This window comes from Ornithorhynchus anatinus, chromosome 17 (genome assembly GCF_004115215.2).
Source record: "Ornithorhynchus anatinus isolate Pmale09 chromosome 17, mOrnAna1.pri.v4, whole genome shotgun sequence".
In the NCBI taxonomy this organism is placed as follows: domain Eukaryota; kingdom Metazoa; phylum Chordata; class Mammalia; order Monotremata; family Ornithorhynchidae; genus Ornithorhynchus; species Ornithorhynchus anatinus.
The window spans coordinates 6,585,351-6,872,725 of NC_041744.1; the positions used below are offsets into that span (position 1 = coordinate 6,585,351).

At 45.1% G+C, this 287,375-nt stretch overlaps 7 protein-coding genes, 1 long non-coding RNA gene and 1 other non-coding gene across 15 annotated transcripts in view; 4 read left to right on the forward strand and 5 right to left on the reverse strand.

Annotated features, from left to right (window-relative positions):
- Positions 1-3,982: 3,982 nt before the first annotated feature.
- LOC100077088 (aldehyde dehydrogenase, dimeric NADP-preferring) lies at positions 3,983-27,102 on the reverse strand. Of its 3 annotated transcripts, XM_029082219.2 has the most exons (13): positions 26,231-27,102; positions 20,472-20,647; positions 19,408-19,455; positions 15,696-15,862; positions 13,953-14,184; positions 12,888-12,973; positions 12,525-12,733; positions 10,498-10,615; positions 9,405-9,546; positions 8,111-8,277; positions 7,371-7,470; positions 5,866-5,996; positions 3,983-5,129 (listed from the first exon to the last, which is right to left on the reverse strand). In XM_029082219.2, exons 4-13 carry the CDS (start codon positions 15,855-15,857, stop codon positions 5,115-5,117), a joined length of 1,362 nt encoding a protein of 453 aa, XP_028938052.1. In that variant the 5' UTR covers positions 15,858-15,862; positions 19,408-19,455; positions 20,472-20,647; positions 26,231-27,102; the 3' UTR covers positions 3,983-5,114. The 3 variants fall into 3 exon arrangements, 2 of the variants coding, with proteins under 2 accessions (XP_028938052.1, XP_001508369.2); XR_005660964.1 differs by lacking the exon at positions 7,371-7,470; XM_001508319.6 differs by lacking the exons at positions 19,408-19,455; positions 20,472-20,647; positions 26,231-27,102 and adding an exon at positions 16,519-16,802.
- LOC114817843 lies at positions 14,180-16,546 on the forward strand. Its single transcript, XR_003765709.1, has 3 exons — positions 14,180-14,261; positions 15,762-15,888; positions 16,403-16,546. It is a non-coding gene; the product is annotated as an uncharacterized LOC114817843 (long non-coding RNA).
- Positions 27,103-27,189: 87 nt separating the features above from the next.
- Positions 27,190-84,510, reverse strand: ULK2 (unc-51 like autophagy activating kinase 2). Its single transcript, XM_029082218.2, has 27 exons — positions 84,333-84,510; positions 81,842-81,934; positions 80,763-80,804; positions 64,243-64,275; positions 63,867-63,903; positions 62,694-62,867; positions 61,475-61,548; positions 60,891-60,992; positions 60,338-60,396; positions 59,906-59,988; positions 54,461-54,508; positions 53,993-54,078; positions 52,781-52,952; positions 49,039-49,099; positions 45,178-45,315; positions 44,097-44,242; positions 43,379-43,459; positions 40,139-40,410; positions 39,847-40,040; positions 39,237-39,346; positions 37,763-37,912; positions 36,635-36,843; positions 35,012-35,190; positions 32,740-32,858; positions 32,239-32,396; positions 30,258-30,393; positions 27,190-29,047 (listed from the first exon to the last, which is right to left on the reverse strand). The coding sequence occupies exons 1-27, from the start codon at positions 84,420-84,422 to the stop codon at positions 28,980-28,982; spliced, it is 3,114 nt and encodes a 1,037-aa protein (XP_028938051.1). The 5' UTR covers positions 84,423-84,510; the 3' UTR covers positions 27,190-28,979.
- Positions 78,517-78,654, forward strand: LOC114818074. Its single transcript, XR_003765895.1, has one exon. It is a non-coding gene; the product is annotated as a small nucleolar RNA SNORA7 (small nucleolar RNA).
- A 27,444-nt stretch (positions 84,511-111,954) lies between the features above and the next one.
- AKAP10 (A-kinase anchoring protein 10) lies at positions 111,955-150,780 on the reverse strand. 2 transcript variants are annotated; one of them, XM_029082230.2, is made up of 16 exons: positions 150,490-150,780; positions 150,282-150,408; positions 135,224-135,271; positions 132,177-132,359; positions 130,541-131,098; positions 125,885-125,983; positions 124,966-125,050; positions 123,727-123,850; positions 122,321-122,457; positions 120,444-120,588; positions 120,174-120,350; positions 118,146-118,255; positions 117,007-117,089; positions 116,548-116,600; positions 115,441-115,536; positions 111,955-113,573 (listed from the first exon to the last, which is right to left on the reverse strand). In XM_029082230.2, the coding sequence occupies exons 2-16, from the start codon at positions 150,295-150,297 to the stop codon at positions 113,568-113,570; spliced, it is 1,920 nt and encodes a 639-aa protein (XP_028938063.1). In that variant the 5' UTR covers positions 150,298-150,408; positions 150,490-150,780; the 3' UTR covers positions 111,955-113,567. The 2 variants fall into 2 exon arrangements, with proteins under 2 accessions (XP_028938063.1, XP_007670707.1); XM_007672517.3 differs by lacking the exons at positions 150,282-150,408; positions 150,490-150,780 and adding an exon at positions 144,394-144,581.
- A 15,425-nt stretch (positions 150,781-166,205) lies between these two features.
- Positions 166,206-256,114, forward strand: TMEM211 (transmembrane protein 211). Of its 2 annotated transcripts, none has more exons than XM_029082684.2 (3): positions 166,206-166,504; positions 194,920-195,058; positions 253,396-256,114. In XM_029082684.2, the coding sequence occupies exons 1-3, from the start codon at positions 166,256-166,258 to the stop codon at positions 253,620-253,622; spliced, it is 615 nt and encodes a 204-aa protein (XP_028938517.1). In that variant the 5' UTR covers positions 166,206-166,255; the 3' UTR covers positions 253,623-256,114. The 2 variants fall into 2 exon arrangements, with proteins under 2 accessions (XP_028938517.1, XP_028938519.1); XM_029082686.2 differs by lacking the exon at positions 253,396-256,114 and adding an exon at positions 214,704-214,741.
- A 639-nt stretch (positions 256,115-256,753) lies between these two features.
- On the reverse strand, positions 256,754-270,732 carry SPATA22 (spermatogenesis associated 22). Of its 3 annotated transcripts, XM_007672520.2 has the most exons (9): positions 270,638-270,732; positions 269,375-269,399; positions 268,014-268,059; positions 265,500-265,628; positions 264,155-264,215; positions 261,654-262,005; positions 260,961-261,090; positions 257,800-257,897; positions 256,754-257,170 (listed from the first exon to the last, which is right to left on the reverse strand). In XM_007672520.2, the coding sequence occupies exons 3-9, from the start codon at positions 268,054-268,056 to the stop codon at positions 256,979-256,981; spliced, it is 1,005 nt and encodes a 334-aa protein (XP_007670710.1). In that variant the 5' UTR covers positions 268,057-268,059; positions 269,375-269,399; positions 270,638-270,732; the 3' UTR covers positions 256,754-256,978. The 3 variants fall into 3 exon arrangements, with proteins under 3 accessions (XP_007670710.1, XP_007670711.1, XP_016083944.1); XM_007672521.2 differs by lacking the exon at positions 265,500-265,628; XM_016228458.3 differs by lacking the exons at positions 269,375-269,399; positions 270,638-270,732 and adding an exon at positions 269,299-269,331.
- A 1,808-nt stretch (positions 270,733-272,540) lies between these two features.
- On the forward strand, positions 272,541-284,919 carry ASPA (aspartoacylase). The gene is made up of 7 exons (XM_016228459.3): positions 272,541-272,592; positions 274,088-274,351; positions 277,669-277,864; positions 280,596-280,689; positions 281,414-281,521; positions 283,186-283,295; positions 284,255-284,919. Exons 2-7 carry the CDS (start codon positions 274,113-274,115, stop codon positions 284,453-284,455), a joined length of 948 nt encoding a protein of 315 aa, XP_016083945.2. The 5' UTR covers positions 272,541-272,592; positions 274,088-274,112; the 3' UTR covers positions 284,456-284,919.
- Positions 284,920-285,286: 367 nt separating this feature from the next.
- TRPV3 (transient receptor potential cation channel subfamily V member 3) overlaps positions 285,287-287,375 on the reverse strand; it is a 29,932-nt gene continuing 27,843 nt past the window's right edge. The window contains exon 17 of the mRNA XM_007672526.3: positions 285,287-287,375. This exon is cut by the window's right edge and continues 596 nt beyond it. The gene's annotated coding sequence lies outside the window, so the exon portion shown is untranslated.

Here is a 287,375-nt window from a genome sequence, read left to right on the forward strand (position 1 = left end):
ACTGTCACTGGGGAAACATCTCTTGGGTGCCAGGAAGGCCTGGGCTCATGTCCGCACCAAAGGAGGGGCAGACCTCCACCCCTCTCCCCCCGCCAATCCCTGGGCAGCCCTGTCCCCCCTGGTCGGAAGCAGGGAGAGTGGGTCAGTCTAGGGCTGGGCACCCCTAGAGAGGGGGCGTATGCGGGGTGGGGATGGGGGCAGGACCCAGTTTTCTAGAACGAGGAAACGCTTGGACCAGCTCAGTTGAGAATTGGGAAGTCACACCTGTAGGCTCAGGTTGGGGGACTGTGATGGAAATCTTGCCCAGGTACTCTCTGGGCTCACTCCAGACCCAAAAGGCCTCAGAGACTTTGGACAAGAGGAGACGTGCGACGAGAACGAAGCCTCGGGTCTGCAGCCTCGGGTCTGAACTGAAGATCTGACTCTGGTGCCAGCAGCCCCCCTCGAGCACCCTGGGCCCTGCCAGGCTTTATCCCGTGGGGATACGAGTGTGCAATGAGCTGGGGGGCAGGGGTACATCGCCAGGTCAGAGACCCACCTCTGGCACGCTGAATGACGACGACTGGGGTGGCAGGTCTGTACAGTCCAGACGACAAAGTAACTACTCATTTTGACCGGAAAATGCTGCTAAACGAGAGCACGGGGGCCAGCTCGGCTTCTTCAGAATAACACGGGACCCAAGAGAAAGTCCCGGGCTCAGGAGTTATTTGGTAGTGTCCAGGGAAACCCGGCCAAGCCGTCCAACCTTTATCTCCAGCGAGGAGGGTCTTGTGGGTAAATCCTGGAGATGGAATGACCTCGAGAGATCATCTGGTCCAGGCCTCTGCCTCTAAGCAGGTAAACCCTAAATCATCTGGAGGCAAGACAGTGAGAGTTTAAACACGTAAGTTGAGGAGGAAGTACTAGGCAAAAGGAGGCTTCAGGATAAATGACCAATCAATCAATGATTGAGCTCTTTGTGTGGGCAGATCTTGGGAGAGAACAAAGTTGGTAGGCACGATCCCCACCCTCAAGGAGCTTACGGTCTAATCTGGACAGCAGGTAGCAAAACACAGGGACAAATGGTCTGCCCAAATAGAGAAGGTGGAGACCCTTTCCCCGTTTATAAGATAAGAATCTTCTATGGGAATGCCTGAAGCCCAAGGTGCCAACCATTCCCCACATCTTCCCTGACATCAAACCTGGACAGTACCAAAGATGAGGATCTGCTAGATGGGTATATGTGATGCAACCAAATCATTAAGCTAATAAGGAAGTTGGACCTGGCTATGTTAACTGGGAAGTTGGAGATGAGTTAGCCAATAGGATGAGCCCATTTAGCCCAGAGCCCAACAGATTAGAACGCTCTGGATAGCTGAGGCCTAAGGGGGCTCTAGGATTTAATCCTCTTGGATGTTGTGGCAGTGAGGCCCCCAGCAGAGGACATGCAACCAAGTCTGCCTCGGGGGGCTTTCTTGGCTCTCAGAGCCACTGCTACTGGTATCCAAAAGTAAGGAAAGGGTCCGGGCCCCCTGGTCACCCTTCCTGCCTGTCGGTCCGGTTTTCCGGGAGAGGTCCGGGCCCCACGTCCAATCCTGCAAGTTCAGAGCCACCCTCAGCACACACACACACACATCCACACAGCCTTACACACACAGGCCCGTGCGTACAAAGGGGAGAGGAGAAATCACAGAAGAACAAAGTGCGTATCCCGGCTCTACAAAGCCATTGCGATTTCTGGCGCAGTCAAGACCTGGCTTTCGATCAGCCCAAGCTAATCTTTAAGCTTCTCAAACTCCACCGGTAAACACACAGTCAGAAGTCATCACGGCACAGCTGAGCCAGCAACTCCAAACAATCGACTAACAGGACCGGTTTCTGACCACGCTACCGCGCCTGTCAGACACCCCCACTGCCCCTGCCCACTGTGAAGAACCAGCCTTTAACCTGGGGGCTGAGGCTGGACCTTGACTTCTTTCTTCCTTTCCAATAACAACAACAAAAACAACAATGATAAAGATAATAATAATAATAGTGGCGTTGGTTAAGCACTCACTATGTTATATTATGTTATAGTTTACATTATATTAAACACTATACTAAGCACTGGATTGGATTCAAGCAAATCGGTTGGTACAATCCCAGTGTTACCTGGGGCTCACAGACTTAATCCCCCTTTTACAGGTGAAGTGTCTTGCCCATGATCACAGAGCAGACAAACGGCGGAGCCGGCATTTGGGTCCTTTTGACCCCCAGACCTGTGCTCTATCCACTAGGCCATGATGCTTCTCATGTTCTCTCTCCATGTTCTCCTGCCCACCTCGTTCTCTGACCCACTCCTTTCCCTTTCATGTAACAACAATCATATAGGTTTTTGTTTTTTTATGGTATTCTTAAGCACTTACTATGTGCCAAGCACTGTACTGAGTGACAGATGAAGGCACTGAGGCCCAGAGAAATGAAGTGACTTGCCCCAAGACCACACAGCACATTCGTGGCAGGGGCCGAATTAGCACCCAGGTCCTTCTGACTCCCAGGCCCACGCTCTATACTAAGGCATGCTGCTTCTTTATGTTCTGAAGGTATTAAGTATAATGTGTTAAACAATGTGGTAAGCACTGGGGTAGATACAGAATAAACTGGACACAGTCTGTGCCTCACATGACTCATGATCAAATAGGGAAGGAGAACAAGCATTTACCCCCGTTTTACATATGGGGAAACTGAGGCCCAGAGATTTTTTTTTTAAGTGACTTCCCCAAGGTCACACAGCAAGTGTGTGAGATGGGACTAGAACCCGGGTCTTCTGCTTCCCAGCCCTGTGCCCTTTCCACCAAACCAAGCTGCTCCCACTGTTAGAGTGGGCGCCTGATCCCCCCTTTTTTCCCTCCCTGCCAGCCACATGTCCAGCCCCAGCAGCCCCTCTGCCAGGCCCAGCATCCCCTCTGCCAGCCCAAGTGGGCCCAGCAATCTCTCCACCAGCCCCAGTGGCCCCTCCGCCCAGTCCAGCTGGTCCAGCAGCCCACCCACCAGCCCCAAAAGCCACTCCACCTACCTCACCAGCCCCTTCGCTCACCCCGGCAGCTCATCTGCCGGCCTCAGCGGCCCCTCCGTTGGCCTCAGAACTGACCAACTGGACTTGGTGTTGAGGCCTCACCTCTGCCTCTCTTCTCCTGCTGGATCCCAGGCCAGCAGTGATTCCTGGCTTGGGCAGGGCCTGTCCATTCTATGGACAGGATAAACAATTTCTGTTGGGACTCGCACCCTTTTCTGATTGAGTGCTTTAAAGCTGATGGAAAGGAATTTCTGTTTGATGCAGAGGTGGAAGAGCAGCCACTGGAGGTTCTTTAGGAGTGGGAAGACATGGCCTGAATGTTTTTGTTGAAAAGTGATCCATGCAACAGAGTGAAGTATGGCCTGGAATGGGGAGAACATTCCAAGCGCTTAGTACAGTGCTCTGCACATAGTAAGCGCTCAATAAATACTATTAAATGAGAAAGAGGAGGTCAGGAGGTCAAAGAAGAGGCAATGCGGTTGTCAAGGTGGGATAGGATAAGTACTTGGATCAGAGTGGTAGCAGTTTGGACAGAGAGGAGAGGGCAGATTTTAGCAATGTTGTGAAGGTAGAACTGACAGAAGAAGTTAGATGTTAAACGGTCCATAAATAGCCATGAAGTTGGATGCCAAGAGGGGCAACCATCACCATCCTCCAAGCCACTGGCAGAGATGGCACATTGGACCCGATAGATCAGTGTTCTGACCCTGAACATTCCTTATGGTTTCAATCAATCAAGGGGGATTCTCTGGAGAAGGAGGAATCTCCACTTTTTAACAGTGCAATTCCCCCAGGTCCACAAAGGAACAGCATCCCACACTTTGAGTGCTTATCTTCTGTCCCCCTGCTCCTCCTGCAGTCCTTCAAGGAGATCCAGAAAGACAGATGGAGATAGAAAAGAATTGTGAGGGGAAAGAGTTGATGAAAGGCAAAGAGAGACTACTAATATGACCATTTTAAACTATGAACTTTAATAAAATTTGCTTAGCACATTTCAAAACAGAGCACTTATTCACCAGGCTCTACCTAAGGTAGTAAGCACATTAAAAATAGATGCTAGTAAGAAAATAGAATTACCATGTTGCCAAAAGCTTCACTATTCTCTAGGATCAAAGAGCACATTCCAACTTTAACTCTGATAACCTTGTTTCCATGTCAACCTATTGGAATGGCTTGTTCATACATAAAGTTGTATCAATTTTAATGGCCGAAAAAACAGGCTTCTTGTTTTATTCCTCGGGCTGCCAGCTAGAGATACTAAACTATTGGCTACATCTCTCTTAAGCCAATTCATTTCTCTTTTTTCCCTACTTATTTATGGGGTGAAAGGTGGAAACAATTCACATCTTAGACACTTGAAACAGCTCAGAATGGAGAATCATTTCATATCACTCCCTAGATGGGAAATTTAGGGGAGAATAAAATCCTAACTCTTACCCCCAAACACTTCAAAAACCTAGGAACTACTCAGCTTCCGTGGGTTACGGTAACCTGCAATGAGATAGCTCCACAGCAGGAAGACCTGCTAGTAGCTATGCCTTCAACAAGCATTCCTTAAATAAAAATCTAGCAGGTGCTAGACAGCTCCAACAGCCCTTAAGACTGGACCTTAAAAAGTTGGCAGCTAGCAAAATGGAGACGGGTAGGACACGGGGAGGTTCTGAAAGGGATTTCCTAGATCAGGTGAGCTGGGGCCTCTCCTGAAAGGAATCTGAGGATCCTGCTTTGTGAATGTTTAGACTGTGAGCCAGTCATTGGGCAGGGATTGTCTCTATCTGTTGCCATATTGTGCATTCCAAGAGCTTAGTACAGTGCTCTGCACATAATAAGCGCTCGATAAATACTATTGAATGAATAGTGAATGAATACCCATTAATGCCCACAAAGGCATCTGCCACTCTTGGGGCCATTAAGCCTGAAAAGTTAGGGGAAGGCTGCTCTTCTGCTGGTGAGACAAGGATTTCTGCTCTCATGGAAAGGGGTCAACCGGACTGGGTGGTGAGTTTCATATTTTCATGAAAAGGAAGAACTTTCCTCAAAGACAGTTGACTAGGCAGATATAGTGGGGGAGGCCTGGTCTTCATTTGTGAGCCACCTGAGGAGAGAGAGGGAGGGAGAGGGATTAGATTCTAAAGCCAAGAAGGGCAAAAGCAATCTGACAGTCATTCCCAGCTCATTACCGTTATCAGTCGGGCAAGGTCGATGCCCTTGTGAGTCAACAGCTTCATCAGGCAGGCCCCGGGGTGGCACAGCATAGAGCTGCCATAAATTAGTTGGTAGTTGGAGTTTGTGTGTGTGCTTCCAACACCTCTGTTCCAGGCTGCCCCATGAAGCTGGACCAACCCCCTTCTCAGAACAAGGAGAACTGGTTATTAGATTGCCATGTGGTACATTCGCCAGAGGACTTGAGGGTATTGGACAAGCAGGCCTCTGAGAGGAGCACAGCTTAGTGGAAAGAACACGGGTCTGGAGTCAGAAGACCTGGGTTCTAAATTCGGCTCTGCCAATTGCTTGCTTGGGACCTAGGGCAAATCACTTAGCTTCTCTGTGTCTCAGTTACCTCATCTGTAAAATGGGGATGTTGCCCAAGCTGTAGGTTTTTGTGGCAGAAGCCACGATGGAGGGAGGATGGAGACGGAAAATAAAAAAAAATTGCAGACATAAAGGACCCTCGTGACAAATCCATTCCAAACAGGAGTTGGTCAGTGGAAAACTAGACCATCGTCCTGCCCGCCCGAGCTGTGGAGGTCTCCCCACCCACCCTGCCCCGGGCCTCCCACAGTGCTTGTCATCTGGCCTGTGCTCAGGCATGGAAAGCGTTGTGGGGTTACCTTGAGGGGGCTCGGTGGGTATCTGACTCTCAACTCATCGTCGCTCTTTAGGGACCTGATCAGGCAGGAGCGGCGGTGAGAAAAGGTCTCAAAACTCTTCTTGCCGTGGTAGGAGCCCATGCCGCTGTGCCCTGAAAGGGAATAAAAGCAAGAAATACAAGCTCAGTGTCAGCCTGTTGGCTTCCCTAGCCAGGGGAGGAGAGGAAACCGGCTGGCTAGCCATGTCAGGGGTGGAACACGCCCACCTGCTGGAGGCAGGTGACTGGACAAAATGATCTTGAGTGGAAATGTGAATGTGAGAATTGTAGGTAAAAGTCTCTGAAGTATCATAGGACTTACAGTCCCTATTTCACATGGAGCCTAAGATAATAATATTAATAATAACTGTCACATTTGTTAGGCGCTTACTATGTTCCAGGCACTGTTCTAAGTGCTGGGGTAGATACAAGACAATTGGGTCGGACACAGTCCCTGTCCCACATAGGGCTCACAGTCCTAAGCCCCATTTTACAGATGAGGGAACTGAGGCACAGAAAAGTGAAGTGACGTGTCCAAGGTCACACAGCAGACAAGTGGCAGAGCCGAGATTAAAACCCATGACCTTCTGACTCCCAGGCCCGTGCTCTATCCACGGGGTCATTATTGGGTCAGACCAACTGTCCATCCGGCCCAGCGCCATGATTCGGACAATAGCAATGGGACGCTTGGAAACAGTGCGACTCAGCGGGAGGCTCCCAGAAGACCCCAGTGTGACAGTGGCCTCCTGGACATCCATTGCCATAGTTTGGATGTTAATAATGCTTACAATAACTGTGGTGTTTGTTAAGCACTTACTATGTGTCACACACTGCTAAACACTAGGGTAGATACAAAATGATCAGGTAGGACAGAGTCCCTGTTCTGTAAGGGGCTCACTGTTAGAGGGAGAGAGAGATGGAGAGTGGGTTTCCTAAGACATCCCTAGCCTTTGACTCTAAATCCTTAATTTTCCCTCTAGCACCACAGTACAGACTACTTGTCCGGGAATGGCTCCACACCTGTCCTGAGGCTGCCAAAATCGTCAATTTACACAACAGTCCGTGGGAGTGAATTCCCTGTGCTGAACCGACACTTGAGGGGGTTACCTAGCGAGTATGCGCCAACAGGGTCTGCTGTCCAAATGGCCTTCAACCCACTCTCTGGACACCGTCTGTGCTGAGCCCAGGGAGCAGGATTCCAAGGAGGTTCCTTCACAGTGGGGAGCCCCCAAATCACTACTCCCGAGGTCTCCTGCAGCAGGGCAGGTGTGTGATGGATATCCGGGCACCGTGGGAGTAAGGGTGAAACTCCACAACTTGGTACTATCTTTACAAAGAGCAAATGACTTTGCAGAAAGGAATTAGACAGTAAGCTTGAGGGCAGGGACAGGGCCTTATCTACTGTATCTTCCCAAGTGCTCGTCACAGTGCTCTGCCCACATTTGGCACTCAATAAATGCCACTGGTTGCTGGATTGATCGTACTCACCAACTCCACCAAAGGGCAGAGAGTGGACCGTGAGGTGTACAATTACATCATTTCCAGCCACTCCTCCACTGGAGGTCTCTGCAATCATCTTCTTAATCACCTGAAAGACAGTCCCCTCAGAGTAAGTTTCCCGGAAGACCTCAGAGTGCTCTCTTCCCCCATTGCCCAGGTAGGAAGCAGCTCAGGGAGGCTCTTTTCTGAACTAATAATGATACTGCTAATAGTAATAATAACTAGGATAATAACTGTGACCACAGGTAGCAGTGTGGACTACTGGAAAGGGCAGAGGCCTGGGAGTCAGAGGACATAGCTGTTGTGTGACCTTGGGCAAATCACTTCACTTCTCCATACCTCAGTTCTCTCAGCTGCACAGTGGGGATTCAATACCTATTCTCTGGGGATTCAATACCTATTCTCCCTCCAATTTAGACTGTGAGCCTCATGTGGGATCTGATTATCTTGTGTCTATCCCAGTGCTTAGAAGAGTGCTTGGCACATATTAGGTGCTCAACAAACACTACAATGATCATTGCGCTAAGTGCTCACTACGTGCTTAACACTGCACTAACTGTACAAGGCAACCAGGGCAGATACAGTCCCTGTCCTACATGGATTCACAGTCCAAGGAGGAGGGAGAACAGGTATTTCAGCCCCCTTTGCAAAGGAAGCATCGGTGTGGAGACAGAAAGAAGGGAGTGGGGCTGAAAAATAGATAATGTTCCCGGAGTTCTCAGAGGTACCTTATCGTTGCGGGAGAACACATAGAGGGCCAGAGGCTTCTCCCGCTGGTTGACAAACTCGATCGCCTCTTCCAAGCTTTTCACACAAACGATGGGAAGGGCGGGTCCGAAGATCTCTTCCTGCATCACCTTGGACTCGGGGTCAACATCCGTGAGGATGGTTGGGGCTAAAATGTCAAGGGAAACAAGAAAATGGTTAGAATGGGGGTAAGCTGCCAGCTTGGCAGAACTGAGTAAATGAAGCAGCCTTGCAGAGTGTCACCTGCCCACTTGCCCAATAGCAGAACTCAACCTGATTCCCTTTACTCTCTGTTAACCCATTGAAAGCAAATGCAGAGAAGCATCATGACCTAGTGGATAGAGCATAGGACTGGGAATCAATGAGACCTGGGTTCTAATCCTGGTTCTGCCTCTTGTCTACTCTGTGACCTTGGACAAATCACTTAACTTCTCTGTGCCTCAGTTCCCTTCATCTGTAAAATTGGGATTAGGACTGTGAACCCCATGTGAAACAGGGGCTGTGTCCAACTTGATTAGCTTATATCTACTCCAGTACTTAGTACAGTGCCTGGCACAGAGTAAGCACTTAACAAATACCAATAAAAAAAAAAGGCCCAGTCCTCGGGGTAATAGGAAATATGGTTCTTAAATTCCCCAAGACAGCTGTCAGGGGATTAGGGAAGCCCTTGCTGTCCCTGGACTGTTCTGTGTTACATAGAAAGGATGAGGTTATTGAATTTGGACAGGTGGTGGACAAGAGCTGAAGGACTCTGGGAGCATGATCCTTTGGGAGCCACTATAAGGAACTCAGAACTAGCCTCAGATCCCTCTGGCTTCAGGGACCCGATAATGTTGACCTCGGGACCACACAATGACATCACCTACGCAGTCCCCGGAGCCACAGAGCTGAGGTCCCCAAAGCAGTTGTGTGGTCTGGGGGGCCCCTCGCTAGAGTTGCTATGTGACTCCAGGGGAGTGAGCAGGCAGGCTACTCAATGACCCTGGAGACTAAACACCTCTACTCAGAGCTGAAAACCGTCATGGTAAAATGCAGAGCGATGCGATGCAAGGCTTCCCTGGACAATCTCGGGAGTTATGGACAAAATACCTGCTTCTATGGGGGCTATCCAGGGATCGGGGGCAAATCTAAGGTGCAGGCAGCTACGTGATCCTGGGCCAATTTGTCGGCCATGAAAACACTCTAGGATTGAGAGGGGCTGAGGGACCACTCTGCCTGGGGTGCTCAACCCCAACTCCAAGCCCTCCCACCTGGCTGGGGCCCTGGGGGCCGCACCTATGTAGCGAGCCGCCTGGTCGCCGGTCCCGCCCACTGCGACCTTCTGCTCCTCGATCAGCCCCATGACCCTCTGGAAATGGTGTGCGTTGATGATTCTTCCGTAGTCACGCGATTTCTTGGCATCGTCGCCGTAGAATTCCTGAAGGGAGGGCGGCTTGGCTCAGGGGCCTGAATGGGCTCCGTTCCAATAGGAAACCGCGTCCTCTGTCCCACCCGCGCAGCCCTTGAACCACAGTGTTCACCCCCCCCGCGACAAGCTCATGTTGTAATGTACTCTGTTGTATTGTGCTCTCCCAAGTGTTCATTACAGTGCTCTGCACACCGTAAGCACTCAGTAAATATGAGTGATTGATGTGCTCCTCACAAGGACTGGGTCCGCATACAGGAACGATACGGGCTCCATATTATTAATCTCAGTGATCTGCTATTGTTATCATAATTATACTTACAAAATACCACAATTACTAAATCTGCTGCTTACTTATGCATTGGGCACTGTGCTAAACATTCGGGCTGAATCAAATAAGCAGATTGGACATGGTTCTCTTACAATCTAAGAGGGAGGGAGATTAAGTATCTTATCTCCATTATATAGGTGGGAAAACTGAGGCTTAGAAGGTTTCTTGACTTACCCAAGGTCACAGAGCAGGCCAGTGGTAGATCTGGGATAAGAACCTGGCTCTCCTGACTCCCAGCCCTATGTATGATCTTTCCCCTAGGCCACACTATCTCCAAAAAGAACCCACAGATACTAAACATTAACCTGAATCTCACATAGGTTGGGTCTACGCATCTATGTGACCCTACACACTTACACATTAGCCAGATAACTTGGGCTCCGAAGATACATTTTAGTCAATCAATGGTATGGATTGAGTGCTTATTGAATACAGAGCACTATACTGAGTCCTCAACCAGGTAGCTCTTTATGAGAGAAGCATGGAGAAGTAGCGGTGTAGCTGAGGCCAACGTGCATTCTGTGTGGCCTGAATTCTGGGACTACTTGTTCAGGAGGTCCTGCCCTGCCCTGCCTCCCTGCCGCTTTGGGGAGACGGCGCTGATGGGAGGGTTTCTCAGATCCCATGCTCACCTTGAGGGTTTTTTTGATCTTCTCCACTATTTGGTCCTGGAGGGACGGTTCACAGAGGATGTAGTCTGGTGCCACACACGTCTGTCCGCTGTTAAGGAACTTTCCCCATGTTATGCGCCTGAAGAGAAGGCGGGGATTAAGTCAGTTGGGAAAGTTAGGGGGGGGGGGGAGGGTGATGTGGGGGGAAGGGAAAAGGTGGAGGCAATATGTGTGTGTGTGTGTGTGTGCCTCGTGTCTCTCCAACTTAGTTACTCTTGGAGCTGCCTAATGGTTTCTCCTCCCCAGGAGTCCCACCCAACTCCACCGGTACCGGCCCTGACGGTTCCACTGGAAAGCTGCGGAGAGGAATCACAACGAGCTCACGCCACCTAAAGCTGGGCCTGGAAGTGAGGCCCAGGGACCGGTCAGAGTTTGAAAATTCCACTTTCCTGCCACAGGGTCTCCTCTCCAACTCAGCGCAAAGCCTCCTTTGGAGGGAGGGGACAGATGAGGGAGGAGATGGTTTCCGTACTGAAAGGCAGGGTGGCCTCGTGGGGTGAGCACAGTACTTGGAATTAAGAGATCTGGGTTCGGTTCTAATACTAGTTCTGCCACTAGCCTGTTTGTTGGGTGACCTTTGATAAATCGCTTAATCTCCCTGGGATTCTGTTTCCTCAACTGTAAAATAGGGTTAAGATAGATTGTGAGCCCGACGTGGGACATGGACTGTATCCAAACTGATATTATATCTACCCCATCATTTACCAAATACAAGTCCATAATAAATGACACAATTACTACTAAAGAGCAGATTTGGGGAAAAAGCTTAGTCAGGAGTCTCTCAGGGTGAAAAAGGGTTGGTTTTGCCTTCTAAAACTACAGATTTTCCTGGCCCAAGGTGCACTGGGGCAGTTAGAGGGGAGGAGGCACCCAGTAGGAAATGATGGACTTAGGGGCTGTTAAGTTTGCTGTTTCCCCCTCCCTCTCTCTATCCCAGCCCCTCATCACAGTCCCCAGGGCAACAAGGTTTGGTCACTTGGGGATCCCGGGGAGAAGAGAGAAGCAGCATGGCCTAGTGAAAAGAGCACGGTCCTTGGAATCAGAGGATCTTTGTTCTAATCAGCTCTGTAACTTGTCTGCTGGGTGAACTTGGCAAGTCACTTAACTTCTCTGTGCTTCTCTGTACCTCATCGGTAAAATGGGGATTAAGACTGTGAGCCCATGTGGGGCGGAGACTGTGTCCAACCTGATTAGCTTATATCTACCCAGTGCTCAGTACAATGCCTGGCACATAGTAAGTACTTAACAAATACAACAAAAAAAGGGTAAGGGTGGGTTTCAGTCCTCTCAGGGTTGGGGGTTCCTCTTTTGGGAGGGGTGGCAGCATTGCCTAGTGGAAACTGAACAGGACTGGGAGTCAGGAGACCTGGGTTCTAATCCTGGCTCTGCCCCTTACTTGCTGTATAACCTTGGGCAAGTCACTTCTTTGTGCATCAGTTTCCTCATCTGTAAAATAGGGATTTAATACCCTTTCTCCTTCCCCATGTGGGACAGGGACTGCGTGTGATCTAATTATCCTATATCTAGCCCAGCGCTTAGCACACAGTAAATGCTTCACAAATATCACAGCTATTATTATTATTAACCTGGTTGGACCTGAGCCCCTTGGAGTGCCCCGGGACTCACAGATCAGCTGCCAAGTCCCAGATGAAGTTGAGGGGATCAGGTGTCTGCCCCATCTCCCTGGGGTCCTCAGGTCTTGCTGACCCAGCCCCGGTCAAAATCCCTGACCAGGGGAGCCCTAAGAGAGAACTCTGGGCCAGATCCTGGCCAGAGTAGACCCTACTGGGTCTTCATGAGGGGAGCTGCGGCCAGCAGCCTTCGGCTGTTTTCAGCTCTTCGCCAGGTCAGTTCCTCAGATACAGTGATAAGGCACTGGGGGGGTGGTCACTTCCCACCTCACCACCCCCTCCCCAGACCTCTGAGCTTCATCCAAGTCACCTCTACACCCCCGCCCCCCAACCACCATCCCAGTGTGAGAAACTCACCTGCAAGCAATGTCCAGGTCGCAGTCCTTATCAACATAGCAAGGGTTTTTCCCCCCTAGCTCCAGCGTGACGGGGGTCAGGTGCTTGGCCGCGGCCGCCATGACAATCTTCCCAACTGCGGTGTTCCCCGTGTAGAAGATGTAGTCAAACCGCTCCTTCAGCAGTTCCGTGGTCTCCGGGACCCCACCGTTGATGACGTGGTATAGATCCTATGGGAGTCAGAGGACAGAGAGAATCATACCACTCCAATAAGCCCCCCAGGCCCATCCCGGACTCCAGGGTCCCTCTAATCCTTCCCGACATCACCTACAGGACCTGGAAAAACAAGAGACTTGCCCCAGTAAAACTGGGCATTTGACCTACCTGATCCAGGTACTGGGGAAGGAGCTCCGCCAATAAGATGGCCGTGTGTTCGCTCAGCTCCGATGGCTTGATGATCACAGCATTTCCTGAAAGACCACAGGGGTTGGTCACCTAACCTTGGAAGTTGGAAACCCCAGGCCCAGTGAGGGACTCTCTATATCAGACCCCCTTCAGCTGCCATTGATCTCAGCAGCAATGTCTTTGAACTGAGGTTATGGTTCTTCTTCAACTGACTTTGTTGGTGCTAATAATAATAATAGTAATAATAATTGGGATATTTGTTAAGCACTATGTGCCAAGCACTGTATTAAACGCTGGGGGCAAACACAACATTATCAGGTCTTGCATGGAGCTCACAGTTTAAGTAGGAGGGAGAACTGGTATTGAATCCCCATTTTGCAGCTGGGGGAACTGAGGCGCAGAGAAGTGAAGTAACTTGCCCAGGGTCACCCAGTACATACATGGCAGAGCTGAGATTAGAACCCAGGTCTTCTGACTGCCAGGTCCACGCTCTTTCCAGTAGGCCATGCTACTTCCCGATAAAAATCTATAAAATTGGTTAGACCCTGCACCTATCCCACTGGACATGGCATGTGTTGCCATGACATGGTAGCACTTAACCCTCCAAAGGCCCTCTGGGATGGTGGGATGATGAAGAGGCTGAGAGGAGTGGCAATGAGAGGCCGGGCCAAAGGGCTCCCCACCCCATTTGTGGGAGGCTGGTGGGAACGAGGTGGGAGGACGGGGAGGACCACAGCGCCCTAGTGTCAGCGGGGAGTTGGGCGGGTGAGAGATGTGGCTGAAAGGGAGACAGACTGGTTTAGCTACAACGTTTTCAGCCTGACACAGCTCGGCCGTCTTCACAAGGCTTATTCATCAAGTAATCATTTCCCTTCAGAACGCATGGACACGATCCAAAGTGCAGGAGGGGTGAGAGATTAACTGGAGATGAAAGGGGCACCATCTCGACTTTCAGAAGGAGTCTGACCAGTGAGTGGTGGTGGTTTAGGGGGGATAACGCTGGAGAGGGGAGTGGAGCTGAAAGCAGCCAGGGTGACACTGTACCTGCGGCGATGGCTCCGACCATCGGCTGGATGGTCAGGTTGAAGGGGTAGTTCCAAGCGCCGATGATCAAGACCACGCCCAGTGGCTCGGAGTGGATGTAGGTCTCGTCGTCCGCAGACAGGGGGGTCTTCTCCACCGGCTCATCAGCCATCCACTCGGGAAGCTTCTGGAGTGCGTAGTCAATCTCCTCCAGGGAGTAGATCACCTCTCCGTAGTACCCGTTCCATTCATTCTGTAAGGACAGGCAGCCAGTCCGATCACAGAGAAATGGGAATTTAACTCTTTCAGCGAGAAGACACCCAACTGTCGGTGAGTGCCTTCTTGGTTTTTTTTTGGCACTGCCAGCTGATCTCCTCTCAGCCACGGCCTGACTCTCTCCTTCTGGGAAACCTAATTTACCTTCATGAGCAGTCTCTGTTTCCTCCTTTGGCACAGGGGATGGAGGCTGAGTGAGTAGCAACTTGACTAAGAGATCATCTAAGAGGCCCACATGAAATAGTAGAAGTAGCGCTTAGAACAGTGCCTGGCACATAGTAAGCACTTAACTTCCATTATTATCATTAATAACAACACCCACTAGGTGCTTGGAAAGTTCAGAATAACAAAGCAACACATTCCCGGCCCACGTGGAGCTTACCCTCTAACAGGGTAAATTTTGAACTTATGTGTATACCTGCTGTCAGGTCTGGCAGTTTCTAGTGGAGCTGTAAAGAGCACAAGGACCTGGGTTCAAATATTGGCCCTCCACTTGCCTGCTGTGTGACCTTGGGTAAGTCACTTAACTTCTCTGTCCCTCATTTTCCTCATCTATAAAATGGGGATGAAATACCAGTTCTCCCTCTCCCGTGAATACTGTGTAGAACAGGAATTGGGTCCAATGGGATGATCTTGTATCTACCCCAGTGCTTAGTACAGTGCTTCACACATAATAAGCGCTTAAATACCATTTTAGAAAATAAGAGTAATGGTAGGTTATTGAGAGCCTACTGGGGATAATACACTGTACTAAATGCTTGGTGCAAGTCCCTCCTTCCTCATTCCAGTTGTCTTGGTGATGGTCTAGGGGGTTAAAGACACAAAGCCCTGCAGGATTTAGAGCAAAGCAACCTCTTCTAGGAGAGGCCTCTTTTCAGAGTCTGAATGACCAGGATAATCCTATTCAGTATTTATTGAGTGCCTCCTGTGTGCAGAGCACCGTACTAAACACTTAGAGGAGAGTAAAATGGAAACAGAAGACATGCTCTTGCCTTCAAGGAGCTTACAATCTAATGGGGAGACCGGCAGACAAATTATTTACTAACAGTGGGCACAGGAGGAAGAACGAGGATATTAATGGGAGTAGTAGGAATATATAAGGATGAAATAGACGAATGAGTAGTTGAATACACCCAGATACTTAAGTGCTGAGGATAAATACATGCGCTAAAGATGGCAGTTGGCTTGATGTGTCTTTGGGTGCTGGGAATTTGTCAGAACTGTCTGCTAGCATGGAAGAATACTGGGAACTCCATGTGGGACAGGGTCTGTGTCCAAACTGATTATCTTGTATCTATTCCAGTGCATAGTACAGTGCCTGGCACAGAGTAAGTGCTTAACAAGTACCATTAGGAAGAAAAAGAAAAAAAGTAGAGTGTGAGAAGAAGCCCGGTGGGCCCAGGCAGGGCTCCCAGTCCTTGATTTAGGAGGTCCCTCAGGGACCCAATGACAGAAAACGGTTTGGCGGGGAAACCCAGGAATGAGTACCTTGTTGAGATCTCCCATGAGGGCCGCGAAGATCTCCTTTTCTCTCTCTTTGATCATCTTCTTCAGGTTTTCGAGCTGCCGGAGTCGGAATTTCAGAGGGCGGCTCTTCCCGGATTTGAAAGCCGCACGGGCGTGCTGCACGATTTCGCTGATTTTACTCATGGCGCCTGGGGAATCATGGGGAGAGCCACAGGTGGGTATGAGAGACCACAGTCACTTCCCCTAGGAACCTGGGGGTCCAGTCCAGGAAAGAAATAACAGCCCCATGCAGCTGAGGGTCTGCCACGCATCAGTGCTGTGTCCCTGGGAGAGGGGCGCATATTCTGGAGAGGAGCGGGACTTGCTCTCTGGATTGCTGGAGACAAAATCCTTTCTAAACTCTTTGCAAAAGCCTTGGGGTGCCAGCTATCCGTTGGCTTTTCTTGGTGCCATTCACCCACCTCCCACATCGACGGGTTTGAAGGGGTGGGGGGGAATAGCTGCTCCGCACCTCAGTTTCCCCTCTGTAAAATGGGGATTTAATCCCTGTTGTCCCTCCTAGACTGTAAGCCCCAGGTGGGATAGGGACCGTGTCCAACCCGATTTACCCTTATCTTTGGGAGTCCTTAGGAAGAGTGGTAAGAAAGGGGCCAAGAGAGAAGGGGGCCGAAGGCAGAAAAAGCAGTACTTTCCCCAGAGAGAAGTAACCCCACTCTTCTTCTCCTCAGCCCCTGTGAACATCATGGCAAGGACCACAGGAGGACCTGAGTCTGCCTCGGCTCAATTTACGAGTGCTAATCTAAAACTCCATTTCGGAAAATTAACCTGACGGAAAATGAATTACCTTCAATACAGCTTCTCCCTGGCTCTGCCTCTTGCAAGGATCAGTGATCAATTGCAACCCAGGTTCCCAGCCCCACTCTATTTAAACCTCAGGCCTCTGCCCCAGGGTTGGGGAGGCCCCAGCCTGACTCCAGCCCAGGAAGTTTGCGTGACAGAAGATAGTGGTGTAATCCCCAGGCCTCCGTTCGCCATAAAGTCACAGCTCCAGGATTAATCTGGGCCTGCCTGGCTTGTTTTCCTCTCCAGCTGCAGTCTCTTGAAAGGAAGACAGGTTCCAGGGGGGCAGGGCTGACCCACCCCAGCCCCGGAGGAATCTGGGTTGGCCTGTGGGCAAGGGGGCCGCTGATTGACTCGGGCTGCTGGGGTGGGGGGGGGGGGGGCGCTTTTTCCACTTTTCCAATATTTGCCTGCCAGAGGAAAGCCTGGGTTCATGGCGCTCCTATTACATAACAGGGAGGGAAGCCGAAGTGCACAGTCATGGTGAGGTGTTCCTTGGCCAGGCTGTTGCCTGGACCAGTGATGTTTGCCCTGCTCTTGAATTTTACAAAACTTCTCTCAGGGGCTGGGGAAACACAGGGCCTCTGAGCGCACCGTTTGGCTGCTTCCCGAGTCTGCTTCCCATCAACTTCATATATTCATTAGGTAAAATTTACTGTCTACTATGAACAGGGCACTGTACTGGGCACCTACTGGGAGCAGAGCAATGCACTGGATATCCACTGTGTGTAGAGAACACTCCTGGGATCTATTGGGTGCAGAGCACTGTTCTGAGTGCCTATTGTGCTCTACACTAGGCATTAGGGAACATACAGTAAAAGAGATATGGTGTCTGTCCTCTAGAAGCTGATCATCTAATGGGAGAGAAAAGAAGAAACAGTTGACAGAGTGAGAAGGGGAAAACTATAGATATAACTAGTACTGTCATGTGAATGTAAAAACAAATAGATGACTAGAGTTCACGGATCAATGTACAGGTAAGTGCTAAGGGTGACTGGGTGGCATAAATGAGTGTGAAGAACGGTGGGTTTTCATGAGGGCTTGGAAGATAGGTGGAATCAATCAGTTGTATTTATTGAGTGCTTACTCTGTGCACAGTCCTGTACTAAGAGCTTGGGAGAGTACAATATAACAGAGGCATCCCCTGCCCCCAGTGAGCTTACAGTCTAGAGGGGGAGATAAGCAGGCTGCCTTCCTAAGTGCTCTCGGTTCGACAGTGGCGTTATATGTCTGGGTGCAGGGCACTCAGCTATTGGGAGAGTACAACAGAATTAGTAGGCATCATCCCTGCCTTCAAGGGGTTTATGGGAACAATGGGATCCGGTGGGATGATGGGGACAAACACTGGCACCTCATAAAGGTGATTCTGTGAAACTCCCTCTTGGTAAGGTGCTCTGCAAACTGGGAGGTTTAATGCTGAAGTGGTGGGGTGAGGGTTAGGAGTTGACTGCCTGACCGATTGGCCCTTGCCCTCTTCAACAGTAAGTAGCATAGGAAGCAGCGGGCCGTGGAAAGAGCTTTATTTTTTTTAAGGGTATTTGTTAAGTGCTGATTATGTGCCAGGCACTGTACTAAGCACTGGAGTAGATTAAAAATGAATTAGGTTGGACACAGTCCATGCTCCATAGATGAGGTAACTGAGGCACAGAAGAGTTGAGTGACTTGCCCAAGGTCACCCAGCAAAGTGGAGGAGCTGGAATTAGAACCCAGGTCCTTCTGATTTTCTGGCCTGTGCTCTATCCATTAGACCATGCTGCTTCTCACATAACAAATACCATAAAAAGTAGTAGGAATGATATTAAGCACTCACTGTGTGCAAAACACTGTAATAAGTGCTGGGAGAAAATACACAGGTAGACTTGGACCCAACCCCTGTCGCTCAGGAGGCTTGCACAGTCTCTGTGATCCTTTGAAATTGGTCAGGGGTGAGGGAGGAGGGGCCCGAAGATACTACTGATTAGCGGTTGGGACTTCACAGTACTGAGCAAAGACAGTCAGTGCTCCCTTTAGCTGCTTCGAGGGAGCACCCAAAATCCACACTGGATTCTCCTGTCCACCACCCCTCTTCCATCTCCAACCCGGGCAGCCTAGGGTGATTCAGAGAGGGTTTTTACTGAAGCAGGAATCAATCAATGAGTGCCTTCTCGCTGACCTCCCTGCCTCTAGCCCCTCCCCTCTCCAATTCAGACTTCACTCTGCTGTCTGGATCGTTTTTCTCAAATGGCATTTATACGTCTCACCTCTCCTCAGAAGCCTCCAATGGATGCCCATTCTCCTTTGCGCCAAGCAGAAACTCCTGACCATCACCCTTAAGAAACGCCATCTGGTCTTTCCCGCCTACTTAGCCACTCTCTTCTCCCTCTACCTCCCAGCTCTCTTTCTTTGGTCCTCTCAAGCCAACCCATTCACTGTGCCTCATTCTCATTCCCTCCCTCTACCAACTTCTTACTTCCTCACCCTTCACATCCAGAAGGTCACTGCTCTCCTCATTTTCAAAACCCTCCTGAAATTACATCTACTCCAGAAGACCTTTCACAATTAATTTCTCATCTCCCCACCCTATATCCCCATACCACCTAAGCACTTGGGTGCTCACTCCTTATCCATATCTCTATATCCACATCTTTATCCTCTTCTACTTCCTCTAATCCTGTTTGGAGACTCCTAGGAGAAGTCAAAAGGATCCTGGGCAGAAGAGGGCTTGGGAATCCCTGCCCTGGATGTAAAAGACCAAAAGGTCAAAGGAATTGACTACTCAAGAAAGGTTTTTGTGAATTTTTAATCACCCCTCTAATTTTGGAAAACTGAGATGCCTCAAAATCACCCTTGCAGAAACAGGAAGCAAGAACTCTGCCATACCCTTGTTCATGCTTGAGCCTCCAGGTTGCCTCACCTGTCGGGTCAAGTTGCTTGTACCAGGGGAGTGCCGCTTCCTGCACACCTGGGGGAGGAAGAGAAAGGAGTTATAGCCAAGCTAATCTTCTCAACAGAGGTGAGCATCCTCATGGGGAATTTGACACTTAGGGGACACAGCCCTCGATGTAAAATACCAAAATTGGTCTAGCAAAAAACAAGCTACACTGTGCAGATGTGTCTTGGGAAGGCAGGAGAGACTTCCTAGAATTTTCGAAATCCACTCTGTGTTAGAGGAAATGAGCCCCTGAGCGGCCCTGGTCCTCCCATGTCCATCAGCTCCCTCTGTGGGTGGTGTGGGAACCAGAGTAGAGGGGGCAGGATGCAGCCCGAGTTGAGACTTCTGAAGATGATAGGAGTTAGAGCCAGTGGCAAGCCTCTACACTGTCCCTTGAATGACTTAAACATCCATCCATTATTGGGCACCTATTTTATCCAGGACATTGTACTAAGCATTTGGGAGAGTACCATAGAGGTAAAAGATACAAAGACATCCAGATGCTTCCCCCCACCTGGGATTTATTTTACTATTTCTCCTGCTAGACAGCAAGCTCCTTGAGGGTAGGGATCATGTCAACTAACTTTATTGTAGACAAGTGTTTAGTACGGTGCTCTGCCTAGGGTAAGCGCTTCATAAATACGACTGATTAGGAGAAAATGAGAATGTTTAATGTTTGGTCCCCTCGTCCAGAACGCCCTCCATCTCCTCCTGCTCATCTCGAACCTCTTGAAAACCCACCCCTTCCATGAAGGCTTCCCTGATTGCTCCCTTCTGTCTGCAGACATTTCATCAATTGTTTCTTTTCTTTCCCACCATTCTAGTAGTGCAGGGGACCATCCCTGCCCATGAAGTTTATATGTTTTTCCTCTTTCTTATGTTCTCTGGATCTTTTATGCTTCTGCTAATTGGGTTCCCTGTTTCTCTGGTGTTCCTCCTTAGCTCCTTGAGGCAGGAACCATATTTCCCCTTCCCCCATCCCTCTCCCCACAGGATCCAGCATATTGGGCCCTCAAGCTAGGCCAGGGTGGGCACTAGCAACTCACCAGTGCTGTGGATCACTTGCCGGTCTGTCTGCTGGTCGGCCCCCACACCACTCCCGAGTGTAGTCAGATGGGAGTACTGACACTGCAGATGGCCACCTCTTCAATCTGGCCCATAGCCAGTCATGGGCCCAGAGGATTTGAGCAGCATTGGACCACTTCTCATCCTGCTGCCGGACCTATGGAACAAAAGCCGGATGAACGTACGTGGCCAAAGGGATGCGAGGGGGTTGGCGGAGCTGGTAGCTGGGCTCTTAAACCCCAGGGATCACTGGGACTGCAGTAGCACAAGTCAGGCCGGGCGAGGAGCCCCTGTGCCTTCAGAGCCCTAAGGGCTTGAGCCAGGGGTTGACCTTGACCAGAGGAGAATTGTCTCAACGACCCAAATAAAGCCCTGACACTTGGCATCCAACAAAAAACACTACTTTATTCTCATGCCAGTAGTAGTAGAATTTCCTGAGCACCTCCTTTATGTGGTGCGCTGTACTAGACTTTCGGGAAGTACAGAATACTGATGTGACACGTTTCTTGCCCACAAGGAGCTTACACTCTGTGGGAGACAAACACAAATATTTTCAAGGGATGCTCACAGTTCACAGCCTCCTTGAGGGTGGCGGGACTCTCATTTATTTATTTATTTGCTGGACAAAATTAGGTTTATATTAGCTGAGTGCATGTCAAACACACACACACACACCTATGCAAGACGCCACTGCTGGCTCCACCACTTGCTTACTATGTGACTATTTTTTAAATGGTACTGTTAAGCACCTACTTTGTCCCAAGCACTGTATGAAGTGTTGGAGTAGCTACGAGCTAAACAGGTGGGGCATTGTCCCTTTCCCACTTGGGGGCTCAAAGTCTATGAAAGAGGGAGTAGAAGTTAATCCCCATTTTACAGATGAGGAAACTGAGGCTTGGAGAAATTACCAACTTGCTCAAGGTCATACCGCAGACAAGCGGCAGAACCAGGATGAGAACCCAAGTCCTCTGACTTCCAGGCCCGTGCCCTTTCCACTTTCTGTTGCTTGCAGCGTGGCTCGGTGGAAAGAGCCCGGGCTTTGGAGTCAGAGGTCATGGGTTCGAATCCCCACTCTACCACTTGTCAGCTGTGTGACTGGGGGCAAGTCACTTAACTTCTCTGTGCCTCAGTTACCTCATCTGTAAAATGGGGATTAAGCCTGTGAGCCCCACGTGGGACAACTTGATTCCCCTGTGTCTACCCCAGCGCTTAAAACAGTGCTCTGCACATAGTAAGGGCTTAACAAATACCAACATTATTATTATTATTACGGTATTTGTTAAGCGCTTACTATGTCCAGAGCACTGTTCTAAGCGCTGGGGGGCATACAAGGTGATCAGGTTGTCCCACGTGGGGTTCCCAGTCTTCCTCCCCATTTGACAGAGGAGGCCCAGAGAAGTCAAGTGACTCGTCCACAGTCATACAGCTGACAAGCGGCAGAGTGGGGATTCGAACCCATATCCTCAGCCTCCCAAGCCCGGGCTCGGCCGGCCGCCCCCAAGCCTGCCCTGCCGCCCCCAGGCCCGCCCTCTCCTCAGGCCGCCCCTCCCGGCAGCCTCCGCGGGGCCCCATTGGCTCCAAAATGGCTGCTCCGGCCTGCCCTCGGGCCGCCGCCGCCCTGCGTCCCCGCCCTCCCTCGCGCCCAGCCGGGCGAGGCTGCCACGCGAGGCCCGGGGCTCGGGGCCTTCCAGCGGCCTAAAGCGGAGGACAAAACCCCCAACAAGCTACGGGAGAGGGCGCCCTCTGCTGCCTGCAGCCTTCTACTGCGCCTACAGGGACGCCCGGGCCCTGAAGGAAAGTAGGAATAATCATCGTTTATTCATTAATAATAATAATGTTGGTATTTGTTAAGCCCTTACTATGTGCCAAACAATGTTCTAAGTGCCGGGGTAGACACAGGGGAATCAGGTTGTCCCCCGTGGGGCTCAATCTTAACCCCCATTTTACAGATGAGGGAACTGAGGCACCGAGCAGTTAAGTGACTGTCTTAATCCCCATTTTACAGATGAGGGAACTGAGGCACCGACAAGTTAAGTGACTTGCCCAAAGTCACACTGCTGACAAGGGGCCGAGCCGGTATTCGAACCCATGACCTCTGACTCCAAAGCCCGGGCTCTTTCCACTGAGCCACGCTCCTTCACTCAATAGTATTTATTGAGTGCTTACTTTGGGGAGAGCACTGTACTAAGCGTTTGGAATATACAATTCGGCAACAGAGAGAGACCATCCCTGCCCAATGACGGGCTTACAGTTTAATCGGGGGAGACTGATGGACAAACAACATAATCACGATAAATAGAATCAAGGGGATGTCCACCTCATTAACAAAATAAGTAGGGTTATAAAAATATATACAAATAAGCACAGTGCAGAGGGGAGGGGAAGGGAGAGAGGGGAGCAGAGGGAAAGGGGGAAGGGGGAGGGAGCAGAGGGCGGAGGGGGAGCAGAGAGGGAGCAGAGGGAAAAGGGAAAGCTCAGTCTGGGAAGGCCTCTTGGAGGAGGTGAGCTCATCTCACAGTCCCGCTACCCTCCACTTTGGCCTGTTAATAATAATGGCATTTGTTAAGCGCTTACTATGTGCCAAGCACTGTTCTAAGCGCTGAAGGGATACAGGGTAATCAGTTTGTCCCACGTGGGGCTCACAGTCTTCATCCCCATTTAAATAATAATGATGGCATTTGTTAAACGCTTACTATGTGCAAGCACTGCTGTAAGCGCTGGTGGGGGGGGGTGGTTTACAAGGTGATCAGGTTGTCCCACGTGGGGCTCACAGTCTCAATCCCCATTTTACAGATGAGGTCACCATGGCTCAAGTAACTGGCCCAAAGTCACACAGCTGACAAGTAGCCGTGCGAGGATTAGAACCCACAACCTCTGACTCCCAAGTCCGGGCTTTTTCCACTGAGCCATGCTGCCTTGCTAGTTCAGAGGTGGAAGGATCTCGGCCTAGGAGAGAGGATGCGAGGAGACAGCTTGACTCACGGCTGCCAGGGTCCACCACCTTGGCCTGGGAAGCATGTAAAAAGCTGGAAGACCGGAAGGCAGGGAAAGAGGATGGGATGTCAGACTTTCTAAGCTGCGAGCCTGTTGTTGGGTAGGGATTGTCTCTATTTGTTGCCGAATTGTACTCTCCAAGTGCTTAGTACAGTGCTCTGCACACAGTAAGTGCTCAACAAATACGATTGATTGAATGATGGACAACGCAGGCCAGAGCGAGGAGGGAAGGACAGACATGGCCAAAGACATTTTTCTGGGAGAACCCTCTGCTCTCCAAGACTCCAGTGAAGTATAAATAGAAAACAGATATCTAAAGAGGAAGGGAAGATTTTCCATCTCAGAAGAACTCTACTTCTGAACATTGGGAGTGTGTGTAGGGGGAGGTGGTTGGGACTGGCCAAGTTTATCTTTTCTGATGCAATTACTCCTGGAGTACAGCTATAAATCCACCCTCTACAGTACCTAACTGAAAGGGTTTTAGGCAATCAGTAAGTACTGACTCCTTATTGTATGCAGAGCACTGTACTTTCTACTGGTTAAAGTACAAAAGATTTAGAAGATTCTTGTACTCAAGTTTACAGGCAAGGAAGACCTGACCCTATGAACACAGCACCTGCCTTTCCCTCCTGAGATTATGTGGGAGTGGGTAATAATGTTCAGTTTGAGTACTTACTCTTGACTCCCAGAAAGTTAATCCTCTCTTGCCATTTAGAGTCATCTTCACATTGAGATTTGCAAGATCAAAATGCCACACTGCGGGTACTCAAGTACCGCTGATGATGTGAATGCCTAGCTGGGTGGCAGGGACCGGACTGCGTATAGAAGATGCCAGGAAGATGAACACATAAAGGCTCAAAGGGGGTGATGCTACGGGAACTGGAAAGTCTGTGTCACACCAGGTGACCGAACAGGTCTTGCACACTGCGGTGGTGCAGATTTGTTTTCAGGTCATTTGGGAGAACACCCTGTTGCAATAGTGAGCAAGGAACTGTGAGGGGCAACATAAGCTTGGCTAAGAGGGGAGAAGCCTGGAAGTCTGTAAAATTAACACACTAAACTGTCTAGCTGATACAAAGGGATGAACAGGAAGTAACAGAGCAAAGCATTGGCACTAAATTCAGTTTCAGAACAGTCTCAGGGGGGAGGTTGAATCATCTACTTCCAACAAGGGACTGTTTAAAAGGGGGTGACGAATTCAAACAAGATTATCCACCAGAAGCGGGAATCTCTGCTTATAAGGTGCCCAGTGAGCTAGGGAGAGGGTGGCATGTAGCCATGGGCTAGGAGCAGAGTAAGGGGCACAATCCAAGCTGGAGTGGCTACAGAGAAACAGGCCAGGGTCAATGCCTTGGGTAATGTTGGCGCCGAATAAAAGATTAAAGGGGCAGCGCAAAGGTTGGCATAATGGGAGGACTCTGGACAGAAAAAACCAGCCTGGGCAAAGGGAAATTTGGTCTGGACAAAAACAGGAGCAAGAGCTAAAGTTGGAATTTCTGGCCACGGCTCCAAGCAACCTCAGCAAATTGGGCAGAGAACAGGAAGGGCGAGGCTGCCAACTCCCGATACTGCAGCTCCCTGCAAAGATCTACATCTGATCCCACGCCAAGCCTGAGGGTCTTCCCACCCTCAAGATGATGGGGTGGGACGTAATCGGGGAAATGTCTATGAGACAGACTCTTAGAAGAGCAGGAGAAGGGAGAAGAGGAAATAAGAGAGGGGAGAATATACTCACCTACCTTCCTACTCTTGTCCAAAATTTCTGGCCCCTGAAGAAATGAAAAGGCTCTCAATGCAAAAATCAGTTGTTGAACATCAAACCAGGAGAAAAGTCTGCTGTATTTTTATAGTCTGTACATAGGCCATGGAATATCGCCATAAGTAGAAATAGTATTTGTTTACTATGTGCGTATCACTGTATTAAGCACTATACTAATGCACAGGTGGGAATTAGACATGGCCCTGTCCCTTGGTGGGCTCACCATCTCAAACTCAGTACTAGATTTCTACCTTAGCCTGCAGCAGGATAGAGGAAAGAGCATGGGCCCAGGAACCAGATTCTACTTCCAACTCTGCCCTAGGCATATCGTGAGTCCTTGGGCAAGCCACTTAGCTTCTCTGGATTTCTTTCATCTGGAAATAAGATACCTACTTTCCCTACCACCTTGTGAGCCCCAGGTGGAAAAGGGATTGTATCTGATCTGATTATCCTGCATCAACTCAGGACTTAATACATAGTAAGTGCTCAATAAATACTGTCATCACCATCATCACTATTACCCAAAGAGCAACAGAAGTTGCGTGGCACAGTAGAAAGAGCATGGGTCTTGGAGTCAGAGGACATGGGTTCTAATCCCAGCTATGCCACTTGCCTGCTGTGTGACCTTAGACAAGTCTCTTAACATCTCTGTTCCCTCATCTATAAAATGGAGAGTAAGACTATAAATCCTATGTAGACAGGGACTGTGTCCAACCTGACCACCTTGTATCTACTCCAGTGCTTAGCACAGTGCCTAGCACATAGTGAGTGCTTAACAAATGCCATTTAAAAAAAAAAGACATAGGAAAGAGCATTGCAAATGTCCAAAGAGGGGAAAAATACTTTTTATAGGTACTGGAATCTCTGAAGTCACTGACTGGCTTAAATGATTTTAGAGGCAGAGAAAGCATCCACTCTCCACAGTTCTGAAAAGTTGGAGTAAAACAGTAGCACCTGTCAGTAAAGAGATAGAAGAAGCTTGCCTACCTGGCTCAGCCCTTTGGTCTCTTCTGAAAGTAACCCAGTGGAAAGGCCTCTTTCCAGGACTGTGTGCGCAGCTGTGGATATTCTGGCAAGATGACAAGAAAGTCTGCCTCGTTCTGAAAAACAACACAATTTTTGGGAAGCGCTGCCTGTGCAGTCTACAATGGGACTCCCTGCCCTTTGTGCAGACTCCTTTTGTTCTCTGGGACTGCAGAGATTTAAAAAGCAGCTTCCTGCCAGTTTCATCATTTCTGCTACTTTATCCTTTGCCAATTAAGATTTGCTTTTGCCTTTTTCCAGCTACTGCTCAACAGTAAAGCATCAGCAAAGAAGTAGAGGGTAACTGGAAAACATCCAGCAGGTCTATAGGAATTTTTTTTTCCACTTCCCAAACTATTGGATATACACCACGCTTAGAAGTGTCTATTTCACTACTTTGAGGGTTCTGGGCAAAGAATGTCCCCACCCCCCGGGGCTTCTTTCCCCTCTCTGTTCCAGGGTTACATTGCCAAGTCTGCAGGCCAGATGAGTTGAAGTGAGAATAACATCATTCACAATCCAGTAGTTGGGGCCCAGTCAGATACGCAGCCCCAGGTAAATAAGTAATTGAAAAAACCTCCCTGGTACTTCCATTAATCTTCCCCAAACCCGAACCTGCTTCTACCCCATAAATGTTGGGCACGCATTTGGATACTGTCTGAGCTCATGTTGATGAATTGGTATTTGCATGTTCTTTCTCCATTACACCAAAGCTCTTTGAAGGGGGAAGGGAGGTGGGGGAAGGAAATGGAGAAACCAGATTTCATTCTTGTCCTGAAATTCCCCTCTTCGCCTGATCATCTTGGCTTTGGGGAGAAACCAAATAAAAGTCACTGTCCGGGACACCCTAGACCCTTGGCTTTTCTGGGCTGCTGCCCCATGTCCACATGCTTAAAATACACGGCAGTACCCTACCCTAGAAGCACTTTCTTGTCAGTTTTATTTTACCGTCCTATACATTTATACAGGCCATAATAAAAAGGCAATGACGCGACAGTTCAGTGAGTTATTACCTAGTTTCAAGAATAATGCATGCAGTTACAAATGAGAGGTAGAAACACTGTATTAAAGACCTAGAAATACAAACATTATATAAATAAACTTTCAAATTAACTGTTGGAATCTCATACAGATAAATAAGGTAAAAATTACATTACTTTGTCAAAATAAAGGAAAACCCATGGTTTTATCAGTACGCTTAAACGATATCAAGGCCAGAGGACTGCTGTACAACTTTGTCAAATAGTTCAGACCACGTTATCTAAAAGGATTAAAATGATTTTGCTCCGGAGAATGGTTTATTCAAGTATTCAAGCAGTTAAGAAAAACAAAATTAAATATTGGAACCATTTCCAGAGGAGTTGTATGATGTCAGTCTATCCTCTCCACGACTTGCTATTTGGTGAACCGAAGGGACTTTGCTTGAAATGACAGGTGCCCGTCTAGTTGTGGGAAAACGTCCCACTTCAACACCAACAAACCTGATTTTTTTTTTAAACTAACCTTAGACACTCCACATCACTAAACAAGCATCTAGATTCCCAACCGTTGCTTTGCCCTCAGAGGTTTTGAGAGATCCTTCCAGACTACAGTATTTATTCTAATACTGCTCAAGGAGCTGTATTCAGAGAGCTTTAAAGAATACCACAGAGAGATCACAGGCATTAAAGCATATCCTGCATGCACAACAAGAGTTGCAACCAAACCTGAAAGGAAAAGCAAACAACCGGCCACTGAAAATACTTTCAGTATAGGGAAGATCTGTAGCGGTAGTTACTCAAGTACGTGTTAGACAAATAAGTTTTAAAATAAAAGGTCAGGGTAGGAGAGGGGAAGGATCACATGAATACAGGTTTTTACATTTGGTTTAAAAGTCTTCTAGAAGCTACATTTGAAATTTTGAAAAGGATTTATATACAATGAAATGAAACCTTTTATAGAAGTCTGTTGTGCCTTATCTGGTTTGAAACAAAGAGTTCTGTAAAATCCAATATACAGTTGCTTTTAGCAAATTAGTGCAATACGAAACGTTTCGGAAGAAGATCGAATTGTATCCACATCCTCTCAAACTGGGGATTTCAAACACGTGGAGCCCAATTTCTTCCAAGAGCTGCCTCTCCTCCTCCTCTTTAATAGTCGTCTTTTCCCCTTTCTTCCCCGACAGGTCGCTAAGCTGCCTTTGGCGAGATGCATGTTCAGATCCAGACAGCTTTCGGTCCAAACAATGAACAGGAAGAGCCTGGAGTTTTTCCACTTCTATCCGTCAGGGATTTTCAGGTAATTTGATCCTGGCAACGCTGGAAGCATCTCTGCTCTCCTCCAGTTGGGACTGCATACCCCACCGGGGAACCTCGGGAACCAGGACCCAAGTCCCAGTCTTAATTTCCCTCTAGAAGAAGAATTTTACGATTGTTCTAGTCAACGGGAAGCACATTAATGAAGTTCAAACAGAAACAAAGGTGGATTCCTTTCAATTCTGTTCCTGTGTGGAAAGGGGAGGAGTGGCTTCTCAATAAGGCAGATTTCCTACATGTGTTGTTGGGGGATTTGGAATTTTTCCTCTTTGACTTCACTGCTTGCTTCTTTGGTAGTCACCCACTTGAAAACCGTTGCTCATGGGGAGAAGCCAACAACATCTGAGCTATAGCCCAAAAGTGCCATATCACTGAACAGTGGTCCCTGTACAATGTCACCACCTGGTCCATTAATATGGTTATTGTTCATAAACGGTCACTGTGCTATAGCAGAGTGCAGACAATCGCCTTTCAATACTAGATTTATCTGCAAACAAAAGAAGCTATAGTTAATGATCAAATGACATAAAAATGTTGAACACTGAAACGCGATATTGACTCATTCAAAGAAGAAAAGCCAGCCCCCCAAATCTCTGCCCCCTCACTGACAGGTGGCCAGAATGGAGTCACATCTTCACTCCCTCTTGAAACCTGCAGGTTGCAGCAGGACCGGGGAGAAATTTGCTACATTTAAAGCTCTCTGCCTAAATGCTGCACCCACAAGAAATCAAGACATGCAGTGTAGCCTACTGGATAAAGCAGATGGGCCTGGGAGTCAGAAGGACCTGGGTTCTCATCCCGCCTCCATCGCTTCTCTGTTTGTCCTTGAGCAAATTACTTAACTTCTCTGTGCCTCAGTTCCCTCATCCGTAAAATGGGGATTGAGGTTGTGAGCTCCATGTGGGACTGGGATTGTGCCAACCCGATTTGCTTGAATCCATCCCAGTGCTTAGAACAGTGGTTGATACAAAGTAAGAGCTTAACCACCACCACCATCACGAGCAGTTTCCATTTTCTTTACTAATGGTCTCAAAGCAGTTAAGGGCCGCCCACCACCACACAACCACCACGAGTAACTCAGGACATCCAATGCACCACAGACGAACAGATGACCTGGTTTCCGCTATTTAATAATTTCTAATTAAAATTTAATAAAGAAGCAACAAGGTGTAGTGAATAGAGCACAGGCCTGGGAGTCAGAAGGTCATGGGTTCTAATCCTGGCTTCGCCACTTGTTTATGTGACCTTGGGCAGCTCACTTAGCTTCTCTGTGCCTCAGTTACCTCACATGTAATATGGGGAACGAGACTGTGAGCCCCATGTGGCACAGGGACTATGTCCATCCCAATTTACTGGTATCCACCCAGTGCTTAGTACAGTGCTTGGAACATAGTAAATGCTTAACAAATACCATGAATATCATTAATAGCTCCAAGAACAAGAGCAAGTTTGTTTGAATAGTTCCTGTCTCCAAACACCCACACAATCAGGAACCCAAGCTCTTCCATCATTCCTGGAACTGAACGAATTAAATGCCAAGCAGGGTACCTGCTGCTTTGGGTAATAAGCTCTAAGGGTCCAGAGGTTTGAAAGGACTCCAATTAAACGATTTGGTTCCCCTGGTGTTACAATCTCAGTACCAGAGAACCGAAAGAGGATCAGCCCTCATTGGAGTGCTCGCGTTAAGGGGAACTTACATTTGTGTACATTTTCAATATCCCCAGGGTCTTGGAGGATCTTAGCCAGGCCTTCCAAAAGGAGGGCTGCCTTGTGGTATCGGTACACGATGTCTTCTGTCTGCTGAAACATCTCATCCAGGGCTGCTGACTGAACCTAGAGTTGGAACAAAATCCCAAGTGTCTGCAATTTTCCAAGCCGACAGAAAGCGACTGAATACTGTGGCTTTAAAAGACTCGCCAAATGGGTCACCCTCTAGCTGCGAGATAATCATTCTGGGGAAACGGTACTTGAAAATACAGTAGAGAGCTGAATACCCACGCTCAGACAGACCAAGGGGGTTCAGAGAGGTGGAAGCTTGGAAGAGCTAATAAAAATGGGTTTGGCTAGTCCCAAAGGCAGCTGCCCGAATTTAGCTTGGTGGTCCGACTTTTCCCTCCCTGATTCAATTACCTCTTCTGTTCAGTAAACAGATACTGGAGAATTGGCATGTTCTGGTTCAGTTTGAAAACACACTCCTGACTTGAGATTAGTGAAAACCAGACTCCGGATTGAAATTTCTTATTGAAAAGTCAGTTGGTGGCTAAATTGAGGTAGCTTGCTCATCTTCCCAAACCTACAGTTGCATGGTTTGATTTGTACATTCAATTACTTATTTTATTTCATCTAATAATATATTTATACTACATCCTGTTGTGCTCCTGTATGACTTCTTGTCACTATTGGTAAATCATTTCTGTCAGACTCTAAGCTCTGAGAACTGGCTTTAAGACATTCACCAACTCTCTCTCTCATCCACTCTTTTCCCATTACACCTCAATTTGCACACTTAGTTTCCCCCGAGATAAGCTCACGGTGCCTTGATCTCCTCTCCCACCTCAGACTTCAAACCCTTATGAAAACTCACTTCCTCCAAGAGGCCTTCCCTGATTCATTTTCTCTTCTAACTGCCACCTAAGCACTCTGACTACCCACTTGGCATTTTTTGGCAGCCTTAATTCAGTCTCCTGCCAATTTGGATAAAAGATAAAGTCACAGGAAAGCAAAATTATGTGGCAAAAATCCTCAAGAGGCCCTTCTCTCTCCTGCCTCCAATGTGGGTGATAAATACAGGCACACAGGGGTCTAAACAGAGGTCAGTGTAGGAATAGAATTATTTTAATCCCGATGCAACTGACTTTATAGAAATTGTCTTTTCTTTACACTGGGAGTTGTCTTGGCCTGGGGGCAAAGTGACATTATGAAATACAGAAGAAATCTGTCTGGTACCTGATCCATGTAACTAGCTGAACATGGAACAATTCGTCGATAACCTGCCTAGGGATTGTGTTCAAGGGGTATTCGTCACTGCTCCCAACAGGGAGATCAGGATTGACTGGCCAATTGCTTGCAGTCAGTGTTTCAATTTGAAATCATCTGGAAATGGGACTGTCTGGAAGGAGAATATCTGCCAGAAAATGGCCAAGGAAATTCCTCAGAACTGGATCTTTTGGGGGAACAAACCAACACCCCAAAACAAAATATTTTTCAAAATGAAACCAGTACTAAGGGAAGTGGTTGTTTTGTTTGTATGCTCCAGTGAACTAACAAGTGAGCCTCGAGGACACAAAGTTCAGGCTACCTCAGCAGTGCATTTCTTAATGTTCTTTTCACCCTCAAACTAGTGAAAGGGAAGAAAATACCAAGAACAACTCAGTCAATCTCAGACCCCAGCGTCAGCCAAGGGGGAACCTAGAGCAAGAGCAGCACAAATCAGGTTACAGAAAAATAATCCGGTCTTGACTACAATCTGCTCTGCAGATGAATCCCTTTCAAATTAGCGATGCTAAATTTGGAAATTTTTTTTTTTTCATCAGAACAGGGAAGAGTCCTCTAATTCCTTAGCAAAAAGGAAAATTTAGATGATTCTACACAGGAGACCTAAACTGAGAGGCCTAGAAACTGATCACCCTTGGCCCCGGAGCCCAATCTTGAACTTTCTAAAAATGGAATTGGGATTACCATCTCCACAGCACAGTTGTAGATGAGCTTCTCTGCCGTCACACTGTTAATCTCATCGATGAATCTTTGTTTGTCGGAGAAGAAATGATTCAGCTTTTCCGTCAGCTTCTTGCACATGGCGATGCAGAATTTATATCGCTCGTTCAAGTTTTTGACAACTGGGGGCAAAATTCAAGATGGAGGGGTTTCAATTTCCCAATTCAAGAAATTGCTATGGCCCAGGTAACTTTCTGCTCAGGTGGAAGAGGCACCCTCGACTGATTTGGGTGCCTAACAGGCAGCATCTCTGCTCCCCCTTACCGGCCAGGATTGAGGACTTCCAAAGAACTTCTCTAATCCTGTGTGTCAGACTCAAATCCCTAGAGCAAACCCCTTGCCTCAAATACCACTGAGATTAAGACACTGAGAATCTGTCCTGGTATCTTTACAAACAGCTGGGGTTTGTCTCGGAGTAAGAGAATGTACGACTGGAAGGGGTCTGGTACCGGGGAGCCACCTTACCTTGTTTCACAGCAGTGGATGGGTTTAATTTCCCTGACTTGATCTGGGCTTTAGCAAGATGTAGAGATGAAGCCAGCAGCTGGGCCGCTTTCATGTACAGCACCAGCTGCTCTACTTGCCTGGAGGGAGAAAAAAGACACCCCCAAAATCAGACGAACTTGTGCCAGACGACGTCAACTCAGACCATTATTCAGAGAACGTAGCAACCAACTCTGTACTCTCTCAAGTACTCAGTACAGTGCTCTACACACAGAAAGTGCTGGATAAACAGCACTGATTACCAAAACTGCAATAGACTTGTCACTAAACCAGACCCTCCATAGGAATGGTAATGAAAAGCAGGCCTGACTCCTGAGGGGGACGGGCACTATGACTGGTCAGACTCCTCAGCACGCCCCTGCCCTGGTAAAATTGGTTCATACTGTCTGAGGGGAAGAAGAATAAGGAATCTCTCTCTTCAGCGACCAGTTGGGTACAGTGTGCACCCTGAGCCCCAGAATCAACTGTGAACAATCCATCAATAATATTATTTGAGTGCTTACTCTGGGCTAAGCTCTGTACTGAGCGCTTAGGAAAGTAAACCCCACTTCATGTGGCTGCACTGAGGGGAGAGGGAGAGGCAGCTAGGGTGGCCATCTTTTGGCCAAGTGCTGAGCAAAGCAAGGCTGAATTTACCTGGGTGAATTAGCTGCCCTGTTGGGAAGAAGGGTGTACTAAAAGGCCAGTGGCAACACTTGCTGGACTTACTCTGGTTAACTGACCTGCGATGAGGTCCACTTTGCCTCAGAATGGTGGTCCAGGCACCACCATCATAATCCATCAAGCCTCTGTTCGACTGACCTTGGCTTAGAAAATGCTGCCAAAAGCATATTCTACAATAAGGGACAAAACTAGATAACTTCCACTGGCTAAATGGTCACTCTATTGCCAAACGAATTCCATACCATTGTGTGTCAAATGAATAATGGGAAAGGGATGGGCAGCTCAAAGGCAGGGTTGACATTTGCAGAAGGAAAAACAAAATCAGCAAGGCCAACAATCAGGAATGCTGAAGCTATAAAGAAAATGTTTTGCTTTAGTGAGTGAGAAGATATTTTCGGAGGCAGGAAGAGGAGGGAAACAACTAAAAGGCGGGGGCGAACACTCACAACCCTCCCCAAAGGTGGGTTTCTATCCCTGCTGCTCTGGGTCAGTTTTGTAAGGCTGGCTTTTGTGGGGTGCTGGGAACTGCCCTAAGTATTAAGTTAGAATCTCCATTCCACCCTCTCCATGCATTTTGGAGCCCCTGGTGGAGATGGGACATTGGGCTGGATGGTCTGTTGACCAGGGCTGACCTTTCTGACACCACTTCTACTCTTCCTACACTAGCATTTCCTGCAGCATGACTTAGTGGAAAGAACATGGGTTTGGGAGTCGGAGGTCGTGGGTTCTAATCCTGACTCTGCCATTTGTCAGCTGTGTGACTTAGGGCAAGTCACTTAACTTCTCTGTGCCTAGTTACCTCATCTGGAAAATTGGGATTAAGACAGTGAGCCCCATTTGGGACAACCTGATAAACTTGTATCTACTCCAGTGATTAGAACAGTGCTTGGCAGACAGTAAGCGCTTAACAAATACCATCATCATTATTATTACTATTCAAATTGCTTTGGGTAAGTCACTTAACCCCTCTGTGCCTCAGTTACCTCATCTGTAAAACTGGGATTAAGGCTGTGAGCTCCACTTGGGACAACATGATAACCGTGTATCTACCCCTATGCTTAGAACAGCGCTTGGCACATAATAAGGACTTAAATGCCATCATTATTATTATTGTTTGGACTGCTTTTTTCTATGCTGCAAAAATTCTGCCTTTATTTACTGCCAGGTCCTAGACTTTGAAAGCAACCAGCTGTCACTCCCATAGCAATCCAGGAAAAGGAAAATGGCTCCTCATCCCCCTTTTAACTGGTCTGCCCAGAACAAAAAGTGGGGTTCCGAGGGCACGGGAAAGGGCAACGGGGCAGAGGAGACCAGCAGCAGGAAGTCAGTCAGTAGCTGCTTCTTCCCGCCTTGGGAGTCAGGAGTAATTCCGGAGGGACTGGACTGGCTTAAAGGAGATCCAACCCCCTTGCTCCAGGGGTCTCGCACCACCCCTCTGTGCTCAATCTGCTAATTTGAACTTGTAAGGATGGCTGAAAGTGGCTGCTTCCTGAGTCAAAGATCACGAGCAGGTCCTGGGTACTTATTTGGAAGAAATGCTTTCCTGGAAAAATCCATGCAGAAAACCTACCCCCAGTCTTTGCTGAGCTGGCTTATCTGATCCACAACTACACTCTCCTGAATCTGGTAGAGAGACACCGCGGAAGTGCACAGCTCTGGATTTCCTCCCCGGATCGCTGTCAGGTCCAATACGCACTCGGTGAATGTCAGCATCATATTGAGGTGTCGCAGCGTGTCAGTGTGTTCTCTCTGTGGGGATGAGAATTTTGTTCATCATGGGGAAGGAAGGGGAGCAAAGCATTCTAGCAGATCTAAATGGCACCTTATTAGCCAGTGTGACCTTAGGTTTATGACCAAAAAAAAAAGCTGCCTTTGAGAGTAGGATTATGGATCCTGTTTAAGATTAAACATGAGTTTAAACAGACCTCAGCATCTATTATACAAAGGATTGAAGGAACTGAGTTGCTGTGTTTCTCATCAGTTAATAAAATCCTTAAATGAATCCGAATGAGTAATGGCAGACCAAGCTTGGAGTAATGGCAGACCAGGCACATTTCAGCTTGGAAAGGGTTCATTTTAGTTCTATCAAGATTCAAACTTTTCGTACTTTCCATTTCAGCAACATTGTTCACAGAGGGTCTTAAGAACAGATCTCAAGAACAGCAAACCGATCAGATACCACTGCTTATGTTCCAGTCATCAATTTCTTGGCAGCCCAAAATACCATGATAAAACCTCTAAAGGTTCATATCATGTGGCTGGGTCCTGATCAAAACTCATTTGGGCAAAGAATCAGCAAGGCGATGCAGATGAAAGTGTGAACAAATGTTGATCTGTATAAGCAAGAACTGACAACACTGCAGACACAGACACGTGGCCTGTCCCTTACAGAGATCAGAGTCCAAGAAGGATGGATAATACATATTTTAATTTCCATTTTACAGATTAGGTAACAGGCACAGAGAAGTTACAAGATTTGCCAAGGGTCCCCCAGCAGATAGGTGGCAGGGCCAGGATTGGAACCCAGGTTCCCAGACCCGTGCACTTTCCCCTAGACTAGACTACTTCTCTTATGGCCCCTTGTCTTATGAAGTAGAAAGAAAGAGTTTTAACGTTTTCTTCCAGCACTTTCGGTTTCCTGCCAATAATCTGAGTTCCTTTACAAAGTTATCATCTGGTGAGAAAGTTATGCAAATGGTATGCATATATTTGTACTTGACAATCACCCTTCAGTCAAGTAACCCAAAATGGTTTGGCAGACCTACATAGTGATTACTTCTATTCTTTAGTGTTTCTGACAACTAAAAAGATTGCAACTGGTCCTGAGTGTAATAGTTATACTGTTATTCTCCATGTCCAAGGAAAGCAAGTGATCAAAATCTAAGTATATCTTCAGGGACCATGCAGCAAATAATCTTAATTATCCACCTCCCAAAAACCAAAAAAAGGCACCCAAGGACATATGGCATTTGCCATTAACTAGTCTTTGTTAAGGGAAACAGCCAGAGAAGGATTAGAGAAAAGAAAGAAATGCCACATTTTCCAAATGAGAAAGACAGAGATTAAACAGATTCATCATTGAGTACCTACCTGGAAACATTAGAAAGCAAAGATGAAACAACCCCCAAATATTAAACCAAGGTACAACATCTCACGTTATACACCTAATATATGTAAATTGAAATGTCTCTACCTCCATTAAGGTTTCTTCGGGCAGCTCAGGAGCTTCAAAAGTGATGAACCCCTCTAGGCTGGGAGGTGAATTACCATAAGGTGTGTATTTCAAGCTTGGAGCAGCTTCTGCCCCAGGTGGAGACGATCCCATGTAAAGACCAGGAGGGGACCCCATAAACACCCGGCCACTAGTTGAGCACAGAGACCCTCCAGAACTGTTGGATCCAACTAGACAAAGACAAAGGGTATGTTTCAGTCTTCTGGGCCAGCCTCTATAAGTCGACTTATTTAGCATTATGGCAGAGAATATCCTAACAAAGACATACGCGGAGAAGAGCAAATGACAAAGGAGAAATTTAAAATGCAACGGAGGTCTCATTGGCTTCAGGAAGGAGAGTGAAAAAGCAACATTATTTGGGAAATCAGATTGTCTTTAAAAGACTACCAGAAATAATGGGCAGGGGGTGCCAGCCTTTCGTTGCAGGCTGTCAAATTGCGGCCTGTCTTAAAAATGAGCTGTATCCCTACAGCCTGTAGCAATATTCTGATGTTTGCACACCCAGGTGGCTGCCACTCCGAGGTAGCTGCCAGAAGAATCCTGGGGGTGAAAGCTCCATGCTGGCTGGTGCCTTTAAGGTCCCTAGGCATGGAGTTGGTCTCAAGTCTGACCAGGGACTCCCATGTGAAGAGCCGCCATACCTCTAACCCCCTGGAGAATGTGTGCTCCCTGCCCCTTTTGAGCTGTCAGGATGTCTGAAAGTCAGTTCTCCAAAAAAAAACAAAAACAAACCCAAAAAACCCACTCAGTATTGATCACCCTCATCAGTGGCATCCAAGGGGGAAAGAACACCATTTGGAGCAGTCTCAAATGGAGGAAAGTATCCAAGAGGTGTAGGTACAAACCTCAGCATGAGGAAAAATGCCACCGTAAAAAATTCCTTACAGGGTTTATTCTTTACCAAAGGCCTTCAACAAAGAACAGATCTAATTGTTTTTTAAATATTAAGATTTGCATAAACATCTACTTTTGCCAGAGTCCAGATTATATTCACCCTATCGTACACCAATAAGATGGAAAGGCAGTTCTAGGTAGCAGACGCCAGTTGCTCTTTGAACTGAAGAGTCTTGCAAAATCAATATCCCTCACCTGAAGTTGTTCTGGTTCGAAGGACCATATGAGTACAGGTGGGAGGTGTAGCGCTACTTGGAGGGGATCCTACAGTAAACATTACAGCCCTAGAACTCGCTCCTGTTGCAGCAGGTTGGGCTAAAATTACTCCACAGGGTCCTGCAGGCGCTGAAAGAAAAAGAGGTTCACAGGTTTTTGAGTGTCCTTAAGGCATACAGCACTGGACAAGCACATGAGACATGTTTGAGAAGAGATGCAATCACTGCCCTCAAGGCACTTAAAATTTTATAGGAAAGACAAGATAGAGGGTCAGACATTACTAACATGAAAATTTACATGGGTTCAATAATTCAAGAATGAGTTGGAGGAATAGGGAGAAAATAGGTCAGGTTAACCATGGAAAGCTTTCTGGAGGAGGTGGACCTTAGTTGCAATTTAAAAAAGGCACAGAGGGGGTACAGGTGAATGGCTCTGCCAATCGCTTCCTTGGCCAAGTCACTTAACTTCTCTGTGTCTCAGTCCTCCCTCCTACTTAGACTGTGAGCCCCATATAGGACAGGGACTGCATCCACCCTAATTCTGGGATTTAGGTGGGAATTCTGAGGTGGCAAGAGTAGATGGAACACAGGGTGGATCCTGGGGTACAGCAGGAGATGGAGGGCACATTAGCAGTGAGATCAACAGTCCCCAGTTCTGAATGGAACAAATTCAGTGCAGGCCCACAAAGGATAGAGATCCTAAAACCCACAGAAATGACCTCTAAGGTTTAGTTGTTGTTTTGTTCAGGTTTGTTCCACGTAACCCCCATGCACCTGAATGTCTTTCAAATTGGGGGAGTATCAAGATTAGTATTCATTTTTAAAGAGGACAGAAACCACCCACTCTTTGAATATGGAAATGCTACAGATGAAGGATCTCTTTTTGATATACTGGCCTGATGTGTCCCAGGCACTAAACAGCATCCTGAAATGGAGCTAATCTGTAGAAGGCCAGTGCAATGCGCATAATTCAGATAATGACAAAGCATTTGACTTTCACTGAGCAGTAACCCTAGGGATACTTAAGTAGAGTATGCTGCAGCCATGTGAAAATGACACTGTCCAAAGGAGACCAAGAGGTGGGGAGAGCTGGAAATTTTGTCATTGAGCTTTAAAAAAAAAAAGGGAGAGTCACATAGGAAGAACATTTTTGTTTTGATGAAGTATGAGAGATAGAAAGAAAGCAATTACTAATTACTTTTGGCAGTCTAGTGAGCACACGATTCTGAAGTGCCAGCCTCTTAAATCGCTTAACATTTACATCTTTTCTTTTCCTCATATAAATGGCTGAAGAGGATTCCCTATGAGAGGATGGCCATTCAGGCTGCTTCCAAATGCTTACTTGCCTCTCAGAGGTCTTTCCGCTCCACCTGAGGTACTGGGGACAGGCACTAGACAAGTCACTATTCTACATCACGGTTTCGCTGATCAGGCAGGTCTCAGCCACATCTTACCTATATCCATTGGCCGTTCGGCATTCAGACTCTCTGTGCTGCCTTGGTACAACTGTCCACCCAGGGGTGTTTTCATTTGTTGATCTGACAGCCTTCCAGTACTTACAGATCTATAAAGGACAATATATGTTAATACTGGAAAAAAAAGAGCAGATTTTACTTTCTAAAGAAAGTTAAGCACCGCAGGGATACTCTGAAAAATATCAACAGGCTATTTCAAGTTGTCATAAAATGATTATCAATTTTATGTAGAGTAAGGACTTTAAAAAAAAACACCTAGAAAACTAGGGTGGAGGCTAAAATTTCCTGCCATGAAAGTCAAAACAAAAAAGTGAACAGAAATAGGATGTTCGAGAAGTTCAGGAAGTTAGCTCAGTATTTACACTCTACAGGATGCACCTGTGGTTGACAGAAATGGCTGTCTCCATAGCAGAAGGTGTTCCACAGCTGCTTGCCGTACAATATTTCACTCATTTAATTTTACCTGGGGGAGCCCCCCCCTCAAAAAGCAAACAAAAAACCACCCAAAAAACATACCACTTTACGGCTATCACAAGGTTTTTTATACTTTAAGGGGAAAAGGAAAAACTATTCAGGTGATATATTTTACCTGCCAAAGGTGGTCTTACTCTGTTGCTCTGCTGCAGGTCTTTCGCTTCCTTGGACTGTGAGAAAATTCGAGAACTCCCTTGGGTCGGCCCCACCTTTGGAGGGCAAGGGCGCGTCTGTGGGTCCCTGCCGAGTGACCAAGGCCAGCAAGTTGGAGGTTCCTTGGGTTTTAGGGATTTTGAAAGGTGCTGTAGCCTGGAGGAATACATTCAAGATGGTTGAGGCAGTTCTCCCTTCCCGGGAAAGAGTGCCGCCCTGATTCCCGGGCCCAGAGTAGCGTTTAAAAGACGAACCTTAGTGGGAGAGCCAATGATTGTGGGTAACGGGGTTTTAAAGAGCCAGTCTGAGCTTCTAGGGGATGAGCCCGTGTGCTTGGTGGGGGAGGTGCCGAGGCTGACCGGCCGGCTGGGCTGTGGCGTGTGGCTGTATCCATACCCTGCGTAGGATGGGCACACAGGGTCGGAATGCTGTTTTCGGAGCTTCTGCTTGTTCTGGTAGATGTCTGTGAGCAGCCTGGCACCTAGCAAGAGCGACTGTGGTGACTGAGATGGTGGCACTGGTGATCCTAAGAAGAAAAATGGCAGGGAGAAAGAGGAAAGCTATTAGTGCACCTTGAGAAATGAAGAAATTTATCCAAACTCCTGCCCCTCAACTCTAAGAATAATGACCACAATACAGTGAGCACATTGAGCTTCCCCGTAGATTGCAAGCCCCTTTAAACAAGGCTTGAGTCTTCCAACTCTGTTGGGTTTTCCCCAACTGCTTAGTCATTATATCCCATTTAGCCTCCATACCCAAACTTACCTCCTTTGATGACCAAATTGACGCTCTCAACACCACCCTCCCTACTGAACTCAACTCACTTGCTCCTCCTAGTCAATCTCATACCACTAACCCTCAGCCCTGGATCAACTCCACAGTCCACTTCAGTTGCTCTTGTAACAGACTACAGAGCTCTGCTGGTGGAAATCCAGATACCAGGCCAAATTCATTCGCTTCGTTTATCCAGAGGAGATGCCTTTTCTCAAAATCAATGTCCTCTACCTGTGCATCCGACTCCATCCCTTTGCACCTTATTGAAGCACTTGGCCCCTTTCTTCTTCCCTCCGACTCCCATCTTCACTGTTTGAAATCAGCAGGGAAGAAACCTTTGGAGAGCAAACATGCTTTTATCTCCTCTATCCTAAAAAAAAAATCCTCCCTTGACCCCACGGCTCCCTCCAGTTATTACCTTATCTCCCTCCTATCATTCCTCTCCAGACTTCTTGAGTAAGTTATCTAGATCCACTGTCTCAAATCCCTCTTTTCCAATTCTCTCCCAGACCCCCTCCAAGCTGTCTTCCATCTCCTTCACTCCACAAAAGCCACCGTGTCAAAGGTCACAAATCCAGTGGATTCTACTTCATCTTAATTCTCCTTGACCTCTCAATTGCCTTTGACACTACAGACCACCCCCATCTCCTGGAAACATTATCCAACCTCGACTTCACTGACACTGTCCTCTCCTGGTTCTCCTCCTATCTCTGTCACCACTCATTTTCGGTCTCCTTTGCGGGCTCTTCCTCTGTCTCCCATCCTCTGTGGGAGTCCCTCAGGGCTCAGTTCTGGGACTCTTTCTATTCTCCATCTACACCCACTCCCTTGGAGAACTCACTCCCATGGCTTCAAATAACACTTCTATGAAGATGATTCCCAAATCTACGTCTCCCAATCTGATCTCTCTCCCTATAGGCTGTCTTGCATTTCCTCCTGCCTTCAAGAGATCTCTCCTTGGATGTCCCGCCATCACCTCAAACTTAACATGTCCAAAACAGAACTCCTTATTTTCCCACCCAAATCCTGTGCTCCCCATGATTTTCCCATCACCGTAGACAGCACCACCATCCTTCCTGTCTGGCAAACACATAACCCTGGCGTTATCCATGACTCATCTCTCTCACAACCCACATATTTAATCACTAAATCCTGTTGGTTCAACCTTCACAACACTGCTAAAATTCACCCTTTCCTCTCCAAACTGCTGCCATATTATTCCAAGAACTTAACCTATCCTGCTGTTATTACTATGTCAGTCTCCTTGCTGACCTCCCTGCCTCTCCCCATTCCAGTCCATACTTCATTCTGTTGCCTGGATCATTTTTCTATAAAAACATTCGGTCCATTTTTCCCCACTCCTTAATCTCTAGCGGTTGCCCATCCACCCTCACATTAAACAGAACCTCCTTACCAACGGCTTTAAATTACTCAATCACCTTGGGCCCTCCTACCTCTCCTCACTGTTCTCCTATCACAATCTAGCCCACATACTTTGCTCCTCTAATGCCAACTTACTACTGTTCCTCGATCTCATCTATCTCACCACCGACCCCTTTCCCATGTCTTGGGTCTGGCCTGGAGCGCCCTGCCTCCTCATATCCAACAAACAATTGTTCTCCTCACCTTCAAAACCTTATTGAAGGCACATTTCCTCCAAGAGGCTTTCCTTGACTAAGCACTAATATCCTCTTTTCCCACTCCCTTCTGTGTCACCCTGATTAGCTCCCTTTATTCACCCCTCCCTCAGCTCCACAGAAGGTATGCACATATCCATCATCTATTTATATTAATATCCATCATCTATTTATATTAATATCCATCTCCCTCTCTAGACTGTGAGCTCACTGGGGGGGTGGAGGGGTAATGTGTCTACCAATTGTTCTGCATGACACTCTCCCAAGTGCTTGATACAGTGTTCTGCACATAGTAAGCGCTCAATAAATACCACTGACTGATCTTTTCCTGAAAAGAGGATGTTCAATAAGGTAACTGCTGGGTAAGAGGGGTGGACTTGAAGTCTAGCAATGAAGATCAAGCATATTCTGTTTATCTTCTCAGGGAGTAGAGGTTTAAGGTGATGGCCATATCAACTGCCTCAGGAACACTAGCTACTTGATCCTGAGGGAACAGAAAGGCCAGTGAACAGCGTCTACTATACAGCAATCGAGAATGGCGATTGAAAACACCACACAAGTTATCTCCTTTGACATTTAAAGAAAATATTTTGGAAACCTATCACACCTCAGTTTTTCTAACCTTCAAATTTATAATAGAAGGTTCGAATGTACAGGGAAAAGCAAAACCAAATTGATGTCATATTCCTTTTCCTAAATCTGATAAGTGTTATCCTAAGATTTCCTTTCTAGTCTTAAGCTTGTGGTAACGCTTCTACTGAGAGGCAGGATCTTGCACAGGAATTCACAAAATCACAAAGGGTTTAAGATTCCTTGCTTCGTTCCATCTCGACTTCAGTGTCAAAAGTCTAGGCTTGGCTAAGTTCACCGAATACCCCACTTACATCCTAGAGGCAATACAGACATTCACAATGACATACTTAAATAACCACATGACTTACTATTTGTGAAAAAATATTCTGAAAAGGAAGACAGAGATGCAATGCTTTAGACCCAGTCAGCATTTTGGCAGATCTAAAAAGTTTAAAACCAGCACTTTCTCTCTGTTATGAAATCAGTTTAATTCCCTGGCCAGTCTCCTACCTGAAGAGTTTCTACTCCTGGACTCGTGGCCCTGGGGCTGCCCGCAGCAACAATGGCCAAGTTGCTCAGGAATGGTGCCAACTAAGAGGGAGTAGGGGGAAAAAAAAAGAAAAGAAAAATTTAAATCTTTATTTTCCATCAGTGGTATATATTAAGCTCTTACCATGTGCACAGCACTATACTAAATGCTTGAGAGAATACAAAAGAATTAGCATACTCATTCGCTGCCCATAACGAGCTCACAGTTTAAAGGGGGAGGTGTGTTTTCACTCTGAGAAAAAGTTCAAGGAGTCCCAGTCCCACAGCACTTATATAAATATTGTTATTCTCTATTTCCCCTATCTGTAATTTATTTAAATGTCTGCCTGGCCCTTTAGGCGGTAAAACTCATTATGGGAAGCGGTCCGATCTACCAACTAGTATATTGTACATTCCCAAGCACTTAGTACAGTAAATACACTTAATACACAGTAAGTACTCGATAAATCCTACTGATTGACGTAGAAAAATGCAAGTACAAAAATGGAACCACAGGGCAAACTGCACGTTTTTACTAAACTTAACTTCTTCGAAAAGCTTCTTCATAATGGGCAACATACACAAACTCAGAAACCATGGCTCGGGAGATGCTGCACCCTTAGATTTTTATCCAGTGCTTTGATTTCTTCACAACTCCTCCATCTCGCTCAGCCAGATGAGTACATTTATTCCTTCTTACCTAAGGGGGAAGGGGAGTATGGCCTGGAGGATCCAGTGGACAGTCGGCGACCGATGGTCTGTACAGTGTCTGCGGGCACTGGAGAACAGGAGCCCATCTTGAGAAAACCCATAGGGCTGGTGTTAGATCTCCGCACCACAGCAGACCTGAAGAGATGCAATAGAAACACCTCAACATCGGCCACACTCACGATGGCTCAAGTTGGAAAATGACCATTTTCACCACTCCACCCATCACATGTACCAAGCACAATAAAGTCTGGAGATCAGCCTTTTTTCATAAAAGGTCTGATGGTGTCAATAGAGCCCACAGACATGGTACTTCTGGCAATATCAAGATGAGAAACCTAGCTGAGTAAAACTCTTCCAAATGACGACTCCACAAATAATTATGTGTGGTATTCGTTAAGTGCTTATTGAGTGCATACAAACAAATCAGGTTGAACACATTTCCGGATCCACCTGGGGGCTCAGTCTCAATATCCGTTTTACAGATGAGGTAACTGAGGCACAGAAAAGTGAAGTGACTTGTTCAAGGTCATACAGCAGACAAGTGGTAGTGCCAGGAATAGAACACAAAACTTTGACTCCCAGGGTCATGCTCTCTCCACTATGCCATCTGGTGTTACTGCCCGATTAGACAATAAGCTTGAGGGCATGAATCACAGCTCATCAGACTTTCTCTGCCTATCCAAGAGCCTAGTTTAGTGTTCTGACACAGAAGGGTCTCAATCAATTCTCCTAGTGATGCTGTTTGACCCAAATTTATGAGGGTTCAGGGGTATACTCACTGCTCCTTCATACATCTTCAAGGATGAGAAAAGAAACATTCAGGACTTAGGGAATCCTGCCCAGTTAAATTGGATCTGATGGAGTCACGTCAACTCCAGAAACTGTTTTAACCTACATAGGGCAGACCTATCCATTTTCTCCCTTCAAGAGTATTCACTCTCCCAAGTGCTTAGTATAGTGCTATGCACAGAGTAAGCACTCAAATACTACTGATGGACTGATTCATTAAGGTGAATCTACTGCCCTTCACACCCCCTAGCCCACGGCCGGAATGAGGAGGAAAAACTCACCTTGGAGAGCCATGTGGGTTGGATCCGGGGCTACCGGTGGAGGTGAGGTTTTGCTCTATGCGTTGGTAATTCCGTAACTGAGTGGGAACTGGAATGGGTGCCGTTTCACTGCGGGGTGAAAGGGACGGCTGGCACTGCCTGAGAGCAAAGTTCATTGAGAGAGGAGAGAGATGCTGGTAAGAAAGCTTTTCTCTCATTTGAACCATCGTCAGATTAGAGCTAACCCTGGAAGAACTGTAAACCTGCTCTTATTTTCAGCCCTATGTGGCAGGAACTGCAGTTTGCCCAAGCTCAGGTTGAAGAATAAAACAGCCAGCTCAAAAGATGTTTGCTACTTAAAGAAGCTTTTCTGACAACCACATGCTAGCTGAAAGCGGAGAACTGTAACATGACCTGGGGGGAAAAAAATCAATCATGTATAGTAATGGGAAAAGACTCAGGTCAGCAGAACTCCAGTTCTTCCAATCACATTTCTCTGTTTACTACATTACAAAACAAAATAGTTCTAGGAAAAACCGACTGCGTAAGGAACAGGAAGTCCAAGAGGAGAGATGATTGGAATGTTTACTGAAGCTATTAAAGCACTAAGATTTCCCAAGGAACTCTGTGAATTTTTAAAGAGTGAAAACATGTTTTGCAACATCTCTTCCTCCTACTTAAAAACAGCTGCAACACAATGCACACGCACACAGAAACACTAGCTACATCATCTAGTTGTTTCTGGATGCACTGGGTAGGATCATGTATTTATTTCCCAAGTTCACTCCTTTGTTTATAATCCATTTTTCAAATTTAGAACTAGGGCATCAAATTGATCACAATCAGAAAAAAACCCTCAAGATGAAGGAATGAATGAACTATTTTTAGATTTTTAATTCAAGTTGTTTTGATTACAAAGGATGTCCTGAAAGGCCAGATGATTAAGACAGTCACAACTGCAGAACAATTTTAGGATGAGTCCCTTGACAAAAGCACTACAAATGAAACAACTGACCTCATGCTAAGCAACCCCAAAATGGCAATGATCGCTTCCCAACTAAAAATCATCTTTAACCCATTATATGCTACCAAGGCTAAATGAAAAGAAAATTATTCAGAAGACCACTCAGTGTTCCTCTATATTCTCAGATTACAGAAGAACTTCCATCATTTGTGTGCTATTTTACAGGGGCTTTCTCTATCATGGAAAAAGCTGAGGCACTGGTGCTCCTACAGTATCACTCACCACCAAGTCATGCTGAAACTGTGGTGGGCAAATTACGACCCACGGAATGAATCCCACCCTCCTCCAAGCAACTTGATGAGGTTCATGGGCTTCTAGAGAGCCAAACACTTCCACCCACAGTGGCTCCTGACTCGCCTTCCTTTCAACTACAGGTTCTGGTCGAAACCCTTTGGCATACTCCGACCCCTGTCATCCCAGAATGGGGGAAGAGTCTCCAGACGGGGGCTTGCCTTTCTGGAATGTTAAATGCCTTGGCCACCCCAGCCTCCGCCCTCCACCCAAACCGTTCTTCACTGTCTGAAACACAGACAAGCAGCCCCCAGGCTCTACGTGGTCACCAGGGGGCTGTCCAAACTTGCCTTCCCAACAATGGGAAAGAGTGAGTGCGCCTTTCACATGACAGAAAACCACGGATGGACTGATTCAAAACCACGGATGGGCTGATTCAATACTAACAAAAGCAGTCTTTAAAAGAACTACTCAACAAAGTTTCCAAAGCATGCTACTGCTGGTAAGAGTACAATGCTGGGAACTTGTTTCTCTCTCCTTCCCAGCATTTGATGATAAAATAATAGAACAGTGGAAAAATGATCTGTCTTAAGGGGGTTAAAATTTTGGCCTTTTACTACTAATGATTAGTCAAGTGTATTAAATAAACACGGCAGTATCTGGGTGCCTCTCCATCGTGACACAGCAACCGAGTCAATGTTTTATGACTCACTGCTCCTTCCCTTCACTGTTTTAACGCTACAACCTACTGATTTGGCAATCTGGCAGATAAATACAAAGAAAGCGCCAACTTGTAAAAATGCACTCATCCCCCACCAACTCTACACACCAGCAGAGATTGTGGAACAAAGATGCTCAATGTTCTTTGCGACCTTTGCTATACAAATTTTTTAATAGAACCAGCTTACAGAAAGCCCATTTACAACCTGATCTGGGGCCTACTACAAGGGCATATGAAGTATCTAAACAAATAGGCAATTTTAGCATGAAAGCATTCAAAAAAGGATGAAAAATATCCTCTCGCTTTAAACTTTGGTTTCCTCTGTAGTCTGGCTTGTGGTGACCATTCTCAACACCTACAGCAGATAATCATTTTATTTAAACTGCATTCTTTTGCTATACATCCATCTTGCCAGCTTAGAACTTAAGTTTCTTGAGGTCAGGAGCCGTGGCTTCCGCTGACTTTGTAGAGGTTTGAAGTAAGTTTCTGGAGTTGAACATTCAGCAGTAAACTTTTAACTTTTTTTTTTTTTAAACTTCCATTCCAATGAAAAAGTTACGAAAGGCAGAATATGGGTGGCACGGGTACAGGGAAAGAGGGCTCAATTAAACACATATATGGCATCATTCTGGGTCAACCCTATCTCAACCTATCTCAACCCTGTTGGACCTAGACATCTACCATAGAATGCCAAAACTGAGACTGCCCTGGGGGTAGAAAAACTGCCAACTGGCAGTTGAGCTCTTAGGCTATAAGAGGAATCCCAGAGCCCTTCTTGACAACATGGGAGATGGGGACATGGAAGCGATACAGGACCTCCAAGAAATATTCATGACATTATTTAGCTCATCCCCCTCCCGACAACACCCCCCACCCACGCACAAACAACGTGGCCTAGTAGAAACAGCACGGGGCCTGGGAGTCAGAAGGACCAGGGTTCTAATCCCAGCACCACCACTTGTCTGCTGTGTGACCTTGGGTGAATCACTTAACTTGTGTCTATTACCTTATCTATAAAATGGGGATTAAGTCTGTGAGCCCCATGTGGGACATGGACTGCGTCTAATCTGATTAGCTTCTATTTTCCCCAGCACTTGGAACAGGGCCCTGCACGTAGAAAGCACTTAAATACCATAAAAAAGTTCAGGTTCATAAGCCCCTACATCACATCTCCAACATTTCACTGTGGTTTTCCTTATTCCTTCACTCGGCCTACAAATGCACCACCCAAAAAGGCCCATGGCCATGAACGTGCCCTTCGGGAATCTCGACATGATGCTCATTGTGGTGCTCCTCTCCTCATTGTGGTGCTCCTCTCTGGGTTTAGAGGATGTGTAGATTATCGTGGTTTGGTCCCTAAAGCAGTTGCTAGTGAAAACTGGAATCAAACAAAAATAAACCACAGCAACAAAAATTTTCCATGAAGAGTTTTACTCAGTCATCACCAGCAGTTTTACCGACACTACTAAATTAAGGTTAGAGTAGCAAACGATGGAAAAATAGGACAGCTGGTAACTTTCCCTAGTCAGTGGCACACAACACTCAGCATCAGTTGGAACACAGAACCAAGCCCTAGCTATTTCAAAAAGATTTGCGTGTTAGGTGACAGTACTGAGAGGAGTTTGAAGAAGTTTTTGTAAAGTTTCTTTTCCAGATATAGTTAAAAGACTTTTTAAAATTCAGGCAAAGGACCACATAAAAGTGAAAGAAAAATAACCCTAATGGGGGGGGGAAGACAATTCCTTTAAAGTTTTAATTTACTGAAATATTTACCTGGTATTCCAACTTGATATCATTTTGACATAAAAAGGCTGCCCTGGAAGTTTGAATGTCGCCCAAATCCACAATTCTCAGCCTGTCCTATGTTTCAAATATGAATATCTTGGTAAAATCAAAGCAAACATACCCTCCACACACCAAGAACTCGCTTGAAGCCCGTCTCCCAGCAGTTCCCATTGGCATATCATCTAAAGCAAGAGAGAAAATAATTTTAAGTCTCATTTTGCCTATTCTTGAAAAGAATTATAATATAAATTGTAGACTGTAAACTCCTTGCAGGCAGGGGTCACATTTACCAACTCTGTTGTATTGTACTTTACCCCAAGGACTTAGTATAGTGATCTCACACAGTTAGCGCTCAATAAATAGCACCGATCCATAAATCACAACAATCCACTGCTCTGAGGTAGACACTCCCAAGGCTCTGAAATGGGCAAGGTGCCTTTCTGGAATCTTCCCTACTCTTTCTAGCCTCCAAGATCTACTCTTGCTGTCTCCCACTATGGTGGAGGAAAGGAGAGCAGAAGATGGTACTTCAATATGCAAATAGCCAGAAGTGAAGAATATCCTGATTTTCACTATGGGGCGGGAGGAGGAATCAGTCCCAGTATGGTTTCAGATTAGATGGATGCAATCTATTTTAGGACATCCATCCTGGATTTAGACCATCTCTGCAATGGGGGATCCAGATGAGGTCAGCTCAGTTCTGAGACCCCCCTCTAGGGTCAAGGGCAGATGTGGAGGGAGTTCTCTGGGCTGGGCAGAGTCACTGGCCTGGTCAAGAACTGACCTCCAGGATCCAATCCCCTGAAATCAGCTTAAAGGAGCCCAGTAATTAGAGAGGTTTCCATGTCCCACACTTTCCCAGTTCTGCATTTCGGCAAAGTTCCTTGAGACCACATCCCCAAGGGACTTAACCGTAGATCAAGGGGAAGAAAAAACAAGGACAGATATTTTTAAACCAACTGACCATTCAATAGTAAGAAGCAGCCCTTATGTTAATTACCAGCATGTCTAAACCACACCATTAAAATTTAGCCAATGCTTATCTTGGTAATAGAAGAGAAACTAAGCAGACATTACCCTCTTAATTTTCCAAACAATTCCAAACAACACTAAGAAAAAAAATCTCAAAAGGCTGAAAATTACAGAGGAATTTAGAGGAGTCTTGAAAAGTCTAGTGATGGTCACGGCAGATTGTCAATAAATATTAGCATAAACTGTTCACAATTTTTTTTAAGCCAGTCTGCCCTGCTTTCCTTAAGTCAGAAAGGAGAAAATTTATAAATTGAGGCCTAGAATACCTCAGATCTTTTGTTTTGCTATTTACCCCTCTCCTTTATATTTGCCTTTAGTTTTTCTTAAGAGGGGAGGGGAGCCTGGAGGAAAAGGAAAGGAAAACATCGAGAGAGATCTGAGAGGAGAAGATACCTTGTATTTGATGCTTTTATTATTTCAAAGCATATGAGTTATGACATTCTGGCCTCACCAACATCCTGGGGAGGTACAGAGGGCAGAGAGAAATTAAGTGACTTGCACAAGGTCACCCAGCAGTCCAATGCCAGAGCTAGGACTAGAATCCTGCTCTCCTGATGCCCAAGCCATGATCTCAGAGAAGAGGTTTAGGGTGGAGTGAGGAAGAACAGAGATTCCACTGGCAGCTGATGGTGGCTCATACGGAAAGACAGCAAAAAGTCAGATATTTTGTTCCATCTCCCTCCTGTTGCACTTTTCTCCTCCCAGAATCCATTAATTCTATTGATGGTGATGATGATGATGATGATTCAGGAGTCCTGCTCCTTGTCAGCACCAGTGACCTCCATCCTACTGACCACACCCCTTTCCATCTCTCCACAATCTACGTGACAACTCCTTCTTTCCCACAACTCCCTCCAGGCACTTGCTCTGCACACAGTGAAGACTCAAATACTACTGATCGATTGACCTCCAAATGTCTTCTGCACTGAAAGCTATTATTATTTCAATGCCGATATCTGAGCCCCAAATCCTATTCACCCCTGCATGAAACACTGATACCATCCCGGAATGTAAATCAGAGGCTGAGGTAGCCACATGACAGGTAGTTAATGGCCACCAAAATGCCTGGGGCAGGGTTGTTTCCCAAGCCTGTAGGCCAGGGCCAGAGCCAGGCCCATGTAAATCTCTTCCCTACTGGTAGGAATTAATTTGTGTGGGGGCTCAACCCCAGCACCTGTAGGCCTGAGACCAGGAAAATACAGCTCCCAACATCTCCCCAGTCCCTCACCAGTCCAGCCAGCAAAGGCAGGGGTGCCAGCAATTGGAGCCTTGGCACCTATTCCAGGACAAATTAAGCCCATGAAGGTACACTTAAACCAGGTTCCCTACAGGTTTTTCGGCAAGAATGTCTCATACCCTGGGTCAAATCACACTGAGATGGAATTTCCATCTTGATCAATAATAGCACTGAAATATCTCAAGGTTTTTAAAAACCGATTAACTAGATGCAACAGCAACTCCAAAAAAACTTCAGACACAGGAGCTGTGAGGTGGCACACATCAGTCTTGCCTGCAGTGGAGGGAAGGAGGCCAGGATCGAAGAAATGAAAGGAAACAATGTGTGTGTCTTGGAACACTTCTGTCATAAGGAAACTAAGTATCTTTTGGCAAAAACAAGAACATAGTTTATACCACCTAATAATAGATTCCAAATTTTACTATGTGAGCGGCAGCCACTACATTTCTCTAATACATAATAAGGAGACACATTAAATGAGATCTAACTAGCGAAGAATACGCAAAGGTGGTCCACTCCAACCTTTCAATCCACAATATTTCAGCTTAGTGTTTTTCATAAGAACACTATGACATCTGTGAATCTACACCCCATTTCACTATTTTAAAGAGGTAATCTCAGCTTTATTACAATTGATCGACCTCATTTGACAATGACCATAAACCTCAAGGCTCTCCAAGTGGGCCCACATAAAAGTGAGATGACTCCTGAAATACAGGATCCATGTTATTGTTAAATTAATAATCTTTTGAGACTGCACCATTTTCTGAATGAATGTACATTTCTTTCAGAATATAATCCCCAAATGGATTCTACTAAGCACCTCCTTTTCCCAACAAATGAGATAACACACCAAGCATCCCAGATTCACAGCTCTTCAATTGGTATTAATAAGAGGAACCACTTAGATACTATGAATACCAAGGGAATTAAAATTCAAATTGCATTAACAGTGTAGAGACACCAAAACTTCACAAACATACTTGCCTGCCGCTTCTAGGGCACAGAGTGACAGTCATGCCTAATAGTGCAGAAGTCGGTTTAGCAAGAGCATTCTCGCAGTCACTTAAAATGTCAATCATTAATGTTACTGAAGAGGGTAAAATGATACAGAGTTTTAAGTCAGTATTCAAAACACCAAATTCAGTAAAAATCAGTGAAATTGGTCTGCTCCACTAATTGATCGCTTAAATACCAGCAACTTTGTACATCAAAATCCTAATATGGAAATTTATAAAGCTGATCACTTTTGTATGTTGAACCAAAGGTTTCCCTATTAATGAAGTAGAATTCACTGTGTTTTCCTCATACAGCTAAAAGGTTAAGACTGAATTAATCCTCCTGAAGCCTGAACCTGATTCTCCCAGGCCCCTCCATGCTTTAGATGTGAGATTTAGACTAGCAAATTCTCAGAAGCTGACAGAGAATATACAGTAGCCATCTAAGCAAATAAAAAAATTCTGGGGAATAAAAAAAGTACTCAAAGAAATACAAAACGAGATCATGAAACCCTGTCCCTTTGCAGGGCACTCCGGCAACAAAATTACCCTCTCTACAAAATCTTCGCAAACATACAAGTCAGAAGTATTCTCACATGAATGATCTGATGAGATGTTATGTGGGACCAAGACAAAGTCATCTGTGTCACAAGAAGAGTTCTTGCTACTTGTGCTGGCAGAATCTTTGGACACTTGAAGAAAATTTGGAGGTCCCAATGGCGGGGAAGATAAGTTGTCTTCCTGAATATGCTGCATATCTGGTAGGGACTGAAGGAGGCAACATAAAAATAACTTAAAACTGACCCAATAATCAAATGCAAACAAGACCTGAGGTATATCGCCAAATAAAAGATGAAACCATGGGCAAACCTGTGGGACCTTGAGCAAGTCACTTGACTTCTCTGTGCCTCAGTTACCTCATCTATAAAAGGGGGATTAAGACTGTGAGCCTCTTGTGGGACATGTGTCCAACCTGCTTAGCTTTTACCAACCCCAGCGCTCATAACAGTGACTGGCATACAGTAAGAGCTTAACAAATACCATAAAAAAAGCATCAAAATCCTAAATACTCAACATCCTTTCAGAGTGTAGGTCCAAACAAAAGTTTGGTCACATGTAAACGGACTTGAAAGTTCTTTACTTTAATTCCTCCACCTGGATGGGAAAATGAAAGGATGGGACCCAGAGAAAGTTTGCTTAAGTAATTTCATGGTGAATTAAAAACAAAAACACAACAAAAAAAAACCAGCACCCATCTCCACTTATACCATGTGCGCTCTCTAGAATTCATAAAACTTGCAAATGAAGGGAATAATAATAATAATGTTGGTAATTTGTTAAGCACTTACTATGTGCCAAGCACTGTTCCAGGCAGTGAAGTATCAACTTTCTCTATATAAAAGAAGTAAAAATGATGGGAAATTTTTAAGCCTTTAGTTTGCTTTAGCACTAGACCACTTCAGACTCTGACACTAGCCAGACATGGTATTAGGGACATGAAGTCCATCCAAGAATTCAGGTCCCCTAACTTTCTGTTACAACTATACGATCGGTGTTTGTGAGACGGGAGGGGTGAAAGGAGTACAGGGGAAAATCCCAATGGGTAGCAATGAAGGACTTGTTCCATTTTCTCCAAAGACCATTTTAGACTTCTCGCAACCACAAATGGGAAGACTTTTAAAAAAAAAAAAAAAAAAGGAAAACACCACCACCATGACTGTCTGCTAATATTCACTGGCTCCAGTTAAATGCACAAATAGAAGAACTGAATTATTTTGCAGGGAAAAACAGCTGAACATAAAACTCACTGGTGGAGAGGCAAAGCGACAAGATGGAGAGCCACAAGAGCTTCCAGAAACTGAACCAGCATAAATAGGGACTGGAACTGGGCAGGCTGGAAGGAAAAAACAAAGACATAATATCAGTTGAAGATTATGGAATTCTCCTAAAGAACGTAAACATGCAAACACACTTTATTTAAATATTAGAGTTGAAAAGCTCTTAGAAAATGACACCCTCTTGTCCGCTTATGAGAGCTCACATGAAATGCCTTGTGAATGGGGGAAATATTTCCATTGGGCGAGACAAAAGGAATTTAGATTTAGTCAAGAAACAAAGCAGGCACAGCTATGAGAGGGCCACAGTCATTAGTGGTATTTGGAAAAAATCTGGAAGAGCTTTTGAGCAGAACATTTGAAAACCCCATTTGTCTACAACCTTTACTGAACGATTTCTCATTTATATTAAAGAGGCCACAAGAATGACTAGCTACTTACATTTTTTGACGGGAACTTGTTCAAAAAAAGGGTGACAGAAAAATGCTTCTGTAAGACAAATGATCAAAAGGTTTTAAATTGGCTACATTAAAATATCTGTACAGCCTAATTATCTTTTATTCAGAGGATTTTACTTCACAAATCCATGAACTGTACAAATCATAAATGACTACAGACTTTACACATATATTTCCTTTCCAAATGCAAGCTTTTTGTTTTTTTTAAAAAAAGTACCTATGCAAGCCTTTTTGGTTAAAAAAAAATTGCTTATCAGAGAATGAGGCGCTGATATTCAAAAGAAATTCTTACCTGGTACAGATTTTTAGAGTTTCTATCAATCGTATTTATTGAGCACTTACCAGGGGCAGACCCCTGTACTAATTGCTTGGTAGAGTACAGCACAACAGACACATGCCCTGTCCACAATGGGCTTATAGTCTAAAGGGGGAGACAGACAATATAAATTATGGGGCTGGGGTGGTGAAATAAGTCAGGGAGATGCAGATGGGAGTGAAAAAAGAGGAAATTAGGGCTTAGTCAAGGAAGGCCTCTTGGAGATGCACCTTCAGTAAGGGTTTGAAGGTGGGAAGAGTGTCTGTCAGATTTGAGGAAGGAAGGTGTTCCAGGCCAGAGGCAGGATGTGGGCGAGAGGCTGGGGGCAAGAGGGATGAGATCAAAATTCTCTTGTCACCAGGAATGCTATATTGAGTTTTGTAAATGACCCCTTAGACTGGTGTTTTAATTCCTCTTGCTCTCCAGATCTTGGAAGTCTTGCTGAATGTCTGCTCCAGATGTATGATGTCCCAAGGGCTCTTGCCAAGGATTGGATCAAACTATCATTGATCTTAATATGGAGGAAATCTAGCAGATAAGTCCTTAAAACATTCTTTCCTCTTTCCCCAGTTGAGCAAACTTTAGATGCAGCTGGTTTCAGAAAGCAGTTCTAATTTTCTCTAACAATTAGTTCTGAATATTGAAGAAATTCTTTGGCTGTCACTTCAACAATTGGAGCACTTGCGTTTATTATGTGTAACAGGCTGCGTGAATTACTAGTGTCTGGGTTTGCATCCAAAGGACAAAAACCTGCTAATTAAACTGGGATAATCAGCAACTAGGCAATACTGCTTTACATCTTTGTGACCTTAGGATGTTATCGGAATAGCTGAGAGTGAGAACTAGAAGGAGAGAGAGGGAGAGACAGTATGTGTGTGTGTGTGTTTTGGTGGGGGATAAAGGAGAGAATGGGATTACTCACTGGATCTACGCAAAGGATAAAATTAGGCAAGTTTTGGGGTTTTTTTTAATGGTATTTGATAAGCACTTACTATGTGTCAAGGACTGTTCTAAGCACTGGGGTAGATAAAAGTTAATCACGTTCGACTTGGTCCCTGTCCCACATAGGGCTCAGAATCTTAATCCCCACTTAAAAGATGAGGGAACTGAGGCACAGAGAAGCTAAGTGACTTGCCCAAGGTCACAGAGCAGACCAGTGGCAGAGCAGGGAACAGAACCCAGATCCTTCTGACTCCCAGACCCATGTTCTATCCACTAGGCCAGGCTGCTTCTCACCTATTCAGTGTCCAACAAAGGGATAAATGCCCCAGTGGGTGGTGACTTGCCCCCCATTTCCCAACCCTAGACAGACTGGTTCAGCTATGGAGGAGGGTGAGAGGCCAAAAATGGGCTTTCACTGAACCCCCAAACTCATCCATGAATCTGAGCCCCAAGAACTGTCTGGGAACCAACCTTCACCTCCAGCAAGTTACCCAGGCCACGACAATCAATCAATAGTATATTTTGAGTACTTACTGTGTGCAGAAAACACTGTACTAAGTGCTAGGGAGAATACGATATTCAGCAGTTGGTAGTGGATGATTATCAGGGTCAAGGTGGATCCTCATTTCCTCATACCCCTCCCTGCCTGCCCAGCTGTCCAGGATATGAAGCTAAACTCTACTCCAGGAGTGGGAGGGTGAAGAAAGCTAACCAAGGCATCACCCGTCAAGTGATTGCCTCAACATCTAAACATACCTACAGGACTGCAGGGCAGAAAGTTAACTTGAGGAAGAGGACGGATCCAACCTGGTTAGTTTCTACCCCACCACTTGGTACAGTGCCTGGCACATAGTAAGTAGTTAAATACCTTGCAAAAAAAAAATAGAGTACCTTGGATGACATCTGGAAAGGGATATGAACAGGCACAGGGCCCCACCCCTTCAACCCTTTATTTTTAAGCTAATAAACCAGCACCAGACGCTAAGTTATCTAGTGTGCCACACACAGGATCTTGCTGGAACTCTTTCAGAAGAACAGAAGAAAGTACTTCATGTATTAATCTGGTTGCAAACAAGGAATAATGATTAACTACCTAAAGATACCCCCCTCAGGGTCACACCTGGAGAGTTCCCAGTACTCTACCAGTCTCGACTACAGGACGGAGAGTCGGGCAGAGGCATATCCATTCCATCCCTAGCTTGAGCAATGGCTAGAGAGTGGAAGGCAATCTACACCAAGTCAAAACTCATCTGTACAGCGGCATGGGAGAGAATCAAGAGCGAAGGCTCAACTTTACTGCGCGGAAGGAGGCAATGGTAAAACCCTTCTGTATTTTTACCAAGTAAACAACTGTGCATGGAGGCGGGGCATTCTGGGACAGATGTGTCCAGGGCGTCACTCTGGGTCGAAGACGACTTGACGGCACAGGACAATCTAAAGACAAGATGTGCTTCTCCTTGGTCCATACCTCTTGCATGTCAAATTATTACAATCAGATAAATATTAGAAAAAACAATCAAAAGATTCCTCTCACCAGATGAGACTAGAAATCTGGAGTCAGTATGACCCAAACTCACTGTCGAGAAACAGCATGGCCTAGTGGATAGTGCACGGATCTGGGTCTAATCCTGGCTCCCCCACTTGTCTGCTGTGTGACCTTGTGCAAGTCTTTTAATTTCTTTGTGCCTCAATTAATACTGTGAGCCTCACGCTGCGCAAGGATTGTGTCCAACCTGGTTAGCTTCTATCGCACCACTTGGTAGAGTGCCTGGCACGAGTAAGTAGATAAATACCATTAAAAAAAAAAGTGGGGAAAAAACAAAGTACAGCTCTATGGCTACCCACACAGTGGTTCAGGTGACATTTATCCCCATTATCACAGATTTATAGCACTAACAAAGGGCTGTGGAGCACTTGCATATACATAACTCATCATGAATGAAAGCTAGTACCACAAGTCATTGTAGACTGTAAGCACCTTGTGAGCACATCTAACAACTCTATTATATTGTACTTTTCCAAGTGCAGTGCTCTGCACAGAGTATTCATTCATTCAATTGTATTTATTGAGCACTTTGTGCAAAGCACTTTACTAAGCGCTAGAGAGAGTACAATATAACACATTCCTGCTCTCAATGCGCTCACAGTCTAAAGGGGGAGACAGACAGCAATATAAATAAATGACAAATATATATAGATCTACACATATGTGCTGTGGGGATGGGAGGGAGGATGAATGAAGGAGCAAGTAAGAGCGGCACAGAAGGGAGTGGGAGGAGAGGAGGGCTTAGTCAAAACCTTCACTAAGGTTTTAAAGTGGGGGAGAGCAATTATGTCTGATATGAGGAGGGAGGGCATTCCAGGCCAGAGGTAGGATGTGAGTGAGAAGTCAGCGGCGAGACAGATGACATCAAGGTACAGTGAGAAGTTAAGCATTAGAAGAACGAAGTGCAAATTCTGCAGACTGATGAAAATTTGGACAGGTAAGATTTGCTTTTACCTAGCTGCAAGCTGGTAAAAACACAGCCTATACATTTCTACTTCATGAAATTAAAAATGCTTCTTATATGTACCCAAAGCAAAGGACAAATTTGAAACCCGCTGTGCCAGAGCCCCGAGTAAAATTCCCATTTGTGTATAGCTCAATATTTCAGTGCAATAAGTATTTACAACTCGTAGGTTGGAGCTACAAACCATATTTTTTTTTAACATCGCAAGATAACATAGGTAAAGCAGGGAAACTTCTCTATTAAATTCCCCATTAAATTGTATGGGAAAACAGCACTGACAGTTACATCAGAAGGGGTCTGTACTGGACTTTATGATTAACTTCAGGATGTCCAACAAAAACGACAGTGGAGGAAAAAAATTTATGCACCAAAATGGTGATTACCATAACAGAAAAGCTCTACAAAAATTTGCTGTGGAAAAGTAAGTTAACTAAGCTACTGTTTTTCCCAAGATCTCCCATACAAAAGGGATTTCCTATTGGAAAACTAAGTCAGAAATCAAAGGAAGAATACATCTCTTCCTTAACTTCTTGGTTCAGTCCAAATGTGTACTTTTATCCAATCTGGAAAACTGGCTACATAAGGCATTCATCAGAGTATCATTCTTAGTCATAATTATAAATGTAAAAGGCAGTGTGATTTTGTAGAAAAAACAAGCCTGGGAGTCAAGAAGATCTGGATCCCAGCTCTGCCACTTGTCTGCTTATGTCACCTTGGGCAAATTATTCAACTTCTCAGTGCCTCAGCTTCCTCATCTGAAAAAGGGGAATCTGTCCCTCTCCAAGTCCCATATGGGTCAGGAAGTCTGTCCCATCTGACTTTCTAGTATATCCCAGCATTAAGCAGAGTGGTTAGCTTACTTTGTGCTATTATTATTAGTACTTTAATATTATTATGATGTGAACTAGAGAGAAAAATCAGTATGCAAAGTCTACGTTTTTCCATTGGTCATTTTAGCTAACTAAAATGGATGTCACCAAATTCCTTACTAGGCATATTCAAGAAAAACCTATACGACCTGTCTGTTATTGAGTCCAATGCAGAAAATAGTTTGGCCTCCTGATTAGCACAGTGAGGCAGAGGACAAAAGTCCTAATGAAGATAAATTAGTGGAATAAACTTGAACCAATAGGTACATCAACAAATGCAGAGGTAGAAGAAATATTCCTCCGAGTGAAACTGGTCTCTCTGAACCAGTCATACCCCTCAAATTCTATGGGAGCAAGGGAGTTTTACAAAGAGGGTCTGAGGAACAACTAAATTCTCTGGAGAGATGTTGAATCCTACAGGGTATTTCTGTAGTGTAGACCTAACCTAAATCTGAAATTCTGAAGTTTAATCCTAGCTCCACTGTACACTGGTTGTGCTATCTGACACAAATCAAAAGCTTCAGCATCCATTTTGCGGGAAAAAGGGAAAAATATTCTGCTCTGATAAATGCCTCCAAAATTAAAATTCTGTAAGTATAAATCCTTAAGTGAAATACATTTTCACACTAAAAATCAGTAAATATGCATCTGACAAGCAGCCCTGAAGTAACTAAGCATCACCTCTCCAATGAATTCTGATTTCTGGCCTTAGATCTAAAATTGACTAATTTTCTGAGCCATGCAGCAATAACCTCAGGTAGAAATCTGACAAGACTTTCCACATTACATACCAAAGTCCATTCTATCTTTTTGGTTTCGCTGAAGCAAATTCAACAGAAGGTCAGTCAGATAAGGTGATGTTTCTCTGGGGATACTGTTCACATAAAGCAGAAAAAAATATTTTAAAATGTGTTTATAAATATATATGTATGTATGTAAATAAAGAGACAGAGAGGGAACAAGCAAGCACTTTCTTTCTAGTACAATTCTGTACCTCTGCTGCCTAGGCAACAGAAGCTGTGAAATTCAGTATCAAAAAGAGGACTAGTAGAAAAAGTAGGAGAAAGGGCAGGCGGGCAAGTGAGATCAAGACCTCTCAGGTTCCTTTGTAGTCACTCTTAGGGTCAATTTACTACCGTTCAAATAAGAGATGTTATAGTTGAATAAAAATTTCAAACGTCTAGGGAGTTGGTTTCTGCCAAGTGAAAGAGCCGCATACATACCTAGGAATCAAACTCCTGTTCTTTTCATAGAACATTCTTAAATCTTGTGGACTATTGGCCTGTAACAAAATAAGCAGGAGTTTACTATTAAAATTGAGAGGAACAAATCCTTTAAGTGCCATGCTCCCCACCAAAGTCACTTTTGCTAGAGAAGACATTTAGCCCCAACATCAGCCCTGATAACTTGGGATTTGCCTGATACCAAGAAATTGTACTTGGGCTCAGGTTTTCCATCCAAGAAATACGTTCCAGTATATAACAAGCATCAGCACTATTAAAGAGAGTTTGAGAGAGACAGATTGCTAAGGGCATAGTCAATAAGGGATAATGGAATATCTAAATAGCTTCTGAATCTCTCATTTCATACTTGCTGAGGCAGGATTATACATAAGAGATTAAAAAAAAACACTTTGCAAACCTCCCACTTTCTTCCCCTACCACCTCCCCTCAACTTTTTGGAAGAAAGAAAAATATCATGGAAACTCAAATTTGATGGAATCTGATTAAAGAATCAACTAGGGGAAAAGGGCAATTCCAGAAGAAAATGTGCTACCTGAAAAGGTGGTTTTCCAACCAGGCACTGGTATATCACAGTCCCTATGCTCCATAGATCTGCCTTAGCATCATAATGTTGAGACATAATAACTTCAGGAGCCTGGAAGCAAAGGCACGGAAAGAAGGCATTTATTACAAATGTCCATCCCCACATACAACTAAGGATAAACAAATTTTGTCAATTTCTGTGTGTTGAAGATCAATTAAGAGTTACGACTTGTCGAAAATAGCAGAATTGTTATTCAGAATGCCCATAATGAAATATTAATTTCTGAACCGGCAAGATCATCCTCTATATTTCTGCAAAAGCATTTTTCTCCTCCTCTGGATATTTTTGGCCTATGCCATCATGCCTTTTAGCCTTAAGCGAACATGATGAGCATCAGCACTTTGAAGAAGAGCATTTGACAAACACTGACCATATTACTAATACGAGGATGGATGCACATTAGAAAACCTATGAAGAGAAATGTCATGTTCTCGGCATTCGGCAAACCACAAGTGCGGATTGCCTCCAGAATCTGAATCTTATTGCTTCCCCACCCGGTGGTACTTTCAATATACAAAGGCACATTCACTCACCATATACATAGGTGATCCACAGAGGGTGGCTGCCATCATGTTACTATGAAGGTAACGGGCAAAACCAAAGTCCGCTATTTAAAGAAAAATGTTGGGATTGTTAATAAACAAAACACTTTACATATTTAGAAGAGAATAAGTGTGACATGATGACCCCAAGCATTTTACTGGACAAGCTGGCTGTTTTGTAGAGGAGAACTGCTGAGAGAAAAAGATACAATGCAGCTGCCTCCTTGCAACAAGCCAAAAAACCTCACAGGCGTCCATTGTACAAACTGCTGCTTGGCCAACTTTTCAGCTGAAGAACACAATGCTGGGTGCCAGGAGAGAGGGGTTCGAGTCAGTAATTAACTATAAACTGTTCATTTAAATGATGAATACCAAATCTCCTCCATTAAAATGCTTGCCACAGTTTTTTTTTTTCTTTTTCCAGATAGTGTCATTTCCTGTGCTATGTCAAAGATTTTCTAGGATGCCGATAAAAATATCCCAAAAACAAACAAAAAAAATACCTTTCTCCACTGCCCATTCTAAAGCATAAAAATAAGTCCCCACATTTTAGGACAAATTATAGGTCCCTGTCCTCACAGCTCCCCCTAAAAAAATCCTGACAGACAATACATTTATTGAGTTTCTATGGAATACTGGCAGGATTTTCCATGTCATGGGTTGAGCTTCTTGCTGGCAGCCAGAAATTTCAATCTGCCCCTCAAGAAGTGATCCAAGACAAGGATGGGCATGACCACGCTCCTGGCTACCATCTCCCAAGCAGTGGCCAAGACTTGCTGCAAGAAGAGCCAAGGGAGCGTAAACCAAAGCCACAATGCTTTACTGATTTTTAATAAAGGTGTCAAAAACAAAATCTTGTGAGAAGCAGCGTGGTCTAGTGGATAGATCCCGGGTCTGGGAGTCGGAAGGAATTACATTCCAATCCCAGCTCTGCCACCTGATTGCTATATAACCTTGGGTTAGTCGCTTCACTTCTCTGTGCCTCAGTTACCTCATCTGTAAAACAGGGATGAAGACTGTGAGCCCTGTTTGGGACACAGATTGGGTTCAACCTGATTAGCTTGTACCTATGCTAGCGCTTAGTACATTAAAGCTACGTGCCAGCCAAACATCACAAAAAACAAACATCGGCCTGATTCTGACTTTAAAAACTAGGTCCAAATCTTAAAATTGGCCTTCTCATTTCAGGAGGAAAATCATTTCTACTCACCTATTTTTACACGAATGCCACTGATGGTCGACTTCCTACGACTTGCATAAGACAACAAGATGTTCTGTGGTTTAAGATCTCTATGGATTATTCCTTTGCCGTGCAGAATTCGCATGGCAGCTGCAATCTGCTGCAGGAACACTCGAATGGTGTCTTCACTAAGAGTCCCTTTAGCTGTCAGAGAAAGTGTCATGTAACTATTCATACTTACATTTCAAGTCTCACATATCTACACTGATCGTCAATTCTACAGCCCCGGGAGGGACAGAGAATGGATGACAAATTCATATTTTACCCCCAGATCTCCTTGTCTGTCTACATCTTTTTACAAGGTACAAAGTTGCTGCGTTTCATTTCCCCTTTCCACTCCCTGGTGGAGGTGTTGCTCAGCTATGAAACTAATACATAGATGATAAAAAGGCAGAGAAGCAGAAAACCTAGATCAAGGTTACTCAGACCACCACCTAGTTCATTTGGAGCCCGTCGAGCCTGAAAGGCCAGGGACTTCCCTTCCCATGGAGGAAGGGCCAGGTGCAATTTAGGGGGTAATTTATGGCATCACCAGAGAGCTCCGCTCAGCTTGGCCTGGTGGGGAGAGAGCATGGGACTGGGAGTCAGAAGATCCCAGTGTGAATGAAGCCCAGCTTTGCTACTGGCCTATTATGTGACCTTGGGTAAGTCAATAATCCTCTCTGGACTCAGTTTCCTCATCTGCTAAATGGAGATAATATCAACTGTGAGCCCTGTGTGGGACAGACTGAGTCTGAGCTCATAATCCTGTTTCTGCTCCATTACCTACAATGTAGTAAGTGCTTAATAAATGCCATAATTATTAATCATACCCTAAAGTATTAGAGCACACAAGAGAAATAAATGTTCATCATTAACTAATTCCTTTTGGCAATCACGACACTGGTAAAAATGACTTTATACATCAACTTTCAGTAGGACTGTGTCAAGGCTTTGGCCACTGTGAACACTCCACAAAGGGGGTGAAAATACACTTCCACCTCACCCCAACCCTGACAACATGGAGAGGGGTAATTCTGCCCCTATTTCTCCTGTCATTAATAATGAAATAATGACGGAAAGAAGAAAAGACAGTAATCCTTCAATGGCTCTTTAACAGGGTTAAAATGTTAACGTGCTCCTTACTGAACAGACAAAATGTACCTTGTAAGTAATCTGCCAAATCTCCTCCATTGCAATACTAATGATAAAGAAAAGAGAAAACTAGTAAAAATGAGGATAATACTTCAATATTCACTGCATCCATTACCAGGTACTCTTTCTTATAAGATTATTATTTTGTCAAATTTTTTGCATCCAAACAATCTAGAACAGAAACATTCTACTGAGGTAGGGTACCTAGAAATGAAACAATACACGACCCTTAGGATACGATATATTGGTCTGAATTCCATTTTATTCATCACACACAAGATTATCAATTGTAATGTGTTTTTTTTAGCTGGCCAGTATACCTTCAAAACACTCAAGATACTGAAAACATATTCAATTAATTAGAAACTTTCCCACCACTACCCACCTCCATCACCAAGAAGACAGAGTTGGGCAATTCCTAAAATAAGAACAAAAAACAAAACAAAAATCAGTAAATCTTGTTTTAAGGAAAACAAGTTCACCATCAAATTAAATCTTTCATGATTTTACAAGCAGTATTACTGTTCTTAATAAAAGTTCTAAGTTTCAAAAAAGCAATTAAGTAAACATTTTCAGAATAAATGTATTTATTAAAATGCCAGACTGGCCAGATTATATTTCACTCAAGGGAAAGCAGCCTGACCAACTCCCCAACGCAACCAAGTGGGAAATAATCCTGTAGAGGGGATTAAACAGCTCAACCTTCAGAGCTCGGTCTAATTAATCTGAACTTCCCTCGGGCATAGGGCTCTGAATGAGGTGGTAGAGATGCATTTTAAAGACATTTCCAGGCTCCGGTGGACCCAGAAAAAGGAAAGCCCAGTGGGACCCCTCCAACCCTTCATGGGGAGTGCCTGACATGGGAAGAGTGTAAAATTGGGAGGAGGAGGAGAGACAGGAAGATTCCTGGTAAGGATGGGTGGAGTGGACTTCTCCAAGCACTACTGTGCCTCTTCTCTGAGGAGAAGGGAAGTGTCTACCAGCTATATTGCACTCTTTCAAGGGCTTAGTTCAGTGCTCTGCAAAAAGAATCAATATCACTGATTGACTGACCAGCACTTTCAGCAACTCTCACTGCCCTCAAAGAACTGATAATTTATATTAAAGCCCAATTCTCTATTAAAGATCTAAGAGCAAGTAAAGATTAATCTTTGACACTGACCTGGGTAGAATTCCAACAATGACATCAAGAACAAAATGCAGACTGTTACGCCTCTACTGAACAGATTAGCCCTAAAGGACAAGTTTCTGAGGGAGGAGCCTAGGGTGGAATTTCTATTTTCAGGCAGATGTAGAAGGTTAAACATCAGACTGTAAATTGCCTAGAACAATCCTAAAATTACTAAAGGCAATGCTAAGACTTCCAGTACACTTAATCCAAGATGTCTGGCATATTTCTGGAGATCATCTATCTACTAAACTGTTGCCATGGGTAGGGTGCTGACATACTTCTTAAATATCTCACAGTAAATCCTAGGGATTGACTAGAGGACTGTGGTCTGAGAAAGCAGCTGAAATGAATTTTTGGTGGGTTTTTTTTTTTAACCAAACTCTTCCTACTTAGTGAGCTCCATGTAGGAATCTGATTATCTTGTATCTACCCCAATGTTTAGTACAATGCTTGACACCTAGTAAGTGCTTAACAATTACCATAACTATTAGACTGTGAGCCCATCACTGAGTAGGGATTGGCTCTATTTGTTGCCGAATCGTACATTCCAAGCGCTTAGTACAGTGCTCTAACACATAGTAAGCGCTCAATAAATACTACTGAATTATTATTATTGTTGTTGGGCTCCAGGCCTACTAACTAGGTAACTCAGAGCAGGACAAGTCATTTTCTGACATGGTGACTTTTATCATAATAAATAATAATGGCATTTGTTAAGCACTATGTGCCAGGCATCTTTCACAATGTTTGCAAATTTTTTGCTTTGCCCAAGTACAAACTTCTCTCTCCTAGTGCATTTTAAGACATTCTGACTTACTTCAATTTTTCATATAATGGCCTCAAACTTGGGGATAGCATTATCAAAAGCACTTTTTGAGCATAAAACCCTGCTTAAAAAGCTTTAGACTGTAAGCTCATTATGAGCGTGGGGAGGGGGGTGCCAACCAACCTTATTGTACTGTACCCTCCCAAGCACTTAGTACAGTGCTCTGCACACAGTAAGCACTCAATAAACGCTACTGAAAGTACAACAGAAACAAGACACAAAAACCACTGTCTACAGCCTTCCCTTCTGAGAAGCTTCAGGAAACTGCGGGGGTGGAGTTGCTTGGACAGTTTGTTGTCCCTTTGGACCTAGATGATTTCAGGAAATTGCAGGAAAATTTAGACTTGCCTTGCTGGAAATGAGGTTGGCCCCAAGTAAGGGGTTTGGTCTATTTCTGATCATATTCCTGGGGTTTAGATGGACCCCAGTTTGCGGCATAAATCTTTTTAAATTTCCTCTGGAATTGATGCATCTTGGAACCCTCAAAAGCCAGAGCCATTCTAAGCACGTGCAAACAGCTCCAGGCTGCCCCTCTTGTGGAGTCTCACTTTACTGAACTCTCCCAGGACGGTTGGACCGAGTACACGTCTTGATTGGAGACCAACTTCATTCTGGCAGGGCGGAGCCACGCACATGTAAATTGTCCTGCACACTGCTGAATCTCTCCAGGGCCATAGGGACAACTGGCCCTGCGACTCCATTACCCCTGCAAGGTAGGGCCCCATAACCACTGAGGTCCAAAACAGAGTGGACTACCCAGCACTTACGTACATATCTATAAATTATATATTAGAAATTATTTACTTATATTAACATCTGTCTTCCCCTTTAGACAGAAAGCTCATTGTGGGCAGGGAATGTGTTTACCAATTCTGTTGCAGCTAGTCTCCCAAGTGCTTAGTACAATGATCTGCATGCAGTAAATACTAAGTACCATTAATTGATTAACTGACTGGCGAGGAAAGCCAGACAGGGGTCAAAGAGTGCAAAAACCTGTCCCAGCGGCTAGGCCAGCCCAGACGATTCCATCCTACTGTCTCTAAAAAGGGAGCACTTTCTGCACAGGCCCAGAATTGTGATGAATCCCAAACCAGCTCAGAGCACAGTTTAGAAGAGCACTGACTTGAAAAAAATCTAAACATGAATCTTTATCCATTTCTAGGCCCAGCCACCCCCGTTTTAGTTCACTTTCATCACATTCTTATTCCCATTTTTTAACAAAGAGAAAATTGAAACCCAGAGAAATTAAATGACTATTCTAAGGTCACACAGTAGCTCAGTAGTAGGGCTGGAATTAGAACCTAGGTCTCCTGATTCCCTGCCCCAAGTTTTTTCCAATGGGTTTCGCTGCTTCTCGGCATGAATTCACATCTCTCCTCTTAGGAGCCTCCAGTGGCTGCCCATCTGCCTCCACATCACACAGAAATTCCTTGCTATCAGTATTAAAGCATTTAATCAGGACTTCCCATCCTACCTTAGCTCACTCGTCTCCTATTACAACCCAGGCTGCACACTTCACTCCTCTACCACTAACCTCTTCGTGGTACCTCAATCTGATCTATCTTGCCGCCAAGTCCTGCCTCTGGTTTGGAACTCCCTTCCCATTCATACCCCAACAGAATGCCACTCTTTCCTTCTTCAAAAGCCTTTCTAAAATCAACTCCTCCAAAAGGCTTTCCCTCATTTCCCCTATTTAATCTCCCTTGTGCGTCACCACACACTTGTGTCTGTACCCTTTGAGCAATTTGATATTCAGCTTTGTCCCAGGAAACAGCAAACATTTCCAGCTGTAATTTAATGTTTGCCTCTCCCTCTAGTCTGTAGGCTCCTTATGTGCAAGGATCATGTCTACCTATTCTACTTACCCTCCCAAGAGCTTAGTACAGTCCTTTACATTCAGTTAGTGCCCAGTAAATACCACTGACTGACTGACTGGTACTCAAAGAATCAAAATATCTTCTCAAGAACACTCTAGCTATTAGGTAATAAGGTATAAGGCATCGTATACTTCTCCAGAAACCCAGTTTTAGAGACTTTTATCATGGGAAGCAGCATGGGCCGGCAGAAAGAACACAGGACACCAGCAGGACAGTCAGAGGGCCCATATTCTTGTCCTAGATCTGAAACCTCAGGAACTCACTTAATATTCCACTATTTGTCTATCTGAAAAATGGGAATAATAATGCTTGCCTCTCCCTACCTCCCAGAGATCTATGAGTTTACAATGAAAAACCAAAGTGAAAATGGGTTTTTTTTTTGTTTTGGGGGGGGGTCACACAATACAAATTCAAAGGGTATTGTGAAATAGGGATGAACAATAAAAAAAAGTTTCAGGGAAATATAAATTGATATTTTAGATCTCAATAGTGCCTCCTTATGAGGCAGCTATAAATCTTCCTTCTATAGCATGTGGGTGTTTTCAATATTAAGGTTATTGTAAAAATCCCCATTTATTGACTGTATTACACATTAATTCCAACTACTCCTACCGGTTTCCTCCCTTCTCAAAAATCAGCTCTGGAGTAACTGACGAAAATTATTCAGACCACAAGAAGAGGACTCTTGGCTACTGAAATACAGCAGCTACTAAAGTGAGACGTTAGTTCCCAGAGTGTTTTTCTTTGAATACACTTTAGGGCAAGAAAAAACAAAAACAAGTTAGGCCAAAGGTAATATACAATATACCAGCTATTATCTTAGTAAAACAATTTCTATTTTGACTTGTCATCCAGGAGATGCTTATATTTTGCCTCTTTTGTATAACCAGGATAGTGCCAGACTTTATATAAAATATCTGCCATACATTATTTATATTTGAACGACTTGACTTTAAATTGTGTCCTTAAGAGTTCAAACCATCTACCGAGCCTAGAGCACTTAATAGATGGCAATTTAATTCTTCGATCTTTTGATAAATGAGTATTACCCTCTGCTCACATTATGCTTCTCACTGGATTCCAATTTCCACTCTAAAGTTCAGCATTAGAATTAAGCAACTGCATTCTGACATTGCACAGTCCATTAGGATACCAGGGGAATTCCACAGAACAAAAAGCTCAAAACTGGGGCAGTTTACCTTCTCAGATCTAGTTACAACAATCCTTAGCAAGTTTGGGGGATAGGGGTCCCTTTATCTACAAGAAGATCAAGAGTTAAATGTACCAGGAAACATAATATACTTTAATACTGTCCCTTTAAGAGATAGTAAAACCCTTTACTGGTCTTGTGGCCGTCACCAGGCTTCATTCTTTAACAGCAACAGCAGTCTGTGCAGGGAACGTAATTCCCCAATCATTACAACATACCAAAAACTTGAATTCTATAATCCTCCAATTGTAGTTTGAACAGTCTCTTCAGAATATTAATGCTCAGATGGAAGCAACGAGGTTGTGACCACAAATTTACCTATGTTAGAACCTTAAATAGTACTATACTTAGGTTCTGTTTTCCAGTGCTATTTTTTTTTATATCTCTGTACCTTAAATCACATGCCGCTTTCTACTTATGGATTCTGAAGGGAGCTCATCACCGGTGCTGCTTAAGAAATAATTTGGGAGGCAGACGCACCAAAAGACAAAGCTAAGGGAAGTCATAAATAGAAACGGAAAGAGGTGGAACCCAAAACAGAATCAAGAACAAAGGACTTGCTCATAACAGTGGGTCACTAAGGAAAAACAGAAACTTTTAAGGGGGCGGTAGAACAGCCCAAGAGTGGCATCCAGAATTGGAAGAGAGGTTGGATCTTGCCACTGGTTCCAAACTCTGAAGACCAGTACTGCTCTATTGTACCTTTTGGGATACAACTGTGAATAGTGGTTGAACAACTGAAACTGGAATGATAGAGACCAGATGGCTGTGGAATAGCAGAGAGCGGTGAGAAACTTGTGCCCCAAACTTCCATTCTAAACAGTCCCCAAAACCAGATTCAAATTTCCACTTTTATAGTCAAAACAGGGATACGTTATCTGTGTTAATAATCCCTATAAAAACTACAGGCTAGCATTCTAATATTAATGTCTAGGTTTTTGGGACAGGTTCAAAGCACTTAGCTCAAGATGAGAGCATTACTGATCTCTCATGCAAAGCTTATTGGGAGTCTTTTAAGCCCTCTTTAAAAGAGTGAAGCTATCTCCACAAGGTCAATTTCCTATACCACACCCTAATAAGCAATATAAACTTTTGGCTGTAACAATTCGGAAAGTCCATAGCAGAAGAAGCAGTCACAGTACAAGCCAAGAAAGGATTTCCAAATGCACAGCAAAGAGTTTCAATAAATACAAATAACCCACAGATAGAAAAAAAAAAAAGAAAGCAGCATGGCCTAGGGGATAGAGCACGGACCTGGGAGTCTAAAGGACTTGGGTTTTAATTCTGAGTCCACCACTTGTCCGCGGCCTGACCTTGGGTGAATCACTTAATTTCTCTGTGCCTCAGTTACCAGATCTGCAAAATGGGGATTAAGACTGTGAGCCCCAATTGGGACATGAACTGTGTTCAACCTGATTATCTTTTATCATAGGAAGCACTTAAATACCATAAAATACATGTATATTTATATATATACATATATATATATGTCATGGAACTGGAATCTCAATGTGGTTGGAGAAGAGGATGGGATAGCTTTGTTCTTACAAAGAAGTAGAACACAAAAGCAGGTAGTCAGCTCAACCAATTGTAAACCATGTCAAAGCCACTGATTTCATTTTGAACAGGTTCATTCAATGAGAGTTAACTTCATATTATTGAATATCCACTGTGTTCCGGATTTAGTAATGGGCTCTGTGGGGCATTACAAAGATTTGAGCTCATTCCCTCCTTCTCCCTGGCCGTCCCTCAAGAGGAGGTCAGCCTGTACCTCTGTCTCCACCTCTTCTCATCTTCCCTCCATGAACACCATCTTCAACCACTCACTCCCCCCCACCCCAAAGTTATTTGTTAAGCACTGTACCCAACACTGTACTAAGAACAGGAGTAAATACAAAATAATCAGATTGGACTCAGTTCCTGTCCCACATGGGGCTCACAATCTAAAAAGGCGGGATTAGAATTTAATCCCCATTTTAAAGTTGAGGAAATAGGCACAGATAAAATAAGTAACTTGCCCAACGTCACACAGCAGACAAGAGGCCGAGTCAGGACTAGAACCCAGGTCCTCTGATTCCCAGGCCTGTGCTCTTTCCATCAGGCTATGCTTCTTCCCTTGGCTTACAGTGGGCCAAGCACTGTGCAGTGCACTGGGGAAGAGATAAGCTAGTCACTTTTCAAAGGCTCCTTCCCTCGAGGCCAATGATTAGGTTCAAGTCTCCCCAGTTTTAAAAAACGAAACAAAAAATACTTCTCTGGATCTCCACACCCTCTAGCTATTTCCCATCTCTTTGCTCCTATAATAATAATAGTGGAATTTAAGGGCTTGTGTCAAGTACTGTACTTAACATTGAGCTACAATATAATCAGATCCCACATGGGGCTCACAATTTTAGTCAGAGGGACAGCATGTTTTGAATCCCCATTTAGCAAATGAGGGAACTGAGGTCCAGAGAAGTTGACCTGCCCAAGGTGTCACAGCAGACAAGTGGCGGAGATGGGATTAGAACCCAGGTCCTCTGACTCCCAGGCCCGTGCTCTTTCCACTAGGCCATGCTACTTCTCCTATGCCTGTCCAAATTCCTCAAGAGGGTTGTATACACCCAAGGACCTCACTTTCTTCTTGACTTACACCCATTTGGCTTCTGCCCTCTTTGCTCCACTGAAGTCACATTCTCCAATGTCACCAGTAACCTTCTCCACACCAACTCTAATGGGCTCTATGCTATTCTAATTCTCCTTTTCCCCTCATTTACCTTCAATACTGCTGACCACTCCCTTCTCCTGAAAACATTATTCAATCTCGGTTTTACTAGCACAATTCTCTCCCAGTTCTCCTCCTACCTCTCTATCCACACCTTCTAAATCTCTTTCACTGTTTTTTTTCCTGCCTCTCAGGCCTTAAAATAGGGTGCCCTTCAAGGCTCAGAGTTCCCTACTTTTCTCACTTGATGGTCACTTGTTTGAGAAGTTTATCCCCTCTGATAGCTTTTGGTACCACTTCTATGCAGGGGACCCCAAAATTTACATCCCTAGCCCCAACTCTGACCTCTTTTGGAATCTCCCATTTTCTCTTGCTTCCAAAACATCTCCACATATGGATATCTACCCGGTACCTCAAGCTCTCTATCTGAAATACTCATCTTCCCTTCCAAACCCATCCCTCCAGATAGTTTTTCTGGCCCAGTTTTGGGTTTGCCACAAAACCCATCCAGACTTTTTTCTACAACATATCCCAGATCTGCCCTTTCCTTCCCATTCAAATGACCACTCATCCAGGAACTCATCTGGCCCAGACTATTCTATCAGCCTTCACACTTTGCTCTCCTACCTGGATCATTTGTTTACAACATTCTGCACAAGTCTCTCCGCTCCTCAAAATTTCCAGTGGACGCAAACATTCTTTTCTACATCACGTGCACACTCCTAAACCTTGGATTAAGGCTCTTTCTTACTCAACAGTTCTCCTTTCCCACTTCACCCCTAATCGCACTCTTCATTCCTCTCAAGCCAATGTGCTCACTGTATCTCATTTTGAACTCTTCCCTCTCCAATCCCTGGCTCACACCTTACCTCTTGCCTGGAACTCTCTCTCCCTTCAAATCCACCAAATCACAGGTCTCCCCATCCTCAAAACCTTCTTGAAAACCCACCTCTTTTAGGGGCATTCCTCGACTGTGCTCATCTTCCCAGGTCACATCAAACAACAACTGCTTTTAGCCCATGTTTATTCACCTACCCTTAGAATTTTCGCAGGAATGTAACTAAGCTGAATTTACTCATCATCATCAATGGTATTTACTGAGCGCTTACTGTGTGCAGAGTACTCTTCTAAGCACTTGGAAGAGTACAATGCAATAGAGTTGGCAAATACACTCCTTGTCCATAACGAGTTTAGAGTCTAGAGGGGAAGAGAGACACTAATATCAATAATTTCTATTATGCCATTGATAGATATGTACATAAGTGCTGTAGTGCATACTCTTATTCATCTATTTCCATACTTCTATTATTAACGGCCATGGTATCTGATAATGGCTTACGTCTGTCAGGCCCTTCCATTATGCTATAAGCTTCATGTTGGTGAAGAAAATTCCTCAATTGGATTCTCCAAGGGCTTAGTATAGTGCTCTTCAAATAGTAGGTATTCAATAAATATTAACTGATTGAAGTGGGAAAGACACAAATGGTCATCACACAAAATGGACAATTTTCAAAAGAGACAGAGGTAAAGATAGCAAAGCCTGGTGCAGGCAATAGAACAATTTATCCCATTTATCTACAGATGAAAAGTCAGTGTGGGTTAGCCATTTTCTGAACCCTAAGAACTGACTATATTTTTAGCTGCTTAGCTCTTCAAAATTTTGTTTAAACAAAATTGCATGCTTTACCCCACTCCAGGGACCCTAGTTCAACATACTCTATAAATTCATATGAGCTATTTCTCACGACCTAGACAACGTTCAGGAGCCCAAGTAAATCTGAGCTCTAATAAGAGGCTAAGTGAAAAGCACACTTGAATCTTGTCATTTACAGATGGATTATTTTATGCTACATTTCAAAGAAAAGTTTTAGACACACTTAAATCTCTTGGTCATTATTTTAAAAAAAGAGAATAGGTACTTGAAATAGTAATAAAACCTGCATCCCAAACTACTATTTAGCAAGCCTATTGTCTTTGCTATTTCTTAAAAAAAAAGCTAATAGAAAACTCCACTCTATGTTAATCTTTTCTTTATCAATCAGTGATATTTACTGAGTGCTTACTTTGGGCAGAGCACTGTTCCTAGTGCTTGGGAGCATACAAGAGAATTAGCAGTCACGTTCCCTAAGGGAATAAATAACTTTTCAAGGATTAAGAGCCTGCTGAAATTTTTCTTGTTCGAATTTGCTCGGGCATGTCACACTTAATCTGGTGGATGGGCTGCATTCTCACATTTTCAGAGCTGGAAAATTACAAAGTTGCAAAAGTTTTTTTTACTAACGATACACTATTAAATATAACACAAGGGAATGAAGTTTGGGAATGAGCCATGTTATGTTCTTGCAAGTATACTACGTGGGGAATTTCAGGGCAGTGGTCCAAGGTAAGGGGGGAAAAGGTCAGGAGAGGACCAGACACACACCAGGGTGAGCCATCAGCTCGATGGACAGCAGCAGGAGATGTGAGAGAAACTGCTACTCCTCCCCAAACCCTGCCAAACAGCCCAACTCCCTGCCCTGAGCTAAAGAGCTGGCTAGAGGCTGTTCCTCCCTAGGGATGGGGGAATCCCTGGCAGGGTGCTCCCCAGGACCCAGAAAACCTGCAGCAATGAGCCCTCCTCAAGCTGGAGATGTCAGAGGTGAGGGGCTGGTGTTCCACCTGGTCTTCCCCCTTGCATTTCTCTGCTGAAGCTGAGGGTGGATGCAGACCCTCTCGCCACAGGCTGTGGGTAGCCTGTGGGGCCATGAGCTTGACTTGCCTGACCTACACAATTTGCCCAGACGAAAGGAAAGTGGGCCATATTCCCTCCCTCTCCCTCCCCTTATCTATCTCTCTGGACCAATGAAACACTAAGTAAAGTGCCACATCAATTACAAACTGTCAGCTCCTTGTGGGCAGGGAGTGGGTCTATTTGATTATACTGCACTTTCCTAAGTGCTTAGTACAGTGCTTTGCAAACAGTAGGCACTCAAAAAATACGATTGATTAGGCTCTTCCAGACAGGTCTTCCCCTATGTAGAACTCCATCCCTCACACATCCAACTGCCCTCGCATCTGGAGACACCACTGCCCTTTCAGTTCCTCTCTTACATTCTTCCTTTATCAGAAAAATGTACAGCACACTAAACTAACAATTATTTGCACCAGGAGGGGCATTCACACTGATCATGAGGAATAGATAAAACACAGATACACACACACCCTTTAAGGGAGGTTCCTGAATCAGCTGTGGCTCCACTAACACTAGCTTAGTTTGGCTCTGCCACTATCAGAACCACAGTGGACATGCAGAGGCACAGACGGCTTGGGTGGCCCAGCAACTAGGCTAGTTGCCGAGAACACAAGGAAGGAGAGCAGATCCTGAACAGTGGGACCGCCGTCTGGATTTGGGGTTCGGAGAAAGAGTCAGAAGGAAGGGAAAAAAAGGTTAGATGGGAAAGGAAGAGGAGAGGTCGAGGGTCACAATGGAGTTGCCTGCAGAATGAGGGATGTGGTGGGGGAATTGTAGGATCAGAACAGAAAAGAAGCCTAGTGGAAGGAGCCCTGGCCTTAATTGGGATCCTGGCTCTGCCAATTGCCTGCTGGGTGACCTTGGGCCTCAGTTTCCTTACCTGTAAAATGGAGATTAAATAACTGATCTCCCTCCTACTTAGACTGTGATCCCCACATGGGACAAGGACTGTGTTTGATCTGTTATCTTACATCTACCCCGGTGCCTTGTACAATATACACAGTAAGCACTTAGCAAATATTTCAACTTTTAACAAAATGTCACTTTTATTATTATTATTAATGGCCACCTGGGGTAAAAAAAAAAACCCAACAAAAAACCTTGCAGGAATGGGGGTGGGACCGCTGCTGTAGCGCTTTTAAATGCCTGGCCATTCTGCTGAGACCAGATGGTGTAGATTTAGGGGTGGGGGAGGAGGGGAGGGTAATGCAGAAGGCCGGTGACAGGACAAACCATTTCAAACTAAAGTGGCAGGAGGCAGGCTGGCTCGCTCTGCAGCCCGAGAAGGGTGAAGGCAAGCCCACAGGGCTTGGGGCCTGGCGGGCGGCCGCATCCTGGAAGAGCCCGAGCAGCAGGAGCTGCCGGTGCCCTGCTGGTGCGCCGTTCCCGATGGGTCGGTTTCCTTCCACCCTGGGATCCTGGTGGGTGGCAAGGGAAGTCAATCGAGTTGGCCAGAGGCAGTGAATGGGGTAAGGAGGGAGTAGTTTCAAACCCGCTTGGATTATACCCATAATTTATTTTAATGTCTTGGAGGGGAGGGAACGGGTCAACCAACGTTGTACTGTACTCTCCTAAGCAATTAGTTCAGTGCTCTGCACATAGTAAGGGCACTGACTGAACATCTGAAATGTAGAGAATCAGAAATAAATTTTAACTTCAAGTTCCTGCTTAAAATAATTCCACCTCGAACCCATGGTGACGTGTGTAGCTTTAAGGTCCTGTCTAACTGATTAATCAGTGTGAAGGCAGGTTTTTCTTTTTTTTTAACATAATTTGTTTGTTATGATCCTCTCAGAACAGAAAAGAACATGATGAGATTACAGCTCCTTTTGATTTATGCTGCTCAGTACTGTCCATTTTAGAGCCAGCCTCCCTGTTTAGTTTTCTCCTATGTGAACACTACAGCAGCTGACATCCACCTAAAGAAGATTAAACATTTGCTACCAAGCTCAGGCTAAATGTCAGCTGACATCTGACTACAAGATCAGATAGCATGCACACTGCCAATTATTCATACAAAAGAAGAATCAACACTGGCAATCTACTATAAAAGCATGGAGAGCCACTTTCTGCTAGTTAAATGAGGTACTTAATATAATAAGGAATTACAACTCTGAAAAGGATATTAAGTGATGCTTGATTGCTTTTTAAATAATTGCTACCATACAATAGGCTTGCCTTGAACACATATAGATGATTCCCCCATCACACAAGCTATCAGTTGATCCCAAAACAAAATGACATTTTCTTGGGGGTGGGGGCCCAAAAGCCATTCCTAACAATTCCACTCTATTGGGCCAAAGTAGCCTTAATTTTGAATCCCCTTCTGGGACTACCATATTAAGGTTTAAAGGGCCTTTAATCAAAGGGTCCCTTGAAGTCCTTTACAAAAGCCCAAAAAGCCTCTCAAATCAATTTGCATCCAATTTACTCCCCATCTAAGAGGTCAGCTGTATAGTGACTAAGAATACTTCAAATAACTGATATTAAAAATTCAGCTTTCTGAGCATGCTTTTTATTCAGGCTTTGCCCTGTGGTTCATTTTTAGACCATGACTCTTTCAATACATGTTTCAAAAATGTCTGATATTCTTATTTTAGAGGCTGATCTTTTTCACAATAAAGTCACATCCTAAAGGTAAAAGTTAGGAGATTTTCTTTTGTTAGAAGGAAAAGTATTTCCAGGTGAAAAAACATATTTATCACCTATCTATGGTAAAAGATCACCTGTGACTCTGTAGAGAAGTGATAAATTTTTAAAATTAAAAAGTTAAAAATCACATTCCTTTTTGTGGTAAAAGAGAGATGAAGGGCTTGAGAGGGTTCCAAGAAGAACCACTGAGGATGAACAAGATCGGATTTCTAACAAAGGGCTAAGGGAGCTGAGATTTGGATTTAAGATGAAATCATTGAGGAAACAAATGCCTTCAGGAACACAAAGGACTAGTCTCTGTGACTGGTGAGACTACTTGAACAGGCAAGGAAGATATTTAAACTACAATATGAGGAATTTAAGTTACCTCTGGAAGCAAAATTCTGTGACACAGGGATGCTGGATATTAGAATGGGTTTCTGAAGGAGGTAATGATGATGATGATGATAATGATAACAGTATTTGCCAGACACTATATGCCAAACACTGAGGTAGATACAAAATAATTAGGTCAGATGCAGTCCCTGCTCCATATGGGGACTCACAGTCTAAGTAGGACAGACAGTATGTCTTGAATTCCCATTTTACAGATGAGGAAACAGAGCCAGAGACAAGAAGTGACTTGACCAAGGTCACAGAGCTGGCAAGTGGCAGGGCCAGGATTAGAATTCAGGTCCTCTGATTCTAGACCTATACTCTAGGTCACTCTGCTTCTCTACCCAAACTCAATCAATCCCTAATATTTTAATGAGTCCCCACTCTCAAAAAGTTTACAATCTCGTGGAGGAGTTGGGGGTCACAAAATGATTTTCAAATAGTGGGAGCAGGAAGGCAGGAAGAAGGGCAAGGACATAAGAGTCAGCAGTAAGAATATGGTAGGAAGAAAGATTTGAATAAATAATTGCGAGTGGTAGGGGTGGCTGCTGGCTTGACTTCGGGTGTAGGGAATTAATCGGGAGAAGCTTGCTGGAGAAGGTGGCATTTTAAGAAGGCTTTGAAGCAGGGGGGAGCTGAGCTCTGGTGGATTTGGAGGGGCTCAGTGTGTGTGTAGGGGGCAAGGGGAGGAAGAAGCTTTAAGTCGCAGAAACCCTTAAAAGTCAAACATACGCTACTGAGAGATGGGTTTCGGTTGCACTGCCGAGAAGGGAGAAGACATACCAGAATGTGAACTGACAGTGCTTTACACTTTTGTGCCCATCTGCAAGGAGAGGATTACAGGAATACAGCAAACAAAGGATCAGCCCAGCACACTGACAACTCCCATTATAAGGAAGATTCTTTAGGTTCTTTAACCCAAGCCCAGTTTTGAATCAATCAAAGGTATTTATTGAGCGCTTACTAGACTAAGTGCTTGGCAAAGTACAAAACAAGAGAGTAATCCCTGCCACAAGGAGTTTACAGTCTACATTATAACAAGGTAATATGAGAGCAATACTGTAATAGAGAAAGAGCCCATTCAAAGCATTTCATAAGCCCATAAATCTTGAATTCCTCTCAGGGTCGCACCTGGAGAGTTCCCTGTACTCTACCAGTCTCGACTACAGGAGGAAGAGTCAAGTAGAGGCAGACCCATTCCATTTCTAGCTTGGGCAGTGGCTAGCGGGTGGAAGGCAATCTGCTACAAGTCAAAACTCACCCTTGCTGGGCAACAGTGGCATGGGAGAGAGTTGAGGGTGGAGACTCAAGTTTGCTGCACAGAAGGCAGCAAAGGTAAACCACTTCCGGATTTTTACCAAGAAAACTCTATGGATACACTACCAGAGTGACTGCAGATGGACCACGGGGCGTTCTTGGAAGGATGTGTCCGTGGTATCGCTATGGGTCGGAAACGACTCGACAGCATAAGACAAATAAATCTTGAAATATCACAGGTTCCCATATCCTTGAGAGACCAGGGGCTTAGCCAATGGGATCTATGATACTGCCATAACGCTGTCGGCCAGGGCCACCGTTAGATGATCATTTCAGAATCAACATGCACCCGCAGTGGTGCCTGGAGAACTGTTACAGGAGAGCACTGGAATTACGGATACTCTTTGGCTCCTAGTCACCTTTGGTATCACCTATTTAATGTATCTTAACAGGGTTTCCCTATACTGTCATCCCTTGCTAGGATACGACATCACCAAGAGATATGTCATATTAAACAAGCAGAAGATCACCAAATTGTATATTCCATTTGTAGGCCAACCCACTTTTCAGCAGGTTTCCCAAAGATCAGGACTTCACTTCCAGTAATGTTCACGTGTTACATCACGTCAAGGATGTTCTCATCCCCGCCCCCCACCCCCACCACTTGCTCAGGAATATACAGTGGCACTTTCTCCCTCTCCAAGCACAGCTGTTCCTTTTTAATTAAAGGTACAGCTTAGTGACGAGGCGAAATATCTTCTCAAACTGTAAATGATGCTCTGATCATACCATCTCATGACTAACATTTACTACACTGACGTCTTTCCCGGCTGTCTAGAAAAGCATGGAATCAAGTTTCTAGCTAACCTTTATGTTAGGGAAAGCTTGACTGATCTTGTCTATTAGGATTTAGAGACGCCTAATGGGAGGCTGGTCCAAGTAATGGAGAGAAATGTCACTGGATAATTGACATCTTCAAATATCTCTCGATCAAATTTCCTTAAGCTATAACATCATCCTTTCAAAAAAAACTGGATACTTCAAAAATATGGAGTAACACCAAACTGTCTGCAGAACTGATAAATTGATAAAGGAGAAGCAACATAGTCTAGTAGGTAGAGCACAGGCCTGGGAGTCAGAAGGACTTAAATTCTAATCCCAGCTCTACCACATGTCAGCTGAGTGACCTTGGGCAAGTCACTTCACTTCTCTGTGCCTATTTCATCATCTGTAAAATGGGGATTAAGACTGTGAGCCCCATGTGGGACACAGACTGTGGCCAACCTAATTAGCCTGTACCCCAGCATAAGCGCTTAAATACAAAAAAAACCAACAAAAAAAAGTGATCGATGCAAAATAATAGTTTAAAGTTGCTTCTGCCACCATTTCCTAAATTGTTAGGAAACTCAGGAAAGCTTCCTCATTGTGCTTTCTAAATGCAGGCTCTGGAAGTCATACTTACCAAATGATACACTCTCCACCTCACATGCAATTATCACCACTTCCTAGAATCCCATCAAACTGGGAAATTAGGAGTTAATGTTCCTCCCCCAGCCACCGCCATGTGCCATCTGATGCTCTGTCCTCAGAGACTAGGTCAGACTACACAAAACAGTCTCTGGCGAGAAATGAATCCTTTATATTTCAACTTGGAACCGCACAGATTAGGCTAGATTTTTTGCAGGATTCTTCTTTCCTTTCTACGGTTCTTAATTTTTTCAAATGCTTGGAATGGTCTTTTAAAGTACCTTATATATAGGTTTTTAAATCTTGGTTTTCACTACCCCTTCCTCACTTTTCATTTAATATGGAATAATAGATGGGGAGTAGTCATACACTAAGGTAGAGTATTAATGCTTTGGGACATATTTTCCATTTGTTTTAAAAAAATTATAATTTAGCTGTTTATTTCTTCCAGGTCCTGTGTACCCATGTTACTTGTGTGTCTCTCTCCAATTCCCAAACAAGAATTTCATGAAATCTAATTACCCTCTGGAAGGAAGATCTACTGTAATATTCTATTTAAAAACTGAAAATTTCCCTATAAATTGGAATACCTTAAAGAGCCATTAACATTTAAAGGACAACTAATGATAACTTACCTGGACGTCATAAAGGGCCACAATGTTTTCATGCTGAAGTTCCTTTAAAAATAAAATCAGTGTCATAAGTATATTTCAAAATCAGGCACAGCAGAAGTTAACTCACTGCCAAAGGAAGTTAAATGGTATCATTTTCATAAAAATAATTTTATACAATTTAGTTCTAAAAGGATGTTGGGACTATAAGGCTGAAATGCCTTAACTGATGCTTATTGATCATTACTTCATAAAATCCTGTCTGGCATATATAAAACTTTGACTGGACAGAATAAGTGGAGTAAAGTCTTTTCACCACTTATGTTTGAGATTTTATTAGAAAATAAAAATCCTCACAAAGGGAAAACTCCCAAATGTATCAATCATCTAAGTGAAAGCAAACATTAAAAATGCACTGTAGACTGTCTAAAGAGATATAGTCATGGGCTACTTGGACAAGACAGGGTGCCAAAACTTAAAATAAGTGCTTTGAAGATGACATTAGCAATTAGTATGAGTGAAGACAGCTGAGAAAATGGTTGTCAAAGAGCACATTCATTTCTCAAGAATGAAAACCAAAAGCACCTCCAAAGTCTTATCCATTTCTTTTTAGAGTTCCTTCATTTTAGCCCTCAAATTACTGGCTTCATCTTCCTGCGCATGACCAACTGAAGATGCAAACACTGCACAAGAAAAATGGAACAGGCATCCTCTAAAATTGAATATTCTTTCTATTAGCCAGTGTGTTTGCCTTGTCAACAAGAGAGCTGGGAAAAATCGGGGACGACTAAGGAAAAGATGTTTCAATGGGTGCTATTCTCATTATTTAATTGACAAAAATTTAACAAAGCACAATCTCAGTCCCCACTGTAAATTAATCTATACCTTAAAAAAAAATAATCTTTAAATCTGGAATTCACTTATAAGGTAGCAGCAACAGCAAAATTTCCTACATAGCCCTATCAAAAGTAAACAAGCCTTAGCATGCTGCCCAAATTGAAAAGCCACATTCCCAGTGAAGTTTCTCATAGAAAACTGCTCGATTGTATATTTGTCAATTTTATGCATTTTTTAAATTAAAACAAAAAACCAACAGGACATACCTTTAAGATCTTAATTTCCTTTCCAAGCAGTATTTGTGATTTTGATAGGTTTTTCTTATTAATGCTTTTTATAGCAACTTCCCAATCCGTTTTCTGGGGGAGAAGTGAAGGGGGAAAAATATTTTCTTGATTAGATTCATACTGAAACAATTTGCAATTTTCACTAGCAATTTGTCTTGGCAAATCCAATCTCTCTGCTGTGACTTTCACTCAGTAGCACAACCTGACATCTTTACACTGAACAGTTCATAAGGCCCAATTTTTGAGCTTATTTTGAAAAGCTTAAAACTTCAGCATTTTGGGCCTGCTCCAGAGCCAAAACATTTTTCATGCTCCTTCTCAGTCAGAATTTTGGAATCATTCTTCCCTCCCCACCATGCCTGGGAAGGGCGGGGGGGAAACAAAAGTTGTGAGTTGTGGTGTCAATATCTGGGTTATGAGGGAGGCAATGCTGGGAAATGAGACACCTTGCCCTTTTAGAAATCGTTAGCCAGAGGAGTCATGCCAATTTTCCACTGGGTCTGCAATTATCAACATTAAGTGAGATAAACATTGATGCTTAATAAAGGGGTAAAAGCCCAGAGTTCTTAATACTCATTAGCTTCTAAGTGTCTGGAGAGCAACTAGATTCTGAAGAAAGAAATTGTTATCCTATTTATTTTGTATTACCCTCTTTATTTTGTTAATAAGGTGTATATCTCCTTGATTCTATTTATTCTTTGCTGTCTCCCCCGTTTAGACTGTGAGCCCGTAATTGGGCAGGGATTGTCTCTGTTGCTGAACTGTACATTCCAAGCGCTTAGTACAGTGCTCTGCACATAGTAAGCGCTCAATAAATACTACTGAATGAATGAAAGAAAAAAAGATATGCCTTTCCTGTGTGGCACAGATTGAAATCTTGATTAAGAACACTTGGGGAGATTAAAAAGGGAAGGGTGGTTTCCCTCTAGACTGTAAACTCGTTGTGGGCCGGTACCGTGTCTACCAGCTCTGCTGTACTGTACTCTCCCAAGCACTTAGTAAAGTGCCCTGCGTCCGGTAAGTACTCGATAAATATTGATGTGAGGCACACGAGGAACTCACCCTCGAGTTGTTTGTCAGTAGATGGAGCTCTGCCTTTCTCTGACCTGAGCTCTAAATCTCCAGCGAGCCACAAAAAAGCTGACCTACGCACCAGCCATCAGCAATTCCCCCAACCAAATGAGGGGAAGGGTCTTTTCTTAAAGGGACGAATTCAGAGCTTCGGCTGAAGAATTTCAAAATAACACCGGAGGGCGGTGTCTGGCCCGACAGAACAACAGGCCACTGCTTCCAAACTGGGCTATGATACCTACATAATCTGAAAAAAAATCAAAATCAAAACCCAGGGAGGCGTCCAGAGACATCCCACTGGGTGCAAAACTAGGGGCTCTGATATGTCCCGCTTCCTCAACAGTCAGGGCCCAAAGAGGGTTGTCGGGCCACCGGTTCTGCCAACCTTGCATCTCCCCCAGCGCTTAGTACAGTGCCTGGCCCATAGTAAGCGCTTAACAGAAGCATTTCTTAAAAAGAGTCAGATCGGATGTGGGGGGGGGGGGGGAGGGGGAGAAAGAGGACCGAAATACGATTGCACGAAATGTACAGACATCTTGAAAGTTATCACGTCTCGCTCGCTTGGGTCTGGGAGAACCGCAGAAGCCGAGTCTCAGTGGATGTGTTGGGGAAGGGACTGTAAGCCTGTCAAACGGCAGGGACTGTCTCTATCTAATGATAATAATGTCGATATTTGTTAAGCGCTTTCTATGTGCAGAGCACTGTTCTAAGCGCTGGGGGAGATACAGGGTCATCAGGTTGTCCCATGTGAGGCTCACAGTTTTCATCCCCATTTTACAGAAGAGGTCATTGAGGCCCAGAGAAGTGACTCGCCCACAGTCACCCAGCTGACAAGTGGCAGAGCCGGGATTCGAACCCGTGATCTCTGACTCCCAAGCCCGGGCTCTTCCCACTGAGCCACCCTGCTGTTACCGACTTGTTCATTCCAAGCGCTTAGTCCAGCGCTCCGCACATAGCAAGCGCTCAATAAATACTCCTGAATGAATGGGACGTGTGTGAATCTGTGTGCATGTATGTGTGTATGTATGTTTGCCTATGTGTACCTGTGTTTACCTACGTGGGCCTGTGTTTACCTGTGTGTGCGTCGTGTCTGTGTACCTGTCGTGTCTGTGTCCACCTGTGTATGTTTGTGTGGGGTCAGAATCCCTGGACTCTGTGGGCTAGCACTGCCCACCTCCCCCCCCCCACGTCAAAATGTGTTTGTGTTGGGGGGGGTGACACCTTGGGCAGACCCCGGCCTCCTTCCCTCCCTGGCCCAGGGCCGCTGGGGGCAGGGGGGAAGGGGGCGGCCAGCGGGGGTGGTTGCCAACGGCGAGAGCTGCGGGGAAGGGGTGTGTGTGTGTCTGTGTGTCGTGTCGAAGCGCTCAGTACAGCGCCCGCCCCGCCGGCCCCCTTTTACCTTGCGATGCCGGCCTTTGAAGACCACGGCGAAGGCTCCGTGTCCTATGAGGTCCTTCTTGCTGTACTCGAAGTCTCCCACCACCTCCATCCTCTCCCTCCAAGCCCCGGATGGAGGAGAGGGGGCGGCCCCGGGGGGCGCCGTCGGGTTTGTGTTTTTTAAAAGAAGAAAGGAACGGCCGCCACCCGGCCGGGGGGGGGAGGGGGGGAAGGAGAGGAGGGTCTCCGGTTCCCCTCAGCCCAGGGCGCCTCCCGGGGCGGCCGCTCCTCTGCCGCTGCCCCCGGCGGGGGAGGGGCCGGCGGCGGCGGTGGCGGCTCCCATGCTGCGGGGCCTCGCCGGGCACTTGCGGAGCCTTGCTCCCGCTCGGGGAGAAGGACGGGGGGCCGGAGGGAGGGAAGTGGGGACCGGCTGGGGGGGGGAGGAGGGGTCAGCAAGGCCTTCTTCTGCAGCGGCTGCTCCTCATGGTCAGCCTCCCCCCCCCCCGAGGGGGAGGGGGGCTCCTCCGGGGAAGGGCCCTCGAGGACCAGCCGAACCCCGGGGGCGTCACACACGAGCCTCGGGGGCAGCGCGCCGGGCTCCTTCGGGCCAGGGCCCTGCGCCGGCCGCCGTCACTGGGCGCCCCCAGGGCGCCTGCGGGGGCCGCCGCTGCTGCTGCTGCTGCTCCTCCACAGAGGGGTCGGGGGCCTCCTCCTCTCCATGGCCTCTTTCCCCGCCCTCATGGGGGTCTCACTCCCCCGCCCCGCCTCCGGCGTCCACCCTCAGGCGGACGAAAAAAGCCCTGCCCCCGCCTCAGCCGGCGGCTGCGCCGACTGCTGACTCCTCCGCGCCCTGCCGCCCCTTTTTATAAGGCGAATCCCCTCCCTCGAAGCCCCACTCCTTCCGCCCAGGAAAAGAGTCCCCCCTCCTTTCCCGTCTCCGCGTCCGCCGCTGAGGGACGGGCCGAGAGGAGGAGGGCGAAACCACCGGCGGGGGAGGGGGGAAGCCCGGACGGCCGGGACGGTCGCGGGAGGTGAGAGGAACGATCCTCGGGGGCCGGAGGCCGCGTCCCCGCTTCTGAAGGAGACGGCTTCGTCTCCGAGAGGAGGCAAACCGGGACGGCGGGGCCGAGCCGCCGCCATTGGGCGCTTCCCTCTCCCCGCCTCCCCCCGCCGCCGCTCCGGGGTGGAATCTCCCCGGCTCGCGCCGCCCTCCCTCAGTTCGGCCAGCGGGAGGGGGGCGCGCGCCAGGCCTTTCCCTCAGAGCGCTGGGCGGCGAGGTGGTCCTGAGTCCACCTGCAGAGAAGCGCTGTGATTTAATGGAAAGATCCCCGAGCTTGGGAGTCAGAGGTCGTGGGTTCTAATCCTCCCCCCTCCATGTAACAGCTGTGTGACTTTGTGCAATTCACTTCACTAAACCTCAGTTCATTCATTCAACAGTATTTATTGAGCGCTTCCTCTGTGCAGAGCACTGTTCTAAGCGCTGGGGTAGACACAGGGGTAGCAGGTTGTCCCACCTGAGGCTCACAGTCTTCATCCCCATTTTACAGATGAGGGAACTGAGGCACAGAGAAGTGAAGTGACTTGCCCACAGTCACCCAGCTGACAAGTGGCAGGGCCGGGATTCGAACCCATGACCTCTGACTCCAAAGCCCGGGCTCTTTCCACTGAACCACGCTGCTTCTCCATAGTATTTATTGAGCGCTTACTACGTGCAGAGCACTGGACTAGGCGCTTGGAATGGACAAATCGGCAACAGATAGAGACAGTCCCTGCCCATTGACGGCTTACAGTCTAATCGGGGGAGACAGACAAAAATAATAGCAATAAAAGACGGACAGACAAAAACAATAGCAATAAACATTCAGTAGTATTTATTGAGCCCTTACTATGTGCAGAGCACTGTACTAAGCGCTTGGGATGTACAATCCTGGCTCTGCCACTTGTCAGCTGTGTGACTGTGAGCAAGTCACTTAACTTCTCTGTGCCTCAGTTACCTCATCTGTAAAATGGGGATTAACTGTGAGCCTCATGAGGGACAACCTGATTACCCTGTATCTCTCCCAGCGCTTAGAACAGTGCTCTGCACATAGTAAGTGCTTAACAAATACCAACATTATTATTATTACAATTTGGCAACAGAGACAATCCCTGCCCATTGATGGGCTTACAGTCTAAGCGGGGGAGACAGACAAAAACAATAGCAATAAATAGAATCAAGGGGATGTACATCTCATTAACAAAATAAATAGGGTAATAAAAATATATACAAATGAGCAGATGAGCACAGTGCTGAGGGGAGGGGAAGGGAGAGGGGGAGGAGCAGAAGGAAAGGAGGGAAAGGGAGTTTAGCTGAGGGGAGGTGAAGGGGGGGCAGAGAGGCAGCAGAGGGAAAAGGGGAAGCTAAGTCTGGGAAGGCCTCTTGGAGGAGGTGAGCTCTCAGTTACCTTATCTGTAAAGTGGGAATGAAAACTGTATTGAAAACCTTGTATCCCCCCAGCGCTTAGAACAGTGTTTTGCACATAGTAAGTGCTTAACAAATGCCATTATTATTATTATTATTCCCTGGGCCTCAGTTAATAATAATAATGGTGATCAGGTTGTCCCATGTGGGGCTCACAGTTTTTAATCCCCATTTGACAGATGAGTTAACTGAGGCATAGAGAAGTTAAGTAATAATAATAATGTTGGTATTTTTTAATAATGTTGGTATTTGTTAAGCTCTTACTATGTGCCAAGCACTGTTCTAAGCACTGGGGTAGATACAGGGCAATCAGGTTGTCCCAGGTGAGGCTCACGGTTAATCCCCATTTTACAGATGAGGTAACTGAGGCACAGAGAACTTAAGTGACTTGCCCACAGTCAGCTGACAAGTGGCAGAGCCGGGATTCAAACCCATGACCTCTGACTCCCAAGCCCATGCTCCTTCAATTGAGCCACGCTGTTTGCCCAAAGTCACACAGCTGGCAAGCAGCGGAGCAGGGATTCGAACCCATGACCTCTGACTCCCAAACCCGGGCTCTTTCCACTGCACCACACTGCTTCTTAGTTACCTCATGGAGACTGGGAGCCTCAGATGGGACAACCTGATCACCTTGTATCTACCCCAGCGCTTAGAATAGTGCTTAGCCCAAAGTCAGAGCTTAACAAATACCATCGATAGTATTATCAAGAGCCCGGGGTCTGGTAATCCCCACTCAGCACTGAAGAAACAAGGTTCATCACGTTAACTCCTGGAGCAACTTTCCGGCCTAGTGGGAATCAGGAGGCCTGGGTTCAAATCCCACTTGCCTATGATGTGACCTTTAACAAGTTGCTTAATTTCTCTGGCCCTCAGTGTCTTCATCTTTAAAGTGGGGATTAAACACCTGCTGTTCTGCCCCATTAGCCTGTAGGAAGGGGGCTAATGGTATTATCCTCCCCAGTAATTGGCACATAGCAAGATTTTAACAAATATCACACTTAGTATTATTATTATTAGGGGTGAAGGAAGCTTCTCACAAGAGAGAGTGATCCCACCTGTGCTGCTTCCCCAGTAGCTGGGGATGAAGGGAGTAGAATTGGTGTCCCTGGCCCTGAGAGACCCTTGGCGGACATAGACATAGGCATGTCACACACATAGACGTGCCCTTGGGTAGGAGTTTTGCATCTCCTCTTTCCCGAGTCCCAGGCCTCAGAGGGATGATCACGGCCTAGCCAGGGCAAAAGGCCCAGCCTTGCAAGTTAGCAGAGCCTCCCTGCGTCCTGGCTTTAGGGAAAAACAAAAAGGGGCACATCCTGACATGCCAGGGGAACTTTTCAAACTAGGTGTGCCTTTTTGCGACTCTCTTGGGCTTATTCCGAGGACCAGCTAAGATATCAGAATGGCCCCCGGCTGGCAGGTTCTTCCCTGTCTCCCCCGAAGGCTGATGAGAACTGAAAGAGGCCAAGCAAAACTAACAATTTATGCTAATCCTTGCTACATGTGGGAACTTGGGTAGGTTTCCAGTTTTTACCAAAAGGAAACATGGTGATCCCAAGCCCCCTGATTTTCAAGCCCACTAAAGTCCCATTCTCCCTTCTACTGAAACTATGAACCTTGTGTGGGCCAGGGACTGTGTCTGACCTGATAAACATGCATCTGCACCAAGGCTTAGTACAGTGATTGGCAGGCAGTAAGTGTTTAACAAATATAATATAATAATTTTCAAAATGTCAACTTCATACTTGCCTAAGTTAGTAAATAAGTCTATCCCAAGAGGAATCATTATACAACTGCATTTCTAATACAAAGACCAATCAATCATTGGTATTTATTGAGCATTTACTGTGCGCAGAGCGCTGTACTAAGCACTTGGGAGAATACAATAAAACAAAGTTGGTAAACAGATTCTCTGCCCACAAGGAGCAAATGCGGTAAAATTTCACTTCTACAAAACATCATTTGTATTGTCATCCAACTCTTGGCCAGGTAGGTGAAATAATTCAATAGGACTTAATGAGTGTGTGCTGTAGGCAGAGCAGTAAACCAGACACCTGGGAGAGTACAATAAAAGTCAAAGTCACTGCCCCTGTCCTCTAAGATTTTACAATCTCATGAAAATATATGTAGTGGGCCTCCTGTTGACTAGTGTGAAACAGGGACAGATGCCACCAACAGTTTGGAGGGTGAGTTTATGTATTAGGTTATGTTTTCTAAGCTCTCGCTCTCCTAATATATGAATCTGCATCTATTCCCTAATCATGCCTTTAAGTCAACCTTTCCTTTGAAGAAAAAATGGGTTTTGAGACAATCCTAGGGGTAAAGTGACCATCAGTGGTACTGGCAAAATTCTGATCACATCTATGCCTAAGTAGCAAAAGTAGTTTATGTTATTTGAGTTATGCAATGTAACATATCGATGCTGTCAACTGGAACCTTTTTTACAGAAATGTGCAGAATCTAGGACGTGCCCCTTGGTGACCTTCCCCTTTGGCTCCAGAGTCTTTGTTTTTCCCTCACAGGCTCATCTTCTGAACCTCGGGACTTGGTGGAAGATAATCAGGATAGGCCCAATCCTTGTTCCTCAAAGAGCTCACAATTCTAAGTGAGAACGAAATCGGGTATTAAACCCCCATTTTACAGATGAGGAAACTGAGGCACAGAGAAACTAAATGACTTGCCCGAGGTCACACAGCAGGCAAGTAGCGGAACATGTAGCTCATGTCTCTGCTCACTCTAAGTGCTTAGTAAAATCTGATGATGATATTTATAATGAAGAACAGTAGGAAGGAACAGTAAGTACCTTTTAATTCAATTCCCTGAGTATTGAACTTGTACAAGGATACTAAACATACTGAAGTAAGGATAGTTAGTATAGAGGTGAGTAATACCGCCCTCAGAAGGTTTGCATTCTAGACTAGAGAAGCCAAACAATAATTACAAAAAGGAAAGTAGCATAAAGAGGCTTAGTTATTTGCCCTTGATAAAATGAAGTAGTGGCTGAGTTTGGGCATAGATTGATGCCCAAAGGTTTTTTTCCATTGCTCATGGCATAGAAGTGTAATCTGCTCAGAGGCCCAAGGCTGCGGTAGAAACAGAAATAATTTACCCTAATAACTTTGCTGTTAAATAATTTCTTAGATGAATGGTGTAAAATATGTGCTCATTCATTCAGACTTCATAAAATCACTTGGCAATTTTTAAAGTTATTTTAAAATTATTTTCCTCTTATAGTCCTTTTCTTCATCCTACTCTTATTACATTGGAACTCAACTTAGAGACTAGCACCTCGATTCTGGGGCAGCTTGGAAGATGCAGGTTCTGGGGGGAAGAGAATTGATCCTGTCATAGTTCACTGGCACAGCGATGAAATCGGGACTTCCCTGACTGAATTCCAGAGTTTTCCAGCCTGTTTCTAAAATTGGTCAAGGGTAGGAAAGGTCAAAGTTGTCCCAACTCCTTTCTCTTCCACAGGGCACAAGTGAGGTGTAGCTGTAAAGTATGGTAAGCACTCTCCTACCTGCAAATGCTAAGCTGAAGTTCTCATCAGGATGACAGAAACCAATAAATGAAAGGGAAACAGCCAGGTTCCTTCTGTGATACTTCATCCTGGAAACTGAAGGTCTCAAACTCTCTGCCAAATCAAGCTGCATATTATTGTTCCTTTCATTGGATTGCTGTGGTTGCTGTGATTTTATTTAATATATTGACTTGGTTTTATGGTTTGGGCTTTTATTGGCTGTTTCTTTCATTTTATGCCCCACTTCTTCCTTTTCCTCCTTCTTTCCTCTGCTTTTTAAACTGTGAGCCCTCTTGTGAGCTAAGGATCAGATCTAAATTATCATTCTGTGCCTTTCCCTCAACACTTATTACAGAGCTGGAGCAAAGAATCAATCAGTGGTATTTATTGAGCACTTACTTTGGGTAGAACACAATACTTGGGACTTGAGGGAGTTCAATTCGGTAGGTAGACACAATCCCTGTCTTCAAGGAACTTTCAGTCTAGCAGAGAGCAAACATTCAACAAAGAACAATAATTATTATCCTCCCTGCTCAGACACTGATCTCTTCCCCACTGCTTCACCTAACTCTGCCCTTTCTTTACCTCAGGGGCTCACCTACTTCACAAATCCTTCCTAGATTAACCCTCTGTGTTCTAATCATCCCATTAAACCATTAAAACACCCAAAGGCTTGTAAACCCAAATAGTAATGGGAAAATCCAGAACAGAGGCAGCCCATGAGGGTCAGGGACTTTGACTTGAGTAGCTTGTATCCACCAGCTGCTTAGTACAGAACCTGACATGTAGTAATCACTTAGGGAATACCATTAAAAAAAATGAGGTGGTGTTCTGGTTATTGTTAGTCCAGATCGTCTAGCAAAAGGTATTATCATCATTGTCCTCACCAATGGTATTTATTGAGCACTTACTATGTACAAAACAGTGACTAAGTCCTTGGAAGAGTACATGACAACTGAGGTGATGGACACGTTCTCTGCCCACAGTGAGCTTACACAGGAACAAAATCAATTATACCCTGGACTTTATTCTCTTTAGTTGACTCCTCTGGACCAAGGGCAAGTCACCCTTCTCCTTTTTTGCCTCAGTTTCTCCCCCCATGAAATGGGCCAAGTAATACCTCATTATTTGGTTGTTAACTAATAAAACCTTTTGAGTATTAACACTCCGTCGATCCTTTCTGCATGTCATTCCAGTCCGTGTGAAAAACTTCTTCTGAAACACTGCTGTTGGCAGCAATCGTTGCAGACAGGTGTGGTCCTTGGAAGGCCATCCCGGTTAGGTAAGACCTGAGCCGGCAGAGTGACAAAATTCTTACAGGTCGGATGGCAAGTGATTGCCTCCTGTGTGTTTCTGTTTGCTGTACACTCTAGGTCACCTAACAACACAGTTAATCTCTTCTGGGCCTGGGCTTGTATATAGCCAAAGATCACAATGCGTGCTAGCAATAGTGGGGAGTGAAGACTGGGCTGGGTTCATCCCTAACTGTACCCATGGTGCAAAACTCATATCTCGGTCCCTTCCCGACAGCTCTCCAACTTTGAGGAGCCTGTTGACGAGAGTGGGGTCTGATGCCTCTCTTGCTCCATGTGTGCCCCCAGTTACCTAGGCACTCCAGCCAATATCATGCCCAGACCCCTCCCCACAGTGGGGAGTACCACAGTGCCAAAACACCACCCTCAGCCTAGCCATTGTTAAGATGCAGTAGTTTTGAAAGCAATCGGGGCCCCCAGATGTGTAGCTTTTTTAAAATGGCATTTTTTGAGTGCTTGCTCTATGGAAACACTGTACTAGCACTGGAGTAGATACAAGATAATCGTGTTGAACACAGTCCCCTTCCCACATAGGCTTCATAGCCTTAATCTCCATTTTACAGATGAGGTCACTGAGGCACAGAAGAGTTAAATGATCTGCCCAAGGTCACACAGCAGACAAGTGGCGGCACCAGGATTAGAAGCCAGGTTCTCTGATTCCCAGGCCCATGTTCTTTCCACTAGGCCACCCTACTTCTCAAACACTCATCTAGACTATCACCACTCCTTTGTGCGTTGGTCCCATTACCCAGCAATATTCGGAATTGCTATGGGGATGAGCGGGCAAAGCTGGCATGCTCTCACCCCTACCCCACCTAATTACACCTGCTCTTTTATTCATTAGACCGGGGCTCTCTCTGGAGAAGTTAAAACACTTCCCTCATCTTTATTATCACACCATCCCCTTTCTATGCGTTATTAAGGCGCGTTAACCTAATGAGGGCAATTACAAGGACCTTAATGGGGGCCGGCACTAAGGTACCATATCATTACATCTTGGGAAGAGTTACATGAGAACCTGGTAATTGGAGCCCCGTGTTAACTAGATCCACTTGGTGGCCTCACTCTTTTGCCGTATCAGTGGATGCCGTATCAGTGTGTTGTTCACCCATTGCCGCAGAAGGGAAATTCTTTTGAGAGCAATACAGGTGTTACTGTATGTACTGCAGCGGCCACTGAAAACCTGGATCTGACTACCTGGCTTTGTTTTACTAAAGCTTTGCCAGTGGTTGGATTGGTATTTGGCATACAAGAGTGTTTCCAAAACTCAGCATTTTTCCTCCAGAGGAGACTTGAATGCTGAACTAAGGTCAGAACTTTAATTAGTAAGACTAATACATGACTGGATCTGAGGTTAAAACCCTGGGATTAGAGGCCCAGCTGACTGCCCTGGACCACCTTATAACTCCTTATAGCTTCCTGGGAACAACTCCACTCTTTGGAGTCCTTATGACTCCAACTGCAGTGCCCCTGACGACCCAGACATTTAGTCATGGAGGAAAAAAACAAATGGTAATTAAGGGAAATCAGGCCCTAAATCGGGTGAAATCCAGCCCCATTTGTAGCCCTTACTCCTGGTGAAACATTAGGTCAATGACAAGGATGAATGAATATGTTTGCTTGATCAAGTGTGGGGTTCAGAAGGTATCTAGAGACATAATTCTGCTTTTCATCTACCTAATTTCTCTAAACTGAAATTGCAATGCTTTCAAACAGGGTTGTAATAATAATGATGATGATAATGATGATGATGATAATTGTGGTATTTGTTAAGCGCTTACTATGTGCCAAGCACTGTATAAGTGCTGGGGTAGATACAAGATAATCAGAGTCCACATGGGGCTCACAGGTTAAGTAGGAGGAGGTATTGAATCCCCATTTGGCAGATGGGGTAACTGAAGCTAAGAGAAGTTAAGTGACTTGCCCAAGACCCCCTAGCAGGTAGGTCATGGAACCAGAATTAGAACCCAGGTACTCTGACTCCCAAGCCCGTGCTCTTTCCACTAGGCTATGCTGATTGTTATAATCCCAGACCTGGAAATGGAAGCCCCTAAGAGGTCGGTGACTTTCCCATGGAACGGCTTGACTGTCAATACAGGATTCAGCTCCTCACCTTCTCACCTCACCTAACTCTAAGGTAACTGTGTTAAGGATCCAGAAGTGAAGTTCCAAAATAATCTATTTTCATTCAAAGCAAACAGCACATGTGACCACCAAACTGAACTAGAGCCAGCCAGGATGGAAAGAAAAAAGAGAAAACTAAAAACATCAATTGAGGTAGATCACAATCCTAGAGGAATACTAGCCTCTGATGTTCTAAATAAGATCATGAATCAATTGTTTAATATTTATTAAGTACCTATAGTGTGCTGTATGCAGGGCAGAACATATAACTAAGACCCGTCCCCTACCCCCTAGGAACTTGTGTTGGGGTTAGGTGACATTAGGAGATTTTCTTTGATGTCTGTGCAGTTCCTCAGTGAAATCATTTCACTTTTGTTCCACTGCCCCAGCCTGGGTTTGGAGGCAAAACAACGAACAGCTTCTCCAGCCAGTCTCCTAAAAGGATGTTGCTGCCTCTGTGAGGTTTTAGTTAGAGTTCCTTATACAGTCCCATTGCTGGATCTGGCAGCGTGGCCTACTGGATAGAGAATAGGTCTGGGAGTCAGAAGGACCTGGATCCTAATCCTGGCTCTGCCACATGTTTTCTGCATGACCTTGGGCAAGTCACTTCACTTCTCTGTGCCTCAATTCTCTCATCTGTAAAATGAGATTAAGAGTGTGAGCTCCATGTAGGAAAGGGAACTGTCCAACTTGATTTGTTTGTATCCACCCCAGTGCTTAGTACAGAGCCTGGCATGTAGTAAGCACTTAATAAATACCACAGTTCTTCTGATTATGATTGAGTCTAGATGAGAAAATGGTGTACCTCAAATGTGGAGCCTGGGGGGACTCCCAATCCCAAAGCAGAAGAGGCACATTAGGTAACCAAGGAGTTGGGCCTCAAGAACAAGCACAGCCTAGTGGACTATAAACTCCTTGTGGGCAGGGAATGTGTTGACCAACTCTCAATACACGATATTGCCCGGTAAGCGCTCAACATATATGATTGAATGGAAAGAGCACAGGCCTGGGAGTCAGAGGACCTGGCTTCTTAACTTGCTTCTGCCCCTGGCCTGCTGTGTGACCTTAGGTAAATCACATCACTTTTCTGTGCCTCAGTTTCCTCACCTTTAAAATGGGGATTCAATTCCTTTCTCCCTCCTACTTAGACTGTGCGTTCCATGAGGGCCAGGTTTATGTCTGTATTGATTATGTTAAATCTACCCCTGTGCTTGGGACACAGTAAGTACTTAAAAAATACCATTATTCTTTTTATTACTGGCATCCTCTTATCTTCACACCTGACTTAAGCCAACCCTGCAAGTGCAGCATTTTTTATGAAGTTTGTTAAATACTTACTATGTGACAAGCATTGTCATAAGCTGTGGTGTAGATATGTTTTATCAGGTTGGACACAGTCCCTGTCCCACATGAGACTCAAAGTCTAAGTAGAAGGGAATAGAATTTAATAATTTTACAGTTGAGGAAACTGAAGAACAGAGAAGTGAAATGACTTCCCCAAGATCACACGGAAAGGAAGTAGCAGAGGCAGGATTAGAACCCAGGTCCTTTGACTCCTAGGCCCGTGCTCTTTCCACTAAGCAACACTACAGTGTGGGTACAACTCTTGCTGGGCCTGCTCTGTGTGAAGAATTAACCTTTCCTTGAAACTGTCACACAGCCAGATGTGCAATTTTAATAAGCATTGTTGATGGCTAGGAGGACAGAGAGGTCAAAAGAAGGAGACTGGAATCTAACACTGTTAATGTGAGAGCTCCAAATTATACATGCTCAGTTGGTTTCTGTAGTTCTTTTCTCTCTGGGAATGGATTTTCAGCTGCTTGTCTGATCGCTGAATGAGAAAGAAAAAAGGACAAATCAATCAGCCTATCAGGATTTGGATTTGTTTTTCCCTCGACACAGCCAGAAGCGGGAGTGAAGCAGAGAGGGCTGTGATCCACTGAGATTTGGTAATCCCAACAAAGCGGGGGGCATCTTTCTGAGCTCCATCCTTTGGTTCGAGGATTTGCCATTTTCCCTTCATTACTAAAGCCTCTCCACCAGAGGATCGGAGAACGTTTTTCAGCAGGTACCAAAATCCAGGCAAGGATGAACAGAGTGGGTGAAAGAGATGAGTGGAAGGTGGCAAGTGGGGTTATCAGGACTGCAAGGACAGCCTGTTCAGAGCCCCAGTAACTCTTCTGCAATTGTCCGAGCCTAAAAGAGGAAATTCAGTCCAGCGTTTAGAGCACATACACATGATCCGCACCGAGGCCAACTGAGCAAACATTGCAACACGTCGGGAGGAGCGCATTGCAGGCATATTTGTGGATGTTGTTTCCAATGCAAGGCAAAACTTGCCCTCCTGCCGGCATCAGGCCCTTGCTGAAATACTCATGTTCTCGTGGCCGGCTTTTGCCTGGGCGCTTTGGGGAGAGAGGCTAGGCCTTCTGGGCTGGCCATGCATTCCTGGTCTCATAATGGAAAATTAGACCCCGCTCCAGAGTCTGTTGGAATTCAAGTCGCAAGGTTTCAGGTGCTGCCTTACAGGGGGCTATTCCATCCCAGGCTGGAGATTCAGAAGACTGCAGAGTGGCCTAATGGATAAAGCTTGGGCCTGGAAGTGGGTTCTAATCCTGCTCGCCCCTTGGGGTTTTTATTATGGTACTTGGTAAGCGCTTATCATGTGCCAAACATTGTTCTATGCAGTGGGGTAGATACAAGTCAATCGAGTCGGACACGTTCCCTGTGCCACATGGGGCTCGCAGTCTTTGGTGGAGGGAATAGGATTTAATCCTCATTTTACAGATAAGGCAACTGAGGCACAGAGAAGTGAAGTGACTTGCCCATAGTCACATAGCAGAAATGTGGTGGAATTGGGTTTAGAACCCAAGTTCTTCTCACTCCCAGGCCTGTGCATTATCCACTAAGCCACTTGCTTGCTGAGAGACCTTGGGCAAATCACTTCACTTCTCTGTGCCTCAGTTGCCTTATCTGTAAAATGAGGATTCAATACCTGATCTCCCTTCTATTTAGAATGGGAGCTCCATGTGAAACAGGGACTGTGTCTAACCTAATTGACTTGTATCTACCTCAGCGCTTAGAACAGTGCTGGACACATAGTAAGTGCTTAACAAATACCATAAAAAGTTCATCTACCTGCACCTTAGCTGTTTGGCACATATAGATTAATTCTCTAATCACTGAAACGCAGCTGCTGACATGTCTATTCAATTGCAAATCACAGACTAGGGCAGGGAGGGAGAAAAAAATGCCTCAGTTAATCAGGATTTCACCTTATAGAATAGAGTCTGTTGTAAATAATAATAATGGCATTTATTAAGCATTTACTGAGTGCTAAATTCTGGAGTCTATGAAAGGTTATCAGATTGGGTACAGTCCCTGTTCAATCAATCAGTCATATTTATTGAGTGCTTACTGTGTGCAGAGCACATACTAAGTGCTTGGGTGAGTACAATAGAATAATATAACAGACACATTCCTTGTTCACAGTGAGCTTCCATATGGGACTCACAGTCTAAGAAACTGGGAAAACAGGAATCTTAGCTCTACTTTACAGATGAGTAAACTGAGGCCCAGAAAGGTTAACTGACTTGCCCAAGGTCACACCACTAGCCAGGGACAAAGCTGGAATTAGAACTCTGTTCTCCGGACTACCCAGGTTCTCTCCTTTAAGCCTCCAAATCAGAGTAATTAATTGTTCTCTGGAATCAGAGGTGACAGTGTTGGATATGAGTGCATTTAAGCCTCCCCTTTGTGCCCAGGAAGAGGAGAACTACACTCAGGGGAAGGAGAGAATTTCCCCACAGCCCCCAACAGCCTATGGGGCAGATGAGATATTTGCAGGGAAGGAGGTGGACCCAGACCCACTTGGAAGAGAGAGTTGGTATCTACACCTCTCTCTCTCTCCCCACCCTCCACACACCATCCTCTCTCCTCTCCTCCAGACTGCTGAAGAGTAGGCGGTGTGTGCACATGGTCACCCAGCAGTCAAGGGCTGCCTCCCCTCTGCTCTGTCCCAAGCGATACCCTCTCCCTAGGCCAAGACACTTTTGCCCCCTTCCACTTTGTGAGGACAAAGGATTCCTGGCCTGGTGGCAAGAGATTGACAGTATTGGCCTTCCCCTAGATGCACCCTTATCAGCCCCACCCTCTCCACCCTCATGGAATTTCATAAGCCCCTCCACCTGTATCACGGCCCCCTGGATATTCATTTATTCATCAGTGTCTTTGGATCTCCCTCTCCACAGTCCTGGGGAGAGTCAAGCTTAGCCGTGCTTTAAATTGGAGGAGAGCGGCAATCGAAGCGTGGACTGAATTGGCCTGGAAGTGGCCTGGCTGGGATCTCTAGGCTAAGGCCCAAGTGGAAACAGGACTCTCCTTTTTCATCCTCATGATCTACAGGGTTGGATGAGGTCGGGACAGAGAGGAACCCAGGCCCCGCCCTCCGGCCCTGGCATGCGGAAGGAGACAGGTCTCAGAGCCCAGTTTTTCTCTTTTTTAGCATATGTGGTTTAGAGTGGGAGAGTGTGTGTCTGTGTCTGTGTGTGCATATGTATGTGTGTGTTTGTGTGTGTGTGTGAGAAAGTGAGGGGAGAGAGAGGGGGAGGAGAGGAACGGACAGTGAGGTTTGCTGGTGATATCCGGGTAGGAGGCAATCTTTGGAAGTGATCCAGTGAGTTGAAAGCTGGCAGAGGCAATTTGTGCAGAGTGCAGCACCACGTCTGAGAAGAGCTGAGCGACCCCAAACCAGAAAAGGACTAGAAAGGAAATGAAGTAATCTCCAAAAACAGGCAGACAAAGGCCAGGCCTGGGCATTTTGGCACAGTTCTGATTGCGTGGTACTCCATTCCTCTACTTTCTTTTAAAATGTTGTACTGGTTGGCTGGGAGTTGGTGAAGAGAGGGCCAAAGGACACCTGCAACCTAAGCTCCCCCTCCCCCCCCACCTGCCCCTCCTTCTTCAAATAGCCCTCTGGGAGGGACACTGTGAGTATGGCAGATGCCACACTTTCCACATGCCCACTATGATCCAGGCACTGTCACACTCCATGGGAAGAGAAGACTAATGCGGTGGAGGTAGACATTTCCCCTTCGTTGATTTTTCCTGACCCCTGGTCATCAGCAGTGGTTTCTGTTGCTTTCTGGTGTTTTTTTGGCTCTGAGGCTCACTGGCCAGGGGATCACCCCAAGAGTGACAGATGCAGGCCACTGAGGGTCACCCTGGGAAGCTTACAGAGCTCCTGTTGGGGGATATTTCCCAAACAACAGCTCAAAATAAGTGACCCCTAATTACTAGAGGTTCCACAACAACTCTGCAGTAACAGGAGAAGCTGTTACTAATCAATCAATCATATTTATTGAGTGCTAACTGTATGCGGAGCACCGTACTAAGCACTTGAGAGAGTTCAATATAACAGAGTTGGTAGAAAGGGCCCCTGCTCACAATCAGCTTACAGTCTAGAGGGGGACCTGGAGCCTGCCCCAAAGACAAACCAATAGAGTCATGTGGGCTCGGGCAGACCTGGCTTTCCTGGATCCTCATTCTTGCTCATCTCTTTCCCTACACCCCTCCTTCATGGGTTGTAGGCCAAAGACAATTCAACTGAAATATTTTCTTTGCAACCTTTCCTCCAGTCGCAATCAATCCACTCTCAGCCTGGATGCCATTTGTGTTCTGGCTTCCAGGAGAAGTTTTCCAGCCCCCTACTTTCAGGGTCTTTCTCACCTCTTGATTGAAGAAGAGAGGTACCATCTTAAAGATTCATTCATTCATTCAATCAATCAATCGCATTCATTGAGCACTGTGTGCAGAGCAATGTACTAAACGCTTGAGCTGAGACCCAGCTCATGCCCCACCTCCTCCATGAAGTCCTGCCTGATTAACCTCACCCATTCTCTACACCACTGGCACAATCCAGTTCCCTCTCTTCCCTCTCAGTTCATTGACTGCATCTTTATGTTCATATTCAGGCAACTTCATGTTCGATGATATGGTCTCTCGTATCAGATGGTAAATTTTAGGCTTTAATTGGCACCTTGTGAATTAATTACATGAGCATTCTGAAGGAGAGCTCAATAAAAACTTGTGGCAGTAGGGTAGAGAAATGTGAAGAGCTGAGGAGCTTCTTGTCATTCAAATTCTTTGCCCTCTTATTTGGAGAAGTCAACATCTATGCATTGTTAGCAGGGAGCTTCCTGCCTGGGCCTTCGAGGTGATCCTGGCTCCCTCCTCTTTAAAATTGCTTAAACAACTATTTAAAATGTAAAGTTTAAAATTGTTTAAAATTTAAAATTGCTGCTCATTTGTTCGGAGACACAGAGCTCCAGTGCCCTGCAGTCTAGTTAGACCCAGAAGGGCAGGGGAAACGAATCCTAGGCAAGATAGGACATTAAGTTCCTCCTGGGAGGTTTTGTGAAGATGTCAGCTGAGTTCCAGCCACAGAGGGAGAGCCGAAAAAAGCGGAACCACATTTGGAAGCTGTTCCCAGTGGTCTCGATTTAGGCTACATAACTCTTCCGTGGTTGCAGGGGTGGGGTGGTGGGGAGTCTTTTCAGGCTCCACATGTTTGAGACAGACAAACTTGTGGTCCCCTACAGTGGCCATAAAGTTTTCTCCTCCCCTCACCCATCTGGAGGAGGGAGAGGGAAAAGACATGGTCTTCAGCCTGTAAACACTTTTTGCTGATGAGCCCATCCTTGACTTTGGAGCTGACACTAGCCGAATAGCAGGGCAAGGCCGTGCCTCGGTAAAATCCCAGCTTTGGCAGGCCAGTGCTTAATCATGCCCTTTAATTCCGGTCACCAGAGGAGGGGCACTGGAGGGAGGCCAGAACAGCCTACACCTGGCCCCGATGGCCCTGGCTTGGGTCAAAGGGCTGGGGAGTTTATCAATATCCACAAACCCTGGTAAAGCCAGCTACCCAGGAGCTGCTTTCCTGTCTGTGCTGGCAGTAGCTTGAGAAGAAGCAGAGGGCACATCTCACGCATCCCATGAGACCGGAAGAAGGGAGAGCAAGGTGGGGATGAGCGGGGGTACCTGTTCCAAGCCTAGGCTGAGAGACAGGATGGAGGAGGGCTGGGAACCGAAGCAGGCTTCTCAATCAGTGTTTATTGAACGCCTACCATGTGCAGAGAGCTGTGTGAACGCTTCAGAGTCTACAGTACAATAAAGTTGGTAGTCATGTTCCCTGCCCTTAAAGAGAAGCAGCGAGGCCTAATGGAAAGCGCCCAAATTTGGGAGTCAGAGGACCTGAGTTCTAATCCTCGATCTGCCAATTGCTTGCTGTGTGACCTTGGGCAGCTCACTTAACCTCTACGCTTCAATTTCCTGAGCTGTAAAATGGGGATTCCTAATCTCCCTCCTACTTAAAACTGTGAGAGCCCCATGCGGGACAGGGACTGTGTCTGACCTAACTAGGTTGTTCCTTCTCCAGTGCTTAGAACAGTGTTTGACATAGAGTAAGAGCTTAACAAATACCATAAAAAAAATGAGCTTACAGTCTAGAGGGGGAGACAGACATTAATATAAATAAATAAATCATTCTCCCTGAGTCTTGGCCTGGCTGCGCTCCCCATAAACAATGAGATCTCTGCTGGGCCCAAGAACGTCAGAGAAGGAGAAGTCAAAGAATGCAAAGAGCCTTGTGATGAACAAAACTGGCTGGGTGAAAAATTGAAGCAATCTTGTTGCTGCCCAGATCATTCCAAGGAAGAGGTCCAATTAAGAGAAGTTGTTTGTTTCAAAAGGATGAATTGAAATATGAATTATCCTGACTGCCCAGACAAAAGGGCTGTGGGCGGCAGGACTCTCCGGAGAGGCTAATGCCCAGGGTACTGAAGGGAAGACCAGGGCTGATGAAGGTTGAAGTGGCCACCCCTCCGGTAACAAGGAACCAATCACAGGAGGGAATTTCCCTCCATCCCCATCCCTGTGCAAGTTCAGCTTTCCCTGTCAGAGGTGCAGATCTCTGGCACCGAAAAGCAGGGACAGATAGGAAACGTAGGTTCTGGCCGACAGGCAGGCTGGGGCTGAAAGTTCAGAAGGTCAGCAGTGGGGCAGATTTAGCAGATTCCAATCCGGCCGTCCCCAGGAGCGTTGACCTGAAACTGCTGAGAGCAGTCGGGACATTCAACCGTGGGACGTGCCAGGCGTCATGGGTCAATGCCAGGATGAGGAAAGCATCCGGAGCCACGTGGGTGGCAGCCAATTCTCTATCCTTAAAAGCACCCAGCCCTGCTGACCAACATTCTCCCGAGCAGAACAGGAGTCTGCCCCAAACAAGCAACTGGGGCTGACTGGCTTTAGTTATGGAAACATCCCCTTGGAGACCGAGCGTTATTCCCACTTCATTCAGCAAAAGAGCAGGAAATGGACAGGAGATGTGCGGTGCTGCTGGTCGGGGCCAAGGGGGACTGGGATTGCCATGCACACCTCCATGTTCCTGAAGAGGCTGCATGGTGTGGTTGGAAACTCTGAGGTTGAACACCGTAAGCATCAATCATTAGCACTGATTGATTCAGTTTTTCCAAAAAGCAAAGAGATGGACGTGGGGTTAGTCCTTTCCAGGTGTTGGGAATGGCAGATGAGGTGACACCAAGATGGGGGTTGCGGGTGTGTGACTGAGTACAGGCTCGGGCAGGTCTTGAGGGCTGCAGAGGGAGGTGAGGGCAGTGAGCGAGAACCCAGAGCCCATATGCCCTCTAACCCCACTTGGACTTTACCAAGGACACAGCATGGTTACTATTTGTCACAGTTAGCGTGTGCAGAGTTTGACTGACCCTGGTGTTATGAGAAGGCCCCAGTCATAAATTGCAACCAAGCATTAGGCAAGCAGGCAGGAGAGAAGTCGCAGGAAATCCCTAGCATTCTGGGGATGCAAGGGTTGGGGGGTGAAGGGGCAAGGTGGCAGTTTCAGGCAGAAATTCATCATCGGCTTCCAAAACTCAGATCTCCCCCTCCTACCTATTCTCTCCCATCTCCCACTACTATAGAGAAGCAGCGTGGCGCAGTGGAAAGAGCACGGGCTTTGGAGTCAGGGCTCATGAGTTCGAATCCCAGCTCTGCCACTTGTCAGCTGTGTGACTGTGGGCAAGTCACTAAACTTCTCTGTGCCTCAGTTCCCTCATCTGTAAAATGGAGATTAAGATTGTGAGCCCCACGTGGGACAACCTGATTCCCCTCTGTTTACCCCAGCGCTTAGAACAGTGCTCTGCACATAGTAAGTGCTTAACAAATACCAACAACCCAATCCGCAAACTTGGCTCCTCTATTGCCACCCTACTCACTGTGCCTCATTCTTGTCTCTCTAACTGTCGACACCTTGCTCATATCCTCCCTCCTTCTTGGAATTCCCTCCTCGTTTATACTGGAGAGACTAGCACTCTCCCCATCATTAAAGCCCTACTAAAATCACATCTCCTCCAAGAACCATCCCTGACTAACCTCCCATCTCCCCATCCTATTCTCCTTTCCTTCTGTGTTGCCTATGCACTGTTCATAGCCCTTAGCACTTGGATATTCATCCTACCCCCGAGAACACTTAAGTACATCTCCTTATAATCTCTTGTGTCCCCTTCCTGTAATTTATTTTATTGCTACCTCCCCGACTAGACCGTAAGATCCTCACGTTCAGGGATGTTATCTACAAACGCTACTGTCAGCAGTCAGTCGTACTTATTGAGCACTTATTTTGTACAGAGCACTGTACTAAGCGCTTGGGAGAGTACAACGGTAAACAGATGTATTTTTGCCCGCAATGGGCATTGTACTCTCCCAAGTTTTTAGTACAATGATCTGAACACAGGAACTGCTCAATAGATACCACTGATTAACTGGTTTCTCTATGATCCTCCTCTCTTCTCTATGTCTCCCACTCCCAGCTCCCTCTCTACCCTGCCCAAATCCCAAAATACGAAGGCTCCTGCCCCAGCTTCTGCTTCTGCCCCATAAGGAATTGGGAATCTTCCTTTACTGTTGGTCTTCCCTGCTAGATTCAAATCTCCTTGAGGTCAAGGATAATGTCCATTTACTGTATTGTGCTTTCTCACGTGGTTAATACAGTGCTCTGCACACATTAGATGCTTAGTAAGTATTATTAATTGACTGATTGATCTGCTCCTCCTCCTCTCCAGTTTGCTGGTTGCCACACACAGAACCTGTGAGAAAGTGTGGAACATTTTCCCACTTTTACAAATATTCACCTGGCCGGCCTGCATTTTGTAAGGGAAATCTAGGCTCCTGCTGGAATCAGAATGCCCCAGGGAGACAGAAGTCTGCAACTGCTAATTTTTTTTAAATCACCATCATCATCATCACCAGTGGTATTTGCTGGGGGTCCACTGTGTTGTCTGGTTGTGTACTTGGTGCCCCAGAGACTAGCTGAGGCTTGAGTCCTCACCACCTCAGGTCTTTTCTGTCCAGTTGCTTATTGCATCTTGGTCCCACCCAGTGAATATGATTGACTAATTCTCTGGGACCTCCCAGATTGCTCCCCAGGCAGACAGGCCGGCAATCTGGGAGGTCCCAGCAAATCAGTCAATCATATTTATGGAGCGCTTACTGTGTGCAGTACTAAGCACTTGGGAGCATACAATACAACAACAAACAGACAAATTCCCTAACCACAACGACCTTACAGTCTTGAAGGGGGGAGACAGACATTAATATAAATAAATAAATTACAGCCAGATATACCAGGTGGTTCCAACTCAAAGGAGGTGGCTCGCACCCTGAGCTGGTTTTAATGCCAGAGAGACTTGCCCTACCTGACCTATCCTTGCCTTCCTCCTCTCTCCCTGTCCCATGTTGAAATAAACACCCTCCCCCGCCCCCCCTGCCCAGCCCCCACCAGCCCGGGCACTGGAACACTGCTAGCAGAGCCAAGAGATTGGAAGCTGAGCTCTCAGAGAAAAAGTTCCTTCCCCTTTTCTCCCTAAATGGCCTTTGCAGATGCCCTTTTGGAACAGGGCCTTGAAGTGCTTTTCTCACAAGGATCATTTGCTCAAAGCTCCAGCTGTCGTCCCTCCCCGGACTGGGGTGGGGTGCTGGTGGACGGGCGGGGGGAGGGAGGGTCTCCTGAGAGACTCCTAGGGCAAGCAGGCCAGTGGAGGTGGATGGGAGGGGTCCCTGCTAGCCCTCCTGTGTCGGACTCCGAGGCTGAGGACTCTGGAGCCCAAGAAAGAGGGGGTGGAATCGTATGTGAAAAATAGGGACTGTTCTCCCTCCCACTTAAACCGTGAGTCCACTTGAGACAGGGACTATGTCTGACCTCGATTATCTTGTATCTGCCCCAGCGCTTAGTATGCTTACTGTTGCATTGTACATTTCAAGCGCTTAGTACAGTGGTCTGCACACAGTAAGCACTCAATAAATACGATTGAATGAATGGTACATAATCAGTGCTTATCAAATGCCACAGAAATTCTAATGGTTTTTGTTAAATGCTAACTCTGTGCCAGACACTGAACTAAACGCGGAGGTTGCTACAAGATAATCTGACTGGACACAAATAAGGCTCATGGTTTTAGTCCCCGTTATTCTTTTCTACTGATTTGGAGGGTGAGGAGGAGGGAAGGGGACTGAGGAGTCCTGTCCCGACTCAGGCTTCTGGCTCTGCCTGTCCAGAAGCCACCGAGGGAGCAGAGCTGTTCCCTGGTGGGGAGCTGGTTTCAGTGGTCAAGCCAGGGCAGGCTCGGTGTGACCCCAGTTTGTCTCCCGTTTCCGTTAGTAAGTGACGGGAACATGCTTTCCCAGAATGGCTAGGGTGTTTCCCCCGGGAAGCTAAAGGCAGCGGGCGGCTTTCTCATTCCCTCTCTGGTCCCGGTGGGCCCGGTGGCCCAGAAAAGTGGCCAGCAGGAACTCAAAAGTTCCCCAAAACACGGGAAGCGCGGGGCTCAGCTCAGGCCAAGGCGACCCCTGCTGGAGAGTGTTTGTTCTAGCAACAATAATAATGATGGTATTTAAGCGCTTACTATGTAATAATAATAATAATAATAATGTTGGTATTTGTTAAGCGCTTACTATGTGCAGAGCACTGTTCTAAGCGCTGGGGTAGACACAGGGGAATCAGGTTGTCCCACGTGGGGATCACGGTCTTAATCCCCATTTTAAGGATGAGGTAACTGCGGCACAGAGAAGTGAAGTGACTTGCCCACAGTCACACAGCTGACAAGTGGCAGAGCCGGGATTCGAACCCATGACCTCTGACTCCAAAGCCCGTGCTCTTTCCACTGAGCCACGCTGCTTCTCTATGTGCAGAGCACTGTTCTAAGCGTGGGGGTAGATAGGGGGTAATCAGGTTGTCTCACCTGAGGCTCACAGTCTTCATCCCCATTTTACAGATGAGGTAACTGAGGCCCAGACAAGTGAAGTGACTTGCCCACAGTCACGCAGCTGACAAGCGGCAGAGCCGCAACTCGAACCCATGACCTGCACCTCCCAAACCCGGGCTCTTGCCACTGAGCCACGCTGCTTCTCAACAGGGGCAAGACTAAGCGTTCTGGTCCTCTAATAATACTTGTTTTGGAAGAGCATTCTGAGCATAGCAGCTCTCGATCTAAATGACTGTTTTTTCTCTCTGGAAGTCCCCCATTTCAGGTGGGATGTATACCACATCCACAAATTCTGGGGTCGGAGATTGGCCTGCCTGAAGAGTCTTCTTTATCACTGAAGAAAACACACTTGTAAGAGTTATTTTGTGATTGGCTAGTTCTCCTATATGTTGTAAATAAAGGCACAGCCAAACTGGAGAGCCGGGCTGTTGTATCACTTGAACCTCTCTGGAGGAGAATGGACACTCGGTCATATTCCTCCCTTTTCTGATCTATCCAGCACTGTCTCTGAGTGTTACTTTCCCTTGCTTGCATCACCACCTTGGGTTCGAGTCCTCACTGCTTTTTCAGTTCCATTCTCTTTTCAAGTACAATAATAGTAATAATAATAATGATGGCATTTGTTAAGTGCCAAGCACTGTTCTAAGTGCTGAGGGGAATAGAAGGTGATCAGGTTGTCCCACATGGGGCTCACAGTCTTAATCCCCATTTTACAGATGAGGTAACTGAGGCCCAGAGAAGTGAAGCAATTTGCCCCAAGTCACACAGCTGACAAGTGGCAGAGCTGGGATTAGAAACCATGACCTCTTACTCCCAAGCTCCTGCTCTTTCCATTGAGCCACACGCAATACTAATAATAATAATAGTAATCGTGGTATCTGTTAAGCGCTTACTATGTGCCAGCCACTGTTCTAAGGCTGGGGTGGATACAGGCAAATTGGGTTGGACGCAGTTCCTGTCCCACATGGAAAGAGCTGGGCTTGGGAGTCAGGGGTCGTGGGTTCTAATCCTGGCTCTGCCACTTGTCTGCTGTTGACCTTGGGCAAATTGCTTCACTTCTCTGTGCCTCAGTTACCTCGTCTGTAAAATGGGGATTGAGACTGTGAGCCCCACGTAGGACAACTTGATTAGTTTGTATCTACTTTGGTGTTTAGAACAGTGCTTGGCACAGAGTAAGCGCTTAACAAATACCACAATTATTACCTTAATTTAAATGCCCATTTTACATATGAGGTAGCTGAGGCCCAGAGAAGTGAAGTGATTTGCCCAAGGTCACACAACAGACACATTTAGAACAGTGCTTTGCACATAGTAAGCACTTAACAAATACCAGCATTAAAGACACATGGCAGAGCAGGGATTGGAACCCAGATCCTTCTGACTCCCAGGATTAAAGTTGGAGAATCAGTCAAGACTGGGCTGGGCGGATATTGTGGTCATCCTTCCGCCCACCCGCCTCCCGCCATCACTGCCCAGGATTCCCCACTCTGTCACCTTTGCTTCTAGCCACTGTCCAGCTGCCAGGGGTCATGCTGGGGGTGGGACCTTCCCCCTGCCATGCCCCTTGCACGTTACTGCCTCATAAAAGGGAGGACTTGGGGCAGGAGCTTCACCCTGACTCAGCCCAGCCAGGCTCCTGTATGATAGCCAGGCTCTTGAGGTTCTCATCGTCTGCCCAGTCCCCTGGAGCTCCCAGTGCTCCTCTGTTGCAGGGCAGTAGAATCTGCCAGGCCGCAGTCCATCAACGACTCGAAAATCCCTCCTCACCATTTTTGCTTGCAGTGCCTTTCCTGGGCAAAGAGGCCCCAGGCCACAGGAAGAGGGATTGCTGTGACTTCGGGCAGTAGCGGATGAGCTGGACAGGGGGTTCTCCCCAGGGGGATTCCGACCCTCTCCAGGGGGGCTGCTACCTGAGTGGAATCGCTCCCCACCCATCCCCTCTCAGATCTGTCCTGCCCATTTCAGTTCTGCCCAGTTCTACTTGGCCCTGCCCTGCTCAGCTGTGCCCGTCCCTGCCCTGCCCAACTTTTCCCAGCTCTTCCCGGGAAGCTTTTCCCGGCCCTGCAGTTAGCCACGGAAATTGGACATCACGCACAGTATCGCAATAATGATAGCTTGGAGCCGTGCCCTTTTATCCGCTTCCCACGCCCAGCGCTGCCAGGGAACTGAGCGGCTGGGTACGCTTTGAACAGGATTCTGTGGTCCTCAGGTTTGCCTGGCTCTGCTCCCCTGAAAATCCCTGAAGCTATATTCTGCCACCTCCCCTAATTGTAACTGATTTGAATGTCTGTCTCTCCCACTAGACTGTAAGCTCCTTGAAGTCAGGGAACCCAGGATATCGACCAACTGTATTATATTGTACTCTCCCAAACGCTTATTACAGTGCTCGGCACACAGCAAGTACTCAGTAAGTACCATTGATTGATTGGGGGTTATTCTCCCTGACCCCAAGGCTCTGCCTGAGGCAGGTCAGCATTTATCACCTGCAGAGGCTGCATTCAACTCTCCATCCAGATGTTTATGGGGCAGCACTTTTTAAAACACCTGCATTCCAATGCCCACATATCACCTCTTCAAAACCTTCATTATGGGAACTCTGCATATGGCAACAAATATATAAATTATGGTACCTGTTAAACACTTACTGTGTGTCAAGTACTGGGACAATCTGAATACCTTGTATTTCCTCCCCCCCCACCCCCAATGCTTAGGACAGTGCTTGGCACATAGTAAGCGCTTAACAAATGTCATTATTATTATTACAAGTTAACCAACTTTTTAAAAATGGTATTTGTTAAGTATTTACTTTGTGCCAGGCACTGTACTAAGCGCTGGGGTAAAGGATCATGGCTCAGTGGAAAGAGCACGGGCTCTGGAGTCAGAGGTCATGGGTTCAAATCCCAGCTCTGCCACTTGCCAGCTGTGTGACTGTGGGCAAGTCACTTAACTTCTCGGTGCCTCAGTTACCTCATCTGTAAAATGGGGATGAAGACTGTGAGCCCCACGTGGGACAACCTGATTCCCTTGTGTCTACCCCAGCGCTTAGAACAGTGCTCGGCACATAGTAAGCGCTTAACAAATACCAACATTATTATTATTATTATTAAAGGATAATCAGGTTGGACACAGTCCCTGTCCCCCATAAGGCTCACAGTCTTAATCTCCACTTTACAGATGAGGTAACTTTTCTTCTTCGAGGTTGGACACAGCCCCAGTGCCTCCCTCATGAGGCCCACGGTTAAAGTGGGAGAGGGAACTTACCTCCCATTTTACAGTTGAGGAAACTGAGGTACAGAGAAGTTAAAGTGACTTGCCCAAGACCACATAGCAAGCAATTAGCAGAGCTGGTATGAGAACCCAGGCCTAATCATGATTTTATCATGATTATGTTATCTTGTTTTTGTCTTTCTGTCTCCCCCAATTAGACTGTAAGCCTGTCATTGGGCAAGGATTGTCTCTATCTGTTGCCAAATTGTATATTCCAAGCGCTTAGTACAGTGCTCTGCACATAGTTAGCACTCAATAAATACTATTGAATGAATGAAAGACCCTCTCTCAGGCCTATGCTCTTTCCACTAGGCTATGCTCCTTCTTCCTTCCCCTCCCCACTTATTCCATACTCTCCCTGAGCAACTTTGCCTTCAGGGAGAGAGAAGGGCATTAACAACAGACAAGGAGATTTTAAAAACACGGGCTGGGGTTTATGCCATTGCTCATCTAAAATCATTTTAAAATGCCTCTGTCCTGGGAGGGCTCAGCAAGCAGGGGAATGGTACAGGAGAGGACTGAGCCCAGGAGAAGCCTGAGAGATTATTATTAACAGTAATATTAATAATTGATAATATTGGTATTTGTTAAGTCTTTTTTATGTGCCAGACACTTGGGTAGATTCAAGATCACCAGATTGGACACAGTCCCTGTGCCTCATGGGTCTTAAGTGTAAGGGGAAAGGAGACTGATATTTAATTTCCATTTTACAGATGAAGAAACAGAGACATAGAGAAGTTACACAACTTACGGTCACACAGCAGGAGTGGCCGAGATGGGATTAGAACTCAGATCACCTGACTCCCACAGCCTTCCGGTAGACTACACTGATTGTTACCAAGATTAGGAACCCGATTCAGAACAAAGCATGAAGTTGGATTGGCTGGCACATGCCCACTGGCATCAACTCTGAGACCCAGGCATTTGTTTTCCCCTGGAAAAGACTGGCACCAGGGGTTTTGTTGAAAGCCTGGGGTTTGACCAGACATGTCAGCCCTTGGCATCCATTGCCAGGGTGCTTAGTGCCTCTGAGGGGTTGGTCCTCTGCTAAGGAATCTCACATGTGGCACTGAGCATCGGAGCAGGGAGGAGCCCTGGCCCTGTGGACCCCCTGGCTTCATCAAAGGCAATTCCCCCAAGACTGTGCGTCAGGGCCAAGGAATCAAAGAACGTTGCTCAACCCCAGGCACCCTACTCAATCACAGGCTTGAGCAGCCCCAGAGCAGGCAGGGTGCGGTCTGGGTGGGGCAGTTCCTCCCTGGTACAGCCCTGGCAAGCCAAGACCAGGGAGGGGAGACCCAGGGCCCCAACAAGCCAGGCTTTTTTGATGCTGCCACACAACCACATCAGCGTCATTAGCGTAACTTGGCATTCTGGTTTCCCATTTGGCCGGGGAGGGAGTGGATGAGATGTGCCACTAGAGGGGAAGCAAAGAGAGCCAGCTGGCCTACCAAAGGTGTGATGAACAACAGCTTGCTCATGCCATTTTCCAAGAGCACCTGCTTCTGCTTCCTTAAAGCCACACTGCCGGATCCTGCAGCTAGTGACTGCTCAGGCCCCAAGTGGCATCTGGGTCACTTTGGTCGTGAATGCAGAACCACTGGATTGCATCGATGGTTTGGGAGCTCTGGGCCTTCTGACCCCCAAACTTGCAGGGACACTTGCAAATCTGGGAGAAAAATCGAACTGGAAAGTGGTTTAGCTACCACTACAATGGTACTGAGCCTTGCAGAAATCACACCACCATTTGTGTCTATTGAGATGACATTAAAGTTCTGGTGGGACTGTGTTCTGCAAAATTATCAACAGACTGTATTAAACTGATCAATATTTTTACAGTCAATCACCTGGACAGGGGAGAGAGATGGTGATTCTATATTAAACAGAAATGTTTTCATTTTATTTCAAAGGATTTAAGAAAAAGTTTGAGAAGTCAATTTCCTCCAGGGCTGGTGCAGTTCTCCTCCTCTAGATTTATTTATATGCTCATTGTGGGCAGGGAACATGTCTACCAACTCCATTATATTGTATTCTTCCAAGTGCTTAGTAAAGTGCTCTGCACACAATAAGTGCTCAATAAATATGATGACTGATTCAAAGATGGGGTGTAATATAGGCCCTAGGTCTTGGAAACATGCCAGTATGATCTTCGAGGGGGGCCAAATCCTCCTCACCTCTGAGATTTGCTCTAGAGTAAAAATGATAGGCAGAGAAAGTGAAAGCATGTACTCAATGCGTTTTTAAAAAATCCCAAACTATCTTAGAGGCTTTAAAAGTTGTTACTCCAATATATGCAGCGCCACCAAATAGTATCTCCAAGAACACATTTTATTCCTGTAGTTTGTATTGCTTTTCTATTATGAATAGTGAAATGAACTATTTTGTAAAAAACAAAAACTCAAAAGACTCCCAGCAAGATTGGTTAAACACTGAGTTTTCATCTGGCAAGAGTGGCCATGACTTCAACTCCTGACATCCGGAGGCTTCTAGTCGATATGGACTTACCTACACTAGAATGGATAGAATCACACACACTACATTCTAAATTTCTTTTTTATAAAGCAAATTAAAAAAACACTTGTTTTTAGTTAACAGATACAAGGGAAAAGACACAGAAGCCCCTCAAAACAGAAAATTGACACAACTTTTAATATTTTTTATATATATAGATATATTTTAAATCAAACACAATTAAATAGAATATGGTTTAAGTACATGAATACTTGGGCATAAGAGGAATAAAGAGGTGGTACATAGTACCAAAAACCAATACACAGCCTTTTTGCTTCTTCTGGTTGATGACAAAACAGTGTGCCGCTAAACAATCAAATATTGCAACAGAATAAACATTCTCTATCCAGTCAAGATTTCTGAACGTAGGAGGATTGGTAATTTTTTATAAAGTGATTTTTTTTTCAGTCTTTTTTCGATAAAAAGCCATTACAGGAAAAGGGCACCCTCTTTGCCCCTCCCGCCTCCCCAAACAACAGTATGCCATGACAAGATGTTTGCCAAAATAAAATGGAGTGTAACCCTGGTTGGGTTTCTTGCAGAATTTCTTCATGGTTTTAGGCCTTGAAAGACTAGAAGTATGGTGAGTGGTGAGGTGAGTCTGCTTACTGTTTGGGTTATGGATTTGGTGTGGGGTCAAGACTGGAGGTGGGGAAGGGGTGGGAGATAGAAGTTCCAAACTTCAAAATGAAAAGGAGAGGAGTGGTTAGTCTTAATTAAAAAAAAAAATTAAAAAAAAGCCCCAAACCAGTCCTATCTGAGAAAAGACAGCTTGAGTTGAGAACAGCCCCTAGGTAAAAATTGGGAGTGAGTTGTGGTGGTGGGGTTTTTTCCCCATCTTTTCTATGTGTATTTTTGAAGAATTACATTAGAGAGCAGCGTCCAGGGAGCACAGTTCTGAACTTGATGCTCACATGGCACAGTGGATTTGACTCTGAGACTCTCTTAGTACCAGAGGGCTTATGCAGATGAGAGGCCAGTTTGTAAATAATCTGCATCTCAGAAGCAAGTCAGACAAGATGGAAAGTGTACAGTGCTGCCATAGGCAAGGACAGTAACACTGTCAAGTCTTCACTCCTAACCTAACAACTTCCTTCAAAATGAATGCCTTGGTGAAGGAAGGAAAAATACAACTTATTTTACAATTAATACTCACCTAGTTCAAGTACAGAAATTAAACGGATATCACTTCATACCTCTCCCTAATCGGCATGTCTGACCAAGTGACGGATTCCACTTTTCCATTTAGTGAGGACAAGGGGTTCCACTATCTTTCATGCCCCCCGCCTGTTGCCCATGGGGTGTGTGTTTATTACCTGTGGTGTTGGCATTAGAAACTAGAACAAAATCTTTCCCACCCCCTAGGGTGTGGCCCAACTCTGCTCCAGAAGTTTGGATCAACAACGGTCTCTTAGAAATGGCTTTGGGTTTTGCAAAGGCCAGGATACTTTTCCAACAGTGTCTAAGAATGGTCTCTTCGCCTCTTCTAGTCCCACATTGTAGGAGCTCCACGTGCAACAATATATATATGTGTGTGTATATATTATCTGCACTTTGCAGTGGAGGCCCCAGACTGCTCCGCTCCCCATTTTCCCCGCTGAAACGATGGCGATCGGTCGGCTAGCAAGGCGTACAGTACTTCGTTTTCATTGGCTGTGTTAAAGAGGATCCACCAAAAGGAAAGACTTTACATAGCTTCAAAAACAGATTTCCTTATTCTGATGTCTAAAAATCACAGCTGAAAAACAGGAAAGAAAAAATACAAAATAAGATTCCTTCTACAGTTATTAGTGGGGAAGTAGACCTCTCTACAGGGAAACAGCGTGGCTCAGTGGAAAGAGCACGGGTTTACGAGTCAGAGGTCATGGGTTCTAATCCCGGCTCCGCCACCCGTCAGCTGTGTGACTTTGGGCAAGTCACTTCACTTCTCTGTGCCTCAGTGACCTCATCTGTAAAATGGGGATTAAGACTGTAAGCCTCACATGGGACAACCTGATTACCCTGTATCTACCCCAGCGCTTAGAACAGTGCACGGCACATAGTAAGCACTTATATACCAACATTATTATTATTACTGGTATTATGCAGATGTGGTAAGACACGGCAGCACAACCTTGGCTTCCAAGAGTAATATATGCACGTAAAGACAGTTGAAAATGACAATAGTTTCATTTCCTTATTTAGGTTCAGCTCCTCTGAAAATATCCACTGGCTTTAAGGGTTCCATTTTCCAAACAAGTCTTCTCTGCCTATCCTAATCATTAGCTAAATGGCTGCAGATATTTTAGTTCTGAACTATCAGATAAAGAATTACCTATTTAGACAAATAATCAGGTCTATGGAGTATAGAAAATAGGAACAAATTTGGAACTAGGGACTTTGTTCCAATTTGGGATTCATTCAGCAATATCTTCTAAATCTAGATGGAAGCTGAATTTCACAACCTGCTTAGCACTGACACTTTAACCACAAAACATTAGAGGGGAACAAAGAAAATGTCTCAAGTGTCTTTTGGTGCATTACAAGCCAAAACTAAAGGTTTATCCAGAAAACACAATTTCTTGAAGACCAAAACTCTATAAATGTATGAATATTGAAAACTTCTTAAATAGTATGAGGGTGCTTCAGACTTCCCCCAAATCCATACCAAGACAATACTATGGTGAGTGATAGAGGTGCTCTGTAACCTGAAGGGGAAGCTGTAGGCTGCCCAATGATAGACTTGATGACTACAACATCAAACTGCTCTTAAATGAGTTGTTTCGTCAAATAAAACATTCCCACATACATCTGGGCCCCTTCAGTAAGGAAAGGGACACAAATTCCCTTTAATAAACATAAACGTAGGTAGAGGCAAACAACAGAATCAAGGAACAGCATAACTAAGGGCCCTCTAGCTAGCTGGTCCTCTCACCTGAAGTTCTGGGACCACACAGTCAAAATATCCCCTAGCTGGGAATGAAGATACTGGCACTTTCAGTTTTTTAAACATTTTATATTTAAAAGGGAGAGAGAGTGGCCTAAAGGAAAGAACCTGAGCCTGGGAGTCAAAGGACCTGGGTTCTAGTCCAGGCCCCGCCACTTGCCGCTTTGTGATATTGAGCAAGTCAATTCACTTCTGTGTCTCAGTTTCTTCACCTGTAAAACAGGGATTTAATACCTGTTCTGGCTCCCACTTAACTTTGAGAGTCCCATGTGGAGCAGGCACTCTGTCCAATCTGATTATCTTATACCTATCCAGCACTTAGTTCAGTGCTTGGCAACAAAGTAAGCACTTAAATATGGTCACTGTCCTTATTAAAAGGATACTTTTTATACGAAGAAAGAAATCAAAACATTTAATCAGTGGTACTAATACAGTGTTGCACCTCCTCCTCCTCCTATTTTTTTTAAATGGTATTTAAGTGTTTACTATGTGCCAGACACTCTATTAAGCATGGGAGTGGATACAAGCTAATTAGGTTGGATACAGCCCCTCTCCGATATGGGGCTCAAGGTCTTAATCCCCATTACTATTACTACAACTCCTCCACCTCCTCCACTTCCCCATCCTCATAAAAGCCCACAGTTTCCCCACAGATCAGGCTAGATTGTGACTGACTTACCTTGGTAGATTTCTCTAATGGCTGATCATATTGTGCCTGCTGCATTACATCATTGACTATCATTTTAGCTATCTTCCAGGCCATCTCTTCTTGGGCCTAAAAGAAATCACGCCTGAAGGTTATTCCAGATTATTTTCAGCAGTTAACATTGCCCAAAGCTTCACACCCCATTTTGATGTTAGGAATGGTTTCATAGAAACTTTCCTGCCTTAGTAAGTCTAATCATTTTCATTAGTTTTAATTGAAGGAAGGTTCATGTGCACTGTGGGAGGGAGCTTAGTTTATGAATCTGTCCTCAGTAGATTAAAATGGAATTAAGTTTCGTTTAAATGTAGGTGGCCCTGCTTTACTGTGAGGATGTGGGGCTGAGGGTAAAAGACGGCTGGGTTCCTAATGCGGCAGGGAAAAAGCAGGATACCAAGACTTGGCCAGGAAAATCTGGTAGAAGTCCTGGGACCAAGAATGGAGATTTAAGGCCCTGAAAGCCCCTCTCCTCCTCCTCATCTTGAGGAGGAATTGTGAAAAGAATGTTGGCAAAGACTAAAGATAAGGGCCTGCCCTTGCTTTACACTGATACCTCACCAAGACTCAAACCTATTGGGGAGAAAAGGGCAAGAGGTCTGTCTCCAGTGGCCCAAATCCCTGGGGTCATTCTGGGCTTTCCCCCAAGACTAGTGAATGAGGGTTCTAGTCCCAACACCACCTCGCCATGAATCGTTGTGTACAAAAAGAATCAGGGAAAAGGGAGGGTAGAAACCTAACCACGCTACCTGCCACCACTGAATGGTGTATGGGAATGAGAAGCATATGACTGTCACACAATTCCCAGCCCTCCTCAGTACTCTCCAGAATTTACTTAAAGAGCCACAAAAAACTCATAGCACCCAAGGAAAATGTTAAGTTTCTTCATGTACTCTCAAAGGGGAGTCCCAAAGACTCTCAGTAAGCCAATCCAAATGAACAAAATTCAATCGCATTTATTGAGCACTTACTGTGTGCAGAGCACTGTTCTAAGCGCTTGGGAGAATACAATACGACAATAAATGACATATTCCCTACCCACAGCAGTTGACAAGACCCCTACTAGTACAGTGAAACTGAAGTTACCTCATCAGTGTTTCCTTGTACCCATTTCTTCATAGCTTGGGAGAACATGGATCCTAATACGAAAAAATATTCATTACAATTTAGCAGCAAAAGGTGTAGAATTCAATAGTCATCAACGACTGACTCTATACAAAGAATACAGTTGGTTCATGGCTTCTAATGATCACCTCCAGGAAACCAATGTGGTTTTCAAAACCTCCTTTTCTAATTGAAAACAATCACTGAGAGGCTGGGATGCATTACCAAGGAGCACATGATGCAAAGTGCATTTAGTTAAATTCTTTACAAGAATATTTGCACTTCCAAGCTTTTCTTTTCAGTGCGAACACTCTCCAGGGAGGTTTGGCGAATTGAAAAAAGGACGTGTAATTTGTCTCACAGAACTTCTAAGTCCCAAGTACCTGCAACTGAATCAACATGAATGAAGACTTAATGGAATTTGTGAAGAGGCACACAAACCTTTGGATTTCTTTACATCGGGCTCAGGTTCAGATTCTCGGATGAACTGCCCCAAGTCACTGACTCTCCCGAATGTCATCTTCCTAAAGGAAGAGAAAAACCAAGGAAAGAAACTCAGTCATAGTTACCATTGAGAGGAAGTGTTGAAATGCTACAGGCTGGAGCAAGGCCCAACTCAAGCTATCTGAATGAAAGCAGGTTGGGGAATTATCTTATTGACGGCCACCCTGAAGACATAAGAACTATCATTTTAGCCACCTAGGCAACTCCATCTCTCAGCTGACAATTCACAAAAATCCTGTTGGCAAAGGAAAACTCTCTGAAGAAAACTCCATCTACATACTTTATTTCTGAACCTTTTTGCAAAACTCCAAGATTAATTTTACACCGTGAAACTTTTCCTTCACTTGTGGGCAAAGCAGTTACTACATAAGATGGGAGCTGTGTCATTATTTTTAGCTCCTTGTCACATCACTGAGTTAAGGTCCTACATTACTCTGAAAAATGATATGGTATCTCATTGGTCTATGACTGTGTAACCAAATAGTCCGATTCCTTCTCAAGGGATGAGCCCTGTCCCCTGCAGAATCTGGCCTAATCTGGAATTCACTCTTTCTGTCAAATGTGGCCGAATAAACTCTAAAAAGGGAACATAGCTTAGAGTTTAGTGGGCCACATTTGCTCATCGCATGCACCAGAAACAAAATACTTATGGGGAGAAAAGCCAGAGGGGAATAAGCAAATCCTCCTTTCAGTGCCAGATCCAGTTACAGAATAAACATCCAAGGTGTTAAGAGATGACCACCTTTGCAAGTTTTCATTAACCAACTCTTTTTATGTTGCTAATTTTTTCATTAACCATCCTTCAAAGGAAGATTTGTGTCTTGTTTCCCCACTGGATTATAAAACCCCTAAGGACAGGAATTATATCTTTTGTTTCTCTTGTACTCTCCCAGGTGGTCTGCACTCAGGAAAGATCAGAAATAGCAGTGATAGAGATTTTTTGACTGCAATTGTTAATACCTAGTTCTTCTAATACATGTATTGCTAAAATATGTAACGGAAATAGCCTACAGCTGAGGAGCTTGGAAACAATATATAGGAGTCAGGATAATGGAAAAGAGTACAGCCAATCTTACCCTGCATATGTTCGTTGATATAAAGATTCTGGATCCAGGCTTGCAGCATCTACAATTATTGCTTCATCAAAATTTTTCAGGATTTTAACATTAGCCTTTTTCACACTTGACTACAACAGAAATTCTAAATATTAGTGCCTCATGCAGAAAACAGATCAATCTTTGATTTTTTTTTGTGTGACACACCTAGGAAATGTTTGCTTCAGGGCCTAAGAAAGATCTGCCCTGACCCTCAAACAATCCTTAATAAAAAGAACAATATGTTGAAGCCAAATGAAAGTTTCACTGCCAAAGGAATGTATAAAACTTCAATGCCTGCTATGGACACATTCTTCCCTGCTCATTCTGACTCCCAGGCCTGTGCTTTATCCACTAGGCCACACTGCTTCTATTATTTATTTATTCATAAATTTAGGAGAGCAACATGCCTTAACTTCCTAGATATCGGCTTGAGATTTTTCTGAACTAAAGAGTCAATGATAAGGGGCGGACGAGACTATTTCCCCTCCCCTCCTGCCCTACTCACAGTGCTTTGTCCCAGCTCGGGCACCAGAGAGAAAACGGCCCAGATTAAAAGATTTGTGAGTCAGCAGTTGACTGACCTCACTGTCTTAAATCTAACCCCAGCTCAAAGCATGGTGCTTGGTCCATAAGCAAGTGCCATCTGAGTCCCATAATAAAAATAAAAATGTCCAGCCCCTCAAATCTGGTCCCCACCAGGGGCATTCTCTCTCGGTTTATATCCCCTATTACCAATTGCCGAAGACCAAGATTCTGAATGATCTGAACAGCATTTAACCAACCACTCCTTATCTCAGTGGGAAACACCTCCAGTAACCACAGCCTGAACTTTAACATGCGTCTGTCCTTAAGAGGAGCCATTTGCTGAATACCATCGGCCCTTCATTGCTCTCCACCCCTAGAACTGCCTCCTGCCTGCCTGGCTCTCAACTCAAGCTGCATCAGTGGACCTGAGGCCAACTAAGTTCTGGAAAAAGATGTATGTCACTGCTCAGCCCTGATGTGGGGGGTATTTGAAGAGGTGCCATTGATGAAAACAGGAAACCGATCCTAGGATCAGAACAGCAAAAGGACTCAGCTTTGCTTTCCCTGAAGGGAAATGTTGCCTTCAGATATCTGATTTAGACGAGTCAAGGATCAGAACTCCTCCTATCCCTGACATTCTTTCAAAATGAGACCGGAAGAGCTTTCCAATTCATTTAAATTACATTTTTATTTGTGTAGTTCCAAATTAAAGAAAAAAAACTCTGTTTTACTAAGCGCTGGGGTATATGGTTATCATCAATATGTGACCTATTAAGGAACATCATTAATGCAAGTGGTAAACTTGCTCATCCAGCGGCCAATTAGCCCACTCCAAGGGGGTGAGCTTAGGCTGTGAATGATCCCGTCATAAATGTTTGGGATGAGAGTACCTAACCTCATCTGAGGGGAGAATCTTCTTGGGTATTTCTCCCCCAAAATGCTGAAGACCTGAATTGTAAGATAAAAGGTTGTAAAACTGGTCTTTCTACTCCATTGATCGTCTTTATGGGAAAATGCAAAAAGCAGTGCTTTGGGTTATAAATCCATATTTCGGATTTACATCTGACAAAGCTTAAGTCAAAATTAAATGGGGAGAAAAGCCACTCTTCTCATGGCAAAAAGCAAAATGGGGGGAAAAAGTATTTTTATATTTTGTGCCCTAAAATAATGTACCAACCCATTCTAGTTAGAAGATGGCTTTTATACAGACCCTCTAGGCTTCTTCACTTTCTTGCTAATATGCTGGGTCAGGCTCTGGAATAAAATTCCTTCAGGGAATGTAGCATTCTGTGGATTGCCTTGTGTGCCTTGCTTAGTCAACCACATCCAGCCTGAACTACAAACATATAATTTCTCACTTAATTTCCAAATTAAAGGTAGAATTTGGGGGCCTAAACAACTTTCCTATCAATAATTTTTCATCAAAGGATTCTTGCTCTGGGGCACCTCATCAGGGGAGCCAGGAAGAGAGCGATTCTTTACCTGAGAAGCTGAGCTCTCCGAACCACTTGAATGAGACTCACTGTCAGGAGGGCTACCGGGGCCGTGAACGATCAGTGCAATATTCCCTCCTGCAAACTCATCTCCCCGAACTGAATGGATGAGATCATTCAAGTACTTGTAATAAAGGTTGCTGGACAAGAAGCCAGGTAAAAACACCTATGAGAGAGAACAAGCACTGGCTTTAATGAATGAGTGGAGAAAGGGCACTCCTGAAAGCAAAGGGGACTGGGGAGAAGCCCAATCTGTCACCTTCTCCATGGTGGTCCAAGCCTGACGTAGTGGAGTTGTGAAACAGTTCGGGAGGGGCCCTCCTTCCCTGCAGATATTGGATTCGATCTCTAATCGTACAAAGTCATCAAATCCAAGCGGGTGCGTGGCTTGAAGGGAGAAGTACCTAAGACAAAACAATAATGATGGCATTTGTTAAGCGCTTAATACGTGTCAGGCACTGTTCTAAGTGTTGCTAATCGAGTTGGACACATATTACAGATGAGGTAACTAAGGCACAGAGAAGTTAAGTGACTTGTCCAAGGTCACACGGCAGACAAGTGGCAGAGCCGGGATTAGAAGCCAAGTCCTACTGACTCCCAGGCTCATGCTCTATCCACTGGGCCACAGTGTGACCTATGAGCAAACAAAGACCACTGGCAAACCATTTCAACCCCACCGCATGGCCTACAAAAAGCCACAAAAAGTTCACGGTCTGGGAAGTCAAGCCTGAAACCGCAGCCTTCCAGGTTCTGGGTCGGGAGCCGAACCGGCCTCAGTCACCGTGGCCCCAAGGGCTCGTCTTTCCCCAAGTCGTGTTCCGCCGGCTGGGGCTTGTCGGTAGGACCCGGGTGAAAAGATCTGGGAGGGGATAGGTGGTGGCCCAGCGTGTGTTGTGCTGGGGCTCCAGTGCCCCTGGATGCTCCCTTTATTTAGAAAAATCCTTTCCCTCAGAAAAGGGCTTGGTCTGGACCCATTCCAGAGTCCAGGACTGTAATGGCATTTTCTTCTAATTGTTACCTTTCCCTAGCATCGCTAGGTGGCACTACAAACCGAGCAAGAAGCTGATGATGATTAAAGACTGAAGAAAATCCCTGAATCAAGGACAAAAATAACCCCTCTGAGCTCATCCTTGGAAGAAAGACTCATGAGGAAATGGAAAAACAGCATCTGGGCCACTCTGCTGATTAATTACACAGACATTGCTGACATAGCAGAAGAGCTAGGTGCCAAGAACCCTGCCTTCACCCCTTCTCTCCAAGCCAGGATAAAGTCCCACCCTTTTTGTAAGACTCCAAGGTGACATAGAGGTTAGAAATGTGGCTCTTCCTAACAGCTCAGGAATTTTCAATACAATCCCGAGCCGTGTAGAGCAGCTTCAATTTGGCACTGTGTTAACCCCTTCTAAGTAGGTACTTACAGAAAACCTATTTTTAATCAGGAAGTAGCTAGGCATGAAATTATTTCCCGTTGTGTAAGTTTAAGGCAGCTTCTTTACTTAACTGCATTATGGCTTCATGTAAGGAACCAACCCTACACCATTGTATTATTGAGCTGAGAGGGAACTAATCCTACAGCACTTAGGTACATAGCTATAAATTATATATTATGTATTTATAGTCATGTCTCTTTTTTTTCCAGTGTTATTTGTTAAGTGCTTACTATGTGCCAGGCTCTTTACTAAGGGTTGGGGAAGATACAAGGTAAGTGCGTGGGTAGAGTCCTGATCCCGCATAGGCTTCACAGTCTTAATTCCCACTTTACAGATGAGGTAACTGAGGCGCAGAAAATCAAGGTCACACAGCAGACAAGTGGTGGAGTCGGGATTAAAATCCAGGTCCCCTGGCTCTAGGCCATGCTGCTTCTCCACACCGTCCACTCTAGACCATAAGCTGGTTGTGGGCAGGGAACATGTCTACCATTCTGTGGTACTGTACCTTCCCAAGCACTTAGGACAGTGCTCTGCACATAAGTGCTCTATAGATACCTTTGATGATAATGAAGTGGCATCGCTTTGTAAAAGGAATGCTATTAAAAAAAACAAACACTGAAGCACAACACCTCCAAGTGAATTTAAGACGCATCTACTAAACAGTTTTATATTCACCAACATAAAATTGGGTAAAGGACCGACTCACTTGTCATATAAGATCATAGCATCATTCTGTGCCTCCTGCCCGTCGTATTGGCCTTCTTTGGCAGCAAGTTGAGATTGGAAGTTATCTGCTGCCAACCAGAACTGCAAAATATTCACAGCATCCTCCTTCTCCATGTACTGGAAAGGATAAATAAGATAAAGAAAAATATGCAAGAGAGAAGCACTCCCTTTCTCCCATTGCCCCTGCCCCAAATAATGGAGTATGGTATGACAGTCGACATGAAGATAAAGCTAACACAATTTGTTAATTTCTATATCAATTGGCCTTCTCTTCCCCAAAAATACTCACCTCCTGTTAATGGACAAAGAGTCATATAGTCTGTTAGAACACTAGCTATACTAATTGGAGTTACCCCATAGCCCATGCCCCTCAACTAAAAAACCAAAAAGAAAGGCAAGTGCTTTATTTCACCATTTTTGGGCAAAAACAGTGCTCCCTGTAGTCCTCAGCAAATGTGGGGAAGAACTCATCCTAACTGAGAGATGCTTATCTCACCACCACAAAAGGTACAGCAGGAGGCTGTGGGGCTTGTTTGTACCACTGATGTTTTAAAAAGACTGTGGGTCACTGTAGTTAGCAACACTGGTTATGCCATTAGTCTTGCACCACTAAGACAACTGCCAAAACCAGGTAAGCACTGTTGCAGTAAATGTGCCCCAGGCATAACCACTTACTCTAGTGAATGCTTTCTTGAGCAACACTATTGGCCAGCCAAGGAGTGACAGCATAAGAGGATACTTACTAACTAGACAATTCTTTCCCTCTGCAAGCCTTCTTACAACTCACCCAACCTGAAAAATACTTCATGTTTCCATAGTTCGCACTATCAAAAAACCTCATGAATATATTAGTTCAACTACGCCTCACACAATTCATTCTTGCAAGGGTATTATATCATCATAAGAAATGTTCATTGTCCTATGAAACCCCAGACACAACAAACTGGTAACTGATAAACTGATTCTTCCATGTCATGTGTTTTCACTACAGGGCTTCGAGCGAACACTGATGGAAAATTAGAAAGTGTTTTTCCGACAGCACTCGTCTGCTGGAATAGAACGTGAAGGGATACTGGAAGGAAAGCCTGTGCACATGTACATGGCATCAGCCAAACAAGTTGACTGAAGTGTGAGTTTTCCTTAACTTGGAGTTCAAAAAGGATCTAGCACCCCTCCTGCCACCATAATAGAACAACTGAGTGTATGTTAATGGAATTACTTTCCTCTGAACTGTATTTTCCCTTTCACCTGCCTAACTCATCAGCCCAAAGAAAAAAATTGATTCTACTTTCGGGAATACTATGGCATTCTTCTTCTATGTTTTCCCCTTAAACTATTTTAGGACACAAATGATCTGCAGTCTAGAGTGAAAGGAAATGACATTACCTCAGAGAAATAAAACAGGGCCGATTCACAGAAGAGAATATCAGCCAGGTAAACAGTCCCACTGGTCAGCACTTCAATTTGGTATTTACAGAAATGGTGACTTCGCAAAAACTCACTAAAGTGCCTGTATGTGGAAGAAATGGCAAAATCTGAGGATTTTACGATCAAATAAATTTTCATTATGAAAACCACAATTTCCCCAATTCTTGAGTGTTTATTGGTACAGAGGCTCCAAACTGGAATCCAGATTAGCATCATCCCATGGGTTTAACAATGTAGAACTTCATACCATCTGTCACAATTAAGCAAGGTGGTTGTAATAAGGCAGAAGGCAGAAAGTGCGAGGGAAGCTTCTTGTAGGCAGGGAACATATCTTCCAACCCTATAGTGGCTCATACAGCGCTTAGCACACAGTAAGGACTCAATAAATACCACTGATTCATTTACTGATTGAATTAAGCCCTTTTTTGGGCTTGCACTCATTAATGAGGAAGCCAGAAAAAAAACCTAGAGTGCCACAGTGTCACAGCTACATAATGCAGAGATGCTAAAGAGCTGTGTCCAAACATACAAAATCCTGATAAAAATTTACATCAGAGATAGACAATACTCTTAATGTCTTATTTGCCCTACATAGCATGAAATTATTTTATATACCAACAAGAGCAGTACACATAGATTTGTTTTACAGTACATAAGTTTAAAAAATAATGAAAATTTTAAAATAGCAACCGAGTATTCTATAATGCAGGTCTTCAATACTAAGAAAATAGTAGACTCAATAACCATTTTCTTAAATAAAAAGCCTTTCGAATTGCTAGTTATTTTAACTAATTGAAGAGCACCCAGAAATATAAATGCACGATCATATTCACAAACATTAAGGACACCCTTAAATATACTTTCTTCTCACTGTTTAAGGTATAGTGGATAAAGCATAGGCCTGGGAGCCAAAAGTCATGGGTTCTAATCCTGAATCTGCCATTTGTCTGCAGTGTGACCCTGCAAAGTCATTATACTTCTCTGTGCCTGTTACCTCATCTGTAAAATGGGGATTGAGATTGTGAGCCCCACATGGGACAGGGACTGTGTCCAACTTGATTTGCTTATATCCACCCCAGTGCTTAGTACAGTGCCTGGCACACAGTACGTGCTTAAATACCACCATTATTATTATTACTACTGTCAAATAGAAAAGGCTTCAAGTAGTTCAATGAAAAATTCATTAAGTCAACTTACTCTTGTTCCATGGCGCTAAACACTATTGACTGTGCCATAATAAAACAATTAGGATCCACATGTCCATCTTCCCCACAAATCTTTGCTGTAAAGGAATTTACAGGTCACTTACTTGAAAGGAAAACAGGTCACACACTGCATTACATGTTCAAAGCCCTAGCTTTATTCATCTGACATTAATACATGAAAAAGTGGAATGTGGAATATAGGGGAAAAAAGGAAATAGTTTTCTTCTGAATTACTCTTGCATTAATTGCATGAAATGACATTACTCTAATAGGCAAGGACCTGTTTGTACATTTTTAGTAAAAAATGTGTAAGCGCTATTTTCCTCTGCAATACATTGAGGGAATATAGGATGAGCGGGAGGAGAGTAACCTGCCCACCCAAACATACAGTGTGTTCCCCACACCTACCTGGGCTGCACAAAGCAGACAGAGGGCTGGCCCCAGGGTTGGAGGGAAAGGCCACTCCTTGAATAGCTACAACTAGATTCTTAAATTCATCAGCAGTACACTACTGGGTGAAAGCTTGGGTATGTGTACCATTAACCCACGGAGATGTGTGCGCACATTCACAGCTGTTCTTCTGACAGTGCGCCTTTACCTCATAGAATATGAGCTGCTGTTGCTGCTTGTCACAGATCATATGCCTTCAATACTCATGTAACATTTCTGTACATTTGTTTTTCTTTGGTTACTGTGCTTCAGCTCCTGGAGCTTTGTATTTCCTTTTACACTGATATATCTACCCTGCTTCCCCATTAGACTTTTAAGGGAGGAACTGAACTTTGTTTTTCCCCTGAAACTTCCTACAAAACCTGCTAAAGTGCGTGTGTGTATGCACACAATCACATGATCAATACCATGCTTCCATTCTTCCCTCCAGAGGGCATGCCGGTGGTCCACTTGCTTCTTACCTACTATATCGTTTCTCATTGCCTCTGTAATAGGGATTGGTTTAGCAGCATCTGGAGATATATATTTGGTAAAAGTATTCACTGCATCCCGTTCTATACCTGGAGGGGAAAAATACAACCACAACTTCAATGAGAAGACCAGACTGCACTTGTAAGCACTTGGGAGAAAAGATTAGATCCTCTTCTCCCCAGAATCTACACGGGAATCCAACCCAGAAACCAATAAGCAGACGGATGGTGAGTCCATAAATTCAAGCTCTCTGTATTTTCACCTAGTCACTAATTCATACAAAGCTACTTCTCCTTCTTCTTCCTTTCTGTAAATTACTTTAGTATCTCAAGCCCTCTGTGTTTTTTCCTAGACACTAACTCAAGTACATAGCTACTTTTCCTTCTTCCTCCTATCTGTTATTATTTTAGGATCTGCCTCCATCCTGGAATCTAAGCTCCTTGAAGGCAGGGATCATGTCTATTAACTCTGATGCATTCTCCCAAGTGTTAAGTACAGTTCTCTGCTCTCAGCAGGAGCACAATAAATACAATTGATTGATCAGATAGTTCTTCTGAGGACAGAAAAGTGTAGACTGGTGATTGGTTTTTATGCTCACAAAATCGCCCCCATCCAAACCTCAGGGAAGACTATTGATATTTAATTTTTAAAGTATCTGTATTAGAGGCAGGATTCAGAGGATCCTCCAGAATGATTGGCATAGCCAAGAGCTGCAAACACCTAAGAGGCCTTAGCAAATAAACAATGTTTAACTCTAGGACAACACCAAAATCCTACACAGTATCTGATAATCACCTTTCATGGGGAAAAAAAAGACTCTCCAGTGGAGTAGTGCTCTCTGAAAATTACTACAAAAAGGCAGGCTTCTTTACCCACAAAAATCAAATAAAGCATTACCTTTCAGAAACATAACATTTAGGTTGAACACTCAGGAGCTGCCAAGGGGTCAGGTTTCCATTTATGACACTTTAACTGTTATTACCACTCTAAAATCACAGAGTCAGGCTGACCCTTGAGAGACTTCTGCCTTTAGGCACGTGAGCAGTTAAACCAGCAGGAGGTCTGGTTGTCAATTCTCTCCCTAAGGAACTACAGGGATACAAGCTGCCCAACTCCTGGAGGCCCCATTCCAATCTTTAATCACCCAGATGGTCATGTGGCCTGGGAGTCAGAATAAACTGGGTTCTAACTCCCCGGTCCCACCCCCCTCCTCCCCAAACCATGTATCTGCTGTATGACCTCGGGGCAAGTCAGTTAATGTCTCTGGGGCTCACTTACCTCAAATGTAAAATGGGGATTAAGACCGTGAGTTCCATGTGGGACAAGGACTGAGTCCAGCCTGCTTACCTTATAACTACCCCAGTGCTTAGTACAATGCCTGGCACATTCTAAGTGTTTAACAAATACCATGTCAAAAAAAAGTCTTCCTTGGATCTGATCAAAGTTTCTGTTACTTTAAATTTAAACCCATTTCCTCTTGTAAGCTGGTTATGAACAGGGAACGTATCTGCTAATTCTTTTTCATTCATACTCTCCCAAGCTCTTAGAACAGTGGTCTGCATATAATAAGTGCTCAAAAAATATGACTGACTGACTGACATTGTTTTCCTTGTCTCATGAGAACCAATCGGGGTCTGGATCCTTGCTCCCCTCTGCCCCCCAAAACCCCCACCCCAAACAAACCCTTCAGTTCCTTAAGGGTTTTTGTAAAAGGGCACAGCTTGAACCCTCAATTTATTACACTTCAGGGATAAGAAATTCAACAAAAGATTATATTTCACCAATTTCTGGAGATAACCTCCCCTGTTTACAAAACAGTTTACCAAAGGACCTTCCATAAAAAGAAGAGGCCTTGCAAAATTGCTTACAATTTCCTTTTTCACTTTAAATAAACCTGCCTTTGGGGAACTTGTCAAGCCAGATGTGCTGGAAGGGGAAGCTCAATCTGAATGATTAGGCGATTTTGAAGACAAGTGATACAGGTCTCAGACTTCAACTTTGAACCACTCCTTCCACTTTTGGTAGGTCAAACCAAAAAAATAAGCAACTCAGAGAATACATTCCCCCTCACCAAATGCCTACAAAATTGTGCATGATCTAAGTTTCACATAAATACTACTCTAATAAATACTATAAGTTCCACATGGGTGTTTAGCCTATAGACATTAATGCAGTTATCCTAGATTTATGTTGGAAGGACTGCAGCGCAGGCATTGGGATTTCTGGTCAACCAATACCTTCTGACAGGTTGGGAAGACAGCTGTCATTTGGAAGATCTGCAGGGGGCAAGGAGGGGGGTAGGAGGGAGAGGCCTCACCTATTCTACCTTTCCGGTCATTAGAACATTCCAGCTACTGCCACAGCCTTATCCACATTTCCTTGCCATTATCACCGGAAAGCATCCTGGTCTAGCTTTCACTACTCCCTCCCCTGACAAATATTACTCTAATCAAAGTCCAAATTAAGTTTATCAAAATTCATAACATTTCTCTGCACTTCCTAAACTACCCAAATTGTGGCCATGACCTCTAGGACACTAAAATAATAATAATCATGATGATGTTGGTATTTGTTAAGTGCTTACTATTTGCCCAGCACTGTTCTAAGCGCTGGGGTAGATACAAGGTAATCACGTTGTCCCACGCTGGGCTCACAGTCTTCCTCTCATTTTACAAATGAGGAAACGGAGGCACAGAGAAGTTATGTAACTTGCCCAAGGTCACAGAGCTGAAAAATGGTGGATCCGGGATTAACTGACACAACCGTATTTAATGCTAAATGGATAAATTTCTGGTGACAGCACGGATTACGTGACAAAGATTCAAGACATCATAATATGAAAGATTCCATTAGAAGCATGGAACAGATTCACTCCAACACAATTAAAATTTCAAATCGGATCATCTAAAAATGGCAAGAGCACAGAAAATCACATTCCCAATATGCTCTCATGTCGGACCTGCCACATTTTCTATTGATTCAAAGGGTGCCACCCAGGTAACACTACGGTCCCACAAGAACAAATATCTAGTGACGTTCTTCAACAACGTCAACAACCAGCCAGCAATCTTAAGGTCACTTGAGATTCTTAGACCTAAAAAGAGAACTAAATGATCTGACAAATTATTTGGAAATAATCAGCTAAAGGAAAATTATCCATCCACTCTCTATTCCACTGCCTGTGCCGGGTGGAAACTAGTCCCTTGGCATGGACTCCAGGCCCCCTAAAAATCACCAGTTTTTCCCAGGGAAGATGTCAAGAAAAAGCACACGTTTGTAACTACCGGCTCTTTAACCAACTATTTGATGTCCTTTCCAAATCCCGGTTTCCTTTATTATAAAGGCTGTTGGCAATTCCATTCCAAAGGGAGTTTTCTTTGCAATTCACTTGAGTTGATAACAGTCATTCCAAGGACATAAATGAACACCTGTCCCCTCTTGCTGTATGATGGGAATTATAAATACAGCTAGGGATGTTTGTTCAACCTATGCTCTTTGAGGACAGTTTACTTGGAAAAAGGGGAGAGGAGTAGGCAGTTTAGGTCCAGGGATTATTCTTTAATGCCACAGAAAGAATGAGGGATCCCAAAAACTAAGGAATTTTTCTCCTATTATAAGGTAATAAACAAACCCAATATAGCTTCATCAACAATAATAATGTTGGTATTTGTTAAGCGCTTACTATGTGCAGAGCACTGTTCTAAGCGCTGGGGTGGACACGGGGGAATCAGGTTGTCCCGCGTGGGGCTCACAGTCTTCATCCCCATTTTACAGATGAGGGAACTGAGGCACAGAGAAGTGAAGTGACTTGCCCACAGTCACACAGCTGACAAGTGGCAGAGCTGGGATTCGAACTCATGAGCCCTGACTCCAAAGCCCGTGCTCTTTCCACTGCGCCACGCTGCTTCCCATTCAGCTCCACTTGCATTTCTCTAGTCATAACCACTTCGAACAAGGCAACTGGTAAAAATACAAATACCAAAACCCCTAAGTGATAGTAAACTCTTCGGTCCTGAGTTTGTCAGGGGACAAAAGAATGAAAAAAGTGGGGAAAACCTGTATCCATGGGTTAAAAACCACTTCCTACAGGTCCACAGACACCATATAAGACATTTTGGGTAGGACCTGGTTACACATCACATCTCTGCCCACTTATCCAGTTATAGGGTCATATGTGGCCTGGCACCCAATAACTACCCCCAGGAGGCAAGCTGTTGCGGGGGGGGGGGAGGAGAGGCATTCTCCCTCTTTAAACACTACTCAGTTCTGAAGCCTTTAGCTTCTTAGCCCCCTGAATATAATTAGACCCAGGTTCTGCTTGTAATTGCCACAGGTATCTCTGAATCCATGAACTTGTTTGCCCACTCCCTCTGACTGCCCAGCTGGAAAGTGCGGCTACTTTTCTTGATTTAAAAATCCTTATTTTTATGGTTTGTAACTACTGAAACTCATTCAACGTGGCTGTCACCTCTCACCACTTCACCAGAAGCAAACGTGCCCTGCTTTTTTTTAAGACACTGAATCAGATTACCCAAGTGCATTAGCATCCCATAGGAAAAGAGCGTCAATTTTCAGGGTATTTTGACCTCTGTTTGGACCTCTTCAAGAAAAAATTGCTCGGACACAACGACAAAGGCCACACTTACTTCTCATTAGTTTTCCTGACAATTCCTTTAGTGCAGAAGAAGGGCTATTTCTATTTGATACTGAAAGTCTGGAAGATTCTTGATGCTCCATGGAAACTGGGTGTGGTTCGGCCTTGAGCATCCCAAGATGGAGGGCCTGGACATCGTCTCTATCCTGGAAAGGCAACGAGTGGTTCTGGGCGTTGCTAGTTCTACTATTCAAGTCTGTTCCTTTTGACGTGGTCACGAGCAGCTGCACTGTGCTGGAGTCCTCCAACCTCTTGTCAAGAAATCCAGTTGGGAAAGATGCTGTGGTTTCACGTCTTTTGGAGGAAGGAGAGACCTGCTCTACCAAGGAGCTCTGTTTAACTGTATTCAGACTGTGTGCTCTTATGCGGGACCAAGTTGTGGAGTGAAAGCTTTCAGCTTCCAACCAGAATTTGACCAAATGTTCCATCCGACGCAGTTCCATGAACTGAATAAAATAAGGGAGGGCAATGCTGTCCTGCAAGACTTGTTCCAGGGTTTTTGAAAGACTTGATTTGGTCTCTTGGGCCTGAAAGTCCAAGCATGATCTCCCTAAAGGAAAAATATGGCAGCCAAAGAATTAGCCAAATACTCTTTAGTGAATCAGGAATAATAGGTTCTTGATTTACATTTACAATAAAATCGCTTTCTGGAAAATCAAAATTAACTGCAAACTAGTTTATAATCATCTGAAATAACAAGTGATTCTACCTCCGTCAGAGAAAATAGAATGACTGTTCTCGAAACGTATTAAATACTTGTTTCCAAAGGCTTTCTTTAAACAATTAATCTTCACAATCCTTCACTAGAAGCCCAGGTCATATGATGAATGAATGATCAAAAGGAAAAAAAAAAAGTATCTTAACACACCACTCTCACACTGTCTGCCACTTTTTGGATAGCTTTCCCTCATAATTCGATTAACTAAAAACCTAGATAGTAGCTCTGATCCTACTTATCTGCCAGCCTGTTTCCAAAAGGCAGATCTCTCAAAAGGTGACAACTCTTTTCTAACAACTTGATATTCAGGCCAGATCTTGCAGGCTCAGTCCAATCTGATAGAAGAGGGGGTAGTATGAGAGTGTATGCGTGCGCTCACAGCCCCCCGCCTCCTCCACGCAACCACAGAAGAAACTTTCTGCCCCTATGGCTTTGGCCAGCTCTGGGAACAGAAATGATTAGCGAGTGGGGCTGATCAGGAGAGCAAGTCCTGCTTTATGATCTGTAGCTCTGTCCTGCTTTGGGAAAAAGGATTTTTGCCTCATCTTAGCTGATGATCTACTAATGTTCTCTGTAGAGCTGGTGGGCCCTATGCAAGTTTGCTTGGAGTTGAGGAAAGTGTTTTTTAATTTATTTATAATAATGTCTATCTCCCCCTCTAGACTGTAAGCTCATTATGGGCAAGGAACATATCTGCCAATTGTGTGGCACTGTACTCTCCCAAGTGCTTACTACAGGGCACTAAATATAATAAGTGCTCAATAAATACCATTGACCAATGCCCTGAATGGGAGAAAGATCTGGTTGGTGAGAGGTGCTGAAGTTTCCAATTCCCTTTGCAAACCTATTCGAACTTATGTGAGCTAAACTGACCCTTTGACTACAGCACAGAATAGTCGGGAACACTTACCTAGGTCCCCAAAATGAGCAGCCTCCATGTGGCTGGGCTGCTTCTTGAGGGTAGCTGTCCTACTACTTGAAAATGAATCCATGTTGGCAGAAATGGCATTGATTGCCACATGGCTTGGTCCTGCAGCCTCCAGTAAGGCATGGTTTCTAGTGCTTTTCTGCGGGGAATGTACTGGTATTGCAGCTGAAATGAGAATAGTTGAAAAGATAAACACTTTCTTTTGGATTTCATTTATTCAAAGGCCAGAGAGCATTTTGAAAGTTTTAAGCTTCCCTAGTGCATCCATTTTTCCAAGACATAAAAGCACAGGGAAGCCAACTGAATTCCATGAGCAGTGGTAGAGCTGGGAACTCAACCCAAGAATTCTGGCTGTTCCAACCACAATATCTTCCTGACTTTTAAGAAGCAGAGAAAGTACTAAAAGCTATGCGACACACAGAAATGAAATCTCGCTGCAATTTTCTAATTCTTTTTTGCCACTTAAACAGAGGCGGGAAAATGTTACCAGAAGGATTTCGAAGTCTTGGGATTCATTTTAAGGTACAGAAGAGGTATTTCATCCAGAAAAATGCCTATAGTATTATGTTCAGAATCACACCTGCTCCCTGAAAATGAACCAGAATAAACCCACAGAGGAGATTTTTCGTAGCAGCCATGGGTGACAGAACAAAGCCTTATCAGCATAAAGCAATACAGCAAACTACAGAGGAAGACATATACTAAGTTATTCATTTTGATGAGTGATATATTGGGAGAAGCAGCACAGCCTAGCAGATAGAGTACGGGCCTGGGAGTCAAGAGGTCCTACGTTCTAGTCCTGGCTCCGCCACTTGCCTGCTGGTGACCTCGGGCAAGTCACTTAACTTCTCTGAGCCTCAGTTACCTCATCTGTAAAATGGAGATTAAGACTGCGAGCCCCATGTGGGACAGGGACTGTTTCCAACTTAATTACCTTATATCTACCTCAGTGCTTACAACAGTGCCTGGCATATTGTCAGCACTTAACAAATACTAAAGTTATTACTATTATTTTCCAATCACTTTTAAATGCCAATCACAGGCAAAAAGAGTTCCGTCCTACTACTCCAAACAGGTGACAAGCAGCATGGCCTATTGAGAAGAACTCAAACCTGGGAGTCAGGCTCTGCCACTTGCCTTTGTGACCTTGGAGAATTCACTCAGCTTCTCTGTGCCTCAGTTTCCTCATCTGTAAAATGGGGATCCAGTAAATGTTCTCCCTCCTACTTAACTGTGAGCCTCCTTCGGGACAGGGACTGTGTCTGACCTGATTAACTCGTATCTACCTCAGAGCTAGAACAGTGTTTGACACATAATAAGCTCTTAAATATCATAGTCGTTATCCTGGGACCCTCCCATTATTGCTGAATAGGACCTTTAAACCTTAAATCCTTTCCAATGCATTTTTCTGTATTGACAGCAATGGATTTTATTAATCTAAAAAGACTATCAGCATTTACGCTTCACCACACCTTTAGAAAGTGAATTCTGGCAATTCTCCAGCATAACTGATAAAATACTCTGGTTCTAGCAATGAAGTACCAGGCACAGAATTTTAGCAACTCTAGGGGGTTTTCTTTGAAACAACTACTTTGTGTTAAAATGTAATCTCCTGGCCTCAGGAATATGTTTGCTGGATTTGACAGGCAGGAATGTGAAAATACATGCTTTTCAGGATAGTGGCTAAATTTATCAACCCCTTCAAATGGAGAGGGACACAGAGAAGGACAGATAGAATCAAGCATTTTTCAGTTTTTCCAAACTTTTTATTTTCGGGGGGGGCTGGTTTTTGGAGCTTTTTTTTACATGGGAGAATGTTTTTCAAAAATTAATAAGTTATAGGGCTATTTTTCAAAAGTTCCAAATAGTACTAAGCCTTGAATTATCTTATCTTAAATAACACCAAAATCCTCTTGTTAACTAATAGTGAAACTGTTTCTAATGTGAAGACTAGGAATATGCCTGGTGGGAAACAACTCCATTTTCATAAAATGTACACTAACTGAAAATTATGCTACTGTTAAAAGCCATATAGGCACTTTAGTGTAAAGATCTGGTCTTCCGCAAATGTACTGCTTATTTATTTGAACACAAGGCTACTGTTCAACTAGTCTCACTCTAATGATTCACTTTAACTAGAAGGAAGGTCAGAATCCATTAAAAAAAAAATCCAAATAAGGCCCAATTAAGCATGTGGGCTAAATTAAACTTCCAAATTATGGCTGTAACTGTAAAATGTCCCTAATCTACCCAAAGGAAAAATGCAGTTGTTATTTTTAAAAATACTATCCATTTAAAACCACCACTGTTCATTTATGGCAAAACCCTGGTGGCTATTAGAAATTAACTAAGCAGTACACACAAAAATGGTTAATAATAATCTAAACTACACACTGTTTTCTCTTCTTTAATATGGTGGACCAAACATATAAAGATGTCTGTTTAGATATTTCACTTATGTTATAGGGCATCATAGAAGATATCCTTCTAGACTGTGGGCAAGAATCATATTTACCAACTCTACTGTACTGTACTTTCCCAAGTGCTCTCTGCAAACACTAAACATTCAAATATCACTGACTGATTCCAAGCTTTTAGACGTGTCACAGGAAAACATCTATATTATTAAAGGTCTGTTTTCAGATAGATGACAAACTATATGTTCCAGTTTTAGAGGGCATGCATTTGGTATTGAAGGGACAGAGGGGGAGGTGGAAGGGTATGGGTGAGGATGGGGAAGGGCTCACCTCAGCTCCTTTGAGCTTAGGGGACACATCCACAGAGGGTAAGGGCTACTGCCAAACACTTCCAGAGTGTAAACTGAGACCCAGTTCCCAACAACCAACTGTCTGGAACTGGATGAATCAAGTGAAGCCCAATTCTGCAAGTTGTGTTTATAAACCAGATGAAAGCAAGGTGTATTGAATGATTGTTTGGAAGTTAATAAAACAATTACACAGAGGACACAGATACCTCATAGCAATGCAATTCACATCATCTCTTTGTATAGTGAAATTATATAAACTTACTTTTAATTGCCTTCACATCTGTGGTCTTCTCCTCCTCTTTGCCTTTCACTTCAAGAAAAAAAAAAACGAAACTGTAAAAAAGCAGGTAATTATAATACACCCCAAATTGCTATCAAATTGAATCCTTGAATCCCTTTCTTTTATCTTAAAAGCTGGTAAATTGAACTGAATTATGATCAGATTTAAAAGGAACAGTACACCAATTCATTCATTCAATCAATTGAGCACTTATTGTGTGCAGGGCACTGTACTGAGCACGTGGGAAAGTACATTACAGGAATTCAGCTACTACTGCGCTGGACATGATCCTAGATTCAAGTTTACATAAGTTTTTAAAAAAAATTTACGTTTTAAAAAATTACAGAACTTTCACATTATGGAGTTTTAAAATATATATATAAAGGCTTCTAATTTTTTCTTTAAAAATCAACTCAAAATGTAGGGGTTTTTTTAAAAAAAAACACAACACAACAACCCAGAAGACAAGGAGCGATAATTATAATTCTCAGTTGTTAAAGTGCGTTTCCTTATGAACTGCATATTAGTCATCTCTCAAACTTACTCAGTCCATCAGCCAATGGTATTTACTGAACCCCCAACTGCCCTAAACAAGGAGTATTTGAGTACCTCTCAAACATCACAGTTTCTGTAGGCTGAGGCCCAAGCACAGCAGAGGCAGACACAGAGAAGTGACACTGAAAGACTGGGAATGTATTTTAAAATACCATGAATGTTCCACGGGTTCCACTAGTTTTCATTAGTGGCTTAATGCTGGGCACAGGGTGACCAGGTAAGAGTGTGGATGACACACCATAAACTTTCACCACTACTGCAGAAAGAGGAGTGAGGTTCAGGATTGGAGATGAAAAGTTCAATATTAGACATGATGAGTGTGAGACACTCAAGTGGCGATGCCCTGGAAGCCAGAGGAGCCAGGGAATTCTCCCAGTCTGTGCATATTTTTAAGAGAATGCTAATCTGCACATTTGGGTGAGGCCTTGGGATTCAAAAATGCAAAGGAAACTGCAGCTCAGTGATGGAGTTATTAACACTCCTTCATCTCCTTCAGCAGCCTTCAACATTGAAAATGCCGTTCACTTGTGCCTTGAAAGTTCTAACAGTGACATCTGAGAAGACTGATCTCAGAATGGTTTAAAGTTTTCCTGAACTTCAAAATATCTGAATAATAATTAACCTTATTGAAGATATCATTATTGCACATTTCATTCTTATTGAGCTCTGGCATTTCTTGACCCCAAACTGTTTTCTTTGGCAACCCGATAATGTTCTTGAAAAGATCCAGAAGTCAATGGGGATCACATAAGAAACATTTCATGAAGCTAGCTTTAAAGTTTCCCAAATTGTAGCCAAACGGTAGCCAAATGGGCTATCAAAGTGATGGCAGAATGGAAGACACAGGTTGATCAATTCAAGGTAACTGCGATGTCAAATGCTCTGAGAGAAACCTTCATACACTTCCCTAAGTGCTTCCCTATTTTCCATGTTGCCTTTGTGGCTAAGAGTGTCCAGGTTCCCAGGACCATGCTTTTATCTCCTGCCTATCAGGGTTTAGTTAGGTGATTGCCCAGAGTAGCCTTTTGATAAATACGTAAGCTTACAAAAATGTCACGTGAACTGGTGGAATGGATAGGATTGGGTGAGAGGAAAAGCAGCATAAAGGTAACAATGATCCCACCCTGACTACTGCAACAGGCTCCTCGCTGACCTCCTTGTCTCCTGACTGTCCCCACTCCAGTCCTTACTACACCCTGCTGCCAGGATCATTTTTCTAAAACTGTGTTCAGTTCATATCTCCCCACTCCTCAAAAAACTCTACTGCTTGACCATCCACCTCGGCATCAAACAGAAACTCCTAAGCACTGGCTTTAAAGCAATCAGTTCTCCCTCCCTCTATCTTACCTTGCTGATTTTCTACTCCAACACAGAATCCATGCTTTGCCCGTCCAAAGTCAACCTACCCTTTATACCTCGATCTCATCTATCTCGTCACTGACCCCTTGCCAGTGTCTTCCCTTGGATATGGAACTCCCTCCCCTTTCATATATAAAAAAACCAATATTCTCCCCACCTTCAAAAGCTTACTAAAAAATCACACCTCCTCCAAGAGGCCTTCCCCATTTAGGCCCTTACTTCCTCTACTGCCTCTCCTTTCTGCATCCCTACACACTTGGATCTGTACCCTTTTAGCACTTGATAACCCCACCCTCAGCCCCACAGTAATTATATACAGATCCGTAATTTACCTTAACGTGTCTCCCCCTCTAGTCTGTAAACTCCTTTTGGGCAGAGAACATGTCTACCAACTCTGGTATTGTAGTTTCCCAAGCACTTAGTACACACAGTAAGTGCTCAATAAATACTTTTCATTGATTGGAGGCACTGAAGAGAAACAATTTCCACCCAGAAAAGATAAAGGGAATGTAGGAAAGACATTAAAGTCTTTCCAAGTGACAGTAGAAAGCTGAACCATTATTCACCATTCAAAAGCCAAGAGCCAATACAATTTCAGCTAGCAGTAGTGTCCAATTCCATTTTCTTTCAAAAGTCAAATACTTCTCTGTCTTGATATGACTGAAAGGATAGCTCAAATTCAGATTGGACATTTCTAGCCATTCAGGGGTTCTCTCACAATCCAGCAAATTAATTACATCTGAAGTGGGGGGTTTTTGTACAACACTCATTGAACTTCAATGTTTGATGCTAAAATGAGGACTTTCTCAGATGTGAAAATAAAATACGAAAGAATTGCATTTTTAAAGATTTTGACGAAGAAAAAAAAATTTAAAAATCAGCCAGTATAGTCAACTTTGCCTGAAACAAGATGAAAAGAACTACAAGCAGGTCATTCAGAAAACACTGTCTGGGAAACCTTCCAAGAATCATCTATAAAACCACCACTACTTTTTGGAATGAAGTCTTTACACTGCAAAGGAAGAAAGAAGATTTTAAAATTTAAACACTCCATAAAAGGCACCCTAGTCTCCCCAGCTCACCCAAGGGCCTACCACAACAGTGCCTGAAATATTACGAGTGTCAGCCATTTCAACAGGAAATGCTAATGAAGACATATAGCAACTCAGCATTTTGTATTTAGAAAGAGGCTTGCGCTTTTCCACTGGAATGGAAAAATTCAGATTTAAACCGTGTTTTGGCAGCTAAGCATTGACAATTTTGGTTCCCAAAGCCTAAGTAAACTTTTGAACTTATTGAAGAGCCTGCAGGTTATATAAATAACCTCCCACTAAATGTTTGACAAGTAAACGCTTTCCAAAGGCAATACTTGAATACTACCATCTGGAGGAAAAGTCAGAAGAGAAGCCCACACGGATACGTTCTGAGCTAAACAGAAACCTCACCCATTCCACTGTATCTGTCTTTCTCACTAGACAAGTGGGCAGAGATTGTATCTACCAATTCTACTGTAGTGTACTTTCCCAAGCAATTAAGTGCAGTGTTCTGCACACAGTTAGAGAAGCATCGTGGCCTAGTGGCTAGAGCATGGGCCAGGCTTCTAATCCTGATTCCGCCAGTTATCTGCTATGTGATCTCATGCAAGTCAATTAACTTCTCTGTGCCTCAGTTACCTCATCTGTAAAATAGCGATTAAGACTGTGAGCCCTCTGTGGGGCATGGACTGCGTCCAACCTGATGAGCTTCTATCTACCCCAGCCCTTAGTACAGTGCTTGGCAGTATACCATAAAAAAGTAAATGCTCAGTAAAGACCACTGATTGATTCTGTTCTTGCACAAGAACCTATAAGCAGAGGAATAAATTGGCTCTGCCCGGCTTATTTCTAGAGATGATGGGAACTCTTCGGTTTTGGTAGATTTCCCCATTGACTGATTTGAACCTGTCTTTTTTTCTATGAACCATGGTGCCTAAATTCTACCCTGCCTCAGAACAGGGCAACATTTCTGTCCTCTGACACGAATACTTGAAAGCTTGTTGCACTTCTTCAGAACAAGTTGTAATTTACAAAGGTAATAAGCACTCCCAGCAAACACTGCTACCTACACTTAACTAGAAGCGGTCAACCTGGCTAAAAGCTTTTCCAACTTCAATTCTCAACAATGTAACTCTGTAAGTTCTAGTACCCAAAAGAAACCTGACTGAATTGTACAATAATTCAATTTTTCCTTTCGACAAAAAATTGTCATTAGGTCTGTTTTAAAATAATGGGACTCCTAGGGATAGCCAACCACTTGAGGGTCCTATAAGGCTTTCTATTTCTCTCCCTTCTTTGGGGATGTCTGCTTCTCTTAACTCACATTTAAATACATTTGCCTTATTCTTGGAAAGAATTCTAATTCCTGTATATATTCCCCATGCCCTCCTCCAATCTACTGAATTTTAGTATGTCTCCCTCTCTAGACTGTAAACTCCTTGAGGGCAAGGATATCTACTAATTCTACTGCACTCTCCCAACCACTAGTACTGTGTTCTGCACATAATAATAATAATGTTGGCATTTGTTAAGCACTTACTATATGCAAAGCACCGTTCTAAGCACTGGGAAGGATACAAGGTGATCAGGTTGTCCCACGTGGGGCTCACAGTCTTAATCCCCATTTTACAGATGAGGTAACTGAGGCAAAGAGAAGTTTAGTGACTTACCCAAAGTCACACAGCTGACAAGCGGCGGAGCTGGGATTTGAACTCATGATCTCTGACTCCCCAGCCCATGCTCTTTCCTCTGAGCCACGCTGCTTCTCATAATATAATACTATTGATAGTGAAACTATTTTCCTTCTGTCTTTACTTTTACTATTTCTACTGCAGCTGACTAGTTTTTGTCTGTACCATTTTTACAATGTAATCATAGATTGCCCTCCCTAGATAAAAGACACAATATTGGAAATTCCTGAGAATCCCTTAACTTTTCTGTTTTCTAATTTTTTAAAAAACTCACAAAAAGATTGCTATTCCTTGGTCCGTACTCTTTAGTGGTACCAAAGCAAAGTTTCCCATAGGAAATAATGCAAAGTGTATTGGTGTACTCCCAAGACCTAAAAAATTGACTAAAGAGAATCAGATAGGACAAGTTTTTGTTCCACACTGGGCTTCTAAGTGGGAAGGAGGGCAGGTATCATCCCCATTTTAAAGATCTGGAAACCGAAACCAAGAGAGGTTAAGTGACTTGCCCGAAGTCACAAAGCAGGCCGGAGTCTGAGCCGGGCCACCTGACTTCTGAGCTCTGTGCTCTTCTCTCTAGGCCGGGCTGATTCCATCCCACAAAAAGCCTAAGTAACATTTGGAAAGCATTTGGGGAAAAGCTGGGCAGTGTTACCTTATCCTTTTTGTGTTGATATGATTATTAAAGAGCATAAGGCCACCCTGGGTTAAAAAATGATGGCCCTCCCTGCCCAGCATTCTTCCTCTGACAATGCTACTAAAGATGACCTTTCCAGTTTACTGCCCACGAAGATCGCACAACAGCATGTGGCTGGTTCAGCGGGAACCATCACCACCATTGCAAAAACAACCAAAGGCTTGTCCTGCTCATAGTAGGACATACTTTCCCCCTCTTAGCCATTGTTGTTTGAGATGCTCTACTGCATCTATCTGGGTACACTGTACAAGGGTTCCAGAAATTATCTCATGTAATCAATATCAACAGGATTTATTGAGTAGCCACTGTGGGCAGCACACCTCTCTAAGTACTGGGGAGAGTTCAACAGACATAGTGTACATTATCCCTGCCCTCAAGGAGTTTATAATTTATAGGGGGAAGTTCAATACTAGGATACTTACAAATAGGTGGATCTAACATAGTATATAAAATATGTACACAAGTGATATGAGGGTTTGTGAGTAATTGATGGGTTTAGATGGTGCTGAAGGGGGAGAACTGGAGATGAGAGAAGTAGAAGAGATATGAGCCCCCTGAGGTACAGAGACCACATCTAATTCTTACCTGTGTACTCTTTTTGAGTGCTTAGTACAGAGCTCCGCCCACAGTAAGCGCTTAATACTATCGTTATTACTACAGATGTGATTTCAGAGGACTTTGAAGATGAAGAGAGCAGTACCCTCCTGGATGTTAAGGGGAAAGGAATTTCATGCAAGAGAGAAGGTGTGTTTGCTCACTAGAGCACCGTACAGGGAGTAGGTTGGCTGAAGAGGGACGAAGAGTAAGAGCTGGGGTGTAGTTTCAAAAAGAAACTTTTCGCCTTCTCCCTCAATAAGGGAGCCAATTACCATTTTGGAGGCAAAGCTTTTCCTGAAATAGTTTAAATACAGAACACTAATATGCTGAATATGAGTGATTATTCCACTACATAAAGAATAAAATTAGTGACATTTAGAAAATTTGACTGATTTTATTCTATACCTCTGTAAGAGATGGTTGAGCGTACTTATTTTATACTGCTTTTTAATGCAGATATATGTGAAAGCTATAATGGAAATGGGGAAAAAAATGGACATAAAATGGATTACTAAACAAAGTTTCCAAGACTGATAATGGGTGAAAATAGGCTATTGCAAAGGAAAAGGTACGTATATTAGAAGGCTCAAGAAATGTTTAGGTAGACTCATTGACAGTAGGCCCATGAGAGATCACTAAAGAAGAGTGTCAAGAAGGGATATCTGACACTCTGTTACTACTAATAATCATAATAAAATTACTGTGGTGTTTGTTAAGCACTTACTATGTTCCAAGCCCCACACTAAGCCCTGGGTAGATACAAGATAATCAGGTCATACAAAGTCCTTGTCCAACAAGGGCTCACAGTCAGAGGGGGAGGGAGCCCTGGTAATAATTATAATGTTGGTATTTGTTAAGCACTTACTATGTGCAGAGCACTGTTCTAAGCACTGGGGTAGATACAGGGTAATCAGTTTGTCCCACGTGAGGCTCACAGTCTGAATCCCCATTTTACAGATGAGGTAACTGAGGCCCAGAGAAGTGAAGTGACTTGCCCACAGTCACACAACTGACAAGTGGCAGAGTTGGCATTTGAACTCATGACCTCTGACTCCCATGCCCAGGCTCTTTCCACTGAGCCACGCTGGTATTTAATTCCTGTGTACAGTAAGGGAAAAGAAAAGTTAGGTGGCTTGCTCAAGGTCACACAGCGATGGGGCGGCAGAGGTAGGAACCCCCCCCCCACGTCTATGAAGCTTCTGTGTTCCTCTAAGAATTCTCCGATATAGATAGAACACTGACCTGCCCCAGGATAGAACTGCTTATATAACCTCAAATTTAACCAAACTGGCCTCCTCTAACTCTGAGAATTGGTCTCAAGAAAGCAAACCTTTCAAAATGAGACACCCCGACTAGCCCACTGACGAAATGCTCACTGCCCCATAAGTTCGGGGAAAAGATGTGAAAAATACCCATGTCTTTCAGTGCCCCTTTGATCTTTGGGATCACAAGCAACTCGCCACTTCGTGGAAAACTCTAAACTGCTTTAAAAAAAAAAAAAGAAAAAGGGATTGTAACCCTTCAGACAATCACATGACGGGAGGAGCGATGCACAAGGGCAAGATCTAGGAGAGGGGACATCGAGGAAGGAGGTATGTGTGCATGTAGGGGTGTGAGGGCCCTTCAGACAATCCCATGGCAGGAGGATTGATGTACAAGGGCAAGATCTAGGAGAGGGGACACCAAGGGCAAGATCTAGGAGAGGGGACATCAAGGAAAAAGGGGGTATGTGTCTATGTGGGTGTGTAAGGGTCCTTCAGACAATACCATGGCAGGAGGAGCGATGCACAAGGGCAAGATCTAGGAGAGGGGACATCGAGGAAAAAGGGGGTATGTGTGTATGTAGGTGTGTAAGGGCCCTTCAGACAAATCCCATGGCAGGAGGAGCGATGCACAAGGGCAAGATCTAGGAGAGGGGACATCGAGGAAAAAGGGGGTATGTGTGTATGTAGGTGTGTAAGGGCCCTTCAGACAAATCCCATGGCAGGAGGAGCGATGCACAAGGGCAAGATCTAGGAGAGGGGACATCGAGGAAGGAAGGGGTATTTGTGCATGTAGGTGTGTAAGGGCCCTTCAGACAATCCCATGGCAGGAGGAGCGATTCACAAGGGCAAGATCTAGGAGGGGGGACATCGAGGAAAAAGGGGGTATGTGTCTATGTGTGTAAGGGCCCTTCAGACAAATCCCATGGCAGGAGGAGCGATGCACAAGGGCAAGATCTAGGAGAGGGGACATTGAGGAAGGAAGGGGTATGTGTGCATGTAAGTGTGTAAGGGCCCTTCAGACAATCCCATGGCAGGAGGAGCGATGCACAAGGGCAAGATCTAGGAGAGGGGACATCGACGAAAAAGGGGGTATGTGTGTATATAGGTGTGTAAGGACCCTTCAGACAATCCCATGGCAGGAGGAGCGATGTACAAGGGCAAGATCTAGGAGAGGGGACAACGAGGAAAAAGGGGGTATGTGTCTATGTAGGTGTATAAGGGCCCTTCAGACAAATCCCATGGCAGGAGGAGCGATGCACAAGGGCAAGATCTAGGAGAGGGGACATCGACGAAAAAGGGGGTATGTGTGTATATAGGTGTGTAAGGACCCTTCAGACAATCCCATGGCAGGAGGAGCGATGTACAAGGGCAAGATCTAGGAGAGGGGACAACGAGGAAAAAGGGGGTATGTGTCTATGTAGGTGTATAAGGGCCCTTCAGACAAATCCCATGGCAGGAGGAGCGATGCACAAGGGCAAGATCTAGGAGAGGGGACATCGACGAAAAAGGGGGTATGTGTGTATATAGGTGTGTAAGGACCCTTCAGACAATCCCATGGCAGGAGGAGCGATGTACAAGGGCAAGATCTAGGAGAGGGGACAACGAGGAAAAAGGGGGTATGTGTCTATGTAGGTGTATAAGGGCCCTTCAGACAATCCCATGGCAGGAGGAGCGATGCACAAGGGCAAGATCTAGGAGAGGGTCATCGAGGAAGGAGGGCGGATACGTGTGTGTGTGAGGGAAAGGGTCTCTCTCGCTGCAGTCTCACACTCACACACACAGAGCCATAATTGGGGACCATCCTGAGGTATCCTCTTCCCCCACAATGGTGGCACTTCCTGCTACTGCCCTGTTTCTCCCAGAACTAGTGCTCCCCCGGCCGCTCCTCCTGGGCTGGGTCCCATCCCCGTCAGACTGTCCTTCGGGTTCGGCCCGGCCCCCCGCCGCCCCCGGGTACCTTTCCGCCGGAAGAAGGACATGGCGGGGCCGGGTTAGAGAGCGCAGGGAAAGGCTCCCCCTCCTTCATCCAAGACCCTTGGAGCGCCGGGTCCCTCAGCGGCCGCCGCCGTCGGCGAGAACTAGCCCCAGAGGGGGTCTTGCCTCGCGGCGCCGGCACCCCCGCCGCCTCCCGGGCCCGGAGCAGCGCCCGCCGCCGCCATATTGTCAACAACCCGCCCCGAGGGCCGGCCCCTTCCCCGCGCGGGGGATCACGGGAGACGCGGCCAACTCCCGCCCACCACGTGACCGCCCTGATGGCGCCTTTTCCAGCGCGGCCCAAAGGACAGGGCGGCCCACCGGCTGAGGAGGCCCAGGCGGGCGGTGACGGTTGTGGCGGCGTCGAGCAAAGGCGGGGCCTCCCTGCCCATCCACCCCCACCGACGACCTCCTCTTATTTCCTCTTGCAACCCTCAGCTATGATGGATAGAACAGTGCTCGGCACATTGCAAGCAGCGTGGCTCAGTCCAAAGAGCCTGGGCTTCGGGGTCAGAGGTCATGGCTTCGACCCCCCCCCCCCCCCCCCCGCTCGGCCACTCTGCCCAAGTCACTTCACTTCTCTGTGCCTCAGTTACCTCATCTGGAAAAGGGGGGTTAACTGTGAGCCTCACGTGGGACAACCTGATTATCCTGTGTCTCCCCCAGCGCTTAGAACAGTGCCCTGCTCATAGCGCTTAACAAATAGCAACGTTATAATTATTATAGAACAGTGCTCGACACATTGTAAGCAGCGTGGCGCAGTGCAAAGAGCCTGGGCTTCGGAGTCGGAGGTCATGGGTTCGACTCCCAGCTCTGCCACTTGGCAGCTGTGTGACTGTGGGCGAGTCACTTCACTTCTCTGTGCCTCAGTTACCTCATGTGGAAAAGGGGGGTTAACTGTGAGCCTCACGTGGGACAACCTGATTATCCTGTGTCTCCCCCAGCGCTTAGAACAGTGCCCTGCACATAGTAAGCGCTTAACAAATACCAACGTTATTATTATAGAACAGTGCTTGGCGCGTCGTAAGCAGCGTGGCTCAGTGCAAAGAGCCTGGGCTTCAGAGTCAGAGGTCATGGGTTCGACTCCCAGCTCTGCCACTCGTCAGCTGTGTGACTGTGGGCGAGTCACTTCACTTCTCTGTGCCTCAGTTACTTCATCTGGAAAATGGGGATTAACTGTGAGCCTCACGTGGGACAACCTGATTATCCTGCGTCTCCCCCAGCACTTAGAACAGTGCTCTGCACATAGTAAGCGCTTAACAAATAACATTATTATTAACAAATACCAACATTATGAGTATTATTATTACGATGAGAAGCAAGCGTGGTTCAGTGGAAAGAGCCCGGGCTTGGGAGTCAGAGGTCATGGGTTCGAATGCCACCTGGCAGCTCTGTGACTGTGGGCAAGTCACTTCACTGGGCCTCAGTTACCTCATCTGTAAAATGGGGATTAAGACTGTGAGCCCCACGTGGGACAACCTGATCACCTTGTATCCTTCCCAGTGCTTAGAACAGTGCTCTGCACATAGTAAGTGCTTAACAAATACCAACATTATTATTATTCTTAAATGGGAGTATCAAGGAAAAAGGGGGACCTTCCCACACACACACTGAGACCCACAACTGTGGTTTTTGACTATTCTCAGGAGTCCCATCCCCCCCCCCCCCACCATCCTGGGATACTGGGATATCTTTGCTTAACAATAACAACAACAATCATGGTATTTAAGTGTTTATTGGGTGCCAGGTGCTGTTCTAAGAGCTGGGGTGAATACAAACAATCGGGTTGGACACAGTCCCTGATCCACATGGGGCATACAGTCTCAATCCCCATTTTACAGATGAGGTAACTGAGGCCAAGAGAAGTGAAGTGACTTCCCAAAGGTCACACAGCACATTGTGGGGGGGGGGAGGTCGAGATTAGAACTCATGACCTTCATAGCTGTGGTTGTTTCTGATCAGAATGACCCCTTGGGGTTTGTTTTGGGACTGTAGCCAAAGTGACTTTTAAGAATCCCCTGGACTGGGCTGTACCATGACAGAAGAAAGACCTGACTTTTCCTCAATCGACCTGTATGACTAATTCCAACAAACAACCTTTCATTTGAAAGGGTGTCATTTCATTCAAAATGGAAGTAGCTATCAGATACCTGGCTGGAGCAGTTTGGGCTGTGTCCAGAAGGCATATCCAGAGGGGAATTCAGAACTCAGTAGAGGGCTGAGCATAGAGTAAGCACTCAATACCATTGATTGAACTGCTCACCAGGGAGAAACTCTGTGCCCCTTGACTCCTTGGAGAATAGCCCCAGGACTGCCTTCTGGGACTATTGGGCTCATAGGACTTGGGTTCTAAGCCTGATTCTTGTTAGTGAAGCAGCATGACTTAGTGGAAAGAGCATGGGCTTGGGAATCAGAGGATGTGAGTTCTAGTCCCTGCTCTGTGACTTGTCTGCTGTGTGACCTTGGGCAAGCCACTTAACTTCTCTGTGCCTCAATTCCCTCATCTGTAAAATGAGGATTAAAGGTGTGAGCCCCACGTGGGACAACCTGATTACTTTGTATCTACCCCAGTGCTTAGAACAGAGCTTGGCACATAGTAAGTGCTTAAGCACCATCATTATTGGTATTGCTTACTGTGTGACCCTAAAGTCACTTCTTTGTCTCAGTTTCCTCAACTGTAAAATGGGAATGAAATACATTTAACAAACACCATAAAAAACAGGAAGCAAGGAGCCTCCCTTTCTCAGAATGGGGCCCATGTTGACTGCCAGGACCACTGAGAATGGGGAACCTGAAGTTAAAAAGTTCCAAATTATGCTGGGATGGGGGTGAGGGTAATCATTACCTCAGAGTTGGTTACCCGCCCCCCCCAGCTATTTTCTCAGGCATAATAAACATGGGGTAAACTTCCAGTTCAAGTGGACATTCAGGGGTAAGACATTGAGAGCTCATTGACCAAACCCTTGATTTACTGGATGACTACTGCAAGCCACTGATAGAGGCCCAGCGACCTTATGATTATGGCCAGGGGCTATCGATGTTTTTTGCAGCACCCATTGAAAGCCAATGTTAATGTAAAAATCCTATAAAAAATACTTTCCAACCATAGATCACAAAGTATAGGTAGAAATCACTTTAACTCTGTGTTTTTGTCATACATCAGCATATAGGAATGAAAGAAATGTATAAATATTATGTAGCCAAATACACTCACATTTCTTCAGTGGATTCTTGTCTTTTCCCCTTACCTGGCTTCAGTATGTCAAAAGGAATTCTCCTATAGACCAGCAGATGTAGTAAACCAATTATCTCAGAAGATTTAACAGGTTCTTCTGATGGAGTGAGTTAAAGTCAGCTTACATGGACCAGCTTTTCTGAAAAGAATACCTTTCTCTTATCTATTTTGTGTTCACTTTCACAGTAGGGTGCCGTGGAATCCCCATTTTGGGATCCCTTGACTTAGGGGACAGCCTAGTGATTTTCAAAGCTGGACTTTCTTGAAGTGAAAGTCAACCTGCCTGCCAAGGTACCCCTGGTAATCTTGCTCATTGAAAAAGCAATTTGAGATGCACAAAAGAAAAGGGTTATATATTGTAAATAGAAAAAAATATATTACTTTAACATTTTTTCCAATACATTTCTGACTCTCCCAAGATTTGCACCGATTCCAGTGATGCAGCTACTAAGCTTTCATTTTGATTACATTCCTCACAGCAAAGTTCCATCGATAGAATTTCCTTAGGAGCTGCTGTTCTTTCTTCTATTTAGTTTTTCCTCCCCTTCTTTTCACCTCCTTCAGTGTTCTCTGAACGTTCAATTGCCTCTTCTGAAAGAGAAGTCCTTGTTTGTCCTTTATTATTTAGTGATCCTACTGCCTTTTTCTTTCCTGTGAAGATTATCTTCCTGTAACAAAATAAATCAGCTAGAAAGCGCTGTAGATAGGGTTTGTCCTTTTCCAGACATTGTTCATCTCAGCTGCAAAAGGGCAGCCTGTTTTAGAATCCTTTGAAACTTTGGTTTGAAAGTTCTGTTGCAAGAAACAAATTTAGGATCAGATTGCCCACTCTCGCTCACCCACTATTTTCACAGCAGACTCCCTGGCTGTGTCTGTTCAAGACAAACAATTTTTGAAAGGGATTTTTCCAGTTTGAAAATTCCAATTTTTGCCCAAATCTGATCACGGAAAATCTAGCAGTAGGCAGTGCTACACAAAGAGGACCAGGGCTAGTAGTCGTCTCTGAGGCCAACCTCAGAACCTGGACATCAGCCTATCTGCTTCACTGAAAGATCGCATTTGGAATTTCCCACTTGCACAGACTTTCCCCCTACTCTGCTGTCACTGGGGAGATTCTCAGGGCAGTCCCAAAAATTCAAACAGGTGGACAGTTGGGAGGAAGAGGGGCAAAGAGGGAGTCAGTGTAAAGCTACCAGGAGTCCTGGACAAGAACTGTCAGATAGGTTCCCAGGCCAATCAAAAGGCATATACAAGAACATAGCATCCAGCAAAAATACCCTGTTGACACTGGCTCGGTTTAAGACTTTTGAGTCCTCTCATGATGAACTGCAACAAAAAGCACCAATTTCTGCCCTTCTGGACATGAGCTGGCTAATGTGTGAGATGTTGTGCTGAGGCTTCCGAAGAGTTTTCCCCTGGGCAGGCACTTTGCCCTAGGTTGGCCTGACAATTGCCACCTTAAACAATAGGTATACTCGGGGCCTCAGATTCCCTGCCTGTTAAGAAAAGTAACTAATCCCTTGAAGAGGGATTGAGGCTTGTCCATCACTCCTGATGGGAAGCGTCATCATCACTGTGGACAGGGACTGTGCCTACCAACTGTCTTATACTGTACTCTCCCAAGCGCTTAGCACAATGCCCTGCATATAGTAACCTCTCAAATATGACTGATTGATCATCAAAGGCATCCCAAATCACTACAACAGCTTGGGCATCCTGTGCTAACAAGGGGATGTATTTACTACTAAAGTAATTCTTCAGCTGTAATTTACAAAGTGAAAGCCTGAGTCAAAGCTTAACCCAAAGCCTTAAATTCACAACTTAAAGACTCATATTGGGAAATGACTAATGAAGAATGTTGAAAAGGACTTACGTGTCATAGTGGGCCTTAAATGGAACACCTTGAACATGAGTCATCAGGGCAGTCTGTTGTTATAAATAGGCAGGCTTCATTTCAGGATGGATTCCGAACAGAGGAACCCACCCAATTTACGCTTGTCACACTTCTGCAGAATATGGCATAGGTCCATAGCAGGATGATATCCCAGTATCCCTCTTGCCTTACTTACCCCTTCTCCCAGCTGGATCCAGGGCTGGCAGCGGGAAGGACAGAGCACAGACAAGGCGGGTGGAGGTTTAAGAAGGTGTGGACATTAGGTAGCAATATGGGTACCATATGGCATCGACCATAGTAGCGGGTTCTTTATTTTAGGCTCTACTAGATAGGAAAAATCTTGGAGTAGTTGGAGAGAGTTAGAAAACTGGACAATCGAGAGCACAGGAAGGAAAAGCATTAGGATTATTTTACATGGAGTAGAGAAGGCTCAGGAGAAACCAGATAATCTTCAGGAACATGAAAAGTTTTTTGTTATAAAAGTTGAGGAGCAGTGGTGCTCCTAGTTAGCCAAATGACACAAAAAAAGGATTCTAAGGTGGCACTCTTGGGGGTCAGATGAGAGATTCACTGACAGAGATGCCGAGAACAGAGACAGGCAGACAGGATGTGCAGAAAAACAGAAAAAGAGGTACAAATGAGGAGAGAAGAAGGGCAGGCTAGGAGGGGAGGGAACAGACACATAGACACAGATAGGTAAGGGAGGCTCTTTCCCAAAACTGAGTTAGTCCTGGGTCCTTACCTGCATCTGGTACCATCCATCTGTTCTAACTCTGACTCCAGTTACCATCACCATTATAAGGGAGGGGACTTATTTACTTTAGGACCAATGCCATGGCTTCAATCAGATTGTTTCAGGAACCTCCTCACTAAAAGTAACACAAACAGGTATTTAATCTCCATTTTACAACTGAGGAAATCGAAGCACAGAGCAGTTAAGAGATTTGCACCTGTTCACTCAGCAAACTGGTGGCTGAGTCAGGTTCAGGTCTTCTGACTCCCAGGAGTGTGGTCTTTCCACGAGGCCGTGCTACTTCAGTGTACTTTCCTTCAGTAGCTATTGAGGCAGAAAAGGAAGAGCTAAAGGAGTCACTGGTGTTTTCTGGGCACCATGTACTGCAAAATTATGTTTAAACAGCTTGAAAGAACATTGTTTCTCCCATCTGTTCTACCCATGCACCTCTCAGCCAACTTTCTGGCCTGGCTGCTCTCTACTGAGCACCTGTACTTCCTAAAGCCCTAAGGGTGGGGATGTTTCCTCCACTCTATTGGCTCAGGCCTGAGCACCTGTTCTGAGTTCCCTGATGAGAGTGAGCTCCTGCAAGGTAGGAGCTACCTCACTAAAAGTATTGTACTCCCTTCATTCATTCAATCATATTTATTGAGCACTTACTACATGCAGAGCACTATACTAAGCACTTGGAAAAATACTATAAGGAGTGACATTCCCTGCCCCCAGAGCTTTCAATCTAGAGGGGGAAGGCAGACATCAATACAAATAAATAAAATTACAGACCTGTACTTAAGTGCTAGGGGGCTGGGAGAAGGGGAGAGCAAAGGGAACAAATCAGGGTGATACAGAAGGGAGTGGGAGATGAGGAAAAGTGGGGGAGATGGGCCTTCAATAAGGCTCTTAAAGAGGGGAGAGTAATTGTCTGTCACATTTGAGGAGGGAGGACGTTTCAGGCTAGTGGCAGGATGTGGGCGAAGAGTCGGCAGCAAGACAGGTGAGATCAAGGCACAGTAAGAAGGTTAGCGCTAGAGGAATGAAGTGTGCAGGCTGGATTGTAGGAGAGAAGCGAGGTGAGGTAGGAGGGGGTCTAAGTTCAGTGCTCTGCACACAGAGGTGCTCAGAAGATACTGATGCTATTTTTAATCTTGGACTAGCATTTGGTTGAAGTGGAAAATAATTTTTCTTTGTGAAATGTAGGGTTTTTTAAAGTCTTTGGTGAGAAGGGGAGAAAGATACACATTCATTTTCATCCTCTCTCTTTCCTGAAAAGCAGTGCTGATCTTATATAATAATAATAATGTTGGTATTTGTTAAGCACTTACTACGTGCAGAGCACTGTTCTAAGCGCTGGGGTAGACACAGGGGAATCAGGTTGTCCCACGTGGGGCTCACAGTCTTAATCCCCATTTTACAGATGAGGGAACTGAGGCACAGAGAAATTAAGTGACTTGCCCACAGTCACACAGCTGACATGTGGCAGAGCTGGGATTCGAACTCATGAGCCCTGACTCCAAAGCCCGTGCTCTTTCCATTGCACCACGCTGCTTCTTATATCTACCCCAGCAGTTAATACAGGGCTTGACACATAATAAGTGCTTAACAAATATCATTATATCACTTGCTTGGGAATAGAAAATATCCCTCCATTTGCACACTGAGTCCCAGTAGTCACAGCCAGGGCTAATTTGAGGTCTGCAGAGCCTGCTTTTCCTCCCTGGCATGGCTGGGGGGATCCAGCTGCAGCTAAGAGTCATGAGCAAGTGCCCAGTTTGCCAAAGTTTAAGGGGACCCAATTTCAGCCTGAGACTGTGTGAGGGCAGGGCTTCGGCTCACCTCTCATCCTGGCCTCCTAGTTGCTTGCTCTCTTAGCAGTGATGGCTGAGCTCTTGTTGTGATAGTTGGTCCTGTTGCCATTTCTATTCTTCCTGCTGTTTGCAGTTGGGACCTGTCCCGTTCTTGATATTGCTGTGATGCTGCTTATCCTTTTCCTGGCTTCCTCTCACTCATTCAGGCTCCTGTGCCCCTGTCTCTTGCTGGCTGGTGTTTGCCCCACTGCCCTTGCTCTATACATACTAGGACACTGAGAAGCAGTGTTGCCTACTGGAAGGAGCACAGGCCTGGGAGTCTGGGATCTTATTTTGTCTCTGTCACTTATATGCTGTATGTCCTAAGGCAAGTCACTTAAACTTCTCTGGGGCTCAGTTTCCCCATCAGGAATGATTGTGAGCTTGTTGTGGGCAGGAAATGTGTCTACCAACTCTTTTATATTGTACTCTTCCAAATGTTTAGTATAGTACTCTGCACATAGTAAGCACTCAAATACAATTGATTGAAAAATGAAGATTAAATACCTGCTCTCCCTTTCTTTCAGTCAGTGAGTCCCATGTGGGACAGGGATTTTCTCAAATCTATCCCAGTGTAGATACCGGGCATTTGGCACATAGTAAGTGCTTAACAAATAACTTGGTTATTATTAAGGAGAGACCACAAAGTTTCCATCAGGATAGTGGGTAAATTATCAAGTTACCATTGGCTAACACAGCCCTGAACCATTTCTGTGCCCAAGCCTGGAATTTTATTTATTCAAAACTGAAAAAATGGGCAGAGAAGGACCATATGGCTTAGGGAAAGAGTTTTTAGGGGAATGTGGGCCTCGGGGCAGCCCCTAGGTTGCCCCTGAATCATCCCCTGTCTGGAAAATCCCCAGAAGATTGGAGCAGTTATAGGACCACTCTAGGTCCCCGACCCCCAGCTGCTAATTCAATTTAGGAGCTCTGCTGCCAGGTTCAAAGGTGAAGTGCAGTCCAGCTGCCCTAAACAGCATTCCCTCTGAACAGGAAATTACTCCCCTAATTGGCATTAAAGTAGCAAAGGGGTTAGGTACTTGAAGCTCAGATGCTCTATATGATCTGACATTCAACTGGGAAGCCAAAAGGTATAACATGCTCGGAGTGCAGGACCAGGGCTGGGCAAGAGCATTTGTGGGGGTTGATTTGCCTAGCTGAGTAGAAGACCAATGGGGGCAAGATTATGGCCCCCTTCCCTGCCTTTCTTCCACCACCCCCTATTTCTCCTTCATGATTGAGGATGTGGGGGGTTTGATTCAGTTCTCTTTGGCAACTCTTCCAGTTGCCCACTCTGGGCATGATGTTATACAGGGTTTTATTTTTTTTTAATGGCATTCATTAAGCATTTACTATATGCCAGGCACTGTACTAAGCAATGGGGTAGATACAAGGTAATGGACTGGGACACAGTCCATGTCATAGCCTTAATCCCCATTTTACAAATGAGGTAACTGAGGCAGAAAGAAGTTAAGTGACTTGACCAAGGTCCCACAGCAGATAAGTGTTGGAGCTGGGATTAGAACTCAGGTCCTCTGACTCCCAGGCCCATGCTTTATAGACTAGGCCACGCTGCATCCTAGGTTGTGGGCGGAGCATCACTGTACAGTCAATTTGATTCCTAGGTTGCCAGGGCTCAGGCTGAAGAAGAAAAAGAAAAATTGCCTAGGACTATCTGAATGGGTTCATAATGCTAAACCCTCCCTGTGGTTATTGGTTGATCCCACTTCAGAGCCCCCTGGGTGGCCCTGGCATACAACTGACAACATTCACAGTCAAACCTGGATGTCCTCCATTTCAGGCTCATTAAATCTTGCTGCTCTTCTTGCACTCTGTTGACCTTGTTATCCATTGAAGGGTGATGCTTACAGAATTGTGTTTGCCTTTACCCTTGCGGGACATGCTCCCCTAATAGATTTAGACGCACTACAGCCTGCCATGGCCTAGCAGACCAAGCAATTAAGAAAATTGCAGATGCAGAATAGCTCAGAAAACAATAGTTTGGAGAGAGAAATAGCTGCCCGAGGGCCTGGATTTGGGAGATTTGGGGATGCAGTGTGGGAATTGGGCAAGGACATGGCTCTGACCAAAGCTTTAGCAAGGAATGAAGCTGATTTTCAATCAAAAAGAAACTTGAGTCTTTAGACTTCCCCCCTTTTTAAGGATTTTTTTTTTTTTAGGGATTACCAATGACTGTTACCTAGCAACCATATCCCTTCTTTCACATTCTTCCTGAAAACCCACTTTCTTCCTTGGAAATCATTGCACTAAAATCCAAAGGCTGGATTTTGAAAGAGGTGAAAAGGCAAAAATTGACTGTGGTCCCTAAGCCCTGTATGAGTTCTCCACATGATCCCTCAGATTTTAGCAAGTGATTGAAGCCTGCCCTAGTTTGTCATCCCTTGGGGGAACAGTTTCATCTTCCCAACATAACTAGAGAGGAGATGCTTGTTTCAGTCCTCTAGACTGTAAGCTCCTTATGGTTAGGGAACATGTCTACCAACTCTCTTGTACTTTCCCAAGGGTTTGTGTAGTGCTCTGTACACAGAAAGCACTCAGTAAACACCACTGATAGCCATCTTTTATAATAATAATAATTGTGGTACTTGTTACACCCTTCCTATTTGTGAAGCAGATTGACAGCAAATCCATACAGCATCCCCTGTGGGGCTAGTCTTGAGCAATGTGCCTGACTGCCAGCCCAAAGTAATCTGTCCCCATTGCTATTTATTAAAGTGCTGCCATTGGCCTCATCTCACTCAGCATGTAGCCAATAGGAGCATGCCTGAGCACATTTGGGGATTGGAAGATGTTCCCTCTGCTCTTCCAGAATAAAAGGGGTGCCTGGTACTGTTATACCCTAGGAGATCTGCCCATCAAGAGAGGCTGCAGTTGTTGGATTTATAAGCCAAATTTTTAAATCCTTATCAGCTACTCCAACATCATTTTAATTAACCAAGAGGTAAAGCCTGCTCTCCTATGTGCCTCAGGTGTACCTCGACTGAGTAAGCTTGTTGTAATTAAAATGGCACTAAGCATATGTGGGGGGGGGGGGAAGGTGGATATTAGCTTAGTTTCTTTCTGCATGGTGGGCTGACATTAACTCCTCTTTAGCTGAAGTGTCTTGGTGTTTATGTGGTGCTTCTTCACTAGAATTCTGTAGCAAGAAAAAAATCCAGTTAGAATCCTCAATCATGATGTGTAAGTGGAAGCAGCCAGGTGTCTGGAGGCAGAAGACTAGGTTTTGTGACCTCTTTTGACCCCTGCCAGGGATTTTTTTTTATGATTCTCTAGCCATCACAATATAGGTCAATCACACCAAGCCTGCAGAGTTCTGGGGGACCAACTATATACCTGTTGTCCCTCTAGACAGTAAGCCCCTCTAGATAGTAAGTTCACTGTGGTAGGGAACATGCCTACCAACTCTGTTATATTGTACTCTCCCAAGCCCTTTGAACAGTGTTCTGCATACAGTAAGTGCTCGAATATGATCGACTGATTGATAGCTCACAGTCTCATTACTGGCAGATATTGCTGCTAATGTTTCTGCCCTCTATAGCTTCCTCTGGGGGTGGCTGGCCTATATCCTAGCTCCATTCCCGCTTTCATCTCAGCCGAGAGGATTGAGGAGTGAAAACAGAACCCTAAACTGATTGGGTGAGGGTCTCTCGCTGTGGCACAGAGAGGTGTATTCCCTGATTTTAATCCCAGAGGAAACATTGAGTTATGCTTTTATATCTCTAGTTGGGAAAACTTCCCTGGGATGGGGGACAGAGTGGCAGAACAGAACTTGCTACCATGCAGTAACTTAGTTTAGTCCTCACCTGGATTGTATGTTTGACTTTCACCTCATCCACTAATTTGCATCCTGATCCCAAGGAGTTGTTTGTTTTTTGGGTTTTTTTGTCAGGGGAGGGACTGGAGGGGACCTACAAAGTGAGCCCCTTGCCCAGAGTGTGCTGGGCCCTTGAAAAAGGGGCTAAGAAAAGTCTTTAGTGGGAGGAAAAGGTGTGCTGTAACACTAGTGAGTGAGAGACCTCCATGAGACACAAAACACTTGGCCCAACCAGAGAGGCAGGAGAACTGATCCCCAGTGGCTTGGCTCCCTAGAATCTTCAGGAAAAAACGGAGGGTTCCTGCACCTGTCTCAATAAACACTTAGCTCAGTGCCCGGCACATAGTAAGCACTTAATAAGTACCATTAAAAAAAATCCTTATCACTTGGAGAAATAAACCTGCATCTCAGATGCTGAACCAGCGCCACCTAAGGGAAGTCTGCTGCCACTGCAGGAACTGGCACCCAGATCAGAATTTGAGGTTTTTCTGTTTTTAATGGTATTTGTTAAATGCTTACTATGTTCCAGTCACTGTACTAAACGCTGGGATAGATACAAGTTAATCAGGTTGGACTCAGTCCATGTCCCACATGGGGCTCACAGTCAATCAACCAATGGTATTAAGTGCTTACTATATGATAGAGCACTGTACTAAGCACTTGGGAGAGTATACTACAGCAGAATTAGCAGCACGTTCCCTGTCTGTAACTAGCTTACAGTCTAGAGGGGGAGACAGGCATTACTTTGAATTAATAATTTATAATATATAATTTAAAGATATGTATTTATGGGCTTTGGGGTTGGAGATGGGTGAATATCAAATGTCCAAGGGTCACATCCAAGTGCATAGATGATACAGAAGGGAGAGTGAGCTGGGGAAAAGTGGGTTTAATCTTAAAATTGGAGAAGATGTACCCTTAAGAATGCTAACTCTTAATCCACATTTTACTGGTGAGGTAACCGAGGCATGGAGAAGTTAAGCGACCTGCCCAAGGTCACACAGCAGACAAGTGGCGGAGCTGGGATTAGAACCCATGTCCTTCTAATTTCCAGGCACATGCTCTAGTCACTATACCACACTGCTTCTGTATTTTTGCACCTTTTGCTACCGCAGAACCTCTGAAATGGCCTTCTGAAAAAGTGGAAAAATACAGTTTCCTCAACAGGCCGCCAGGCCAATACATGGGGATTCCAACCCTGGAAATGAAAATTGTTAAACAGTTACTATTTGCCAAGCACTGGATTAGATACAAGGTCATTCAATCCACAAAGGGGACAGTCTAGAAGGGAGGGAGAACAGATAATGAATCCCCCATTTCACAGATGAGGAAACTGTCATGGAGAATTTAAGTGATTTATCCAAGACCACGTAGCAGGCAAGTGGCAGAGCAGGGAATAGAACCCAGGTTCCTTAATCCCAGCCATATGCTCTTTCTACTAGGCCAGGCTGCTTGTCCAAATTTCTGAAAGACTTTCATTTAAGAGGCACAGCAGAAAAAAATAGCCAGTTAATCTGCAATTCAAAGGCATAGCCCCTTCCTCAACATCAGGGAGAGATTGTCTGAGTCAGAAGTATTCCAAGGAAAATAGAAACTCCTTTAGGAAAAACTGCCTAGGGCAATGGCAAAGTTCAGGCCATTTTAGGGTCTATTCACAAGAGTAAATCAATCTTTGTTATAGGAGGAAAGAAAAATGGACTCTGTTGATAGAATTAGCACTGTGCAGCAGGGATGTAGGAGTCATGGAATCAAAGGAGCAAGGATTCACATATACTCCGACAATATCAGACCTCTTCAGGGCAAATGAAGGCAAAATACATTTTAGGGGCTATTTCTGGTAAAACAAAGTGGAAGGAATTGTGTTTGGGGATTTAAAAAAAAATCTCCAGAGCACCGTGCCTACGTTTCCTCATCTGTAAAATAGAGTTTCAATCTCTGCTCTCCCCTCCTACTTTAATCATGAGCCCCATGTGGACAGGGACTGTGTCTGACCTGATTTATCTTGTATCTACTGCAGCGTTTAGTATACTGCTTGAACCTTAACAAGTGCCACGACTGTTATTTCCAATGTGGGAGACAGTCCAGATAATGAGACAGGGGCAGCTAATCCCAGGCCATAAATCACACTGCACTTTTGCGAGGAGGCTGAGAGAGCTGGGCAAGAAATCCTTATGGTTGTGAGGCAGAAGATGCAATTTTAGATTCAGTTTGAAAAATTCTGAGCTGTTGATACTAATCCAATTATGCAAATGAAATTGCCTTTAAGTCAGAATTTACTATTTGTCCTGACTTTCACTTATTTATTTGCTTCATTTCCCTCCATGGGCTAGCAAAAACCCAAGGTGGTCAGGATATATTTTCTGTTTTGCACGAGTTTCTCTTTTCAAATCTGGGCAGCAGGATGTCTTTGCAGTAATTAAATGAGAGAGAGAGAGGGAAAGAGAGGCAGAGAAAAATAGAGTGTCACTGTTAGTCTTTCGGGTTTGAAGATTGTACTACTGTTGGTGATGAAGACTAATGCATGATCGAAAATCCATTCATTCATTCATTCATTCATTCATTCGTATTTATTGAGGACTTACTGTTTGCAGAGCACTGTACTAAGCACTTGGAAAGTACAATTCAGCAATAAAGAGAGACAACCCCTGCCCTCACTGGGCTTACATTCTAGAAGGGGGGAGACAGACATCAAAACAAGTAAACAGGCATCAATATAAATATCTGTTCTAATAAGCATAATTGGGGCATTTGTTAAGCTCTTATTGTGTGCCAAGCACTGTATAAATGCTGAGGTAGATATAAGGCAATTGTGTTGAATGCAGTCCATGGCCCAAATGGGGCTTACGATCTAAGTACTATCCATGTGGCGTTTAGAGAAGTCAGAGAGGGGACTAAGCCTGCCCCACTGCTGGGGTCAGCAGTGAAGCGGTTCATGATACCCGCCTCCACGTCCACCCCCATCAGAGAGGGGCCTAAGTCTGCCCCACTGTTAGGGTCAGCACTGAAGTGGTTCATACTATCGGCCTCCACGTCCACCCCCATCAGAGAGGGGACTAAACCTGTCCCCGTTTGTACCTTTTTTGGCCTTGAAAGTAATCTTTGTCAGCCACCAGGAGGAGCTGATGCCCTGACTTCTGTGGTACTAACCCTCTCTGTACCCAATTACAACCTGCGGGGTGGTCCCTTTTAGGAGCTCCTTTACAGATATGGTCTGGGATTGTCTGTCTCTATTGCTCAATTGTACTTTTCCAGCACTCAGTCCAGTGCTCTGCACACAGTAAACGCTCAATAAATAAGACTGAATGAATGAAAGAATGAATGAAAAGAACCAGCCTCTTCCTGGGGCACAGCGCCCACCACGATTTGCGCTGGGCTCTGGTGATGCCTCCCCAAGAGTCTCTCATCTCTAAACACATCTGCAAAAACCAGGCTCAAGGCCAGCAAGCCCCGTATCCTGCCCCCTCCCAAAGCTTTTCCTCGTGGTTTGGGGAACCTCAGCTCCAGGTGGCCGCAAGCGAAACTACTCTCCTCTGCTCCTGACAGTCATGGTTGCTCTTAAACTACAAATCTCCCTGACACGGGGGAAGCAGGTTAGCTTCCCTACCACTGCCAGCTTGTACAGAGTTCAAGTCTCCGTTGCTGAACAATAAATGCATTGTGGCTTTAAGTGGGGCACCCCTTGGTTGGTAGAGGAAAAGATAATCTGCAACTTCTGTAACTGGACTGTCACCATGTACAGCCTATAGAGTTTTGGGGCTCTCAGTTTAGGTTAATTTGGAACCCATCATTTCATCTTTCTGGCCTCTCAGTTTACTCACTGGTACAGTGGGTGTAATGTTTATTAACTGTTTCACAGGGTGATACGAGGTGGCTTTACTCTTATAAGACATTAGATATCTTTGGATAAAAGCTCCTTTACACTTGAAAAAAGCTGCTTTTTTTGGGTTGCAAGGTGCCTGTTTTGTGTTATAACCTATGACTTTCTGCTCTGGTGTGACACTTCTTATGGGGTTAAAGTTTTTTTCTGTGAAATGGTAGAAACAGGGAAATTTCAGGGCAAATGAACCCTAAATGTCTATCCAAAATAGCAAGTTTGAAATGCTGACGAAGCTGCCCGTCAATCGCACTTTCTAAAAGTTGCTTCTGAACAAGTTACGTTTCGGCCTCGCTGAAAAAGGAATGCTAATTTTAATAAACCAAGGCCAAAGGCCGGATAGGACAATGCAACAATAATAAGAGCTTGGGGATTCAGTGACATCACTAGGGAGCCATTGCAGAAGGGTGACTTTCCAAGACTCCTTTGTGAATACTTTGAGAGCAATTCAGTACCCAGTGTTTTTCTTCTGATTTTTGAGTTTAGCTTTTCTCCTAGTGAGAGGGCTTCCCATTTAATTTAAAAACCTCCAAAGTCATACCTCTGACTGCTACCGCTACTTACATTAGCCTAATATTGAGAAATGTCCCTAAATTATTTCTATATTATAGGGCCCATTAGGTTGGAAAACGTGAATTGGAATTTAAAGCTTATGACTGGTAGTAGTAAAGGTTTAAATAAAAGTTTTGGAAATAAGTAACTTGAGATGGACACCCATAGTTAAACATGTCACCACTGAAAAGCTTAAATGAAGAAAGATCAAATTAGGACTCCTTTGGAAAATTGTGTCCTGAATTCACAGCAGAAAAGTTACAGCCCTTTGGGTTGAAAGATGCTATAAATACTTCCCATTCATGTGCCAGAATAAGCTTGATAACTTCCATTGTATGTGGGATCCTTTCTTATCCTTTCTTTGCGATTCTGGGTGCAGACAGACCAGAGCTGGCAGACAAGCTGTATGCAGTTCTCTTCCTCATGCAATGGGTCGGTCTTTTATGTGAGCTCTCGGAGCGTCTCAACTTTTGGGTTATTTTAGTTGTAGAAATGTGTTGCTCATGCAGATCACGTGCTTTCCTGTGAATTCTCACTGGGGCTTTATAACTAGAATGGTTGGCTAATCCCTTGTATAAATAGCACGGCTTCATGCTTGTTTATGGCTAATGTATTGTCTTATTATGCAAAATCAAATAAGCATGTTAGAAAAAAGGGAGGGGGCACAGAATGGTTTATATAGGAGGAAGATGGCCAGAGAGCAGACTGACGTGTCTGTGCACAAATGAAAAATCTGTTAATGGAATCTGTTAATGGAATTTCCAAGCAATTGTGGGTAAACTCCAGAAACCAAAATACTGTTGCTAGGTCAATTCTTTGGTGCTTTCTGTTTCAGCACTGCATCCCCCTAGTGTCGATCACCCAGCAAGGCCATCTGTCGATGTGCTCCCATCGAAGCCCTCAAGATCCTTCAGGAGTCGCATGCCAGTGACCCGCAAGGCACAACAGGATACTTTGTGATTCTTCTACGGCCACCAACCCCTCCCTTTTTGAAAGGAAGCTAATCAACGCAGACAGGACACTATCACTTTTGTGTTTCAAGACGGCAAGTTCTCAGAAACCATTTTATCTTTCTTTGGGTCTGTAGACCGCCTCTGCAGCCAGCCACCTGATCCATAGCCAGGAGTAATCAGGCTTATTATGAAGGCTGTTGATCTGATTTATTTTACCATCGGTGTGGTACAGCTGCATAAACTGAAGGGGAAGACCAGGCTGGTGAAACACAGTGGGCTGGTAAATGTTTTCTAGTTATTTGCAAGGCTGGTTTAGCTTCTGCGTAGATTAGGTAATGTGCTGCCCCTTTTAAAAAATGTCGGCAGTACTGGGTATCCTTGCCAAGTGGTGTTCTGCTAATATATAATGTAACGATGACGCAAAAGTGGCAGAGTAGCTAATTCAGTCTCCTCGGCCTTTCTAGAGCAACACTTTGCAATCCTCCCCAGCCTCCGAATGCTCTGAGTGTCCCTTCCCCTTGTATCTTCTGTCCCCAGCAATTGCAAGCCACATGGGCTAAAGAGAAATAAAAATATATCATCTCCTTAGGATATTGGAATCCAATAGAGCTACGTAAGTCAGCGAGAACCACTGTCTCTAGTAGGCTTCCGGCAAGTGACCTAGAATATACCAGAGGAGCTCCAGCCTCCCTTTCGGCCAACTGAGACAGAAGGCACTAGTTCCCTGTCCAGCTTCCTGCCTTAACCTTTTCCTGCTGCTCCTGTGGCCCTCCAGTCTGCCCATGTGGAGAGAAACTGTAATAAGCAGCCCAGTTCCTTCAGCAGGTGCCATCTTTATGACATGTCTGTCCTACATCAAATGGGCAGTACCTGCGTGTTACTGTTACAAGAAGTTTCCACTAGAAAAGTCCTCTCCATTTATTCATTCAATTGTATTTACTGAGTGCTGAGCACTATACTAAGCACCTGGGAGAGCACAGTATAACAATAAACTGACACATTCCCTGCCCACAATGAGCCCAAAATGGTGGGTGCACTCAGCATATAGTGGGAATAGTTGCATTCAACCAGCCCAGATCATTTAAACCAAAAATAAAAAATCCTCTTTGAGGTTTGAACAATACATTTTGGGTTTGTGCTTTTTACCTGATTAATCAGAAATAGACAAATCAACACATAATAATAATGGTATTTGTTAAGTGCTTACTATGTGCAAAGCACTGTTCTAAGCGCTGGGGTATATGCAAGGTAATCAGGTTGTCCTACATGGGGCTCATAGTCTTAATCCCCATTTGACAGATGAGGCAACCGAGGCACAGAGAAGTGAAGTGATTTGCCCAAACTCACACAGTTGACAAGTGGTGGAGTCTGGATTAGAACCCATGACCTCTGACTCCCAAGCCCGAGCTCTTTCCACTGAGTCACGCTGTGCTGTTGAATATCCCATATTCACGTTTACATGGGATAAAACTGGTGACCGTTTACAAGAGATATTATGTTAGATATGTTATGAGATACTATGTAAGATATAATACCCCAAATTCCAAGGCTTCTTAATGGGACAGACTTGCCTTTCTCCTTTTTCATTCCAATGAAAAGGGGATTGGGAAACAGTGAAACATTCTTACAATTTGGGATCGCCTCAGGGCAGGATAAAAACCGCTTGTTGAGCCTGCGAAGATTAGGATTTCTGGCTTTGGGATTATGGTTTTACGTGTGTCAGTGACAGCTGCTCCATAGGGCTGCCCAGTTTGCCTCACTTTTCTGCTGGCTTGTCTGGACTCCGGGTACTGACGTGAGGCCCTTCAGGGCAGGGCTGGCGCAGAGAGCTTCACATTCTGAACAAGGTAGCATTTTTCATGACTGGAGGGCAGACTTCTGTTACAAGAAGTTGTGGCTAGAATAGTCCTCTCCAAAAATGTTCCTGGGCCCTTTTGCTGACATGGTTTTTGGGGTAGTGGGGGTGAAGGACCAGAAGAGAGTTGAGTTGGAAAGTGTCTGCCTAGGATAGTGGCCGCTGAAGCTGGTCAGGCAGAGAACTGGTCAGGCAGAGAAATAGAAATTATTCCAGCTCTGAAATAGATTAAAGCTTGGTCCAGGGAGGGAGGGTCTCAGAGCTGGAAGGAGAACCCATCTCTAACTCCAGTCCTTGTTCTGCTCGTTGAGCCATACTGCCTCCTGGACTTTACGGTGACCTATTTTCTTGCTGGCAGTGTGCAAAAGCCCAAAACATCTTCTCTTCCAAACAAAATTCCAGCGAGCAGAACAAATTAATTCACTAAAGCCCTGTGCCAGAATGATGCTAACTGCCTGACTCAAACTGACGAAAAGAAGACACTTCAGCCTTCAGGCTGTCATTCACTCAGTGGCCTTGGGGAGAATTGCTGCCCCTTCACTTTCATTAGCTCTCCGTCGGTCGCTAGTGTACCTCCCCTTGCTTGATCTCAGTTTCTAAATCGTTCTGGTTTACTGCCAAATAAGGATGAGCACTCAGCCACCTCGACTCTGGGGTTAGACCCCAGCAGTATTTTAGTCACCTCCTACTGGCATCTTCTCAACTAGCCACCAGCCCCAAGGGTGGAAGGGGGATGGGTGGTGGTGGTGGTGGGGAGGGGTCAATCAGGGGCACTAGTGGGAAGAAATAGGCTGCATCCCTGGCAGTCGGAGAGTATTGGAGAGAATTTGGAGATGTTATCATTGGTGGGGGGTGGGATGGGAGTGCCTTAGTTTGGAGGTGGTCCCATCTGGTTTGGCAGAGTGGATGGTGGTGGTTCCAAAGTCTTCCCCAGATTGGGAAAAATGGACTTGTTCTAATGGTACTATGGATTATGTTTTTATGTATCGTGACCCATTGTTGTCTTTTTCCTCTTTGTGGGACATAGGTCAGGGTCAGAGTCCAAGGCGTACTGCACAGACAGACACGCACATCCCAGCCTGGGCAGAGGCGCAGGTTGAATGAGGGACATATTTTGGAGGAGAGGCACATTGAGAATAGAGGAAAAGTCAACAGGGGGTTAGAGGAGACCGTGTCTGATAAGCTTATATTGAATCTGCCCCAGTGCTTGGCCTATGGTAAGCCCCTTACAAATGCTATTATTATTACTGTCATCATCATCATTATTCATTCAATCGTATTTATTGAGCGCTTACTATGTGCAGAGCACTGTACTAAATGCTTGGAATGTACAATTCAGCAACAGATCAGAGGGGAGTCCTATCCATGCCATGTGGCCTTGAAGGGCGGTTGTCCGGTGCCCCTCTCTGCCCGCAAAATGGTGCGCGGTTCCCTGTGCACACAGTAAGTGCTCCATAAATCGCACAGACTGCTGATTCCCACCCTCCTTCCCGGGTCTCTCTCGGTTCGGGGCAGAGATCGGGGACACCCCCAGTCCCCTTCCATGCCCTAAGAACCAGCAGGAGCGGGAAGTAGGCCCCCCCAAAATGGAGAGCCCGGGCTTGGGAGTCAGAGGTCATGGTTCTAATCCCCACTCTGCCACTTGTCAGCTGTGTGACTTTGGGCAAGTCACTTAACTTCTCTGTGCCTCAGTTCCCTCATCTGTAAAATGGCAATTAAGACTGGGAGCCCCACGTGGGACAACCTGATCACCCGGTATCCCCCCAACGCTTAAAACAGTGCTTTGCACATAGTAAGCACTTAACAAATACCAGCATTATCTTAGTGGAAAGAGCCCGGGCTTAGGAGTCAGAGGTCATGGGTTCGAATCCCAGCTCTGCCACTTGTCAGCTGTGTGACTTTGGGCAAGTCACTTAACTTCTCGGTGCCTCAGTTCCCTCATCTGTAAAAGGGGGATGAAGACTGTGAGCCTCACGTGGCACAACCTTAGAACAGTGCTCGGCATATTGTAAGGGCTTAACAAATACCAGTATTATTATTATTTTGAGTGTGGAGGGGTCCCGGGCTGCGCCCTTGGCCACCTCGGGCACCTGCAGTGTGCAGCAGGGGTTGCGCCCAGCAGCAGCCCCACCTCGCCGCACCTGCTCCGGTTCCAGGTTCCAGCTCCAGGCTTCGGTTCCAGCTCCAGGTTCCAGCTCCAGGGTCTGGTTCTAGGCTTCGGTTCCAGGCTCCGGCTCCAGGTCCAAGGAACCGGTTCCAGGCTCGGGTTCCAGGTTCCAACTCCAGGCTCTGGTTCCAGGCTCCGGTTCCAACTCCAGGCTCTGGTTCCAGGCCCCGGCTCCAGGCTTCGGTTCCAGGTTCCAGCTCCAGGCTCCAACTCCAGGCTCTGGTTCCAGGCCCCGGCTCCAGTTCCAGGTTCCAGCTCCAGGCTGTGGTTCTAGGCTTCGGTTCCAGGCTCCGGCTGCAGGTCCAAAAAACCGGTTCCAGGCTCCAACTCCAGGCTCCGGTTCCAACTCCAGGCTCTGGTTCCAGGCCCCGGCTCCAGGCTTCGGTTCCAGGTTCCAGCTCCAGGCTCCAACTCCAGGCTCTGGTTCTAGGCTTCGGTTCCAGGCTCCGGCTGCAGGTCCAAGGAACCGGTTCCAGGCTCCAACTCCAGGCTCTGGTTCCAGGCTCCAGCTCCAGGTTCCAGTTCCCGGGGCGCGTGTGGCGAGCGCGTTGGTCCCGGGCTCCACGTGCCGCGGCCTGTGGGGGCGGGAGGGGCGGGACTGGCCGGGCGGCCCCGGTGTGCGGGCCGCCTCCCATGGAAGCCCCCCCGCGGGGCCGGCCCAGCCCCCTCCCGCGGGCCCGCGCCGGCCGTGTGCGGTGAGCGGGGCGGCGGTCCTCGCCCCTTCCCCGCCTGGCGGCCGCCCCCCGCCCCATGCATTCGCTGCTCGATCGGAAGCAGCAGCAGCAGCAGCAGCAGCAGCAGCAGCAGCAGCACGAGCAGCACGATCAGCGGCGGCGGCAGCAGCGGCGGGCGGCGGGCGGCGGCGCGGATGCGGGGCTGGGGCGGGCGCCCCGCGCACGGAGGATGGTGAGCGGCGTGGGCTGCTTCTGGGTGCTGCTCTCCTCGTGCCTGGTGGCCGTGTGCAGCTTCAGCTTCCTCTCGCCCGCCTGGATCGTGCAGGCGACCTCCCCGCGGGACCGGGACCGGGACCGGAGCTCCGCCGCCAGCCTGGGCTTGCTCTGGCACTGCCCCGCCGGCCCCGACCTGCCGCCCGGCTGCCCCACCTTCGCGGGGCTGGGCAGCTTCGGCGAGATCCCCTCCAGCTCCTGGCAGGTAGGCGGGGACCCCCCACCCCACCCCCAGAAACCAAACTTTGGGCCAGAGGGGCAGGAAGGGTTTGCAGGCGGGTGGATAGATTTCGGGGAGGACTGGGAGGGGCAGGTGGAGCATCCGGAGTCTCCGCAGCCGTGCCCTCTCAGGACCGACCCACTCCCCCAAAATGAGCCACATCTCTTCACCCCCGGACATTTTCCCTCCCTATGACCCCATCCCCCAAACGGGGTGACCCTGGCCCACCTCCATCCCAAGGGGAAACCCAAGCTGGGAGGTGACAAGGGTCAGAATTGCAAGTGTCCCTGCCACTGCACCTGGGTCGGAGTCCTTTCCCGGGACCAAGCTCTTAGCTGTGCGCCCCGCCTCTCTCAGCCCCCCAAAACCCGAAGCTGCTGGGGCCCAGCATCTCCTCTACCCTCTCCCAAATACAAACTTGCAACCTGCAGACGGGCAGGTCTTCTGCCCCCCACCCCCACCCCCACCCCCGAGCTCCTGCTGCAGGGGCCTTAGGCGGCCGCTCTCAGTGACTCGTGCTAAGCGATTTTGGAGGCGAAGAACTGGGAAGGGGAGAGAGGCACGGGACTTGCTTCTCTCTGGGTTTCAAACCCAGATGAGGTGCATTTCCCACCCGAAATCCAACTTGAAGATGTTGACCAACTGAACCAGGGCGAGGGTCCACTCCCTTGATCATTAGCTGCTTCTCTCTGGGTTTCAAACCCAGATCGGGGACATTTCCCACCCGAAATCCAACTTGAAGATGTTGGCCAACAGAACCAGGGCGATCATTAGTTAATGAACGCTTCATCATTAGTTAATAATGGTATTTGTTAAGCCCTTATGTTCTAAGCGGTGGGGTAGATACAGAGTAATCAGGTTGTGCCAGTTGGGGTTCACACTTTTAATCCCCATTTTACAGATGAGGTAACTGAGGCCCAGAGAAGTGACTTGCCCAAGGTCACAGTAGGAAAGTGGCGGAGCCGGGATTAGAACCCACGTCCTCTGACTCCCAAGCCCCTGCTTTTTCCACTAAACACACTGCTTCTCCGTGAAGCTCCCACACCTGCATCCTCCACTTGTTTCTCCCCACCGGCTGTATTTCCAGGCACTGGGAATTCGACCGTCATGTGGCCACAGGTTGCCCTGGATATGTGTGGACCAGCTCAGCTGTCCTGAAGATTTGCCCACCAGGGTCAGGGGCTGGGGAATTACAGCTGTCGACCAGAGCCGAGGGGCGCATTTTGGGTTTGAAAGGTCGTGGGGGTGGGCTGCAACCTTAACTAGGTTCAGCTGGGCCGCAGCTCAGCGGCAGCCTCGCCTTGAGTTCCGTTCTTGTTTTCGGTAAATTTGCTTCTAGGCTCTGACATTTTATTGTTGTGGCAGCTTTTCTGCAATGCTCTGGATAGCTATAAAAAAGGTATGCGTTAAACTCCCCCTCCCCCCACAATCTTTTATCCAGTATTTTTGAAATGGAAATAGCTTTAGAAATGAATCCTTGGGAACACGATGCAGCTGCAACCCTTTTCAGGTATAAGGATACAGGATTTCAAATAGGGACCTGAAAGCTGGGCGTGGTTGAACGCGGCTTTGTTGCTGGAGCTCTTGAACATCTTATATGTTGAATGGAGGTAGACAATAAACCAAATTCTAAGATATACGTGTAAAACCACACCCATGCAAGTAATGTGACGTGTGTTCTATAACGAGGGGAAGAAAATATCCTTCCTCACTGTATCCAGCCTAGCCAGAACGATAAATACATTTTTTTTCCAGTGGTCAGCAGGGTGGACCTCCCCGAACTCTGCCGGGCAAGGTCTGCGCCCCTTAGCTCGGGAGCTGAGGGAGAGATGGAAAAGGTGGTAATAGAATCTCTAAGATGGTCAGAAGGGGAAAGCGGGATAGGAGAAGGAAGTATCGTGCACGGGAAAGTGGAGGGTGAAGCGGGTGGGTCTATGGTTGGGGAAAGAGAGAAGTGGGACAGACGGACGAGACTTGTCCTCGTCTGCTTCGCTTCCCAGGGGACCCAGTTTTCTCCTCCTACTTTCTCCCCCGCCTCTCCCCGCTGTTCTCCGAGAGAGGCTGGGAAAAGCATTGATCTTAGCCTTCCCCTTTCATCCGGATGGCCGATTTGGGGAGCTGGCGGGGTGCAGTGATGCTGGTTGTGTGTTTGCACTTGAGAGATTATGTTAATCATCCTACAAATGATGCTTTGAAACATGTCTAGAGGTTAATTAACACGCCTTTCTTCTCTGCCGAGTGTCTTCTTGTCTGGTTAAAATTGCTAGCACTCCTCCCCCCTCCCCCCCACCCCCCTTATAATTACTTTTGCAGCTTTGTAATTCCACATGCACGTTTTTATTTAATCCTTCAATGCCTCATCTCAATTCAGGTTATTTCTCTGTCCGGGAGGTGTATGGTTTTATTCCCTAATACCCAATGTAGGCACACATAGGCAGGAATTGGAGCTCCAGGGTTAGAGAGGCATTTTCTGGAGAAATGACTACAGCTCTGCCAATGACTTAACCTGAGCCTCAGTATTTTCCTTTTGTACCCCACGAATACACTACCACTTCCCCATTAATCCAAGAAGTTATCCTAACCCTTCTTGATTACTATCTGCCTCCTTGCTGACCTCCCTGCCTCCTGTCTCTCCCTGCTCCAGTCCATACTTCACTCTGCTGACCGGATCATTTTTCTACAAACATTCAGTCCATGTTTCCCCAGTTCTCAAGAACCTCCAGTGGTTGCCCATCCACCTCCACGTCAAATGGAAAATCCTTATAATCGGCTTTAAAGCACTCTGTCACCTTGCCCTCTCCTACCTCACTTGACTACTCTCCTACTACCACCCACTCTGCACACTTTACTCCTCTAATGCTAACCTTCTCTCTGTACCTCAATCTCCTCTATCTCATCGCCAACCATTTGCCCACATCCTTCTTCTGGCCTGGAATGCCCTCCCTCTTCATATCCAACAGACAGTTACTCTCCCCCTCTTCTCCTCCAAGAGGCCATCCCTGACTGAGCCCTCTTTTCCATTTCTTCCACACCCTTCTGTTGGCCTGACTTGCTCCCTTTACTCATCTCAGCTCCACAGCACTTATGTACATAGCTGTAATTTATTTATATTAATGTCTGTCTCCCCTTCTAGACTGAAAGCTCCCTGTGGGCAGGGAATGTCTGTTGTACTCTCCCAAGCACTTACTACAGTGCCCTGCCCACAGTAAGCGCTCAAATATGATTTACTGACTACTACCACTTCCCATCCAAGCTTATTTTTGATAATACTCCAATTCATACAGAAGACTTTCACATTTGAATATACAACGGAATTTTTAAAAATGGAGTCATTACACCCTCTGTCGTATTGTTGTTATTGATAATTTTCCAATCATTGGGGATTATACAAAACAATCAGACTGGACACAATCCCTGGCCCACTTGGGGTCACAGTCTGAGGAGGGGGTGCAGATATTTTAACCCCATTTTACAGATGAGGAAATTGAAGCACAAAAAGGTTGTCACTTGCCCAGGGTCACACAGCAAGCAGGTGGTAGAACTAAGATCAGAACCTGAGTCTGTAGCTGTGCACAGTCAGCATGGATAATGGCAAGAGTGTGGGGTTCGCCATCAGTAGGCCTGGGACCTGGAGAATAAAGAATGCTGTGTGACCTTGGCAAGTCACTGAACTTCTCTATCACTGTGTCCTCATCTGTGAAATGGGGACAACAATATATACCTCACTATCTCATAAGAATGTTGTGATGATCAAGTAGGGGAAATATGAAAGCATTTGGGGAAAATAAAAACACTAGATACAAGGTATTACAGTCCTTGTGCTTTTTCATGTATTAAAAGCACATAAATACCAGTTTAGAGTTGAACCCAGAGCCTGGCCATTGCATCCTGGCTCTAGGATTTTCCCCTAGGCAGATGGCCTCTGAGTAAGATGGTGAAAAGCAATGTGTCTGGAGAAGGAGTATGGCCTAGTGGAAAGTTCTAAGAACCAGGGAACCTGGGTTCTAATCCTGGCACTGCCATATGCATGCTGTGACACTGGGCAAGTGACTTCATTTTTTGGTGCCAGTTTTCTCATCTGAAAAATGAGGGATTCAATACCCATTCCCTCCCCCCCTTAGACTGTGGGACAGGGACTGTGACCAGAGTATTTTGTATACTTCAGTGCTTAGAATCAACTGTTTGGCACATAGCGATTCATAAATACCACAATTTTAGAAACTGTTATTTCTATGGGCCAAACTGGAGGGCCATCCATCCCTCACCCTAGTTGTGTTGTAACTGGTTTTCCTAGGACTCCCTCCCCCTGCATCTCACCCCAAGTCTTGGAAAACAGAGCAAAGATCATGATATTGGTCCCAGTGCATTTGTCTTTTCCCCCATGGCCACAGGAAGAGCAGAGAGTGGTAAGGTTACCTGTTGAATCTGGCAAAGAGAACAACCAGCCTGAACAGTACAGAGTGTGATTTTTTTTGGGGGGAAGCGGTCCTTAGTTATCTAACTTATCTAAGTGTCCTGGCTAGAAAAATCCACTGGAGCTTGATTCGGTCAGTTTGGTGGTTAACTCTTTGCCCCAATTCACCACATAATTGCTCCCCATTCAGCTTTCCTTTGACTGTTTTCATCAGTGTTGAGCATCTCATTCTCTAAAGTGCTATCCTAAGTGGCTGCAGGCACTGAAGGTCTTCAGCTTAGAGGACGAGTGGAGAAATCAACCGTTATAGACAGACAATGCACTTACGCAGACTACTGGTCCCCCAGAGCTATGTTTAGCAACAGGGTCTTCACATACAAAGGACAATGATAGAATTGATTGATATACCACAACAAGTGGCATTTTGCTGTGGGTGGATGTAGGAAATGACCAGCTACCATGCTCAAAAAGCCCTTCTAAATCCCACTTCCTCTGATTAATTCCCAATGGCCGTCTTTCTACATCCTCACTGTATACATATATGTAGGATTGTACTTTTTGATTTATTCTGGTCACCTTATTTATAAGTGTATTTACTCTGGTCATCTTATTTGTAAGCATGTTTTTTCTGGTCACCTTATTTGTAAATATTTTTATGTTTGCTCTCCTGTTAAGAGCATAGTCTCCTTGTGGGCAGGGAACATGATCTCTTGCTTTTGTTGGGTTTTTTTTCCAAGCACTTAGTACAGTTCATTCCATCCAGTGGGTACTCAATAAATATTACTATTATTGCTACTACAGTGCCAAATGAGATGACTCATTCTGTGCTCCAAGAAGACCAGAAGCTCAATGGAAGGTCAATATACCTATTTCAGGCCCTTGGGTTGAAAATTTTCCTTGTCCTCCAGGTGTTTCTTTACAGTAGAAACAATGTGCTGGCAGTTTCTTGCTGTTACCACTTGGTATTTATCAGTACTGGAGACAAATGATGTTTGATTTCCAACTTGTGTCTTTGCGGCTTTTGACTAGCTTGGGCTTTTGCCGGAGATGTAATTTAAGATTGAATAGAAGAGCCCAGCACATCTGAGTTAAAAGTCTTTGGTGTCAGCCACTTCAGAAAACGTCTAAAAGTTGACCCAAATTAGTCCTGGATCCTATTCCTCCTCAGGATCAGCTGATTCAGGCCTCCAGCTCAGATGCTGCTCTAGTGATGCTCTCCAAGTCAGTTACTGAAGCTCCAGGGGGAGATGAAAACCTGTCATAGTGTATTTGAGCAGGAGGGAGGAATGCGATTTCCACCTCTTGAGACTCCACTTATATTAGTTCTTCGTGTTCATTGCCTTGAGCTGTCCCGTTGGTCTTCCTGCCAGAAAGCCTCACATGGCTACCTCTAGCCGAACCTGGGGGTGGTATGAAAAGGCCTTGTTGATCTTTTTTTTGTCCCCCCCCCCCCGCCCCTTTCCCAAGACAGTCCCCTGGGTAAATCTTAACAGCGTATCTTTCATTTGCAGTGTAACCCAGGCAGTTGTTTCAAACTCTAGCGTCAGTGTCCAGGTGGAATAAACGTTGTAGTAAGTAGTATTTGTTACGCACTTATAAGGTGCTAAGCACTTTACTGAGTGCAGAGGACGGTACTAAGCAATGGGAAGATATCCAGAGGTGGAAGTTACACGCAGTCCCTGGCCCTCAATGGTCTCACAGCCTAAGACTATAAGGAGGGAGATGACAGACCTGTCGTAATGGTAATGGTATTTAAGTGCTTACTATGTGCCAAATGCTGTACGAAGCACTGGGGTAGATACAAGCTAATCATGTACCACAGGGGGCTCACAGTCTGAGTGAGAGAGAGAACAGGTATTCAACAAGAGAACATCTTGCAGATGAGGGGATTGAGCCACAGAAAAGTTAAGTGATTTACCCAAGGTCACACAGCAGACAAGTGGCAGAGCCAGGATTAGAACCCAGGTGCCGTGACTCCCAGCCCTTGCTGTTCTTATTGGGGCACTCTGCCTAGTGGAAGGAAATCATGGGCAGATGTTTGCCTGAACAGCAGCCTGAGGATATGGATTTTTTTTTTAAACCAGTAATGGTGGTTGACCAATAACCATCATTTCTTACCAGTAAGTACTTGCCCTGGGCCAAGCACTGTGCTAAGTGTGGGGCAGACACCAGACGATCAGGAAGCCAGTCCAAACTGAAGTGCTTTTCCTCCTTTGTTTTCACAAGCTGCCTCAATCCACGTGGTCTCCATTCCCGTCTGGGTTCTCCAGGCGCGGCTAATTACTGGCCCCCGCATGGGAAGACGGAGGGGTGGAGTCGGTAATGCCTACATCCTCGGATGGGATTTGTCGTCAAATCCTAAGCACCAGCAAAGTGGCAGGATTCTCTAAAGACTGCCCCCGAAATTATTTTACTGATTCAATTAGTGATTAGCTTCCCGGCTGCACTCATGTTCTGAGTTGAAATCAAAGTGATTAGCATTTCCCAACCAAGTATCATTTGTCTCTGCCGGACTTTCAGAAGAATGAGGCAAGAAGGGTCAGGGTATCCTAGATGATCTGATGGCCCCTTTGATGCTACACAGAGCACCTTCCAGGGTTAACTGGGGAAGGGTTAATTTGTTGAAGTAATAATAATAATAGTGGTATTTAGTAAGCACTTAATGTGGTCAAGCACGTACTGGGCACTGGGCTGATTACAAAATAATCAGGTTGATCTTGTTCCACTGAGGTTCACAGCCTACAGGAGAGGAAGAACAGGTATTTAATGCCCATTTTACAGATGAGAAACTGAGTCGCAGAGCAGTTAAGTGACTGCCTAAGGGCATACAGCAGGCCTCTGGTAGAGCTGGATTAGAACCCAGGTCCCCTGACTCCCAGCCCTGTGCTTTTTCCACTAGGTCAGACTGCTTCCCTCTAGTGTGTAAAAGTCTATGCTGAGGATTTTTCTTAACATCAATTCCGGAGCTCTTCCTTGCCCTCTCTTGCCAGAGAGGCTAGTTCGGCCTTTCTGCCCCCCTTTAATTTGAGGAATCTTCTCAAGCACTTAATATAGAGTGTTGTACACAGTAAGCACTTAATAAATACAATTGATTGACAGTCATCACATAAAGAGACAGTCAGCCCTGATTTAACCTTCTCTTTTCTCTGATGGAAGCAGCTCTAGAGCCAGAGTGAGCACTGGATGGTTAAGGCAGTGGATTAAAGGAACCAAGTTTTAACTTGCATCATTTGCCAAAGTAGGGAAATTCCCTCTGAACAGAGGTGGTTTTGCGGGGCAGGATTATTTTTGAAGATGCTGTCTCATAAAGCTTAAAGAGATTCTTCCCTTCAGGTAGTACAGCAAGCTTGAAAGTTTTCCTTTTCTACTTGAGATGTTTGGGGGTGTTCTTAACTCAGGAAGCAAGAGTCCATATGCCCCATCCTGAGCTGGGAACAGGAATGTGATTATATCCCAGACCAGCTTCTCTCCACTGAACTGATCATGGGGATGAATCATTTATAATGAAAGAAGATTCTCTCCCTCACTGTCATTGTGGCAAAACACACTTATTGCTGCCTTTGAAACATTAACATTTCATGCTCCTTGCCTAGCATGTCCTTCCCATGCTTTTTTTTAATGGTATTTAAGCACTTACTATGTGCCAAGCACTGTACCAAGCACTGCGATAGATGCAAGCTAATCAGGTTGGACACAGTCCATATCTCATGTGGGGCTCACAGTCTTTATTCCCATTTTACAAATGAGGGAATTAAGGCACAGAAAAGGTAAGCAACTTGCCCATGGTCACACAGCAGATGTGTGCTAGAGCAGGGTTTAGAACCCAGGTCCTCTGACTCCCAGGCCCTTCTTCTTTGCATTAGGCCATGTTGCTCCCTGTTAATCCCCCAGGGATTACCACTTTTCAAAATGCATGTTCCCATATGTCTGTCATTTGTGTTTTAGGTGTCTTCATTTGCTTCTATGTAACTTTTATTTGCCCCAACTCCCTTTTATATTGTAAGCTCCTTGAAATCTGAGATCCAGTTGCTGCCTTCTCATATAACTTCCCTCAGGGCCTAGAACAAGGTTCTGTCCACTGTAGGTGCTCAGTGAACACTGATGGATAATGACTCATTAGCCACTGAGAAACAGCCCGAAGACACAATTTACTGGAAACCCTAAAGTCCTGGAATGGTGGGTCACTATTTACCAAAGTTGTGTTTTCCTACACCACTGTAACCTTGGAGTTCTAAGGGATGCAGCATCTTCATCTGCTTGGAGGCTGGACAGAATCATGGTATGTAGGGAAGAGCTGTGAACCTTCCTCAACTTTAAGGACCCTCACCATACCACTTCCCTGTCCAGCGTTTCTCCGAAGCAGAAATGGATGCTCCCAGCAGAGAACTTTGGGAGGCTCCATCTGACCCTGCTTCAGCATCAGGACCTTTCCCCCAACCTCACCTGGGATTTGTCAATAAATTCCAGGGGAAGGAGAATCGAGGTGGTGTGGGAGTGGCCAGGTCTGGTCTGGAACCAAATGACAGTGCGCTGCATGCTAGCTAATTAAAATTTCATTAAATCGCTTTGCATCTCTTGATGGAGGTCATAGTGGTACCATTGATGTGCTAATGCCCTGGTTTTTTCCCCCCCTTTCTTTCCCTTGCTCCATCATTCATCATCCTTACAGATAAAACAGCACCATTAGTAACTGCTCTCCCTCTGTCCCCTGACAGCATGATCCTGGAATACCAGATGTAACTGATCAGATGTATTATCTGCCTTTTATTCCCGAATAAAAATGCATTCTCCGTGCCCCACTCCCCCCCGCCACCCATGCACCTCACTCCCCCAAACGGGACTCAGTTGTGATCTCTTTTTGTGTCCTCGGTGAGTGATTTGATTAGACTGAGAGTAGGAATTGCGCTTGGAATAGGGGAATCCTGGAAATTGGGATTTGGGATTTGACAACTGGATCCCACTATGGCCAGGATCCCAGCTTCAGACTCCTGGTTTGAGATTCTGTGGGAACTTGGCCTTTGGGTAGGAAATGCAGGGGGAAGTAACTCCTTGCTTTTTATCCATCGAACATCTCTTTGTGGGCAGGGAATATGCCTACCAACTCTGTTGTATTGTACTTGCCCAAGCACTTAGTACAGTACTCTGCACACAGTAAGCATTCAATAAATTCCATTGACTTATTAAAAGGCATTGCAGCAACAGGGCGGCAAACTGCTGGAACCTTTCTGCTCAGATGACCTGGATCAGGGACCTATTTGGTCCTGGGCCTGAGGCCTCTGCCAATTGGAGATGCCTTTTGAAAGCCTGTCCAGGGATTACATGACCCTGTGATGGAGAGATAGGGCTGGGTTTGCCTGTAAATTAATGGCATTTATTGAGCACTTACTATGTGCAGAGCACTTGGGAGAGTATAATACAAAAATTGGTAGACACATTCCCTGCCCACAATGAGCTTACAATATAAAGGGAAGGGAGACAGACATCAGTATAAATTGTGGATGTATACATAGGGGCTGTGGGGCTGAGGGTGGGGTGAATATCAAGTGCTGAAAGAGCACAATTCCGAGTGGCCCATCATTTTGCAGGAATTGTCTCTATCTGTTACCGAACTGTACATTCCAATCGCTTAGTACAGTGCTGTGCACATAATAAGCACTCAATAAATACTATTGAATGAATGAGTGCATAAGTAACGCAGAAGGGAAGGGAGTAGGGGAAAAGAGGGCTTAATTGGTGAAGACCTGTTGGAAGCCTGTACTATGTGCCAAACATTACTGAGCACTGGGGTAGATACAAGAGGCCCTGCTCTCCATGGGCTCATAGTATTTAATATTTAATCCTCATTTTACAGACGAGAAAACTGAGGCACAGAGAAATTGTGATTTGCCCTAGGTCACACAGCAGGCAAAGGACAGAAGCAGGATTAGGATCCAGGTCCTCAGACTCTGTGACCCATGTTCTTTTCATTAGGCCAACCTGCTTCTCATGAATAGTAGAGTTGCCTTTCGGAATGGAGAGGATGTTGTCAATGGTGAGACTGCATTCTTAAAGTTGTCATTGAGGGAAAATCTCTTGCACACTTAGTAGCAGCAAAAGTAATAGTGATAGTAATTTTACTGGTATTTGAGTATGTCCTGAATGCAGTCTGTTGTTCTAAGTGCTTGAGACAGTACAACAGCACAATACATTATTATGATTATTTATATATTTTAAGTGCTTACTATGTGTCAAGACATGTTCCCTGACCACAAGGAGCTTACCCTAATGGGAGTCAGTGATAAAAAATAAAATAAAATCAAGCAGTGGGCTCAGAATAAATGCATTGACTGTACAGTTACACACAAGAGCTGAAGGTAGATATAAATAAATAGCCCACTTGCTCTTTGGAACTACAGTAGTGCACCTTTTAGAGGAGATGAAGGCCTTAGTCTTTGATTTGGTGTATCCTGGCAATTTTGCTGCATAATTCAGGCCAGAAAGTACATTTCAAATTTGATATCTGGGTAATTCAGGCAAAAAAGCTTTATTTTTGGGTGCAGGGTATAAGGAAAGGGGCACCCCATCCCGGCTGTATGCACATACTCTCTCTTTTTCTCACACTGTCATAGACACTACCTTTTCAATCATTAAGCTCTCTCCAAATGCTCCCATAGTCCTAAGGGAAGGATGACCTGGCATTTCCCCAACTCCCCATCCAGCTGCCTGATGGTTTTAACTCATTTTGCCTCTTAGTGGCTTCTTGATTCCTGCCCACTTCCAGCAGTTGGCTTCCTTCCCGCACCTGCTGCTTTGGGAACCATAAAAAGTCCCACTACCATGCTGCTATGAGAAGCAGTGTGGCTTAGTGGAAAGACCCTGGGCCTGGGAGTCAGAGGACCTGGATTCTCATCCTGGCTCTCTCACTCGCCTGCTGGAGCACCTTGAGCAAGTCACTGAACTTCTTGGTGCCTCAGTTTCCTCATATGGAAAATGGGAATTCAATACCTGTTCTTCCTCCCATTTATATTGTGTGCCCCATATAGTATAAAGGACTGCTTCTGACTAGATTATGTCTACTCGTAGTGCTTACTATGGTGCTTAGCACATAGTAAGCCCTTAAAGCAGCATGATTATTATAACTATGAGTGGAGAGGTTTCCCCTCCACGCTCCATTCTTCTTGTTTATAGTACTTTGGTATGTTCTGAGTTTCCCTCATGACAAGTAAGGCCCAGCCCTGGCAGGCCGTGAAGCCCCACTTCTACAGCTTCTAAATCCAGGTTTCCGTTACCTTTGCCTCCCCAAAGCAGTGAGTTCTTGCTCTTGCCCCATCTAGCCCATCACTCACTCCTTTTGTCCTTCCTGGAAATCCTTTCCTCACGCAGCTTCTCAAAGCCACATCCCTCTCCTAAAGCCTCCTAAAATGAAATCTCCGCCCCCAAGAGGCCCTCCCTGATTGACCTTCCCTCTTCCAGGTCATGCCATCTGAAGACACTTCAGCATTCATGTGTACCTCATCTGTTATTTGCTATCAATTCCTTTGTGTTTATTTTGTATTTAGTGTTTTTTTTCTTAACTATTGCCAATTTCTCCATTTATGTCTACTGTCTGCCTCGTTCTCAAGGGAGTTGATTCTAGTGCTATTGTTTTGCATGGTGCCACCTCACGCTGTCTCATCCCTGCCAGTCATCTTCCCCCAGGGTACAGAGTGCAGTGATTGAGAAGGCCCGGAGCAGTGGTCAGCACAGCACCCTCTTGGCCATGCCCAATTGCAAGTACCGACCTAACATGTGACCCTTTAACCTTTCAGCTGCCTCTGGTCTTGGGAGGGGAGGAGGCAGCCTGGAGCCAGGAGAAGGAGACATGAGAGAAAAGGGGAGGGGAGGTGGGCAAGATGGGTATGGCTCTTAAAAGCCCCTCTCCTCCCCCTCACCAGCCTTCTTACCTGGACAGAATGTCACTGGGGCCATGAGGGGCTCACCTGGTGAATAATTAACCTCTACCTTTCTCATGGATGTTATGCTCAGGGGTCTTTAAACTGGGGCTAAGAGAACTGCAGCTTTTGCTGTCTCAGTTTATATGGTAAGTGCTCAGTAATATGACTGTTTGAATGACTGGGCCAGAGGAGAGAGCCATAGGTGGGGAAATAGATGAAAACTCAGACCCTTGAGGAAAGATAAAGCAAAAGGAAATGGGCTAAAATTAGAGCAGGAGGGATATAGGTCGGCTACAAGGAGTACTTTCCTGACAAGGACGAGTGTAAGAACAGGTCCCCGGAGAGGTTGTGAAATCTCTTTCTCAGAAAGATCTTTAAGAACAGTCTAGGCTTGTGTCAATCTGGAGCTGAAGTGTTGTCCTGCTTGAAGATAGAGAGGTAGGGGTGGATTTGATGAGCATCTAGTCCTTGTGGGAAGGGGGGAGGTGGAAAATTGGGATGGGAAGTCCTAGGAAGTCACAGATTGGGAAGTGCCAAGTTCATTCAAGCGCTCAAGTATTTATTGAGCGCTTACTATGTGCAGGGCACTGTACTAAGCGCTTGGAATGTACAATTTGGCAACAGATAGAGACAATCCCTGCCCAATAACAGTCTCACAATCTAAACAGGGGCGACAGACAGCAAAACAAACAGAACAAAACAAAACAAACAACATCATCAAGATAAACAGAATCAAGGAGATATATACCTCATTAACAAATAAATAAGGGTAATAAATAAATATAACATGAGCACAGTGAGGGAGGGGAAGGGGGGAAGAGCAGAGGTTCTTAGGGAGGGGGAAGTGATGATTAAAAGTTTCTTCCTCTGGGGTAGGAGTGAGAAGTAGAGAGGTAACTGTATTGGGAGCTGGAGGAAGGGAGGGGTCTTTTGCCAAGGGGGACTCTTTCTTGCTGTATGATATATTGTTTTCAGAGCAATACTGTAAGGAAGTTGAACCTGAGTCTGTAGAATGTGCAGCTGAGAACCAGCAGCTGGAGCTACTGTCCTTTCTGATGATGTTTCCTACTGTTGGGCTCCAGCCAGCTCCGTAGCCAAACCAGAAGCTGGAAACAGCGCAAGCAGTGAGTTTTATTTCAGGTGCAATGAAGAAAACCCCGAGGGCCACCTGACTCAATTCATTGGGTGCTAAGATTGGGAAAAGCTGCTTGCCAAAGAGGCAGGACGGTCTGTGGTTAGGTGTCCTGGGAAAGCTAGGGTAGCTAGGCGGATGGAGGGGATGTGGTTTGGTGGGGTAGTAGATGTGTGTGTATATTCACACAGCTCGGGTGCACTCAACACAGACATGGTGCCTGTTGAAGTCACTGTATTGGAACCCAGCGACCCTGAGACCCCACTTCCGTGAAACATGAGGCTCTGACATTGCCCTCTGCCTGCCCTGCGGCCCCTGAGGGCATTAATTAATTGTCCCGTCAGCTGTCCGTCTCCGTCAGCTGCAGCATCCTGTTTGGGGAAATCGAGGTCCGGAAGGTGGAGCCTGGGATGGCTTAAGGGAAATGAGCCCAGGGCCCTTTGTCAACACAAGAGCCAAACAAGAACCACAACGGGCTGCTGGTCTGCTCCGAGGGACTCTCCTTTTTCCTCTCCTCTCACTCCTGCCCTTCCTTTGTGTTTGTAAACAGTCATCCTTGAGCCCAGTGCCTTCCCCCTCCCTCCTAAAGGACCGTTTCCTCATGATTGTCCAGTTGTCTGGCCCTGGGGTGAGCCCCACAACTACATCCTGCTTCCTTTGGCTCGAGACTGGCTCTGTGACCTGTTTCTTTGTCTCACTGAGGGAAAGAGTCTTTTAGTGAGCCTGGCCCAAACCTCTTGGGTAATGGAAGCTCTTGTTAATACTTTCTCTCTGTCCCTTGCAGTGTTGGTGGGAAGTGTTACCCCAAAGCAAACTCACCACTCTGCCCATCCCCTTTCCTTTCTCTTTCTCTCCCTGCATCCCACTTCTCCTCAGAGGCTGACTTACTTCTGGACTAGCCCATCACCTTAGAAGTGGGGAATGGGGGAGAAGGGAGAGGAAGGGGGCCTGCTCTAGTCCAGCCCTGGGGCATCCTGGGTATCACAGCTTCCTCGGGCCGAGTTGGTTCTATGACCCAGAGGTTTGGGTTCATTCCCAGGTAGGCCCCGTGGGCTCTAGCATAAAACAGATCTCTCTCACCGCACTGCAGGATGTAGGACAGCCTCAGGACTTGGTCATGCTCTGCGTGGCTTTGCCATTTCAGCCTTGTAAGAAGATGGAGGTCCCAGGGGAGGGTCTTTAGGTGGGGTTCCTAGGAAGGAAAGGTCCCACTGTAATTGTTCAGTTAGGCACAGCTCTTAAATGACAACCCAGCCTTGGACTCTGTTAGTTTAGAGTCTAACTGTGTCTCCCTTCTAGATTGTAATCCCCTTGTGAGCAGGAATCATGTCTTTAAATTCTAGTGCAACAATAGTAATATCTATTAAGCACTAACTGCGTGCCAACCTCTGTATTAAGAACAGGGGTAGATCCAAGATAGTCTGGTGAGATTCAGTTCCAGCACCTCATGGGGATCACCAGTCTAAGGGGGAGGAGAGCAGATATTAAAAATCCATTTTACAGATGAAGAAACTGAGGTACCGAGAAGTGACTTGCTCAGGTTCACCCAACAGGCAAGTAACAGAGCTGGGATTAGAACCCGAGTCCTCTGACTCACAGACCCATGCCCTTTTTATTACGCCACCCTGCTTCTTCCAAGTTCTTAATACAGTGCTCCATGCACAGTAGTCCATCAATAACTATCACTGATCGGTTGATCATCCTTTGAGTTTTCCATGGCTTTACAGCAGGGGTGGCCTTAACTGAATGAAGCAGGGTCACCTTCTCCTTAAATAACTTACTTTTGACTATCTGTGGGTTCTGAGGCCTAGCTGAGGAAAGGTGCTTAGCTACCTGCCATGCTGGTCCCACTGGCAGCTAGGAATGAACTGTTCTTCCTGAAGCTCTCATATACTTCTGTCCTTTTACAGCTATGGTTCTTCTTTCTGGAACAGTCCCTTCACCGATCTAACTGCCTTCTCCTCCCTTTTCCAACTCCAGCCTGAACCAGGAGGAACTCTAGGGATTTGGGCTGATGGGGGGCTGCTGGCACAGGAGACAGGCTGGGTGGAGACTTTGTGTTCGGGGATATAATAATTGGGTATTTCAGTGCTTACTATGTGCCAGGCACTGTACTAAGTTCTGGCTGAATACAAGCATATCAGGTTAGACACAGTCCCCATCCCATTTGAGTCACAGCTTCCCCTCTTCCCCTCTGCCCACACCTGAAGCTTCAAGGGCGACTTTGCCATGTGACTGGGTCGACGAGGCAGCAGAATCAGGGCCGCAAGGCGATGGTTGGAGAATTCCAAGAAAGGGCTCTATTGCTGAGAAATCTCATGCTTCTCGGTTGGCCAAGACTAATTTCTTCTTCTGGCTCAGAATCTTCCTCCACAAAAATCTATGCATCTTTCTCAGACAAAAAATCCCCAACAAGATGCAGAGAAACTTTACAAATATTGAGTCATTTTTCACCCTAAATTAATCCTTTGGTTCATTATGAGTTTGTATAGAGCGGAATGTAGAAGTTATGGGTGGCAAGGATTCATTGCTTAATGAATGGAGCGATGAATACTGGTTGCCATTCTGAAGTGTCACATCCCGTTAAGCAATTAAAATAATTGATATAGTGATTGTTTGTTAATCGGAAGTTTATTGATGCCTACATAACAAGGCTAATATTTAGCAGCTCCAACAGAGAGACTATTAATTTTGTTTTGGGAGACTAAACAATTAATCTCCTCCGAGAGTGGGAGCCAGAAAATACGATGCATTTTATGTCCTTTTTTCTTCTTCTTTTTTTTTTTTCCCGGAACAGTGTCTCCTTGGCAGGGAAATAACTCAGAGCTTCTGGGACCAGCTCAGGAAATCAATAAGGACTGGGATGAGAAAGGCAAAGGGGGGCCCTTTGGCTGTGATTTTTCCTCTTCCTCCTCCTCTTTTTCCTCTCATTTTTTTCCTCCTTTCCTCTCCTGCAGCTCAGCATCAACACTGTTTTCCTTGCCACATACAATGGAAGAGAGAGAGACAGGAGGAAGAGACAGAAGCACAGTACGATGGGAGAGAGAAAACAGATGAAAAGAAGGGAAAGGGAGTGAAAACAGAGATAAAGACTATGAGGCCCCATGTGGGACAGGGACTTGTGTCCAAACCTAAATGTTATATCTACCTCAGTGCTTAGTACAGTGCCTGGTGTAGTAAGCATTTAATAAGTACCATTAAAAAAAAAGTGAAGAGGAACAGAGAGGGAGAAAGATGCACACACACCCTGCCTGCTGTCTGTCTCCTTCTATCTAATCTCCCACTTCAAAACTACCTCCATCCCAATACAAGAGATGCAGCCTCTGCCTAGCTGATTGCTGGCCTCTTTTCCCCAGGAGGGTCAGAGGCGCCTTCCCTCCGCATCACAATAAGGGCAAGGAAGTGGTTTCCCTTCGTGGCTTGTGGTTTGAACCCCAGGGGCAAGGTGAAATTACCCAGAGCATTCTCACCTAATACCGGTGGCCAGAGGCTGGTGATGGTGTACCCTGCCCCTGTGGTGCCCATGGTTCTAGCAGTCTGTGTGCCCCCTTGGCTTGCTTTCTGGGGGGCCTCCTGTTCTGCTCTGCTATCTAAGCCTTGGTTCCTCTGCCCCAAGAAAGGCCCTGACCCAAATTTCAAAAAAACACAGAAAGGTCACACTCTATCTGCAAAGGTTCAGGTTTTCCCTGATGGGACTTTTTGTGTGCATCTCCATTCCGCCTCCTCTGGCTCTGGGACACATTGAGCTGCAGGGGAGCAGTGACAGAAACCATTGAATCAAAAGCTCTTACTTGCGGCTTCCCACTTAGAGCAGGCTTCCCACTTAGAGCAGGCAGACAAGCAGTGAACTATCGTCCACTGAGGTCTGAGGCCTGGAATCTTGGATTGTAATGGATTGACTTCCTTCCCTACCATGTTTTCTCCTTCCTTCCCAACTAAATCCAAGTCAAATTAGTCTTACTAAAGTTTTAAGACAGGAAAAAAATCAAGAGCAGTGGAAAATCTGGGACAGCAGGTGGTTATGAATTGAGTTTGGACGAGGAAGGTCTTAGTTATTTTTTCTGCTCTGATGTGCATATCTGGACTTCCAAATTGGTAGGCTGGGAGCACAAGGCTATTCCTGGGTTAGGCGAGTGGGCTACCCAACCTGATGTTCTGTCTTCAAAGAGGCCGGATGTTCGAGGGAACAGAATAATGGTTGTTGTCCTCAAAACCTCTCCCCAGTGTAATGAGTATTTCTTAGCTAGTCAGCCTCCCGCCAGGAGGGTAATAGCCAGAGAAGCTTCAATATCGTTCGGTCTGTTGAGGAAAGGATGAGAAATCCCTAATTTCTCCCTCCCACCCCTGCAACCAGGACGGAAACCCTCAGGGACTGGGAGTCAGTCGCATAAAAGGCTCCAGTTCTGGGAACTGACCACTGAGGCCAGCTGAGGCTGGGCAAGTCCTCTCGGCTTCTCCCTGCTGAAATTACCCTGAGACCGAGCAGCTCGGACTGGGCCCGGCCACTCCTGGCTTAGCTAGGCCAAAGCCCATCAATCTTCCAGTGATGAAGCAGCAGTGTTCCCACGGGAGGGTGCAGCTGATTGTCATCAGCGGGATGATACAATAACCGGTCCCATCATCCATAAATCTTGCTCCCGTAGCCCCTGCCTTTCATGCCGGTGACACTCAGCAGCTGCTAATGATGCTTGGTTGAACAGACTCTCTATTGGAAGTGCAGTCTGGGCCAGCTCTAACTGAGAACTTGGTGGGGAGCTGTTGGCCACACAGGCCGGAGGCAGAAATTCCAGCAGGACTGAAAGGTCTTTGGGGTCTTTGCCCCACGACTCTTGGGGGAGGGTTTAGAACCCTCTTTGGGATGGCTCAGGGATTTCCCAGTACTCTGTCCCTAGGCCATTTGGAAAATCTCTGGGCTGGAAAGGACATTGAGACATTGTTCCTCTGTCTCCTGACTGGACCCCATCTGACCTGCCTCAGACAGATGGTTGTCTTTCCCCCAGAATCTAAGCTCCTTCTGGGTAAGGAACTTGGGTCTTCTCAAGCTTTAAACTGCATTCAGAAAGCATTCGTTAAATATCATTACGATTCCTACTCTTTTTTTTTAAAATGGTATTTGTTAAGCTCATACTATGTGGTAGGCATTGTACTAAGCTCTGGGTAGATTCAAACTAATCAGGTTGGACACAGTCCAGGTCCCACATGGGACTCACAATCTTAATCCCCATTTTCCAGATGAGGAAACCGAGACACAGAGAAGTGAAGTGCCCAAGGTCACCCAGAAGACAAGTGGCAGAGCCAGATTTTAGAACTCAGGTCCTCTGACTCCAGGTCCAAGCTCTTTCCACTAGCCAAGCTGTTTCTCAACTATTATTAACTATTGTTACTGTGGTTAGTAATCTAGGGGAAAGAAGAGACCACTATCTGCTTTGTTAATCCGATATGTCTCCACCACTCTACCACAGGTAATCCTTTCTCTTATTTAATCTAATCTAAAACCTTCTTGCTTCAGTTTTAACCCATTTCTCAGAACCCAGAAGCAGCGTTGCCAAGTGGATAGAGTACTGACCTGGGATTCAAAAGGATCTGAGTTCCAATGTCAGATCTACGACATGACCGCTGTGTGACCTTGGGCAAGTGACTTTACTTCTGTGTGCCTCAGTTACCTCTTCTGTAAAATGGGGATTAATAGTGGGAGTCCCATGTGGGACATGGACTGTGTCCAACCTGATTAGTTTATATCTACTCTAGTGCTTAGTACAGTGCCTGTCACATAATAGGTGCTTAACAAACAGCATAAAAAAACTTCCCTCGGTGAAGATGGTAATGATCCTTCTTAAAATAACCGTTCACTAAAAGTTGTCAGTCATTCCTCAGTCTGCTCTTCTCTGGGCTAAATACCCCAAATTTCTTTAAATCATTTTCATAGATCCTACTTTTCAAACCATGTATCACCTTGGACTCTCTCCAACTAGGGAAGCAGTGTGGCCTAATGGAAAGAACCCAGGGCCTGGGAGTCGAGACCTGGTTTCTAATCCCAGCTCCACCCCTTGCCTGCTGCGTGACCCTGGGCAAGTCACTTAATTTTTTTTATATTTATGCCTCAGTTTTCTAATCTGTAAAGTGGGGATTCAATACCCTTTCTTCCTTCCCTTTAGACTGTAAAACTCATATGGAACAAGGGACTGTGTCTAATCTGATGGTCTATCCCAGTGATTAACACAGTGATTTCTTACAAAGGTGCTTAACAAGCTCAACTGTTATTCTTCTCTTTCTCTTTCTATCATGGAAGCCAAACTGGCCTTAGGGAGTTCTCCTATAATGTAGCAGTTATGTTCTTACACAACCTCGTGTTTTGGGAAAATGGTGCCAAACAAATGTTTATTTCAATGGGGAATAATGGATTGGGGTAAATGCCTTAAAGATAGCACCGTGGTGGACTTTTTTTAAAAATACAAATTCCTATATGTCTATCAAGGCTTGTCCTCTCCCAAGCTCTTAATACAGTGCACTGTACACAGTAAACACTCAGTAAATTCCATTGATTATGTCCCCCACCAACAGAATGTTCTACACCCTTACTCACTGTTATTTAATTGAATGAAATGATGTGAAATTGCAGAATCACACAATACTGTATGGTACAATAGAGTAAGGCTGAAACAGAGGCTGGGAAGTGAGGCAGCATTATGTCTTGACTAATGCCACGTGCCTGCACTCAACCATTTCTTCCTTTATCCAGTCTACTTGCCCCAAATTGTGGCTTTTGTTGTACTGGAACAGAACTGGGTAGGCCATTTTTTATAGTAAATCTTAGGACCGAAATGTTTTTAAGATTTTACAATTACATATTCATTTCCACAGATTTGCATGGCAGAGTCACAAAGCCTTGGACTCCCTGTGTATAAAATGAGGCTCGTCTGTCATTCTCAACGGGAGACTCCATCATTGTTATCATCACCACCACCATCGTCATAAAATGAAATCGGTTTTCCCCTTAGTTCTTTTGAACCACACCTGGGGGCCAGTGGACTGGCTGATGGCCTCATTCTTCGTGAATTGTTCCTACCCTTGCCTCTCTTTCACTCTAATCTTTCTGAAGCCTCTTCCGCCTATTAATCCTAGTTGTCACCTGGCTTTTTCGAGTACTCTCCTAGTTCCAGATACTTGTTTCATTTTCCTTCTTTTGCCTAATTTGTTTGACTTTCTGAACCACTCTAGCTGTTTTCCTCCTGGTGCTAGCTCTTCCCAAGTTAAGCCCACCCCACAATACTCCACATACATACCACGGAAACATCCTGCAACTTGATCTAATGGAAAGAACATGGACCTGGGTCAGAGGACCTTGGATCTAATCCAAATTCTGCCACTTACCTTGCTGTGTGATTTTGAGCAAGCCACGTAACTTCTCTGTGCCTCAGTTTTCTTATGTAAAATAGGGATCCCTGCTTTGTTAGGTGGGGGACACTCAGGGGTCTCTTTCTCTGCTTCTTTTGTGCTGAAGGCTTTCTTTCACTCTGTGGGTGGGTGACCCGCTGTCTGTAGAGTGAACTCTAGGTTGAGGTGGGCAGGGCTGCTCTAGCCTGGCATCTTGCCGAAACCTGAGCCTTGCCCATCCGCCTGCCCAGAATTGGGGGCAGGCTGATTTCCCTGTCTTCCCGTCCACCTTGGGTTATTTTCGCCCAGCCCCCGAATCTCAGGCTGTGAGATTTCTTTGCTGGAGTGGATTAGAGCAGTCCAGTTTGGTGCCTCTGGTGATGTGCAGCCAGCCCAGCCTGCTGGTTGTTCGCCTTTGCTGCCTCCTCCTCCTCCTCCTCCTGGCTCCATTCCCTGCACTGACCAGAGTGGCCAGGCCCCGGGCAGACAGGCACGGTTATAAATGGTAGGCACGTGGGGAGCCCAGACCGGTGATTCCAGGGATGATTTCATCTCTCATCTGCCACTTTGATGTATTATTTACCAGAGGGAGGTGGGAAAATTATTCTTTGTCTTCCCTCCCTCCCTGCTGCGGCCCTCCTCCTCCTCTTCTCTCGTGGCCCCGGGGGCATCCACCTTCCATTTAATTTGGGCCCGCCCGGCTGAGCAACGAAGTGCCTTCGTCTGCCGCCAGCTGTTGCTCCCTTCAGATGAACAGCTGGAGCCCAAATGAGCCAATTTTGGCATGAAGTGTAAACTGCTACCCTCTTCTTCCTCCTCCACCTCCTCTTCCCCTGAGTTCCCCTGCTTGGTCTCTGGCTTCTTGGGCAGCAGTGAGCATGCCCACCACCTTTTGGAAACTTTGTATTGGTCTTGCCGGGCTAAGCACCTTGGAGACCATGCAAACCTTTCTCTTTCTCCCCCCACCCCCTTTCGTCCTCCCTCCTCCCTTTCCTTTTCCACTTCTTCCCCTCTCCCTGCCCTGTAGAGCTCATTCCATGATGGTGCTGGTGGTGGCCCGTGGTACTCTGCCTGGAGAAGGTTTGCCAGTGGATTCCGGCCACGTGACATCTGCAGCCTGGGAGAGGGACACTTTTGAATGTGTCCACCTCCCTAGGGGCTCCAGATCTTGCTGCCTTTTAACCTTAGGGCTATCTTCAACTGAAGTCCATCCCTCCACCACTATTGGAGCCAGGGTGGGTGAGAGGGAAGAGCAAGGAGGCTGATTCACTCCTTTCCCGACTTCCCGGGCCCTCTTCCATCTGAGGAGCTCCCTGATGAACCTGAGGCACAGAGGGTCACGAGAAGGGGACAGGAATGGAGAGGAGGGGGAAGTGAAAAGCCCAATTTTAATTCCAGGCCCGAGGATGGGACTGAGCTTACTGATGTTGGAAAAGAGGGCACACCAATTGGCATCTATGCGGTCCGGATTTGCTGAATCCACAAATGTTGTCGGAGGCCGCTTGACCAGTGGTGGTTCCATGGAGGCCTCTGGGATTTTACCTTCATATCTTGCAAGGGGTCTGGCTGCCAAACCCGTCCCTGGAACAGCCCTCCTGACCACCTTGTTGTTAAATACAAGCTGTGGGAGCACTCTGGAATTTAAATAGCTCGTAAAGCCAAAAAGAAAGTCGGGTATCAAATTTTAAAATTCTGTCAGTGTGGTAGCATGTTACCAGCATCCCAGAGAGTCCTATACTGGGTATTCAGTGAGGGAAGACTTAATAATAATCATAATAATTATGGTATTTGTTGAGTGCTTACTATCTACCAGGCTCTGTACTAAACTCGGGTGGATACAAGCAGATTGTGTTGGAAATAGTCCTTGTCCCATGTGGAGCTCACAGTCTCAATCCAGTCTCAATACTGTCTCAGTCTCAATACCAACATTATTAATCCCCATTTTACAGATGAGGTAACTGGGGCCAAGAGAAGTGTAATGACTTGCCCAAGGTCACACAGCAGACAAGTGGTGGAGCTGGGATTAAAACCCATTACTTCTGATTCCCAGGCCCAGACTCTATCCCACTGGGTCATCACCCTCTCCACCCCAGGGTTCCCCAGGCCCTCTAGTCCCCCTTTCCTATCTGTGGGGGTGCTGAAGTTCTGGCCCCCAGAGTCACAGGGAGCTGCCCCAGTATCATCCTTGGTTCCCAACATGGTCATGACCCCATCTCTCTTTAGCTGGATCTGCTAATGTTTTAATGATTGTCTTTCCTCCTAGGATCCCTTAACCCCCGCATCCCAAGCCTGCCCTTGTCTTTGTAGTGCTCTGGTATGACAATGCGGAGAGAGTCTCGGTGGGGGAAACTGAGCCCTGGGAGATGGAGGAGGTGTAGTTCAATGATATCACCTTCCCTTCCTCCTCCTGGTGCTCCCTGCCCAGGGGAGTCTACCACCATCTTCAGGGTGGCTGCTTTGAGGAGGAGAAGGAGAATGGAATGACCAATCAAGCCCTGAGCTGCAGGAAATGTCCTGATTGTCGGGGTGTTGGAAGGCGGCTCTCAGCAGGTCGGGGAGCTGTGCTATTTTGTCCTGACATCCTGATGATGAAGCCGCTCCCTACTGGGTGGAAGTCCTTTGCACTGAAATATTTATCCCTATTAATATTTCATGACTCAGGCTGAGGGAGAGGAGGGATTTCCATCCAGCTCATGGCTGACTTCTACCTGGTGAAAGAACACAAGTCCAGGGATTCCTGCTGCAGGGGGAAGACCTAATACCCATGTCATCCCGTCCCCACAGCACTGAATTGGAGAGAGTTCCCAAGAGAACACCCCTCTCTGGACCATTTTCTGTCACTCAGACCTCAGGTAGTAGCTGGGGTAGGAAACAGACAAGAGAGGAATTGCAGCAAGAGAGCATTGGATTAGATGTAAGGAAGAACTTCCTGACCATCAAGGGGAATTGGAACCAGCAATCCGGAGCGGTTAAGGAATCTCTATCCTTGAAGTTGGACAGATTACTCTTTCCCCTGCCTGGAGGCAGGAGACTGGACCAGATGACCTCCTGAGGACCCTTCCATCCCTCTGAATCTAGGAATCCTCTTCCTTTCACTGATCTCCTGGGAAGGAACGGGCCTGTTCTACTGATGTGGCAAGGGAGGGATCCTGTTTTAGGGAGATACTTGAAAATCTTCCCAACTTGAATGAGGTTTTCCAGTCAGAGATGCCAAGGTATATGAGGAGCAGTGCTTCCACTGCCTGTTAAGAGGAGCTTATTTAGTGCAAGGTTACTGCGGGATGCTCGCCTGTGGAAATGCTGCCCAGGGTGCTGGCAGGAGGAACAAAGGAACTCCAGGACCCATCCATCCTGGCACCGCTCCTCTAGACAGTAAACCTGGTATGAGCAGGGATTGTCTGTCTCAATTGCGAATTGTTCTTTCCAAGCACCTAGTGCAGGGCTCTGCACACAGTAAGCACTCCAAAGGTTTTGCTGGTGGCCATCTCCAAATCTGGAAGCCATTGTCTTACTACTTTGCTAAAGTATGGGTCCCTCCCTTCTAAGGTTCTGTGAAAAAGCTTCCACCTCCATGAAGCCTTCCCAGATTATGTGCCCATCCTCACTCAACTCTGGTCATTCCATTCACTTAAGTAAATCAGTTGAGGCATACTTCATAATACAACCAATTTTGATCCTTAAAAACATGGTTGTATCATGGGGTATGTTTGCCTATAAACTTACATTTTATACATTAGGAACTCTTTCAGAACTTTTGGAAAGGCACTGTGAAATACCTTTATGGGCTATATACTGTATGATAAATATTAGACTTGCTTCAAGGCAGCTTGGATATTTGCTTGGAGGAAAGACAACAATATAGGCTGTATCACTGGGGTGGTTTGCAATTGGGGAAAATATTGAAATATCAAAAAATGCAAGTTGTACCACTGGATTGGATGTATCATGGGGTAATTTTAACCTGAACTCTGCTAATACTTATGTCTCGGTAAAGCTTGTGTGTATACTTTGGTAATTTGCTCTCATATTACTTTTTATACCTTGACATTTGGACCTTTAGGTCTAATTGAGTGTTTAGGGATTTTGGTTTCTTCTGTTTGATCCCCTAATTAGATTATAAGTTTTCCTTGAGAGCAGGGACTATACTTCAAACTTCCTGCACATTTTCTCTCAGAAATTCTCTGCGCAAAGTACCTGCTCAAAAGAGATGGTCAGCAACGATGATGGTAATTTACCCTTTCTTGTAGTTTTTCTTCCCTTCTAGACTATAAGCTCATTATGGGCAGGGAATGTGCACATAGAACAGTGCTGTGCACATAGTAAGTGCTCAATGAATACTACTGATTGATTGATTTTTGTGGGCAAAATATCTAAACACTAGAGTGAAAACTCAAGGGCTCTGAATTCAGGGCTCAATTCTTCCCAGGTTGCTTTTGGATCAGAGTTTATCTATGTTCTCATTTAGGATTAGTTTCCTCATCTGTGCAGTGGGCAGAATAATTCATAGTGGCTTCTATCCGTAAAAATAAGATATTAGCAAGGCTTTCCAACACATTGGACTGAAGAGGATAAAGTCAAAAAGCCAGAGCCTGTCCTGGGAGCTCTGTGCTTGGGCCTGGTTGGAGCAGGAAAGGGGGAGTCAGTGCTAGAAGGGGTTGGGGAAGCAGCGTGGCTCAGTGGAAAGAGCCTGGGCTTCGGAGTCAGAGGTCATGGGTTCGACTCCCAGCTCTGCCACTTGTCAGCTGTGTGACTGTGGGCAAGTCACTTAACTTCTCTGTGCCTCAGTTACCTCATCTGTAAAATGGGCATTAACTGTGAACCTCACGTGGGACAACCTGATTACCCTGTATCTACCCCAGCGCTTAGATCAGTGCTCTGCTCATAGTAAGCACTTAACAAATACCAACATTATTATTATTATTATTGAAGGAAGAAACTCAACTAGTAAGAAGAGATGCTACTTGACGTCTGTGTTTAACCCCTACAAGGAAACAGATGGGAAGCAAAGGTCACTCTGAGCAGATTGGCCAGGGGAGAGGTTAGCATCTGTATCGCTCTTGTATGTGTGGGTGTGCCTGCTTGTGATGTCACAGAATAACACAGATGCTCAGGGCTGGTGCCCTGGGGAGGGGAGCCTGGGTGGTCTCCAACAAAAGCAGCTGGTTACAGGATCTCTCCTTTAAGGGACCTGTTCCCTCCCCCATCATTTGTCCTAGGTTCCCAAAGTTTTCTCTGGAGAATGGCAGATAGTCACTCTTTTTCAGGGATTGGGGCTGGACCCAGAAATACAAGCTGTCCCTGCACCGGATCCTTGTGTGAGTCAGCCTGGGAGAACCTAGCCCGATTACCAGTCAGGCACCTGTGGGGGTTATTTAATTTGTCAGGTTTTGAATCCTGCTTTGCCTTAGTTGCTCCTAGGCTGCTGTGACCAGCCAGCCCATTTCAGCAGTACTGTCTTGGTTTTGGAGGAATCTAAGGAAACCAGAGTTATTGTCCTGCTTCTCCCAGATTTTCTTCTGGAGCAGCAAGCAGCATCCGGGCCTGGTCACCTGACCTCATCCTGCATCCAGGAGCCCTCTCTGCCTTTACAGGAAAGACTCTGATGGCTGGCCTTTGGTCGCCTCTCTGACGTCAGCAGTTTTGCCTGGGTGCCAGGCTGGGGCCCTGAAGGGCTTGACAGGGACTTGGCGCCCTTAGGTTTCTCTCTTGATTCATCACTTGCCCCCTCTGCATCCCCAGCTCGCCAGAAAGCAATTCTACCTTGGACCCCATAACCGTGGGGGAAAGGGAAGAAGACAGAAGTGGCCAGGGGTCGCAGAAGCCAATTCTGCAGAAGCGGGAGAATCATGGCCTGTGAGACAAATTCCAATGAGAAAGCAGTCATCTGTTAAGAAAAACAAAAGTGAAATGATATTGGCTTCAGCCTCTTCAGAGGACTTTAGAGCAGAAGATCTAGCAGAGGTGGGTTTTGAGGCCTGAGTAGGGAGTGGAATGGGGAGAGGTGATTGCCAGCTTCATTGGAGAGATGGGAGCTGATTATCTTATGGTTCCTGCAGTGTTGAGCCCAGTGCTTGTCACCTGAAGTGCTTGATAAATACTATAACCACCACCATAATAATAATGGGGATCATTGCAAGGAGAGGAAGTGATTTAGGAGCAATGACTGAAAGGGAAGGAGAAAGTGACTGGAAGGGAAGGAGAAAATTCAGAAGCTCAAGATAAAGTTAAAAGGAAAGGAAAGTCATTCTGACTGGGTCCTAGATATAAGCAAGGCTGTGGAGCCCAAGTGGATAGGGCACAGCAGTTTAAAGGGGAAGGGCCTCAGATCCAGCAGATAGATTTTTCCTCAGAGGAGAGGTGAGGCTGAAGTTATCTCCTCTGCAGACTCTACTCCCATTTGGAAGGTGGTAGGAAGCAGGTATCTGCCTTGGAGTGTATTTTAATTAAACAACTTTTGGGCCAAGATGCCAGAGCCCAATACATTTTCTTCCATCAGCGGAGGCACTGACACACATTCCAGTCATCTAATGGCACTTATATTAGTTGCATTCTCTCTTCATGCATGTAAAACATTTGCTATTACCACCACTACCTGAATGCTAATAACCCCAGGGACTTGGAGACTGAGTGACAGTGAAAGGTGGGACAGAGATTTAACCGCCAACCTCAGCAACTTGGCATGGGGTGGTGGGGGTGGGGTGAGGGGGGCTGGCACTTCAGAATCCTGCTTCTAATTTATTCAAGATGGAATAAATGTTGAAACCTCTGTGGGGAGAAGGAAGCTGTAACATCAGACAGAAAGACAATTCCTTTTATCGTTGGCCCTTGTGGTTTTCGGTCCGGACAGAGAAGAATATGTACTGTCAGGAAGATAATTTGGACTTCAGAGATGGAACTGAACGTTTGGAGTTTGGGGAAGCAACCGGTGAAAGAGCCCTCAATTCTTTGGGAGACATCTGGCCTGAGCAAGAGAGCCCCAGCTATAAATAACAGTCTCACTTCTATCCTCCCTGAGACTGAACTGGGCACTCTCTCCCCCGGGAAGTACTTCGTAAGTCCTGAGGGTGGTTATTGTTATTATTATTACTATTTTTATTATAATGTTTAAGCACTTACTAAGGGTCAAGCACTGTACTAAGCACTGGAGTAGATACAAATTAATCAGATAGACGTCTTCCTTGTCCCGCATGAGGCTCACTCACAGTCTGAAGGTTACCAGCTCTGCAAGCTGCATCTGCATTAGCAGTTTCTAAATGTTCTTCATCATCACACTTTTTCTCCTTTTTGAAGTGATAAACAGAGAGGCTTAGTAACGTGGCCAAGGTCACACTGTGAATTGTAAGAGAGCTGGGATTGGAACTCATTGTTCCCTAGTTTCCATCTCATTGCTTAACTTCCTGAGCCTCAAAGGGTATATTATAATCACTTAAGAAAAGAAACTGTAGTCCAAGGGTAGTCCAAATGCACTGATCTTGGAAGCTGCTAATAATAATAATAATAATAATTGTGGTATTAAGCACTTTTCTCGAGCCTCATACTAACCTGTGCCGTCCCTCTGTCTCTGCAGACTAGTGCTGTGTTGTGCTCTGGAGGCTGCATCCTGTTGGCCATCAGCTCTCTGCTGGCGATCGTTACAGTGCTCCTTCCCAGTGGGCTGTGCGAGAGGAGGGTCTGCACGCTGGCTGGTTACATGCAGATGGCAGCAGGTAAGCACGGTCTGATGCAGGATTCTCCCTCTGTGGCTTCGGGCCGTGAAGGACCATTACCTTTTAAGGGACTCAGTCAGCTCTCTCCCAAATATCCGCTCTCTTCTCCTAGCACATTCCAGCTCCTTGTCTTCATTCCTCTCAAGACAACCGACCCTCTTCCCCAGCCACCCACCCCTTAAATGAGACAAGGTGTAGACCAGCTGAAAACCAGAGACCGCCCCGTATAAAACCAAGCATTTGATCATCACTGGCGCCGCTCTGACAGACAGAAGCCCGTGTCTGTCTGAGTTGGCTGCATGCTTCAGGTGAACACAGGGTGAGCTGTGAGGGTTAGGACCTCAGAGAGGAGAGCAAATAGAATGGTTAAATAAAAAGGAGATTCTCAGAGGGTTTCAGTGCTATTGAACCTGCTGTAAATAAACTGTAGACTCTAAGCAGTATTGACAAATGAAAATTTACTAGGTACATTTGATCAAGCTAATGGGCTGAGTAAACCCTCACTCTGCCTAGGTAAGCACTTTGTATTGTGCCTTTTAATTTCAGTTCATGTGGATTAATTCTAATCTAAACTGAGGTGGCCTGAGTCAACAGAATCAAGTAGTTAATTTATTCAGACCGGATTTCTCTGGGCGGGCCTCCCCCACAACCCCAACCTCCACCGGAACTAGGAGGAAACTTTATTTAGCCTTGGGCATTTCCTCAGGATGAGGGCCCGGCTTGGGAAGAACTCCTCCTTTGATGGGAATGGCGTTTACTCTCTTGCCCCTGGCTGGTCTAAGAATAGATTGTGGGGGGTGTTTATCCTTGGAGTTGGAAGGGCCTGGGTGTTTAAAAACGGCTATCTATGTAGGTTTATTTAGCCCGTCTGTGTGTATAATATAGATTTTCCGTGTTTATGCTTACCTAATTGCTCTCATCCACGTATCCGTACATAGCTTTATATATGGAGCATAATTGATTAGGTATTTATACTTGTGTATAAATTTACCTGGAATTCACATACATTTAAAATTCCTTCTGTGTGTGTTTCCTGAAAAAGTCACAAGATTGTTGAACATTCTCTTGGATTCCTCCCTTTGAACCTTCAGTAAAAGCCAAGACCTGCAGGGTTGGTCTCAGGGAATCCTGTGGGAGAACATTATTATTAGAGTTGAGAGAAGGAACACCTGGAAGTTATAGGTCAGTACACGTACTCCAGCACTGGTTTCTAATGGACTACAAACCCTCGACTCCCCTCGTTTCTCCTCGGGAAACTCTGGGGGTGGATGTGGGAGCGGGTTAGGGTGATCGTTCATTTGAGTTTCAGCTGGTCCATCCACTGTCCTAAAACAGACATGGCAATAAGCCCCCCGCCCCTCGGCTCCTGTCACCGAGGTCCATGGCTCGGAAGTGGTCCTCGGGTTCACGGGAACTTGGAGGTGAACACAGTGGCTCCGGAGGGAGTTGGGGGGAGGGGGCTCCAGACAGGGGGACCACTAGAGAAACAGTCTAGGTTTGGCATTCTCTTGCAAAATAGCATCTATCGTGTCACTGGATTTCTCTATGGGTACAGCGTAACACATGTGATGTCACATGTTCTTAATGGTGTTCATGAGGTCCGTTTAGTGGCCACTTTAGGGCACTGGGAGGGTGTGGTGGGGGACAGCAGGCTGGACATGCCTCAGGTTGGACTTTTTCAAATCCCGAATGTGGAAGTCTATTGGGGTCTTTGAATTCAGTGAGGTCTGAGTAGGGGCTCTTGCCCCCCCACACCCAGACTCTTTAAGTTGGTTGGGGGGACCCATTACAGGAAGCTGTCTGAAGCTTCAGAATATACAGGAGGACCTTTTGATTAGGTGTGAGTTTGGGGATTTGAGTGCAACCCAGACCGATCCCTGGGACACTCCATAATGGTCTCTTGTCCAGGGAAAGGCAGATACAGCTTGTTTCGAGGCACTGGAAGATCCCCTCTCTGCCACTTACCTAAGTCAGACACATTTCCTCCCATTCTTGCCGCTTGGTGGGCCTTCGCTGAGCGGGCTCTGTTTGATCGAGAGGCCTTTGGAACAGGCAGTGGTTTCAGATCCACTTTCATGAGCTGCCGGTGGGGGTAGTGGTTTTGGAAGAATGGATGGGGAGAGCTGAGTTTGAAGGGGGTTAGCGGTCAGTTAAACAGGAGCTTTTTTGAGCTCAGGTTGTCGTTATCCCCCTCCCCATTGCCTTGTAAGCGTCCCCCACCCCAGAAGAACCTGCCAGCTCTCAGAGAATGGAATCCACTAGCTGTACAGTGGAGAAAAGAATGCTATAGCACAGTAATGACAAGGTTGAAAATGGACCCAGCAGAAAACTAATTATCTGAATTAATAGGGCCCCAGCTACTTTGGATTTATCAATCAGTCGGTGGTGTTTATTGAGTATTTTGTGTGGAATAAAATACTATAGAATTAGTAGACATGCTTCCAGCCCACAAGGAGCTTACAGTCCTGTATGAGATGTCAGAAAACTAAATAAAATGGGGTATCCCTTTCCCAACAGGCCCAGTTTTGTGTGGTTAGCTGAGAATTTTTTTTTCCAATTCTCTGAGTCGGTCAGGGTTGGGATCATTGAGCAGTTTGTGAAACGGGTGCCTGGCACCTCCAAGTCCAGGGATCGCTCTAAGAACCTCCCCTCCATCCTATTTCGAAGCTGTGTCCACTGACTCCATCACATTGTAGGACCTTAGCTCCCGGGCCAGACCTGCCTGGGCTTTGCTGTCAGGAACGGTTGCTTCGGCAAATAGAATTTGTGCCGGTGACCTTACCTGCAGCAGCTTAGAACTACAGAAGTGAAAAGAGGGGGGGGACTCCACTTCCCGAGCCCAGGTGGAGGGGCCACCAGAAGCCGCCTGTCTCTTAGTTGCGCCCCTGATACAATTCCATCTCATTTATACCTTCACGATTGTTCCTGTGGTCAGTTGGTCAGCCTCCCTGTCCCATTTCTTCCCATTGCCCACTGCATGATAATGGGCATTAGGGGAGAAAAAAAGAGATGTTTATGGGAGATGGAGGAGACTGCAGTGTGTTTCAGGGGTTAAGATTTCCGAGTGAAGACCCTCAGTCCACTTTGAAGCCTGAGCCAGTTTGTGGTGTGAGGGGCTGATGGTGTGTGGCAGGGCTGGGCTTTGGCCTAGAGAGTCGCTTGCTCGCCAGGCTAGATGGGCTCTCGCATCTAGAAGTCAGCTGGTTTGTGGTACTCAAGTACTTGTATCTCTCCTTGGCACCTGTATGCATAGGCTTATTCAATTGCACATTCAGAGATTTATCCTATTTCAAAATATTGTTTATGCCTATCACCCCTGCTAGAGTTGAAATTCCTTGTAGGCAAGAACTTAGTACTTCCCAATCCTTTAGCCTGGTTCACGACACCTAGTGGGTAGAGAAGCAGCATGATCTAATGGATAGAGCATGGACCTGGGTGTCAGAAGAACCTGGGTTCTAATCCTGGCTTCACCACTTGTCAGCTGTATGACCTTGGGCAAGTCTCTTCACTTCTCTGTGCCTCAGTTACCTCATCTGTAAAATGGGGATTAATGCTGTGAGCCCCATGTGTCTAACCTGATTGCTCTCCAAGCACTTAGAACTTTGGTTGACTCATATTCTTAACAAATACCATCATCATCATTATTATTATTTATTCAGTACATCCTAATCAGTCGATCAATCACTTAACCTCCCTTTTCCTTCATTTACCCCTGCCCCTTTCCCAATTTGATGCGATAATTTGATAAAATCCATAAAGCAATCTGATAGCCTTCGAGAAAAGTGATCTGAAAGAAGTGGCAGGATGTGGGATCAATTCCAACTTAATAATAATAATAGAAAAATAAATGTGATATTTAAGCACTCACTCTGTGCCAATTACTGTACTTAGCACTGGTGTAGGTACAAAACAATCAAGTCAGACAAAGTCTCTGTCCCATGTGGGGCTCAGTGTTGAAGGGGAAGAGAGAGAAATATTGAGTCCCCATTTTATAAATGAGGAAACTGAGATACAGAGAAATTATGACCAGCCCAGAATCACACTGCAGGTAGGTGGCTGAGCCGAGGTTAGAACCAAGTGCTCTGTCTCCCAGACCCATGCTTTTTCCTCTAGACCGCTAGACCACACTGCTGTTTTCTGCTTCTCTCTCCTACCGCCTCCTTCATTCATCCTCTCCCCTTTTCTTCGTTCTGATTTCCCCTTTTTCCCTCCACTTCCCCAGTGACACAGGTTGCTGCTGTGACCGGTTCTCAGGCCAGTCTCCAGCCAGCTGGTTCTCTCTGGCTGAGCAGCCAAGCACAGTCTGGCAGATGCCTAGTGCATCGGAGTTCAGAGAGGGTGACCTGGGCCCCGGGGCAGGGGGGATGGAAAGCAGGGGATGGGGGGGGTTGTTTCCCATCTAGATCAGTTAACTCAGAAGTAGAGTTGGAAATTTCAGGAGCTGGGAGGAGAAAGGGGTATGTGAAGAGGGGGATGCTGGTGTCAGAGGAGAGGCCACCCCTTTGTTGTAGAAGCCCAGCCTTCTGTTGCATGGAGTGATGGGCACTGGCCCCTTTTCCCCTTCAGCTGCCTCCACCCCAATTTGTGGAGGGGAGCTGAAGGGGGATCCTAATTATTATTATTTTTAATAATAATAATAATGGTATTTATTAAGGGCTTCCTATGTGCCAAGCACTGTTTAAAGCCCTGGGGTAGATACAAGGTAATCAGGTTGGACACAGTCCTTGTCCCAAATGGGGCTCACAGTCCTAGTCCCCATTTTACAGATGAGGGAACTGAGGCCAAGAGAAGTTATGTGACTTGCCCAGGGTCACACAGACGTTTGGTAGAGCTGGGATTAGAACTCACATCCTCTGACTCCCACTTCTTGACTTGCCCCCACTTCTGGACCCTCCCTGAACTGTGTGCCCCCTCACCGTCAGGCAGGTTCTGTGCCTAAGGCTTTCATGGCTCCGATTGGAGCGAGACATCCCTTCAGACCTGGGTGCCCACTCCATGGAATGACAGGGGCGGTGGCCCCTACAGCTGCCTGCACTGGATTCCTAGACCTGCTCATCCCGGTTCCCTGGTGAGACCTGAGAGTCACCTATCGGGGCCGAAAAGACCCCAAATGGTCTTTGAGGCTTATCCCCTTCCCAGTCCTCATCCCCTCTAAAACTGCTGCCCGACTTCCACCCCTACCCTGCCCTTCATCCCCACTATTCCCTCCCCGCCACCCAGGGATTTTGAAGTGGCCTAGACAGGTTGAATGTCACGGTCTGGCCCCCGCCCAGGGCCGCAGAAGGCAGTGCGGGTGTCCTCAGGCTGCCCGTCCCAGCGCTGCCTGCCCGGAGGTAGCAGTGTAACCCAGGCGAGGGTTTTTGGGTGGGAAGATGGTGGGGGAAGTGTCAGCTGAAGAGCCTTGTGTGCCAGAAATAAAATTCTAAAAATACAGCGGGCGTTTTGCGAGTGTGTTGTGGTGTGTGTGTGCACGCGCGTGCCTGTCCCTGCAGTAGGGCCCTTCCCCCACCTTCCTGCAGAGGCAGCTGTGTCTGAGGCTTCCCACGCAGGCCGGCCTGCTGATCCAGCGCCTAGAGGAGTGGGGAGCAGGGCTGGGGTCCCATCCTGGTCTCTTTTGGCTACTTCCCGTTACAGATGGCAAAGCTCAGACCTTTGCGGCTTCAGCATCCCCTTTAATCAGAGGCAGTTGAGGTTGTCCCCCCCAGGCTGGCTCTGGCAGCAGGCTGGAGCTCAGGGCTGCTCCAGGACTCCGGGGGCCCTGAGCCAGCACCCTCCGGTGATTACTGGCAGCTGGGCGTGTGGGTGATGGTACGGTGGGGATGTCTACAGAAGGAAGATTTATGGCAGCCGCCACTCCCGTTCCTCCTTTGTCTCCTCACTCTCGCCTTGCCGGCACCTGATGGATTTAAGCAAACGTTTGGGAATAGTTGAGCAGAGATGGAGTGAGCGTCCTTTTGGATCTCGACAGCTCCGAATCGGGAATGCTCTTGGGCTGACCATTGCATCCTGGCCTTCCGTGTGGGTGAAAGTGTTCCCTCCCCACAGTTTATCTAAAAGTGATTATCCTTTCTTTCTTTCCACTGGATGGCATCCTGAAGTCATTGATGATCTGGTTGTGGCCGGAAGCCTAGAGCTTTGGGTTCGGGTGCAGGTGTGGGTGAATGGTGATGCCCTGGCTTAAACAATACAACTGTGCCGGCATTGGGGCAGCATGGCTCAGTGGAAGGAGCACAGGCTTTGGAGTCAGAGGTCATGAGTTCGAATCCCAGCTCTACCACTTGTCAGCTGTGTGACTGTGGGCAAGTCAGTTAACTTCTCTGTGCCTCAATTACCTCATCTGTAAAATGGGGATTGAGATTGTGAATCCCACGTGGGACAACCTGATTCCCCTGTGTCTACCCCAGCGCTTAGAACAATGCTCTGCACATAGTAAGCGCTTAACAAATACCAACATCATTGAGGGACGTTCCAGGACAGCCAGCAAATACGCTTAAGCTTTGTCCAACTAGGAGCAGGATGCACTGCCAGCAGGAGCCCAGGTCTCTTTGAGGGAGAGGGTGGGCCGCAGAAGTGCAGGAGAGCCCAGAGGTCCTAGACACTCAACGCTCCCCACTTAATCTTTCAGGAAGCAAGAGGTGTTTTGTGAGCCGGAAGCCTTGGGTCCGTGCAGTTCTCTGGTAAAGGAAAACCATCTGTCCGGTCCGTGCCTGTAGCTTACCCAGATTCCTCCCCTCTGCACAGCAACCAGTGTCTGTGTCAACCAGGTGGCTTGACATCAGCAAACAGGCACCACGAACAGCTCCGGAGAAAGACAGCAGGGCAGGGAAAGCACAAGGAAGACCCTGCAGGAAGGGGATTTTGCAGAGGGGAAGCCAATGTTGCTGCTTCTCACCCCCCTGAGCTCCTTTTCAGACCCCGTGGCTCCCCCAAGCCTGTGCCAGGGAAGGACTCCTCATGCTTCTGTGAACCCCGAGATGAAAGGAAGCAGCGTGGCCAGGTGTTTAGAACACGGGCCTGGAAATCAGAGGACCTGAGTTCTAGTCCCAGCTCTGCCATGTCCCTGCAGTGTGACCTTGGGCCAGTCACTTAACTGCTCTGGGCCTCACTTTCCTCATCTGTAAAATGAGGATTGAATCCTCCTCCCTCTGATTTAGGCTGTGAGCCCCATGTGGAACAGGGACTGTGTCCAACCTGATTATCTTATCTCTAACCCAGCACTTAGTATAGTGCCTGACACATAGTAATTGGTTAACAAAGACGATTTTTTAAAAAAGGGCAATTGGGTGGGTAAGTACAAAGAAATGAGACTGTGTATGTCTGTCTGGATCAGTGTTGGAAGAATTGGTCATGCCTGAATGCTGCAATGTGAGGTGCTTAGCCCAGGATTCTGCAAGAATGAAGCCCCCTCATTCTCCCCAAACACATTATAGGAGAATTGTACCCAAATCAGTAATAATAATAATAATTATGGTGTTTAACCACTTATAATATGCCAAGCTTTGTGAGAACAGTTGGGGTAGAAACATTACAATCAGATCAGACACAGTCCCTGTCCCACATGGGCTGCTTTGAGTGTCCTTAAGTAAGCCCTCAATAAATACCATTTTTTTAAAAAAGGAATTTAGTCTACAGGGGGAGACAGACATTAAAATAAATCACTCGATAGGAGAAATAGAATATAAAGATAGGTACAGAAGTGCTGTGCAGCTTGTGTGAGTATAAAAGTGCTTAAGGGTGCAGAGCCAAGCACATAGTCAATGCAGAGGGGAGGACAGATGGGGAAATAAAAGGCTTAGCCTGGAAAGTCCTCTTGGAGTGGAATTTTAAGATGATTTTGAAGGTGGGGGAATGGTGGATCATCAGATATCAAGGGGAAATGAGTCCAGGCCTGACAGGGGAATGTAGGCAAGGGGTTGGTGGCAGGATAGATGAGATTGAAGGGCGGGAATAGGAAGATAGAAGGCAAGTGGTATAATAATAATAACGATAAAACTGTGGTTTTTGTTAAGCCCATACTATGTGTCAACCAGCGAACCAAGCTCTGGGGTAGATGAAAGATAATCAGTTCAGACACAATCCCTGTCCCATATGGAGGCTCACAGAAGGAGGGAGTAGGGGAGTGGGGGAATTTGAGTGCTTGCCGTCATAATAATACTTTAATGATTCTGCACATTTATAGAGTGCTTTGATTTTTTTCCCCTCAAGTCCAGTATTTTTCTCCTCACTTGATAGAGGATAATACTGAGGCTGAAAGAGGTTAAGTGACTTGTCCACAGTCACCCAGAAGGTCAGTGGCAGAACTGGGATTAGAATCTGGGTCAGGAGTGCTCTCTCGTGCTCTCCTTTCCAGATGAGCTTGCTTTCCTCTCCTCACCTTCCAGGCCTCCACCCCAATTTGGGAGCAGGTGGCTTGGGGCTGGGATAGATGCAGCCAGGGGTCCCCTCCCCCAACAGTCGGATGTCTCCTTCCTTCCTGTGCCCCCTAATTGCATTAGCACAGTTGAAAAACTGCTCTTGGCACGTTATTATTCAGTCAGTGAACTCTCACTAATTTCTGACACTGCCAATAAATATCGGGGCCGAGGAGCCCCCTCCTTCCTCACGGCACTGGGATAAATGTGCGTGTCGCTGCCCTGCTGCTGCTTCTGCCGGCCAGGGGCTCTGGACCAAGGCCTCAGGATAATCGTCTAGGAAGATGTGGTTTGGTCCCTGGGGGCCTGTCCACCATGTCCTCTCCTCTTCCCCCCTGCACGGGAACTCTGGAACTTCATCTGGCAAACACACCCAGAGGAGGGGCATTTGGGCTGGGCACCGTGGATTCCAGGCATATGGACTCCACCGGGGATGCAGTGTGGTGGAATGAAGCCTTGGTCCCATTTTATTGAAGTCCATCCAAGGCCCTGCAGACAAAGAGTGTTTCTTTTAGGGGCGGGAGAGAGGACTCCTGGCCCCTTCCATCACTCCAGAGCCCCCATGTTCTCTTCCCAGGTTCCTACGCAAACGGATATGGCTTCCAGACCATACTTGTAGACGGCAGGAACTGAGGCAGAGGGGCACTGGGTGCTGAAAATAAAAATACTGGACATGAAGGCATCCAGTGTCAAAGCCATATTGGACAAGGGACTGATCAGCTGAAACCCGGACTGGCTAGTCTAAGACCAGAATCTGAACACTGTAGGGGTGGGATGGTCCTTTTTGATTTGTGCAAGGCCAGTCCAGACATAGAGGGGAGTCCGGTAACCACAGGGAGTAGGCACAGGGCTGGCTGAACCCATTGGGCATCTACCCAGCGTGGCTCAGTGGAAAGAGCGTGGGCTTTGGAGTCAGGGCTCATGGGTTCGAATCCCAGCTCTGCCACTTGTCGGCTGTGTGACTGTGGGCAAGTCACTTAACTTCTCTGTGCCTCAGTTCCCTCATCTGTAAAATGGGGATTAACCTAATTAACCACGCGGGACAACCTAATTCCCCTATGTCTACCCCAGCGCTTAGAACAGTGCTCGGCACATAGTAAGCGCTTAACAAATACCAACATTATTATTATTATTACCCCAGGGGGCAGTGAGGATGAGTCCACAGCAACACGGAGCAGGAGGGGGACAGGGACATGGTGTGCAAGTAGAGATGGAGTTGGGGGTCTGGGCCAAGCAGAGTGGCCTAGTGGGAAACACTGGGAGTTAGAGGACCTGGGTTCTAATCCCAGTTCTGGCACTTGTCTCCTGGGTGACTTTTGGGTAAGTCACTTAATAATAATAATAATAATGTTGGTATTAAGCGCTTACTATGTGCAGAGCACTGTTCTAAGCGCTGGGGTAGACACAGGGGAATGAGGTTGTCCCACATGGGGCTCACAGTCTTAATCCCCATTTTACAGATGAGGTAATTGAGGCACAGAGAAGTTAAGTGACTTGACACAGTCACACAGCTGACAAGTGGCAGATCTGGGATTTGAACCCATGACCTCTGACTCCAAAGCCCGTGCTCTTTCCACTGAGCCACGCTGCTCTGTGCTTCAGTTTCCTTATTTATAAAATAGGTATTACATTTCTACTCTCCCTCTTACTTAGACTGTGAGCCCCATGTGGTACAGAGCCTGTGTCCAACCTGATCAACTTGTATCCACCCCGTTTAGTAAAGTGCTTGACATATAGTAAGCGTTTAACAAATTATTATTACTATTACCACCTACCTCTGTGAGAACTTTTGGCTTCTGTTCTCCCATGCCCTTTTGTAAGAACCCAAGTGAATTTTGGCTGTTGTTCAGCGGGGAAGATCACCTTGTCATCCAGTCGTCCTCTGGAGACAGGCTTTCCCTGGGGGCTCTTCTGGGTTCAGTGCTAATGTGTGTGAGCTGGACCCCTCGGAGTTTTAAGGTTGGTTTTGTCCTAGTGGGGAGGCCCTGGCAAGCAACACCTCTGTGAACAGTTGGCCCTCTCAGAGAGGGGAACCTCCCCCCAACCCGGGAAGCTTGTCATTCCGGCTCCCAGAGGAGGCAGTGCCTCCCCTCACCCTGGTGTGAGGGGCAGAAACAGCCCACTATCGGGGCCACGGAAGGAGATGGCTGGGCTTCCCTGTCTGCTCTTATTATGAAGCCTGAGCCAGGAAGAAGCCCTTTCCTCATTACTGGGAGGCAGCATTGCTCTTAAAACCCTCCCCCTTCCCTCGGGGGGCTTCACACCCGCCATTCACTCCCGCACAGTAACACATAAAAAAGTGTGTATGATAAATAATCACAGCCAACTCAACGGCTAATGACATCGACCGGTCCCTCAAGCGGATTCTAAAAGTGATGAACCGATGTTTACCGTGCAGATCCCGGGCTGCGTTCAGGAGCCCCTGCCACTCCCAGAGCTGCAATATCCATTGGCATTTAAAATGAGAAGGTAAATCTCAAGCCCTCCCAGAGGCGGCAGGAAGCCGGAGCCGGCTCAGTGCCGGCATGGGTCTCACTCAGTCTTGAGCCTCTCCTGGAGCTTGATTACCTCCATGGGGGGGCCAGTTTTGGGGGTCAACCCGGGATGGATGGTGGGGGTCACTGTGAGGCTGGGAGGCTGGCTTGGAGCCCCCACTTTCCAAAGTGTCTGAAGTTATTCCTTCGTTATTCATAAAAGATCGGTGGTGATGAAGTTCACCTCTGAGTGAGACTGAAAAGGCCAATGTGGGATCCACAGTCCTGGCTTCACTGTGTACAAAAAAACTTGTCCCTTGTTATGTTTCGAGCTTCATATTTGCAATCTTCGGCACTGTCTTTCCTTTTGCCCCCTTTCTGTGTGAAGCTTTTGCTCAGAGAGTCACCTCGCTTCTCGATGGCATTGTGCTAGGCAGTCATGTCAGTTGAATCAATTAATGGTATTGAGCGCTCAGTGGGTGCAGAGCACTATACTGTACTTGGGAGAGTACAGTACAACAGAGTTGGTAGACACATTCCCTGCCCACAAGGAGCCTCATAGTCTAGAAGAGGAGTTATCTCAGGTTTTCCGCTAGGGCACAGCATCGTCTGAGGTTTTTGTTTAACCGCATCGATGTACCGCTTCCTCTGCCATCCTTGCTTTCAGTTTCCCAATCTCAGCTCTCCATACAGCTGCTGTTTGGATATCTTGCTGTCACTCATTCTCCTCACATGTCCCTTCCAGGGTTGCTGTGTTAAGGTGAGCTTAATGACTTGGTGGATAGAGCATGGGTCTGGAAGTCAGAAGGACCTGGATTCTAATCCTGGCTCTGCCACATGTCTGCTCTGAGACCTTGAGCGAGTCACTTAACTTCTCCAAGCCTCGGTTACTTCATCTGTAAAATGGGGATTAAGAGTGTGAGGCTCATGTGGGTCAGAGATTGTGTCTAACCTGATTAACTTTTATCTACTCCAATGCTTAGAACAGTGCTTGGCACATAATAAGTACCATAATTATTATTATTGGAAGCCTGACTATGCTCCAGACTTTCATTTTTGGTGAGCTGTCCAGCAAAGAATGGAGCTAGTGGTGTCAATCGATCAGTGGTATTATCTGAGCACTCACTGTGCACAGAGCAATGTATTGAGCACTTGGGAGAATACAATATTATAGAGGTTGCAGACTTGTTCCCTACTATAGGAAGCTTTAAAGTCTAGCGGGGGAGGCAGGCATTAAACTAAGTTACGGATATGTACAAAAGTACTGTGGGCCTGAGGATGTAGGCCTGAGGAATATCATGAGCTTATAGGGTACAGATGCAAGTGCACAGATGGTGCAGAAGGGGGAGAGAATAGGGGAAATGAGGGCTCAATTGGGGAAGGCTTCTTGGAGGAGATGAAATTTCAGTTTGGCTTTAAAGGTGGGGAGTGTGGTGGTCTGTCAAACAGGAAGGGGAGGGAGTTCCTCTAGGACTTCCATTTGAGCTTTCCAGCATTTGTAACTGCCCTAGATTCAGGCTGCCCTTCCCCGTGGCCTCAGTAAATCATGGGTCTCAGCTGGCCAATGACTGTGTCCATCTGTTTCCCCCGAACAGCATGGTCAGGGCAGCTTGACCTGCTAATCGAGGAGGGCTTTGTTTACTTGGCAATTTCTTCCACACATTTTCTCTTTTAAAAGAGTTGGGTGATTTACCCTGCTCTTGAGTGGTCTTCTAGCCTCTGACAGTTGTCAGCTATTTAAACAAAGACCTGCTTGGTTAAATAAAATTAAAAAATCACCTGTCCTCATACTTGACATGCTCCTGCAGCTAGAAAGCCCTTCCTTGTCCTCTTCCCCAAGCGGTCACGTCCTCCATTATGTGCCAGGAAGGCATGTGTATGAGGAGAGGAAAAGGTGACCTTATCCCACCTGTCTGGAGGGCAGAAGCAGAGTTTTCCAGGAAGAGAATAGAGAGGCCATCTGGGTGAGCCCACTTAAAATCATCCTGAGCAGATTGCTCTCCAGGGATGAAGATTCCACCACCCTCCTTGGCACTGTTTTCATGCTGTACCTTTGACAAAGTTTATGAGTGTCGGGGGTGGTGGAGGGAGGCCCTCCACCGCTTCCCATGACCCTGCGAAAGGGCAGCCCCATTCCTGCTATTGTGTCTAAGTCAATCAGTCAGTGGTTATTTATTATTGAGCGCTTACTATGTGCAGAGTACTGTACCAGTGCTTGGGAGACTACAAGAGAATTAAAGGATATGTTACTTGTCCATATTGAGCGTACAGTGTACAAGCTAAGGCATTCATTTTCAATACCCTAACTTTGGTGCTAGAAAGATGGACCCACTTCCCCCCGGGGACCTCTCAGAGACCCCCTCCAGTGGGGATCTAAAGAGAACTTTGACTCCATGAACTATCAATACAGGAAGCATTGACCCTCCTGTCCTTACCAAGAGCTCCCTGAGACAAAGGAGCTAGTGGGATAGAAAAGAGAAACCCCAAATGTGACCAACTTCCTTCCCCCTCCCTCCACCCCAGCCCAAATGGTTTCCTGACTCTGCTGTTGCAGCTAACAGAGAGCTTGGCCTCGTCAGGTCTGTCTGGAGTCCTTTTTTTTTATTTAAGAGACAGAGATGCCTTCTTGCCAGGAGCCTGAAGGATCGGGTCATTATTCCTGGGGGGCTCCTGCCTGGCTCCTGCCCCGAGGATCGGGGAGTGGAGGGAGCGAGGATGTGATTAGTTTACCAATCCGCCTGGCCGGCGTCCGGTAAAGGGCAGCGACTGGCGATCAGCTTAACAGATGATGACGGACTTTGCTTTCCTGACCAGGTTATCCGTGTTTCCGTGTGTGGCCTGTTCCTCTGAGGCACCAAGCGGCAATTAAGGCTATGTGGCTGTGTCTCGGGGGCCCACCTCAAAGTCGTTCAGATCACTGGCTCCTCCAGCAAGAGATGCCAAATGTTTTGGCACAGAGGGAACTGAACCCCCCGAGGCCCCGTTGATGGGTGGGTTCAAGATTGGAAGAAGTGCGTTGCATTGGCTGGGCCTGCCAGACCCCCTCTAGGGCTAGGGAGGGGACTGCGGGAGGAAGGGATTGAATACTTGTTCTCCCTCCTAATTAGGCTGTGAGGCCCATTTGGAACAGGGACAGTGTCTGGCCTGATTATCTTATGTCTAACCCGTGCTCAGTACTGTGCTTAGCACAGAGTAAGTGCTTAATTAATACCACGATCATTATTATTAAGGGCCGAAAGTTCAGTGGGATTGGCTACAGGGGCGGTCTCCTTTCTCCCCCCCGGCACTCTGTCAGGAGAGAGACTGGTCCAGCCTTCACGGGGCACTGGCTAGGCCCGGGGAGCTGACAGGCAGCTCACTCTGACAGCTCACACTGTCCCTCCTGGACAGCTTATGCGGTCTCTCCTGCCAGTTCACAGCACCTCTCCGGGACAGCATCTCTGGGCCACCGGCATTGCTGACAACTCACTAACCTTCTTCCCTGCAAAGCCTCTTGGGGGACCAGGGGGCCCTGCTGCTGTCCCATTGAGGCCACCCCCTCTGGGAGCCAAGATCTGCAGTTGGTCCTGTTGACCCCACTTCCCTGGGCTAAGGTCTGGATGTGACTAATGCTGATCAGAAAAGCAATTTCCCCTTCTCCCTTCCCCGCCCCCAAAGGGAAAGAAACTGTCTGGGGCATTTCTGAGTTTGGAGCCATCTGCGGGTACGGCAAGGAAGCCAAGGGGTACCGCCCACCAGTTGTCAGACAACAGGCTTGTTCATGCTTGGAGCTGCCTTGGACTGAATGCCAAATTGAGCCCTTTCTTAGTCCAGTGTTAAATGGATCCTGGCGAGAGAGAAAAGACTGGAATGGAAAGTGGTGACGCCCTCCTCCCCAGCCCCTCTGAGTTCAGATTCCTCCCAGGATCTATTTCCCCGACACTCAGAGCATCTCCACAGGGTGTTGTGAGACGAGCCTGTTCAGCTGGTTGTTTCTTAGATGGTGTGTGCCTGAGCCTCATGCCTCATCTTTCATCCGGCTGTTTCTAAAATTAGCCCCGGTCTTCCTGTTGACAGTCCTGCACTGCAGAATGGAGGAGAGTGTGGGAATGCCTGGCCTCTGGAACTAGGTGAGGGCTCTGGGGGGCACCCACAAACATTCAGGGACTCCCAGGGCTTTGCTGGGAGTATCTTTCCCTACTGAACACCTACTCTAAGATGCACAGGGGGTGGGGCGGGTGGGTATCTTTCTTCAACAGAGATACCCCAAGCCTATTTGCAAGAGACTTTCTCTTTTCTCTGTCCGGTGCAGGGGCTGCACGTGGAAAATTCAGGATCACTGGAAGGAGGTGAGAACCAAAGTCGCTCTGTCTCCCACGTGCAGCTGTGACCTTGACAGAGCCACGAGGCCGGCTCCATTAGCCAATCAAAAGAGCAGCCCTTGTTGCCTTCAGATCGGGGCATAAAAACATAATTACTTCAGCGGTGACTTATGATTCAGTAAAACAAGGACCTTCTCGTTTTCCGATTGAATTATTCAGTGGTATTCCTAGAAGACCAGAAGCAGATGGCTAGCGCTGGTCAGGCGTTTAATCGTCGGAATTACTGCCTTGTGTCGGGAGGAGGCAGGTGGGCATGAATCAAGCCTGGCGGGGTCTCCCTGGTCCTGCCCATCTGCTCACCTCTTGCCCTGTCCCCAGGCACATTCTTGGGGAAGAGGTTAGACTGGGGACAGGAAAGGGATGTGGAGGAAGGGGGCAGAAAGAGGCACTTGCTCAGAGAGGCTAAGGGGGAGACAGGTTCTGATGCATGGAGGTGACCGGTCTCAAGTCAGGCTCCATCAGAGCCTGTGGCCAGTTGGTCAATTCCTGTGACCTCCAGTGCCACGCTTCCTGCAGTGGGTGGGCGTGTGCTGGGTGTGTATACGTGTATGTTGTGAGACTGATGACACACTCCACTCTCACTCTCTCCCTCACACTTCTTTGCTACCACTCCTTTCTCCTGGTCCACCTTGCTCCAAGCTTCCCGAGCACCCGCTGAACAGAGGCGGTAGCAACTGGGTTGGACAGGACTGTGGAGACGCGCTGGTGCCGGTGACAGTGGGGATTTCCTCTCCCTTACCTGGCGCATTTGCTAGTTTGTGATGGCAGGGTCACTTGTGACGAGCATGGCATCTGTGGCCAGGCCATCCCGGCCGCAACCGTGGCATGCCTACTCAGACCCCTTTTCTTCCACTGGCTTGACTGCCACGGAGGAAGCAGGAGGGCATATCTAGCAGGGTGTCTGCAGTGGATCATTTCCAAAAGATTGTACATGTTACAGGGACTGGGGTGTCCCAAATGGCCATGTACTAAAGTGCTTGCAGCCTTGTTATACCTAGTAAATGATGATTATTATTTGATTATTGCTAATGAATAGTAACCACAGTAAGGGTAATTGTTAAGCACTGTACTAAGTATTGGGGAAGATCAAACAATCAATGGTATTTATTTGAACACTTACTGTACTTAATGTTTGGGAGAGTTAATTAGTACAGAGCTGGTAGACCCTTTCCCTCTCCACAAGGAGTTTACAGTCTAGATTGGAAGACAGACATTAAAATAAATATATTACAGGTCATGTACGTAGGGCTGTGGTGCTGAGAGTGGGGTGAATATAAGGATCATAGTCCCCATCCCACTCAGGGTTAATAGTTTAAGGGGGAGGGAGGAGGGATATATCACCCCCACGGAGAAGTTAAAATGACTTGTTGGCTGACCTTAGGGATCCCTATTGCAGGAAGCACTGGCCATCCAGTGTGCCCTGATTCTTAGCTCCCCTTTGAGAATGAGGAGCCCTGCAACATTGAGAAGCAGTGTGGCTTAGTAGAAACAGCACAGGCCTGGGAGTCACAGGATTTGGGTTCTAATCCTGGTTCAACTTTCTATCTGCTGTGTGACCTTGAGCAAATTGCTTAACCTCTCTGTACCTATTACCTTATGTGTACAGTGGGGATTAAATCCTCTTCCCTGTGCCTTAAACTGTGAGACCTCTGTGGGATAGGGACTGTGTCCCACTTAATATTAGTTTTGTATCTACCCCAGCACTTAGAACAATATTTGATACATAGTAAGCACTTAAATACCATAGAAAAATTAACAATGCTGCAGGTTTTGTCATCAGAAATACTGAACTCAGAAGTTGCCATTATTTGCCTTTAATTTAATCATCAACAGTATTGAGGACCTGTTGTGTGCAGAACATTTTACTAAGTGTTTGGGGAGCAGGCAAGAAAAGAAAAAAGACTGTCAATGCCCATAGGACTTTACATCAAATGAGGAAGGCCAGTGGGCACAAGTTACTCCCTAACATTAGGTAGAGTGATGGCTTAGGTAGAACCCATAAAAAATACAAACAAGTGAAAGCAGCTTGGCCCTTAAGCAGAGGATGCAGGGTAAAAGATGCTGATTGTCTGGGATTGTGTTCTCTCCCCGATCTCCATAGGGTCTTCAAGTTTTGGCTCAGTCCTGGGGTGTGACTGCAGCCTGGAGAGTAATCGGGGGAGTAGGCATCCCTCTGGAAACAGTCTCCAGTCACCCTGGGTACGAGGACCCTGTTGGGATCAGGGCTCCTGTCAACGCCCCCACCATTAAAACAGATCTTCTGTCTTAGCCTATAGTAAACCAAAGTCCCAAAACAGGCCCAGGCCCTTCTCTGGATTCCAAGGAGCCTTTTTGACCATTAGTGACCCTAGGTGGGGTCCCACCTTCCAGCCTCCCTCTATCCTGACTCTAGTTTTGTGGGATCTCTGGACTTGCTCAGGGGCAGTTCAGGACTAGAGTTTGGCCAGAATTTTAGGGGAGAAATGGGACCATATTCTCCAAAGCCTTTGCCCTCTACCACTCTCCTTATTCAGGGGCTCAGTAGAGTGACAAGGGAGCACATGTGAAACTATGGGGAAATCTCAGGGTGCCGGAGAGAGAATGCTGTGGAGCTGCACTGGAGAGATGGGGAGACTTGGCCAGAGAGGCCAAGGAGAGCAGCCGGGACCAACCCCTACTCCCTAGGCCTGGAGCCCCTACTTTGGTGATCAGAAGAGCCACTTTTAAAACCAACCCAGACAGATGACACTGCAGATGTTCTCTATCCTTCCCTGAGCAGGGAAAATAAACAAACTGAGCCCAAATCACCAGGTAGGTGGGCATCCAGAGGTTCTCAGAGCGCTGGGCTGGGAGCCAGGAGACCTCAGAAAGCAGTGGGTGAGCCATTTGACCCACTCTGTTTTTTTAAGCATCCCCATCTGGAGAATGAGCACAAAGTGGGATGAACATCAGCCCCCAAGGGTCACCTCCGTTACCAATCAGACAAATGATCTTCGCAACCCGGGGTGCGGGGCATGTTCCGAAGCCTAACTCAAGGGTGTCAGGTGTAAGGAGTGTGACTGTGTTACAGTGAACGATGACATGAATAGTAAAAATCAGCAACTCACAGATGGAAGAAGAGTTATAAAAGGGTCTGAGGAGCAGGAAACAGAATAAACCTGACAGTTTTTCCCCTTTCTCTCTCTGTGAAGCAGCCTCTCCGGTGGGTCTTATAAAATCAGGTCCGGCATTAGCTTAATGGGTCAGCTGTCCCATTCACCATCCAACAGCCTGAACTTTCTGAGGCAAAGCTCTGATCCTTTCCTGGAGTTTATGGCGACAATCGAATGGTCCGATCCTAAAGTGGGGACCAGGAGACTCGTCACCATCCACTGTATGGGAAGCCAGTGGGGCGTAATGGAAAGAGCACAGACCTGGAAGTCAGAAGAACCAGGTCCTAAACCCAACTCCACCACTTGATTGCTGTGTGGCCTTAGGCAAATATCTAAACTTCTCTGTGCCTCACTTCCCTCACCTGCAAAGTGAGGATTAAATCTTATTCCCTCCTACTTAAACTGTGAGCACATTTGGGACAGGACCGCATCCAACTTCAGTATCTTATATCTACCCCAACGCTTTGTACAGTGCTTGGCACATAGTAAGCACTTAACAAATGCCATTATTATTACAGTCTGGTCGAGCAGGAAAGAGACTGGTTCCTTTTAACTTCTCTGGGGAGTGAGTTTTTGGGCCTCCTGCAATGTGGTCACCAATCCAGGGGCTGCCGCCTCATTGTGCATTTCAAATTGCCCTGATCTATTTTTCCTCTCCCTCCAACACATGCTTCATTGAAGTGCTGGAGTCCTTAGCCCAGAGATTCATTTTCTGCTGCTGTGATCTCTTTGTCGTGGCTGGACGATGGATGAACGGGAATTGCAAATAACTGCTTACAACGAGCAAGGCTGCGGAACAGCCCACTTTAATTTCTGTTCTCCTTTGGCGCCGGTCTCCCTTCTTGGTCAAAAGTAATTAAGTAGGAAGGAGAGGGCTCTGGAGGCAGCACAAAGCCAGTTTTGACTTTGAGAAATGAAAAGTGGAGAAACGTGAATCTGGAATCAGGTTGCAGTTTGTTGTTCTCCTCCAGTGCAGCACACTTTGAGACATGGTCGGTTCGGGCCATCACTCAGCTAGGAAGGTGGGCGGAACCGCAGACTGACTTCACAGTTGAAAAAGAGTGAAATGAAATAAGTAACGTAGCCATGTGTACTGGGGCAAAGCATGTTTTCTCTTATATTCTGATCCCTCGTAATCATAATTTGCTATTTTTTCAGCACTTACTATGTGCCAAGCATCCTACTAAATGCGGGGGTAAGTACAAAAGATACAAGATAACATTAGACACAAAATGGGGCTCACAGGTATCAAATTCCTAATTTTACAGATGAGGAAACTGAGGTGCAGAAAAGTTAAATGACTGACCCAAGGTCACCCAGCAGGTAAGTGGTGGAGCCGAGATTAGAATCCCCCAGGTCCTTAAACTTTCTGTTTAGAATTTATTTGCCAGCCTTAGTTATTTCATCCCTGGGCATACTCCAAATTATACTTTGTGGTTGGAAAGACTTTTCTTTGGTAAATATAGCCTGAGCCTTGGGGTTTTTGAGTCCCAGTGACTGGCTGATAGCCGGGATATTTGTCTACAAAAACCTTGATGAAATTGAAGCTCTTGTCCAGGAGACCCACCAGCAACATGATAGAGGAATGTGGTTAATGGCTCGGATTAGGGGATTTACTGCTGGTCAGTGACATTTTCCCTGTAACCTCATTGCAGGAAAGATCTTTCCCATTTCCTGTCCTTCTCCCAGCTTTCCAGAATCCAGAGCATGTCAGAGCTGAGATCGGGACTGTTATCAGCAGGGATCCAGTGGCGGAGGGAAGGAGGGGAGGCAAGGCTGGAAGGGAAAGATGAACTCTTTGGAATGATTCGGGGACATAATCGAATTGAATTTAATCAAAATCACAAAAGTAAATGTCCCTATCAGTGCCAGTAACAGTCAAATGCCATTTCTCACATGACTGTCAGTATAACAAGGATGAAGGCCTTGGAGGTTTTTATTGCTGTATTTCAGGAAACAGTTTTTTCCCCTAACCCAATGGAAATTGGATTTTGTCGAGCTGAGAGGATTTGTGTGTGGCAGGGAGTAGAGCGGAATGACAAAGAGGAAGCCAGGTTTTGGTTCCATTTTAAACAGATGCTGAGTTTTCATGGGAGCGGGGAAGGGCAATAGGTTAGCTTCTCACTCCAGGGGTCAGAGGGCCCTGTTGGTTTTTCCTAACAACATGGTCTAGTGGAAAGCAACTTTGGTTGGGAATCAGAAGACCCCCCAGCTTCAGCACCAGCTGGGTTGGCTTTAGCTTCATTCCTCAATCTCCCCGGGCCTCGGTTTTCTTCATCTGTAAAATGGGTGTTACATTTCCTGCCCCTCCCTGCCTCACAGGGATGATGTGAGAAGTTAAGACAGAGTTAACAGTGGGTTTGGCTTTGGCCTTGGTTCAGCATCTTTCTGGGTAGGCTACCTCTCTTCTCTGTGCCTCTGTTTCTCTGTGGAGAGGCCAGAATGAGAGGCCCATCAGCAGCCAATCTCCTCTAAACTTCACATTGTTCGTTGAAGAGGACATAGCAACCCTTTGCACTGAGGTCTGAAGGACCTAAGGTTATGGTTCAGTCATTTAATTGATAGCATTTATTGAGAGACAGTAGAGGATCAGAATGGCCTAGTGGATAGAGCCCAGGCCTGGGAGTCAAAAGGACCTGGGTTCGAATCCCTACTCTGCCAGTTGTCTGCTGGGTAACTTTGGGTAAATCACTTCACTTCTCTAGGCCTCAGTTACCTCATCTGTAAAATGGGGATTAAGACTGTGAGCCCCCATGTGAGACAGGGACTGTGTCCAGTCCAATTTGCTTGTATCTACCCCAGTGGTTAGTACAGTGCTTGGCACATCGTAAGCACTTACCAGATGCCATCTGGATACTGCTTACGATGTTAAGCACCTAGGTATCATTCCAGGTGCAGGTAAAGAGAATACGCTTGGTGGGGGAGTGTGGGAGGGTTGTTTACTGCGATGGGGTGTGTTTCTCCTCATCTGTTTCTCACAAATATCAAAGCCAAGGATTTCAGAACATCTCCTGGAAAACAGGCAGGGTGGCCTTAAGGAGGAAATCAGATTCAGCAGGAGATGAAAGATCTCAGCTTTGCCAGAAGCAGGCTTGTAAAACCAAGGAGGGATTATATTTGGCTTCGCTGGCTCCCATGCGTGGAAAGCGGTTCAGTGGGGCATGGAGCGGGGTACAGAGCGGCATGCAAGAGAGTCCAGTAGGGACTGGAGCTGGGCTCCTTCAGAACTGGAGGAAAAAGGCCTCAAGCAGCAACACATAAGGTGTGTGTTCTGTGTGTGCAGAGCACTGGGTCAGCTGTTTGGGAGCAAACAATAAAAGTAAAAGTCGTAGATCCAAATTGCCACAGGTACAATAAGCCTAGCAGTAAAAAGTAAAGATACAAATGATAAAACCAGATGGAGTCAATTCAGTGAATAACCAGGTATAGGGCCTGACTGCTGAGGAGACTGATGGGATAACATGGCCAGGAAGGTGGGGACTTCTCTGGGAATGTCACCTCAGGACCACCAATCTCTGAAATTTGCTTTTGAAACCTTTCCTCTCATAGCCCAAATAGAAGACTGAGTAGCAGCCTTTTCCACGAATCAGTGGAATGGTCTTCTTTCACCAGCATTGCTGTTTACTTCAAATTTTTTCTTATTTGAGTGCTGACTCTCCTCCAGTGAGCTAGGTCGGAGTTGAACCCATTTCACAGATGAGGAGATTGACATTTGTAGATGTTGAGCGGCTGGTCCGCTGTTCTAAGGGAGTCCCTGGAAGAACTGGGCCGGAACTTGTGATTGGTTATTCCTGTCCCTTGCTGCCTCTTCTGGACCAGACTGCCTTCCCTGGCTCCCTTCTCTGGTCAGGAGAGCTACAAGCTGTGGCCCTTGGCTGTGGGTCAGAGAGGAGTGTGGGTGTGGGTGCTTGTGGTTGGCGGCATTAGCCTGGTCAGTCCTTGGGATCAAGGTGGTGGGTGTTTGAAAACACTGCTGCCCACCGGAAAACTACAGGCAAGGGGACAGGATGGGGCAGTTGGCTAAGGAAGCGTTTTGGAGCAGGGAGAAGATCTTCATACTCTATCCCCAGGTCTTTGCCTCTTTTCAAATCAAGAGGTTAACCAATAGGAGAGGAGAAGGCATGACTCCCCACTGCCCCTAAAGGAGTGGGATGGGAGAAGATAAACCACCTAGAATGAATTTAAAACTCAGTTTAGGCAGGGGAGCCCAGGACACCTTTCCAGCCAAAAGTAACTGGAAAATTGCTTCTGAAGCCCTCCTTCCCACATTCAGAAGGCTCCTTTTTTCCCTTCCTGACATTTAAAAGAGAGAGAAGCCTAATCAGGTTTAGACAACGTGACTTTCTGGCATTTTCAATATTTAAAACAGGCTGAAGCCCACAGCCTCAACCTTTAACAAATGTACAGTAACTCGATAACAAATTTGCTTTGTAACAGCTGCTATCTGGGGACAAACTGGTGGTAAGATTAGCAAAGTAATTGGCTAGTTTTCAGGTAATTACCATAATTATAGTGACACCATGTGGCTCTCGGAGAGCCGTGTTCCTGGACTCACTGGATAATCTAATAATTGGCGACATTTAAATAGACAGCTAAAGTAGAGAGTCTTTCCTGGTATGGAAATCTGGGTAGAGCAATGTGGCTTCTTGGAGCTAGCTGAATGAGGACAGGGCTTTATGGCTCAGCTAAGAGCCTGGCTTAAACTCAGAGGAATGCCGACAGCCTGGTAGGTGCGGAGGTTGCGGGGAAATGAATGATCCAGGATGGGTAGGGGCAGCTCCATTTTGGGAATTCCTTGTAGAAGAGAGGACTCTACTCTAGAATTGTGGGGACAAAAGCTTTTTGCTGCCAAGGAATGAGTGCTTCTTGTGGGCAAGGAACGTGTCTACACATTTTTTTGTACTGTATTCTCCCAAGTGCATAGTGCTGTGCAGTGCACATAGGAAACACTCAATAAATCCCATTGATAGGTGAATGGCCCCTGTAGAGCCAGGAACAGGACTGGAGGTCACAAACCTCCCCTCAGCATGTCTGACTCTGGTCTCCGAGGAGGCCCTAATCAATTGGTGTGTTTACTGAGCACCTGCTGTGGGCGGAACACTCTACTATGTGTTTGGGAGAGTACAGTAAAGTCAGTACATGATCCCTGCCCTCAAGGAGCGTACACTCTAGGGGAGTATACAGGGAGAAGGGAAAGGGGGATGCAAACATAGTAATGTATTTGTCAAGTGATTGCTGTGTGCCAAACATTGTCCTAAGCATTAGAGAAGATGTAAAATAATCAGGTTGGACATAATCTCTGTCCCGCATGGAGCTCACAGTCTAAGGGGGAGGGAGAACAGGTATTGAATCCCCATTTACAATTGAGGAAACCGAGGCCCAGAGAATTTGTGATTTGCCCAAGATCACAGAGCAGGCAAGAGGCGGAAAATTAAACCCTCTCCCCCAGTTAAACCAAGAGGGAGGAGGGCAGAGAAAACATGAGAGAGAAAACACATCGAAGAAGACTTCAAGTTGTGGCAGAGTCAAGAAACTCAAGGAGATCAGCTCTGAATCTCTTTGCCTTCAGAGAGTAGCCAAGGTAGTGCCCTCAGGGAAGTGTTTGTCCTGGGGACAGCAGGCTTTGCTGGTCTTGTCTCCCCCTCAACCCCACCCCTCCATTCCACTCCATCTCCACATTTCCCAGTTTTGTACTTTCAGCTCATGTGGGCTTGTGTGAGGCAGAGAAAGTTCATTCAAGCTCTTGGGAGAATTAGATCTGAGGAACTGTCCGCGGGAAACCCGTCTGTACCCATGGCCCCGGAATCGTTCCAGGTGGCTGTCAGCGGCGGCTGACATAGCTCCTGCTGGTTTGCTCACTTGGTCCCGAGTCAACCGGAGAAGCGAAATAAATCTGAGAGCAAGCGCCGAGCAAAGCCTGAAGCCTTTCGACTTCCACAGCCCGGGCCCGGGGGCCAGCCGGTGGGACCCGGGGGTGCAGTAAGACATTAATTGCAGCTCTGAGACCCGAGCTCCACCTTTCACCCGTAGGACCCCTTTGATTAAGATCTCACATAGACAGCAAGATTAAAGAAGGGGCCCCTGGGACCAGCCTGGGGGTGGGGCCACTGAAGGAAATTAATCACTGGCTCTCAAGGAACAGGGAGAGAAATCAAATTAAATGAAAGAGAGAAAAAACACGAACCATGAGAATAGCAAAGCTGTTTGAGGCTCTTTATTGTAGAAGTCAACACACGTTCACCTTGGGTTCTGACCAATTTTTTACTCTCTACTAAATTACCTTCCAAGAGCTGTGGAAAAAAAAAATTAGATGCTCAAAGTTTTTCTTGATTTTGTGCAAGAGCACAAGATTGATGAAAGTGGTAAATGTCAGGCTTTCACCAGAATTCCGGAAGGGCTAGGGCTTCTGGGGGAGCTTGTAAACACCCCTTGTCCTCTCCTGCTGCCTTTCCACCCGCTCCTGTCCGTACTTCCCCACAATGAGGAGTCTGGAAACGAGGGCACAGAGGTAGTTTTGATATTTGGCTTTCCAGGCCCTGGACCAGATAAGATCCACCACTGGAGAGCTTTTTTTACTGTATATGCACCTGAAATAGAATGGACAAGGCTCTGACTGTGTATATGTGTCTCCATTTAAAGATTCTGCATCCATGCTGGGAATTGGGAAAATGCTGTGGTCTGTGTAGCTAGGAAGATGTATAACAGGGATTGAGCCCTCGTCCCAAGGGGAAAGGGTAGACCAGGTGATAAGGAAGTCCCAGCTCCTCTACTGGAGGGTAGAGGGTAGGGTTGAGGGTAGAGATCATGTCTATTAGCTATTGCCTTCTCCAAAGTCCTTAAGACAGTGTTCTGTGCACAGTAAATAGTAGGCTCCTCAAGAGCTTAATACAGAGCTCTGCACAGAGAAAGGACTCAATACAAACTATTGATTGTCTGTTTGCCAGCTGGCCTGTCTTTACTTTGGCTTCTGAAAAATGCTTTAGCTGATGGTGACAGTGTTGATGATGAGGATGGTGAAAGCAGCCTCTTGATTTCAGTGCCAATCCTACCGGATTCTATTCTTTCGCCTGGGTGCCAGCGGAGTGTTCTAGCACTAGGTGGGTGGGAAAATAGTGTCACCCAGGCAAATCAACCTGCTCTTGATTCCCTGTGATTCCCCACTAGTGTCAATGTCTGCTTCTAGGATGAATGTCCAGCTTTTCTCACTCTGTGGCTTAATTATTAAATTTAATTATGGCCCTTATTAAGTGCTTATTATATGCCAAGCACTGTACTAAACACTGAGGTAGATAAATCAATTCGATACATATTGAGTCATACTTACTGAGTGCTTACTGTCTACAGAGCACTGTACCTAAGCATTTGGGACAATACAACACAGCAAAGTTGTTAGACACCTTCCCTACCACTCTAGACGGTGAGCTCCTTGTGGAAAGGGAATGTGTCTACTAACTCTGTATTGTACTCTCTCAAGCGCTTAGTACAATGCTCTGCACACAGTAAGCTTTCAATAAATACTATTGATGGAGCTTACAGTCTAGAGGGGCTTCACAGGCCGATGAGTTATTTTGGTATCAGTAAATGTATGCCTACAAACGTAGATCATCTTAATTCCGTTTGAATTATCTCATTTTTCATCATAGACAGAAATCTAAAGCCATTAGCGATTGCCTCTGGATTCCCTGTAATCCCTATCTCCATTATCATTTCAGAAAAAAAAAAAGCCCTCTTTGCTGGATCAAAGCATGAGGGTCATTGAATTCCACAATCTTACTGGAGTCTAAGACCAGGATCTCTAGGGAATCCATGATTGGGATGGACCCTGTGGGCTAGGGTCAATACTGATACAACATAATAGGTTGGACATAGTCCCTGTCCTTCTTGGGGCTCACAGTCTAAATGGGAGGGATTAGCATTTAATCCCCATTTTAAAGATGAGGAAACTGAGGCACAGAAAAAGTAAATTATTTGCCCGGAGTCACACAGCCGACGAGTGACGGAGTCAGGATTAGAACCCAGGTCCTCTGCCTCCCAATCCTGAGCTGTAGCCGTGACACCACACTGCTCATTGTTATTGTTTTCCTCCATCTCCAGCCGTCACAGCCACCATCATTACTGGGCATTATACTTCCTGACTCACTTGTTCGGTAGCTTCTTAAAGTCATGTCTATCTCCAACTTGTAAAATTCCCTGTTACTCTTCCCCTTGAGGGATTTAACAAAATGGTCCCTGCTCTTCCAGGCAGTGCCTCCCTCTCTGTTTCTCCATCTGCATATTTCACTGGAGCCTGCCCCTGTGGTACACAAAGAGGCATTCTCCCAACTCCCTCGGGGGCGATCATTTCACCACTGGACCCTAGTCAAGGTATGATTTCAGAGATCTGGCTGAAAGCTGCTCCAAACAGATGCAGGTTGTTGCCGACAGCATCATAGGCTGGGGCTCTCCTTGCCCCCTCTCCCTTCCTTCTGCATTGGTTCTGGCTCCTTTCCTCTCATTATTTGGGCCGCAGAGCTCCGGACCCCGTGAGAGGCGGCGTGAAGTAGCCAGGTGGCAGAATCCTGAACAGATATGTAAAACCTCAGCCCTCCAAACCTGGACAGTTGCATTTCTCTAGTGCGTTTACGTGTAACATAGCAACTGTAAATAGAATGACATTGACAGTGGAAGCTGTCTCGCCCTTTGGTTTCTGGAGGGCTTCCTTCATTTGGAGGGGAAGAACTCTTTGCTCTCTGGGGCCATTTGAAGACATCCCTGACTCAGCCTTTGAGGGGCTGTGATAAGCCCCTGAGAGCCCTCACCCTGTAGGACCCTAGCAGGATGCCAAGCAGTGGTGGTGATTCCCTAGAGACACCTTCAGTCCCCAGGCCCTAACATCGGCTCCTTTCCCTGCCTGTTAATTACTCACCGAACTCTGTGAGACGCCTTGTAATGGAAGCCATGGGCAGGGCGGCAGAAGGTGGGGTTATGCACACACCACCTGACCACTACTGCAAGAATAATTCAAGCACAAACCCTGTTGGAAGATTGACATACCTTTCCCCCCTCTTCACCTTTCCCCTCTTCCTCAGAGCCCTGCTCTTGGTCCATTGGATAAGAGCACTGCTCTGGGAATAAGGGTACCTGGGTTCTAGTTCTAGTTTTGCCTGGATCTAACGTGGGTGAAAGACTTCACAGGCACCTTGCAATGTACTGCACCCCTGCCTGCCTAGTCACCCATTGCACCCCAAGCCTCCTGGGAACACGGCCGGCAGGAAGGAGAGAATCGAAGTGGTGCTGCACAGGCCTGCTCTAGCAGTAGAATCAATTCTTCTGCACTAGATCTCGGTCTCAGGACTGAAGTTTCTCCGTCACTTCTGATGGGAGACTCCATCATTGGTGTCTGAGCAAGGCTCAGCCGAACGACAAGGGGCCCGGAAAGGTGCCTGATTGTCTTTCAAGAGACATACTGTGGAAGAGATGCTCAGTGTGGCACTCACACTCAAGGATGCAATCTCATGACAGATGTAGGGAATCCAGAACTGGCAAGAAAGTGGGAAGCTAGTTGTGAGCAGAGGAGGGAGAGGGAGAGACAGAGCGGGAGATGTGCCCAGGGCGCCACCGGTAGAAGCTATACTCTGGGAGAGGTCAGATGGCGTGGGAAAAGACACAGACCAAAGACCCCCACCCTGGCCCAGAGCTCTCATTCATTTCCATTAGGAAGGAAAGAGGTCAAGCTGCAGAACCCTCTAGATCCCAGAGATGCTCCATAATTCCTGCTGATGGGGGAGCCGGGGATGGCTGCAAGTGTGCCCACAGAAAGCAGCAAGGTTTCCACCCAGATGGCACATGGAGGCAGCCCTGCGGCCCCCTCTAGACCCTCTTTGTGAATGCGGATGGAGATCTGTGGCCAGATTTTGGGCTCCTCAGGGGTCCCCTTTGGCAAGTAACTGGATTAGAAAGAGTTACTAGGGATTTATGCTTGAAGAGAGCCATCTTTAGCATGCTAATAAATGCTAATGGCATGGAGGGAGGCTTGGCCAGCCCAGTCTATGAGAACACTGTCAGATATCTTCAGGCCACTCCCATAGTGCAGGCTAATGCTTTCTGATGGACTGGCCTCCCCTTTGCTCCAGCTCGCTCCCTGATTTACCCATCACAGTCCACTTGCCAAGGGTCACCCATCCCAAGAGAAGGTGGTGTGTGGGGCGGGGGGGGGAAGGGATGTAGATGTGTGTGTGTGAGAGAGAGAGAGAGAGAGAGAGAAAGTGAGAAAAAAAAGTGTGAGAGAATTTTGCTTCCCCAGCTGGGGTCATCTGGGGACTGAGTGACAAGCCAGTTCTAAGAAGGGAGGCAACAAATGCTAGTTCCCCAACCGGGGTCCCTGATTCCATGTGGGAAGGGATCAGGAAGTCAGGAAGTAGTTATTAACAGATCGTGGGGGGCTGTGTCTTGAATTTCCCTCTTGGGGGAACATGCTTGCAGTAGCTGCAATCCCATGTGGACAGTAAGCTCCTGTGCCCAGGATTTTCTTCTACCAACTCTATTATAGTGAACATTCACTAGTGCTTAGTAGTGCTCTGCCCAAAGTAGGCAGTCAATAAATACCACTGATGGAGTGATTGGTGGCTTCTGGTCTGGGTTAGCAATTGGGAGAATTAGTGGGGCAGATGAGAAATAGGAGGAGGTGAGTCTAGCTGTGATGTAGCACAGGAGACATGAGCAGCATAGCTGGTCCATATATTGGGAGCAGCTGGGGCCAAGAGTGGTGGGGTGTGTGTATATGTGGGTGGGAATGTGGCCTCACCCTAGGCTGGGAAGGATGGCTAGGCTTTTTGGTGGTGGGGAATGGGGATAGGGAATTGTAACTTTCCACGATTTGCAGGTGAACTAAACAGTTCCAACCTGTGGTGCAAAGACTTGCCTTGCTCCCTGAATGAAAGAAAAAAATCTCTTTACCAGGCTCTGTCCCCAAATAGGTCACACAAAGAGTGGGACCTGGCTTTGAAGACTGCGCTGTACCCGTCAGGCATGTTGCTGGTGGAGAAACCAGAAGAGCTGTTTCAAGGAATGGAAGGAGGAACTTTAGATCTTAGGCAGGCCCCACTGCCCCTGTGAGGGCTGGGTCACCTCTAGACTTCTGCAGTCTGTCCCTTCCTGTGACACTGAAGCTCCCAGACAGATGTTCTGGGAGGGTTTCGGGCAAACCCTCAAGTTTTTAAAAACCTAGCGAGAGAAACAGATGCATACTGAGGTACAGCACTTGAGGGCTGGCGGACCCTTGCCCCAGACTTGCCAGCCTGGGGTGCGGCAGATTGGAGAGGGGTGACAGGAGCTAAAAGTGGCAAATAATTCGGCATGGCAGAAGACTGTATTTTCATACACAGTGAGGGACTGAATGTCAGGCACACACATAAAGCCTACAAGTGTCGATAGGATTTCCTCATCAACAGATCATGCTCAAATGTGAAGGTCAGGTGTATGTATACCTGTGTATGTGTCCCCAAGTGCAAACATAAAATTAATGTATAATATATTAATATAGATATATTTATACAAGACAAAGTCCAGGGCCACTAGTCTGGAGTGGGGCCCAAGTGTAGGGAGTAGGGTATGGGGCCGGCAGGATTTCTTCCTTTAAATCTACCTTCTCCCCCTCTATTGACATTGTGCAGTGAAGGAGCTACAGTTTGGGAGCACACTTGCCCGTTAAATCAATGAGTGGTATTGGTTGAGCACTGTATGTCTAGCACTAGGCACTTGGAAGGGAACAGTACCGTGGAATTGGTAGATACTTTCCCTGCCCATAAGGAGCTCATTGTCTAGAGGGAAGCCAGTCTTTGAAAGTGTGGCTTCTGGGGCTGTAGCCAGAGAGGATTATTGGCTCTGTGAGGTTTTCAAATTTTGAAGAATAAAAATTCCACTCTGAAACCCAAGGAACAGGTTTGGGAGGGTTTTATGCCATGGGAATCAATCAGTCAGTCATATTTATTGAGCACTTACTGTGTGCAATGCACTGTACTAAATTCTTGGGAGAGTACAGCCTAACAATTTAGCGAACACATTCCCTGTTTGTTCATCTCCAGAGCTCCTAGGATTCATGGGGAATTCATCTGATGGGTTTTGTTAGATAGCCATTTGTTACGCTAAGGTCTTTCTTGCTAAGATCCCAGATCTCAATGATCAGTTCTCCTCCCAGCATCCCTAGAAATCAGTCTACCAATTGATTGTATTTATTGAGCGCTATGTGCAGAGCACTGTACTTGTGAAAGTACCATACCACAGAATTAGCAGACACATTCCCTGCCCATAATGAGCTTACAGTATAGAAATAAGGGCAGGATATTTTTCTGAAAGGGAGACGGAGGCCCAGATAGGTTAAGGAACTTGCCTGGTGTCACACAGCCTGAGGAAAGCCAGGTCTCTTGACTCCCTGCTGGATGCTCTGTCACCTGGATCAGGAAATCCCAGTGAGGCCAGTCATCATCAGTGGCATTTACTGAGCTCTTCCTGTGTACAGAGCACTGTACTAAGCTTTTGGGAGAGGCCAATCTGTAGTTGCCCTTTGATTTGCTTCTTGCAAGCAGCAAATTACAGAATCCCCCCTGAATGAGGAGTCAAGAAATCAAACCAATATTCTAGGGCAAAGCATTTCACTAGGCTTCTGCGTTTTAAAAAATAAATTCAGGCATGTTCCACAAAGTTAAGTAAGCAGAGAGCAGCTGGAATGAAAGAAACCTTTTTGGGGGGAATATTCTGCCAGATTGAGCTGTCTTTGTGTTTCATTAAAGGCAGGCTAATTGCCATTTTAGCATGCCCAGAACCACAAAGCTGCATTGGTCGTAACAAGTCCCAGTAAGTAATGCTAATCACCAAGCTAATTTTCTTGTAATTGCCTCTGGATACTTCAGGATTAATTAGAGCCAGGAAGATAGAGCAGTCAAGTTAGATCAGATGATACCAAGGCAGAGCCCTTAGCAAAAGGAAATAGAATGCATTTTCTCAGTGCCCTCAGAGTGCCATGACCATAGAACACCTCAGACATCTTGCATCCTAAGATGGGAGACTGAAGGCATTTTCTCAGTGCCCTCAGAGTGCCATGACCATAGAACACCTCAGACATCTTGCATTCTAAGATGGGAGACTGAAGGCAGATAGCATTGCTTTCACTTCAGTTATTCTTTGGCTTCTGTTTCCTTGACCTTCTCCTCTCTCCCTCCCACATCGTTTTGCTGGGTGGATTGGATATAGTCAGAGAGGAGAGAGATGGTTAGTCTGTTGAGGAGGGGGTAGAGGTGGGGAGGAAAGTAGGGGAAGATTTGGGGGAGGAGGACCCTGAGGACCCAGAGTGGAAAGGCTGAATGTGTTCATACCCAACCTCAGCACTTATGTATAACTGTTCAACTGTAGGCTTAATTAGTTGTCATTTCATCTTTCCATATTGGTGCTATAATGTTTTATATCCTTGTTGGTTCTTCCCTCCCCACATTTATAAATTATTTGTGTGTGCCTGCTTCCCAGTTAAATTGTAAGCAACCTGGTAGAGGGACTGTGGACTCCTAGGAGACCATCATATGTGCTCTCTACAGTGGTCTACAGGCAGTAGGTCCCCAGTACATTTGCCAATTGGCTGATTGACTACTGAATCTGACAGGATAGGTAGCGGGAGGCTGCTGGTGATGTTTTGAAGAGGAGGAAAGTTGTGCCATTTAGTTATAGTGTGAGAGGCTGATTCAGAGAGATAGGCTACGGGTAAGATGACCTGACATTCTGGGACGAGGGATTTAGCTGCTCAGAGGAAGGAGCAGATCTTAGTTCAGCCATCTGGTTTATACCAGGAAGTCCAGTACAAGCCCGACGCAAGACATGGTGTCAAACAGAAGCTCCTTTCCATTGGCTATAAAGCAGTCACTCACCTTGCTCCTTTCTACCTTATCTCACTGATTTTCTACTGCAAGCCAGTACTCTCACTTTGCTCCTCTAATGCCAACCTACTAACTACCTCAGTCAGTCAATCAGTGGTATTTATTGAGCCCTTGCTATGTGCAGAACACTGTACTAAGCACTTGGGAGAGATCTCATCCATCTCATCACCAATCCCTTGTCAATGGCTTGACTCCGGCCTGGAACCCCTTCCCCTTCACATCTGACAGACCATTACTCTCCCTTCCTCCAAAGCGGTATTAAAATCACATCTCCTCCAAGAGAGAACTTCACAGACAAAGCCTTCATTTCCTCTTCTCCCACTACCTTATGTGGTGCCCTTGTACTTGGCTATATACCCTTTGAAGCCCTTGATATTCACCCTACCCTTGGCCCCACAGCACATATGTACATATCTGTAATTTGTTTCAATGTCTCTTTCCCCCTCTAGACTGTAAGCACTTTGTGGGCAGGGAACACATCTATCATATCTGTTATATTATGCTCTCTGAACCATTTAGTACAGTGCGCTGCACTCTGTTAGCTCTCAGTGAGTAGGATTGATTGATTGATTGATTTGTCCAGCAACCCTTTGCTGCAGCTCCTACTTTTGAATTCTGCGGCTCAGAAGCAGCTGCTTTGTTCACACGGGCCTGAGAGGGGAAAGTTGTGACTTTTGGAGTAAGTAGCCAGGGATCAAGGGTCCTTCTCTCCCACTGGAGAAGTACCCTAGATTCAGGTGAATAATAATAGGAATAATTATGTTGTGGTATTTACTCTGTACCAAACACTTGACTGAGCGCTAGGGTAGATGTAGTATAACCTGGTTGGATACAGTTCCTGTCCACATGGACCTCACAAAGAGGAAGAACAGGTATTGAGTCCCCATTTTACAGATGAGGAAACTGAGGCACCGAGAAGTGAAGTGATTTGTCCAAGGTCACCCACCTGGCAAATGGCAGTCAGGATTAGACTACAGGTCCTCTGAATTCCAGGCCGGTGCTCTTTCTTCTAGGCTACATTGCCTGGTTTTCCGCAAAACGATGCTTACAGCGTGTTCATGTTATGTGGTGGGTCTGGGTTAATGGGTGTTGTCATCACAGACATTTCAGTGCTTGGTGCTCTTGACTGTGGTGCCCCGACAAATAGCTTCTTGTCAGATCAATGAGGAAGACTGAATACTGTCTAGTGGGTGTCAGCTAGGCCTTTCAACTCTCAAAATTTGTCCCCACTCAGAAGGCATAAAGTGTCCCATCTGTTCCCGCCTCAGAGATGTTGAAGGAAAGACGGGAATTTCAGAGCTCTGAGCCCTCCTCCTCCTTACCTTGCCCCATGTCCATGTGCTCTGTAAGGTAACTGCCACACCCAGAGATGTGGCCAACTGCTGAATAAGCCTGTCCGGCCCGGTGATTTTCAGGTTTAGAAATAGCCCAGTCTGCAGGGCTACACACCCTGTCTGCTTGGCTGAAATAGATGCCAGCCTGGGACCTAGCCAACGTGGTGAACAAGATGGGATTAACCAGTGTGTAATTGGCAACTCTCATGTGCGTACATGCAGACGCATGCGCATGCGTGCGTGCAAACACACACACACACATTTTCTTTTCCCAATGCAGAGCTGGCAGGGGCAGGGGGTGAGGAGGAGTCTTTAGAATTTCAGAGCTGATCCTGCCCCCCAGATTTCAGAGGAAAATCCAGGGGCTGGTTATGAAATTGCACCTCACCATTTCCTTTTGAATTTCATTCCCCTTTAAAAGCTGGGTGGTGGGCCCTCCTAGGACAAACAGATCGGATTTACCAACCTGCAAGCTTGTTGGCCCATCTCAATCTCCCCGTTGGCTTGAGATTATAGCTGCTGAAACATTTTATTACTGCCTCTCTCAAACTTGAGATTCCTCTCCCAGACACTCCCCCCGCCAGCCTGAAAAACCATATATGTCTGCCAGCGGTTAGCTCTGGGAGCTTTCTCTACCCAAAAGGTATTTTTTTTTGCCAAGTTCAGACACTGCAGTCATCATCTACTGCTTTCAATAATAAATCTCTCCAATACCTGCATCCCTCTGCAGCCCAGCTGCTTTCTATATTTCCTTTCCCCTGGATACCCGAGGATTGTGGTCGATCACTATTCGATGCCTGAGTGAGGGAAGAGAGAAGGCTGCAGTTGTTTCTGTAATAGACCTACCGGTTAGTCTGTTGACATGCCTGCTGATTGTCCTGGTATTGCACCTGTCAATTCTTCAGGTGTCGAGCCTCCCAGTTGTCCCGGGGACATGCCTGCAGATTCTCCCAATGTCCTGCCTGCCGATTCTCCTAGTGTCGTGCCTGCTGATTCTCCCAGTGTTGTACCTGCTGATTCTCCCTGTGATGTGCCTTCTGGGTGTCTTGGTGCCGTGCCTGGTGATGGCTTCAGGCAATGCCCCCTGCCCTGAGATGGAGGGGAAGACTTGAGTCTTGGGCCATGCAAGGCTCTTGCTGTGGTGTTGGGAGGCGACCATTCCCCCATCACCCCTGACTTTCTCTTCAGTCTCCTGTGGTTCCTTTGGAAGGCTGGCAGGGACAGCTGGGTGGCTGGCGTTTTTTTGTATGCCATGGTGTCTCGTGGATTGCAGAGTGAGCAGGTGACTGAGCGGGGAGCAGTGTCCCCCGCGGTAGGGCATGGTCAGAGGAAACCTATCTCTCCGTCCGGGAGTCAGGGCCGCTTCCAAATGGGAAGCATTACCTTCAAAATGGCTGCCTTCTGCCTTGTTTCTAGATCTTATTTCAGATGCAGGAGGCTGTTTTCCTATATTTAAAAATAACTCCATAATCAATTCCACCCTAGGCGGCAAAAGAGGCAGTTCAATGTATAGTGTCTTATTTCGGTAGTGTTTTCCCACATTTGCCAGAGGCGTTGGGACTGATTTTCCTTCTCCCTTCCTTTACCACTCTGCTCACACCAGGGCTGAGGCAACCCAGATCCCTCAGGCTTGAAGGGACTTCAAGAGGTCATCTCATCCATCCCACTGCCTCCAGGCAAAGCTGTCAGACTGGCTCCTTCTAGTGCTGTAGCAGGACTTCATTCATCATCCCTCTTTATTTCTAGCCTGGGCCATTAGCAGGTCATCTTGGATGTGTGAGCCATGTGTTGGGAATGCTAAGCAGCTCCTTTTGGAAACAAAATCCCCTGTCTATGGGGTTACCCTTCTCCTACCCCTCCTACACTGCACACAAACTTCCCAGCCCTGTCACTGCCTTCAGCTGGGTGTATCAGTGTACCCTCAACTTCTTGACATGATTTCTCAGTAGTTTAGATCTCTGAATTGGAAAAACTGGGAAAGGAGAGTTTTAGTTGGTCTTTAAAATGTAAGGTAGGAAACTTGGTCTTGAATGATTGGATGCCTAAATTGCAAATATCAAAGTAATAGTGATAATACTAATAATAACAGTTGTTTTCGTTAAGCCCTTACTACGTGGCAAGCACTGTTCTAAGCTCTGGGGAAGATACAGGTAAATTAGGGTTTGGGGTCAAAATAGCTTCTATTAAAAGTCTATTGTGCACAGAGTACTGTGTTAATTGCTGGGAAAGAGTACATGGCTGAGAATTAGATGTGGTTCTAAAAGTATAGTAATGGTATTTTTATTGAGAGCCTACTGAGTGCGACACACTAAGTGCTTGAGAAAGTTCAGTAGAAGCAAAAACATGTTCCCTGCCTACAAGGAGTTTCCAGTCTAAAAGATGAGTCAAAGAATCAGAATATTTACAAATAGAGGGATTGGAAACAGAAGGGTCAAATTAGGAAGTAGACTGAATACGCCAGAATAAAATAGTCTAAGTAATTGAATGTACAGTTGAAGCCTGCAGGGATTTGTAAGTGCTGAGAATGGGTATAAAAACATAGATACTAGCCAGGGCTGTTGGGTTGATACTGTTTAGGGGGTTGGGAATTAATCAGGGAAGACTTTGTGGAGGAAGTGGGGTATTTTAAGAGGTCTTTAAAGATGGGGAGGGCTGAGGACTGGTTGGGGTGTGAGTTCCAGGCTGGAGGAAGAGCATGGAAAAGAGGTCGGAGATAGAGTTGAAAGCGAGATGCAGTTGAAAGTTGGGGAGGAGCAGAGATTGTTTTCTGGAGAGTAGCTGATAAAAGAGCTGATAGAATGGAGGAACCTCTTTAGAGAGGTGTGAAGCTAATGATCTGGGGGTTTTCTAATGAAAAAAGAAGGTGTTGGACTGTGGGAGGAGTGGGGACATAAAAACAGCCTGCCATATTTGAATCCAGGGGCAGGTGACAGACAACAGGAAACTTGGACCAAATTTTATAATTAAAAGTATTTTAGTGATTTGGCTACCAATTTTTCCACCTGGATGTTTGTTTCTGAACAGGAGTTTCAATGCTCTCTTTCCTGCTTCTTAACTGGTCTCATTTCCTCTTCTGTAAGAGGAACTCTTAAAATGAAAAATTCATTCTTACAGCTGCTGGATTAACCATGATCTGCTCTTGCTTTCCAACAGTTTAGAGCTCCACCTCTGAAGGGATTAATTATGTGACACTGCCTAAGTGTATATGGGGATGCAGTGTTTCCAAACAGATCTGTTTCTGATCTGAATCTGACCAATAAAAAACCAACAGTAGGTGCCAAGTTAGCATTAGTAGGCTTGCTCTTAGCAGACAAGATTAGAGTTTTTAAAGGTCCCTAGTCCCTACAAACCTGGCTAGTAGATCCTGATATTAGCATGCCTTCCTTACTTATAGACTCGATTTCCATCCCAGTCTCACCCCGTGCTTTCAGTCAGCCTGGAAAGCAACCTGGAAAGCAACCTGGAAAAAATATAGGCTTCATCAAATTGATAATGCTGTATTTAATAGTGGGGAGGTGGGAGTGTTGGGGTAAATACAAGATAATCAAGTTGGACACAGTCTCTGTCCCACATAGGGCTCACTGTCTTAATCCCCATTTTACAGATGTGGTAACTGAGACAGAGAATTGAAGTGACTTGCCCAGGCTCAACACACAGCAGAAAAGTGGTGGTGTTGGGATTAGAACCCAGGCCCTCTGACTCCAAGCCTTGGTCTTTCCACTTGGCCACACTGCTCCTCAAGCAAATGTCTCAGCAGATGAGGCTGAATGATGTCTCTTAGGGAAATTATCTATTTTCAAGCATGTTGATTAAAAAAAATATAAATGAGTATGTATAAATATTGCATAATATTTGATTACACGGAAAGAAAATGTACGTATGCTGAATGTAGAAAGATATGCAGTGTAGATATATTAGAAAAATATTTAAGGCAGTTGTTGCCATTTCCTACAACACCTATGTGGATTCATAATGTATTACAATCTCGAGTCCGATGGCCTTTGGGTTGCTGTCGTCACTGCTAGTCAAGGTAGTTTCCATTATCAGCCTTGTTGTGGTTTTTTTTTTTTAATCAGATGCAGATGGTCACATTTGCATCAAACAACTTTTAAATTATTATTCAAATTAAATTAAATTGAAAATGCAATGAGCTGTCCATGTAGAACTCAGCACACAAAGACAAGTCAATGAAGGTCACATTTTCACTCTGAAAGACTATTTAAGTGGTACTATCCACAGTGCCCTGGGCCCTCAGTGCGCTGTGTTTTATGCATAAGGACAGATTGCTGTAGAAGACTGTTCCGCCCCTCTCGGGGCCTGCAGTGACCCCGTGCCTGGTGAGAGAATCTGAACTCAGGAAGAGTGGAGAGGGGGCCTCTTGGGGGTTAACGTGAGGGGGGGCTGGGAGTGGGGCCCTTCTGGCAAGAGGAGAGGAAGGCATCCTCAATGACGGATCCAAGGGAAGGCCAGTGAGTACAGAATCAATCAATAGTATTTATTGAATGCTTAGTGTATGCAGAGTACTATACTAAGCGCTCCTATTAAATGGCCGACTAAAAGCAGAAGCTCTGCTTTTTCTGCAGGAAGGAAGAAGGCTTAGTGGAAAGAGCACAGGGGATCCCAGCTCCCATACCTGCTTACTTTGTGACCTTGGGCAAGTCACTTAACTTTTCTGTGCCTCGATTTCCTCATCAGTAAAATGGGGCTTCAATACTTGTTCTCTCTCTAACAGACTGTAGGCCCCATGAGGGAATATGTCCAATTTGATTATCTTGTGTTTACCCCAGTGCTTAGTACAGTGCTCGGCACATAGCACTTATAAAGTACCACAATCATTATTATGATGATGATTATTAACAGTAGCAAATAACACTATTATAGAACTGGGCATTTCAACAATAAATACCATATTTTCTGCACAGTGCCATCTCTATAAAAATATAAAATTATTTCTAGCAGAAAGTCATACATGGTCTCTAGTGGAATTTGACACACTATCTCTAGGAGACTATAACACACGATCCCTAGTAGATTATAACATTCTATCTATATTGTCCGCCAGTGACTATAACAGGGGACAGTGTTGTTCAATGCTGTCTCCCTGCAGAGATAAGGCCGAATGTGTGTGCTCAGTAAATCCTCAGCCAATAGTTGTTGCTGACAGGTGATATTGTCGCTCCCCTTTTGAACGTCCCATTTAAGATGCTGTTCTGTCCTCTCTCCCAGGAAAGGTATTTATATTATTCTTGGCCTCTGTTCCATTCAGTGGCTGTAATGGGTCCCATGGATACGCCCTGGGCTGGAATGGAGTGACAGGGCCTTCCTGAAAATGCCCAGTTCAAGGCAACAGGCTGGTGGGCATCAGGGCCCGGATGCACCTACTTAAGGAGCTCCTGGCTTGGCCGTTGTCTCTGTCCTCTCCCTGAGGTTTTGCTTCTGCTGGGTGGTCCCTGAAGGAGCTGCCTCAGCCCCAGCCCTCTCCCTTCCTGCCTCTGGCACTCCCTCCCTTTGGGGCTGAGTGTGGGCTGCTTTAGGATAGATATGTGCCCCTGGGATAAAGGATTGGGTAGAAGACTGGATAGATAGAATGCCCACATCATTTTTCTAAAATAAAATAATTCTGTAAACATCTCCCCAATCCGCAGAATCCTCCAATGGTTGTCCTTCCATCTCCACAAGAAACAGAAACTTCTCATTATTGGCGGTTAAGGCCCTCAATTAGCTCTCTCCCCCATCCTACCTGTTCTTGCTCTTTTCCCACTATGACCCCACCCACACATTTCACTCTGCTATTGCCAACCTCCTCATTGGGCCTCAATCTCATCTCTTTTGCATCCTAAAGCAGCGTGATTTAGTGGAAAGAGCACTGGCTTGGGAGTCAGAGGCCGTGGGTTCTAATCCTGGCTCCACTATTTATCAACTGTGTGACTTTGGGCAAGTCTCTTAACTTCTCTGTGCCTCAGTTCCCTCATCTGTAAAAGGGGGATTAAGACTGTGAGCCCCACGTTGGACAACCTGATTACCTTGCATCTTCCCCAGCACAGAACAGTGCTTGACACATAGTAAGTGCTTAACAAATACAATCATTATTATCATCATTATTGTTATCCATACTTCAAACCCTCCTTCCTCCCTAGAATTTCCTCTTGCTTCATACTGGACAAACCACTGCTCTCCCCATCTGCAAAGCCTACTAAAATCACATCTCCTCTAGGAAGCCTTCCCTGACTAACCTCTCATCTCCCCACTCTATGCTCACTCCTTTCTGAATCATCTATAGTCTTGGGGCCATAAGCCCTAAGCGATCAATCAATCATATTTATTGAGCACTTACTGTGTGCAGAGCAGTTTACTGAGTGGTTGTGAGAGTGCAATATAACGGAGTTGATAGACACATTCCCCACCCACAACACTTTGATACTCATCACCCCCACTTATGTGTATGTCCTTATTCTCTTTTGCTTGCCCCTCGTAATTTATTTTAATATCTGTCTCCCTCACTGTATTAAAAGTTCCTTGAAGGCAGGGGTTGTCTACTTACTCTATTGTACTCTCCAAAGCACTTAGTATGGCAATGGACACGCAGTAAGAGTTCAATAAACATCATTGATGGAAAGAAAATTGGTATCTCCAAGCCACAGCCCCCTCACCCCGTTTTTCACCACTCTCTCTCTCCCTCTGTCTGCCAGGACCTGGATGGTTCTCTGTAGAGCTGAGACACTGCTGCTCCTCCCAGAGTGAGGGTCAGCGGCTGGGCCAGTTGCCGCATCCTTTCTCTGGGTCTTTGCCTGCTGGGCCGCATACGCTTGGCCATAGAGCCAGACGGAAAGCTTTCTAGCCCAGCCCACACCGGCCTGCCTCACCTAGGCTGCTGGCATTGCTCATCAACGATTGGCTGGGGGAAAGCAGAAGGGCAGACACAGCACCCCACTGTGACTTCTGAGAGGGATAATGCTCATGCAAATGAGCCGAGCGGTTCAGCATGTGTTGTTCTCCCATCAGGCCCATAAGGGGAATATTATGACATTTAGTCATTCAAATGCAAAACATCTGTAGTTGGGAATGGCCCGAGTCAAGCTGCCTGCTTTCACAAGTGCGCTGGGCTGGGCTGCTTTCCTCTCTCAGGGGGAGCTGGCCAAAGGCAGCACCAGCTGCAGAACCTTGCGGTGCCACTACTTCCTAGCACTTCCAGCAGCAGAATCATCTGCCTAAATGCCTATGGTCTGGACAAGCCAGCGGCAACCTGTGGGACAGGCAAGATACTCGTGGGGTAGCCCTGGCTGGAGAGGATGCCTGAGGTGGACACCTCCGGGCCAGACCGTGAGAGCCACCGGAGCATTGCTGAGGGCAGGTGAGGACAAGAGATATGGTCTTTGGGGCTGGGGTTGGCAGGGGTGGGGGTTCAGTGTCGGGCAGGCTGAGGGAGATTTTCTTTAAAATGGAAAGCAAACAAAGCGAGTGACTTTCCTAATGGCCAGGGCTGGGAGGAGTTGGAAAGCAAGGGCAATTTCAGAGAGAATTGTTCCTCAGTGGGAACAGCTCTGTGTCCCCTTTCAAAGATAGTAGAGAGATGGAAGAGATTAATTAGAAAGGCAGAAATTGGGTTCTCCAGCTGAAACTGCTCAGGGCTCTGAGTCAAGGAGCAGGGGTGTTAGAAACCCCCTTCGGATGGGTTTCGAAAAGCAGTGCAACCTTGTAGGAGCCTGGGACCAGGAGTCAGAGGATAGAGGTTCTAATCCCAGCTCTGCCACTTGTCTGCCGTGTGACTTTGGGCAAGTCACTGAATTTCTCTGTGCTTCAGTTACTTCATTTGTAAAAGAAGGATTCAGTAGCTCTTATCCCTCTCCCTTAGACTGTGAGCCCCTTGAGAGACAGAGACTATGTCCAACCTTATTGTCTTGTGTCTGCCTTGGTGCTTAGTACAGAGCTACGCACACAGTAATCAATGGATTGATTGAATAATTGAAACCTTTTCTGCCTCTAAGAGAGAGGAAAGGATCCCTGGACCTTCAACCATCAGGAGAGCACAGGTGGGTCTTCGGGTATGCAACAGAAATCCCCAAAGGAAAGAGAGAGATTTTTCTGGTCACAGCACGAGTGAAAGGGCCTGTTTCTCCACCAAAGCATGTCTGCCAAGGAGGTATCTGGGAGCCACCCCCAGCTGAGAGAAAGCTGTGCGGAAACCCCATCCTCTGGGGATCTCCAACGCCTTTGTCGGAGGGAAAGGGGCCTTTTCTAATCAAAAGCTTGGCCCCGGCTCCTGGCTCCGCCCCCTCTGGGAACCTCATCAGAGAGATGGGACAGGACGTGGGGGAGGCAGCAACCGGGAACAGCAGAAGTGGGAATGGGCCTCCAGCCAGAAACGGTGTTTGTTTCCTCAGAAGGAGGGTTGGGTGTCAGGATGATTAGGGACATTAGGTAGCCTGGGTCTGCAAGATGCCTTCTATACTGCACTGTTCTGGGAAATGATTGCAGTGGCAGGGGTCCCGTAGCCCTGGATGGAGTTATCTTGAGGGTGGAAATGCCTGGTGAAACATCAGGTCTTATCCCACGAGTTCTCCTGAGGCCTAAGAGAGCCCAGCCCTATCTGCCCAGGGACAACCTCCCGAGAAGCAGGGAGAGATTTTCGGAATGCCTAGGCCTCTAGCCAGCTCTGATGGCGCCTCACTTTCAGCCCCCGGTTGTTTGGAGGATTTGAGAAAGCAAAACACTATGTCTGTTCGGTCATATTCAGTGAAGTAGGACTCAGAAGCTTTGGGTGGAGCTGGTTCCAGCAGGTATTTTGTTGTGACATGATATCCTCCTACGGGCCTCCTGATTGGCTTGTGACCCACATGATTGACAGTTGCTGCCTGAGGGTACTGCCTGATCCTCATTGCCCTCTTGATCCGGCTGGTGGCCTGGCTGGGCTCAGGGATGGCAATTCAATAGTGAGGAGAGAGCCAGGTGCGGGGAACAAACAGACCTCATTCTAAAGATTCCTCTTTCCCCACCCACTGGTCCTGTCTTCCCCACCCAAAAAGACGGTTTTCATCTCCCTGCCAGTGTCCTTCTGCAGTCTGTATGTCCCGAACCTAGTTGTGTGCCGCTCTCTTTCTGGGCAGCATCCGTATCCTCCAGGCTATCAGGCCAGACCAGGCTGTTCCCTTCCCCTTCGTCTGTTCCTTTCATTGTCTTCTGAAGGACCCAGGTGATGTGTTGGGAGGCAGTGTGGCTAGAGGGAGGAGCATGGGTCCGGAATTTGGGAAACCCAGGGCCCAGTCCCTGGAATGCCTCTGACTCCAGTCTTCCGTTTTGCCAAATACCATTCCTTCAGATTCTCCCAGCGTGCACCCCTCTGGCCGGGCTTCCTTAGCTCTAAATCTGACCTGTTAGAATGAGATGTGGGGCCAGTGGCCAGGGACTTGGCTAGCCATTTCCTCTGGTCATTAGGGAGACGGAAGCCACTGCCAGCTGGTTGGCAAACATAGTGGGGGGACTTTGGTGTGGGCCAGAACTGGCCAAGTCCAGGTTGGTCACTGGAATAGGACTCATCTCAGGAGAGAGGAGAGTTTGAAGATGAACGGGCAGTATCCAGGGCTCAACTCTCCATCCATTTCGCCCCTCATTCACTCCTCCGTCAATCAGGTTGAAGTCAGTAATGCATTCTTGTTTTTACCCCAGTTTAATGGACCACCTAGGGCTTTTGTGTAAATTAGTTAATGTTTCCTCCTCTGAACTTGGCATTTTTCCTGTGGTGCAGTGGCAGGTGTAAGAGGCAGCTCTCCAGAAGCATATGGCAAATCAGCAATGTATGGCTCAGCTTGTGGATTTCTGGAGAGTGGGGCTTGGGAAGCACGGTCCCCCCCAGAACCACTCTCATTTGGGGGCAGAGGGAAGTGCAAGGAGACCCCCTAGGAAGAAAGCTGTTCAGGGGAAGAGGGTGGTGCATTTGAGAAAGCACCCCCCCCCCAGCAGCAGCATTTACTTCTATTAAAGAAACTGCTTTATGGAGGATTTCTTTTGATTAATATTCATCCAGACCAAGTCTCTGAATATCAAAAAGCTCCACCGAGCCGAGAAAATGGTCATATCTATCTCTGTCGGCATCACGGATCCTAAAAGTCCCCAGCAGCCTTTGTGTGAGTTAATCGCATTTCAAGGCTCTGGAGAGCCAAGTGGTTCCCCGAAGATTGCTTGCCGGAGGGCTCACGGGCTGTAGAGGGAATGGAAACCCTTTCCTCAGTGTACTGCTGGGTCAATTGGGGTCATGTGGGCATGTCCATGCCCCTGCTCTTTTCTTCCTTTTACTGATGTCATCCCCAGTGCGGTTCCTGGACTGGTGAACATGGCACCCATTCTGACGGGCTTCACGGTGCTGTCCCTGTGTTAAGGAGGAGAGATGCCAGGACACTCAATCCGTTCCCCCCGACTCTCGTCTCCCTAGCTCACAGGACCACTTGAAGCATTGGGCAAACTGGCACCGCCCCCTCCCTCACCCAATGGCCTTTGGGGGACACGTCAGTCAGCCATCATGGCCTTTTTCCAGAGAGATGGCAGTGGCTGCCAGCCTGTGGGGTCTGCCGATATTTGAAGCCCATGCTGCATTCCCCCTCTTGCTTGAGAGCCGAAACCAAAGTGTCTCTGTGCCAGCTTGTGGAGCAAGGGTCCTGTAGGTGCTGTCCTGCTTCCTGACTGTGCAGAAGAACCCCAGGGAGGTCTAGCCCTTGTCTGTGAGGGCTAGACATTTGGGGGCTTCCAGGGACTCCCCAAGCACATGGTTGCTTCAGAACCTCTAAGCGCATTTTTATTTCATGGCATGGAAGCGCTTCCCATGTGCCAGGCACTGTATTAAGCACTTGGGTAGATACCAGCTAATCGGGTGGGACACAGGCCCTGTCCCACATAGCGTTCACAGTTAATCTCCATTTTACAGATGGGGTAATTAGGCACAGTGAAGTTAAGTGACTTGGCTCAAAGTCACACAGCAGACAAGCAGTGGAGCTGGGAAGGGAACATGCCTACCAACTCTGTTACGTTATACTCTCCCAAGAAGTTATTAGGGTGCTCTGCACACAGTAAATGCTCAATAAATACAACTAATAGATAGAATAGTATTACTGGTGCCACCTTCAGGCTCTCCCTCAACCGTTCAGTCTGACCCGGATTTAATCCCTGATTAATGGTTTTTTGGGACCCCTCATGGTTGGAAGCAGAAGTGATTGTGACTGTACCTGGGAATGCCACAGCTTGGGTGTGCAGGGACTGCCTGCCTCTTCCTTAGCAGATTATTCCCAAGAGCGCTGGGATTTCGTTGGAACACTGGTGTATAACCAAGGCGGCCTTTGGTCATGTAGGTCCCTTTGGTCATCTGGTCCCCTTTCCAATGGGAAACCAAGAGCCAGCGAGCCCCACCCCTTGCAGCCATATTATTATAAGGGGAAGGAGGAGGCTGAGTGGCCAATTTCTTACCTCTCCTCAAAGGGCACTGGGACAAACGGTTGAGCATTTCTCCTCCGGATCTAAACCAGCTTCCCTGAACCTGTTTCTGTTCCCTCTCCCAGAACCAGAGAACACTCCCGTACTCCTTTCAAGGAGAAAGCTGAGGACTTGAATAGATTTTGGTGTCAGCCCCAGTCCCCACGTTAATAAAACAAACGGACTAATATGGATGTCCTTGAGAGCAGCCTCTCCTCCTGGAGATAAGGTGGTGATTAATGGGAAATTTGTTCTTGACAGAGGAGGCTCTTGGATGCAAGTAAATTTGTAGCCGGACATCCCCCCCAGGACCCCCAACTAGGAATAAACAGGGCTGATGCCACACTGAGGATAGAAACCGGACATTGGTGACCACTGGGGTCATGGGGTGAAAAACCTAGCTGCCCATGCAGTCCCATAGTGAATGCTGTTGTTTGCCTGTGGGTTTGGGGAAAGCGATGTGATGTGGCTGCCTGCTCCATGGAGGTAGAAAAAAAACATTCGCTGGGCAGAGCCTAAGGCCACTACACTACCCCCTGAGAAACAAAAACCTTTCCTTGTAATGGAAATGGAAGTGAGGTGGGCGCCACTGGGGCCTGTATGGGGCAACAGGGTAGTGTCTTGAGTCTGTCTAGGCCCTGAGATCTCCCAAACCTGTCCCCTGCCAAGGTCCAGTCAATCGTTCAATCAGTTGTATTAATTGAGCACTTACTGTGTGGAGAGCACTCTACTAAGCACTTGGGAGAGTACAAAATCACAAGTTGGTACACACATTCTTTGCCCACAATGAGTTTATGGCTAAAGGGGAGACAGATATTAATATAAATCAATTATAAATATGGACATAAGTGCTTTGGGGCTGAGGGAGGGGTGAATAAAGGAAGCAGATTTGGGTGCCAAAGGGAGTGGGAAATGAGGGCTTAGACAGGGTAGGCTTCTTGGAAGAGATGTGCTTTCAGTAAGGTCCGGCCCCTTCCTTCAGGCCAGCAGAGGCCAGGAGGTCCAGGAGGGGTGTTTGTGTATTCCCTTGAAAAAGAGCTTCGAGGGTGGGCTTCCCTAACCTCTCCAGGTGGCCTTCACAGATGGGTGCCAAGTCTCCCTCAATCTAGTTGAAAAGCCTAAGGGTGCAGGGTTGGAAAAGAGGGGTGGGGGGCACAGTTATGCAGCCTGTTGGGGCACCCGCTTTAACAGTTTTTGGAGCAAAGCTCCGAACCTTTTCAGTCAGGCCCCAAATGACCCAAGGCAGTGGTTTTCTGGCCTATGAGGCTTGTTTTCCTCCATCCTTAACTGGCCATCACCCCACCACCACCAGCACCACCATACCCTTAGCACCCCACTGCTAAGTGGGAGCATCTGCTGCCCTCCGCCTGGCAGCTCTGTCTCCCTGACACTCTGGGTCAGGACACACATGTTGCTTGGTGGCTTCAGTAATATCAGGAGTTAACTGGACGGTGTTGCCTGTGAGGGCCGACAGGCTGGCCTGGCCGGACAGCTTCCTCATCCCCCCTTTGTCTCCTGGCTCAATGGGGATTTGTGGGTGAACACCCTGAACCCCCCCTCTTCCCCCGCACACAACTAAAATAATCGCTATAATCCCCAGGTCACTGGGCCCCTAGCCAAGACTGAAACAAATTCGACAATTTGGGAACAATCGTTTGAAATTAAGCCAGTGAAGCGATCCCTGAAGAGCGAGAGAAAATAAACCCCATTGTTTTCCTGTGTGTTCGTGTGACTGTGGCATTATTCTCAGTCCCAGCTCCTCATTTGGTTCCTTCCGGAAGAAAATATTGGTCCAGGCCTGTCAGAGCATCCTTGCTATCCTGGACCTAAGCAAGGAGCTGAGTGAGGATTTCAGAATGGTGGTCTCACCCCCATGATCCCCAGGAGCCTCTTAGGGGGGCAGCAGCCTGGTGAAAATGTTGCTGGGCTGGTAAGAAAGCTGGTGGGCTGGTAAACGTTTGCATTTGTTTGCAAGGCTCAGTGTTCAATTCTCCCCTTCATGCAGAATGGCCCCCCCATTCCACACCCAGAGGGAAAGAAGCCCTGTCTTCATTTCCAGCCTTGTCCCCCTTGGTCCTCTTGAGGAGCCAGTCAGTTTAGCAATCCCATCTCCACCACTTGTCTACTGTGTGACCTTGGGCAAGCTGCTTAACTTCTCTGTGCCTCAGTTACCTCATCTGTAAAATGGGGATTAAGACTGTGAGCCCCACATGGGACAACCTGATTACCTTGTATCTACCCCAGTGCTTGGCACATTGTAATTGCTTAACAGATACCATAATTATTATTATCTCTAGAGTCTGGGCTCCAAGCTCCCACCCCTCTCTGAGCTCAAAGCAGAGGCATGTTACTGCAGAGCTTTGGGTCTTTTCTGTCTGGATTCAGTTTAGCTTTAGCACTGCTTGGCGCTAGACTGATCTCTGACCCTAATTGCCAGTCGGTTCATGTTTGATGTAAAAAGCTCCTTCTACAGCACCGGCCATCAGCTTCTCCTCTCCCAGGCCTGCCTTCTCTGTCTGATATTGCAAATCTCATCCGAGGGGCATCTGTTCTCTCACCCTCCTATCCCAGGATTTCAATTTCACTATTCAGTCTGTGAAACAGGCTATTCTAAGAGAGTTATCTTCCACTGAGCGGAGAAGGGTTATTTCATGTGACCCAAGATGTATTACAAGAAGTAGTGGTCTGGAGGAGGACAGTTGAGATTGGATGGAGGGAGAGGTCTTGATGATAAGAGTAATTAGATAAGGAAGGACCCGAGGAGGGGGTCTGACAATTAACAAAGGATGTTCAGATAAGAGACATGATAAGGCTGGTCAGGGGGGAGGGCAAGAGTGACTTGTAGAGGAGTTTAAGTAGTCCACATGCCTAATTGGGCTTCCTGCCCTGATCTTGGCCCCCAGGTGTAGTTCAAAAGAACTACGGGAAAAACCCATTCTGTTTTATGATGGTGGTGGTGGTAGTGATGATGACCATAATGATAAGGGAGTTGTCCTTCAAGAATGACAGACGAGCCTCATTTTATACACAGGCAGTCCAAAGCTTTGTCACTCTGCCATGCAAATTTGTGGCTTTCCCAGTTGTGGCTGATTGGGTCCGATGGGACACCAGGCCTGTAAGCAAAATTGAGGTGTCTTTATTGGCCTTGCCTTTCTCGGGCCTATTACTCCTCAACCGAAGATGGAGGAGATGGGTTGAGCAGGATCTGTAATAATAATAATAATAATTATGGTATTTGTTAAGCACTTACTATGTGCCAACCATTGTTCTAAGCACTGGGGTAGATACAACGTAATCAGGTTGGACACAGTCCCTGTCCCACATGGGGCTGACAGTCTTAATCCTCATTTTACAGATGAGGTAACTGAGGCACAGAGAAGTGAAGTATCGTGCACAAGGTCACAGCAGACAAGTGGTGGAACTAGGATTAGAACCCATGTCCTCTGACTCCCAAGCCCGTGTTATTGCCACTAAGCCGTGCTGCTTCTCATCTATACCTCCCAGAGCTATGGTGGTTGAACCGTCTGTGTCCCATCGCCAAAACACAACAGATGCTGTCGGACCATTGAGTCAGTGGGTTCCCTAGTTTGGGCATCCGCCAGGTGTCTTTGAATCCTGGGTCCCTGGAGCTTGGCTCAGGATTCGGCTGCTCGATCCTCCTGGGGCATGTGGTCTGTCGGGCTTCATCCTCAAGGCTGGGTTAGTTCTGGGGCCCTCTGAGGGGTTCAGCCCCGCAGACCAAGGCCAGCTCAGACACCGATTCCCTTCATTCCATTTGGATTCTTTTCAGCCTGCTCCCACCTGAGGCACCCTTTCCTCTCTCTCCCCCTTCCACCCCAGTCCTGGGAAGAAAACAGCAGCCCCTCAATTCATCCGGGCTGCAGGGAGGGGCCAGACGCTGAGCCCAGCTGGCTTGGTGCTGGGTTGTGGTGCACTGTGAGAGCCTGGTTATTTTTATTCCATCATTTCAGGGATCGTTTCTACCAAGTCTGTTGCACTGTACTCTCCCAAGCACTTAGTACAGGGCTCTGCACATAGTAAGTGCTCAGCAAATGCCGTTGAATGATGGATTAGAGGGAGGTTATCCATGCAATCTTGGTCCCTGCTGCTGCTTCTTGTGGATTACTACTCAATAACTTATGATGACCTTCCACCTAAATCTTTTGAAAATCATTGTTTCAAGTCCAAAATGGCTATAATCAGTTTATCCCTCTTTTCTACATGTAATAATAATGAAGTCAGTTGACTGATGAAGAGAGGTAGAAGAGAAACAGATCCAGGCACTGGAAAAATTGACCAACAGTGCAGCAAGGGTCAGGATCTTATGTTCTGAGTCTCTGGGAGAATTTGACCCTAAAATTATTCGGCATGAAAATTTGACTCACTGACATCAGGCATCAAACCTTTGCCTCTGGATCCCTCTTTTTGATTTAAGAATATAATCTTAATTGATGGCTTTTAAGAATGGCCTCTTTTTTATTTAAGAATAAAACCTTAATTGATGCCTTTTAAGGCCGGGCTACCCCAAATTTCAAGAATTTAAGTGCTCCAGTATTCCAAAATGGCAGATATCCCATTGAATAGTCCAAATATAATCCTAGGAAAGGATAAGAAAGCCTTGCCAGAGAATCACTTGTCTTGAAAATAAAAGAACCATCACAATAACACACTGGGGTTTAATGCAGCAGGTGGACTATTATTTCTATTTTGACTGCATTCATTTTTCTACATATTCTTGAATAAAAACCTGTGCAAATAATCCAAGCAGAAATGAAATATTCTCCTTAATTAAGGAAATGGCTTCCATTTTCATTGGCTAACTAATGCCACCATGTAGACTCTCCACATTTTCCTGTCTTCTGAGGCAAGCAGGTGTTCGGTTATTTTCTTTTAATGGTCTTGAGAGTGAAGAAGTCTTTTTTGATAAAAACTGTCTGCCCGTAGAAAAGTAAAAACCTATTGGCATTGGAAACTGAAAAAGAGCTGTATCGCTCTCTATGTGCTGCAGAGAGAACTGCAGCTTGGAAACCGCACGTTTACTCGTTAACTTTACTAGTCAATACTTTTCTCCCCATTTCAAGCAGGACTGTAGTATGTGATCCCAAGCCTTCCATTTATAGTCAGCCTGTAAAATAATATAATGTTGGATTTGTTAAGCGCTTACTATGTGCAGAGCACTGTTCTAAGCGCTGGAGTAGATACAGGGTAATCAGATTGTCCCACGTGAGGCTCAGTCTTAATCTCCATTTTAATCATAATAATAATAATGTTGGTGTTTGTTAAGCGCTTACTATGTGCAGAGCACTGATCTAAGCGCTGGGGTAGACACAAGGGAATTAGGTTGTCCCACGTGGGGCTCACAGTCTTAATCCCATTTTACAGATGAGGTAACTGAGGCATAGAGAAGTTAAGCAACTTGCCCACCATCACACAGCTGACAAGTGGCAGATCCGGGATTCGAACCCGTGACCTCTGACTCCCAAGCCCGTGCTGTTTCCACTGAGCCACATTGCGACTCTATTGGCATGGCTTACTGAATAAGAGACCGTTAGCTTGGATGCATCTGTGGTTTTAGTAGTGGCAGCTTACTAATTCATTGTCCAAGAGTTTAAATCCAAAGGGTGCTCCTCGACATTACTGCTGACGATGGCGTCTGGGACCGGAATGATCACTGCTTGCTCTCTTCCAAACCTTGAGTGCCGGGGCAACCCGGGAGTGCAGAGTGGCACCCGCTTAATCCTGGAGGTTGAATGGCAAACTTCTGGAGAATTAAGGCAACTGCAGAAAGCAAGGGAAAAATCCAATCCCTGTCAGGGAACAGGTGCCTTGTTTACAGACATCTCCCAGAGACTGGTTTGGGGAGGGTGACTCCTAGGTCCAAAAACTGCTTGCCCCAAAGTAATCAATCTATCAATCAATTGTGTTCATTGCACACTTACTGTGGGCAGAGCACTGTAGAAGCACTTGGGAGGTTATGATAGGTTTGGGCTTATCAAGAACATCAGCTCCTAATGACCCTGCGCTTATCGTGATTAGGTTTTATCATCCTTGTTTGTCCACATGGTTAAAATCTACCTGCCCTCCTCCTCACCTTCAAGCCCCTAGAAAAGGAGAACTGTATATTCTTAGGGCACAATATCAGGGAATGATAAATGCCAGATAACTGAAAAATACACACACAATGTAGACAGCTGTTGTGACGGTCAAACATAGAAGTAAGTTCCATCTCAGAGTGTCATAGTTGGCAGCTATTTGATTTTCCTTTGCAGTTGATCATAAAAACAATTAGGTTCCACTCTCATGCATTTGGTTTAATTTTTAGAAAGAGAAAACTGGTTTTCATTACTCCTATAATCCTATTAAGTTGGTTTCTGTGGGGGAAAGCTTAAATATTTATCTTCAGATACAATTCTGCTCAGTGGATGTTTAAAAATAACTCCCTAAGCAAGGCTGAATAGATTATTCAGAGGAGGGAGATTGCTGAAAGAGGCTATTTGTTCTGGTGTAGAGCAGTGGAGGGAAATGACAGAAGAATGTGGTATTTTTCTAGCCCCTGACGGTATTTTTTAATAATTCACTTTGGCAAATTAAATGATTCTTTACCAACACCCGGTGCCCTCTGGTTTGTCGTTGAAACGAAAAAGGATATTAAAATCCTATTAACACTTTCAGGCGCTGAAAATCAGAAAAATAAAATGCTTTCTAGCTAAAGACTTTGTCAGCCGACTTCTACTCCAGGGTCAATCTCTTTCGCTGCCATAAATCCTTTCCCAGGAGGTCGTGGAGTCTGAAGAGACGCCGCGAGGCAAACGCAAAGAGTGAAACTGCGTCTGGGAGAAGATTAGAAAAGGGGAAATAATGTGACCTACTTTAGTGTCTGTCTCCCCTGCTAGATTGCAAGGTCTTTGAGGGCAGGGATCTGTTAATTCTATTGTTCTCTCCCAAGTGCCTCATTTAAGTACTCTGGACAAAGTAGACAGTGGATAAATGCTTTTGACTGATATCCCCTCCCCAACCTCTACCCAACCATTTTGTGTAACTGAGTCAGAGAGCGGTTCCATAGGGAGCGCTGGACTGGGGATGGGACAGGTAGGAAGCATCGCTCCACTGCCATTCCAGACACTGACACCTTTTCAGTCGCTGTGGATTGTTTCCAAACGTAGCAGTGGGGTAAATGTTCCACGAAGTGGTTAACAGAAGTCCCACTGTTTCTTTGTGCACTTGCTCAGCTAACTGCCCTGCTGACAGACAGGGCTATTAAGCAGCCATTACCCTCACGGCAGCAAACTTGGCTTTTTTCCTAACAGCCTATTCAGGATTTCAGCCTCTGAACAGTTTTAGGGAGCAGGGACTTTCTCCAACTGAGGCCGAATAGGGCGCATGCCCAGAGGCAGAGAAGTTACCAGCAAGTCTTTCTGGCTATTGTAATGTTTCCATTGATTGATTTATGCCTATCCTAACGATTCCATTTTAGAGATGGGGAGTTTTTCTTGCCTTCCATACCAAGGAGAAGTTGACTGGGTGCTCTGTATAATACTAATTAATACTTATGGTATTTGTTAAGTGCTTACTATGTGCCAGGCACTGTACTAAGCGCTGGGGTGTCTACAAGCAAATCAAGTTGGACACACTCCCTGTCCCACGTGGGACTCAGTGTCTCGCTCCCCATTTTACCGATGAGGTAACTGAGGCACAGAGAAGTGAAGTGATATGCCGAAGGTCACGCAGCAGACAAGTTGTGGAGCTGAGATTAGAACTCATGACCTTCTGACTCCCAGGCCTGTGCTGCATCAACTATGCCATGCTGCTAAGAGTTCCCTTAATAAGTAAGTTGCCGTTTAGTCCAGAAAGTCGGGAGTCCATCTGCCCGCCTGGTTTTGCTGTGGCCTTTTTTGTCGAACTCCAGGGGCAGCCCCTATCTGCTGCCCGTGGGACCCGGGGTGGACCCAGGATCTTTCTCCAGCAAAGACCTGCCCAGGAAGGCCTCTAGGCCACCTCATTGTCTTTGTACCTTCTCCCCTGTGTTCGGCCTTGGGGTTACAGTAATGGAGTGGAATCAGGCCTCAAAGTGAGAGGCTTAGGACCCCACCCTGCTCTGGCCAGAGGGCTCCATGCTCAAGGTGGGTGCAGGAGGCCTCCATCTGTCTCACTCGCTAAGATACCAACAGATCTGAGCCTGATGTTAGTTGAGATTTGGAGGTTTAAGAAACTTTCCACTCCCTTGCCCTCCCTGTTCCCTTCTGCACCCCCTCCAGAGAAGTGCACTTTATCCCATTTCTCTGATTCATTTTCCCCCTCCAGCAACCTCCACTTCACCTCAAATAAGCCACTCACCCCGCCCAGCCTATAGAGACCCTCCTTAGCTCATTTCTGTAGGTAGCTATTCATTCAGTCGTCTTTATTGAGTGCTTACTGTGTGCAGAGCATTACTGGGGCCCCCGGGCTGGGGAGAGGTAGCTGCATTATAATTTCGGGGGGGGGGGGAGGGGAGAGTGAGGGCGGGGTTGGGAGAAGCTTCTGGAATGCCTCTGGGACCTGAGCTTGGCTGGGTTTATGCGAGGGACTTGAAGACTGAAAACTGTGGTCTGAAGGAGGCTTCTGTCAGGACACCATTTAGTGCCAAACACAGTACTAAGCATGTGTTTTGGAACCAAATTTATGGCAAGATGGTTTCCTATCATTTCTAGTAATTAGTATTCATGGTACTTGTTAAAGCGCTTATGTGCCGAGCAGTGGGGAAGCTACAAGTTCATCAGGTTGGACATAGTCCCTGTCCCACATGGGACTCACACTTTTATTCCCATTTAACAGATGAGGTAACTGAGGCCCAGAGGAAGTGAAATAACTTGCCCAAGGTCACACGGCAGACACGTGGCAGAGCCAGGGTTAGAACCCAGATCCTTCTGATTCCCAGGCCTGTGCTACAGCCACAAGATCACGCTGCTTCTTTCTAGGTACAAAACAAGCCTAACAGCTGCTTGAAAAGGCAAACACTTGGCCTCTGTTTAACAGCACCACGGGTGCCTGGCACGTTAGCCAGCTAAGAGGGGGTTGAGACCAGAGAGTTGTCCGATAAACTAAGACGCTTAGGCGTGTCCGGACTGAGCCACAGACCCAGTCATTCTGTGAACACGCCAAGTCTGGCCTTGCTGTGCTGCCACATTGGAAGTTCATCTTCACTTTTGCCCCCTTGGCTCAGTCCTTAGGGAGTGCCTAGTCAAAAGGAGCCACTGCTTCCTCGATGGCCGTGTCCTTCTTTCTTTCTTTGGGGCTTGAGTTCCAGGTTTTCAGCTGAGATGCAGCATTGTCGAGACTAGCCCTTCTGGTCGCAGTTCAGCACTGAGAGGCCCAGGAAGTATCTGGTTGCAGCTATGCCCCATAAACGGGTTTTTTCCCCAGGTGTTCGCACCCTTGCTCGGGTCTCCGAATTGGGCAGAAGCTACCTAGTAGCTGCTGTTCTAGACACTCGCTCCTCTTTACGACCCTGTCGACATTCTGGGGTCACACTGGCATTCTGGGAGCTGGCCCTGGAAACCCCTGACTGCAGCCAGGCTGGCACCTTCTGGGGTAGGCCCAGAGGCAAAGCCGGTAGAATAATGGTATTTTTGAGCGTTTACTATAGGCCAAGCCCTGCACTAAGCACTGGGGTAGATGCATAAGAGATAATCAGATCGGACACAGTCCATGACCCACACATAGGGCTCAAAGCCTAAAGACGTGGCTGCTTAACACTTTTGTCCGGCAGCTCTGCCTTGCCGTCGTTACCTTTCGTTGGCCGGGTTTGGGTGCATTTTCTACCCCAAATCCCACATTTGGAGGCATTCCAACATCTTGGGCCATAGAAAGAAGATCTGAAGAGTTCAGGCCAGGACCCAGAAATTAAATGCTGGGTGATTGGAGAAGAATATTCTTACCCATTTCAGGTCTCGTGCCTTCTTGGCAGCAGGACGTTTACCTTCATCAAAGTTGGAGTAGATACAGTCTAAGATCCTTTTCAGCATTTGTCAGGCAGTGATGTAAGTTAAAGCTGGTTATTGTGATCTTTTGAGGACAAGATTTCTGTGGAATGCATAGTGCTGATTTTCTCTCTGAACCAAGTTAGTTCCACTTTTATGTGATTTTTTGATCTTGATTTTCTCAAATTATCTTTCCTGACAACTGAGGATAGTTCCTTTTGACGTGGACTTAATTCACAAGTTTTAAAATAGCAATTTGACTTGGGACATTTATGTATGTACGCTGGAGGAGGTTTTTAAGTTGTCTTTTGTCTTTATGATTGATTGGCTCTCCAAAAAGAACTCAGTGGCTTTGGTTCTTTGTTCGCCAGTAAATACCCTGTTGGAATTCCTGTCTCTTCTTGCTGGGGAAAATAACCAGTTCATGTTCATTCTTCTACCGTCTTGTAAAACCAAAACACAGTGAGAAAGCATATTTATAAATTAAATGGGAACCTTATCGAAAAGGCCAGGTGTGATCAGCACCTTAGATCTCTTATTGGTTGTCAAATTATGAAAGATAATAGAATACAGCTGGAACTGTCTTTATGAGGCCATCTGGCCCTGTCTCCTACCTCCAGGTGTGAATGACAAGAACAGCCAGGACAGATGTATTGTTAAATTTTCGGCAATTTAAAATCTCTCCGGTCATGGTTCCACCCCACAGGATTGCAAAAATAACCATGTAGTGGATGGTAAAGATGGGTTAATAAGAGCTAATGTTGGAGGTGGAATTGTAGCTATTAATTACTTTTTATTGTTTTATATTGGGTTCACTGAGAGTGAGACTCTTTTGGCTGAGACAGTAACAATTTGATTTTCTTATATTTAATCCTAGCCCATACTAGTAAGCTTTGAGCACAGTAATAAATGCAATAAAATGTTTTCCCACAGCACCTTGCTAATTTTGAGGCCTCTAATTTTGAAAAAAAAATTCTTGTGAAAAGTTGATGTTTTCAATTTTATCCTAATAGACTATTTTTAATGTGCGCAAAATTGCTACTACAGCAAATTTAGGAATCTCTGGTGTCGCTGGCCAACCTGGGAGGGTTGGTCGTTTTGAGGTTCCCTCTTAGATACTATTTCTTTGGAAGTTTTATTTATACATGTTTTCACGTATATGTGAGTATGAAGGTATTAGTCATGATGAAATTCACTTATGGATGAGGCTAAAAAGGCCAATGCAGTACACTTGGTCCTGACCACACTGTGCACACCCTAAGATTGTCCTTTGTGATAGTCATGTTCGATGTTTGCAACACCAGGCCCTGTTTTTGCTTTTGCCTCATAGCTTTGGCTCAGAAAGAGCTGCCCATTTCTTAACTGCAGTGTGCTTTCCTGTTAAATTTTCACAGCATTTGAGTGTTCTGGAACTTTGTTAGTGACTTTTTTAACCATTTAGTCTTCTATTTCACCTAATACCTTTAGGTTCAAACTGTGGATAATACAAATGGCCATTTTTTAATATTTATAGGGCTAACAGACTACTCTGAATTTATATATACTGAAATCTTTTTTTAAAAAGCTTACTTTCTGACTTTAGAGCGCTAATAATAATAATTGTGGTACCTAAATGCAATGTGCCAAGCACTGGGTAGATACAATGCAATTAGATTGAAGAGTGATTGTCCCACATGGGGCTCACAGTCTAACTGGGAGGATGAACAGGTATTTTATCTCCATTTTACAGAAGGGGTAACTGAGGCACAGAGAAGTTAAGTGTCTTGCCCATGGTCAAATTTTAGGCAAAAGGCAAAGCTAGGATTAGAATCCAAGTCCTCTGGTTCCTAGGATGGTGGGTTCATTGTGATAGATCTATTTAACTGCTGTGTCTAACCCATTCCTGTGGATGTGTGCTATTTATTTGCACCCGGGACCGCATTTTCTAAACAGTGGAAATTATGAATTCAACCCATTACATTGTTATTAAAGAGCATGAAAGGAAATGTTAATCGTGAATAGACCTGCCTTTATTGTAGCTATTAATGGGTGGGACTTCTATTGGAGTGGGATAACCATCCGAAGGGGGAAAAGGCAGGCGAGGGAGATGGACAACTCTCACACACAGCCTTCTCTGCTGGGAAGCAGCAGTGGCAGAAGAATTGTAATCATAGTATTAAGGATTAAGGGAAAGAATATGGAGTCTGAAATTGGACATGGTCTTTCCGACAAGGTTTGGCTTTCTGTTCCATGTGTGAGGGTTTCCTGCTGCTGCTTTCTTTGGGGTTTCCAGCATTCAGAGGTGTGTGTGGGGTGGCTGGGGTCCTGGAGAGTGACCCCAGAATCCTGGGATCCCTGGAGCAGCAGCAGGGGACCCCACGGCCACAATCTGGATTCTGGCAGTGTGGGAGCCTCAGCTCCATCATTCTTCTGCCTCCAGTGCTGCCTCTCACTGTATTAGAGCCTATACAAAACCTCACTGTGGGGTTATGAGCTTGACATGCCTGGTGCATAAGATATCCTAGGAAACAGTCTTGTGGTTAAAAAGGCAGCTCTAGTTCTTGGGCTCAGTTTTTTTTTTTTAAATTTAGCATTTAAACATAGCAAATCCATAAATTTAATGAGTTATTCAAGTATTTTGAAAATTTTGCTTTTCACTCTTCATGCAGTGTGGATAGTCCTTTGAAATATTATGAAAATCTAAGATTACAGGACTGAATTTTGCTTTTTTAGAAATCATGAATACCCCTACTCTATATGATCTTTCTTGAGAAAGACCAATAAGCTTCACTACTAAGACCTGCTTACTGTAGAGTGTTTGTGCGCTGCCATTCTCACACCCTTTTCTCCCAGTTTTATTCACACTGGATCCAGAATGCAGTGAGCAGGACAGACATAGATGTGGTCTGGTGCAAAGGGCCTGCAGGATCCATCTATGGCTGAAGGGAGCATCCACAGCACCGTGATTCAGTAGGCGGTGGCTACTGTTCCTGCGGACTTACATGTCCACCTCCCAAAATATCCGGCGCGTAGTCAGACACCATCATCACTGATGCCGAAGCCCAAGTCCTACTTGCCTAGCCGGACTTAGAATCCAGGTCTCCTGCTTCCCCTAGCTAGAATAAATGCCTTCACACACTTATTCTTAAGCACAAGCAGACTGGGCAACTGCTCCAGGGGACGGATTGACAGGGGATGTGAACAAAATACACCTGTCTTACGTGACTACACCTCCACATTGATATACTGTTAAAATCCTTATCCCTGGAGGTTGAAGAATAGAATTGTCAAAGGATGCAATGATTAATAATGAACTTTTCTTTCCTTTTCTAGTATTCATCATGGCTGCTGGGCTTTTGGTTTATCCTTTTGGTCTCAACTCTTCTACGGTGAAGAAATACTGTGAGAATGCTAACATCTATTATGCTGGAGACTGTCAAATTGGCTGGGGTTATATGTTGGCCATCGTTGGAGTCATGCTGTCTGTGTTTTTACCCTTCTTTGCAAAATATGCACCAAAAGAGCACATATCTCCGACTCCGATACCTACTATTTTATAGTACTTTATTAGTATTTAATGAAAAAAATTCCTGCCTAAAATCAACAGGCAGAAGGTATTGTAGCACTTCCTTTTAGTTGTATTGCTAAGTAAAACAAAAACAAATCGGTCAGCCACTCAGAGACCAAAACTGCATTGGTAGTCTTCCATCAGCATGAGCAACTAAGCCTGGGATTGAAGATAAATTATAACAGCCTTTATACTGTTCTAATTATATATATGACGGCTTAATGCCTCAGACAAGTATCTGTTTATCCTCAAACATCTGTCTACCTCCCAAACAGTTTCCTTTTTGTTTCAAACTTGGAAAGCCTTTTAAAAAAATACTATTCAGTTTTATGTTACTAAGTACTGGAAATTTTACAAACTCCATTGTGATTAATCTAATGATCATATTCTGTTATTTTTTAGCATATGGAAAAATCCTACAACAAAAATTTTAGTGCTTTCTCCCTACTAGTGCTGACTGCATCTCGAAAGCCAGCCTCTATAACAATTGGTAAATCTGAATTTTTTCTTTAAAATTATTTTGTAGTGGTCAAATTCCAAAGTTCAGCAGGAGACTAATCAAATTACATAATTTTAAGACATGGCTTAAGTGAAAAGGTGAAGGATTTTTTAAAAATGTGATCTCCAGGATGAAGACGATTTGAAAATATTAACAAAGCCCCGATATACACACTGGTATCAGTCAATCCCAAGAAATCATGAAATTTCATGCAGTTGCCACTTATTTTTTGTATGGAGTCATGGATTTAGTATTGCTAAGAAGTCAATTAAAAACACCATTTGCCTTAACCAAAATGTGATTGGATTCTAAGCATCTTTACTCCATTGCCACTCCTCTCAGCTCTTAGTGCAGTGCTTTGCACATAGTAAGTGCTTAAGAGATACTAGTAAATGAATGTGTTTCATAGCTTAAACACATGTCAGTTTTAAACTTTATATTCTGACAAATAGCATGATGTTTCAGAATCTATTTTGAAATTAAATGGGATGCTGACCAAATTAATCTTCCAGATTGGGCAGATCACTTGTGACTTTAATCCCATCAATTCTGTTATCATTTTCAGTGATTTGTCTGATCCTTGTAAATGGATATTTTTTTTTGAGAAAAACCTACTTGAAGGGAAATGTTGGGGAAGTATAGGAATATTGGAACAGGAAGAACAATCACTTTGGAAAAAAGTAATGGGTATTGAAGAATTTGAGTTATGTTAATTTTCAGATGCCTTCTAACAAAACTGAAGAACTTATTTTTAAAGTGGCATTATGTATCATGAGTACACAGGGGCATTTTATTTCTATGTTAAAACATTAATAAAGGTAAGTTTGATTAGAAAATGTTCTTAAGGAGAATAAATTAACCCACACTGTGTAATATTGAAAATAGTATAAATTAGAAATATAAACAAACAGGATATGTTCCACGCAATATAGTATAAAAATGTTCTTTCTGAGGTTGCTGGGCTAGTTGGAAAGTTTCACATGTAATTAAGGCAGCAAAGAGTGCGAAAATAGGACACATAAAAGGAAAACTATTGACCAGATTCTTTTTTCTTTGTATCTGCAGGGAAAAATTCAGAAATCTGAACAAAATATTTTGAGTTGAAAATGGAACTAACTAGTTTTTACATTTTCTCTCAGTCAAGGTAATTATTTTGCCTTGAGAATTTTGAGAATTTGGGCCCATATTATAAGAGCAAAAAGCATGAGAGAGTTGCTAACTTTTCTTTCCTAACCAACCTGTGCCTTTTCAGTAGAAACAATTAAACCATACAGGATCAGTATTGAAAACATTCTCATCAGCCACCGAAAATGTCGTGCAAATTATGTAACGTGTACTGTGGATTGCCTCTGTCTTGTGTAATGTTTACAATTGTTCACTTGGTGTTTTGCTAGAAAAAGTGATTTGTTAGTGTAAATCAGAAAGCATACTTTCCAAAAGATCTATCATACTAAAAAATGAAAAACACTTCATGTTGCCATAAATCAAAACTCCTTTGTAAACAGTTTTTGTAGTGTTCTTATATAATTATGGAACAAGCTACTTAAGATAGTTTTATTTAAAATCCAATCCATTTTTAGAGAACCCAGGACTCCTGGATAAAGCTAATGCTTCCAGTTTGTTCATCCTTTTTATAATTAAATATTTCAAAGCAAATTATCTGAATTTAATCAAGAACTTTAAAATTTATTAACACTGATAAATCACTTTTAACAAGAAGTATTTGTAAGTTAATGTAAATTGTTTCTTGTTTAAGAAAACAAAACCTAATGGTTCAGGTTCAAAATCAAGTTTTTTTCTAAATCTAATTTTTTTAAGTGTAATTAAAGGATGTATTTTCCATTAATGTGTTTCTGCATTAACTAGCCGGCCTCTTTTTAGAATATTAACTGTTTTCTGTACTTGTTGAATAAATATTTCAATTATTTTAAATGTGAAAATTTAAAATTGCCAACACTGTATAATAAACTAACTCAGTTTGTTCACTTTTGTCTCTCGTGTTTTTCTTATTTTCGATTCCAAGGAGTTGCTGATACTACAGTAACTCCTTTAATAAGAGTTTGGGAGTGGGATCCTAGTGGGGTCCTAATAGTTTCAGGCAATGGTATTTGTCCACTAGAAAAAACAGATCATGAAAAAGCACAGGCCTGGGAGGCAGAAGACTTGGGTTCTAATTCCTCCTCTACCATATTCATTCATTCAATCGTATTTACTACTTACCTGCTGTGGAACCATGGACAAGTCATTTCACTTTTGTACCTCAGTTACCCCATTTGTAAAATGAGGATTGAGCACCTATTCTCCCACTGAAAATGGGGAGTGACCTGACTGATTATATGTCTACCCCAGTGCTTAGTACAGTGCTTGGCACATTGTTAACACTGTGGGCAGGGATCAGGTCTTCCAACTCATATTGTACTCTGCACACAATAAGCACTCAAATATGACTGATTAACAAATACCAGCGTTAGTAGGAAGTGTCTGGCCCCTTCAAGTCCATTTCTGTTAAGTGTTTCTCCTGTCAACTCAATCCCTGGAAAATTGTGACGAAATAAATCAGCAGAATACAACAAATTAACTGCATACTTTTTGAAACTTAACATCTAAAGACAAATTATTCTAAGTATGTTTTTCTGATTAAACTTTATTCATTTAAAGAAGATATGAGGGAGTACATATCCACCTCAGCAATAATACATAGGAAGCCCTTCTTTTAGTCAACACAAAAACTACTTAAAATTTCTTAAGAAGCATCATTAACTTAGTGTATTAAGATTTGCTATATTGGCTTTTAATAAAGCAGAAAAATCATAAATGTAATTGGTTTCTGCTTAAATTAACACATCTGTTTACACTTCATTCACTGTTCTTATGCAATGTCTCAATTCAGAATCTGAAATTTTAACAAATTCCTGGAAGGCTTTTTGTTCAGGAACAGATGCAGGTCTTACAGAGACACACTTGAAAATGTTTCTTTTTTGGTCATAGTTTCCCACACACCTATGAACTTTGCCTCTAATTAGTCTTGGAAGTTCACGATCCTGTTACAGAAATCACAAAAATTAGGTTACTAATTTTTCTATTGGAATGAAATTTAAATAAGCATAATTTTGACACCATGAAGTGGGGTCTACTTTTCACATCTCCAGGACAGCACCACATGCCCCTTCCTGTGGGCCACCACAACTTTTCTTCCCTCCCTTCACCACTCAGCTAAGCAAAGGCACCACAGAGTAGCCTAACAGATGGGCCAATGGCTCCTCCCTGCTTGTGCCCTAGGAACCCTCTAAGCCAGACCTGGACTGCACAATTCATGGTCACCTGCATTCTTTTGATTTGAGTGCTTCCTCCCCACCCACAGGAAGAAAACATACCAACACTACATTCTGAGATGCAAACTATCCAATTTTGGGGACAGGTTCTCAAAGATGAATGGTCGTCTAACTGGGGAAGGAATTTCATTTCTATGCAATAGTTTTTTAATTAAATTTCATCTTTTTTCACATTACTTAAAAAAAGAGGAAAACTAGTTTATAAAGCACTTTTGAAAATTCTGGAAAATTTGTGAATATATTTCATTTACTTTTTACATAAAACTGGATGTGGGTAATGGAATAAGGGCTATATTTTGTGATCCCAGAGCTACACAAAATCCCCCTAAAATACTTACTATTTCATAAAATATACATGGCAGAGTGTTTCTTCCATCTCGCAAAAGAAAAGTCTTTGCACCATAATCACCAGGAGTGACTGCAGAATCAAGAGTACCTAAACCATTTTGAAGTAAAAAACAAAAACTACTTAGTATCAGAAACTAGGGTTAAATCTTATTGATTACATCTGTTCCCCATTCAATCATATTTCATTCAATTGTATTTAATGAGTGCTTACTGTGTGCACTAAGCCCTTGGGAGAGGACAATACAACAACAGACATATTCACTGTCCACAATGAGTTTACAGTTTAGATGGGGGTGGAGACAGCCACTAATATAAATTACAGATATGTACTTGGGAGGAAAGCAGGGCTGGGTATGCAGTTCAGTCTCGTTCAACTGTTTCTACAAAGCCTTGCTCAATGACCTGACATGGAATCTGGAGTCAGTTTCAATATGACACTAGCTCCCAGAATTTCTCTGGGAAATTTTCAACCCATCCTTGAAGTGCCTCTCAGAATCAGTCAGCAATTGGGCTAAAACAGACCAAGCTTATGGACCAGCTGGAACCTGGAAAACCTTATACATAGGATTTCCTTTGGTGACAGTGCTTTGCACACAGTAAGTGCTCAATAAATACGATTGACAGAGTGACAGAGACCTGGCTGCTGTCATTGCTCTTGAGGAGCTTACCATATGATGCAGGAGGCAAGGAGGAACAAATTGCCAAATATACAAGTAAAATCACAAGGGCAAAAAAAAGATAAAAAAGAGTAAGCAATTAAATAGCAGACATATACCATGTCTAATTTCAATTTTATGTTGTCCAACTGCCTAGGTCAGTGTTCAGCACACAACAGGCAATCAGTAAACACTTCTGAAAATTCACATACTAGAGTTCCAAGAGCTCACTGAAAAATAATCAGTTGCCAGTAAATGATGCTCTGCAGTGAAAGACAAAAAGCTATTTTCCTGTACATGCCCTTACAGACTCCCCTATTGTATTATCAGCTCTTCAAGTGTACAGGGATTACATTTTCCTTCTTTCATGTATTCTCCAAATGTCTAGTATGACTAGTGCTCTAAACAGAGTAGACATATTTCTATAGATGCTCATTTCAAAACCATTATTTACAGCATTAGCCTAAATATTGACAAAATTCAGAAATCTTTCAAAAGTTAATATCTTCTAGCTTTCATGGGAGAAGTGGCTATTTCAGCAGTTTCCCCGTCCTACCTTTTTAATTAATATGATACAAGGCTCCATCTTTACAGTTCTTTACAGTTTAAAAAAAGTAGTAATGTACTTTAAGGCCAAAAGACATTTTTCAAGATGTCCTTACAAAATAGGTCTGATTAAAAACAAATTAGGACAGAAATTCTAATTTTTCAGATTTGGATATTGAGACCCAGAGATGTTGATTTAGCATGGGCCTCAAAATTTATAGCTCAGAACTGGACTTTACAAAATTCTGCTCAGGAGTTACTGGTAGACTGTTTAAATAGCCCAGTCATTCAAGTTTATCCTTCATCAAGCTCCATGTGAACCAACATGTAAAAATGTTTTTCCTTAGCAATGAACTTGTGCTGGATAACCAAATAATGGTCAGCATCTGTTGCCTATCAAAGCCAAAAACACACCCCAAACTCCTAAAACAGGCCAGACACCAAAAACTCTTTTCTCCTCATTCTATCCCAACCTAAGCAAACTGAAAGTATGAGTGGCCAGTCTTTAGGCTCTTAGAATCGATAATCTTGAAAATAAAATAAGAAACCAGGGCCTTGAAGTTCTGCCTTATCTTGACATTATATCACTTTTCCCCAACATCCTTATATCCCTCTCCAAGCAAGTACTGCACGTAGGAAACCTCTTATATCTTAGAAGTGTTTCTGGGAGTCACTTCCCTCCACTCAGAATGTCCCAAATATGCTCACAGTATCTAAGGATTCTATGACATCATTTTCCAGATATACATTATTGGGAGGGAAATTTGGGTCATTTAAACACCCCTTGTCTGAGGTCTGGTGAGCCTGAACTTTTTGTGACTATCCCAGCCTAAATATAGGCAATACAGTTAATTCAGCTTCAGGACACACATATCAGTGATAGAGCCAGGATTACAACTCAGTGTTTTGGAACTCCCATACTCTCTCTTTTTACATAAAGGAGAAAATCATATGTGACTGGGTGAAGAGCTTGCTATGGATGGCTGGAGTTCGACGGCCAAGAACTGGGTGCACACTTAGACCAGCTGAATAGCTACCATCATGGGTTGCCCCAGAGCTATTTCCATCGCAGGCAGCTATTATGATTATTTGCACCTATTCCCCATGAAACCTAAGAACTGAAATCCAAATCATTCATTTTTGCTCAATACCTGTAACACCCAAAGGACAGTAGGGAGGAAAAGGGACGCCAGTAGTGGATATCCTCCCATGAATATTGCTATAGTGTGGCCCAACAGATAAAGTAAAACACTCAGCCCCACCTCCTGTGGTAATTGGACCAAAGTAACCTGGAGTCCAGTGGAGCTCTCCCCTCCAAGACTCTGCTTCCCCTACAGAGCCCACTCTATCTCCAAATCCTCTTTTTCCTATCCCTCAGAATACACTCCTTAACTTCTTTCAGAATACTCTTTCTCATTTCCCGTCAGAACCCTCCTTTCCCTGGAGCCCTCATCCTTTCCAAGCCCTTTCTCCTCTATTCTGGGCTTCTTCTTGATCATGTCGCTCTGTGCCTCATCTCCTCTACCTAGCTACTTCATGGGGGTGGCACTTTCTACAGATGTATTGCATCTACATGAAGCACAAAATGATCTGAGTTTCTGTCTTTTTAATGGCACTTGTTAAGCACTTACTATGTGTCAGGCACTGTACTAAGTGCTGGGGTAGATACAAGTTACACAAGTTGGACATAGTTCGTGTCCTGCATGGGGCTCACAGTCTTAATCCTCATTTTACAGATGAGGTAACTGAGGCCCAGTGAAGCGACTTGCCCAAGGTCATACAGCAGACAAGTGGCAGACTCTGGATTAGAACCCATATCATCTGATTTCCAGGCCCATGCTCTACCCAGTAGGCCACATTGTTTCTCTGCTTTGTTTGATGTGTTTATTTTTTTTAGAATCCTCTATTTTACCAGTATTCTTAACTATTATACAAACTATCATACATACCCAAAACTTCGAAAAGCAGTACAGTTTTGTATGTATATCCACTCCAGTACTTCACACTTTCAATAACTGCAGATATAATTCGTAGAGAATTGTCTTTTTCTTTAAGTTTCAACTGAACCGTTGGAACTGTCTTTTAGAGAAAGAAAAGATTTACATTACGATTTTGGGCACCACCATGAGGCATAACCATATTTTTTCCATAAATTAAAATGCCTAAGTTATTAGCATTTTGGCTATAAGACTGGTTCAAGACAAGATCTATTAGAGAATATATGTAATAGACCTGAACCCAGAGTCCCTTCTAGTTGACAGCTAAATCATTATTATGGTGGGTGGAGTCACTGGCTTTTGGGACAGAAAATGAGCATCTGTTGCCAAAGATATGCAGCATTAGTACAGAATGACTTTAGACAAGCCATCAATAGTTGAAGTACTAATAAACAGTAAAAGAACCAAATGGAACAATCTGAATATGGGAGAATAAATACCTTAAAACTCATGCTAGAATGCTGCAGAAGTTCTGGTTCAAAACCACCTGTTTTATCTTATCCAAAAGATTTTAGGTTTTCAAAACTTAATATTGTATGCATTGAAGCAGGCCTTGTATATCTATGTTATAAAGGTATTATTTAATATTAATACTGAGTTAATTTTAAAATTTAGGGTTGAGCTATATAAACACTTAAAATTTACCTTCATTGTTTTTTCTTCTGAAATGTCACTGAATTTTTTTCTATTACATTGATTTAGTTGACTATTGTATTTAAATGATTGCACTGAACTAGTATTCTCTAGTTGTCTGATTTTGGTGCTGAACTCTGACCACTGTGTTTTTGATGAACACATTTGTCTGGGTAGTGCTGTCTCCTTTTGTTGAGATAATTTAGGATATTCCAGTTGTCTCTGATAGGGCTTAATTTCCAAATTCTTTGTCTGACCAGGAACTATACTATTGGCAGCCATTAAATCTGTTGCTCTGCCCACAGGATTAAACTCATATCTATTCCAGGAGTTGGTGCTGATATTTCTATCATCTTCTTTGAATCTGAAACATTATATGAAATCACTGCAGCAAATATATTTCTACAAGATATTCTCTATCATGAAAAACACAATTGCAAAATTCCCATACTGCCCCAAAATAAAATAAAACATTTTAAGGTTTTTCTGCACTAACTCTTTAGAACAGAGTTGAATAGTTTATGACTATCTATTATAGGCAAAAAGGCAAGTTCACAAGTACTTTCTATAAAGTGTTTATAATTTCATATGCAACTGCATTAAAGGGCCTGCTTCTATGCTCTGGTGCTACTTCTGCGGTGACATTCTGCAAGCTCAATGAAAGTGGGAGAGCACAAGTCTGGCACACTAGTAAGAGGTCAGGATAGTTAGCTTTTTAGGACTAGAGTTCCATTTTAGATACTGAGTCCTACAGAGCTGTCAGTCCTGACAGTTCTATCTCCACAGTTTCAGAATTCACCCCTTCTTCATCCAAACTGCTTAACCCACTGATCCAAACACTTGTCACTTCTCATCTCCATTATTATAACAGCCTACTTTCTGAACTTCCTGCTTCCAGCGTCACCCTCTCCAGTCCATATTTCACTCTACAACCTAGATCATTTTTCTAAATAATAATAATAATAATAATAATGATCCATCGGTGCATGTCTCCCTGCTCTTCCAAAACCTGAGGGCTGCCTATCCATCTCCACATCTAGCAGAAACTCCTCACCATCAGCTTTAAGATTATCCTTGCCCCTTTCCCGCTGCAACCTGACCCATACTTTGCTCCTTTAATACCAACAATAATATAACTACCATCAATACAATAACATTAATAATATAATTAATAAACAATAAATCAATATTAATATAATCAACATTAATATAATGCCTTGCTCTTGTCTCACTCTCTGTCGATGCTTTGTTCAAGCTCACCTTCCCCTTACCATCAATGCTTGGGAGAGTACAATACAACCAAGTTGGCAAACGTGTTTCCTGCCCAGAGTGAGCGCCCACATAACAACACTCTCCCCATCTTCAAAGCTCTACTAAAATTATATCCCTTTCAGGAAACCTTTCCTGACTAGTCTCATCTACCCACTCCGGTTTCCTTGTCTACTGTGTTATCCATGGTCCTAAGTCTGTACCCACTAATCACTTAGGTATTCACCCGCCCATCCTCCACAGCACTTATGTACATATCCTTATACCCAGTTGCTTCCCCTACCTGTAATTTATTTTAATGCCCAACTCCCCAGCTGGATTGAAGAAAGGACTCTATTTAGTTTATTGTACTCTCCCAAGCACTCAGCAAAGTGCTCTGTACACAGTAAGCCACAGTAAATATCACTGATCAATTAATAATAATAATGTTGGTATTTGTTAAGCGCTATGTGCCGAGCACTGTTCTAAGCGCTGGGGTAGACAAAGGGGAATCAGGTTGTCCCACGTGGGGCTCACAGTCTTAATCCCCATTTTACAGATGAGGTAACTGAGGCACAGAGAAGTGAAGTGACTTGCCCACAGTCACACAGCTGACAAGTGGCAGAGCTGGGATTCGAACTCATGAGCCCTGACTCCAAAGCCCGTGCTCTTTCCACTGCGCCACGCTGCTCCTCCAGCTCAACACAGGTCAAATCCAGTTTCCACTCTGATATATTTTGGCCTCGCACCTAACTCCCCAATTCTCTTAGGCTCCTTACTCCGCTCCTACTTACATCGCCTATCTTGGGGAGCTCTTTTTCCTCCTAACAATAGAGTATGGATGCTTCCCAAATCTATTTTTTCATCTCTGAATTTTCCCCCTTTAACCTATCCAACACTTCTCACTCTCTTCAATATATTTTCCAGCCACCACTCCAAAATAACTACGGTGAAAAAAACCTCAACTTTTCCCAATTCTTCCTTATTCCCCAACTCTTCCTTATTCCCCAACTTCCCCACCACCCAGGCCTGTGTCACAGTTTTATCAGTTACCCAAACCCCAAAACCTTAGGTTAACTTTTGATGCCTTGTTTTCAACCCAATTTTTTTCCTGATTTAACAGGTGAAACATAAGAAACAAGAACTGACTTTAAAAGAATGATCTCTAAACATTGGTACTAATCAATATTAACTCACATGTTTAGATAAGAAAATGATAATACAAACACCAAAAATCAAATAGTTCATTTTTTTCCCCCACATACCCAGAGTTCATTCCTTGCTTTAACTGTGGCATCTGTGGCTTCATCTCTTCCCAGGCAAAATCTGAAGAGGCATTAAGTAGCAGGTAAATACAATGGAGAGTATTGATATATGTAGTTTCATTTGTTCTAAATTTTGAAATCATGAACCATTTTGAACAATACAATATGAAACCATTTCTTTTTAATTCTAATTACCTTACCTTGCTGATTTTGGAAAATTGGGAGGAAAAGGGTAACCACCCTTGTATTCTACATGTGTCCACTTGAGTGGCCAAAGCTCTTGTTTAGGGGGCGGGGGTACCCAAGACCAGAAGTATAAGTCTCTGGAACCCCAAGATAATGACAGGAATGATGGCAGCTACACTGCCCCTGTAGTTCTATTTTGGGAGCCTGGTTCACTATTCAGTCATCACTACACTGGAAATAATGAGCTACTGCCCTAAGCCCCTACAGAGCCCATGGTATCAAAATGGAAAGAGAACGAAAGGGACACTCAGAGCTATTACACAGTCTCCTGCAGCAGCAGCTACTGCCTCTAAGTTCTAGTCCTGCAAATAAGTGGTCCTGGAAGAAAACTGATCCCTGACACTGCCGCCCCAAGCATGGCCTGATGTACCAGCCCCTAGAGTGCATGCTGGAAGTTACTAATGCATGACACTGGGGGATACAAATCTGAAACTCATTTCTCAAGGCCAACCATTGTGAGTTTGTGAAAAATGTATTTTAAAATTTATACGTTAAATATTTTATATATATTCAAAGTTTACCGATAAAGATGAAAATAAAAATCAATTATTTGGGATACATGGAAGATACTGATGCCAGGTCTGTGGTTTCTTACTGAATGCAGCTGTGAGGTAGATAGATGTTAGGACTTTTCTTTACCTGCATCTGCCCTTTGCCCAGAACTCTACTGATTACATTTAAAACAATTAGTTTTCAAAAAATGCATTTAATCAATATCCTCAAGAATAAGATTAGAAAAAGGAAAGTAATCCTTATAAAATTTGCTTGTGAAAATTAAAGGAAAATACATATTTTTTAAAAAAAAAACAACAAACAAATGGCTCAAGTTCCAGGATGTTCCATTTAATTGCTACACCATCCTTTTATGCAAGGGAATTCAAACTTCTACCCTGGAATGTTCTGAAAACACTATCAGCTTGGCAAGGGATTCCCCACCTTCACCTCCCCTCTCCCCCACTCCATTTCCCCAGAGAAGGGTATGAAGGAGAAAAATCCAGATTGGAAGATAGAGACTTCTTTTTTATTGTACAATAAAAATGGAAATTTTCCTTAATAGATGCCCTTCATTCCTTGTTTCTCTAATTTCCCCACCTCTTACCTGATGGCAGAGGAGGAAAGTCATAATTTTCAGGTCCAGTACTAGGACTTGGATCATTTTTAAGTGGATTTGAAGTTAATGGCTGCCTGCTTCTTTTCTTCTGATTGAATAATGGTACAGGTAAGAAACCTAAATTCAACATAACATTTAATAATCAGTGAATTATGGACTAGAGGGACAAGCAGGGCAATCACCCCAGATCTCACACTAAGAGCACCACGCTGGCTGAGGCAAACGCAGTGACCTGAAGCCACTGTTCATTCAAAAGCAGTACTGCCGCCAAGCATTCCTGGGCTGGAACTTCCACGGCTCAAGACCTTCCACCGTTGTGAAGCGCTGCTGCTGGGTCCGAACAGTGCAAAAGTAACCTACTTTGGTGGCTTTTATCCCTTTATATTCTTCCCTCACTAATCCAAAATTTCTCCATTACATCCACATCTCCTTTTCTCCAAATGTTTTGGGGAGACTGTCATTTTTTTCCCACGTATCTCTTCTCTTCTCTCTCTTCCATTTCAGCTACGGAGAAATCCAAACTTACGAGCCGTGAAGAGGCTGTGAGCAATAGGATCTTCTCCACACTGGGGAAGCAATTAGTGTTTCAAGGATAGAAAGGGGTATTCACTTCAAGCTCACACCCTACTCAAGTGCAAAGGGAGGAAAGAGAAAGTGCTTAAGCCAAGAGAGAGCACTCTGTCACCTGCATTAAAATTCAAAATTCAATAGCATTATCTCAGAATAGCTTACAGAAGTGCACTATAGGGCATGATAAGGGGCTAGTTGAACTGCATTTAGCATCTATTAGAAACTGACTTTGGGCTGTAAATCCCTGTAGAAGCCATAAAATAATCAGCCTTCTAGGTTTGGCTCACCCCAGCCCTCCGCAGAGCTCTGGACCACTGGATACATGTCCAGTCAGTCAGAATAAGAGGAGATGAGAGCCTGGATGATTCAGATGTGAGTTCTGGCTTCACTTTCTGGGAGTGGCACCTTGTATGTATTGTGGTTTCACATTTGGGAAGTTCCCTCTGGGGATGTTTCAAACCCTCAGACATGTGCAGCATACCTCAGCAGTCTCACTGCTGCCCACCTAAAGAGGGCCCAAAGAAGTGTCGGCTTTTACCCTGCTCTAGGCAGCCCAAGGTTTAGGACCTGTGGTGCCCACAGGACAGGCAGAACTTCTTCTATGATCAAAAAAACCCAAAATGAAACAGAACTAATCCTTGCCCTTTTGAAACAAATTATAAGATACCAACAGAAACAAAATCCACAGGATAAATACAATACATAAGCATTTTCTAATGGAAATTGTCATGAGAGTCAGAAATCTGCAGGTTTGGACAGGATGATGTCGGAGGAAAATCTCATCTCCAAATTTTCTACCAATCTAATTGCAATTGAATATAGACCATTAATTAAACTCCTTACAGATTATAATGATTCCATAATTCATTGCAAATCAATGGAGGATGAGAAGAAGTGAAGGGAAGGCATAGGAAAAAATCTGTTAGGCATTATTCCTAGGGGAGGAACAGTGTCAGTGGACTGCCAGGGTTCTAGAAGACTGAAGTAGAAGGAATCTTGGAATGATGAGGGACATCATTCTAATAGTAATAATAATAATAATGTTGGTATTTGTTAAGTGCTTACTATGTGCAGAGCATAATAATAACAATAATAATGTTGGTATTTGTTAAGCGCTTACTATGTGCAGAGCACTGTTCTAAGCGCTGGGGTAGACACAGGGGAATCAGGTTGTCCCACGTGGGGCTCACAGTCTTCATCCCCATTTTACAGATGAGGGAACTGAGGCACAGAGAAGTTAAGTGACTTGCCCACAGTCACACAGCCGACAAGCGGCAGAGCTGGGATTCGAACTCACGAGCCCTGACTCCAAAGCCCGTGCTCTTTAGAACAGAGCACTGTTCTAAACCCTGGGGTAGACACAAGGGAATCAGGTTGTTCCATGTGGGGCTCACAGTCTTAATCCCCATTTTACAGATGAGGTAACTGAGGCACAGAGAAGTTAAGTGACTTGCCCACAGTCACACAGCTGACAAGTGGCAGAGCTGGGATTCGAACCCATGACCTCTGACTCCAAAGCCCGTGCTCTTTCCACTGAGCCACGCTGCTTCTACAATTCTAGATAATGTGGGTGTTTTTAAAAGTGTACAATAAGGAGAGAGAGTAAAAACTAAGGAGGGAGGTTTTCGGAAATAATCTTCCTTCACATAGGTCGAGATGGAATTGGTCAACAGAGATTATTGGCCCACCTAACAGCCCTCACACCTCTGGTAGACCTGCCTCTGAGATAGTATTAAATCAAAAGATTATGGGGTAAAATGCAGTGTTTTGGTTTGCTCAGAAGAGCAGTTGAACACCTAATTTGGAAAAATTCAGATTTTGTTTAGTTCCAACTTGTGAGAAACAAGACTGACCAAAAACAGACACACCAGACATACTATTAAGTTCCTAGTACATATATTGTTAGGAACAAAAATAAAAGGTGCTTAATACCTGCTGTACTTCGAGTTGAATTGAAAGCTAGATTCCTCTTCATTTCCTTAACAAAAATGAAGCAGTTTAAAATATTTTCTTGATCGTCTTAAATTTACATAGGAATGTTGTTTCAATTAAATCTATATTTTGGGTAAAAACATATCTCCTTATGCATGAACAGTAACATCAGATTCCCGTTTAAGAATGTACTGGAATTGTTTATCTTTACATGAATTATGCATTGTACAGGGTTAAAGGTGGATACTGTTAATTCAAATATGTCAATCTGAACATTTAAATATTTAAGATAACATGATTTATTTGGGTTTTTCTCACTCTGCTGCCCATCTTGCACTGGTAATTATTCCCTATAATAGAGAGGAGAGGAAAAAGGGGATGAAACTCAAATTAATCCCTTATGGATTTTGGCAGCAGTAGTAAAATGCTGGTGGAAAATACTGCCTAAAATGATGTTCTGGGATAAGTTACAGATGACATTTATTTTTTTTTCTTTTTCTCCTTTGAGAGTTGCCAGTAAATACTTTAAACATCTTTGAAAATATAACTGGAGGTTCCAATTAGAAAAATGATGACATCTGCATTCATTACTTTTTACAATTATTTTGATATATTAATCTCTCATTTTCTCTGGGAAATGTCACTGAAGTATAAACTTTCAAAACTAGAATCCAATTGCCCAAGAAAGCTGTTCCCCATTCCATTTTGGGGCATTAGTGCCTGGCCAACAGAACTGGATTTTTAAAGTACAGCTCTATATTTCTGAACATAGGTTAAATTAAAAGGTAGAACACTGCAACATTAGGTCCAGGATAGAACTTTTTCTACCCATTCTTCCAGGATTGGATTGTAAATGAGGATTACTAACCTCTGTACTGATGTGAGATATAATTCAACTGTACTCTCACAAGCACTTAGTAAGTGCTCTGTATGCCGCAAGTGCTCAATAAATACTATTTGTACTCCTAAATACCTGAAGCACTTATGTACATATCTGTATCTCTGTTCAAACTCTAGCCATTTTACTCACATCCAATACTACATTTTATTTGTTATAACTAAAAATAATACCTTTTTCCTACCTGTACTCTAATTTTGGGCCTTCCTCCCCCACTAGACTGAAAACTCTGATGACAGGGCTGATTTGTTTTAGAAATAGCATTTAATGAGTACCCATTAGACACAATGAACTATACTAAGTCCTTGGAAAGTACAAAACCAGCAACACGTTCTTCACAAGGAGCTTCTATGCTAAGCAGCATGGCCAAGTGAAAAGCGCACAGACCTCGGAGTCAGAGGAACTGAATTCTAATACCAGCTTCACGTCTTGTCTGCTGTGTGACCTTGGACAAGTCACTTACCTTCTCTGTACCTCAGTTACTTCATCTGTAAAATGGAAATTAAGACTGTAAGCCCCAAGTGGGATGTGGATTCTGTCCAACTTGATTAGTTTGCATCTATTCCATTTATTTATTCTTTGATTCATTCAATCTCATTTATTGAGCACTTACTGTGTGCAGAGCACTGTATTATGCACTTGGGAGAGTACAATAAACAGAAACATTCACTCCCCACAACAAGCTTACAGTCTAGAAAGGGGGAGACAGACATCAGTACAAATAAATTACCCCAGTACAAAGTACAGTGCCTCGCATATAGTAAACACTTAAACCCATTAAAAATAGACATAAAACAATGTACCAACTAGCTAAAATAAATGAATATAAAATAGAACAAACACATCTAAGGTCAGCTGATGCATTCATATGACTTAGGGTACTGGAAATTACCTAAAAAAGGACTTCTACTTTCTCCCCAAGGGCGTACTTGCTCTCTACTCAAATACCATATTGACCCAACCACTACAAATAGCAAATTATACTGTCTAAATACTCAGTTTTCCCCATTTAATTATTTTGAATACATGAAAATAAGCACTGCAAAGCCATACTCTTTTCGATATACTCTCTAGAAAAATAGCAAGAGCTTATACATACGCTATATACTATACATACACTCTACAAGAGGTCACGTGGCTCAGTGGAAAGAGCACGAGTTCGGGAGTCAGAGGTCGTGGGTTCTAATCCCCCCCTCTGCCACTTGTCAGCTGGATGACTTTGGGCAAGTCATTTCACTTCTCTGTGCCTCAGTGACCTCTTCTGTAAAAGGGGCTGAAGCCTATGAGCCCACGTGGGACAACCTGATGACCCTGTATGTCCCCCAGCGCTTAGAACAGTGCTCTGCACATAGTAAGCGCTTAACAAATACCAACATTATTAAGTCACTTCACTTCTCTGGGCCTCAGTTCCCTCATCTGTAAAATGGGGATGAAGCCTGTGAGCCTCACGTGGGACAATCTGATGACCCTGGATCTCCCCCAGCGCTGAGAACAGTGCTCTGCACATAGAAAACACTTAAATACCACCATGATTATTATTATTATTAAAGACGGGGTGACGAGGCCTGCAACTCAGGCTCCCCTCACGGGCCCCGGGCTCCCTCAGAGAAAGTTCCCCCTGAGCTAAGAATTCCCTCAACTCAGTCGCGAGGCAAGTTTTTTTTTCCTCCTTACGAAGGAACAGGGGAGAATAAAATGGAATTTTAAGAAGAAAGCAGAAGCCCACCGCAAAACGAAGGAAGGACGACAGGCCAGGACCTGAGGAGGGGCCCGCGAACCGCCGCCGCCACTTTTCCACCCCCGACTTCCGGTCGCGCGCTCGCTGAGCGCGAGCCGCCCCCCCCAAAGGGCGGGAACAAAAAGGGGCGGGGCGAAGATGTGGCCACGCCCCCGGACGCAGGCGATTGGCTACGAGACGCGGCGCGGGGGGGGGGGGGAGAGGAGGAGCGCGAGAGGAAGAAGATGATTTTTCGGGTGGGAGCGGTTGGGGGCGCTGTTGCAGCTGGGTGGGTTCTCTCGTCCGCCAAGCTAACGCTCTTCCCCTCTTCAAAGCCCCGCTGAGGGCTCACCTCCTCCAAGAGGCCTTCCCAGACTGAGCTCTCCCTCTGCTCCCCCTTCCCCTCAGCACTGTGCTCATTTGTATATATTACTCATTCATTCAATAGTATTTATTGAGCCCTTACTATGTACAGAGCACTGTACTAAGCGCTTGGAATGGACAATTCGGCAACAGATATGTATTACCCTATTTATTTTCTTAATGAGGTGTACATCCCCTTGATTCTATTTATCTTGATGAGGTTGTCTTGTTTTGGTTTTGTTCTCTTTTGCTTTGCTGCCTGTCTCTCCCGTTGAGACTGTGAGACCGTCATTGGGCAGGGATGGTGTCTGTCTGTGGCCCAGTTGTACATTCCAAGCATTTAGTACAGTGCTGTGCACATGGGAAGCAGTGTGGCTCAGTGGAAAGAGCATGGGCTTGGGAGTCAGAGGTCATGGGTTCGAATCCCAGATCTGCCTCTTGTCAGCTGTGTGACTATGGGCAAGTCACCTAACTTCTCTGTGTGACTGTGGGCAAGTCCCTTAACTTCTCTGTGCCTCAGTGACCTCATCTGTAAAATGGGGATAAAGACTGAGCTTCACAGGGACAGCTGATTACCCTGTATCTACCCCAGCACTTAGAACAGTGCTCTGCACATAGCGCTTAAAAATGCCAACATTATTATTATAGTAGGCACTCAATAAATACTAATGAATGAATGGATTGACGGGGCTTTAGAAGGCCCGGGAGCTAAACCTTTGATCCCATACTGCCGGCCCGGGCCTTAAACTAGCCGGTTCTGAGATCCAAGATGTGGGTCCTGCCCTCAGGCTTGAGTTGGATCTTGAGTTTTCATGCACAGAGCCTTAGATAAAAACTCTCTCCTCATCCTCCTGCTGTTCTTGATAATCCACAGAAAATAATTTTGTTGGGTGCGCCTCAATTGGAGTCCCACAAGGCATAACTAGTTCCTCAAAAAGGAACAGCTATGTGTGTGTGGGTCCCAGAAAGAAAAGTTCCCACATTGCTCTTGCAGGGAAGCTAGTCCACTGAGAGCAGCAGGTGTAAGAAGGGAGAAAAGAAAGGAGATCCTAAAGCCCAATTTGGAAAACTGTAGAAAAGAAGGGAGGAAATTTAAAATGCAAAACCAAGTATTTTGACTCATGTCAAAAATGACGTAAGAACTGGGGGGCGGGGGGGTCAGTTGCAATTAAAAGTGGTTATAATACCGTTCACCCCATCAAGAACTTTGGGTTCTGGCCATAAAATGTAAAGTGCATCAATATTTTAAAGGCTCAAAGTCTAGTCCCAGGCAGTAAAGTCGTTTTGCATGGATTGGAGCTTCAAGCATTTTGCTTTTAGAAAAGAGAGGTTTGAAAATTTACTTTATACTGGGCTGAGTGAGCAGTGGGAAACAGGAGCTTAAAGCATTTTGCTTTTAGAAAAGAATTAGAGGTTTGAAAACTTTATACTGGGCTGCGTGAGCAGTGGGAAACAGGGGGTTAAAGTCTTCGGATGTTCACTCACTATACGGGTGTATAAAAGGCCTCTTGGTCTAGTTCTAAACTCATGTTTGGAAATACACTGTTTTTTTTTCTAATAAAGCTTCTCATAGAAGACAAACTTTGCACTTGCTAAATGAGGTAAGTTTGGAACAGAAGAGCTGGAATTCATTAACTCAAAAAGTTATTCATGTCCTGAAGTTAAGTGATAACTTTATTTGTAAATGCTAAATGTGTCTTAAAGTGCTGAGTTGCTTAAATTTAATAAAAGGACAAAGTGTGAGTACAGGCTGTGGGAATTGTTCCAAAGAGACTAGGTCAAAGGACAGAACAAATAGTACTTTGGTTAAAGTCATAACCATTCTGATTTGTTAATTAGTGCTTGTTATTATTTAAACCAAAGTGTTTGTAGGAATACAAGTGTATGAATAAACATTCTATTTCCTTTTTGCTGAGTTCATTAATTTATTGTAAGTTTTACAAGAACAGTAATAATGAAAATTGTATTAAATGCATACTTTGTGCCAAGCACAATACTAAGGCGCTGGGTAGATATGAGATTATTAGTTTGAACACCGTCCCTATCCTATATGACATAAACGTATGTACCCCAACTTTTCCAGATACAACAATTTCATTGCTTATTGTATCTATTTTTTTTTCTGTCTTTGCTGAATGAAATCCTGTTTCTTTCAATGAATAAATAAGTATATAAGGCAATACTAGAAAGCATTACCTTTTTTCAGTATTTGTGCCAAATTAGAGTGATAATTAAGCAAGGGCAAAATCAGCCATTTCTGGGATTTTCAGGACACCTGAGGATGTCTGGCCACCTTGACTAAAATAGACCAGTACTTTCTCAATACCATACACAGAGATTAGTTCTAACCTAAAACTTGGGGACTTCTATATGTGAACTAGATAACTTCAAATAAAGCATTTTCTGGCTTGAAGATGATTTATTATAAAGAAAACCCTTATATATGTAATTTTATTTTTAAAGAAGACTCTCAAATACAGCAGTGTAAGCATTGTTTGAAACATTTGGAACCAATTTATGGAAAACTTTAAAGAGTTGAAGAGCAGTGATTAAATTCACACCCTTCTTCAAATGATCAACTTTCTTAGACAAGTGATTTCTCTAAAAATGATTACATTTCTCAGACAGTAATGATTAACTGTGTTCACTTGTTGACTCTTTGTAATCACTGATTGAATTACCTTTGATCAGAAATATAGTCAAACTTTTGGTGACTTCAAGTATTAGGCGAGAGTATTATTTTAAGTTGAGTCAATGCAATTTTGAACTGGAAGGTCATTTTTTATTAGTGTATTTAGGACTACTAACCGACTGAGGGAGTTAGAAGTTAAGCTATACAGCTGTCCCTCTAGCTGATATTTACATAAGATAATCCAAATATGGGAAAGAAAGGCAGGGCTAAAAAAGGAGCGTGTCAGAGTAGCACCGCCCTTGAGTTGCAACAGAGAGCTCTTACGAGAAGCATATACTATCGGACTACAAATATAGTTTAATTATCCCTGCCAAGACCAGGCCAAAAAATGTTATATTTGAAATGAGTTATTCAGTTGTTTGGAAGTTCATGCTTACTTTGATGTGTTCTCTTCTGGTTTGCAGAAAGTAGGTAAAACTACTAGATAGAATGACTTCTGGTCAGGTTGTTTGTGAAACTCCTGTAAGACGGATTGCTATCTTTGGAGGAACTCATGGAAATGAGTTATCGGGGGTATTTCTGGTTAAGCACTGGCAAGAAAACGGAACCGAAATTCAGAGAACAGGCCTGGAAGTAAATCCGTTTATTACCAACCCCAGAGCTGTGGAGAAATGTACTAGATATATTGACTGTGACCTGAACCGGGTTTTTGACCTTGAAAATCTTTGGTAAGAATAATTGCATATGTATTTTGTCAAATATTTCCTTGCTTTTTTGTTTTAAACTAATTGCAGTTTATCACGAATAGTACTAAATATAATATGACTCTATTGTACTCTTCCAAGGGCTTAGAACAGGATTCTGCACAAACATACTATTTATTAATACTTACTATTTATTGATTAGTAGCACACTCAAATGATTTTTACTGAATTTGGAAAAGGGCCAAGGTAGATTTTTATTCCATATCTGATCCCCTTGGTAATAGTTAACAGTCTATAAAGTAAAAGCATACCTTTTGTAATTTTCTCAAAACTCTCATGGGGAAACCACTAAGGTCTCCTTTAAAGTATTTGTGTAAAGTGACCGAATTGGTATCTCTCTGGAATTTATTGACATCCCACATGTTTTGACTGAGATTAAGGAATTATTCTCAATGTATGTTTCTCATCAGGTAGCACTAAAGTAAGATGTTGCAACAAGTTCTTTAAAATAGTCATATGTGAACTGAAGAATAGTTTCAACTCTCCAAAACAGTCTCAGCCAATCACTCAGTGGTATTTACTAAGCACATATTGTGTGCAGGGAACTCAAAGGCAAATGTTCTGTAATCTAGCATTTTATTAATCAATGAGAGCATTGTATGAATAACTTGCATAAAATTAATACCATACTGTACTCCTTAAAGTGCCTCCACATTAGTCCTATATGTTTAATACATATTTACATATGCTCTATAGAGTGAATTTTTTTCCAATGTGGGCACATTTACATTTGGTTTTTACCTTAGTAAATGATTGGTTTTAGAGAATAAGCCTTTTCAGTTTTTTTTAAGATATTGTTAAATTGAGTTTTTTTACCATGGCTACAGACTGATGGAACAGGGTTTGAAAAAATCCTTTGGAAGGATAATTATCTTTGAGGTCTCTGGCTTTACATGTTTCAGATGAAATGTGTCTTATTAAATATATGGGTTTTTTATAAGCAAGTGAATGTGTGGATCAAGTATGTGTTGTACTCACCCAGGTGCTTAACACAGTGCCGTGCATGTAGTCCCCGTGTCTCCCCCAGCGCTTAGAACAGTGCTCTGCACATAGTAAGCGCTTAACAAATACCAACATTATTATTAGTAGTAGTAGTAAGCATGCGATAAAAACCATTGATGATAATGATCCAATGTTAAAATAAACCAGAAGTGATAGGAGTTGTGGTTCTCATGTGCAATAAGTGTGGACATTTGCAACAATTTTCTGTTTTTGGTGGAAGTTCTATCAGTTTTCATATAATTTACTAAGTTTCTGATTGTCTAAGTTCTTCAGTTTAAAAGCATTTATTATTAAAGTAATTCATAATATCTGCAGACACAATAATGTTGTGGAGTTGCAAAAGTGATCTGAGCAAACTAGTGTTGAAAATAGCTGGATTAGAGAAAAGCTCCATATTTACTTGAAGCTCATTGAAATGGGATGATCTTTCTCAGCAATTATTATTTACCTGTTATAATAATGGTATCTTGCCTACTTTATGATTTAGGGTAGTGCCTTCTCTAGCCCAAGTAGATTAAAGGACTGATTGTCCTGTTTCTTTAATGTTAAAGTCAATCCATCAGTCAATGAATGTACTAAGTGCTTGGAAAAGTACAGTACAACAGAATTAGCAGCTATGTTCCCTGCCCATAATGAACTTACCGTCTAGAGAGGGAGATAAACATTAATATGAATAAATAAGTAATTTATAATATATAATTTAAAGGTATATACATAAGGGCTGTGTGGTTAGGGGTGGGAGGAATATCAGGTGTCTGAAGGTCACAGATTGATATGCATAGACAATACAGAAGGGAGAGCAAGCTAGGGAAAAGAGGGCAAAGGTCTCTTGGAGAAGATGTGACCTTAATAATTCTTTGAAGGTGGAGAGAGTGGTGGACTGGCCTATATGGAGGGGTAGGGAGAGGATGTGGGAAAGGGGTCAGTGGTGGCAAGAGAGTCAAGATCAGGGCACAGTGAGTAAGCTGGCCTGAGAGGAGGAGAGTGTATGGGCTGGGCTGTAGTAGAAAATTGATGAGGTGAAGTAGGAGGGGGCAAGCTGATTGAGTGCTGATTGAGGGCTGTAAAGTATAACACGCTAATAGAAAATGAAAATGGAAAAGAAAACTATTTATTTTTAGGGCTTAAAGTATGTCAATAAATACTATTGAATGAATGAATGAATGAATGAATGTCCAATAATGTAATAGAGTAAAGGAAAAATAGGAGGCTACAGAGAAAATATAACTTATATGACTTGCTATGTTGAAGAAATATTAAAATAAATACTGGTTCTAAATGAGGAAGTGGCCAAGTTAAAGTGAAATATTTTAATTTTTTTAAATGAAATCCATTTTCCAAATATTCCTTGCTGTAGTAATAATAATAATAATGTTGGTATTTGTTAAGTGTTTACTATGTGCCAAGCACTGTTCTAAGCACTGGGGTAGACACAGGGGAATCAGGATGTCCCACGTGGGGCTCACAGTCTTAATCCCCATTTTACAGATGAGGTAACTGAGGCACAGAGAAGTTAAGTGACTTGCCCACAGTCACACAGCTGACAAGTGGCTGAGCTGGGATTCAAACTCATGACCTCTGACTCCAAAGCCCATGCTCTTTCCACTGAGCCACACTGCTTCTCTAGCTGTAGCTTACTGTAGCTCACTGTAGCTTAGTGAGACAAAAAGCAACATCTGCAAAAGAATATCTAAGCTGATCTGAATAGACTTTAGGACAATAGAAGATAAGGTAACAAAGTTTAAAGCTATAGACTATGTGAACTGTGAACAAAGTTTAGCAAAAGTCACATAGAGTAGCCTACAGAAGAATTTTCTTTTTCCTTTTCCAACATAATATGGTAGTAAGTAAAGACTACTATCAATTTATAGCAAGCATCAATTATTGTCTGAAATCTCAGACTGAGGCTTATGCCAATAGTTTTATTTTTACCATCCTCAGTTTGGGTAGGGAAAAATTCACTGTTTATAATTAAAGGTAGCAGTGTTTGACCAACCAGTCCATGTACATTGATTAAATACTTCAAGACAGTGTTTTGTTCAAATTGTATTTTGCTTATTTAAAGAAAGGTTGTCTATCAAAATAAGTTTTTTTACCAAAACACAATTCAAGTTGGTTTTGTTGAAATTGAAATTTTTAAAATTTTCCTCTATAGAAATTTTTCCTTTGAAGTCTTTGGTAGGTGATCCCTTGAAAAGAATCTCTAAGACTCTTACTGTATTTAAATTTATATCTTCTTCATAACCAGAGTGGGTTAATCTATTCCTTTGTACTAATAGCAAGAAAGAGACAGAAAATCTACCTTATGAAATCAGAAGGGCTCAAGAAATAAACCATTTATTTGGTCCAAAAGGTAGTGAAGATGCCTACGATCTTATTTTCGACCTTCACAACACTACCTCTAACACAGGATGCACAATTATTCTTGAAAACTCCAAGAATGACTTTATAATTCAGATGGTTCATTATATTCAGGTAATTTTTATGTTTTAAAATAATTTTAATGTGTTTTTAACTTGTGAGAAACATTTTCATGCTTGTTTCAATAAAATATTTTGGGATTTTTACTTTTCAACTGGCTTTCGACTTCAAAGTGAACCATGTATGCATACATTATAGTAAATTTTCGTTTTATTCTTCACTTTATTACTTATCCAAATTCTTTTATGCCCCCACAAATCCTCAGTGTAATAATAATCATAATTTGAATTGTGGTATTTGTTAAGCTCTTACTATATGACAAGCAATGTTCTAAGTGCTGGGCTAGGTACAAGGTAATCAGGTTGGACACAGTCCCTATCCACATGGGGCTCTCAGTCTATAATCCCCATTTTACAGATGAGGTAACTGAGGAACAGAAAAGTTAAGTGACTTGCCCAAGGTCACACAGCAGACAAGTGGCAGAGCCGGGATTACAATCCAAGTCCTCTGAATCCCAAACCCACACTCTTGCCACTAGGCCATGGTGTTGCACTGAAGAAAAGGTAAATTGAATTTGAAATTATTAAATTAGACCAAGAAAAAGCAAACACACTGGGTCTCTAATAATTAGAGATTAAATTCCCTCCTACATAGACTGTTAGCCTCATGATAAGCAGGGACTGAGACCAACCTGATTATCTCTTATCTACAGTACTAGTGCCTGGCACATAGTAAGAGTTTAACAAGTACTATTAATAAAAACCAAAAAAAAAATCCTAGTAGTTATTGAAGCAAAAATAAAATATAGTTAAGTTGAGCAATTTTTTAAAAATCAAGCAGTCTTGCATGCACATAAAATAAATTATAAAGCAGGTTATATATGTATATCAATAGTATTTACTGAGTGCTTACTATGTGCAGAGCACTGCTCAAATATATAGACACGCACACAAACATACACCAGTCCTTTTATTTAAAGACTATGCTACTGCGGATGGAAATCTTTATCTTTAAAAACTCAAATATACCGTAATAAAAGACAAACATAGTGTTGACAGAAGTAGTTTTTCTATCAGATCATGGATGATGCTGTTTATTACCATGCACCCTGGGGAAGCTCGATAAATATTAATCAAATAGAATATGGATTGTTGATGGAGAAACAAAGTATTAGACATTTTTGTTTCTGTATTAATACTTTTATGCTGATGCTTCATAGCACAGATGATCTTCTTTGCACTCTATTCCAACTACCATGTTAAACCCCAGATTTTATGTTGTTAAAGTACTGCTTTCCAGTGGGTCCTTTATAGACTAATGAGAAGTGACAAAAATAACATAGAAAACAAGTCCTACATAAGAGTTATAGAAATATAATTCCAAGTATTGCAACTACTGAGCCTAAAAGCTGTAACTGGTAAGAAGATAAACTAAATCCATTCAAAAAGACCTTTTAGTTCATTTGACTTTAATTTTGGAATTTATTTTGCACATTTCCAACCTACTTATTATTAAACAAAGTAAAATCCTATTTGCATAGATTGTTCACTGACATTTATCTGCCTAAATTAGGTCAAAACAGATCCCATGTCTTTTTATTTTTCTAAAGATGTTTTGGGCCTTAATTATCCCTGGCATTCCCCCAGGCTGTAGGATCTGTTCATTTCTTTAAGGGAAAGGGACTTCTGCATTCCCTTTCCCAGTCAATCTTTTCCTGGGCCTGGAGCTTGAGCGAAGAAGACAATGTTTCAGCAGATGGCCAACTTCTCACAATCAGAGGGACGGTGCAGCATGCTTGGATCCTGTCTTATTGACCCTATGTTCTACTGATTTTTCTCAAAATATGGGTCAACTCCTGTAATTGAGTCTGGTTAACTTTCTTACCTGTCTCCCACTTGTTTCCTAGTAATTTGCAAAATTGGTAGTGGAATTATGAAGAAATCGTATTCCTTTCTTGGCATAGAGGGAGGAGGAGGCTGGATGGCACAGGGAAGCCTGGGACAATGAGGCAGGTTGGGAGAGAACCGGAAGACAAGGAAGGAGTTAGAATAATGGAGGTTGGGATAGTGCGATAATGGGGAATGAATGGACAGCCGATCTGACTGTGTTTTATTGCTTATGTTCTCATTTGCAATGCATTTTTAAGCAGCTGTGGCCTAGTGGATAGAGCACAGGTTGGGAGTCAGAAAGACCTGGGTTCTTATCCAGGCTCTGTCACTTGTCTGCTGTGTGACCTTGGGCAAGTCACTTAACTTCTCTGTGCCTGTTACCTCATCTGTAAAATGGAGATTAAGACTATGAACACTATGTGGGACAGGGACTGTGACCAACCTGATTAACTTGTATCTTCCCTAGGGCTTAGCACAGTGCATTGCACACGATAAGTGCTTAACAAATACCTTAAAAAAAACCCTTACAATGTGCAGGGCACTGTGCTATGCTGTGGGAAGAAAAGCAGGGACAATTAATTCAGGAATTGTCCCTGGCCCATGAGGGTGACCAGTCTAGAATGTAGGAGGGAAGACCTTAGGAAAAGAATAATAGGGTAGAATCACTAGTACATCTACCTCATCTTCACCTGGATGAGAAAAGAACCAGATTCCATTCTCCTCTAGCCAGGGTCCACCTTTTCCCATTCCTGGTCCTCAGCCCCTGGGGCCCTAGGGTTCTAAATATACCACATGGGAGCCTGGCAGCCAACTGAGGGTCTTGACAAAGTACTTCATGCATGTATATAGATACATAAATATAAGTGTTATGTAACAAACGGAAACATTCTTTGCAGAATTCTTTGGCCCCATTACCCTGCTATGTTTACCTGATTGAACATCCTACACTGAAGTATTCAACAACTCGCTCTATAGCAAAATATCCTGTTGGTAAGTAGAAGCCACGATCATTTTTCAGGAATCATAATTTAATAAAATGAGTACTTGTTCCAGGCCTATGAAAGCAAAGAAATGGAGTCATTTATAGCAGTCTGGCAGTTAGCAACGTGGCTAATTGAGCCCAGGAAATGGGTGAGTAGCTTTTCCAGAACTCTAGTTTCTCATGGAGCCATTTTGCGAGCATTTTTATAATTAACTGGAGTTCTAGCAGCCCTACTAGGCCCCCTTTTTGGGTCCTTTCCTTTGTGAATAATGCTAATGCTTTTTGTTCTACTTCTGGGTTTGAAAGTTCTAGATAAAATGAGTGAAATATCGGGATAGTTCTTTTTATTTTTTAACATTCATTGCTACATTCTAAAGCACAGGTGCATGACCAAGATTATCCGGAAATGTGTCAGATTATTTAGTTGCTTTTTCATTGTGCATATAAATGTTTCATTTGTGTACAATTTGGGATTTTTTTAGCCAGAAAAAGATTGAATTTTAAGAAGTGTGGCTCCATTTGGCAAGCAACTTTGAATTTTTTGCATTCCAAGTTAAAATTAATTTTGAAGTTAAAATACTCTGGGTAGCAGAACTAGCCGTGCTTCAAATCTTAGTCCTCATTTCCTCCCAAATCGTTTTGGTTTTTATTGACATTTTAAAGTCTTTAATATTTTTGGCCCAAAGTGTTAGTTGCAGCCAACATTTCAATCCCAAGCATTACTGTTTTCAGGTATTGAAGTTGGTCCCCAGCCTCAAGGAGTTCTTAGAGCTGATATTTTGGATCAAATGAGGAAAATCATCAAACATGCCCTTGATTTTGTCCAGCACTTCAATGAAGGTAAGTCTCATGCAGAAATAATAATTCTTTAGTTACAAATTCGATAAAATATTCATTGGGAAGGTGGAGAAAGTGTGAGAAAGGGATTTAGCCATTCTGACTGTTCAGAGTAACCCTCAGGTTTGAAATAGGAGAATTAAGAGTCTTAATGAAGGCTTTGCTCAAAGAGAGCAGTCTCTCACCTGATTTCAGATAGACTGACCTGCTGCTGTGTCTCGCAGAAGCCCACTGCTTTCTCACATCGCTTGCTGCTTGGCCAGGGTTTCACCAATCAGTCAAGCAATGGCATTTATTGAGTTTGTACTTTGTGCAGAGCACCAAGCTAAGCACTTGGGAAAGTACAGTACAATGGAGTTGGTAGAGATGATTCCTGCCCACAAGAAGCATACAGTCTACAGGGGTTTAAAAATTTTAAAACTTCTCTATTGGCTTGAGTCTCTTTGAGCAAAGGCTTCATTAAGATTGGGATGCCAGGGAGCTAGCTCGAAAATCAAAATAGGCCTGATGTGTTTCATTTGGGAACTGCAACTTCTAAGTCATGACTAATTGAGTCAGTAAATCATAACAGTAGGTAGATATCAGTGAATGCCAACTTTTGATTATCTTGGGGCTGATCTTTTTGGAACATTTTTTTCCCCAGGCCTTAGATAGTCTTCCTTTTCCTTCCCGCTGCTTGTCATTTGCCCATTTTATTCACTGTCTGATAGCCTCTTTACAACTAGGTAGCTGGGGATAAAGAGAAGAGGAGAAACTCAATTCAGCCAATTTTACTGCTTGTCAACGGTTCATGAGAAAGTTGGTGGAGGAGGTTTTAATTAAGATTTTAAATTATCTGTGGATTTCAATTATCAACTCACCCATTACCGGAGATAATTGGGAGATGGCAGGACAGGGATACAAAAAAGGTTGGAATGGAACTGTAAAAGTTGTAATTAAACCTGCTTGAAATTACTTCACTGCTGAGACCAGGTTGTGTGGGCCTTTCATACCAAGTGACACATGATTCATTTATACAGCATAGACTTTTTATTTAATTACTATATAAATATTAATTGAACACAGTTAAAAACAAAACCTCAATTCTCCCATATTTTTAAGGCTTTGAAAGTCCAAGCTCAAGGTGGTGATCACATAGAGCTAAATTTACATGCCCTTATTCTCAATTCATCTCTCTCATTCCACCCACATATTCAATCTGCCTGTCACCTTAAGCTTAGCATGTCCAAAACAGAACTCCTTATATTCCCTCCCAAACCCTGTCCTCCCCCTGACTTTCCCATCACTATAGATGGCACCACCATCCTTCCTGTCTCACTTACCCATAACTTTGGCATTATTCTTGACTCCTCTTTCTCTCATTCAACCCACATATTCCTCTTATTTGAACTAATTTTGTACAAATTTAATTTGTTACAAATTCACCACACCCTCAGCACTACAGCACATATTTACATAGCCTTATATTCTGTCATTTCCCTTATCTGTAATTTATTTTGTCAGCCTCCCTCTTCTAGACTGAAGGTCCTTTGGGGCAGGGATTATGACTATCAACTCCATTGTATTGTACTTTCCCAAGTACTTAGTACAGTGCTCTGCATCCAGTTAATGTTCAATAAATTCCATTGATTAAAATTGTTTCTCTAGACTATTTTTATTCTTTCTAGGGAGAGAATTTCCTCCATGCACTATCGAAGCCTACAAATTAATCGAGAAAGTTGATTTTCCTCGGAATAAAAAGGGTGAAATCACAGCTCTCATTCATCAAAGCCTCCAGGTGAAATTTAACAACATTTTTAGTTTTGCTGGTCACTTGGAATATTTTCATGAGTTCCCTTCATTATTGTACTGTGGGTTCTGGTTATTGGAACCCAGGACCTGGGATGCTGTGGGGGAAGCAGCGAGGGTCAGTGGAAAGACCCTGGGCTTCAGAGCCAGAGGTCATGGGTTCAACTCCCAGCTCTGCCACTTGTCAGCTGTGTGACTGTGGGCAAGTCACTCAACTTCTTTGTGCCTCAGTTACCTCATCTGTAAAATGGGGATTAACTGTGAGCCTCACGTGGGACAACCTAATGACCCTGTATCTCCCCCAGCACTTAGAACAGTGCTCTGCACATAGTAAGCCCTTAACAAATACCAACATTATTATTTTGGGGTGGCAGCCATGCTGATGAGTTAGGATAGCTGCAGTGGTAGTTGGAGTAGTGATGGGAGAAGAGTGGAATTCTTCCCACCATCCCAGTAAGCATCCCCCTTAACCCTGACTCCCTCTCAACTCCATCCAACCTCTGGAGCCCCTGCTTCCTGCAGTCACCACTAATGGAAAAGGTAAGATCATCCAAGAAGGGATGTCCCCCAACTCTTAGAACCTAAATTATCAGAGGCTCTAGGACTCCTTGGGCAACTGAGGCTTGAATATAAACACCATAAAGCAAGGACCTTCAACAGGCAAAAGGCAGGTGGAATCCAAAGAGAAATATGTTCAATTTTTGAAAAATGAATCTTTTGGTGATCCGATACCCAACTAAAGTTGAAATAACCCCCAATCATAAAGAGGCTTAAATAATCAATTACAACAGGAAAGCCACCTTTTAATAAAATGCCAATTTAAAATAAATTAAGCAATGCTTTCAGTTAAATGATTTTAGTTGAACATGTTGATTTCTGAGTTTGAATCCGACATGAGTGATCAAAATAACCCAAAATGCTAATGATATTTAAATGTTTTCCTTAAAGGATCAAGACTGGAAGCCACTGAATCCTGGGGACCCTGTGTTTTTAACTCTTGATGGAAAGATCATTCCTTTTGATGGAGACTGTGTGGTTTACCCAGTATTTGTAAATGAGGCTGCATATTATGAAAAGAAAGAAGCTTTTGCAAAATCTCTTAAAGTAACCCTTAATGCACAAGGTATCAAATCGTCATGCAAAAAATGAAATTATTTTAAAAGTTCACATGTTCTTTCAAAGGTAAAATGATACAGTAGTTCATTTATTCATTTTAGCTTGAATTTTAGTAAAATTTCAAGTGGTATTTTTTACTCAAATAATTATATATTAAATACTTCAACAGTTTTCTATTTAAAATTTTTATAATAAAATGTTTTAAAGTAATATTAAAAATATAAATATTCCATATAAAGATTACTGTTAAATTTAAGTGAAAAATGTTTTACTTAATAAAAATTCCATAACATCAATGATTTGTGGGTAATGTAAGAAATAAGCAAATCCAAAGGAAAATGTTTAGCTAATGTATTTGATTATAATTGCTAAATAATAATTTTGGGTTATAAAACTTTTATAATGCTGTTTTTCAGTTTTGGAATTAGACTTGTCATTCTCAAAACATCATCTATATATTCACTTGAAATAAGTAAAGAAAATTAAACTTCTCTCCATTTCTTTGTATAACTCTTTTTCTCCACACATCACCCTCAACTTTTCCTGATTTTTGCCAGATACCCAGTAACCTTTGCTATTTTAATTCCATAATTGAGGAATCTTCCATCTTTTCCTCACTTTTCAATCTGCTTAGGAACCAAAAATAAATCCTTCATCTAAAAAGGAAATCACAAATCCACAAAATGAACTATCCCATTCTGTGTGTTTGCATTACAGATTTTGGCTAGAGCACTGTTTGGAATTAGGTGACATTTTTCAGACAATGCTAGGTTTTTATCCTCTGCTAATAACGGTCCTCTTTGCTACTCTTATATGCATCAAATCAAGTGTACAAAAGGCACAAAGACCCACCACAAAGCAAAATAAATATTTATTGTAAAGTTTTATTTTAAATTAATATTTCTTTGGTAGTGGCAGGAGTCTTTCATGTTTCAAGATCCCTTCAGAAAGAACAGACAAGTACTGTTATCTAGACTCCACAGAGATTCAGGTTCAGTCAGAGAGAGTAGTGCCCTAGTAATAATATGCCATACATAGAACAAAAATAGTTTACAAAACATCTTTTGTTGCATGCAAATGTATATAAAATGCAAAAATCAAACAATTTATAGTTGTGATTTCACTTAGGTCTTGGTAAAGGATCAAATGAATCCGTAGAAAATGTTCAACCATTCTAGGTTACAGTAATGAACTTTAGTGTTCATAAATAGTAATAACACTGCATTTTTATAGTACTTCACATTCTAGGAATTCTGGTGCTTCACAGTACAATATTTCCTTCATGCTCACAGTACTCCTGGGAGGCAAGTATAAATTTTAAGAAAATATAAAAACATAAAATGGTTAATTCACCTCTAACATGGGGGTTATGTTCCTGAAAAACTCACTTTATTATTATTACAGTACTTGTTAAGCGCTTACTATGCCCAAACACTGTGCTAAGCATGGGGATGGATACAAGATAATCATATTGGACACAGTCTCTGTCCCAAATGGGGATTAAATTCTATTCCCTCCTATGTAGAGCCCCATTTGAGGCCCACAGTCTATGCAGGAGGTAGTAGAATTTAATCCCCATTTTCCTTATTAAGAAAAACTCATATCGCCTTCATTCACGCTCACAAGTCTTTTCCAGCATCCCATTCTAGCCAGACGGATGTACAATGGTGGAAGAATGTGCCTTAATTCCAAAGCATATTATAAAAACATATGTTAAGACAGAACTTATTTTCATGGACTAGGTTTTCGTTGGCAAATCATCCACAAAATCCATGTTTTCCATAATCCTCCAGATAGTTCTGGCCCCCAAAATCCTTTCTCTTGAAGTACCTAGAAAACTGAGGCCTTGGTGTACATTTTTGGCATCAGTTATCAAGATAACATGCTGATGTGAACCAAGCCAATGTCCTCTGTGGCACTGATTGATCATTAGCCACCAGCCACATTAAATTACATAAACTGATAGATGGTGGGAATCAGGCTATCAACCACTGTACAGAATTCCGATCAGAAATGCAAGCTATGTTCGAAGTTCCAATGGCCCAGCTCTTAAATTTAAATTGGTTAATGATCCCTTCCCATTTCACAGTTCATAGTTTTATAATTCCAGTGTGTATAATCTTTTTAAATTCACCAGTGAGACATAGTCCCATATTTTTAAATATCTGAGGTTGAGCTATTTCCTATGAGACCTAAACCAACAGTTAATATATAAAAATCATAATACTTTCTAGGCTTTGTATCATGTTTTATGTTGATACTAAAATAAGAAGATACTTTTGTCTTGACAATAGTAACTATGAAATGAATTACTGAAGTGGCCATGCCCTGTTGCTTTTGAAACAATATCCTTGCTCTGACCACTATAGTGAAGTATATAATACTTACAGCCAACCTGAAAGCTTGAAAGATATTGCATAGCTTTCAAAAAAAACTTTCTCTGAAGTTTTTAATCATTTTAAAAACAACTTATTTATGGAATTTGCAGATGTCACAGTTAGAAATGCTGTAGTTTACCAAGAGTATCTCCTGAGGCCTCCGTTGGCATACTTTTAAGGACAATCCTTGAGGACTGGCTCCTCAACTTCTATAGCGCATTCAAATGATCACCTCAATTCTGAGATATTCAGTTAACTGCCAGGCAAGTCACCAACCTTTTGTGCGGTTGGGCTCATAAATTCCACAGTCTCCAGATATTCAGTCAGAGTGGAGGAAAAACAAACCCCTTTTCACAGACCTCTCAGCCCTAAGAAGAATATCTTGAGTCTATAAAGGATTTCAAGTGCTTTTACATTTTTCTCACTTTGTCATCACATGATTGTGAAATGCTGAAAAGCAGGTATTGTTCCCACTTTACAGATGAGGAAGTTGAGGCACCATTAGGATAAGTCTGCAGCACACAGCAGGTCAATGGCAGAGTTGGGACTAGAGCCCAGGTGTCCTGATTTCCAAA

Bases quoted from the DNA above. Each gene is read 5' to 3' on its own strand.
- SPATA22 (XM_007672520.2), bottom strand. From the start codon at position 268,056: ATGAAGAGGAATCTAGCTTTCAATTCAACTCGAAGTACAGCAG. The intron at 262,006-264,154 runs GTATGTGGGGGA...ATAATGTTTCAG, and splicing joins AAGCAAGGAATGAACTCTGG to ATTCAAAGAAGATGATAGAA. The intron at 261,091-261,653 runs GTAAATTTTAAG...TTTCTCTAAAAG, and splicing joins CAGAAGAAAAAACAATGAAG to ACAGTTCCAACGGTTCAGTT.
- ULK2 (XM_029082218.2), bottom strand. From the start codon at position 84,422: ATGGAGGTGGTGGGAGACTTCGAGTACAGCAAGAAGGACCTCATAGGA. The intron at 81,935-84,332 runs GTAAAAGGGGGC...CTTCTCCCCCAG, and splicing joins TCAAAGGCCGGCATCGCAAG to AAAACGGATTGGGAAGTTGC. The intron at 37,913-39,236 runs GTAAGATGTGGC...TTTTTCTTTCAG, and splicing joins CGAACGGCCAATGGATATAG to CGCCTGCAGGACCCTGTGGA.
- LOC100077088 (XM_029082219.2), bottom strand. From the start codon at position 15,857: ATGAGTAAAATCAGCGAAATCGTGCAGCACGCCCGTGCGGCTTTCAAA. The intron at 12,974-13,952 runs GTACAGTGTCAC...GTGGTCTTTCAG, and splicing joins GGTCGGAGCCATCGCCGCAG to GAAATGCTGTGATCATCAAG. The intron at 5,997-7,370 runs GTGAGTACGATC...ATTCCCTTTCAG, and splicing joins TCTGCCCTTTGGTGGAGTTG to GGCACAGCGGCATGGGCTCC.
- TMEM211 (XM_029082684.2), top strand. From the start codon at position 166,256: ATGGTGAGCGGCGTGGGCTGCTTCTGGGTGCTGCTCTCCTCGTGCCTG. The intron at 166,505-194,919 runs GTAGGCGGGGAC...CTGTCTCTGCAG, and splicing joins TCCCCTCCAGCTCCTGGCAG to ACTAGTGCTGTGTTGTGCTC. The intron at 195,059-253,395 runs GTAAGCACGGTC...TTCCTTTTCTAG, and splicing joins TTACATGCAGATGGCAGCAG to TATTCATCATGGCTGCTGGG.
- AKAP10 (XM_007672517.3), bottom strand. From the start codon at position 144,415: ATGTCCTTCTTCCGGCGGAAAG. The intron at 123,851-124,965 runs GTAAGTTGACTT...TTCCACATACAG, and splicing joins TTTAGCGCCATGGAACAAGA to GCACTTTAGTGAGTTTTTGC. The intron at 117,090-118,145 runs GTAAGATTGGCT...CTCTTCCTTTAG, and splicing joins TATCAACGAACATATGCAGG to GAAGATGACATTCGGGAGAG.
- ASPA (XM_016228459.3), top strand. From the start codon at position 274,113: ATGACTTCTGGTCAGGTTGTTTGTGAAACTCCTGTAAGACGGATTGCT. The intron at 274,352-277,668 runs GTAAGAATAATT...TTGTACTAATAG, and splicing joins TTTGACCTTGAAAATCTTTG to CAAGAAAGAGACAGAAAATC. The intron at 283,296-284,254 runs GTGAAATTTAAC...TTTTCCTTAAAG, and splicing joins TCATTCATCAAAGCCTCCAG to GATCAAGACTGGAAGCCACT.